Consider the following 259,693-nt stretch of genomic DNA (forward strand, 5'->3'; position numbering starts at 1 on the left):
TGTAGATGAAGCACTAACAGGAGGCTTTAAAATTTTCATTCTAGTGTCTTTCGTTTGGGAGAAAAATGCAAAGGTGCAATACAGCATTTCCTTGCCGATATCTCTCTTTTGCAAAGAGATAGGCATTGGAAAATTCAGGGGTATTACGTGTAGATGAAGCACTAAAAGGAGGCTTTAAAATTTTCATTCTAGTGTCTTTCGTTTGGGAGAAAAATGTAAAAGTACAATGCAGCTTTTCCTTGCCGATATCTCTCTTTTGCAAAGAGATATGCATTGGAAAATTCAGGGCTATAACGTGTAGATGAAGCACTAACAGGAGGCTTTAAAATTTTCATTCTAGTGTCTTTCGTTTGGGAGAAAAATGTAAAAGTACAATGCAGCTTTTCCTTGCCGATATCTCTCTTTTGCAAAGAGATAGGCATTGGAAAATTCAGGGCTATAACGTGTATATGAAGCACTAACAGGAGGCTTTAAAATTTTCATTCTAGTGTCTTTCGTTTGGGAGAAAAATGCAAAGGTACAATACAGCTTTTCCTTGCCAATATCTCTCTTTTGCAAAGAGCTAGGCATTGGAAAATTCAGGGCTATAACGTGTAGATGAAGCAATAACAGGAGGCTTTAAAATTTTCATTCTAGTGTCTTTCGTTTGGGAGAAAAATGCAAAGGTACAATACAGCATTTCCTTGCCGATATCTCTCTTTTGCAAAGAGATAGGCATTGGAAAATTCAGGGCTATTACGTGTAGATGAAGCACTAAAAGGAGGCTTTAAAATTTTCATTCTAGTGTCTTTCGTTTGGGAGAAAAATGTAAAAGTACAATGCAGCTTTTCCTTGCCGATATCTCTCTTTTGCAAAGAGCTAGGCATTGGAAAATTCAGGGCTATAACGTGTAGATGAAGCACTAACAGCAGACTTTAAAATTTTCATTCTAGTGTCTTTCGTTTGGGAGAAAACTGCAAAGGTACAATACAGCTTTTCCTTGCCAATATCTCTCTTTTGCAAAGAGCTAGGCATTGGAAAATTCAGGGCTATAACGTGTAGATGAAGCACTAACAGGAGGCTTTAAAATTTTCATTCTAGTGTCTTTCGTTTGGGAGAAAAATGCAAAGGTACAATACAGTTTTTCCTTGCCGATATCTCTCTTTTGCAAAGAGATAGGCATTGGAAAATTCAGGGCTATAACGTTTAGATGAAGCACTAACAGGAGGCTTTAAAATTTTCATTCTAGTGTCTTTCGTTTGGGAGAAAAATGCAAAGGTACAATACAGCTTTTCCTTGCCGATATCTCTCTTTTGCAAAGAGATAGGCATTTGAAAATTCAGGGCTATAACGTGTAGATGAAGCACTAACAGGAGGCTTTAAAATTTTCATTCTAGTGTCCTTCGTTTGGGAGAAAAATGCAAAGGTACATTACAGCTTTTCCTTGCCGATATCTCTCTTTTGCAAAGAGATAGGCATTGGAAAATTCAGGGCTATAACGTGTAGATGAAGCACTAACAGGAGGCTTTAAAATTTTCATTCTAGTGTCTTTCGTTTGGGAGAAAAATGCAAAGGTACAATACAGCTTTTCCTTGCCAATATCTCTCTTTTGCAAAGAGCTAGGCATTGGAAAATTCAGGGCTATAACGTGTAGATGAAGCACTAACAGGAGGCTTTAAAATTTTCATTCTAGTGTCTTTCGTTTGGGAGAAAAATGCAAAAGTACAATGCTGCTTTTCCTTGCCGATATCTCTCTTTTGCAAAGAGATAGGCATTGGAAAATTCAGGGCTATAACGTGTAGATGAAGCACTAACAGGAGGCTTTAAAATTTTCATTCTAGTGTCTTTCGTTTGGGAGAAAAATGCAAAAGTACAATGCTGCTTTTCCTTGCCGATATCTCTCTTTTGCAAAGAGATAGGCATTGGAAAATGCAGGGCTATAACATGTAGATGAAGCACTAACAGGAGGCTTTAAAATTTTCATTCTAGTGTCTTTCGTTTGGGAGAAAAATGCAAAAGTACAATGCTGCTTTTCCTTGCCGATATCTCTCTTTTGCAAAGAGATAGGCATTGGAAAATGCAGGGCTATAACGTGCAGATGAAGCACTAACAGGAGGCTTTAACATTTTCATTCTAGTGTCTTTCGTTTGGGAGAAAAATGCAAAGGTACAATACAGCTTTTCCTTGCCAATATCTCTCTTTTGCAAAGAGCTAGGCATTGGAAAATGCAGGGCTATAACGTGTAGATGAAGCACTAACAGGAGGCTTTACAATTTTCATTCTAGTGTCTTTCGTTTGGGAGAAAAATGCAAAGGTACAATGCTGCTTTTCCTTGCCGTTATCTCTCTTTTGCAAAGAGATAGGCATTGGAAAATGCAGGGCTATAACGTGTAGATGAAGCACTAACAGGAGGCTTTTAAATTTTCATTCTAGTGTCCTTCGTTTGGGAGAAAAATGCAAAGGTACAATACAGTTTTTCCTTGCCGATATCTCTCTTTTGAAAAGAGATAGGCATTGGAAAATTCAGGGCTATAACGTGTAGATGAAGCACTAACAGGAGGCTTTAAAATTTTCATTCTAGTGTCTTTCGTTTGGGAGAAAAATGCAAAGGTACAATACAGCTTTTCCTTACCAATATCTCTCTTTTGCAAAGAGCTAGGCATTGGAAAATTCAGGGCTATAACGTGTAGATGAAGCACTAACAGGAGGCTTTAAAATTTTCATTCTAGTGTCTTTCGTTTGGGAGAAAAATGCAAAAGTACAATGCAGCTTTTCCTTGCCGATATCTCTCTTTTGCAAAGAGATAGGCATTGGAAAATGCAGGGCTATAACGTGTAGATGAAGCACTAACAGTAGGCTTTAAAAATTTCATTCTAGTGTCTTTCGTTTGGGAGAAAAATGCAAAGGTACAATACAGCTTTTCCTTGCCGATATCTCTCTTTTGCAAAGAGATAGGCATTGGAAAATGCAGGGCTATAACGTGTAGATGAAGCACTAACAGTAGGCTTTAAAAATTTCATTCTAGTGTCTTTCGTTTGGGAGAAAAATGCAAAGGTACAATACAGCTTTTCCTTGCCGATATCTCTCTTTTGCAAAGAGATAGGCATTGGAAAATTCAGGGCTATAACGTGTAGATGAAGCACTAACAGGAGGCTTTAAATTTTTCATTCTAGTGTCTTTCGTTTGGGAGAAAAATGCAAAGGTACAATACAGTTTTTCCTTGCCGATATCTCTCTTTTGCAAAGAGATAGGCATTGGAAAATTCAGGGCTATAACGTGTAGATGAAGCACTAACAGGAGGCTTTAAAATTTTCATTCTAGTGTCTTTCGTTTGGGAGAAAAATGCAAAGGTACAATACAGCATTTCCTTGCCGATATCTCTCTTTTGCAAAGAGATAGGCATTGGAAAATTCAGGGCTATTACGTGTAGATGAAGCACTAAAAGGAGGCTTTAAAATTTTCATTCTAGTGTCTTTCGTTTGGGAGAAAAATGTAAAAGTACAATGCAGCTTTTCCTTGCCGATATCTCTCTTTTGCAAAGAGATAGGCATTGGAAAATTCAGGGCTATAACGTGTAGATGAAGCACAAACAGGAGGCTTTAAAATTTTCATTCTAGTGTCTTTCGTTTGGGAGAAAAATGCAAAAGTACAATGCAGCTTTTCCTTGCCGATATCTCTCTTTTGCAAAGAGATAGGCATTGGAAAATTCAGGGCTATAACGTGTATATGAAGCACTAACAGGAGGCTTTAAAATTTTCATTCTAGTGTCTTTCGTTTGGGAGAAAAATGCAAAGGTACAATACAGCTTTTCCTTGCCGATATCTCTCTTTTGCTAAGAGATAGGCATTGGAAAATTCAGGGCTATAACGTGTAGATGAAGCACTAAAAGGAGGCTTTAAAATTTTCATTCTAGTGTCCTTCGTTTGGGAGAAAAATGCAAAGGTACAATACAGCTTTTCCTTGCCGATATCTCTCTTTTGCAAAGAGATAGGCATTGGAAAATTCAGGGCTATAACGTGTAGATGAAGCACTAACAGGAGGCTTTAAAATTTTCATTCTAGTGTCTTTCGTTTGGGAGAAAAATGCAAAGGTGCAATACAGCATTTCCTTGCCGATATCTCTCTTTTGCAAAGAGATAGGCATTGGAAAATTCAGGGGTATTACGTGTAGATGAAGCACTAAAAGGAGGCTTTAAAATTTTCATTCTAGTGTCTTTCGTTTGGGAGAAAAATGTAAAAGTACAATGCAGCTTTTCCTTGCCGATATCTCTCTTTTGCAAAGAGATATGCATTGGAAAATTCAGGGCTATAACGTGTAGATGAAGCACTAACAGGAGGCTTTAAAATTTTCATTCTAGTGTCTTTCGTTTGGGAGAAAAATGTAAAAGTACAATGCAGCTTTTCCTTGCCGATATCTCTCTTTTGCAAAGAGATAGGCATTGGAAAATTCAGGGCTATAACGTGTATATGAAGCACTAACAGGAGGCTTTAAAATTTTCATTCTAGTGTCTTTCGTTTGGGAGAAAAATGCAAAGGTACAATACAGCTTTTCCTTGCCAATATCTCTCTTTTGCAAAGAGCTAGGCATTGGAAAATTCAGGGCTATAACGTGTAGATGAAGCAATAACAGGAGGCTTTAAAATTTTCATTCTAGTGTCTTTCGTTTGGGAGAAAAATGCAAAGGTACAATACAGCATTTCCTTGCCGATATCTCTCTTTTGCAAAGAGATAGGCATTGGAAAATTCAGGGCTATTACGTGTAGATGAAGCACTAAAAGGAGGCTTTAAAATTTTCATTCTAGTGTCTTTCGTTTGGGAGAAAAATGTAAAAGTACAATGCAGCTTTTCCTTGCCGATATCTCTCTTTTGCAAAGAGATAGGCATTGGAAAATTCAGGGCTATAACGTGTAGATGAAGCACTAACAGGAGGCTTTAAAATTTTCATTCTAGTGTCCTTCGTTTGGGAGAAAAATGCAAAGGTACAATACAGCTTTTCCTTGCCAATATCTCTCTTTTGCAAAGAGCTAGGCATTGGAAAATTCAGGGCTATAACGTGTAGATGAAGCACTAACAGGAGGCTTTAAAATTTTCATTCTAGTGTCTTTCGTTTGGGAGAAAAATGCAAAGGTACAATACAGCATTTCCTTGCCGATATCTCTCTTTTGCAAAGAGATAGGCATTGGAAAATTCAGGGCTATTACGTGTAGATGAAGCACTAAAAGGAGGCTTTAAAATTTTCATTCTAGTGTCTTTCGTTTGGGAGAAAAATGTAAAAGTACAATGCAGCTTTTCCTTGCCGATATCTCTCTTTTGCAAAGAGATAGGCATTGGAAAATTCAGGGCTATAACGTGTAGATGAAGCACTAACAGGAGGCTTTAAAATTTTCATTCTAGTGTCTTTCGTTTGGGAGAAAAATGTAAAAGTACAATGCAGCTTTTCCTTGCCGATATCTCTCTTTTGCAAAGAGATAGGCATTGGAAAATTCAGGGCTATAACGTGTATATGAAGCACTAACAGGAGGCTTTAAAATTTTCATTCTAGTGTCTTTCGTTTGGGAGAAAAATGCAAAGGTACAATACAGCTTTTCCTTGCCGATATCTCTCTTTTGCTAAGAGATAGGCATTGGAAAATTCAGGGCTATAACGTGTAGATGAAGCACTAAAAGGAGGCTTTAAAATTTTCATTCTAGTGTCCTTCGTTTGGGAGAAAAATGCAAAGGTACAATACAGCTTTTCCTTGCCGATATCTCTCTTTTGCAAAGAGATAGGCATTGGAAAATTCAGGGCTATAACGTGTAGATGAAGCACTAATAGGAGGCTTTAAAATTTTCATTCTAGTGTCCTTCGTTTGGGAGAAACATGCAAAGGTACAATACAGCTTTTCCTTGCCGATATCTCTCTTTTGCAAAGAGATAGGCATTGGAAAATTCAGGGCTATAACGTGTAGATGAAGCACTAACAGGAGGCTTTAAAATTTTCATTCTAGTGTCTTTCGTTTGGGAGAAAAATGCAAAGGTACAATACAGCTTTTCCTTGCCGATATCTCTCTTTTGCAAAGAGCTAGGCATTGGAAAATTCAGGGCTATAACGTGTAGATGAAGCACTAATAGGAGGCTTTAAAATTTTCATTCTAGTGTCTTTCGTTTGGGAGAAAAATGCAAAAGTACAATGCTGCTTTTCCTTGCCGATATCTCTCTTTTGCAAAGAGATAGGCATTGGAAAATGCAGGGCTATAACATGTAGATGAAGCACTAACAGGAGGCTTTAAAATTTTCATTCTAGTGTCTTTCGTTTGGGAGAAAAATGCAAAGGTACAATACAGCTTTTCCTTGCCAATATCTCTCTTTTGCAAAGAGCTAGGCATTGGAAAATGCAGGGCTATAACGTGTAGATGAAGCACTAACAGGAGGCTTTACAATTTTCATTCTAGTGTCTTTCGTTTGGGAGAAAAATGCAAAGGTACAATGCTGTTTTTCCTTGCCGATATCTCTCTTTTGCAAAGAGATAGGCATTGGAAAATGCAGGGCTATAACGTGTAGATGAAGCACTAACAGGAGGCTTTTAAATTTTCATTCTAGTGTCCTTCGTTTGGGAGAAAAATGCAAAGGTACAATACAGTTTTTCCTTGCCGATATCTCTCTTTTGAAAAGAGATAGGCATTGGAAAATTCAGGGCTATAACGTGTAGATGAAGCACTAACAGGAGGCTTTAAAATTTTCATTCTAGTGTCTTTCGTTTGGGAGAAAAATGCAAAGGTACAATACAGCTTTTCCTTGCCAATATCTCTCTTTTGCAAAGAGCTAGGCATTGGAAAATTCAGGGCTATAACGTGTAGATGAAGCACTAACAGGAGGCTTTAAAATTTTCATTCTAGTGTCTTTCGTTTGGGAGAAAAATGCAAAAGTACAATGCAGCTTTTCCTTGCCGATATCTCTCTTTTGCAAAGAGATAGGCATTGGAAAATGCAGGGCTATAACGTGTAGATGAAGCACTAACAGTAGGCTTTAAAAATTTCATTCTAGTGTCTTTCGTTTGGGAGAAAAATGCAAAAGTACAATGCAGCTTTTCCTTGCCAATATCTCTCTTTTGCAAAGAGATAGGCATTGGAAAATTCAGGGCTATAACGTGTAGATGAAGCACTAATAGGAGGCTTTAAAATTTTCATTCTAATGTCCTTCGTTTGGGAGAAAAATGCAAAGGTACAATACAGCTTTTCCTTGCCGATATCTCTCTTTTGCAAAGAGATAGGCATTGGAAAATTCAGGGCTATAACATGTAGATGAAGCACTAACAGGAGGCTTTAAAATTTTCATTCTAGTGTCTTTCGTTTGGGAGAAAAATGCAAAGGTACAATACAGCTTTTCCTTGCCGATATCTCTCTTTTGCAAAGAGATAGGCATTGGAAAATTCAGGGCTATAACGTGTAGATGAAGCACTAACAGGAGGCTTTAAAATTTTCATTCTAGTGTCCTTCGTTTGGGAGAAAAATGCAAAGGTACAATACAGCTTTTCCTTGCCGATATCTCTCTTTTGCAAAGAGATAAGCATTGGACAAATTCAGGGCTATAACGTGTAGATGAAGCACTAACAGGAGGCTTTAAAATTTTCATTCTAGTGTCTTTCGTTTGGGAGAAAAATGCAAAGGTACAATACAGCTTTTCCTTGCCAATATCTCTCTTTTGCAAAGAGCTAGGCATTGGAAAATTCAGGGCTATAACGTGTAGATGAAGCACTAACAGGAGGCTTTAAAATTTTCATTCTAGTGTCTTTCGTTTGGGAGAAAAATGCAAAGGTACAATACAGCTTTTCCTTGCCAATATCTCTCTTTTGCAAAGAGCTAGGCATTGGAAAATTCAGGGCTATAACGTGTAGATGAAGCACTAACAGGAGGCTTTAAAATTTTCATTCTAGTGTCTTTCGTTTGGGAGAAAAATGTAAAAGTACAATGCAGCTTTTCCTTGCCGATATCTCTCTTTTGCAAAGAGATAGGCATTGGAAAATTCAGGGCTATAACGTGTATATGAAGCACTAACAGGAGGCTTTAAAATTTTCATTCTAGTGTCTTTCGTTTGGGAGAAAAATGCAAAGGTACAATACAGCTTTTCCTTGCCGATATCTCTCTTTTGCTAAGAGATAGGCATTGGAAAATTCAGGGCTATAACGTGTAGATGAAGCACTAAAAGGAGGCTTTAAAATTTTCATTCTAGTGTCCTTCGTTTGGGAGAAAAATGCAAAGGTACAATACAGCTTTTCCTTGCCGATATCTCTCTTTTGCAAAGAGATAGGCATTGGAAAATTCAGGGCTATAACGTGTAGATGAAGCACTAATAGGAGGCTTTAAAATTTTCATTCTAGTGTCCTTCGTTTGGGAGAAACATGCAAAGGTACAATACAGCTTTTCCTTGCCGATATCTCTCTTTTGCAAAGAGATAGGCATTGGAAAATTCAGGGCTATAACGTGTAGATGAAGCACTAACAGGAGGCTTTAAAATTTTCATTCTAGTGTCTTTCGTTTGGGAGAAAAATGCAAAGGTACAATACAGCTTTTCCTTGCCGATATCTCTCTTTTGCAAAGAGCTAGGCATTGGAAAATTCAGGGCTATAACGTGTAGATGAAGCACTAATAGGAGGCTTTAAAATTTTCATTCTAGTGTCTTTCGTTTGGGAGAAAAATGCAAAAGTACAATGCTGCTTTTCCTTGCCGATATCTCTCTTTTGCAAAGAGATAGGCATTGGAAAATGCAGGGCTATAACATGTAGATGAAGCACTAACAGGAGGCTTTAAAATTTTCATTCTAGTGTCTTTCGTTTGGGAGAAAAATGCAAAGGTACAATACAGCTTTTCCTTGCCAATATCTCTCTTTTGCAAAGAGCTAGGCATTGGAAAATGCAGGGCTATAACGTGTAGATGAAGCACTAACAGGAGGCTTTACAATTTTCATTCTAGTGTCTTTCGTTTGGGAGAAAAATGCAAAGGTACAATGCTGTTTTTCCTTGCCGATATCTCTCTTTTGCAAAGAGATAGGCATTGGAAAATGCAGGGCTATAACGTGTAGATGAAGCACTAACAGGAGGCTTTTAAATTTTCATTCTAGTGTCCTTCGTTTGGGAGAAAAATGCAAAGGTACAATACAGTTTTTCCTTGCCGATATCTCTCTTTTGAAAAGAGATAGGCATTGGAAAATTCAGGGCTATAACGTGTAGATGAAGCACTAACAGGAGGCTTTAAAATTTTCATTCTAGTGTCTTTCGTTTGGGAGAAAAATGCAAAGGTACAATACAGCTTTTCCTTGCCAATATCTCTCTTTTGCAAAGAGCTAGGCATTGGAAAATGCAGGGCTATAACGTGTAGATGAAGCACTAACAGGAGGCTTTACAATTTTCATTCTAGTGTCTTTCGTTTGGGAGAAAAATGCAAAGGTACAATGCTGTTTTTCCTTGCCGATATCTCTCTTTTGCAAAGAGATAGGCATTGGAAAATGCAGGGCTATAACGTGTAGATGAAGCACTAACAGGAGGCTTTTAAATTTTCATTCTAGTGTCCTTCGTTTGGGAGAAAAATGCAAAGGTACAATACAGTTTTTCCTTGCCGATATCTCTCTTTTGAAAAGAGATAGGCATTGGAAAATTCAGGGCTATAACGTGTAGATGAAGCACTAACAGGAGGCTTTAAAATTTTCATTCTAGTGTCTTTCGTTTGGGAGAAAAATGCAAAGGTACAATACAGCTTTTCCTTGCCAATATCTCTCTTTTGCAAAGAGCTAGGCATTGGAAAATTCAGGGCTATAACGTGTAGATGAAGCACTAACAGGAGGCTTTAAAATTTTCATTCTAGTGTCTTTCGTTTGGGAGAAAAATGCAAAAGTACAATGCAGCTTTTCCTTGCCGATATCTCTCTTTTGCAAAGAGATAGGCATTGGAAAATGCAGGGCTATAACGTGTAGATGAAGCACTAACAGTAGGCTTTAAAAATTTCATTCTAGTGTCTTTCGTTTGGGAGAAAAATGCAAAAGTACAATGCAGCTTTTCCTTGCCAATATCTCTCTTTTGCAAAGAGATAGGCATTGGAAAATTCAGGGCTATAACGTGTAGATGAAGCACTAATAGGAGGCTTTAAAATTTTCATTCTAATGTCCTTCGTTTGGGAGAAAAATGCAAAGGTACAATACAGCTTTTCCTTGCCGATATCTCTCTTTTGCAAAGAGATAGGCATTGGAAAATTCAGGGCTATAACATGTAGATGAAGCACTAACAGGAGGCTTTAAAATTTTCATTCTAGTGTCTTTCGTTTGGGAGAAAAATGCAAAGGTACAATACAGCTTTTCCTTGCCGATATCTCTCTTTTGCAAAGAGATAGGCATTGGAAAATTCAGGGCTATAACGTGTAGATGAAGCACTAACAGGAGGCTTTAAAATTTTCATTCTAGTGTCCTTCGTTTGGGAGAAAAATGCAAAGGTACAATACAGCTTTTCCTTGCCGATATCTCTCTTTTGCAAAGAGATAGGCATTGGACAAATTCAGGGCTATAACGTGTAGATGAAGCACTAACAGGAGGCTTTAAAATTTTCATTCTAGTGTCTTTCGTTTGGGAGAAAAATGCAAAGGTACAATACAGCTTTTCCTTGCCAATATCTCTCTTTTGCAAAGAGCTAGGCATTGGAAAATTCAGGGCTATAACGTGTAGATGAAGCACTAACAGGAGGCTTTAAAATTTTCATTCTAGTGTCTTTCGTTTGGGAGAAAAATGCAAAGGTACAATACAGCTTTTCCTTGCCAATATCTCTCTTTTGCAAAGAGCTAGGCATTGGAAAATTCAGGGCTATAACGTGTAGATGAAGCACTAACAGGAGGCTTTAAAATTTTCATTCTAGTGTCTTTCGTTTGGGAGAAAAATGTAAAAGTACAATGCAGCTTTTCCTTGCCGATATCTCTCTTTTGCAAAGAGATAGGCATTGGAAAATTCAGGGCTATAACGTGTATATGAAGCACTAACAGGAGGCTTTAAAATTTTCATTCTAGTGTCTTTCGTTTGGGAGAAAAATGCAAAGGTACAATACAGCTTTTCCTTGCCGATATCTCTCTTTTGCTAAGAGATAGGCATTGGAAAATTCAGGGCTATAACGTGTAGATGAAGCACTAAAAGGAGGCTTTAAAATTTTCATTCTAGTGTCCTTCGTTTGGGAGAAAAATGCAAAGGTACAATACAGCTTTTCCTTGCCGATATCTCTCTTTTGCAAAGAGATAGGCATTGGAAAATTCAGGGCTATAACGTGTAGATGAAGCACTAATAGGAGGCTTTAAAATTTTCATTCTAGTGTCCTTCGTTTGGGAGAAACATGCAAAGGTACAATACAGCTTTTCCTTGCCGATATCTCTCTTTTGCAAAGAGATAGGCATTGGAAAATTCAGGGCTATAACGTGTAGATGAAGCACTAACAGGAGGCTTTAAAATTTTCATTCTAGTGTCTTTCGTTTGGGAGAAAAATGCAAAGGTACAATACAGCTTTTCCTTGCCGATATCTCTCTTTTGCAAAGAGCTAGGCATTGGAAAATTCAGGGCTATAACGTGTAGATGAAGCACTAATAGGAGGCTTTAAAATTTTCATTCTAGTGTCTTTCGTTTGGGAGAAAAATGCAAAAGTACAATGCTGCTTTTCCTTGCCGATATCTCTCTTTTGCAAAGAGATAGGCATTGGAAAATGCAGGGCTATAACATGTAGATGAAGCACTAACAGGAGGCTTTAAAATTTTCATTCTAGTGTCTTTCGTTTGGGAGAAAAATGCAAAGGTACAATACAGCTTTTCCTTGCCAATATCTCTCTTTTGCAAAGAGCTAGGCATTGGAAAATGCAGGGCTATAACGTGTAGATGAAGCACTAACAGGAGGCTTTACAATTTTCATTCTAGTGTCTTTCGTTTGGGAGAAAAATGCAAAGGTACAATGCTGTTTTTCCTTGCCGATATCTCTCTTTTGCAAAGAGATAGGCATTGGAAAATGCAGGGCTATAACGTGTAGATGAAGCACTAACAGGAGGCTTTTAAATTTTCATTCTAGTGTCCTTCGTTTGGGAGAAAAATGCAAAGGTACAATACAGTTTTTCCTTGCCGATATCTCTCTTTTGAAAAGAGATAGGCATTGGAAAATTCAGGGCTATAACGTGTAGATGAAGCACTAACAGGAGGCTTTAAAATTTTCATTCTAGTGTCTTTCGTTTGGGAGAAAAATGCAAAGGTACAATACAGCTTTTCCTTGCCAATATCTCTCTTTTGCAAAGAGCTAGGCATTGGAAAATTCAGGGCTATAACGTGTAGATGAAGCACTAACAGGAGGCTTTAAAATTTTCATTCTAGTGTCTTTCGTTTGGGAGAAAAATGCAAAAGTACAATGCAGCTTTTCCTTGCCGATATCTCTCTTTTGCAAAGAGATAGGCATTGGAAAATGCAGGGCTATAACGTGTAGATGAAGCACTAACAGTAGGCTTTAAAAATTTCATTCTAGTGTCTTTCGTTTGGGAGAAAAATGCAAAAGTACAATGCAGCTTTTCCTTGCCAATATCTCTCTTTTGCAAAGAGATAGGCATTGGAAAATTCAGGGCTATAACGTGTAGATGAAGCACTAATAGGAGGCTTTAAAATTTTCATTCTAATGTCCTTCGTTTGGGAGAAAAATGCAAAGGTACAATACAGCTTTTCCTTGCCGATATCTCTCTTTTGCAAAGAGATAGGCATTGGAAAATTCAGGGCTATAACATGTAGATGAAGCACTAACAGGAGGCTTTAAAATTTTCATTCTAGTGTCTTTCGTTTTTGTGAGAAAAATGCAAAGGTACAATACAGCTTTTCCTTGCCGATATCTCTCTTTTGCAAAGAGATAGGCATTGGAAAATTCAGGGCTATAACGTGTAGATGAAGCACTAACAGGAGGCTTTAAAATTTTCATTCTAGTGTCCTTCGTTTGGGAGAAAAATGCAAAGGTACAATACAGCTTTTCCTTGCCGATATCTCTCTTTTGCAAAGAGATAGGCATTGGACAAATTCAGGGCTATAACGTGTAGATGAAGCACTAACAGGAGGCTTTAAAATTTTCATTCTAGTGTCTTTCGTTTGGGAGAAAAATGCAAAGGTACAATACAGCTTTTCCTTGCCAATATCTCTCTTTTGCAAAGAGCTAGGCATTGGAAAATTCAGGGCTATAACGTGTAGATGAAGCACTAACAGGAGGCTTTAAAATTTTCATTCTAGTGTCTTTCGTTTGGGAGAAAAATGCAAAGGTACAATACAGCTTTTCCTTGCCAATATCTCTCTTTTGCAAAGAGCTAGGCATTGGAAAATTCAGGGCTATAACGTGTAGATGAAGCACTAACAGGAGGCTTTAAAATTTTCATTCTAGTGTCTTTCGTTTGGGAGAAAAATGCAAAAGTACAATGCAGCTTTTCCTTGCCGATATCTCTCTTTTGCAAAGAGATAGGCATTGGAAAATGCAGGGCTATAACGTGTAGATGAAGCACTAACAGTAGGCTTTAAAAATTTCATTCTAGTGTCTTTCGTTTGGGAGAAAAATGCAAAAGTACAATGCAGCTTTTCCTTGCCGATATCTCTCTTTTGCAAAGAGATAGGCATTGGAAAATTCAGGGCTATACCGTGTAGATGAAGCACTAACAGGAGGCTTTTACATTTTCATTCTAGTGTCCTTCGTTTGGGAGAAAAATGCAAAGGTACAATACAGCTTTTCCTTGCCGATATCTCTCTTTTGCAAAGAGCTAGGCATTGGAAAATTCAGGGCTATAACGTGTAGATGAAGCACTAACAGGAGGCTTTAAAATTTTCATTCTAGTGTCTTTCGTTTGGGAGAAAAATGCAAAGGTACAACACAGTTTTTCCTTGCCGATATCTCTCTTTTGCAAAGAGATAGGCATTGGAAAATTCAGGGCTATAACGTGTAGATGAAGCACTAACAGGAGGCTTTAAAATTTTCATTCTAGTGTCCTTCGTTTGGGAGAAAAATGCAAAGGTACAATACAGCTTTTCCTTGCCAATATCTCTCTTTTGCAAAGAGCTAGGCATTGGAAAATTCAGGGCTATACCGTGTAGATGAAGCACTAACAGGAGGCTTTTACATTTTCATTCTAGTGTCCTTCGTTTGGGAGAAAAATGCAAAGGTACAATACAGCTTTTCCTTGCCGATATCTCTCTTTTGCAAAGAGATAGGCATTGGAAAATTCAGGGCTATAACGTGTAGATGAAGCACTAACAGGAGGCTTTAAAATTTTCATTCTAGTGTCTTTCGTTTGGGAGAAAAATGCAAAGGTACAATACAGCTTTTCCTTGCCGATATCTCTCTTTTGCAAAGAGATAGGCATTTGAAAATTCAGGGCTATAACGTATAGATGAAGCACTAACAGGAGGCTTTAAAATTTTCATTCTAGTGTCCTTCGTTTGGGAGAAAAATGCAAAGGTACAATACAGCTTTTCCTTGCCGATATCTCTCTTTTGCAAAGAGATAGGCATTGGAAAATTCAGGGCTATAACGTGTAGATGAAGCACTAATAGGAGGCTTTAAAATTTTCATTCTAGTGTCCTTCGTTTGGGAGAAAAATGCAAAGGTACAATACAGCTTTTCCTTGCCGATATCTCTCTTTTGCAAAGAGATAGGCATTGGAAAATTCAGGGCTATAACGTGTAGATGAAGCACTAACAGGAGGCTTTAAAATTTTCATTCTAGTGTCTTTCGTTTGGGAGAAAAATGCAAAGGTACAATACAGCTTTTCCTTGCCGATATCTCTCTTTTGCAAAGAGCTAGGCATTGGAAAATTCAGGGCTATAACGTGTAGATGAAGCACTAATAGGAGGCTTTAAAATTTTCATTCTAATGTCCTTCGTTTGGGAGAAAAATGCAAAGGTACAATACAGCTTTTCCTTGTCGATATCTCTCTTTTGCAAAGAGATAGGCATTGGAAAATTCAGGGCTATAACGTGTATATGAAGCACTAACAGGAGGCTTTAAAATTTTCATTCTAGTGTCTTTCGTTTGGGAGAAAAATGCAAAGGTACAATACAGCTTTTCCTTGCCGATATCTCTCTTTTGCAAAGAGCTAGGCATTGGAAAATTCAGGGCTATAACGTGTAGATGAAGCTCTAACAGTAGACTTTAAAATTTTCATTCTAGTGTCTTTCGTTTGGGAGAAAAATGCAAAGGTACAATACAGCTTTTCCTTGCCAATATCTCTCTTTTGCAAAGAGCTAGGCATTGGAAAATTCAGGGCTATAACGTGTAGATGAAGCACTAACAGGAGGCTTTAAAATTTTCATTCTAGTGTCTTTCGTTTGGGAGAAAAATGCAAAGGTACAATACAGCTTTTCCTTGCCGATATCTCTCTTTTGCAAAGAGATAGGCATTGGAAAATTCAGGGCTATAACGTGTAGATGAAGCACTAACAGGAGGCTTTAAAATTTTCATTCTAGTGTCTTTCGTTTGGGAGAAAAATCAGCTTGAATGCTTCAGGGGCTGGGGCATAGCCAACATGAGCCCCACACCGAAGGAGGGTGGAGGTGTTTAATGCAAACTAGGGGTCAGACAAGCGCCGCAAAAGGCCACCATGCCCTGCACGCCCCTTTTCTGTTTTCATATGCAGATGAGGGTTGAAGCCAACTTTGACCCACTGCTTGGATGACATCACCATATGCAAATCCATCTGCGGCAGGCCTTCCCCCAGGAATGCTTGCACTAGTTGTTGCATTTGGTTTGTTGTTTGGGGGTGCTTCAGTATTAGGCAGCCTTCTGCCCTCCCATGTTCATCTGAAAATATGTGTTCTCCCTGCAGTTGTTGTCCCCAGATGAGAGTTCCCTTGTGCTGCCTCAGTTGAATCTCCTTAACTTGACAGAGATGTGCCTGAGCAGCGGCCCTCCCCAGCTCTATCCCAAATCATACTTATTTTGCATAGGAGATACCATGGTCATAAGGATTATTCTCCCAGGGTGAGGTTCATTCATTGCATTCTGGGTATGCTGACCCCTGTGATTTCCCCAAATGTGGGAAACTCGACTGCTTTATTTGTGGTAGGGGGGGACTGTGTTTGTGTTTTCCTCTGGTCAGCTCTGGTAAAAGTCAGATTTCTTTGTTTCAGAGCCTTGTTCTTCTTTTGAGAGTTCCCTTGTGCTAGTTCTTCAGAACGAACAAATCTTTTGCCTTTTACTAAAGATTTCCGTGGAGAGGAGCAAAACTGAGTTTTATCTCAATTTTTGCATGCCCCGTCTTATTGGGGTTTCTTTTATCAGTTTAAAGATAGAACGAGTGTGCTTTAATGTAAGCTCATTTGCGTAGAAATGACAGTAAATGTTTGTTTCTTTTCAAACAGAACTTTCTTGACTATACTAATTGCTTGAAAGATCTGGGAGCACATGGAAAAGAGTACAAACCATGTTTATAGCAAGGGGAAGCCTGGTGAGAAATCTGCTTTCTTTCTTTCAAATTGGGTGCTCACTTTGAGCTGAATGAGGACTGCTGGCATGGCACTCAGGCGACAGGTAGAATCTTGGTCATGCTGTGGTTTCTCTTCAGAACGAACAAATCTTTCGCCTTTTACTAAAGATTTCCGTGGAGAGGAGCAAAACTGAGTTTTATCTCAATTTTTGCATGCCCCATCTTATTGGGGTTTTATTTTATTGGTTTAAAGATAGAACGAGTGTGCTTTAATGTAAGCTCATTTGCATAGAAATGACAGTAAATGTTTGTTTCTTTTCAAACAGAACTTTCTTGACCACACTAATTGTTTGAAAGATCTGGGAGCACATGGAAAAGAGTACAAACCATGTTTATAGCAAGGGGAAGCCTGGTGAGAAATCTGCTTTCTTTCATTCAAATTGGGTGCTCACTTTGAGCTGAATGAGAACTGCTGGCATGGCACTCAGGCGACAGGTGGAATCTTGGTCATGCTCTGGTTTCTCTTCAGAACTAACAAATATTTCGCCTTTTATTAAAGATTTCCGTGGAGAGGAGCAAAACTGAGTTTTATCTCAATTTTTGCATGCCCCATATTATTGGGGTTTCTTTTATCAGTTTAAAGACAGAACGAGTGTGCTTTCTTGTTAGCTTTAATGTAAGTTTATTTGCATAACAATGACAGTAAATGTTTGTTTCTTTTCAAACAGAACTTTCTTGACCATGCTACTTGCTTGAAAGATCTGGGAGCACATGGAAAACAGTACAAACCATGCAGTATCACAAGAGCCTTTATTTGATCTTTCATGAAGATAGAGCAGAATTGAGGACACGTCAACAATTTCTGCCGAAGGTGGTTCATCTTTCCACATGGTGCCTTTGGCCACTGACACCTTCGTTGAGTCAAAGTCTCTGGCTGTGGTCAGAACTTTGAAAATTTATGTCACCAGAACGGTTCAGATTAGGAAAACAGAGGCTCTGTTTGTCCTGTATGCTCCCAACATGATTGGGTGTCCTGCTTCCATGCAGACCATTATGCGCTTGATCTGTGGTAAAATTCAGCATGCTCATTCCACGGCAGGATTGCCGTTACTGAATTAGGTGAAGACCCATTCTACTAGAAAGGTGGGTTCATCCTGGGCAGCTGGTCGGGGAGTCTCGGCATTGCAACTTTGCCGAGCAGCTATTTAGTAAACACTTTTGCTAAGTTTTACAAGTTTGATACCTTGGCTGATGATAACCTCAAGTTGGGTCATTCGGTGCTGCAGAGTCGTACGCACTCTCCCACCCGTTCAAGAGCTTTGGTATAACCCCATGGTTCTTAATGTGACCCCAGCATCCTCTAGGTCGTATGAGAAAATAGGATTTTAATACCTACCGGTAAATCCTTTTCTCTTAGTACGTAGAGGATGCTGGGCACCCGTCCCAGTCCATACTGTGTCTGCAGTTATTACTTGTGGTTATACACATGTTGTGTTATGGTTCTGGTCAGCTTTTTGCTGCAATTGTTCATGCCGTTGGCTTGTGTTCTGTTGAATGCCACGTTCTGCGGCATGCTTAAGGTGTGAGCTGGTAAGATGCTCACCTTAGTTTAACAATAAATCCTTTCCTCGAAATGTCCGTCTCCCTGGGCACAGTTCCTATAACTGGAGTCTGGAGGAGGGGCATAGAGGGAGGAGCCAGTTCACACCCTTTGAAAGTCTTAAAGTGCCCATGTCTCTTGCGGATCCCGTCTATACCCCATGGTTCTTAATGTGACCCCAGCATCCTCTACGGACTAAGAGAAAAGGATGCCCTTGTGTACTATCCTGACTTCTCCTCCCGTCTGCTTACTTTGTGCCTTCCAACGCACAATGCGAACTACAGGTGGTGCTGCAGGGCCCACACCCTTTTACTTGCCTTACAGAGCAGCTCTGGAGCTGTTACAGTGCCCAGCTGCTGCAAGAAATCAGCATGAATGCTTCAGGGGATGGGGCATGGCCAACATGAGCCCCACACCAAAGGAGGGTGGGGGTGTTTAATGCGAACTAGGGGTCATCCAAGCACTGCAAAAGGCCGCCATGCCCTGCATGCCCCTTTTCTCTTTTTATATGCAGATGAGGGTTCCAGCCAACTTTGGCCCACTGCTTGGATGACATCACCGTATGCAAATCCGTCTGCTGCAGACCTTCCCCCAGGAATGCTGTTACTAGTTGTTGGATATGGTTTGATATTTGATGGTGCTTCAGTATTAGGCAGCCTTCCGCCATCCCATGTTCATCTGAAAAGATGTGGTCTCCCTGCAGTTGTTGTCCCCAGACGAGAGTTCCCTTGTGCTTCCTCAGTTGAATCTCCTTAACTTGACGGGGGAGGGGCTGCCCGAGCTGCCACCCTCCCCAGCCCTATCCCAACTCATACTTATTTTACATATTAGATCTCTTGATCATGAAGATTGTTCTCACAGGGTGAGGTTCATCCATTATATTTTAAAATAGGAAGGTACAAATTACATATTTGAATTGCATCTATGTGCTGGATTCAAATGTCCCCCCCCCTTCCTTTCTCAATTGTGCCCGTCAGCAGCTATTCTAAGGTTGCTGCCAATGGGTGTGACACATTAATTTCTTCTGTGGGGTACACTGGACTCCACAAGGATTCACATTGGGGTGTAGAGTAGGATCTTGATCTGAGGCACCAACCGGCTCAAAGCTTTTGACTGTTCCCAAGAAGCTCAGTGCATTCTCCTCTATAACCCCGCTTCCATGAACAGGGAGCTCAGTTTGTAGTTGGTGCCTTCAGTAGCAGGCCAATTAACAGGGGCCTGCCTCAGGCAGCCTATTCTTAGCTATTAATTTTGACAAGAAAAGAAGAACTTGTTTTATGAGAATCTACAAGGGCTGCAGCAGGCTAGGTCTAATAGACATCTTTACTGCAGCTTCATCACTCCCAGCGGCGCTATATACTCCCGTGCCCTGGTTGCTGGGTCACTGCAGCGGAGGCTCCGGTTTCATCCTAAGGTCAGTCACACACACACCACCCTTCCGGATCACGAGGCCGCTGATGAAGGGGAGCGAGGCCGTAGGGGGTGGGCCGTGTGCGCACTGCGGTGGACACTGATTACTGGGCAGCCGCTCCACTAGCCACCAGGTACAGTTAAGGAGCACAGGTCTGGGGGTTTTTCTCCTATATTAACCCAATTTTGTACTGCCCGCAGCGCATTGTGATAGTTAATAGGGCCTGATTCAGGTTGGATTGCAATCACAATAAGCGATCCAACTGCAAAAATTGCTAAGAGCATACGCATGTGCCTGCATTTTCTGCGGCACCCCGCAGAGAATGTGATCGCCTCTGCCTGTCAATCGGGGTGGGGAAGGGGGGGGGAGGTGGGTCAGCAACACTCCATTTCCAAGTCAGGGATGGAGCGGTGCGGGGGCAAGGCTTCAAAATGGGGTCTGCAACGGAGGAGACACAGGGGGCGTGGTCACAGCGGCTGTATGACATCACATTCAGCCGCTGTGATCACAAAAATGGTGGCGGCTTCCTGCGCGCACATACAGTCTGCACCAGCAGGAGCCTACACCATTTTTTATGATCACGCTGAACTGCAGTGCGACTGCAATTACAGCATGGTCAAGAAGGGAGGCGTCATGCTGGGTGGCCATGCCCTGTCACTGTGCAGGAGCCAGCACCGCTCACACACTAGTCCCCGGGTGCAGCCCCCAACCCCCGGGACACCCGGAGCAACAAAATGTAGATTCAGGCCACCAGGCCACGCCCCTACCTATGAAACCATGCCTCCTTTTTACCATTGCGCTGCTTATCTGCGCGCACTGCATTACAATCTCCCTCGCCACCTCTCTGTGTGTCACCAGTGATAGTGACACCTCTGCCATGCTTGTAGCAGCTGGTCCTAAGATCTACGCCTCAAACCCTGAGTGTTTGCCCTTGTGACTTGTTGATCATCATAGCGAAGCAGATGCTTACAGAAAACTGCAGGGGCTTAGATTGAAAATAAAAAAATTGATGGGTATAAGGTAGAGAGGAGCGGGTTCGGTTCTCCGAGAACCGAATTCCCCACGAACTCCACGTGGTTTACACTGGTCCGAGGCAGGCTCGGTTGTTCCCGCCTGACTCGGAAAACCTGAACAAGGGAAAATGTCATCATCCCGCTGTCGGATTCTCGCGAGATTCGGATTCCATATAAAGAGCTGCGCGTTGCTGCCATTTTTACTCGTGCATTGAAGAGAGAGCGGAGAGGACGTGGCTATGTTCTCTCAGTGGAAATCTCAATATCAGTGCTCAGTATCAGTGGTTACTTATTGCTGCTCAGTAATACTAGTAGTGTGTCTCTCCTGCTCAGTGTCAGTTCTCAGTAGTATCCTCATCAGTGCTCAGTATCACTGCTCATTGTCTTGTGCTGCATTGTGGTGCTCAGCATACTACAGTACATTACTAATAGTCCAGTGCTGCATCTTGCTGCTCAGTGTCAGTTCTAGTATCCTCATCAGTGCTCACTATCACTGCTCATTGCATTGTGGTGTTCTGTATACTACAATAACATAGTAATATAGTAACATAGTTTTTGAGGTTGAATAGAGGCAAATTGCCCATCGTGTTCAACCTGTTTTAAGTTGTGATGATTCTACATACTTGCTGAATAATGTTTTATGACTAGTTAGCTACTATAACTCATGTTACCCCCGGATTAACCATGTTGATATTTTAAGTATTATAACCTTGGATAGCTTTTTCATTCAGAAATGTATCCATTCCTTTTTTAAATCCAATTACAGAGTCCGCCATTACCACCTTCCCTGGCAGGGAATTCCACATCCTGATTGCCCTAACAGTGAAGAAACCTTTCCTCCATTGCGTTCTGAACTTTCCTCCAGTCGCAGCGAGTGACCACGTGTTCTTTTAATAAATAATTCCTCTGATAACTCTTTGTTATGTATCTTTACATATTTGAAGATATTAATAATATCTCCTCTTAGGCACCTCTTTTCTAGTGTATAAATATTCAGCCTAGTAAGTCTTTCCTTATAGTCCAGTACTTTTAGGCCTTTAATCAATTTAGTCTTCAGGATCTCTTACACTTCCATGAGCAGCAGAGTAGTGCAATGGAAGCATGCTGGGCCCATAACCCAGAGGTCGATTGATCGAAACTATCCTCTGCTATGTGCATTTTTTTTTTATAATTAAAGTAATCAAAAACTGGGATTGATATTTTGGCTCTTTTATTTTTACTTAAAGTACAATAACTTTTATCATTTTAATTTGTTTTAATAGTATATTGACAGCATTGTTTTCTTTAAAAAATCCACTTAATTTTCTTTACCCTATTACTGAAATGGTAATTGACAAAAACAAACTACATTGTCACCAGAAGAGCAATGCAAAATGTACAAGTGATATATGAAAATCATCTTCCATCTTGAATTTCAATGATGCCTTGGGACAACAATTTGTGAGAAACATCTTCACCCACAAAGAAAGATTTTCTTAATTCCTTACCTGTGTGCTGATTAGATATCACCTTGTTTTCACATTAAACAGACTTCCCCGTGAGGAAGCAGCAAGGATGCAGTGACGTTTCCTGGTGTCAACCTGTATTATTTCAGTAGACATTGAAATGAGGATGCATCTTTGATGCCTTTCCAATGAAGCAAGTTTATTTCAGTAATAGGTGAAAAACCATTCCTACAAAGGTGTTAATCAGAGACTTGGCTTTGTGGACACTTTTCAGAGAGCAAATTTGTTAGCATAAACATAAAATCAGAAAATGAAGAGCTGTTTAATCACTCAATTGGACTTTTCTGCCAGCATATTTTTTTTCTCTGCAACCCACTGCTAAATTGTGCTTCCTAGCTGTTTTTTTATAAAATCACTTAATCAAATCTAACTCTGATTACATCAGAGAAGGCCAGGTACCCTACACCATAAGGGGGGTTTTTGAAATTTTGACTTGTCTACTTAAAGATCACCAAAATCTGATTACAAGGTCAATTACATCCCTGGGTGGGATTGAACCACCAACCTTTTGGTTAATAGCCAAACATGCTAACCGATTGCGCCACAGAGACACCTTGCAAAAGTCAATACTGACAAAGGCTAATAATCATTCATCTAGAACGTTTCCTAGAAAAACTTTAAAAAGTCAATAATCTGGAGAATTTTTGTAAGAAACACATTGGTACTTTCCCATGATGAGTGAGTGCTTCAGGATTTCTTGCACTTACATGGGCTATTAACCAAAAGGTTGGTGGTTCAATCCCACCCAGGGATGTAATTGACCTTGTCATCAGATTTTGGTGATCTTTAAGTAGACAAGTCAAAATTTCAAACCCCCTCTTATGGTGTAGGGTACCTGGCCTTCTCTGACGTAATCAGAGTTAGATTTAATTAAGTGATTTTATAAAAAACAGCTAGGAAGCACAATTTAGCAGTGGGTTGCAGAGAAAAAAATAACATTTTAAACCTACCGGTAATTTTTTTTTCTCGTAGTCCGTAGAGGATGATGGGGACTCCGTAAGGACCATGGGGGATAGACGGGCTCCGCAGCAGACATGGGCACTTTAAGAAAGACTTTAGATCTGGGTGTGCACTGGCTCCTCCCTCTATGCCCCTCCTCCATACCTCAGTTAGAGAAACTGTGCCCAGAGGAGACAGACAGTTCGAGGAAAGGATTTTTGTTAATCCAAGGTCAAGATTCATACCAGCCACACCAATCACACCGTATAACTTGTGATATACTACCCAGTTAACAGTATGAATCAAATCTAACTCTGATTACATCAGAGAAGGCCAGGTACCCTACACCATAACAGGGGTTTTCGAAATTTTGACTTGTCTACTTAAAGATCAACAAAATCTGATTACAAGTTCAATTACGTCCCTGGGTGGGATTGAACCACCAACCTTTTGGTTAATGGCCGTACACACTAACTGATTGCGCCACAGCGAAACTTTGCAAAAGTACATACTGACAAAGGCTAATAAGCATTCATCTAGAACGATTCCTAGAAAAACTTTAAAAAGTCAATAATCTGGAGAGTTTTTGTAAGATGTTTCTTCCAGCAACCAATGAAGAAACACATTGGTACTTTCCCATGATGAGTGAGTGCTTCAGGATCTCTTGCACTTACATGTGCAGCAGAGTACTGCAATGGAAGCATGCTGGGCCCATAACCCAGAGGTAGGCAGATTGAAACTATCCTTTGCTATATGCATTTTTTTTTTGTTCATTAAAGTAATCCAAAACTGGGATTGATATTTTAGCTTTTATTTTTACTTAAAGTACAATAACTTTTACCATTTTAATTTGTTTTAATAGTATATTGACAGTGTTGTTTTCTTTCAAAAATCCAATTAATTTTCTTTACCCGATTATTAAAATGGTAATTGACAAAAACAAACTACATTGTCACCAGAAGAGCAATACAAAATGTACAAGTGATATATTAAAATCATCTTTCCAGCTTGAATTTCAATGATGCATTGGGGCAACGATTTTGTGAGAAACATCTTCACCCTTAAATAAAGATTTTCTTTATTCCTTACCTGTGTGCTAATTAGATATCACCTTGTTTTCACATTAAACAGACTTCCACATGAGAAAGCAGCAAGGATGCAGTGGCGTTAATGTTTCCTGGTGTCAACCTGTATTATTTCAGTAGATATTGAAATGAGGATGCATCTTGCTGCCTTTCCAATGAAGCAAGTTTAATTTAGTAATAGGTGAAAAACCATCCCTACAAATATGTTAATCAGATACTTGGCTTTGTGGACACTTTTCAGAGAACAAATTAGTTAGCATAAAAATAAAGCCAGAAAATGAAGAGCTGTTTAATCACTCAATTGGATTTTTCTGCCAGCATATTTCTTTTTCTCTGCAACCCACTGCTAAATTGTGCTTCCTAGCTGTTTTTTTATAAAATCACTGATTCAAATCTAACTCTGATTACATCAGAGTAGGCCAGGTACCCTACACCATAAGAAGGGGGTTTGAAATTTTGACTTGTCTACTTAAAGATCACCAAAATCTGATAACAAGGTCAATTACATCGTTGGGTGGGATTGAACCACCAACCCTTTGATTAATAACCAAACACACTAACCGATTGCGCCACAGAGACACTTTACAAACATACATACTGACAAAGGCTAATAAGCATTCATCTAGAACGTTTCCTAGAAAAACTTTAAAAAGTCAATAATCTGGAGAGTTTTTGTAAGATGTTTCTTCCATCAACCAACGAAGAAACACATTGGTACTTTCCCATGATGAGTGAGTGCTTCAGGATCTCTTGCACTTACATGTGCAGCAGAGTACTGCAATGGAAACATGCTGGGCCCATAACCCAGAGGTAGGCAGATTGAAACTATCCTCTGCTATATGCATTTTTTTTTGTTAATTAAAGTAATCCAAAACTGGGATTGATATTTTTGCTCTTTTATTTTTACTTAAAGTACAATAACTTTTACCATTTTAATTTGTTTTAATAGTATATTGACAGTATTGTTTTCTTTCAAAAATCCACTTAATTTTCTTTACCCTATTATTAAAATGGTAATTGACAAAAACAAACTACATTGTCACCAGAAGAGCAATACAAAATGTACAAGTGATATATTAAAATCATCTTTCCAGCTTGAATTTCAATGATGCATTGGGGCAACGATTTTGTGAGAAACACCTTCACCCTTAAATAAAGATTTTCTTAATTCCTTACCTGTGTGCTAATTAGATATCACCTTGTTTTCACATTAAACAGACTTCCACATGCGAAAGCAGCAAGGATGCAGTGGCGTTTATGTTTCCTGGTGTCAACCTGTATTATTTCAGTAGACATTGAAATGAGGATGCATCTTGCTGCCTTTCCAATGAAGCAAGTTTAATTCAGTAATAGGTGAAAAACCATTCCTACAAAGGTGTTAATCAGAGACTTGGCTTTGTGGACACTTTTCAGAGAGCAAATTTGTTAGCATAAACATAAAATCAGAAAATGAAGAGCTGTTTAAACAGCTACTGCCTGAGGGTCTCTTGACCTGGTGCAATACCTCTGTAGCTTTTTGTTGAGGCGGGACGCCATCATGTCTATCTGGAACAGTCCCCACCGACTTGCAATCTGTGCGAAGACTTCCTGATGGAGTCCCCACTCTCCTGGATGTAGGTCGTGTCTGCTGAGGAAGTCTGCTTCCCAGTTGTCCACTCCCGGAATGAACACTGCTGACAGTGCGCTTACATGATTCTCCGCCCAGGTTGCAGAGAAAAAGAAATATGCTGGCAGAAAAATCCAATTGAGTGATTAAACAGCTCTTCATTTTCTGGCTTTATTTTTATGCTAACAAATTTGTTCTCTGAAAAGTGTCCAAAAAGCCAAGTATCGGATTAACATCTTTGTAGGGATGGTTTTTCACCTATTACTAAATTAAACTTGCTTCATTGGAAAGGCAGCAAGATGCATCCTCATTTCAATATCTACTGAAATAATACAGGTTGACACCAGGAAACATTAACGCCACTGCATCCTTGCTGCTTTCTCATGTGGAAGTCTGTTTAATGTGAAAACAAGGTGATATCTAATTAGCACACAGGTAAGGAATTAAGAAAATCTTTATTTAAGGGTGAAGATGTTTCTCACAAAATCGTTGCCCCAATGCATCATTGAAATTCAAGCTGGAAAGATGATTTTAATATATCACTTGTACATTTTGTATTGCTCTTCTGGTGACAATGTAGTTTGTTTTTGTCAATTACCATTTTAATAATCGGGTAAAGAAAATTAAGTGGATTTTTGAAAGAAAACAATACTGTCAATATACTATTAAAACAAATTAAAATGGTAAAAGTTATTGTACTTTAAGTAAAAATAAAAGAGCAAAAATATCAATCCCAGTTTTTGTTTACTTTAATTAACAACAAAAAAATGCATATAGCAGAGGATAGTTTCAATCTGCCTACCTCTGGGTTATGGACCCAGCATGCTTCCATTACAGTACTCTGCTGCACATGTAATTGCAAGAGATCCTGAAGCACTCACTCATCATGGGAAAATACCAATGTGTTTCTTCATTGGTTGATGGAAGAAACATCTTACAAAAACTCTCCAGATTATTGACTATTTAAAGTTTTTCTAGGAAACGTTCTAGATGAATGCTTATTAGCCTTTGTCAGTATATACTTTTGCAAAGTGTCGCTGTGGCGCAATCAGTTAGTGTGTACGGCTATTAACCAAAAGGTTAGTGGTTCAATCCCACCCAGGGACGTAATTGACCTTGTTATCAGATTTTGGTGATCTTTAAGTAGACAAGTCAAAATTTCAAAAACCCCTGTTATGGTGTAGGGTACCTGGCCTTCTCTGATGTAATCAGAGTTAGATTTGATTCAGTGATTTTATAAAAACAGCTAGGAAGCACAATTTAGCAGTGGTTTGCAGAGAAAAAGAAATATGCTGGCAAAAAAATCCAATTGAGTGATTAAACAGCTCTTCATTTTCTGGCTTTATTTTTATGCTAACAAATTTGTTCTCTGAAAAGTGTCCACAAAGCCAAGTATCTGATTAACATCTTTGTAGGGATGGTTTTTCACCTATTACTAAATTAAACTTGCTTCATTGGAAAGGCAGCAAGATGCATCCTCATTTCAATATCTACTGAAATAATACAGGTTGACACCAGGAAACATTAACGCCACTGCATCCTTGCTGCTTTCTCATGTGGAAGTCTGTTTAATGTGAAAACAAGGTGATATCTAATTAGCACACAGGTAAGGAATTAAGAAAATCTTTATTTAAGGGTGAAGATGTTTCTCACAAAATTGTTGCCCCAATGCATCATTGAAATTCAAGCTGGAAAGATGATTTTAATATATCACTTGTACATTTTGTATTGCTCTTCTGGTGACAATGTAGTTTGTTTTTGTCAATTACCATTTTAATAATAGGGTAATGAAAATTAAGTGGATTTTTGAAAGAAAACAATACTGTCAATATACTATTAAAACAAATTAAAATGGTAAAAGTTATTGTACTTTAAGTAAAAATAAAAGAGCAAAAATATCAATCCCAGTTTTGGATTACTTTAATTAACAAAAAAAAATGCATATAGCAAAGGATAGTTTCAATCTGCCTACCTCTGGGTTATGAACCCAGCATGCTTTCATTACAGTACTCTGCTGCACATGTAAGTGCAAGAGATCCTGAAGCACTCACTCATCATGGGAAAGTACCAATGTGTTTCTTCGTTGGTTGATGGAAGAAACATCTTACAAAAACTCTCCAGATTATTGACTTTTTAAAGTTTTTCTAGGAAACGTTCTAGATGAATGCTTATTAGCCTTTGTCAGTATGGACTTTCGCAAAGTGTCTCTGTGGCGCAATCGGTTAGTGTGTTTGGTTATTAACCAAAGGGTTGGTGGTTCAATCCCACCCAGGGACATAATTGACCTTGTTATCAGATTTTGGTGATCTTTAAGTAGACAAGTCAAAATTTCAAACCCCCTGTTATGGTGTAGCGTACCTGGCCTTCTCTGATGTAATCAGAGTTAGATTTGATTCAGTGATTTTATAAAAACAGCTAGGAAGCACAATTTAGCAGTGGGTTGCAGAGAAAAAGAAATATGCTGGCAGAAAAATCCAATTGAGTGATTAAACAGCTCTTCATTTTCTGGCTTTATTTTTATGCTAACGAATTTGTTCTCTGAAAAGTGTCCACAAAGCCAAGTATCTGATTAACATATTTGTAGGGATGGTTTTTCACCTATTACTAAATTAAACTTGCTTCATTGGAAAGGCAGCAAGATGCATCCTCATTTCAATATCTACTGAAATAATACAGGTTGACACCAGGAAACATTAACGCCACTGCATCCTTGCTGCTTTCTCATGTGGAAGTCTGTTTAATGTGAAAACAAGGTGATATCTAATTAGCACACAGGTAAGGAATTAAAAAAATCTTTATTTAAGGGTGAAGATGTTTCTCACAAAATCGTTGCCCCAATGCATCATTGAAATTCAAGCTGGAAAGATGATTTTAATATATCACTTGTACATTTTGTATTGCTCTTCTGGTGACAATGTAGTTTGTTTTTGTCAATTACCATTTTAATAATCGGGTAAAGAAAATTAATTGGATTTTTGAAAGAAAACAATACTGTCAATATACTATTAAAACAAATTAAAATGGTAAAAGTTATTGTACTTTAAGTAAAAATAAAAGAGCAAAAATATCAATCCCAGTTTTGGATTACTTTAATTAACAAAAAAAATGCATATAGCAGAGGATAGTTTCAATCTGCCTACCTCTGGGTTATGGACCCAGCATGCTTCCATTACAGTACTCTGCTGCACATGTAAGTGCAAGAGATCCTGAAGCACTCACTCATCATGGGAAAGTACCAATGTGTTTATTCATTGGTTGATGGAAGAAACATCTTACAAAAACTCTCCACATTATTGACTTTTTAAAATGTTTCTAGGAATCATTCTAGATGAATGCTTATTAGCCTTTGTCAGTAAGTACTTTTGCAAAGTGTCGCTGTGGCGCAATCAGTTAGTGTGTAAGGCTATTAACCAAAAGGTTGGTGGTTCAATCCCACCCAGGGACTTAATTGACCTTGTTATCAGATTTTGGTGATCTTTAAGTAGACAAGTCAAAATTTCAAACCCCCTGTTATGGTGTAGGGTACCTGGCCTTCTCTAATGTAATCAGAGTTAGATTTGATTCAGTGATTTTATTAAAACAGCTAGGAAGAACAATTTAGCAGTGGGTTGCAGAGAAAAAGAAATATGCTGCAGAAAAATCCAATTGAGTGATTAAACAGCTCTTCATTTTCTGGCTTTACTTTTATACTAACAAATTTGTTCTCTGAAAAGTGTCCACAAAGCCAAGTCTCTGATTAACACCTTTGTAGGGATGGTTTTTCACCTATTACTAAATTAAACTTGCTTCATTGGAAAGGCAGCAAGATGCATCTTCATTTCAATGTCTACTGAAATAATACAGGTTGACACCAGGAAACATTAACGCCACTGCATCCTTGCTGCTTTCGCATGTGGAAGTCTGTTTAATGTGAAAACAAGGTGATATCTAATTAGCACACAGGTAAGGAATTAAGAAAATCTTTATTTAAGGGTGAAGATGTTTCTCACAAAATCGTTGCCCCAATGCATCATTGAAATTCAAGCTGGAAAGATGATTTTAATATATCACTTGTACATTTTGTATTGCTCTTCTGGTGACAATGTAGTTTGTTTTTGTCAATTACCATTTTAATAATCGGGTAAAGAAAATTAAGTGGATTTTTGAAAGAAAACAATACTGTCAATATACTATTAAAACAAATTAAAATGGTAAAAGTTATTGTACTTTAAGTAAAAATAAAAGAGCAAAAATATCAATCCCAGTTTTGGATTACTTTAATTAACAAAAAAAAAAATGCATATAGCAGAGGATAGTTTCAATCTGCCTACCTCTGGGTTATGGACCCAGCATGCTTCCATTACAGTACTCTGCTGCACATGTAAGTGCAAGAGGTACTGAAGCACTCACTTATCATGGGAAAGTACCAATGTGTTTCTTCATTGGTTGATGGAAGAAACATCTTACAAAAACTCTCCACATTATTGACTTTTTAAAATGTTTCTAGGAATCGTTCTAGATGAATGCTTATTAGCCTTTGTCAGTATGTACTTTTGCAAAGTGTAGCTGTGGCGCAATCAGTTAGTGTGTAAGGCTATTAACCAAAAGGTTGGTTGTTCAATCCCACCCAGGGACTTAATTGACCTTGTTATCAGATTTTGGTGATCTTTAAGTAGACAAGTCAAAATTTCAAACCCCCTGTTATGGTGTAGGGTACCTGGCCTTCTCTGATGTAATCAGAGTTAGATTTGATTCAGTTATTTTATAAAAACAGCTAGGAAGCACAATTTGGCAGTGGGTTGCAGAGAGAAAGAAATATGCTGGCAGAAAAATCCAATTGAGTGATTAAACAGCTGTTCATTTTCTGGCTTTATTTTTATGCTAACTAATTTGTTCTCTGAAAAGTGTCCACAAAGCCAAGTATCTGATTAACATATTTGTAGGGATGGTTTTTCACCTATTACTAAATTAAACTTCCTTCATTGGAAAGGCAGCAAGATGCATCCTCATTTCAATATCTACTGAAATAATACAGGTTGACACCAGGAAACATTAACGCCACTGCATCCTTGCTGCTTTCTCATGTGGAAGTCTGTTTAATGTGAAAACAAGGTGATATCTAATTAGCACACAGGTAAGGAATTAAGAAAATCTTTATTTAAGGGTGAAGATGTTTCTCACAAAATCGTTGCCCCAATGCATCATTGAAATTCAAGCTGGAAAGATGATTTTAATATATCACTTGTACATTTTGTATTGCTCTTATGGTGACAATGTAGTTTGTTTTTGTCAATTACCATTTTAATAATAGGGTAAAGAAAATTAAGTGGATTTTTGAAAGAAAACAATACTGTCAATATACTATTAAAACAAATTAAAATGGTAAAAGTTATTGTACTTTAAGTAAAAATAAAAGCTAAAATATCAATCCCAGTTTTGGATTACTTTAATGAACAAAAAAAAATTCATATAGTAAAGGATAGTTTCAATCTGCCTACCTCTGGGTTATGGGCCCAGCATGCTTCCATTGCAGTACTCTGCTGCACATGTAAGTGCAAGAGATCCTGAAGCACTCACTCATCATGCGAAAGTACCAATGTGTTTCTTCATTGGTTGCTGGAAGAAACATCTTACATAAACTCTCCAGATTATTGACTTTTTAAAGTTTTTCTAGGAAACGTTCTAGATGAATGCTTATTAGTCTTTGTCAGTATGTGCTTTTTGCAAAGTGTCTCTGTGGCACAATCGGTTAGTGTGTTCAGCTATTTATCAAAAGGTTGGTGGTTCAATCCCACCCAGGGACGTAATTGACCTTGTGATCAGATTTTGGTGATATTTAAGTAGACAAGTCAAAATTGCAAACCCCCTCTTATGGTGTAGGGTACCAGGCCTTCTCTGATGTAATCAGAGTTAGATTTGATTAAGTGATTTTATAAAAAAACAGCTTGGAAGCACAATTTAGCAGTGGGTTGCAGAGAAAAAGAAAAATGTTGGCAGAAAAATCCAATTGAGTGATTAAACAGCTCTTCATTTTCTGGCTTTATTTTTATGATTACAAATTTGTTCTCTGAAAAGTGTCCACAAAGCCAAGTATCTGATTAACATCTTTGTAGGGATGGTTTTTCACCTATTACTAAATTAAACTTGCTTCATTGGAAAGGCAGCAAGATGCATCCTCATTTCATTATCTACGGAAATAATACAGGTTGACACCAGGAAACATTAACGCCACTGCATCTTTGCTGTTTTCTCATGTGGAAGTCTGTTTAATGTGAAAACAAGGTGATATCTAATTAGCACACAGGTAAGGAATTAAGAAAATCTTTATTTAAGGGTGAATCGTTGCCCCAATGCATCATTGAAATTCAAGCTGGAAAGATGATTTTAATATATCACTTGTACATTTTGTATTGCTCTTCTGGTGACAATGTAGTTTGTTTTTGTCAATTACCATTTTAATAATCGGGTAAAGAAAATTAATTGGATTTTTGAAAGAAAACAATACTGTCAATATACTATTAAAACAAATTAAAATGGAAAAAGTTATTGTACTTTAAGTAAAAATAAAAGAGCAAAAATATCAATCCCAGTTTTGGATTACTTTACTTAACAAAAAATAAATGCATATAGCAGAGGATAGTTTCAATCTGCCTACCTCTGGGTTATGGACCCAGCATGCTTCCATTACAGTACTCTGCTGCACATGTAAGTGCAAAAGATCCTGAAGCACTCACTCATCATGGGAAAGTACCAATGTGTTTCTTCATTGGTTGATGGAAGAAACATCTTACAAAAACTCTCCACATTATTGACTTTTTAAAATGTTTCTAGGAATCGTTCTAGATGAATGCTTATTAGCCTTTGTCAGTATGTACTTTTGCAAAGTGTCGCTGTGGCGCAATCAGTTAGTGTGTAAGGCTATTAACCAAAAGGTTGGTGGTTCAATCCCACCCAGGGACTTAATTGACCTTGTTATCAGATTTTGGTGATCTTTAAGTAGACAAGTCAAAATTTCAAACCCCCTGTTATGGTGTAGGGTACCTGGCCTTCTCTGATGTAATCAGAGTTAAATTTGATTCAGTGATTTTATAAAAACAGCTAGGAAGCACAATTTAGCAGTGGGTTGCAGAGAAAAAGAAATATGCTGGCAGAAAAATCCAGACAAAGGCTAATAAACAATCATCTAGAACGTTTCCTAGAAAAACTTTAAAAAGTCAATAATCTGGAGTGTTTTTGTAAGATGTTTCTGCCATCAACCAATGAAGAAACACATTGGTACTTTCCCATGATGAGTGAGTGCTTCAGGATCTCTTGCACTTACATGTGCAGCAGAGTACTGCAATGGAAGCATGCTGGGCCCATAACCCAGAGGTAAACAGATTGAAACTATCCTCTGCTATATGCATTTTTTTTGTTAATTAAAGTAATCCAAAACTGGGATTGATATTTTTGCTCTTTTATTTTTACTTAAAGTACAATAACTTTTACCATTTTAATTTGTTTTAGTAGTATATTAACAGTATTGTTTTCTTTCAAAAATTCACTTAATTTTCTTTTCTGTGTGCTAATTAGATATCACCTTGTTTTCACATTAAATAGACTTCCACATGAGAAAGCAGCAAGGATGCAGTGGCGTTAATGTTTCCTGGTTGTAGTGGGGGACTGTGTTTTACATGCCTTACAGAGCAACTCTGGAGCTGTTACAGTGCCCAGCTGCTGCAAGAAATCAGCTTGAATGCTTCAGGGGCTGGGGCATAGCCAACATGAGCCCCACACCGAAGGAGGGTGGAGGTGTTTAATGTGAACTAGGGGTCATCCAAGCACCGCAAAAGGCCGCCATGCCCTGCATAACCCTTTTCTCTTTTCATATGCAGATGAGGGTTCCAGCCAACTTTGGCCCACTGCTTGGATGACATCACCGTATGCAAATCCGTCTTCTGCAGACCTTCACCCAGGAATGCTTTTACTAGTTGTTGCATTTGGTTTGTTGTTTGGGGGTGCTTCAGTATTAGGCAGCCTTCTGCCCTCCCATGTTCATCTGAAAATATGTGTTCTCCCTGCAGTTGTTGTCCCCAGATGAGAGTTCCCTTGTGCTGCCTCAGTTGAATCTCCTTTACTTGACAGAGATGTGCCTGAGCAGCGGCCCTCCCCAGCCCTATCCCAAATCATACTTATTACCATGGTCATGAAGATTGTTCTCCCAGGGTGAGGTTCATTCATTGCATTCTGGGTATGCTGACCCCTGTGATTTCCCTAAAATGTGGGAAACTCGACTGCATTATTTGTGGTAGTGGGGGACTGTGTTTGTGCTTTCCTCTGGTCAGCTCTGGTAAAAGTCAGATTTCTTTGTCTCAGATATTCCTCTAGCCTTGTTCTTCTTTCGAGAGTTCCCTTGTGCTGCCTCAGTTGGATCTCCTTCACTTGACAGGGGGGTGCCCGAGCAGTGACCCTCCCCAGCTCTAGCCCAACTCCTACTTACCTGCCAGGTGAGATACTATGATCATGAAGGTGCTTCTCCCAGGGCAAGGCTCACCCATTGCACTCTGGGTGTGCTGCTCCTGCAATTTCCCCAAATGTGGGAAACTTGATTGCATAATTTGTGTTTCCCCTGGTCGGCTCTCGTATAATTCAGATCTCTTTGTCTCAGGTCTCTCTCCAGCCTAGTTTGCTGTCTGTTTCCACTTCTCTTTTCTGGAGCCGCTCCCTTCTATGCCCTTGCGCACTATCCTGACTTCTCCCGTCTGCTTACTTTGTGCCTTCCAACGCACAATGCGAACTACAGGTAGTGCTGCAGGGCCCACACCCTTTTAGTTGCCTTACAGAGCAGCTCTGGAGCTGTTACAGTGCCCAGCTGCTGCAAGAAATCAGCTTGAATGCTTCAGGGGCTGGGGCATAGCCAACATGAGCCCCACACCAAAGGAGGGTGGGGTTGTTTAATGCGAACTAGGGGTCATCCAAGCACCGCAAAAGGTCGCCATGCCCTGCATGCCCCTTTTCTCTTTTCATATGCAGATGAGGGTTCCAGCCAACTTTGGCCCACTGCTTGGATGACATCACCGTATGCAAATCCGTCTGCTGCAGACCTTCCCCCAGGAATGCTTGTACTAGTTGTTGCATATGGTTTGGTATTTGATGGTGCTTCAGTATTAGGCAGCCTTCCGCCCTCCCATGTTCATCTGAAAAGATGTGGTCTCCCTGCAGTTGTTGTCCCCAGACGAGTGTTCCCTTGTGCTTCCTCAGTTGAATCTCCTTAACTTGACGGGGGAGGGGCTGCCCGAGCAGCCACCCTCCCCAGCCCTATCCCAACTCATACTTATTTTGCATATGAGATCTCTTGATCATGAAGATTGTTCTCACAGGGTGAGGTTCATCCATTATATTTTAAAATAGGAAGGTACAAATTACATATTTAAATTGCATCTATGTGCTGGATTCAAATGTCCCCCCCCCCTTCCTTTCTCAATTGTGCCCGTCAGCAGCTATTCTAAGGTTGCTGCCAATGGGTGTGACACATTAATTTCTTCTGTGGGGTACACTGGACCCCACAAGGATTCACATTGGGGTGTAGAGTAGGATCTTGATCTGAGGCACCAACCGGCTCAAAGCTTTTGACTGTTCCCAAGATGCTCAGCGCATCCTCCTCTATAACCCCGCTTCCATGAACAGGGAGCTCAGTTTGTAGTTGGTGCCTTCAGTAGCAGGCCTCTTAACAGGGGCCTGCCTCAGGCAGCCTATTCTTAGCTATTAATTTTGACAAGAAAAGAAGAACTTGTTTTATGAGAATCTACAAGGGCTGCAGCAGGCTAGGTCTAATATACATCTTTACTGCAGCTTCATCACTCCCAGCGGCGCTGTATACTCCCGTGCCCTGGTTGCTGGGTCACTGCAGCGGAGGCTCCGGTTTCTTCCTAAGGTCAGTCACACACACACCGCCCTTCCGGATCACGAGGCCGCTGATGAAGGGGAGCATGGCCGTAGGGGGTGGACCGTGTGCGCACTGGTGTGGACACTGATTACTGGGCAGCCGCTCCACTAGCCACCAGGTACAGTTAAGGAGCACAGGTCTGGGGGTTTTTCTCCTATATTAAACCAATTTTGTACTGCCCGCAGCACATTGTGATAGGTAATGGGGCCTGATTCAGTTTGGATTGCAATCACAATAAGCGATCCAACTGCAAAAATTGCTAAGAGCATACGCATGTGCCTGCATTTTCTGCGGCACCCCGCAGAGAATGCGATCGCCTCTGCCTGTCAATCGGGGCAGGGGGGGGGGGAGAGGGGGGTCAGCAACACTCCATTTCCAAGTCAGGGATGGAGCGGTGCGGGGGCAAGGCTTCAAAATGGGGTCTGCAATGGAGGAGACACAGGGGGCGTGGTCACAGCAGCTGTATGACATCACATTCAGCCGCTGTGATCACAAAAATGGTGGCGGCTTCCTGCGCGCACATACAGTCTGTACCAGCAGGAGGCTACACCATTTTTTATGATCACGCTGAACTGCAGTGCGACTGCAATTACAGCATGGTCAAGAAGGGAGGCGTCATGCTGGGTGGCCATTAGAGATGAGCGGGTTCGGTTCCTCGGAATCCGAACCCGCCCGAACTTCACCCTTTTTTGCACGGGTCCGAGCAGACTCGGATCCTCCCGCCTTGCTCGGTTAACCCGAGCGCGCCCGAACGTCATCATCCCGCTGTCGGATTCTCACGAGACTCGGATTCTATATAAGGAGCCGCGCGTTGCCGCCATTTTCACACGTGCATTGAGATTGATAGGGAGAGGACGTGGCTGGGGTCCTCTCCGTTTAGATTAGAAGATAGAGACGAGTGACATTTGATTTACTACTAATTTGGGGAGCAGTTGAACTTGTCAGGAGTACTCAGTAGTGCAGAGTTTTGCTGATAGTGACCACCAGTTTTATTATTTATAATCCGTTCTCTGCCTGAAAAAAAACGATACACATACCATATCTGTGCTCAGCCTCAGTGTGCTGCATGATATATCATCTATGTATATCTGACTGTGCTGAGTGCTCACTGCTCACACAGCTTAATTGTGGGGGAGACTGGGGAGCAGTTATAGCAGGAGTACAGTGCACACTTTTGCTGCCAGTGTGACCACCAGTATATTGTCTGCCTGAAAAAGTTAAACACTCCTGTGGTGTTTTTTTTTTTTATTCTATAAACGCATTCTGCTGACAGTGTCCAGCAGGTCCGTCATACATTATATTATATAAATATTTACCTGCAGTAGTGTTATATTTTTTTTTTCATCTCTATCATCTTTATCATCTCTATATTAGCAGACGCAGTACGGTAGTCCACGGCTGTGGCTATCTCTGTGTCGTCAGTGCTCGTCCATAATTGTATACCTACCTACCTGTGGTGGGTTTTTTTTTTCTATCTTCTTCATACTAGTAGTTTAGGAGTCTGCTGACAGTGTCCACCAGGTCCATCATTATATTATATACCTACAGTAGTAATATATTTATTATATTATCTATACTAGCAGACGCAGTACGGTAGTCCACGGCTGTGGCTATCTCTGTGTCGTCAGTGCTCGTCCATAATTGTATACCTACCTGTGGTGGGTTTTTTTTTCTATCTTCTTCATACTAGTAGTTTAGGAGTCTGCTGACAGTGTCCACCAGGTCCGTCATTATATTATATACCTACAGTAGTAATATATTTAGTATATTATCTATACTAGCAGACGCAGTACGGTAGTCCATGGCTGTACCTACCTCTGTGTCGTCACTCGTCCATAATTGTATACCTAACTGTGGTGGGTTTTTTTTTCTATCTTCTTCATACTAGTAGTTTAGGAGTCTGCTGACAGTGTCCACCAGGTCCGTAATTATATTATATACCTACAGTAGTAATATATTTAGTATATTATCTATACTAGCAGACGCAGTACGGTAGTCCACGGCTGTACCTACCTCTGTGTCGTCACTCGTCCATAATTGTATACCAACCTGTGGTGGGGTTTTTTTTTCTATCTTCTTCATACTAGTAGTTTAGGAGTCTGCTGACAGTGTCCACCAGGTCCGTCATTATATTATATACCTACAGTAGTAATATATTTAGTATATTATCTATGCTAGCAGACGCAGTACGGTAGGCCACGGCTGTGGCTATCTCTGTGTCGTCAGTGCTCGTCCATAATTGTATACCTACCTACCTGTGGTGGGGTTTTTTTTTCTATCTTCTTCATACTAGTAGTTTAGGAGTCTGCTGACAGTGTCCACCAGGTCCGTCATTATATTATATACCTACAGTAGTAATATATTTAGTATATTATCTATACTAGCAGACGCAGTACGGTAGTCCACGGCTGTACCTACCTCTGTGTCGTCACTCGTCCATAATTGTATACCTACCTGTGGTGGAGTTTTTTTTCTATCTTCTTCATACTAGTAGTTTAGCAGTCTGCTGACAGTGTCCACCAGGTCCGTCATTATATTATATATACCTACAGTAGTTATATATTTTTTTTTATATCATTAATTATCATCTCTATACTAGCAGACGCAGTATGGTAGGCCACGGCTGTGGCTATCTCTGTGTCGTCAGTGCTCGTCCATAATTGTATACCTACCTACCTGTGGTGGGGTTTTTTTCTATCTTCTTCATACTAGTAGTTTAGCAGTCTGCTGACAGTGTCCACCAGGTCCGTCATTATATTATATATACCTACAGTAGTTATATATATTTTTTTTTTATATCATTAATTATCATCTCTATACTAGCAGACGCAGTACGGTAGTCCACGGCTGTAGCTACCTCTGTGTCGTCAGTCACTCGTCATCCATAAGTATACTAGTATCCATCCATCTCCATTGTTTACCTGAGGTGCCTTTTAGTTGTGCCTATTAAAATATGGAGAACAAAAATGTTGAGGTTCCAAAAATAGGGAAAGATCAAGATCCACTTCCACCTCGTGCTGAAGCTGCTGCCACTAGTCATGGCCGAGAAGATGAAATTCCATCAACGTCGTCTGCCAAGGCCGATGCCCAATGTCATAGTACAGAGCATGTAAAATCCAAAACACAAAAGATCAGTAAAAAAAGGACTCAAAAATCTAAATAAAAATCGTCGGAGGAGAAGCGTAAACTTGCCAATATGCCGTTTACCACACGGAGTGGCAAGGAACGGCTGAGGCCCTGGCCTATGTTCATGGCTAGTGGTTCAGCTTCACATGAGGATGGAAGCACTCAGCCTCTCGCTAGAAAAATTAAAAGACTTAAGCTGGCAAAAGCACAGCAAAGAACTGTGCGTTCTTCAAAATCACAAAACCACAAGGAGAGTCCAATTGTGTCGGTTGCGATGCCTGACCTTCCCAACACTGGACGTGAAGAGCATGCACCTTCCACCATTTGCACACCCCCTGCAAGTGCTGGAAGGAGCACCCACAGTCCAGTTCCTGATAGTCAGATTGAAGATGTCAGTGTTGAAGTACACCAGGATGAGGAGGATATGGGTGTTGCTGGCGCTGGGGAGGAAATTGACAAGGAGGATTCTGATGGTGAGGTGGTTTGTTTAAGTCAGGCACCCGGAGAGACACCTGTTGTCCGTGGGAGGAATATGGCCATTGACATGCCTGGTGAAAATACCAAAAAAATCAGCTCTTCGGTGTGGAAGTATTTCAACAGAAATGCGAACAACAGGTGTCAAGCCGTGTGTTGCCTTTGTCAAGCTGTAATAAGTAGGGGTAAGGACGTTAACCACCTCGGGAACATCCTCCCTTATACGTCACCTGCAGCGCATTCATCATAAGTCAGTGACAAGTTCAAAAACTTTGGGTGACAGCGGAAGCAGTCCACTAACCAGTAAATCCCTTCCTCTTGTAACCAAGCTCACGCAAACCACCCCACCAACTCCCTCAGTGTCAATTTCCTCCTTCCCCAGGAATGCCAATAGTCCTGCAGGCCATGTCACTGGCAATTCTGACGAGTTCTCTCCTGCCTGGGATTCCTCCGATGCATCCTTGAGTGTAACGCCTACTGCAGCTGGCGCTGCTGTTGTTGCTGCTGGGAGTCGATGGTCATCCCAGATAACTGAGGCCTTGGCATCCTGGGCGGTGAGAAACGTGGTTCCGGTATCCATCATTACTTCAGAGCCAACTATAGACTTGATTGAGGTACTGTGTCCCCGGTACCAAATACCATCTAGGTTCCATTTCTCTAGGCAGGCGATACCGAAAATGTACACAGACCTCAGAAAAAGACTCACCAGTGTCCTAAAAAATGCAGTTGTACCCAATGTCCACTTAACCACGGACATGTGGACAAGTGGGGCAGGGCAGACTCAGGACTATATGACTGTGACAGCCCACTGGGTAGATGTATTGACTCCCGCCGCAAGAACAGCAGCGGCGGCACCAGTAGCAGCATCTCGCAAACGCCAACTCTTTCCTAGGCAGGCTACGCTTTGTATCACCGCTTTCCAGAATACGCACACAGCTGAAAACCTCTTACGGCAACTGAGGAAGATCATCGCAGAATGGCTTACCCCAATTGGACTCTCCTGTGGATTTGTGGCATCGGACAACGCCAGCAATATTGTGCGTGCATTATATCTGGGCAAATTCCAGCACGTCCCATGTTTTGCACATACCTTGAATTTGGTGGTGCAGAATTATTTAAAAAATGACAGGGGCGTGCAAGAGATGCTGTCGGTGGCCAGAAGAATTGCGGGACACTTTCTGCGTACAGGCACCACGTACAGAAGACTGGAGCAACACCAAAAACGCCTGAACCTGCCCTGCCATCATCTGAAGCAAGAAGTGGTAACGAGGTGGAATTCAACCCTCTATATGCTTCAGAGGATGGAGGAGCAGCAAAAGGCCATTCAAGCCTATACATCTGACCACGATATAGGAGGTGGAATGCACCTGTCTCAAGCGCAGTGGAGAATGATTTCAACGTTGTGCAAGGTTCTGAAACCTTTTGAACTTGCCACACGTGAAGTCAGTTCAGACACTGCCAGCCTGAGTCAGGTCATTCCCGTCATCAGGCTTTTGCAGAAGAAGCTGGAGACATTGAAGGAGGAGCTAAGACAGAGCGATTCCGCTAGGCATGTGGGACTTGTGGATGGAGCCCTTCATTCGCTTAACCAGGATTCACGGGTGGTCAATCTGTTGAAATCAGAGCACTACATTTTGGCCACCGTGCTCGATCCTAGATTTAAAACCTACGTTGTATCTCTCTTTCCGGCAGACACAAGTCTGCAGGGGTTCAAAGACCTGCTGGTGAGAAAATTATCAAGTCAAGTGGAACTTGATCGGTCAACAGCTCCTCCTTCACATTCTCCCGCAATTGGGGGTGCGAGGAAAAGGCTCAGAATTCCGAGCCCACCCGCTGGCGGTGATGCAGGGCAGTCTGGAGCGACTGCTGATGCTGACATCTGGTCCGGACTGAAGGACCTGCCAACGATTACGGACATGTCGTCTACTGTCACTGCATATGATTCTCTCACCATTGAAAGAATGGTGGAGGATTATATGAGTGACCGCATCCAAGTAGGCACGTCAGACAGTCAGTACGTATACTGGCAGGAAAAAGAGGCAATTTGGAGGCCCTTGCACAAACTGGCTTTATTCTACCTAAATTGCCCTCCCACAAGTGTGTACTCCGAAAGAGTGTTTAGTGCCGCCGCTCACCTTGTCAGCAATCGGCGTACGAGGTTACTTCCAGAAAATGTGGAGAAGATGATGTTCATTAAAATGAATTATAATCAATTGCTCCGTGGAGACATTGACCAGCAGCAATTGCCTCCACAAAGTACACAGGGAGCTGAGATGGTGGATTCCAGTGGGGACGAATTGATAATCTGTGAGGAGGGGGATGTACACGGTGATGAATCGGAGGATGATGATGAGGTGGACATCTTGCCTCTGTAGAGCCAGTTTGTGCAAGGAGAGATTAATTGCTTCTTTTTTGGTGGGGGTCCAAACCAACCCGTCATATCAGTCACAGTCGTGTGGCAGACCCTGTCACTGAAATGATGGGTTGGTTAAAGTGTGCATGTCCTGTTTATACAACATAAGGGTGGGTGGGAGGGCCCAAGGACAATTCCATCTTGCACCTCTTTTTTCTTTCATTTTTCTTTGCGTCATGTGCTGTTTGGGGAGTGTTTTTTGGAAGGGCCATCCTGCGTGACACTGCAGTGCCACTCCTAGATGGGCCAGGTGTTTGTGTCGGCCACTTGGGTCGCTGAGCTTAGTCACGCAGCTACCTCATTGCGCCTCTTTTTTTCTTTGCGTCATGTGCTGTTTGGGGAGTGTTTTTTGGAAGGGCCATCCTGCGTGACACTGCAGTGACACTCCTAGATGGGCCAGGTGTTTGTGTCGGCCACTTGGGTCGCTGAGTTTAGTCACACAGCTACCTCATTGCGCCTCTTTTTTTCTTTGCGTCATGTGCTGTTTGGGGAGTGTTTTTTGGAAGGGCCATCCTGCGTGACACTGCAGTGCCACTCCTAGATGGGCAAGGTGTTTGTGTCGGCCACTTGGGTCGCTGAGCTTAGTCACACAGCTACCTCATTGCGCCTCTTTTTTTCTTTGCGTCATGTGCTGTTTGGGGAGTGTTTTTGGAAGGGCCATCCTGCGTGACACTGCAGTGCCACTCCTAGATGGGCCAGGTGTTTGTGTTGGCCACTTGGGTCGCTGAGCTTAGTCACACAGCTACCTCATTGCGCCTCTTTTTTTCTTTGCGTCATGTGCTGTTTGGGGAGTGTTTTTTGGAAGGGCCATCCTGCGTGACACTGCAGTGCCACTCCTAGATGGGCCAGGTGTTTGTATCGACCACTTGGGTCGCTGAGCTTAGTCATCCAGCGACCTCGGTGCAAATTTTAGGACTAAAAATAATATTGTGAGGTGTGAGGTGTTAAGAATAGACTGAAAATGAGTGGAAATTATGGTTATTGAGGTTAATAATACTTTGGGATCAAAATGACTCCCAAATTCTATGATTTAAGCTGTTTTTTAGGGTTTTTTTGAAAAAAAACACCCGAATCCAAAACACACCCGAATCCGACAATAAAAATTCGGTGAGGTTTAGCCAAAACGCGTTCGAACCCAAAACACGGCCGCGGAACCGAACCCAAAACCAAAACACAAAACCCGAAAAATTTCTGGTGCACATCTCTAGTGGCCATGCCCTGTCACTGTGCAGGAGCCAGCACCGCTCACACACTAGTCCCCGGTGCAGCCCCCAACCCCCGGGACACCCGGAGCAACAAAATGTAGATTCAGGCCACCAGGCCACGCCCCTACCTATGAAACCATGCCTCCTTTTTACCATTGCGCTGCTTATCTGCGCGCACTGCATTACAATCTCCCTCGCCACCTCTCTGGGTGTCACCAGTGATAGTGACACCTCTGCCATGCTTGTAGCAGCTGGTCCTAAGATCTACGCCTCAAGCCCTGAGTGTTTGCCCTTGTGACTTGTTGATCATCATAGCAAAGCAGATGCTTACAGAAAACTGCAGGGGCTTAGATTGAAAATAAAAAAAATTGATGGGTATAAGGTAGAGAGGAGCGGGTTCGGTTCTCCGAGAACCGAATTCCCCACGAACTCCACGTGGTTTACACTGGTCCGAGGCAGGCTCGGTTGTTCCCGTCTGACTCGGAAAACCTGAACAAGGGAAAATGTCATCATCCCGCTGTCGGATTCTCGCGAGATTCGGATTCCATATAAAGAGCTGCGCGTTGCCGCCATTTTTACTCGTGCATTGAAGAGAGAGCGGAGAGGACGTGGCTATGTTCTCTCAGTGGAAATCTCAATATCAGTGCTCAGTATCAGTGGATACTTATTGCTGCTCAGTAATACTAGTAGTGTGTCTCTCCTGCTCAGTGTCAGTTCTCAGTAGTATCCTCATCAGTGCTCAGTATCACTGCTCATTGTCTTGTGCTGCATTGTTGTGCTCAGCATACTACAGTACATTACTAATAGTCCAGTGCTGCATCTTGCTGCTCAGTGTCAGTTCTAGTATCCTCATCAGTGCTCACTATCACTGCTCATTGCATTGTGGTGTTCTGTATACTACAGTAACATAGTAATATAGTAACATATAGTAACATAGTTTTTGAGGTTGAATAGAGGCAAATTGCCCATCGTGTTCAACCTGTTTTAAGTTGTGATGATTCTACATACTTGCTGAATAATGTTTTATGACAAGTTAGCTACTACAACTCATGTTACCCCCGGATTAACCATGTTGATATTTTAAGTATTATAACCTTGGATAGCTTTTTCATTCAGAAATGTATCCATTCCTTTTTTAAATCCAATTACAGAGTCCGCCATTACCACCTTCCCTGGCAGGGAATTCCACATCCTGATTGCCCTAACAGTGAAGATCATAGTATCTCACCTGGCAGGTAAGTAGGAGTTGGGCCAGAGCTGTGGAGGATTGCTGCTCGGGCACCCCCTGTCAAGTGAAGGAGATCCAACTGAGGCAGCACAAGGGAACTCTCGAAAGAAGAACAAGGCTAGAGGAAGATCTGAGACAAAGAAATCTGACTTTTACCAGAGCTGACCAGAGGAAAGCACAAACACAGTCCCCCACTACCACAAATAATGCAGTCGAGTTTCCCACATTTGGGGAAATCACAGGGGTCAGCATACCCAGAATGCAATGAATGAACCTCACCCTGGGAGAACAATCTTCATGACCATGGTATCGCCTATGCAAAATAAGTATGATTTGGGATAGGGCTGGGGAGGGCAGCTGCTCAGGCACATCTCTGTCAAGTATAGGATATTCAACTGAGGCAGCACAAGGGAACTCTCATCTGGGGACAACAACTGCAGGGAGAACACATATTTTCAGATGAACATGGGAGGGCAGAAGGCTGCCTAATACTGAAGCACCCCAAACAACAAACCAAATGCAACAACTAGTACAAGCATTCCTGGGGGAAGTTCTGCAGAAGACGGATTTGCATACGGTGATGTCATCCAAGCAGTGGGCCAAAGTTGGCTGGAACCCTCATCTGCATATGAAAAGAGAAAAGGGGTATGCAGGGCATGGCGGCCTTTTGCGGCGCTTGGATGACCCTTAGTTCGCATTAAACACCCCCACCCTCCTACGGTGTGGGGCTCATGTTGACAATGCCCCAGCCCCTGAAGCATTCAAGCTGATTTCTTACAGCAGCTTGGCACTGTAACAGCTCCAGAGCTGCTCTGTAAGGCAAGTAAAAGGGTGTGTAGTTTGCATTGTGCATTGGAAGGCACAAAGTAAGCAGACAGGAGGAGAAGTCAGGATAGTACACAAGGGTATAAAAGGGAGGGGCTCAAGAAAAAAGAAGTGGAAACAGACAGCAAACTAGGCTGGAGAGAGACCTGAGACAAAGAGATCTGAATTATACGAGAGCCGACCAGGGGAAACACAAATTATGCAGTCAAGTTTCCCACATTTGGGGAAATCGCAGGGGCAGCACACCCAGAGTGCAATGGGTGAGCCTTGCCCTGGGAGAAGCACCTTCATGATCATAGTATCTCACCTGGCAGGTAAGTAGGTGTTGGGCTTGAGCTGGGGAGGGTCGCTGCTCGGGCACCCCCCTGTCAAGTGAAGGAGATCCAACTGAGGCAGCACAAGGGAACTCTCGAAAGAAGAACAAGGCTAGAGGAAGATCTGAAACAAAGAAATCTGACTTTTACCAGAGCTGACCAGAGGAAAACACAAACACAGTCCCCCACTACCACAAATAATGCAGTCGAGTTACCCACATTTGGGGAAATCGCAGGGGTCAGCATACCCAGAATGCAATGAATGAACCTCACCCTGGGAGAATAATCTTCATGACCATGGTATCTCCTATGCAAAATAAATATGATTTGGGATAGGGCTGGGGAGGGCCGCTGCTCAGGCACATCTCTGTCAAGTAAAGGAGATTCAACTGAGGCAGCACAAGGGAACTCTCATCTGGGGACAACAACTGCAGGGAGAACACATATTTTCAGATGAACATGGGAGGGCAGAAGGCTGCCTAATACTGAAGCACCCCCAAACAACAAACCAAATGCAACAACTAGTGCAAGCATTCCTGGGGGAAGGCCTGCCGCAGATGGATTTGCATATGGTGATGTCATCCAAGCAGTGGGTCAAAGTTGGCTTCAACCCTCGTCTGGATATGAAAAGAGAAAAGGGGCGTGCAGGGCATGGCGGCCTTTTGCGGCGCTTGGATGACCCTTAGTTTGCATTAAACACCCCCACCCTCCTTCGGTGTTGGTCTCATGTTGGCCATGCCCCAGCCCCTGAAGCATTCAAGCTGATTTCTTGCAGCAGCTTGGCACTGTAACAGCTCCAGAGCTGCTCTGTAAGGCAAGTAAAAGGGTGTGGGCCCTGCAGCACTACCTGTAGTTTGCATTGTGCATTGGAAGGCACAAAGTAAGCAGAGAGGAGGAGAAGTCAGGATAGTGCACAAGGGTATAAAAGGGAGGGGCTCAAGAAAAAAGAAGTGGAAACAGACAGCAAACTAGGCTGTAGAGAGACCTGAGACAAAGAGATCTGAATTATACGAGAGCCGACCAGGGGAAACACAAATTCTGCAGTCAAGTTTCCCACATTTGGGGAAATCGCAGGGGCAGCACACCCAGAGTGCAATGGGTGAGCCTTGCCCTGGGAAAAGCACCTTCATGATCATAGTATCTCACCTGGCAGGTAAGTAGGAGTTGGGCTAGAGCTGGGGAGGGTCGCTGCTCGAGCATCCCCCTGTCAAGTAAAGGAGATTCAACTGAGGCAGCACAAGGGAACTCTCATCTGGGGACAACAACTGCAGGGAGAACACATATTTTCAGATGAACATGGGAGGGCAGAAGGCTGCCTAATACTGAAGCACCCCCAAACAACAAACCAAATGCAACAACTAGTGCAAGCATTCCTGGGGGAAGGCCTGCAGCAGATGGATTTGAATATGGTGATGTCATCCAAGCAGTGGGTCAAAGTTGGCTTCAACCCTCGTCTGCATATGAAAAGAATAAAGGGGTGTGCAGGGCATGGCGGCCTTTTGCGGCGCTTGGATGACCCCTAGTTCGCATTAAACACCTCCACCCTCCTTCGGTGTGGGGCTCATGTTGGCTATGCCCCAGCCCCTGGAGCATTCAAGCTGATTTCTTGCAGCAGCTGGGCACTGTAACAGCTCCAGAGCTGCTCTGTAAAGCAAGTAAAAGGGTGTGGGCCCTGCAGCACTACCTGTAGTTTGCATTGTGCGTTGGAAGGCACAAAGTAAGCAGACGGGAGAAGTCAGGATAGTGCACAAGGGTATAGAAGGGAGGGGCTCAAGAAAAAGTAGTGGAAACAGACAGCAAACTAGGCTGGAGAGCGACCTGAGACAAAGAGATCTGAATTATATGAGAGCCGACCAGGGGAAACACAAATTATGCAGTCAAGTTTCCCACATTTGGGGAAATCGCAGGGGCAGCACACCCAGAGTGCAATGGGTGAGCCTTGCCCTGGGAGAAGCATCTTCATGATCATAGTATCTCACCTGGCAGGTAAGTAGGAGTTGGGCTAGAGCTGGGGAGGGTCGCTGCTCGGGCACCCCCCTGTCAAGTGAAGGAGATCCAACTGAGGCAGCACAAGGGAACTCTCGAAAGAAGAACAAGGCTAGAGGAAGATCTGAGACAAAGAAATCTGACTTTTACCAGAGCTGACCAGAGGAAAGCACAAACACAGTCCCCCACTACCACAAATAATGCAGTTGAGTTTCCCACATTTGGGGAAATCACAGGGGTCAGCATACCCAGAATGCAATGAATGAACCTAACCCTGGGAGAACAATCTTCATGACCATGGTATCTCCTATGCAAAATAAGTATGATTTGGGATAGGGCTGGGGAGGGCCGCTGCTCAGGCACATCTCTGTCAAGTAAAGGAGATTCAACTGAGGCAGCACAAGGATCTCTCATCTGGGGACAACAACTGCAGGGAGAACACATATTTTCAGATGAACATGGGAGGGCAGAAGGCTGCCTAATACTGAAGCACCCCCAAACAACAAACCAAATGCAACAACTAGTGCAAGCATTCCTGGGGGAAGGCCTGCCGCAGATGGATTTGCATATGGTGATGTCATCCAAGCAGTGGGTCAAAGTTGGTTCAAACACCTTTGCAAAGTTCTATAAGTTTGATACCCTGGCTGAGGAGGACCTCCTGTTTGCTCAATCGGTGCTGCAGAGTCATCCGCACTCTCCTGCCCGTTTGGGAGCTTTGGTATAATCCCCATGGTCCTTACGGAGTCCCCAGCATCCTCTAGGACGTAAGAGAAGATAAGATTTTAAACCTACCGGTAAATCTTTTTCTCGTAGTCCGTAGAGGATGCTGGGTGCCCGTCCCAAGTGCGGTCTACTTCTGCAAGACTTGTATATAGTTATTGCTTACATAAGGGTTATATGTTAGTTTTCATCGGTCTTGGACTGATGCTATGTTGTTTTCATACTGTTAACTGGGTAGTATATCACAAGTTATACGGTGTGATTGGTGTGGCTGGTATGAATCTTGACCTTGGATTAACAAAAATCCTTTCCTCGTACTGTCCGTCTCCTCTGGGCACAGTTTCTCTAACTGAGGTATGGAGGAGGGGCATAGAGGGAGGAGCCAGTGCACACCCAGATCTAAAGTCTTTCTTAAAGTGCCCATGTCTGCTGCGGAGCCCGTCTATCCCCCATGGTCCTTACGGAGTCCCCATCATCCTCTACGGACTACGAGAAAAAAAAATTACCGGTAGGTTTAAAATGTTATTTTTTTCTCTGCAACCCACTGCTAAATTGTGCTTCCTAGCTGTTTTTTATAAAATCACTTAATTAAATCTAACTCTGATTACGTCAGAGAAGGCCAGGTACCCTACACCATAAGAGGGGGTTTGAAATTTTGACTTGTCTACTTAAAGATCACCAAAATCTGATGACAAGGTCAATTACATCCCTGGGTGGGATTGAACCACCAACCTTTTGGTTAATAGCCCATGTAAGTGCAAGAAATCCTGAAGCACTCACTCATCATGGGAAAGTACCAATGTGTTTCTTACAAAAATTCTCCAGATTATTGACTTTTTAAAGTTTTTCTAGGAAACGTTCTAGATGAATGATTATTAGCCTTTGTCAGTATTGACTTTTGCAAGGTGTCTCTGTGGCGCAATCGGTTAGCATGTTTGGCTATTAACCAAAAGGTTGGTGGTTCAATCCCACCCAGGGATGTAATTGACCTTGTAATCAGATTTTGGTGATCTTTAAGTAGACAAGTCAAAATTTCAAAAACCCCCCTTATGGTGTAGGGTACCTGGCCTTCTCTGATGTAATCAGAGTTAGATTTGATTAAGTGATTTTATAAAAAAACAGCTAGGAAGCACAATTTAGCAGTGGGTTGCAGAGAAAAAAAAATATGCTGGCAGAAAAGTCCAATTGAGTGATTAAACAGCTCTTCATTTTCTGATTTTATGTTTATGCTAACAAATTTGCTCTCTGAAAAGTGTCCACAAAGCCAAGTCTCTGATTAACACCTTTGTAGGAATGGTTTTTCACCTATTACTGAAATAAACTTGCTTCATTGGAAAGGCATCAAAGATGCATCCTCATTTCAATGTCTACTGAAATAATACAGGTTGACACCAGGAAACGTCACTGCATCCTTGCTGCTTCCTCACGGGGAAGTCTGTTTAATGTGAAAACAAGGTGATATCTAATCAGCACACAGGTAAGGAATTAAGAAAATCTTTCTTTATGGGTGAAGATGTTTCTCACAAATTGTTGTCCCAATGCATCATTGAAATTCAAGATGGAAGATGATTTTCATATATCACTTGTACATTTTGCATTGCTCTTCTGGTGACAATGTAGTTTGTTTTTGTCAATTACCATTTCAGTAATAGGGTAAAGAAAATTAAGTGGATTTTTTAAAGAAAACAATGCTGTCAATATACTATTAAAACAAATTAAAATGATAAAAGTTATTGTACTTTAAGTAAAAATAAAAGAGCCAAAATATCAATCCCAGTTTTTGATTACTTTAATTATAAAAAAAAAAATGCACATAGCAGTGGATAGTTTCGATCAATCGACCTCTGGGTTATGGGCCCAGCATGCTTCCATTGCACTACTCTGCTGCTCATGGAAGTGTAAGAGATCCTGAAGACTAAATTGATTAAAGGCCTAAAAGTACTGGACTATAAGGAAAGACTTACTAGGCTGAATATTTATACACTAGAAAAGAGGTGCCTAAGAGGAGATATTATTAATATCTTCAAATATGTAAAGATACATAACAAAGAGTTATCAGAGGAATTATTTATTAAAAGAACACGTGGTCACTCGCTGCGACTGGAGGAAAGTTCAGAACGCAATGGAGGAAAGGTTTCTTCACTGTTAGGGCAATCAGGATGTGGAATTCCCTGCCAGGGAAGGTGGTAATGGCGGACTCTGTAATTGGATTTAAAAAAGGAATGGATACATTTCTGAATGAAAAAGCTATCCAAGGTTATAATACTTAAAATATCAACATGGTTAATCCGGGGGTAACATGAGTTATAGTAGCTAACTAGTCATAAAACATTATTCAGCAAGTATGTAGAATCATCACAACTTAAAACAGGTTGAACACGATGGGCAATCTGCCTCTATTTAACCTCAAAAACTATGTTACTATGTTATTGTAGTATACAGAACACCACAATGCAATGAGCAGTGATAGTGAGCACTGATGAGGATACTAGAACTGACACTGAGCAGCAAGATGCAGCACTGGACTATTAGTAATGTACTGTAGTATGCTGAGCACCACAATGCAGCACAAGACAATGAGCAGTGATACTCAGCACTGATGAGGATACTACTGAGAACTGACACTGAGCAGGAGAGACACACTACTAGTATTACTGAGCAGCAATAAGTAACCACTGATACTGAGCACTGATATTGAGATTTCCACTGAGAGAACATAGCCACGTCCTCTCCGCTCTCTCTTCAATGCACGAGTAAAAATGGCAGCAACGCGCAGCTCTTTATATGGAATCCGAATCTCGCGAGAATCCGACAGCGGGATGATGACATTTTCCCTTGTTCAGGTTTTCCGAGTCAGGCGGGAACAACCGAGCCTGCCTCGGACCAGTGTAAACCACGTGGAGTTCGTGGGGAATTCGGTTCTCGGAGAACCGAACCCGCTCCTCTCTACCTTATACCCATCAATTTTTTTATTTTCAATCTAAGCCCCTGCAGTTTTCTGTAAGCATCTGCTTCGCTATGATGATCAACAAGTCACAAGGGCAAACACTCAGGGTTTGAGGCGTAGATCTTAGGACCAGCTGCTACAAGCATGGCAGAGGTGTCACTATCACTGGTGACACCCAGAGAGGTGGCGAGGGAGATTGTAATGCAGTGCGCGCAGATAAGCAGCGCAATGGTAAAAAGGAGGCATGGTTTCATAGGTAGGGGCGTGGCCTGGTGGCCTGAATCTACATTTTGTTGCTCCGGGTGTCCCGGGGGTTGGGGGCTGCACCCGGGGACTAGTGTGTGAGCGGTGCTGGCTCCTGCACAGTGACAGGGCATGGCCACCCAGCATGACGCCTCCCTTCTTGACCATGCTGTAATTGCAGTCGCACTGCAGTTCAGCGTGATCATAAAAAATGGTGTAGGCTCCTGCTGGTGCAGACTGTATGTGCGCGCAGGAAGCCGCCACCATTTTTGTGATCACAGCGGCTGAATGTGATGTCATACAGCCGCTGTGACCACGCCCCCTGTGTCTCCTCCGTTGCAGACCCCATTTTGAAGCCTTGCCCCCGCACCGCTCCATCCCTGACTTGGAAATGGAGTGTTGCTGACCCACCTCTCCCCCCCTTCCCCGCCCCGATTGACAGGCAGAGGCGATCACATTCTCTGCGGGGTGCCGCAGAAAATGCAGGCACATGCGTATGCTCTTAGCAATTTTTGCAGTTGGATCGCTTATTGTGATTGCAATCCAACCTGAATCAGGCCCTATTACCTATCACAATGCGCTGCGGGCAGTACAAAATTGGGTTAATATAGGAGAAAAACCCCCAGACCTGTGCTCCTTAACTGTACCTGGTGGCTAGTGGAGCGGCTGCCCAGTAATCAGTGTCCACCGCAGTGCGCACACGGCCCACCCCCTACGGCCTCGCTCCCCTTCATCAGCGGCCTCGTGATCCGGAAGGGTGGTGTGTGTGTGACTGACCTTAGGATGAAACCGGAGCCTCCGCTGCAGTGACCCAGCAACCAGGGCACGGGAGTATATAGCGCCGCTGGGAGTGATGAAGCTGCAGTAAAGATGTCTATTAGACCTAGCCTGCTGCAGCCCTTGTAGATTCTCATAAAACAAGTTCTTCTTTTCTTGTCAAAATTAATAGCTAAGAATAGGCTGCCTGAGGCAGGCCCCTGTTAATTGGCCTGCTACTGAAGGCACCAACTACAAACTGAGCTCCCTGTTCATGGAAGCGGGGTTATAGAGGAGAATGCACTGAGCTTCTTGGGAACAGTCAAAAGCTTTGAGCCGGTTGGTGCCTCAGATCAAGATCCTACTCTACACCCCAATGTGAATCCTTGTGGAGTCCAGTGTACCCCACAGAAGAAATTAATGTGTCACACCCATTGGCAGCAACCTTAGAATAGCTGCTGACGGGCACAATTGAGAAAGGAAGGGGGGGGGGACATTTGAATCCAGCACATAGATGCAATTCAAATATGTAATTTGTACCTTCCTATTTTAAAATATAATGGATGAACCTCACCCTGTGAGAACAATCTTCATGATCAAGAGATCTAATATGTAAAATAAGTATGAGTTGGGATAGGGCTGGGGAGGGTGGCAGCTCGGGCAGCCCCTCCCCCGTCAAGTTAAGGAGATTCAACTGAGGAAGCACAAGGGAACTCTCGTCTGGGGACAACAACTGCAGGGAGACCACATCTTTTCAGATGAACATGGGAGGGCGGAAGGCTGCCTAATACTGAAGCACCATCAAATATCAAACCATATCCAACAACTAGTACAAGCATTCCTGGGGGAAGGTCTGCAGCAGATGGATTTGCATACGGTGATGTCATCCAAGCAGTGGGCCAAAGTTGGCTGGAACCCTCATCTGCATATAAAAAGAGAAAAGGGGCATGCAGGGCATGGCGGCCTTTTGCAGTGCTTGGATGACCCCTAGTTCGCATTAAACACCCCCACCCTCCTTTGGTGTGGGGCTCATGTTGGCCATGCCCCATCCCCTGAAGCATTCATGCTGATTTCTTGCAGCAGCTGGGCACTGTAACAGCTCCAGAGCTGCTCTGTAAGGCAAGTAAAAGGGTGTGGGCCCTGCAGCACCACCTGTAGTTCGCATTGTGCGTTGGAAGGCACAAAGTAAGCAGACGGGAGGAGAAGTCAGGATAGTACACAAGGGCATCCTTTTCTCTTAGTCCGTAGAGGATGCTGGGGTCACATTAAGAACCATGGGGTATAGACGGGATCCGCAAGAGACATGGGCACTTTAAGACTTTCAAAGGGTGTGAACTGGCTCCTCCCTCTATGCCCCTCCTCCAGACTCCAGTTATAGGAACTGTGCCCAGGGAGACGGACATTTCGAGGAAAGGATTTATTGTTAAACTAAGGTGAGCATCTTACCAGCTCACACCTTAAGCATGCCGCAGAACGTGGCATTCAACAGAACACAAGCCAACGGCATGAACAATTGCAGCAAAAAGCTGACCAGAACCGTAACACAACATGTGTATAACCACAAGTAATAACTGCAGACACAGTATGGACTGGGACGGGTGCCCAGCATCCTCTACGTACTAAGAGAAAAGGATTTACCGGTAGGTATTAAAATCCTATTTTCTCATACGAACTAGAGGATGCTGGGGTCACATTAAGAACCATGGGGTTATACCAAAGCTCTTGAACGGGTGGGAGAGTGCGTACGACTCTGCAGCACCGAATGACCCAACTTGAGGTTATCATCAGCCAAGGTATCAAACTTGTAAAACTTAGCAAAAGTGTTTACTAAATAGCTGCTCGGCAAAGTTGCAATGCCGAGACTCCCCGACCAGCTGCCCAGGATGAACCCACCTTTCTAGTAGAATGGGTCTTCACCTAATTCAGTAACGGCAATCCTGCCGTGGAATGAGCATGCTGAATCTTACCACAGATCCAGCGCATAATGGTCTGCATGGAAGCAGGACACCCAATCATGTTGGGAGCATACAGGACAAACAGAGCCTCTGTTTTCCTAATCTGAACCGTTCTGGTGACATAAATTTTCAAAGTTCTGACCACAGCCAGAGACTTTGACTCAACGAAGGTGTCAGTGGCCAAAGGCACCATGTGGAAAGATGAACCACCTTCGGCAGAAATTGTTGACGTGTCCTCAATTCTGCTCTATCTTCATGAAAGATCAAATAAAGGCTCTTGTGATACTGCATGGTTTGTACTGTTTTCCATGTGCTCCCAGATCTTTCAAGCAAGTAGCATGGTCAAGAAAGTTCTGTTTGAAAAGAAACAAACATTTACTGTCATTGTTATGCAAATAAACTTACATTAAAGCTAACAAGAAAGCACACTCGTTCTGTCTTTAAACTGATAAAAGAAACCCCAATAATATGGGGCATGCAAAAATTGAGATAAAACTCAGTTTTGCTCCTCTCCACGGAAATCTTTAATAAAAGGCGAAATATTTGTTAGTTCTGAAGAGAAACCAGAGCATGACCAAGATTCCACCTGTCGCCTGAGTGCCATGCCAGCAGTTCTCATTCAGCTCAAAGTGAGCACCCAATTTGAATGAAAGAAAGCAGATTTCTCACCAGGCTTCCCCTTGCTATAAACATGGTTTGTACTCTTTTCCATGTGCTCCCAGATCTTTCAAACAATTAGTGTGGTCAAGAAAGTTCTGTTTGAAAAGAAACAAACATTTACTGTCATTTCTATGCAAATGAGCTTACATTAAAGCACACTCATTCTATCTTTAAACCGATAAAAGAAACCCCAAAAAGATGGGGCATGCAAAAATTGAGATAAAACTCGGTTTTGCTCCTCTCCACGGAAATCTTTAGTAAAAGGCGAAAGATTTGTTCGTTCTGAAGAGAAACCAGAGCATGACCAAGATTTTTATCTGAAAATATGTGTTCTCCCTGCAGTTGTTGTCCCCAGATGAGAGTTCCCTTGTGCTGCCTCAGTTGAATCTCCTTTACTTGACAGGGGGATGCTCGAGCAGCGACCCTCCCCAGCTCTAGCCCAACTCCTACTTACCTGCCAGGTGAGATACTATGATCATGAAGGTGCTTCTCCCAGGGCAAGGCTCACCCATTGCACTCTGGGTGTGCTGCTTCTGCGATTTCCCCAAATGTGGGAAACTTGACTGCATAATTTGTGTTTCCCCTGGTCGGCTCTCGTATAATTCAGATCTCTTTGTCTCAGGTCTCTCTCCAGCCTAGTTTGCTGTCTGTTTCTACTTCTCTTTTCTTGAGCCGCTCCCTTCTATGCCCTTGCGCACTATCCTGACTTCTCCCGTCTGCTTACTTCGTGCCTTCCAACGCACAATGCAAACTACAGGTAGTGCTGCAGGACCCACACCCTTTTACTTGCCTTACAGAGCGTCTCTGGAGCAGTTACAGTGCCCAGCTGCTGCAAGAAATCAGCTTGAATGCTTCAGGGGCTGGGGAATAGCCAACATGAGCCCCACACCGAAGGAGGGTGGAGGTGTGTAATGCGAACTAGGGGTCATCCAAGCGCCGCAAAAGGCCGCCATGCCCTGCACGCCCCTTGTCTCTTTTCATATGCAGACGAGTGTTGAAGCCAACTTTGACCCACTGTTTGCATGACATCACCATATGCAAATCCATCTGCTGCAGGCCTTCCCCCAGGAATGCTTGCACTAGTTGTTGCATTTGGTTTGTTGTTTGGGGGTGCTTCAGTATTAGGCAGCCTTCTGCTCTCCCATGTTCATCTGAAAATATGTGTTCTCCCTGCAGTTGTTGTCCCCAGATGAGAGTTCCCTTGTGCTGCCTCAGTTGAATCTCCTTTACTTGACAGAGATGTGCCTGAGCAGCGGCCCTCCCCAGCCCTATCCCAAATCATACTTATTTTGCATAGGCGATACCATGGTCATGAAGATTGTTCTCCCAGGGTGAGGTTCATTCATTGCATTCTGGGTATGCTGACCCCTGTGATTTCCCCAAATGTGGGAAACTCGACTGCATTATTTGTGGTAGTGGGGGACTGTGTTTGTGCTTTCCTCTGGTCAGCTCTGGTAAAAATCAGATTTCTTTATCTCAGATCTTCCTCTAGCCTTGTTCTTCTTTCGAGAGTTCCCCTGTGCTGCCTCAGTTGGATCTCTTTCACTTGACAGGGGGGTGCCCGAGCAGCGACCCTCCCCAGCTCTAGCCCAACTCCTACTTACCTGCCAGGTGAGATACTATGATCATGAAGGTGCTTCTCCCAGGGCAAGGCTCACCCATTGCACTCTGGTTGTGCTGCCCCTGTGATTTCCCCAAATGTGGGAAACTTGACTGCATAATTTGTGTTTCCCTTGGTCGGCTCTCGTATAATTCAGATCTCTTTGTCTCAGGTCTCTCTCCAGCCTAGTTTGCTGTCTGTTTCCACTTCTCTTTTCTTGAGCCGCTCCCTTCTATGCCCTTGCGCACTATCCTGACTTCTCCCGTCTGCTTACTTCGTGCCTTCCAACGCACAATGCAAACTACAGGTAGTGCTGCAGGGCCCACACCCTTTTACTTGCCTTACAGAGCAGCTCTGGAGCAGTTACAGTGCCCAGCTGCTGCAAGAAATCAGCTTGAATGCTTCAGGGGCTGGGGCATAGCCAACATGAGCCCCACACCGAAGGAGGGTGGAGGTGTGTAATGCGAACTAGGGGTCATCCAAGCGCCGCAAAAGGCCGCCATGCCCTGCACGCCCCTTTTCTCTTTTCATATGCAGACGAGGGTTGAAGCCAACTTTGACCCACTGCTTGGATGGCATCACCATATGCAAATCCATCTGCTGCAGGCCTTCCCCCAGGAATGCTTGCACTAGTTGTTGCATTTGGTTTGTTGTTTGGGGGTGCTTCAGTATTAGGCAGCCTTCTGCCCTCCCATGTTCATCTGAAAATATGTGTTCTCCCTGCAGTTGTTGTCCCCAGATGAGAGTTCCCTTGTGCTGCCTCAGTTGAATCTCCTTTACTTGACAGAGATGTGCCTGAGCAGCGGCCCTCCCCAGCCCTATCCCAAATCATACTTATTTTGCATAGGAGAGACCATGGTCTTGAAGATTGTTCTCCCAGGGTGAGGTTCATTCATTGCATTCTGGGTATGCTGACCCCTGTGATTTCCCCAAATGTGGGAAACTCAACTGCATTATTTGTGGTAGTGGGGGACTGTGTTTGTGCTTTCCTCTGGTCAGCTCTGGTAAAAGTCAGATTTCTTTGTTTCAGTTCTTCCTCTAGCCTTGTTCTTCTTTCGAGAGTTCCCTTGTGCTGCCTCAGTTGGATCTCCTTCACTTGACAGGGGGGTGCCCGAGCAGCGACCCTCCCCAGCTCTAGCCCAACTTCTACTTACCTGCCAGGTGAGATACTATAATCATGAAGGTGCTTCTCCCAGGGCAAGGCTCACCCATTGCACTCTGGATGTGCTGCCCCTGCGATTTCCCCAAATGTGGGAAACTTGACTGCATAATTTGTGTTTCCCCTGGTCGGCTCTCGTATAATTCAGATCTCTTTGTCTCAGGTCTCTCTCCAGCCTAGTTTGCTGTCTGTTTCCACTTCTCTTTTCTTAAGCCGCTCCATTCTATGGCCTTGCGCACTATCCTTACTTCTCCCGTCTGCTTACTTTGTGCCTTCCAATGCACAATGCAAACTACAGGTAGTGCTGCAGGGCCCACACCCTTTTACTTGCCGTACAGAGCAGCTCTGGAGCTGTTACAGTGCCCAGCTACTGCAAGAAATCAGCTTGAATGCTTCAGGGGCTGGGGCATAGCCAACATGAGCCCCACACCAAAGGAGGGTGGAGGTGTTTAATGCGAACTAGGGGTCATCCAAGCGCCGCAAAAGGCCGCCATGCCCTGCACGCCCCTTTTCTCTTTTCATATGCAGACGAGGGTTGAAGCCAACTTTGACCCACTGCTTGGATGACATCACCATATGCAAATCCATCTGCTGCAGGCCTTCCCCCAGGAATGCTTGCACTAGTTGTTGCATTTGGTTTGTTGTTTGGGGGTGCTTCAGTATTAGGCAGCCTTCTGCCCTCCCATGTTCATCTGAAAATATGTGTTCTCCCTGCAGTTGTTGTCCCCAGATGAGAGTTCCCTTATGCTGCCTCAGTTGAATCTCCTTTACTTGACAGAGATGTGCCTGAGCAGCGGCCCTCCCCAGCCCTATCCCAAATCATACTTATTTTGCATAGGAGATACCATGGTCATGAAGATTATTCTCCCAGTGTGAGGTTCATTCATTGCATTCTGGGTATGCTGACCCCTGTGATTTCCCCAAATGTGTGAAACTCGACAGCATTATTTGTGGTAGTGGGGGACTGTGTTTGTGTTTTCCTCTGGTCAGCTCAGGTAAAAGTCAGATTTCTTTGTCTCAGATCTTCCTCTAGCCTTGTTCTTCTTTCGAGAATTCCCTTGTGCTGCCTCAGTTGGATCTCCTTCACTTGACAGGGGGGTACCCGAGCAGCGACCCTCCCCAGCTCTAGCCCAACTCCTACTTACCTGCCAGGTGAGATACTATGATCACGTAGGTGCTTCTCCCAGGGCAAGGCTCACCCATTGCACTCTGGGTGTGCTGCTCCTGCGATTTCCCCAAATGTGGGAAACTTGACTGCATAATTTGTGTTTCCCCTGGTCGGCTCTCGTATAATTCAGATCTCTTTGTCTCAGGTCTCTCTCCAGCCTAGTTTGCTGCCTGTTTCCACTTCTCTTTTCTTGAGCCGCTCCCTTCTATGCCCTTGCGCACTATCCTGACTTCTCCCGTCTGCTTACTTTGTGCCTTCCAACGCACAATGCGAACTACAGGTAGTGCTGCAGGGCCCACACCCTTTTACTTGCCTTACAGAGCAGCTCTGGAGCTGTTACAGTGCCCAGCTGCTGCAAGAAATCAGCTTGAATACTTCAGGGGCTGGGGCATAGCCAACATGAGCCCCACACCGAAGGAGAATGGAGGTGTTTAATGCGAACTAGGGGTCATCCAAGCGCCGCAAAAGGCCGCCATGCCCTGCATAACCCTTTTCTCTTTTCATATGCAGATGAGGGTTCCAGCCAACTTTGGCCCACTGCTTGGATGACATCACCGTATGCAAATCCGTCTTCTGCAGACCTTCTCCCAGGAATGCTTTTACTAGTTGTTGCATTTGGTTTGTTGTTTGGGGGTGCTTCAGTATTAGGCAGCCTTCTGCCCTCCCATGTTCATCTGAAAATATGTGTTCTCCCTGCAGTTGTTGTCCCCAGATGAGAGTTCCCTTGTGCTGCCTCAGTTGAATCTCCTTTACTTGACAGAGATGTGCCTGAGCAGCGGCCCTCCCCAGCCCTATCCCAAATCATACTTATTTTGCATAGGAGATACCATGGTCATGAAGATTGTTCTCCCAGGGTTAGGTTCATTCATTGCATTCTGGGTATGCTGACCCCTGTGATTTCCCCAAATGTGGGAAACTCAACTGCATTATTTGTGGTAGTGGGGGACTGTGTTTGTGCTTTCCTCTGGTCAGCTCTGGTAAAAGTCAGATTTCTTTGTCTCAGATCTTCCTCTAGCCTTGTTCTTCTTTCGAGAGTTCCCTTGTGCTGCCTCAGTTGGATCTCCTTCACTTGACAGGGGGGTGCCCGAGCAGCGACCCTCCCCAGCTCTAGCCCAACTCCTACTTACCTGCCAGGTGAGATACTATGATCATGTAGGTGCTTCTCCCAGGGCAAGGCTCACCCAATGCACTCTGGGTGTGCTGCCCCTGCGATTTCCCCAAATGTGGGAAACTTGACTGCATAATTTGTGTTTCCCCTGGTCGGCTCTCATATAATTCAGATCTCTTTGTCTCAGGTCTCTCTCCAGCCTAGTTTGCTGTCTGTTTCCACTTCTTTTTTCTTAAGCCCCTCCCTTCAATACCCTTGTGGACTATCCTGACATCTCCTCCTGTCTGCTTACTTTGTGCCTTCCAATGCACAATGCAAACTACAGGTAGTGCTGCAGGGCCCACACCCTTTTACTTGCCTTACAGAGCAGCTCTGGAGCTGTTACAGTGCCCAGCTGCTGCAAGAAATCAGCTTGAATGCTTCAGGGGCTGGGGCATAGCCAACATGAGCCCCACACCGACGGAGGGTGGAGGTGTTTAATGCAAACTAAGGGTCATCCAAGCACCGCAAAAGGCCGCCATGCCCTGCATACCCCTTTTCACTTTTCATATGCAGATGAGGGTTCCAGCCAACTTTGGCCCACTGCTTGGATGACATCACCGTATGCAAATCCGTCTTCTGCAGACCTTTTCCCAGGAATGCTTGTACTAGTTGTTGCGTTTGGTTTGTTGTTTGGGGGTGCTTCAGTATTAGGCAGCCTTCTGCTCTCCCATTTTCATCTGAAAATATGTGTTCTCCCTGCAGTTGTTGTCCCCAGATGAGAGTTCCCTTGTGCTGCCTCAGTTGAATCTCCTTTACTTGACAGAGATGTGCCTGAGCAGCGGCCCTCCCCAGCCCTATCCCAAATCATACTTATTTTGCATAGGAGATACCATTATCATGAAGATTGATTTCCCAGGGTGAGGTTCATTCATTGCATTCTGGGTATGCTGACCCCTGTGATTTCCCCAAATGTGGGAAACTCGACTGCATTATTTGTTGTAGTGGGGGACTGTGTTTGTGCTTTCCTCTGGTCAGCTCTGGTAAAAGTCAGATTTCTATGTCTCAGATCTTCATCTAGCCTTGTTCTTTTTTCGAGAGTTTCCTTGTGCTGCCTCAGTTGGATCTCCTTCACTTGACAGAGGGGTGCCCGTACAGCGACCCTCCCCAGCTCTAGCCCAACTCCTACTTACCTGCCAGGTGAGATACTATGATCAGGAATGTGCTTCTCCCAGGGCAAGGCTCACCCAATGCACTCTGGGTGTGCTGCTCCTACGATTTCCCCAAATGTGGGACACTTGATTACATAATTTGTGTTTCCTCTGGTCGGCTCTCGTATAATTCAGATCTCTTTGTCTCAGGTCTCTCTCCAGCCTAGTTTGCTGTCTGTTTCCACTTCTCTTTTCTTGAGCCGCTCCCTTCTATGCCCTTGTGCACTATCCTGACTTCCCCGTCTGCTTACTTTGTGCCTTCCAACGCACAATGCAAACTACAGGTAGTGCTGCAGGGCCCACACCCTTTTACTTGCTTTACAGAGCAGCTCTGGAGCTGTTACAGTGCCCAGCTGCTGCAAGAAATCAGCTTGAATGCTTCAGGGGCTGGGGCATAGCCAACATGAGCCCCACACCGAAGGAGGGTGGAGGTGTTTAATGCGAACTAGGGGTCATCCAAGCGCCGCAAAAGGCCGCCATGCCCTGCACACCCCTTTTTTATTTTCATATGCAGACGAGGGTTGAAGCCAACTTTGACCCACTGCTTGGATGACATCACCATATGCAAATCCGTCTGCTGCAGGCCTTCCCCCAGGAATGCTTGCATTAGTAGTTGCATTTGGTTTGTTGTTTGGGGGTGCTTCAGTATTAGGCAGCCTTCTGCCCTCCCATGTTCATCTGAAAATATGTGTTCTCCCTGCAGTTGTTGTCCCCAGATGAGAGTTCCCTTGTGCTGCCTCAGTTGAATCTCCTTTACTTGACAGAGATGTGCCTGAGCAGCGGCCCTCCCCAGCCCTATCCCAAATCATACTTATTTTGCATAGGAGATACCATTATCATGAAGATTGATCTCCCAGGGTGAGGTTCATTCATTGCATTCTGGGTATGCTGACCCTTGTGATTTCCCCAAATGTGGGAAACTCGACTGCATTATTTGTTGTAGTGGGGGACTGTGTTTGTGCTTTCCTCTGGTCAGCTCTGGTAAAAGTCAGATTTCTATGTCTCAGATCTTCATCTAGCCTTGTTCTTTTTTCGAGAGTTTCCTTGTGCTGCCTCAGTTGGATCTCCTTCACTTGACAGGGGGGTGCCCGTACAGCGACCCTCCCCAGCTCTAGCCCAACTCCTACTTACCTGCCAGGTGAGATACTATGATCAGGAAGGTGCTTCTCCCAGGGCAAGGCTCACCCAATGCACTCTGGGTGTGCTGCTCCTACGATTTCCCCAAATGTGGGACACTTGATTACATAATTTGTGTTTCCTCTGGTCGGCTCTCGTATAATTCAGATCTCTTTGTCTCAGGTCTCTCTCCAGCCTAGTTTGCTGTCTGTTTCCACTTCTCTTTTCTTGAGCCGCTCCCTTCTATGCCCTTGTGCACTATCCTGACTTCCCCGTCTGCTTACTTTGTGCCTTCCAACGCACAATGCAAACTACAGGTAGTGCTGCAGGGCCCACACCCTTTTACTTGCTTTACAGAGCAGCTCTGGAGCTGTTACAGTGCCCAGCTGCTGCAAGAAATCAGCTTGAATGCTTCAGGGGCTGGGGCATAGCCAACATGAGCCCCACACCGAAGGAGGGTGGAGGTGTTTAATGCAAACTAGGGGTCATCCAAGCGCCGCAAAAGGCCGCCATGCCCTGCACACCCCTTTTTTATTTTCATATGCAGACGAGGGTTGAAGCCAACTTTGACCCACTGCTTGGATGACATCACCATATGCAAATCCGTCTGCTGCAGGCCTTCCCCCAGGAATGCTTGCATTAGTAGTTGCATTTGGTTTGTTGTTTGGGGGTGCTTCAGTATTAGGCAGCCTTCTGCCCTCCCATGTTCATCTGAAAATATGTGTTCTCCCTGCAGTTGTTGTCCCCAGATGAGAGTTCCCTTGTGCTGCCTCAGTTGAATCTCCTTTACTTGACAGAGATGTGCCTGAGCAGCGGCCCTCCCCAGCCCTATCCCAAATCATACTTATTTTGCATAGGAGATACCATGGTCATGAAAATTGTTCTCCCAGGGTGAGGTTCATTCATTGCACTCTGGGTATGCTGACCCCTGTGATTTCCCCAAATGTGGGAAACTCGACTGCATTATTTGTGGTAGTGGGGGACTGTGTTTGTGCTTTCCTCTGGTCAGCTCTGGTAAAAGTCAGATTTCTTTGTCTCAGATCTTCCTCTAGCCTTGTTCTTCTTTCGAGAGTTCCCTTGTGCTGCCTCAGTTGGATCTCCTTCACTTGACAGGGGGTGCCCGAGCAGCAATCCTCCACAGCTCTAGCCCAACTCCTACTTACCTGCCAGGTGAGATACTATGATCTTCACTGTTAGGGCAATCAGGATGTGGAATTCCCTGCCAGGGAAGGAGGTAATGGCGGACTCTGTAATTGGATTTAAAAAAGGAATGGATACATTTCTGAATGAAAAAGCTATCCAAGGTTATAATACTTAAAATATCAACATGGTTAATCCGGGGGTAACATGAGTTATAGTAGCTAACTAGTCATAAAACATTATTCAGCAAGTATGTAGAATCATCACAACTTAAAACAGGTTGAACACGATGGGCAATTTGCCTCTATTCAACCTCAAAAACTATGTTACTATATGTTACTATATTACTATGTTACTGTAGTATACAGAACACCACAATGTAATGAGCAGTGATAGTGAGCACTGATGAGGATACTAGAACTGACACTGAGCAGCAAGATGCAGCACTGGACTATTAGTAATGTACTGTAGTATGCTGAGCACCACAATGCAGCACAAGACAATGAGCAGTGATACTGAGCACTGATGAGGATACTACTGAGAACTGACACTGAGCAGGAGAGACACACTACTAGTATTACTGAGCAGCAATAAGTAACCACTGATACTGAGCACTGATATTGAGATTTCCACTGAGAGAACATAGCCACGTCCTCTCCGCTCTCTCTTCAATGCACGAGTAAAAATGGCGGCAACGCGCAGCTCTTTATATGGAATCCGAATCTCGCGAGAATCCGACAGCGGGATGATGACATTTTCCCTTGTTCAGGTTTTCCGAGTCAGGCGGGAACAACCGAGCCTGCCTCGGACCAGTGTAAACCACGTGGAGTTCGTCGGGAATTCGGTTCTCGGAGAACCGAACCCGCTCCTCTATATATACTATATTACTATGTTACTGTAGTATACAGAACACCACAATGCAATGAGCAGTGATAGTGAGCACTGATGAGGATACTAGAACTGACACTGAGCAGCAAGATGCAGCACTGGACTATTAGTAATGTACTGTAGTATGCTGAGCACCACAATGCAGCACAAGACAATGAGCAGTGATACTGAGCACTGATGAGGATACTACTGAGAACTGACACTGAGCAGGAGAGACACACTACTAGTATTACTGAGCAGCAATAAGTAACCACTGATACTGAGCACTGATATTGAGATTTCCACTGAGAGAACATAGCCACGTCCTCTCCGCTCTCTCTTCAATGCACGAGTAAAAATGGCAGCAACGCGCAGCTCTTTATATGGAATCCGAATCTCACGAGAATCTGACAGCGGGATGATGACATTTTCCCTTGTTCAGGTTTTCCAAGTCAGGCGGGAACAACCGAGCCTGCCTCGGACCAGTGTAAACCACGTGGAGTTCGTGGGGAATTCGGTTCTCGGAGAACCGAACCCGCTCCTCTCTACCTTATACCCATCAATTTTTTTTATTTTCAATCTAAGCCCCTGCAGTTTTCTGTAAGCATCTGCTTCGCTATGACGATCAACAAGTCACAAGGGCAAACACTCAGGGCTTGAGGCGTAGATCTTAGGACCAGCTGCTACAAGCATGGCAGAGGTGTCACTATCACTGGTGACACCCAGAGAGGTGGCGAGGGAGATTGTAATGCAGTGCGCGCAGATAAACAGCGCAATGGTAAAAAGGAGGCATGGTTTCATAGGTAGGGGCGTGGCCTGGTGGCCTGAATCTACATTTTGTTGCTCCGGGTGTCCCGGGGGTTGGGGGCTGCACCCGGGGACTAGTGTGTGAGCGGTGCTGGCTCCTGCACAGTGACAGGGCATGGCCACCCAGCATGACGCCTCCCTTCTTGACCATGCTGTAATTGCAGTCGCACTGCAGTTCAGCGTGATCATAAAAAATGGTGTAGGCTCCTGCTGGTGCAGACTGTAGAGAAAAGCTGCTGTGACCACTAGAGGTGAGCGGGTTCGGTTTCTCTGAATCCGAACCCGCACGAACTTCATGTTTTTTTCACGGGTCCGAGCAGACTCGGATCCTCCCGCCTTGCTCGGTTAACCCGAGCGCGCCCGAACGTCATCATGACGCTGTCGGATTCTCGCGAGACTCGGATTCTATATAAGGAGCCGCGCGTCGCCGCCATTTTCACACGTGCATTGAGATTGATAGGGAGAGGACGTGGCTGGCGTCCTCTCCATTTAGATTAGGGTTGAGAGAGAGAGAGATTGACCTGAGGCTGTGATACTGTAGAAGAGAGTGCAGAGTTTAGTGACTGACGACCACAGTGACCACCAGACAGTGCAGTTGTTTGTTTTATTTAATATATCCGTTCTCTGCCTGAAAAAAACGATACACACAGTGACTCAGTCACATACCATATCTGTGTGCACTGCTCAGCCCAGTGTGCTGCATCAATGTATATATATATCTGACTGTGCTCAGCTCACACAGCTTATAATTGTGGGGGAGACTGGGGAGCACTGCAGTGCCAGTTATAGGTTATAGCAGGAGCCAGGAGTACATAATATTATATTAAAATTAAACAGTGCACACTTTTGCTGCAGGAGTGCCACTGCCAGTGTGACTAGTGACCAGTGACCTGACCACCAGTATATATAATATTAGTAGTATACTATCTCTTTATCAACCAGTCTATATTAGCAGCAGACACAGTACAGTGCGGTAGTTCACGGCTGTGGCTACCTCTGTGTCGGCACTCGGCAGCCCGTCCATAATTGTATATACCACCTAACCGTGTTTTTTTTTTCTTTCTTTATAGTCATACTAGTTACGAGTATACTATCTCTTTATCAACCAGTCTATATTAGCAGCAGACACAGTACAGTGCGGTAGTTCACGGCTGTGGCTACCTCTGTGTCGGCACTCGGCAGCCCGTCCATAATTGTATATACCACCTAACCGTGGTTTTTTTTTTCTTTCTTTATACATACATACTAGTTACGAGTATACTATCTCTTTATCAACCAGTCTATATTAGCAGCAGACACAGTACAGTGCGGTAGTTCACGGCTGTGGCTACCTCTGTGTCGGCACTCGGCAGCCCGTCCATAATTGTATATACCACCTAACCGTGGTTTTTTTTTCTTTCTTTATACATACATACTAGTTACGAGTATACTATCTCTTTATCAACCAGTCTATATATTAGCAACAGACACAGTACAGTGCGGTAGTTCACGGCTGTGGCTACCTCTGTGTCGGCACTCGGCAGCCCGTCCATAATTGTATATACCACCTAACCGTGTTTTTTTTTTCTTTCTTTATAGTCATACTAGTTACGAGTATACTATCTCTTTATCAACCAGTCTATATTAGCAGCAGACACAGTACAGTGCGGTAGTTCACGGCTGTGGCTACCTCTGTGTCGGCACTCGGCAGCCCGTCCATAATTGTATATACCACCTAACCGTGGTTTTTTTTCTTTCTTTATACATACATACTAGTTACGAGTATACTATCTCTTTATCAACCAGTCTATATTAGCAGCAGACACAGTACAGTGCGGTAGTTCACGGCTGTGGCTACCTCTGTGTCGGCACTCGGCAGCCCGTCCATAATTGTATATACCACCTAACCGTGGTTTTTTTTTCTTTCTTTATACATACATACTAGTTACGAGTATACTATCTCTTTATCAATCAGTCTATATATTAGCAGCAGACACAGTACAGTGCGGTAGTTCACGGCTGTGGCTACCTCTGTGTCGGCACTCGGCAGCCCGTCCATAATTGTATACTAGTATCCAATCCATCCATCTCCATTGTTTACCTGAGGTGCCTTTTAGTTGTGCCTATTAAAATATGGAGAACAAAAATGTTGAGGTTCCAAAATTAGGGAAAGATCAAGATCCACTTCCACCTCGTGCTGAAGCTGCTGCCACTAGTCATGGCCGAGACGATGAAATGCCAGCAACGTCGTCTGCCAAGGCCGATGCCCAATGTCATAGTACAGAGCATGTCAAATCCAAAACACCAAATATCAGTAAAAAAAGGACTCCAAAACCTAAAATAAAATTGTCGGAGGAGAAGCGTAAACTTGCCAATATGCCATTTACCACACGGAGTGGCAAGGAACGGCTGAGGCCCTGGCCTATGTTCATGGCTAGTGGTTCAGCTTCACATGAGGATGGAAGCACTCAGCCTCTCGCTAGAAAAATGAAAAGACTAAAGCTGGCAAAAGCAGTAGCACCGTAAAGAACTGTGCGTTCTTCGAAATCCCAAATCCACAAGGAGAGTCCGACTCCAATTGTGTCGGTTGCGATGCCTGACCTTCCCAACACTGGACGTGAAGAGCATGCGCCTTCCACCATTTGCACGCCCCCTGCAAGTGATGGAAGGAGCACCCGCAGTCCAGTTCCTGATAGTCAGATTGAAGATGTCAGTGTTGAAGTACACCAGGATGAGGAGGATATGGGTGTTGCTGGCGCTGGGGAGGAAATTGACCAGGAGGATTCTGATGGTGAGGTGGTTTGTTTAAGTCAGGCACCCGGGGAGACACCTGTTGTCCGTGGTAGGAATATGGCCGTTGACATGCCTGGTGAAAATACCAAAAAAATCAGCTCTTCGGTGTGAAAGTATTTCACCAGAAATGCGGACAACAGGTGTCAAGCCGTGTGTTCCCTTTGTCAAGCTGTAATAAGTAGGGGTAAGGACGTTAACCACCTCGGAACATCCTCCCTTATACGTCACCTGCAGCGCATTCATAATAAGTCAGTGACAAGTTCAAAAACTTTGGGTGACAGCGGAAGCAGTCCACTGACCAGTAAATCCCTTCCTCTTGTAACCAAGCTCACGCAAACCACCCACCAACTCCCTCAGTGTCAATTTCCTCCTTCCCCAGGAATGCCAATAGTCCTGCAGGCAATGTCACTGGCAATTCTGACGAGTCCTCTCCTGCCTGGGATTCCTCCGATGCATCCTTGCGTGTAACGCCTACTGCTGCTGGCGCTGCTGTTGTTGCTGCTGGGAGTCGATGGTCATCCCAGAAGGGAAGTCGTAAGCACACTTTTACTACTTCCACCAAGCAATTGACTGTCCAACAGTCCTTTGCGAGGAAGATGAAATATCACAGCAGTCATCCTGTTGCAAAGCGGATAACTGAGGCCTTGACAACTATGTTGGTTTTAGACGTGCGTCCGGTATCCGCCGTTAGTTCACAGGGAACTAGACAATTTCTTGAGGTAGTGTGCCCCCGTTACCAAATACCATCTAGGTTCCACTTCTCTATGCAGGCGATACCGAGAATGTACACGGACGTCAGAAAAAGACTCACCAGTGTCCTAAAAAATGCAGTTGTACCCAATGTCCACTTAACCACGGACATGTGGACAAGTGGAGCAGGGCAGGGTCAGGACTATATGACTGTGACAGCCCACTGGGTAGATGTATGGACTCCCGCCGCAAGAACAGCAGCAGCGGCACCAGTAGCAGCATCTCGCAAACGCCAACTCTTTCCTAGGCAGGCTACGCTTTGTATCACCGGTTTCCAGAATAAGCACACAGCTGAAAACCTCTTACGGCAACTGAGGAAGATCATCGCGGAATGGCTTACCCCAATTGGACTCTCCTGTGGATTTGTGGCATCGGACAACGCCAGCAATATTGTGTGTGCATTAAATCTGGGCCAATTCCAGCACGTCCCATGTTTTGCACATACCTTGAATTTGGTGGTGCAGAATTTTTTAAAAAACGACAGGGGCGTGCAAGAGATGCTGTCGGTGGCCAGAAGAATTGCGGGACACTTTCGGCGTACAGGCACCACGTACAGAAAACTGGAGCACCACCAAAAACTACTGAACCTGCCCTGCCATCATCTGAAGCAAGAAGTGGTAACGAGGTGGAATTCAACCCTGTATATGCTTCAGAGGTTGGAGGAGCAGCAAAAGGCCATTCAAGCCTATACAATTGAGCACGATATAGGAGGTGGGATGCACCTGTCTCAAGCGCAGTGGAGAATGATTTCAACGTTGTGCAAGGTTCTGATGCCCTTTGAACTTGCCACACGTGAAGTCAGTTCAGACACTGCCAGCCTGAGTCAGGTCATTCCCCTCATCAGGCTTTTGCAGAAGAAGCTGGAGACATTGAAGGAGGAGCTAACACGGAGCGATTCCGCTAGGCATGTGGGACTTGTGGATGGAGCCCTTAATTCGCTTAGCAAGGATTCACGGGTGGTCAATCTGTTGAAATCAGAGCACTACATTTTGGCCACCGTGCTCGATCCTAGATTTAAAGCCTACCTTGGATCTCTCTTTCCGGCAGACACAAGTCTGCTGGGGTTCAAACACCTGCTGGTGAGTAAATTGTCAAGTCAAGCGGAACGCGACCTGTCAACAACATCTCCTCCTTCACATTCTCCCGCAACTGGGGGTGCGAGGAAAAGGCTCAGAATTCCGAGCCCACCCGCTGGCGGTGATGCAGGGCAGTCTGGAGCGACTGCTGATGCTGACATCTGGTCCGGACTGAAGGACCTGACAACGATTACGGACATGTCGTCTACTGTCACTGCATATGATTCTCTCCCCATTGAAAGAATGGTGGAGGATTATATGAGTGACCGCATCCAAGTAGGCACGTCACACAGTCCGTACTTATACTGGCAGGAAAAAGAGGCAATTTGGAGGCCCTTGCACAAACTGGCTTTATTCTACCTAAGTTGCCCTCCCACAAGTGTGTACTCCGAAAGAGTGTTTAGTGCCGCCGCTCACCTTGTCAGCAATCGGCGTACGAGGTTACATCCAGAAAATGTGGAGAAGATGATGTTCATTAAAATGAATTATAATCAATTCCTCCGTGGAGACATTGACCAGCAGCAATTGCCTCCACAAAGTACACAGGGAGCTGAGATGGTGGATTCCAGTGGGGACAAATTGATAATCTGTGAGGAGGGGGATGTACACGGTGATATATCGGAGGATGATGATGAGGTGGACATCTTGCCTCTGTAGAGCCAGTTTGTGCAAGGAGAGATTAATTGCTTCTTTTTTGGTGGGGGTCCAAACCAACCCGTCATATCAGTCACAGTCGTGTGGCAGACCCTGTCACTGAAATGATGGGTTGGTTAAAGTGTGCATGTCCTGTTTATACAACATAAGGGTGGGTGGGAGGGCCCAAGGACAATTCCATCTTGCACCTCTTTTTTCTTTTCTTTTTCTTTGCGTCATGTGCTGTTTGGGGAGGGTTTTTTGGAAGGGACATCCTGCGTGACACTGCAGTGCCACTCCTAGATGTGCCCGGTGTTTGTGTCGGCCACTAGGGTCGCTTATCTTACTCACACAGCTACCTCATTGCGCCTCTTTTTTTCTTTGCGTCATGTGCTGTTTGGGGAGGGTTTTTTGGAAGGGACATCCTGCGTGACACTGCAGTGCCACTCCTAGATGGGCCCGGTGTTTGTGTCGGCCACTAGGGTCGCTAATCTTACTCACACAGCTACCTCATTGCGCCTCTTTTTTTCTTTGCGTCATGTGCTGTTTGGGGAGGGTTTTTTGGAAGGGCCATCCTGCGTGACACTGCAGTGCCACTCCTAGATGGGCCCGGTGTTTGTGTCGGCCACTAGGGTCGCTTATCTTACTCACACAGCGACCTCGGTGCAAATTTTAGGACTAAAAATAATATTGTGAGGTGTGAGGTATTCAGAATAGACTGAAAATGAGTGGAAATTATGGTTTTTGAGGTTAATAATACTTTGGGATCAAAATGACCGCCAAATTCTATGATTTAAGCTGTTTTTTAGGTTTTTTGGAAAAAAACACCCGAATCCAAAACACACCCGAATCCGACAAAAAAAATTCGGTGAGGTTTTGCCAAAACGCGGTCGAACCCAAAACACGGCCGCGGAACCGAACCCAAAACCAAAACACAAAACCCGAAAAATTTCCGGCGCTCATCTCTAGTGACCACGCCCCCTGTGTCTCCTCCGTTGCAGACCCCATTTTGAAGCCTTGCCCCCGGACTAAGAGAAAAGAATGCCCTTGCGCACTATCCTGACTTCTCCTCCCGTCTGCTTAATTTGTGCCTTCCAACGCACAATGCGAACAACAGGTGGTGCTGCAGGGCCCACACCCTTTTACTTGCCTTACAGAACAGCTCTGGAGCTGTTACAGTGCCCAGCTGCTGCAAGAAATCAGCTTGAATGCATCAGGGGATGGGGCATGGCCAACATGAGCCCCACACCAAAGGAGGGTGGGGGTGTTTAATGCGAACTAGGGGTCATCCAAGCACTGCAAAAGGCCGCCATGCCCTGCATGCCCCTTTTCTCTTTTCATATGCAGATGAGGGTTCCAGTCAACTTTGGCCCACTGCTTGGATAACATCACCGTATGCAAATCCGTCTGCTGCAGACCTTCCCCCAGGAGTGCTTGTACTAGTTGTTGCATATGGGCCCTCATTCCGAGTCGTTCGCTCTGTAAATTTCATCGCATCGCAGTGAAATTCTGCTTAGTACGCATGCGCAATATTCGCACTGCGACTGCGCCAAGTAATTTTACAATGAAGAAAGTATTTTTACTCACGGCTTTTTCTTCGCTCCGGCGATCGTAATGTGATTGACAGGAAATGGGTGTTACTGGGCGGAAACAGGCCGTTTTATGGGCGTGTGGGAAAAAACGCTACAGTTTCCGGAAAAAACGCAGGAGTGGCCGGAGAAACGGGGGAGTGTCTGGGCGAACTCTGGGAGTGTTTGTGACGTCAAACCAGGAACGACAAGCACTGAACTGATCGCAGATGCCGAGTAAGTCTGAAGCTACTCTGAAACTGCTAAGTAGTTTGTAATCGCAATAAGCTAAGATTCACTCCCAGTAGGCGGCGGCTTAGCGTGTGTAACTCTGCTAAAATCGCATTGCGAGCGATCAACTCGGAATGAGGGCCATGGTTTGATATTTGATGGTGCTTCAGTATTAGGCAGCCTTCCGCCCTCCCATGTTCATCTGAAAAGATGTCGTCTCCCTGCAGTTGTTGTCCCCAGATGAGAGTTCCCTTGTGCTGCCTCAGTTGAATCTCCTTTACTTGACAGAGATGTGCCTGAGCAGCGGCCCTCATCAGCCCTATCCCAAATCATACTTATTTTGCATAGGAGATACCATGGTCATGAAGATTGTTCTCCCAGGGTGAGGTTCATTCATTGCATTCTGGGTATGCTGACCCCTGTGATTTTCCCAAATGTGGGAAACTCGACTGCATTATTTGTGGTAGTGGGGGACTGTGTTTGTGCTTTCCTCTGGTCAGCTCTGGTAAAAGTCAGATTTCTTTGTCTCAGATCTTCCTCTAGCCTTGTTCTTCTTTCGAGAGTTCCCTGGTGCTGCATCAGTTGGATCTCCTTCACTTCACAGGGGGGAACCCGAGCAGCGACCCTCCCCAGCTCTAGCCCAACTCCTACTTACCTGCCAGGTGAGATACTATGATCATGAAGGTGCTTCTCCCAGGGCAAGGCTCAACCATTGCACTCTGGGTGTGCTGCTCCTGCGATTTCCCCAAATGTGGGAAACTTGACTCCATAATTTGTGTTTCCCCTCGTCGGCTCTCGTATAATTCAGATCTCTTTGTCTCAGGTCTCTCTCCAGCCTAGTTTGCTGTCTGTTTCCACTTCTCTTTTCTTGAGCCGCTCCCTTCTATGCCCTTGCGCACTATCCTGACTTCTGCCGTCTGCTTACTTCGTGCCTTCCAACGCACAATGCGAACTACAGGTAGTGCTGCAGGGCCCACACCCTTTTACTTGCCTTACAGAGTAGCTCTGGAGCAGTTACAGTGCCCAGCTGCTGCAAGAAATCAGCTTGAATGCTTCAGGGGCTGGGGCATTGCCAACATGAGCCCCACACCGAAGGAGGGAGGAGGTGTGTAATGCAAACTAGGGGTCATCCAAGCGCTGCAAAAGGCCGCCATGCCCTGCACGCCCCTTTTCTCTTTTCATATGCAGACGAGGGTTGAAGCCAACTTTGACCCACTGCTTGGATGACATCACCATATGCAAATCCATCTGCTGCAGGCCTTCCCCCAGGAATGCTTGCACTAGTTGTTGCATTTGGTTTGTTGTTTGGGGGTGCTTCAGTATTAGGCAGCCTTCTGCCCTCACATGTTCATCTGAAAATATGTGTTCTCCCTGCAGTTGTTGTCCCAAGATGAGAGTTCCCTTGTGCTGCCTCAGTTGAATCTCCTTTACTTGACAGAGATGTGCCTGAGCAGCGGCTCTCCCCAGCCCTATCCCAAATCATACTTATTTTGCATAGGCGATACCATGGTCATGAAGATTGTTCTCCCAGGGTGAGGTTCATTCATTGCATTCTGGGTATGCTGACCCCTGTGATTTCCCCAAATGTGGGAAACTCGACTGCATTATTTGTGGTAGTGGGGGACTGTGTTTGTGCTTTCCTCTGGCCAGCTCTGGAAAAAGTCAGATTTCTTTGTCTCAGATCTTCCTCTAGCCTTGTTCTTCTTTCGAGAGTTCCCTTGTGCTGCCTCAGTTGGATCTCTTTCACTTGACAGGGGGGTGCCCGAACAGCGACCCTCCCCAGCTCTAGCCCAACTCCTACTTACCTGCCAGGTGAGATACTATGATCATGAAGGTGCTTCTCCCAGGGCAAGGCTCACCCATTGCACTCTGGGTGTGCTGCCCCTGCGATTTCCCCAAATGTGGGAAACTTGACTGCATAATTTGTGTTTCCCTTGGTCGGCTCTCGTATAATTCAGATCTCTTTGTCTCAGGTCTCTCTCCAGCCTAGTTTGCTGTCTGTTTCCACTTCTCTTTTCTTCAGCCGCTCCCTTCTATACCCTTGTGCACTATCCTGACTTCTCCTCCCGTCTGCTTACTTTGTGCCTTCCAATGCACAATGCAAACTACAGGTAGTGCTGCAGGGCCCACACCCTTTTACTTGCCTTACAGAGCAGCTCTGGAGCTGTTACAGTGCCCAGCTGCTGCAAGAAATCAGCTTGAATGCTTCAGGGGATGGGGCATGGCCAACATGAGCCCCACACCAAAGGAGGGTGGAGGTGTTTAATGCGAACTAGGGGTAATCCAAGCACCGCAAAAGGCCGCCATGCCCTGCACGCCCGTTTTCTCTTTTCATATGCAGATGAGGGTTGAAGCCAACTTTGACCCACTGCTTGGATGACATCACCGTATGCAAATCCGTCTTCTGCAGAACTTCCCCCAGGAATGCTTGCACTAGTTGTTGCATTTGGTTTGTTGTTTGGGGGTGCTTCAGTATTAGGCAGCCTTCTGCCCTCCCATGTTCATCTGAAAATATGTGTTCTCCCTGCAGTTGTTGTCCCCAGATGAGAGTTCCCTTGTGCTGCCTCAGTTAAATCTCCTTTACTTGACAGAGATGTGCATGAGCAGCGGCCCTCCCCAGCCCTATTCCAAATCATACTTATTTTGCATAGGAGATACCATGGTCATGAAGATTTTTCTCCCAGGGTGAGGTTCATTCATTGCATTTTGGGTATGCTGACCCCTGTGATTTCCCCAAATGTGGGAAACTCAACTGCATTATTTGTGGTAGTGGGGGACTGTGTTTGTGCTTTCCTCTGGTCAGCTCTGGTAAAAGTCAGATTTCTTTGTCTCAGATTTTCCTCTAGCCTTGTTCTTCTTTCGAGAGTTCCCTTGTGCTGCCTTAGTTGGATCTCCTTCACTTTACAGGGGGGTACCCGAGCAGCGACCCTCCCCAGCTCTAGCCCAACTCCTACTTACCTGCCAGGTGAGATACTATGATCATGAAGGTGCTTCTCCCAGGGCAAGGCTCACCCATTGCACTCTGGGTGTGCTGCTCCTGCGATTTCCCCAAATGTGGGAAACTTGACTGTATAATTTGTGTTTCCCCTGGTCGGCTCTCGTATAATTCAGATCTCTTTGTCTCAGGTCTCTCTCCAGCCTAGTTTGCTGTCTGTTTCCACTTCTCTTTTCTTGAGCCGCTCCCTTCTATGCCCTTGCGCACTATCCTGACTTCTCCTCCTGTCTGCTTACTTTGTGCCTTCCAACGCACAATGCGAACTACAGGTAGTGCTGCAGGGCCCACACCCTTTTACTTGCCTTACAGAGCAGCTCTGGAGCTGTTACAGTGCCCAGCTGCTGCAAGAAATCAGCTTGAATGCTTCAGGGGCTGGGGCATAGCCAACATGAGCCCCACACCAAAGGAGGGTGGAGGTGTTTAATGCAAACTAGGGGTCAGCCAAGCGCCGCAAAAGGCCACCATGCCCTGCACGCCCCTTTTCTCTTTTCATATGCAGACGAGGGTTGAAGCCAACTTTGACCCACTGCTTGGATGACATCACCATATGCAAATCCATCTGCGGCAGGCCTTCCCCCAGGAATGCTTGCACTAGTTGTTGCATTTGGTTTGTTGTTTGGGGGTGCTTCAGTATTAGGCAGTCTTCTGCCCTCCCATGTTCATCTGAAAATATATGTTCTCCCTGCAGTTGTTGTCCCAAGATGAGAGTTCCCTTGTGCTGCCTCAGTTGAATCTCCTTTACTTGACAGAGATGTGCCTGAGCAGCGGCCCTCCCCAGCCCTATTCCAAATCATACTTATTTTGCATAGGAGATACCATGGTCATGAAGATTTTTCTCCCAGGGTGAGGTTCATTCATTGCATTTTGGGTATGCTGACCCCTGTGATTTCCCCAAATGTGGGAAACTTGACTGCATTATTTGTGGTAGCGGGAGACTGTGTTTGTGCTTTCCTCTGGTCAGCTCTGGTAAAAGTCAGATTTCTTTGTCTCAGATCTTCCTCTAGCCTTGTTCTTCTTTCGAGAGTTCCCTGGTGCTGCCTCAGTTGGATCTCCTTCACTTCACAGGGGGGAACCCGAGCAGCGACCCTCCCCAGCTCTAGCCCAACTCCTACTTACCTGCCAGGTGAGATACTATGATCATGAAGGTGCTTCTCCCAGGGCAAGGCTCACCCATTGCACTCTGGGTGTGCTGCCCCTGCGATTTCCCCAAATGTGGGAAACTTGACTGCATAATTTGTGTTTCCCCTGGTCGGCTCTCGTATAATTCAGATCTCTTTGTCTCAGGTCTCTCTCCAGCCTAGTTTGCTGTCTGTTTCCACTTCTCTTTTCTTCAGCCGCTCCCTTCTATACCCTTGTGCACTATCCTGACTTCTCCTCCCGTCTGCTTACTTTGTGCCTTCCAATGCACAATGCAAACTACAGGTAGTGCTGCAGGGCCCACACCCTTTTACTTGCCTTACAGAGCAGCTCTGGAGCTGTTACAGTGCCCAGCTGCTGCAAGAAATCTGCTTGAATGCTTCAGGGGATGGGGCATGGCCAACATGAGCCCCACACCAAAGGAGGGTGGAGGTGTTTAATGCGAACTAGGGGTCATCCAAGCACCGTAAAAGGCCGCCATGCCCTGCACGCCCCTTTTCTCTTTTCATATGCAGATGAGGGTTGAAGCCAACTTTGACCCACTGCTTGGATGACATCACCGTATGCAAATCCGTCTTCTGCAGAACTTCCCCCAGGAATGCTTGCACTAGTTGTTGCATTTGGTTTGTTGTTTGGGGGTGCTTCAGTATTAGGCAGCCTTCTGCCCTCCCATGTTCATCTGAAAATATGTGTTCTCCCTGCAGTTGTTGTCCCCAGATGAGAGTTCCCTTGTGCTGCCTCAGTTGAATCTCCTTTACTTGACAGAGATGTGCATGAGCAGCGGCCCTCCCCAGCCCTATTCCAAATCATACTTATTTTGCATAGGAGATACCATGGTCATGAAGATTGTTCTCCCAGGGTGAGGTTCATTCATTGCATTTTGGGTATGCTGACCCCTGTGATTTCCCCAAATGTGGGAAACTCAACTGCATTATTTGTGGTAGTGGGGGACTGTGTTTGTGCTTTCCTCTGGTCAGCTCTGGTAAAAGTCAGATTTCTTTGTCTCAGATTTTCCTCTTGCCTTGTTCTTCTTTCGAGAGTTCCCTTGTGCTGCCTCAGTTGGATCTCCTTCACTTTACAGGGGGGTACCCGAGCAGCGACCCTCCCCAGCTCTAGCCCAACTCCTACTTACCTGCCAGGTGAGATACTATGATCATGAAGGTGCTTCTCCCAGGGCAAGGCTCACCCATTGCACTCTGGGTGTGCTGCTCCTGCGATTTCCCCAAATGTGGGAAACTTGACTGCATAATTTGTGTTTCCCCTGGTCGGCTCTCGTATAATTCAGATCTCTTTGTCTCAGGTCTCTCTCCAGCCTAGTTTGCTGTCTGTTTCCACTTCTCTTTTCTTGAGCCGCTCCCTTCTATGCCCTTGCGCACTATCCTAACTTCTCCTCCTGTCTGCTTACTTTGTGCCTTCCAACGCACAATGCGAACTACACACCAAAGGAGGGTGGACGTGTTTAATGCAAACTAGGGGTCAGCCAAGCGCCGCAAAAGGCCACCATGCCCTGCACGCCCCTTTTCTCTTTTCATATGCAGACGAGGGTTGAAGCCAACTTTGACCCACTGCTTGGATGACATCACCATATGCAAATCCATCTGCGGCAGGCCTTCCCCCAGGAATGCTTGCACTAGTTGTTGCATTTGGTTTGTTGTTTGGGGGTGCTTCAGTATTAGGCAGCCTTCTGCCCTCCCATGTTCATCTGAAAATATATGTTCTCCCTGCAGTTGTTGTCCCCAGATGAGAGTTCCCTTTTGCTGCCTCAGTTGAATCTCCTTTACTTGACAGAGATGTGCATGAGCAGCGGCCCTCCCCAGCCCTATTCCAAATCATACTTATTTTGCATAGGAGATACCATGGTCATGAAGATTTTTCTCCCAGGGTGAGGTTCATTCATTGCATTTTGGGTATGCTGACCCCTGTGATTTCCCCAAATGTGGGAAACTTGACTGCATTATTTGTGGTAGTGGGAGACTGTGTTTGTGCTTTCCTCTGGTCAGCTCTGGTAAAAGTCAGATTTCTTTGTCTCAGATTTTCCTTTAGCCTTGTTCTTGTTTCGAGAGTTCCCTTGTGCTGCCTCAGTTGGATCTCCTTCACTTTACAGGGGGGTACCCGAGCAGCGACCCTCCCCAGCTCTAGCCCAACTCCTACTTACCTGCCAGGTGAGATACTATGATCATGAAGGTGCTTCTCCCAGGGCAAGGCTCACCCATTGTACTCTGGGTGTGCTGCTCCTGCGATTTCCCCAAATGTGGGAAACTTGACTGCATAATTTGTGTTTCCCATGGTCGGCTCTCGTATAATTCAGATCTCTTTGTCTCAGGTCTCTCTCCAGCCTAGTTTGCTGTCTGTTTCCACTTCTCTTTTCTTCAGCCGCTCCCTTCTATACCCTTGTGCACTATCCTGACTTCTCCTCCCGTCTGCTTACTTTGTGCCTTCCAATGCACAATGCAAACTACAGGTTGTGCTGCAGGGCCCACACCCTTTTACTTGCCTTACAGAGCAGCTCTGGAGCTGTTACAGTGCCCAGCTGCTGCAAGAAATCTGCTTGAATGCTTCAGGGGCTGGGGCATAGCCAACATGAGCCCCACACCGAAGGAGGGTGGAGGTGTTTAATGCAAACTAGGGGTCGGTCAAGCGCCGCAAAAGGCCACCATGCCCTGCACGCCCCTTTTCTGTTTTCATATGCAGACGAGGGTTGAAGCTAACTTTGACCCACTGCTTGGATGACATCACCATATGCAAATCCATCTGCGGCAGGCCTTCCCCCAGGAATGCTTGCACTAGTTGTTGCATTTGGTTTGTTGTTTGGGTGTGCTTCAGTATTAGTCAGCCTTCTGCTCCACCCTCCTTTGGTGTGGGGCTCATGTTGGCCATGTCCCATCCCCTGAAGCATTCAAGCAGATTTCTTGCAGCAGCTGGGCACTGTAACAGCTCCAGAGCTGCTCTGTAAGGCAAGTAAAAGGGTGTGGGCCCTGCAGCACTACCTGTAGTTTGCATTGTGCATTGGAAGGCACAAAGTAAGCAGACGGGAGGAGAAGTCAGGATAGTGCACAAGGGTATAGAAGGGAGCGGCTGAAGAAAAGAGAAGTGGAAACAGACAGCAAACTAGGCTGGAGAGAGATCTGAGACAAAGAGATCTGAATTATACGAGAGCCGACCAGGGGAAACACAAATTATGCAGTCAAGTTTCCCACATTTGGGGAAATCGCAGGGGCAGCACACCCAGAGTGCAATGGGTGAGCCTTGCCCTGGGAGAAGCACCTTCATGATCATAGTATCTCACCTGGCAGGTAAGTAGTAGTTGGGCTAGAGCTGGGGAGGGTCGCTGCTCGGGCACCCCCCTGTTAAGTGAAGGAGATCCAACTGAGGCAGCACAAGGGAACTCTCAAAAGAAAAACAAGGCTAGAGGAAGATCTGAAACAAAGAAATCTGACTTTTACCAGAGCTGACCAGAAGAAAACACAAACACAGTCCCCCACTACCACAAATAAAGCAGTCGAGTTTCCCACATTTGGGGAAATCACAGGGGTCAGCATACCCAAAATGCAATGAATGAACCTCACCTCAACTGCTTTATTTGTGGTAGTGGGGGACTGTGTTTGTGTTTTCTTCTGGTCAGCTCTGGTAAAAGTCAGATTTCTTTGTTTCAGATCTTCCTCTAGCCTTGTTCTTCTTTTGAGAGTTCCCTTGTGCTGCCTCAGTTGGATTTCCTTCACTTAACAGGGGGGTGCCCGAGCAGCGACCCTCCCCAGCTCTAGCCCAACTCCTACTTACCTGCCAGGTGAGATACTATGATCATGAAGGTGCTTCTCCCAGGGCAAGGCTCACCCATTGCACTCTGGGTGTGCTGCCCCTGCGATTTCCCCAAATGTGGGAAACTTGACTGCATAATTTGTGTTTCCCCTGGTCGGCTCTCGTATAATTCAGATCTCTTTGTCTCAGATCTCTCTCCAGCCTAGTTTGCTGTCTGTTTCCACTTCTCTTTTCTTCAGCCGCTCCCTTCTATACCCTTGTGCACTATCCTGACTTCTCCTCCCGTCTGCTTACTTTGTGCCTTCCAATGCACAATGCAAACTACAGGTAGTGCTGCAGGGCCCACACCCTTTTACTTGCCTTACAGAGCAGCTCTTGAGCTGTTACAGTGCCCAGCTGCTGCAAGAAATCTGCTTGAAAGCTTCAGGGGATGGGGCATGGCCAACATGAGCCCCACACCAAAGCAGGGTGCAGCAGAAGGCTGCCTAATACTGAAGCACCCCCAAACAACAAACCAAATGCAACAACTAGTGCAAGCATTCCTGGGGGAAGGCCTGCCGCAGATGGATTTGCATATGGTGATGTCATCCAAGCAGTGGGTCAAAGTTGGCTTCAACCCTCGTCTGCATATGAAAACAGAAAAGGGGCGTGCAGGGCATGGTGGCCTTTTGCGGCGCTTGACTGACCCCTAGTTTGCATTAAACACCTCCACCCTCCTTCGGTGTGGGGCTGATGTTGGCTATGCCCCAGCCCCTGAAGCATTCAAGCTGATTTCTTGCAGCAGCTGGGCACTGTAACAGCTCCAGAGCTGCTCTGTAAGGCAAGTAAAAGGGTGTGGGCCCTGAAGCACTACCTGTAGTTTGCATTGTGCATTGGAAGGCACAAAGTAAGCAGACGGGAGGAGAAGTCAGGATAGTGCACAAGGGTATAGAAGGGAGCGGCTGAAGAAAAGAGAAGTGGAAACAGACAGCAAACTAGGCTGGAGAGAGACCTGAGACAAAGAGATCTCAATTATACGAGAGCCGACCAGGGGAAACACAAATTATGCAGTCAAGTTTCCCACATTTGGGGAAATCGCAGGAGCAGCACACCCAGAGTACAATGGGTAAGCCTTGCCCTGGGAGAAGCACCTTCATGATCATAGTATCTCACCTGGCAGGTAAGTAGGAGTTGGGCTAGAGCTGGGGAGGGTCGCTGCTCGGGTACCCCCCTGTAAAGTGAAGGAGATCCAACTAAGGCAGCACAAGGGAACTCTCGAAAGAAGAACAAGGCTAGAGGAAAATCTGAGACAAAGAAATCTGACTTTTACTAGAGCTGACCAGAGGAAAGCACAAACACAGTCCCCCACTACCACAAATAATGCAGTTGAGTTTCCCACATTTGGGGAAATCACAGGGGTCAGCATACCCAAAATGCAATGAATGAACCTCACCCTGGGAGAAAAATCTTCATGACCATGGTATCTCCTATGCAAAATAAGTATGATTTGGAATAGGGCTGGGGAGGGCCGCTGCTCATGCACATCTCTGTCAAGTAAAGGAGATTCAACTGAGGCAGCACAAGGGAACTCTCATCTGGGGACAACAACTGCAGGGAGAACATATATTTTCAGATGAACATGGGAGGGCAGAAGGCTGCCTAATACTGAAGCACCCCCAAACAACAAACCAAATGCAACAACTAGTGCAAGCATTCCTGGGGGAAGGCCTGCCGCAGATGGATTTGCATATGGTGATGTCATCCAAGCAGTGGGTCAAAGTTGGCTTCAACCCTCGTCTGCATATGAAAAGAGAAAAGGGGCGTGCAGGGCATGGTGGCCTTTTGCGGCGCTTGGCTGACCCCTAGTTTGCATTAAACACCTCCACCCTCCTTTGGTGTGGGGCTCATGTTGGCTATGCCCCAGCCCCTGAAGCATTCAAGCTGATTTCTTGCAGCAGCTGGGCACTGTAACAGCTCCAGAGCTGCTCTGTAAGGCAAGTAAAAGGGTGTGGGCCCTGCAGCACTACCTGTAGTTCGCATTGTGCGTTGGAAGGCACAAAGTAAGCGGACAGGAGGAGAAGTCAGGATAGTGCGCAAGGGCATAGAAGGGAGCGGCTCAAGAAAAGAGAAGTGGAAACAGACAGCAAACTAGGCTGGAGAGAGACCTGAGACAAAGAGATCTGAATTATACGAGAGCCGACCAGGGGAAACACAAATTATGCAGTCAAGTTTCCCACATTTGGGGAAATCGCAGGAGCAGCACACCCAGAGTGCAATGGGTGAGCCTTGCCCTGGGAGAAGCACCTTCATGATCATAGTATCTCACCTGGCAGGTAAGTAGGAGTTGGGCTAGAGCTGGGGAGGATCGCTGCTCGGGTACCCCCCTGTAAACTGAAGGAGATCCAACTGAGGCAGCACAAGGGAACTCTCGAAAGAAGAACAAGGCTAGAGGAAAATCTGAGACAAAGAAATCTGACTTTTACCAGAGCTGACCAGAGGAAAGCACAAACACAGTCCCCCACTACCACAAATAATGCAGTCAAGTTTCCCACATTTGGGGAAATCACAGGGGTCAGCATACCCAAAATGCAATGAATGAACCTCACCCTGGGAGAACAATCTTCATGACCATGGTATCTCCTATGCAAAATAAGTATGATTTGGAATAGGGCTGGGGAGGGCCGCTGCTCATGCACATCTCTGTCAAGTAAAGGAGATTCAACTGAGGCAGCACAAGGGAACTCTCATCTGGGGACAACAACTGCAGGGAGAACACATATTTTCAGATGAACATGGGAGGGCAGAAGGCTGCCTAATACTGAAGCACCCCCAAACAACAAACCAAATGCAACAACTAGTGCAAGCATTCCTGGGGGAAGTTCTGCAGAAGACGGATTTGCATACAGTGATGTCATCCAAGCAGTGGGTCAAAGTTGGCTTCAACCCTCATCTGCATATGAAAAGAGAAAAGGAGCGTGCAGGGCATGGCGGCCTTTTGCGGTGCTTGGATGACCCCTAGTTCGCATTAAACACCTCCACCCTCCTTTGGTGTGGGGCTCATGTTGGCCATGCCCCATCCCCTGAAGCATTCAAGCAGATTTCTTGCAGCAGCTGGGCACTGTAACATCTCCAGAGCTGCTCTGTAAGGCAAGTAAAAGGGTGTGGGCCCTGCAGCACTACCTGTAGTTTGCATTGTGCATTGGAAGGCACAAAGTAAGCAGACGGGAGGAGAAGTCAGGATAGTGCACAAGGGTATAGAAGGGAGCGGCTGAAGAAAAGAGAAGTGGAAACAGACAGCAAACTAGGTTGGAGAGAGACCTGAGACAAAGAGATCTGAATTATACGAGAGCCGACCAGGGGAAACACAAATTATGCAGTTAAGTTTCCCACATTTGGGGAAATCGCAGGGGCAGCACACCCAGAGTGCAATGGGTGAGCTTTGCCCTGGGAGAAGCACCTTCATGATCATAGTATCTCACCTGGCAGGTAAGTAGGAGTTGGGCTAGAGCTGGGGAGGGTCTCTGCTTGGGCACCCCCCTGTCAAGTGAAGGAGATCCAACTGAGGCAGCACAAGGGAACTCTCGAAAGAAGAACAAGGCTAGAGGAAGATCTGAAACAAAGAAATCTGACTTTTACCAGAGCTGACCAGAGGAAAACACAAACACAGTCCCCCACTACCACAAATAAAGCAGTCGAGTTTCCCACATTTGGGGAAATCACAGGGGTCAGCATACCCAGAATGCAATGAATGAACCTCACCCTGGGAGAATAATCTTCATGACCATGGTATCTCCTATGCAAAATAAGTATGATTTGGGATAGAGCTGGGGAGGGCCGCTGCTCAGGCACATCTCTGTCAAGTTAAGGAGATTCAACTGAGGCAGCACAAGGTAACTCTCATCTGGGGACAACAACTGCAGGGAGAACACATATTTTCAGATGAACATGGGAGGGCAGAAGGCTGCCTAATACTGAAGCACCCCCAAACAACAAACCAAATGCAACAACTAGTGCAAGCATTCCTGGGGGAAGTTCTGCAGAAGACGGATTTGCATATGGTAATGTCATCCAAGCAGTGGGTCAAAGTTGGCTTCATCCCTCGTCTGCATATGAAAACAGAAAAGGGGCGTGCAGGGCATGGTGGCCTTTTGCGGCGCTTGTCTGACCCCTAGTTTGCATTAAACACCTCCACCCTCCTTCGGTGTGGGGCTCATGTTGGCTATGCCCCAGCCCCTGAAGCATTCAAGCTGATTTCTTGCAGCAGCTGGGCACTGTAACAGCTCCAGAGCTGCTCTGTAAGGCAAGTAAAAGGGTGTGGGCCCTGCAGCACTACCTGTAGTTTGCATTGTGCATTGGAAGGCACAAAGTAAGCAGACGGGAGGAGAAGTCAGGATAGTGCACAAGGGTATAGAAGGGAGCGGCTGAAGAAAAGAGAAGTGGAAACAGACAGCAAACTAGGCTGGAGAGAGACCTGAGACAAAGAGATCTGAATTATACGAGAGCCGACCAGGGGAAACACAAATTATGCAGTCAAGTTTCCCACATTTGGGGAAATCGCAGGAGCAGCACACCCAGAGTACAATGGGTGAGCCTTGCCCTGGGAGAAGCACCTTCATGATCATAGTATCTCACCTGGCAGGTAAGTAGGAGTTGGGCTAGAGCTGGGGAGGGTCGCTGCTCGGGTACCCCCCTGTAAAGTGAAGGAGATCCAACTGAGGCAGCACAAGGGAACTCTCGAAAGAAGAACAAGGCTAAAGGAAAATCTGAGACAAAGAAATCTGACTTTTACCAGAGCTGACCAGAGGAAAGCACAAACACAGTCTCCCACTACCACAAATAATGCAGTCGAGTTTCCCACATTTGGGGAAATCACAGGGGTCAGCATACCCAAAATGCAATGAATGAACCTCACCCTGGGAGAAAAATCTTCATGACCATGGTATCTCCTATGCAAAATAAGTATGATTTGGAATAGGGCTGGGGAGGGCCGCTGCTCATGCACATCTCTGTCAAGTAAAGGAGATTCAACTGAGGCAGCACAAGGGAACTCTCATCTTGGGACAACAACTGCAGGGAGAACATATATTTTCAGATGAACATGGGAGGGCAGAAGGCTGCCTAATACTGAAGCACCCCCAAACAACAAACCAAATGCAACAACTAGTGCAAGCATTCCTGGGGGATGGCCTGCCGCAGATGGATTTGCATATGGTGATGTCATCCAAGCAGTGGGTCAAAGTTGGCTTCAACCCTCGTCTGCATATGAAAAGAGAAAAGGGGCATGCAGGGCATGGTGGCCTTTTGCGGCGCTTGGCTGACCCCTAGTTTGCATTAAACACCTCCACCCTCCTTTGGTGTGGGGCTCATGTTGGCTATGCCCCAGCCCCTGAAGCATTCAAGCTGATTTCTTGCAGCAGCTGGGCACTGTAACAGCTCCAGAGCTGCTCTGTAAGGCAAGTAAAAGGGTGTGGGCCCTGCAGCACTACCTGTAGTTCGAATTGTGCGTTGGAAGGCACGAAGTAAGCAGACGGGAGAAGTCAGGATAGTGCGCAAGGGAATAGAAGGGAGCGGCTCAAGAAAAGAGAAGTGGAAACAGACAGCAAACTAGGCTGGAGAGAGACCTGAGACAAAGAGATCTGAATTATACGAGAGCCGACGAGGGGAAACACAAATTATGCAGTCAAGTTTCCCACATTTGGGGAAATCGCAGGAGCAGCACACCCAGAGTGCAATGGTTGAGCCTTGCCCTGGGAGAAGCACCTTCATGATCATAGTATCTCACCTGGCAGGTAAGTAGGAGTTGGGCTAGAGCTGGGGAGGGTCGCTGCTCGGGTTCCCCCCTGTGAAGTGAAGGAGATCCAACTGAGGCAGCACCAGGGAACTCTCGAAAGAAGAACAAGGCTAGAGGAAGATCTGAGACAAAGAAATCTGACTTTAACCAGAGCTGACCAGAGGAAAGCACAAACACAGTCCCCCACTACCACAAATAATGCAGTCGAGTTTCCCACATTTGGGAAAATCACAGGGGTCAGCATACCCAGAATGCAATGAATGAACCTCACCCTGGGAGAACAATCTTCATGACCATGGTATCTCCTATGCAAAATAAGTATGATTTGGGATAGGGCTGGTGAGGGCCGCTGCTCAGGCACATCTCTGTCAAGTAAAGGAGATTCAATTGAGGCAGCACAAGTGAACTCTCATCTGGGGACAACAACTGCAGGGAGACCACATCTTTTCAGATGAACATGGGAGGGCGGAAGGCTGCCTAATACTGAAGCACCATCAAATATCAAACCATATGCAACAACTAGTACAAGCACTCCTGGGGGAAGGTCTGCAGCAGACGGATTTGCATACGGTGATGTTATCCAAGCAGTGGGCCAAGTTGACTGGAACCCTCATCTGCATATGAAAAGAGAAAAGGGGCATGCAGGGCATGGCGGCCTTTTGCAGTGCTTGGATGACCCCTAGTTCGAATTAAACACCTCCCCCCTCCTTTGGTGTGGGGCTCATGTTGGCCATGCCCCATCCCCTGAAGCATTAAAGCTGATTTCTTGCAGCAGCTGGGCACTGTAACAGCTCCAGAGCTGCTATGTAAGGCAAGTAAAAGGGTGTGGGCCCTGCAGCACTACCTGTAGTTTGCATTGTGCATTGGAAGGCACAAAGTAAGCAGACGGGAGGAGAAGTCAGGATTGTGCACAAGGGTATAGAAGGGAGCGGCTGAAGAAAAGAGAAGTGGAAACAGACAGCAAACTAGGCTGGAGAGAGACCTGAGACAAATAGATCTGAATTATACGAGAGCCGACCAGGGGAAACACAAATTATGCAGTCAAGTTTCCCACATTTGGGGAAATCGCAGGGGCAGCACTTCCAGAGTGCAATGGGTGAGCCTTGCCCTGGGAGAAGCACCTTCATGATCATAGTATCTCACCTGGCAGGTAAGTAGGAGTTGGGCTAGAGCTGGGGAGGGTCGCTGCTCGGGTACCCCCCTGTAAAGTGAAGGAGATCCAACTGAGGCAGCACAATGGAACTCTCGAAAGAAGAACAAGGCTAGAGGAAAATCTGAGACAAAGAAATCTGACTTTTACCAGAGCTGACCAGAGGAAAGCACAAACACAGTCCCCCACTACCACAAATAATGCAGTCAAGTTTCCCACATTTGGGGAAATCACAGGGGTCAGCATACCCAAAATGCAATGAATGAACCTCACCCTGGGAGAACAATCTTCATGACCATGGTATCTCCTATGCAAAATAAGTATGATTTGGAATAGGGCTGGGGAGGGCCGCTGCTCATGCACATCTCTGTCAAGTAAAGGAGATTCAACTGAGGCAGCACAAGGGAACTCTCATCTGGGGACAACAACTGCAGGGAGAACACATATTTTCAGATGAACATGGGAGGGCAGAAGGCTGCCTAATACTGAAGCACCCCCAAACAACAAACCAAATGCAACAACTAGTGCAAGCATTCCTGGGGGAAGTTCTGCAGAAGACGGATTTGCATACGGTGATGTCATCCAAGCAGTGGGTCAAAGTTGGCTTCAACCCTCATCTGCATATGAAAAGAGAAAAGGGGCGTGCAGGGCATGGCGGCCTTTTGCGGTGCTTGGATGACCCCTAGTTCGCATTAAACACCTCCACCCTCCTTTGGTGTGGGGCTCATGTTGGCCATGCCCCATCCCCTGAAGCATTCAAGCTGATTTCTTGCAGCAGCTGGGCACTGTAACAGCTCCAGAGCTGCTCTGTAAGGCAAGTAAAAGGGTGTGGGCCCTGCAGCACTACCTGTAGTTTGCATTGTGCATTGGAAGGCACAAAGTAAGCAGACGGGAGGAGAAGTCAGGATAGTGCACAAGGGTATAGAAGGGAGCGGCTGAAGAAAAGAGAAGTGGAAACAGACAGCAAACTAGGCTGGAGAGAGACCTGAGACAAAGAGATCTGAATTATACGAGAGCCGACCAGGGGAAACACAAATTATGCAGTCAAGTTTCCCACATTTGGGGAAATCGCAGGGGCAGCACACCCAGAGTGCAATGGGTGAGCCTTGCCCTGGGAGAAGCACCTTCATGATCATAGTATCTCACCTGGCAGGTAAGTAGGAGTTGGGCTAGAGCTGGGGAGGGTCGCTGTTCGGGCACCCCCCTGTCAAGTGAAAGAGATCCAACTGAGGCAGCACAAGGGAACTCTCGAAAGAAGAACAAGGCTAGAGGAAGATCTGAGACAAAGAAATCTGACTTTTTCCAGAGCTGACCAGAGGAAAGCACAAACACAGTCCCCCACTACCACAAATAATGCAGTCGAGTTTCCCACATTTGGGGAAATCACAGGGGTCAGCATACCCAGAATGCAATGAATGAACCTCACCCTGGGAGAAAAATCTTCATGACCATGGTATCGCCTATGCAAAATAAGTATGATTTGGGATAGGGCTGGGGAGGGCCGCTGCTCAGGCACATCTCTGTCAAGTAAAGGAGATTCAACTGAGGCAGCACAAGGGAACTCTCATCTGGGGACAACAACTGCAGGGAGAACACATATTTTCAGATGAACATGTGAGGGCAGAAGGCTGCCTAATGCTGAAGCACCCCCAAACAACAAACCAAATGCAACAACTAGTGCAAGCATTCCTGGGGGAAGGCCTGCAGCAGATGGATTTGCATATGGTGATGTCATCCAAGCAGTGGGTCAAAGTTGGCTTCAACCCTCGTCTGCATATGAAAAGAGAAAAGGGGCGTGCAGGGCATGGCGGCCTTTTGCAGCGCTTGGATGACCCCTAGTTCGCATTACACACCTCCACCCTCCTTCGGTGTGGGGCTCATGTTGGCTATGCCCCAGCCCCTGAAGCATTCAAGCTGATTTCTTGCAGCAGCTGGGCACTGTAACTGCTCCAGAGCTACTCTGTAAGGCAAGTAAAAGGGTGTGGGCCCTGCAGCACTACCTGTAGTTCGAATTGTGCGTTGGAAGGCACGAAGTAAGCAGACGGGAGAAGTCAGGATAGTGCGCAAGGGAATAGAAGGGAGCGGCTCAAGAAAAGAGAAGTGGAAACAGACAGCAAACTAGGCTGGAGAGAGACCTGAGACAAAGAGATCTGAATTATACGAGAGCCGACGAGGGGAAACACAAATTATGCAGTCAAGTTTCCCACATTTGGGGAAATCGCAGGAGCAGCACACCCAGAGTGCAATGGTTGAGCCTTGCCCTGGGAGAAGCACCTTCATGATCATAGTATCTCACCTGGCAGGTAAGTAGGAGTTGGGCTAGAGCTGGGGAGGGTCGCTGCTCGGGTTCCCCCCTGTGAAGTGAAGGAGATCCAACTGAGGCAGCACCAGAGAACTCTCGAAAGAAGAACAAGGCTAGAGGAAGATCTGAGACAAAGAAATCTGACTTTTACCAGAGCTGACCAGAGGAAAGCACAAACACAGTCCCCCACTACCACAAATATGCAGTCGAGTTTCCCACATTTGGGAAAATCACAGGGGTCAGCATACCCAGAATGCAATGAATGAACCTCACCCTGGGAGAACAATCTTCATGACCATGGTATCTCCTATGCAAAATAAGTATGATTTGGGATAGGGCTGGTGAGGGCCGCTGCTCAGGCACATCTCTGTCAAGTAAAGGAGATTCAACTGAGGCAGCACAAGGGAACTCTCATCTGGGGACAACAACTGCAGGGAGACCACATCTTTTCAGATGAACATGGGAGGGCGGAAGGCTGCCTAATACTGAAGCACCATCAAATATCAAACCATATGCAACAACTAGTACAAGCACTCCTGGGGGAAGGTCTGCAGCAGACGGATTTGCATACGGTGATGTTATCCAAGCAGTGGGCCAAAGTTGACTGGAACCCTCATCTGCATATGAAAAGAGAAAAGGGGCATGCAGGGCATGGCGGCCTTTTGCAGTGCTTGGATGACCCCTAGTTCGCATTAAACACCCCCACCCTCCTTTGGTGTGGGGCTCATGTTGGCCATGCCCCATCCCCTGAAGCACTCAAGCTGATTTCTTGCAGCAGCTGGGCACTGTAACAGCTCCAGAGCTGTTCTGTAAGGCAAGTAAAAGGGTGTGGGCCCTGCAGCACCACCTGTTGTTCGCATTGTGCGTTGGAAGGCACAAATTAAGCAGACGGGAGGAGAAGTCAGGATAGTGCGCAAGGGCATACTTTTCTCTTAGTCCGGGGGCAAGGCTTCAAAATGGGGTCTGCAACGGAGGAGACACAGGGGGCGTGGTCACAGCAGCTTTTCTCTACAGCCTGCACCAGCAGGAGCCTACACCATTTTTTATGATCACGCTGAACTGCAGTGCGACTGCAATTACAGCATGGTCAAGAAGGGAGGCGTCATGCTGGGTGGCCATGCCCTGTCACTGTGCAGGAGCCAGCACAGCTCACACACTAGTCCCCGGGTGCAGCCCCCAACCCCCGGGACACCCGGAGCAACAAAATGTAGATTCAGGCCACCAGGCCACGCCCCTACCTATGAAACCATGCCTCCTTTTTACCATTGCCACCTCTCTGGGTGTCACCAGTGATAGTGACACCTCTGCCATGCTTGTAGCAGCTGGTCCTAAGATCTACGCCTCAAGCCCTGAGTGTTTGCCCTTGTGACTTGTTGATCATCATAGCGAAGCAGATGCTTACAGAAAACTGCAGGGGCTTAGATTGAAAATAAAAAAATTGATGGGTATAAGGTAGAGAGGAGCGGGTTCGGTTCTCCGAGAACCGAATTCCCCACGAACTCCACGTGGTTTACACTGGTCCGAGGCAGGCTCGGTTGTTCCCGCCTGACTCGGAAAACCTGAACAAGGGAAAATGTCATCATCCCGCTGTCGGATTCTTGCGAGATTCGGATTCCATATAAAGAGCTGCGCGTTGCTGCCATTTTTACTCGTGCATTGAAGAGAGAGCGGAGAGGACGTGGCTATGTTCTCTCAGTGGAAATCTCAATATCAGTGCTCAGTATCAGTGGTTACTTATTGCTGCTCAGTAATACTAGTAGTGTGTCTCTCCTGCTCAGTGTCAGTTCTCAGTAGTATCCTCATCAGTGCTCAGTATCACTGCTCATTGTCTTGTGCTGCATTGTGGTGCTCAGCATACTACAGTACATTACTAATAGTCCAGTGCTGCATCTTGCTGCTCAGTGTCAGTTCTAGTATCCTCATCAGTGCTCACTATCACTGCTCATTGCATTGTGGTGTTCTGTATACTACAGTAACATAGTAATATAGTATATATAGAGGAGCGGGTTCGGTTCTCCGAGAACCGAATTCCCGACGAACTCCACGTGGTTTACACTGGTCCGAGGCAGGCTCGGTTGTTCCCGCCTGACTCGGAAAACCTGAACAAGGGAAAATGTCATCATCCCGCTGTCGGATTCTCGCGAGATTCGGATTCCATATAAAGAGCTGCGCGTTGCCGCCATTTTTACTCGTGCATTGAAGAGAGAGCGGAGAGGACGTGGCTATGTTCTCTCAGTGGAAATCTCAATATCAGTGCCCAGTATCAGTGGTTACTTATTGCTGCTCAGTAATACTAGTAGTGTGTCTCTCCTGCTCAGTGTCAGTTCTCAGTAGTATCCTCATCAGTGCTCAGTATCACTGCTCATTGTCTTGTGCTGCATTGTGGTGCTCAGCATACAACAGTACATTACTAATAGTCCAGTGCTGCATCTTGCTGCTCATGTTGGCTATGCCCCAGCCCCTGAAGCATTCAAGCTGATTTCTTGCAGCAGCTGGGCACTGTAACAGCTCCAGAGCTGCTCTGTAAGGCAAGTAAAAGGGTGTTGGCCCTGCAGCACTACCTGTAGTTTGCATTGTGCGTTGGAAGGCACAAAGTAAGCAGACAGGAGAAGTCAGGAGAGTGCACAAGGGCATAGAAGGCAGGGGCTCAAGAAAAGAGAAGTGGAAACAGACAGCAAACTAGGCTGGAGAGAGACCTGAGACAAAGAGATCTGAATTATACAAGTAGCCGACCAGAGGAAACACAAATTATGCAGTCAAGTGTCCCACATTTGGGGAAATCGTAGGAGCAGCACACCCAGAGTGCAATGGGTGAGCCTTGCCCTGGTAGAAGCACCTTCCTGATCATAGTATCTCACTTGGCAGGTAAGTAGGAGTTGGGCTTGAGCTGGGGAGGGTCGCTGCTCGGGCACCCCCCTGTCAAGTGAAGGAGATCCAACTGAGGCAGCACAAGGAAACTCTCGAAAAAAGAACAAGGCTAGAGGAAGATCTGAGACAAAGAAATCTGACTTTTACCAGAGCTGACCAGAGGAAAGCACAAACACAGTCCCCCACTACCACAAATAATGCAGTCGAGTTTCCCACATTTGGGGAAATCACAGGGGTCAGCATACCCAGAATGCAATGAATGAACCTCACCCTGGGAGAACAATCTTCATGACCATGGTATCTCCTATGCAAAATAAGTATGATTTGGGATAGGGCTGGGGAGGGCCGCTGCTCAGGCACATCTCTGTCAAGTAAAGGAGATTCAACTGAGGCAGCACAAGGGAACTCTCATCTGGGGACAACAACTGCAGGGAGAACACATATTTTCAGATGAACATGGGAGAGCAGAAGGCTGCCTAATACTGAAGCACCCCAAACAACAAACCAAATGCAACAACTAGTACAAGCATTCCTGGGGGAAGGTCTGCAGAAGACGGATTTGCATACGGTGATGTCATCCAAGCAGTGGGCCAAAGTTGGCTGGAACCCTCATCTGCATATGAAAAGAGAAAAGGGGTATGCAGGGCATGGCGGCCTTTTGCGGCGCTTGGATGACCCTTAGTTCGCATTAAACACCTCCACCCTCCGTCGGTGTGGGGCTCATGTTGGCTATGCCCCAGCCCCTGAAGCATTCAAGCTGATTTCTTGCAGCAGCTGGGCACTGTAACAGCTCCAGAGCTGCTCTGAAAGGCAAGTAAAAGGGTGTGGGCCCTGCAGCACTACCTGTAGTTTGTATTGTGCGTTGGAAGGCACAAAGTAAGCAGACAGGAGAAGTCAGGAGAGTGCACAAGGGCATAGAAGGCAGCGGCTCAAGAAAAGAGAAGTGGAAACAGACAGCAAACTAGGCTGGAGAGAGACCTGAGACAAAGAGATCTGAATTATACGAGTAGCCGACTAGAGGAAACACAAATTATGCAGTCAAGTGTCCCACATTTGGGGAAATCGTAGGAGCAGCACACCCAGAGTGCAATGGGTGAGCCTTGCCCTGGGAGAAGCACCTTCATGATCATAGTATCTCACCTGGCAGGTAAGTAGGAGTTGGGCTAGAGATGGGGAGGGTCGCTGCTCGGGCACCCCCCTGTCAAGTGAAGGAGATCCAACTGAGGCAGCACAAGGAAACTCTCGAAAAAAGAACAAGGCTAGAGGAAGATCTGAGACAAAGAAATCTGTCTTTTACCAGAGCTGACCAGAGGAAAGCACAAACACAGTCCCCCACTACCACAATTAATGCAGTCGAGTTTCCCACATTTGGGGAAATCACAGGGGTCAGCATACCCATAATGCAATGAATGAACCTCACCCTGGGAGAACAATCTTCATGACCATGGAAACTCCTATGCAAAATAAGTATGATTTGGGATAGGGCTGGAGAGGGCCGCTGCTCAGGCACATCTCTGTCAAGTAATGGAGATTCAACTGAGGCAGCACAAGGGAACTCTCATCTGGGGACAACAACTGCAGGGAGAACACATATTTTCAGATGAACATGGGAGGGCAGAAGGCTGCCTAATACTGAAGCACCCCCAAACAACAAACCAAATGTAACAACTAGTAAAAGCATTCCTGGGAGAAGGTCTGCAGAAGACGGATTTGCATACGGTGATGTCATCCAAGCAGTGGGCCAAAGTTGGCTGGAACCCTCATCTGCATATGAAAAGAGAAAAGGGTTATGCAGGGCATGGCGGCCTTTTGCGGTGCTTGGATGACCCCTAGTTCGCATTAAATACCTCCACCCTCCTTCGGTGTGGGGCTCATGTTGGCTATGCCCCAGCCCCTGAAGCATTCAAGCTGATTTCTTGCAGAAGCTGGGCACTGTAACAGCTCCAGAGCTGCTCTGTACGGCAAGTAAAAGAGTGTGGGCCCTGCAGCACTACCTGTAGTTCGCATTGTGCGTTGGAAGGCACAAAGTAAGCAGACGGGAGAAGTCAGGATAGTGCGCAAGGGCATAGAAGGGAGCGGCTCAAGAAAACAGAAGTGGAAACAGACAGCAAACTAGGCTGGAGAGAGACCTGAGACAAAGAGATCTGAATTATACGAGAGCCGACCAGGGGAAACACAAATTATGCAGTCAAGTTTCCCACATTTGGGGAAATCGCAGGAGCAGCACACCCAGAGTGCAATGGGTGAGCCTTGCCCTGGGAGAACAATCTTTATGACCATGGTATCTCCTATGCAAAATAAGTATGATTTGAGATAGGGCTGGGGAGGGCCGCTGCTCAGGCACATCTCTGTCAAGTAAAGGAGATTCAACTGAGGCAGCACAAGGGAACTCTCATCTGGGGACAACAACTGCCGGGAGAACACATATTTTCAGATGAACATGGGAGGGCAGAAGGCTGCCTAATACTGAAGCACGCCCAAACAACAAACCAAATGCAACAACTAGTACAAGCATTCCTGGGAGAAGGTCTGCAGAAGACGGATTTGCATACGGTGATGTCATCCAAGCAGTGGGCCAAAGTTGGCTGGAACCCTCATCTGCATATGTTGAAGATACAATTTGTGAATTGCATTTAACACTATCTCCCTTTCCTGGGGAGAAGATGGTAGGGCCGATTTGAAAAACCGGCGAGGAGGCACCTCTTCGAATTTCAGCTTGTAACCCTGAGAAACAATTTCTATTGCCTAGGGATCCACCTGCGAATGAACCCAGATGTGGCTGAAAACTCGAAGACGTGCCCCCAACTGGGCGGACTCCTTTAGTGGAGCCCCAGCGTCATGCAGTGGATTTTGTAGAGGCCGGGGAGGACTTCTGTTCCTGGGAACTAGCTGTGTTGTGCAGCTTCTTCCCTCTGCCCTTACCTCTGGCAAGAAAGGACGCACCTCGTACTTTCTTGTTTCTCTGTGATCGAAAGGACTGCATTTGATAATGTGGTGCTTTCTTAGGCTGTGAGGGAATATAAGGCAAAAAATTTGATTTACCAGCTGTAGCTGTGGAGACTAGGTCCGAGAGACCTTCCCCAAACAATTCCTCACCCCTGTAAGGTAAAACCTCCATATGCCTTTTTGAGTCGGCATCACCTGTCCATTGCCGGGTCCATAGGACTCGTCTAGCAGAAATCGACATAGCGTTTATTCTAGAACCCAGTAGACTAATGTCACTTTGAGCATCTCTCATATATAGGACAGCATCTTTTATATGCCCTATGGTCAATAACATAGCATCCTTATCTAGGGTCTCAATCTCTGCTGATAAGGTATCTGTCCATGCTGCCACCGCGCTACAACCCCGGCCGACGCAATTGCCGGTCTGAGTAAGGTACCAGAATGTGTGTAAATGGACTTTAGGGTAACCTCCTGCTTGCGGTCAGCAGGGTCCCTGATGGTAGCCGTATCCTGGGATGGCAGCGCTACCTTTTTGGATAAGCGTGTCAATGCTTTATCCACCCTAGGGGAGGATTCCCACCGTATCCTGTCCATTGGCGGGAAAGGATACGCCATAAGAATCCTTTTGGGAATCTGCAGCTTTTTGTCTGGAGATTCCCAAGCTTTTTCACATAATTCGTTCAACTCATGTGAGGGGGGAAAGGTTATCTCAGGTTTCTTTCCCTTATACATGTGTACCCTCGTGTCAGGGACAGGGGACTCTGTGATGTGCAAAACATCTTTTATTGCAATAATCATATATCGAATACATTTAGCCAATTTTGGCTGTAACTTTGCATCATCGTAGTCGACACTGGAGTCAGAATCTGTGTCGGTATCTGTGTCAACTATTTGGGATAGTGGGCGCTTTTGAGACCCCGAAGGTCCCTGCGACATAGGGACAGGCATGGGTTGACTCCCTGACTGTTCCCTAGCTTCAGCTTTGTCTAATCTCTTGTGTAATAAGTTTACATTAGCACTTAAAACATTCCACATATCCATCCAGTCAGGTGTCGGCGTTGTCGATGGAGACACCACATTAATTTGCTCCTGCTCCTCTCTAGGAGAGCCTTCTACCTCAGACATGTCGACACACGTGTACCGACACACCATACACTCAGGGAATCCTCTTATCTGAGGACAGTTCCCCAACAAGGCCCTTTGGAGAGACAGAGAGAGAGAGTATGCCAGCACACACCCCAGCGCTATATGACCCAGGAAAAAAACACAATAATTTTATGTTTACCTAGTAGCGCTGTATTTCCATATGCGCCTAATTATGTGCCCCCCTCTTCTTTAAGACCCTCTTTCTACCGTGGTATAAGCAGGGGAGAGTCCTTGGAGCTTCCCCTCAGCGGTGCTGTGGAGAAAATGGCGCTGGTGAGTGCTGAGGGAGAAGCCCCACCCCCTCAGCGACGGGCTTCTGTCCCGCTCAAATATAGTAAAAAAATGGCGGGGGCTCTTATATATATATACAGTGCCTAGCTGCATATATATTTATTTTGCCAAAGAGAGGTCTATATTGCTGCCCAGGGCGTCCCCCCTGCGCCCTTCACCCTTACACTGACTGCCGTGTGTGAGGTGTATTGGAGCAATGGAGCACAGCTTTACTGCTGTGCGTTACCTCAGTGAAGATCATGAAGTCTTCCGCCGCCTCTGAAGTCTTCTTTTCTTCTCATACTCACCCGGCTTCTAACTTCCGGCTCTGCGAGTGGGACGGCGGCGCGGCTCTGGGACGGACGGCGAGGGTGAGACCTGCGTACCGATCCCTCTGGAGCTAATGCTGTACAGTAGCCTAAGAAGCAGAGCCTATCAACTCACAGAAGTAGGTGTGCATCTCTCCCCTCCGCCCCTCGATGCAGGGAGTCTGTTGCCAGCAGGCTCCCTGAAAATAAAAAAATCTAACAAATATACTTTCTGTCAGGAAACTCAGGAGAGCTCCCTGAAAAGCACCCAGTCTCCTCTGGGCACAGTAGTAAACTGAGGTCTGGAGGAGGGGCATAAAGGGAGGAGCCAGTGCACACCCAGATCTAAAGTCTTTCTTAAAGTGCCCATGTCTCCTGCAGAGCCCGTCTATCCCCCATGGTCCTTACGGAGTCCCCAGCATCCTCTAGGACGTAAGAGAAAAATTATGCTGGCAGAAAAATCCAATTGAGTGATTAAACAGCTCCAGAGCTGCTCTGTAAGGCAAGTAAAAGGGTGTGGGCCCTGCAGCACTACCTGTAGTTTGCATTGTGCATTGGAAGCCTAGTTTGCTGTCTGTTTCCACTTCTTTTTTCTTGAGCCCCTCCCGTCTATACCCTTGTGCACTATCCTGACTTCTCCTCCCGTCTGCTTACTTTGTGCCTTCCAATGCACAATGCAAACTACAGGTAGTGCTGCAGGGCCCACACCCTTTTACTTGCCTTACAGAGCAGCTCTTGAGCTGTTACAGTGCCCAGCTGCTGCAAGAAATCAGCGTGAATGCTTCAGGGGCTGGGGCATGGCCAACATGAGCCCCACACCGAAGGAGGGTGGGGGTGTTTAATGCGAACTAGGGGTCTCGCACAATGCGAACTACAGGTAGTGCTGCAGGGCCCACACCCTTTTACTTGCCTTACAGAGCAGCTCTGGAGCTGTTACAGTGCCCAGCTGCTGCAAGAAATCAGCTTGAATCCTTCAGGGGCTGGGGCATAGCCAACATGAGCCCCACACCGACGGAGGGTGGAGGTGTTTAATGCGAACTAGGGGTCATCCAAGTGCCGCAAAAGGCCGCCATGCCCTGCACGCCCCTTTTCTCTTTTCATATGCAGACGAGGGTTGAAGCCAACTTTGACCCACTGCTTGGATGACATCGCCATATGCAAATCCATCTGCTGCAGGCCTTCCCCCAGGAATGCTTGCACTAGTTGTTGCATTTGGTTTGTTGTTTGGTGGTGCTTCAGTATTAGGCAGCCTTCTGCCCTCCCATGTTCATCTGAAAATATGTGTTCTCCCTGCAGTTGTTGTCCCCAGATGAGAGTTCCCTTGTGCTGCCTCAGTTGAATCTCCTTTACTTGACAGAGATGTGCCTGAGCAGCGGCCCTCCCCAGCCCTATCCCAAATCATACTTATTTTGCATCGGAGATACCATGGTCATGAAGACTGTTCTCCCAGGGTGCGGTTCATTCATTGCATTCTGGGTATGCTGACCCCTGTGATTTCCCCAAATGTGGGAAACTCGACTGCATTATTTAATGCGAACTAGGGGTCATCCAAGCACCGCAAAAGGCCGCCATGCCCTGCATACCCCTTTTCTCTTTTCATAAGCAGACGAGGTTTGAAGCCAACTTTGACCCACTGCTTGGATGACATCACTTGCTGCCTTTCCAATGAAGCAAGTTTAATTTAATAATAGGTGAAAAACCATCCCTACAAAGGTGTTAATCAGAGACTTGGCTTTGTGGACACTTTTCAGAGAACAAATTTGTTAGTATAAAAATAAAGCCAGAAAATGAAGAGCTGTTTAATCACTCAATTGGATTTTTCTGCCAGCATATTTCTTTTTCTCTGCAACCCACTGCTAAATTGTTCTTCCTAGCTGTTTTTATAAAATCACTGAATCAAATCTAACTCTGATTACATTAGAGAAGGCCAGGTACCCTACACCATAACAGGGGGTTTGAAATTTTGACTTGTCTACTTAAAGATCACCAAAATCTGATAACAAGGTCAATTAAGTCCCTTGGTGGGATTGAACCACCAACCTTTTGGTTAATAGCCTTACACACTAACTGCTTGCGCCACAGCGACACTTTGCAAAAGAACATACTGACAAAGGCTAATAAGCATTCATCTAGAACGATTCCTAGAAACATTTTAAAAAGTCAATAATGTGGAGAGTTTTTGTAAGATGTTTCTTCCATCAACCAATGAAGAAACACATTGGTACTTTCCCATGATGAGTGAGTGCTTCAGGATCTCTTGCACTTACATGTGCAGCAGAGTACTGTAATGGAAGCATGCTGGGTCCATAACCCAGAGGTAGGCAGATTGAAACTATCCTCTGCTATATGCATTTTTTTTGTTAATTAAAGTAATCCAAAACTGGGATTGATATTTTTGCTCTTTTATTTTTACTTAAAGTACAATAACTTTTACCATTTTAATTTGTTTTAATAGTATATTGACAGTATTGTTTTCTTTCAAAAATCCTATTAATTTTCTTTACCCGATTATTAAAATGGTAATTGACAAAAACAAACTACATTGTCACCAGAAGAGCAATACAAAATGTACAAGTGATATAGTAAAATCATCTTTCCAGCTTGAATTTCAATGATGCATTGGGGCAACGATTTTGTGAGAAACATCTTCACCCTTAAATAAAGATGTTCTTAATTCCTTACCTGTGTGCTAATTAGATATCACCTTGTTTTCACATTAAACAGACTTCCACATGAGAAAACAGCAAAGATGCAGTGGCGTTAATGTTTCCTGGTGTCAACCTGTATTATTTCCGTAGATATTGAAATGAGGATGCATCTTGCTGCCTTTCCAATGAAGCAAGTTTAATTTAGTAATAGGTGAAAAACCATCCCTACAAAGATGTTAATCAGATACTTGGCTATGTGGACACTTTTCAGAGAACAAATTTGTTATCATAAAAATAAAGCCAGAAAATGAAGAGCTGTTTAATCACTCAATTGGATTTTTCTGCCAGCATTTTTCTTTTTCTCTGCAACCCACTGCTAAATTGTGCTTCCTAGCTGTTTTTTTATAAAATCGCTTAATCAAATCTAACTCTGATTACATCAGAGAAGGCCAGGTACCCTACACCATAAGAGGGGGTTTGCAATTTTGACTTGTCTACTTAAATATTACCAAAATCTGATCACAAGGTCAATTACGTCCCTGGATGGGATTGAACCACCAACCTTTTGATTAATAGCTGAACACACTAACCGATTGCGCCACAGAGACACTTTGCGAAAAGTACATACTGACAAAGACTAATAAGCATTCATCTAGAACGTTTCCTAGAAAAACTTTAAAAAGTCAATAATCTGGAGAGTTTTTGTAAGATGTTTCTTCCAGCAACCAATGAAGAAACACATTGGTACTTTCGCATGATGAGTGAGTGCTTCAGGATCTCTTGCACTTACATGTGCAGCAGAGTACTGCAATGGAAGCATGCTGGGCCCATAACCCAGAGGTAGGCAGATTGAAACTATCCTTTGCTATATGCATTTTTTTTTTGTTCATTAAAGTAATCCAAAACTGGGATTGATATTTTAGCTTTTATTTTTACTTAAAGTACAATAACTTTTACCATTTTAATTTGTTTTAATAGTATATTGACAGTATTGTTTTCTTTCAAAAATCCAATTAATTTTCTTTACCCGATTATTAAAATGGTAATTGACAAAAACAAACTACATTGTCACCAGAAGAGCAATACAAAATGTACAAGTGATATATTAAAATCATCTTTCCAGCTTGAATTTCAATGATGCATTGGGGCAACGATTTTGTGAGAAACATCTTCACCCTTAAATAAAGATTTTCTTAATTCCTTACCTGTGTGCTAATTAGATATCACCTTGTTTTCACATTAAACAGACTTCCACATGAGAAAGCAGCAAGGATGCAGTGGCGTTAATGTTTCCTGGTGTCAACCTGTATTATTTCAGTAGATATTGAAATGAGGATGCATCTTGCTGCCTTTCCAATGAAGCAAGTTTAATTTAGTAATAGGTGAAAAACCATCCCTACAAATATGTTAATCAGATACTTGGCTTTGTGGACACTTTTCAGAGAACAAATTCGTTAGCATAAAAATAAAGCCAGAAAATGAAGAGCTGTTTAATCACTCAATTGGATTTTTCTGCCAGCATATTTCTTTTTCTCTGCAACCCACTGCTAAATTGTGCTTCCTAGCTGTTTTTTTATAAAATCACTGATTCAAATCTAACTCTGATTACATCAGAGTAGGCCAGGTACCCTACACCATAAGAAGGGGGTTTGAAATTTTGACTTGTCTACTTAAAGATCACCAAAATCTGATAACAAGGTCAATTACATCCCTGGGTGGGATTGAACCACCAACCCTTTGATTAATAACCAAACACTAACAGATTGCGCCACAGAGACACTTTACAAACGTACATACTGACAAAGGCTAATAAGCATTCATCTAGAACGTTTCCTAGAAAAACTTTAAAAAGTCAATAATCTGGAGAGTTTTTGTAAGATGTTTCTTCCATCAACCAACGAAGAAACACATTGGTACTTTCCCATGATGAGTGAGTGCTTCAGGATCTCTTGCACTTACATGTGCAGCAGAGTACTGCAATGGAAAAATGCTGGGCCCATAACCCAGAGGTAGGCAGATTGAAACTATCCTCTGCTATATGCATTTTTTTTTGTTAATTAAAGTAATCCAAAACTGGGATTGATATTTTTGCTCTTTTATTTTTACTTAAAGTGCAATAACTTTTACCATTTTAATTTGTTTTAATAGTATATTGACAGTATTGTTTTCTTTCAAAAATCCACTTAATTTTCTTTACCCTATTATTAAAATGGTAATTGACAAAAACAAACTACATTGTCACCAGAAGAGCAATACAAAATGTACAAGTGATATATTAAAATCATCTTTCCAGCTTGAATTTCAATGATGCATTGGGGTAACGATTTTGTGAGAAACACCTTCACCCTTAAATAAAGATTTTCTTAATTCCTTACCTGTGTGCTAATTAGATATCACCTTGTTTTCACATTAAACAGACTTCAACATGCGAAAGCAGCAAGGATGCAGTGGCGTTAATGTTTCCTGGTGTCAACCTGTATTATTTCAGTAGACATTGAAATGAGGATGCATCTTGCTGCCTTTCCAATGAAGCAAGTTTAATTTAGTAATAGGTGAAAAACCATCCCTACAAAGGTGTTAATCAGAGACTTGGCTTTGTGGACACTTTTCAGAGAACAAATTTGTTAGCATAAAAATAAAGCCAGAAAATAAAGAGCTGTTTAATCACTCAATTGGATTTTTTTGCCAGCATATTTCTTTTTCTCTGCAACCCACTGCTAAATTGTGCTTCCTAGCTGTTTTTATAAAATCACTGAATCAAATCTAACTCTGATTACATCAGAGAAGGCCAGGTACCCTACACCATAACAGGGAGTTTGAAATTTTGACTTGTCTACTTAAAGATCACCAAAATCTGATAATAAGGTCAATTACGTCCCTGGGTGGGATTGAACCACCAACCTTTTGGTTAATAACCATACACACTAACTGATTGCGCCACAGCGACACTTTGCAAAAGTACATACTGACAAAGGCTAATAAGCATTCATCTAGAACGTTTCCTAGAAACATTTTAAAAAGTCAATAATGTGGAGAGTTTTTGTAAGATGTTTCTTCCATCAACCAATGAAGAAACACATTGGTACTTTCCCATGATAAGTGAGTGCTTCAGGACCTCTTGCACTTACATGTGCAGCAGAGTACTGTAATGGAAGCATGCTGGGTCCATAACCCAGAGGTAGGCAGATTGAAACTATCCTCTGCTATATGCATTTTTTTTTGTTAATTAAAGTAATCCAAAACTGGGATTGATATTTTTGCTCTTTTATTTTTACTTAAAGTACAATAACTTTTACCATTTTAATTTGTTTTAATAGTATATTGACAGTATTGTTTTCTTTCAAAAATCCAATTAATTTTCTTTACCCGATTATTAAAATGGTAATTGACAAAAACAAACTACATTGTCACCAGAAGAGCAATACAAAATGTACAAGTGATATATTAAAATCATCTTTCCAGCTTGAATTTCAATGATGCATTGGGGCAACGATTTTGTGAGAAGCATCTTCACCCTTAAATAAAGATTTTCTTAATTCCTTACCTGTGTGCTAATTAGATATCACCTTGTTTTCACATTAAACAGACTTCCACATGAGAAAGCAGCAAGGATGCAGTGGCGTTAATGTTTCCTGGTGTCAACCTGTATTATTTCTGTAGATATTGAAATGAGGATGCATCTTGCTGCCTTTCCAATGAAGCAAGTTTAATTTAGTAATAGGTGAAAAACCATCCCTACAAAGGTGTTAATCAGAGACTTGGCTTTGTGGACACTTTTCAGAGAACAAATTTGTTAGCATAAAAATAAAGCCAGAAAATGAAGAGCTGTTTAATCACTCAATTGGATTTTTTTGCCAGCATATTTCTTTTTCTCTGCAACCCACTGCTAAATTGTGCTTCCTAGCTGTTTTTATAAAATCACTGAATCAAATCTAACTCTGATTACATCAGAGAAGGCCAGGTACCCTACACCATAAGAGGGGGTTTGAAATTTTGACTTGTCTACATAAAGATCACCAAAATCTGATAACAAGGTCAATTACGTCCCTGGGTGGGATTGAACCACCAACCTTTTGGTTAATAGCCTTACACACTAACTGATTGCGCCACAGCGACACTTTGCAAAAGCATATACTGAAAAAGGCTAATAAGCATTCATCTAGAACGTTTCCTAGAAACATTTTAAAAAGTCATTAATGTGGAGAATTTTTGTAAGATGTTTCTTCCATCAACCAATGAAGAAACACATTGGTACTTTCCCATGATGAGTGAGTGCTTCAGGATCTCTTGCACTTACATGTGCAGCAGAGTACTGTAATGGAAGCATGCTGGGTCCATAACCCAGAGGTAGGCAGATTGAAACTATCCTCTGCTATATGCATTTTTTTTGTTAATTAAAGTAATCCAAAACTGGGATTTACATTTTTGCTCTTTTATTTTTACTTAAAGTACAATAACTTTTACCATTTTAATTTGTTTTAATAGTATATTGACAGTATTGTTTTCTTTCAAAAATTCACTTAATTTTCTTTTCTGTGTGCTAATTAGATATCACCTTGTTTTCACATTAAATAGACTTCCACATGAGAAAGCAGCAAGGATGCAGTGGCGTTAATGTTTCCTGGTGGTAGTGGGGGACTGTGTTTGTGCTTTCCTCTGGTCAGCTCTGGTAAAAGTCAGATTTCTTTGTCTCAGATCTTCCTCTAGCCTTGTTCTTCTTTCGAGAGTTCCCTTGTGCTGCCTCAGTTGGATCTCCTTCACTTGACAGGGGCGTACCCGAGCAGCGACCCTCCCCAGCACTAGCCCAACTCCTACTTACCTGCCAGGTGAGATACTATGATCATGAAGGTGCTTCTCCCAGGGCAAGGCTCACCCATTGCACTCTGGGTGTGCTGCTCCTGCGATTTCCCCAAATGTGGGAAACTTGACTGCATAATTTGTGTTTCCCCTGGTCGGCTCTCGTATAATTCAGATCTCTTTGTCTCAGGTCTCTCTCCAGCCTAGTTTGCTGTCTGTTTCCACTTCTCTTTTCTTAAACCGCTCCCTTCTATGCCCTTGCGCACCTTAATTAAATCTAACTCTGATTACGTCAGAGAAGGCCAGGTACCCTACACCATAAGAGGGGGTTTGAAATTTTAACTTGTCTACTTAAAGATCACCAAAATCTGATCACAAGGTCAATTACATCACTGGGTGGGAACCTTTTGGTTAATAGCCCATGTAAGTGCAAGAGATCCTGAAGCACTCACTCATCATGGGAAAGTACCAATGTGTTTCTTACAAAAATTCTCCAGATTATTGACTTTTTAAAGTTTTTCTAGGAAACGTTCTAGATGAATGCTTATTAGCCTTTGTCAGTATGTACTTTTGCAAAGTGTCGCTGTGGCGCAATCAGTTAGTGTGTATGGCTATTAACCTAAAGGTTGGTGATTCAATCCCACCCAGGGACGTAATTGACCTTGTTATCAGATTTTGGTGATCTTTAAGTAGACAAGTCAAAATTTCAAACCCCCTCTTATGGTGTAGGGTACCCAGCCTTCTCTGATGTAATCAGAGTTAGATTTGATTAAGTGATTTTATAAAAAACAGCTAGGAAGCACAATTTAGCAGTGGGTTGCAGAGAAAAAAAATTATGCTGGCAGAAAAGTCCAATTGAGTGATTAAACAGCTCTTCATTTTCTGATTTTATGTTTATGCTAACAAATTTGCTCTCTGAAAAGTGTCCACAAAGCCAAGTCTCTGATTAACACCTTTGTAGGAATGGTTTTTCACCTATTACTGAATTAAACTTGCTTCATTGGAAAGGCAGCAAGATGCATCCTCATTTCAATGTCTACTGAAATAATACAGGTTGACACCAGGAAACATTAACGCCACTGCATCCTTGCTGCTTTCGCATGTGGAAGTCTGTTTAATGTGAAAACAAGGTGATATCTAATTAGCACACAGGTAAGGAATTAAGAAAATCTTTATTTAAGGGTGAAGGTGTTTCTCACAAAATCGTTGCCCCAATGCATCATTGAAATTCAAGCAGGAAAGATGATTTTAATATATCACTTGTACATTTTGTATTGCTCTTCTGGTGACAATGTAGTTTGTTTTTGTCAATTACCATTTTAATAATAGGGTAAAGAAAATTAAGTGGATTTTTGAAAGAAAACAATACTGTCAATATACTATTAAAACAAATTAAAATGGTAAAAGTTATTGTACTTTAAGTAAAAATAAAAGAGCAAAAATATCAATCCCAGTTTTGGATTACTTTAATTAACAAAAAAAAATGCATATAGCAGAGGATAGTTTCAATCTGCCTACCTCAGGGTTATGGGCCCAGCATGTTTCCATTGCAGTACTCTGCTGCACATGTAAGTGCAAGAGATCCTGAAGCACTCACTCATCATGGGAAAGTACCAATGTGTTTCTTCGTTGGTTGATGGAAGAAACATCTTACAAAAACTCTCCAGATTATTGACTTTTTAAAGTTTTTCTAGGAAACGTTCTAGATGAATGCTTATTAGCCTTTGTCAGTATGTATGTTTGTAAAGTGTCTCTGTGGCGCAATCGGTTAGTGTGTTTGGTTATTAATCAAAGGGTTGGTGGTTCAATCCCACCCAACGATGTAATTGACCTTGTTATCAGATTTTGGTGATCTTTAAGTAGACAAGTCAAAATTTCAAACCCCCTTCTTATGGTGTAGGGTACCTGGCCTACTCTGATGTAATCAGAGTTAGATTTGAATCAGTGATTTTATAAAAAAAAAGCTAGGAAGCACAATTTAGCAGTGGGTTGCAGAGAAAAAGAAATATGCTGGCAGAAAAATCCAATTGAGTGATTAAACAGCTCTTCATTTTCTGGCTTTATTTTTATGCTAACTAATTTGTTCTCTGAAAAGTGTCCACAAAGCCAAGTATCTGATTAACATATTTGTAGGGATGGTTTTTCACCTATTACTAAATTAAACTTGCTTCATTGGAAAGGCAGCAAGATGCATCCTCATTTCAATATCTACTGAAATAATACAGGTTGACACCAGGAAACATTAACGCCACTGCATCCTTGCTGCTTTCTCATGTGGGAGTCTGTTTAATGTGAAAACAAGGTGATATCTAATTAGCACACAGGTAAGGAATAAAGAAAATCTTTATTTAAGGGTGAAGATGTTTCTCACAAAATCGTTGCCCCAATGCATCATTGAAATTCAAGCTGGAAAGATGATTTTAATATATCACTTGTACATTTTGTATTGCTCTTCTGGTGAAAATGTAGTTTGTTTTTGTCAATTACCATTTTAATAATAGGGTAAAGAAAATTAATTGGATTTTTGAAAGAAAACAACACTGTCAATATACTATTAAAACAAATTAAAATGGTAAAAGTTATTGTACTTTAAGTAAAAATAAAAGCTAAAATATCAATCCCAGTTTTGGATTACTTTAATGAACAAAAAAAAATGCATATAGCAAAGGATAGTTTCAATCTGCCTACCTCTGGGTTATGGGCCCAGCATGCTTCCATTGCAGTACTCTGCTGCACATGTAAGTGCAAGAGATCCTGAAGCACTCACTCATCATGGGAAAGTACCAATGTGTTTCTTCATTGGTTGCTGGAAGAAACATCTTACAAAAACTCTCCAGATTATTGACTTTTTAAAGTTTTTCTAGGAAACGTTCTAGATGAATGCTTATTAGTCTTTGTCAGTATGTACTTTTTGCAAAGTGTCTCTGTGGCGCAATCGGTTAGTGTGTTCAGCTATTAATCAAAAGGTTGGTGGTTCAATCCCATCCAGGGACGTAATTGACCTTGTGATCAAATTTTGGTAATATTTAAGTAGACAAGTCATATAGCAGAGGATAGTTTCAATCTGCCTACCTCTGGGTTATGGACCCAGCATGCTTCCATTACAGTACTCTGCTGCACATGTAAGTGCAAGAGATCCTGAAGCACTCACTCATCATGGGAAAGTACCAATGTGTTTCTTCATTGGTTGATGGAAGAAACATCTTACAAAAACTCTCCAGATTATTGACTATTTAAAGTTTTTATAGGAAACGTTCTAGATGAATGCTTATTAGCCTTTGTCAGTATATACTTTTGCAAAGTTTCGCTGTGGCGCAATCAGTTAGTGTGTACGGCTATTAACCAAAAGGTTGGTGGTTCAATCCCACCCAGGGACGTAATTGAACTTGTTATCAGATTTTGTTGATCTTTAAGTAGACAAGTCAAAATTTCGAAAACCCCTGTTATGGTGTAGGGTACCTGGCCTTCTCTGATGTAATCAGAGTTAGATTTGATTCATACTGTTAACTGGGTAGTATATCACAAGTTATACGGTGTGATTGGTGTGGCTGGTATGAATCTTGACCTTGGATTAACAAAAATCCTTTCCTCGTACTGTCTGTCTCCTCTGGGCACAGTTTCTCTAACTGAGGTATGGAGGAGGGGCATAGAGGGAGGAGCCAGTGCACACCCAGATCTAAAGTCTTTCTTAAAGTGCCCATGTCTGCTGCGGAGCCCGTCTATCCCCCATGGTCCTTACGGAGTCCCCATCATCCTCTACGGACTACGAGAAAAAAAAATTACCGGTAGGTTTAAAATGTTATTTTTTTCTCTGCAACCCACTGCTAAATTGTGCTTCCTAGCTGTTTTTTATAAAATCAGTTAATTAAATCTAACTCTGATTACGTCAGAGAAGGCCAGGTACCCTACACCATAAGAGGGGGTTTGAAATTTTGACTTGTCTACTTAAAGATCACCAAAATCTGATGACAAGGTCAATTACATCCCTGGGTGGGATTGAACCACCAACCTTTTGGTTAATAGCCCATGTAAGTGCAAGAAATCCTGAAGCACTCACTCATCATGGGAAAGTACCAATGTGTTTCTTACAAAAATTCTCCAGATTATTGACTTTTTAAAGTTTTTCTAGATGAATGATTATTAGCCTTTGTCAGTATTGACTTTTGCAAGGTGTCTCTGTGGCGCAATCGGTTAGCATGTTTGGCTATTAACCAAAAGGTTGGTGGTTCAATCAGAGTTAGATTTGATTAAGTGATTTTATAAAAAAACAGCTAGGAAGCACAATTTAGCAGTGGGTTGCAGAGAAAAAAAAAATGCTGGCAGAAAAGTCCAATTGAGTGATTAAACAGCTCTTCATTTTCTGATTTTATGTTTATGCTAACAAATTTGCTCTCTGAAAAGTGTCCACAAAGCACAAACACCTTTGTAGGAATGGTTTTTCACCTATTACTGAAATAAACTTGCTTCATTGGAAAGGCATCAAAGATGCATCCTCATTTCAATGTCTACTGAAATAATACAGGTTGACACCAGGAAACGTCACTGCATCCTTGCTGCTTCCTCACGGGGAAGTCTGTTTAATGTGAAAACAAGGTGATATCTAATCAGCACACAGGTAAGGAATTAAGAAAATCTTTCTTTGTGGGTGAAGATGTTTCTCACAAATTGTTGTCCCAATGCATCATTGAAATTCAAGATGGAAGATGATTTTCATATATCACTTGTACATTTTGCATTGCTCTTCTGGTGACAATGTAGTTTGTTTTTGTCAATTACCATTTCAGTAATAGGGTAAAGAAAATTAAGTGGATTTTTTAAAGAAAACAATGCTGTCAATATACTATTAAAACAAATTAAAATGATAAAAGTTATTGTACTTTAAGTAAAAATAAAAGAGCCAAAATATCAATCCCAGTTTTTGATTACTTTAATTATAAAAAAAAAATGCACATAGCAGAGGATAGTTTCGATCAATCGACCTCTGGGTTATGGGCCCAGCATGCTTCCATTGCACTACTCTGCTGCTCATGGAAGTGTAAGAGATCCTGAAGACTAAATTGATTAAAGGCCTAAAAGTACTGGACTATAAGGAAAGACTTACTAGGCTGAATATTTATACACTAGAAAAGAGGTGCCTAAGAGGAGATATTATTAATATCTTCAAATATGTAAAGATACATAACAAAGAGTTATCAGAGGAATTATTTATTAAAAGAACACGTGGTCACTCGCTGCGACTGGAGGAAAGTTCAGAACGCAATGGAGGAAAGGTTTCTTCACTGTTAGGGCAATCAGGATGTGGAATTCCCTGCCAGGGAAGGTGGTAATGGCGGACTCTGTAATTGGATTTAAAAAAGGAATGGATACATTTCTGAATGAAAAAGCTATCCAAGGTTATAATACTTAAAATATCAACATGGTTAATCCGGGGGTAACATGAGTTATAGTAGCTAACTAGTCATAAAACATTATTCAGCAAGTATGTAGAATCATCACAACTTAAAACAGGTTGAACACGATGGGCAATTTGCCTCTATTCAACCTCAAAAACTATGTTACTATATTACTATGTTATTGTAGTATACAGAACACCACAATGCAATGAGCAGTGATAGTGAGCACTGATGAGGATACTAGAACTGACACTGAGCAGCAAGATGCAGCACTGGACTATTAGTAATGTACTGTAGTATGCTGAGCACCACAATGCAGCACAAGACAATGAGCAGTGATACTGAGCACTGATGAGGATACTACTGAGAACTGACACTGAGCAGGAGAGACACACTACTAGTATTACTGAGCAGCAATAAGTAACCACTGATACTGAGCACTGATATTGAGATTTCCACTGAGAGAACATAGCCACGTCCTCTCCGCTCTCTCTTCAATGCACGAGTAAAAATGGCAGCAACGCGCAGCTCTTTATATGGAATCCGAATCTCGCGAGAATCCGACAGCGGGATGATGACATTTTCCCTTGTTCAGGTTTTCCGAGTCAGGCGGGAACAACCGAGCCTGCCTCGGACCAGTGTAAACCACGTGGAGTTCGTGGGGAATTCGGTTCTCGGAGAACCGAACCCGCTCCTCTCTACCTTATACCCATAAATGTTTTTATTTTCAATCTAAGCCCCTGCAGTTTTCTGTAAGCATCTGCTTCGCTATGATGATCAACAAGTCACAAGGGCAAACACTCAGGGTTTGAGGCGTAGATCTTAGGACCAGCTGCTACAAGCATGGCAGAGGTGTCACTATCACTGGTGACACCCAGAGAGGTGGCGAGGGAGATTGTAATGCAGTGCGCGCAGATAAGCAGCGCAATGGTAAAAAGGAGGCATGGTTTCATAGGTAGGGGCGTGGCCTGGTGGCCTGAATCTACATTTTGTTGCTCCGGGTGTCCCGGGGGTTGGGGGCTGCACCCGGGGACTAGTGTGTGAGCGGTGCTGGCTCCTGCACAGTGACAGGGCATGGCCACCCAGCATGACGCCTCCCTTCTTGACCATGCTGTAATTGCAGTCGCACTGCAGTTCAGCGTGATCATAAAAAATGGTATAGGCTCCTGCTGGTGCAGACTGTATGTGCGCGCAGGAAGCCGCCACCATTTTTGTGATCACAGCGGCTGAATGTGATGTCATACAGCCGCTGTGACCACGCCCCCTGTGTCTCCTCCGTTGCAGACCCCATTTTGAAGCCTTGCCCCCGCACCGCTCCATCCCTGACTTGGAAATGGAGTGTTGCTGACCCACCTCTCCCCCCCTTCCCCGCCCCGATTGACAGGCAGAGGCGATCACATTCTCTGCGGGGTGCCGCAGAAAATGCAGGCACATGCGTATGCTCTTAGCAATTTTTGCAGTTGGATCGCTTATTGTGATTGCAATCCAACCTGAATCAGGCCCTATTACCTATCACAATGCGCTGCGGGCAGTACAAAATTGGGTTAATATAGGAGAAAAACCCACAGACCTGTGCTCCTTAACTGTACCTGGTGGCTAGTGGAGCGGCTGCCCAGTAATCAGTGTCCACCGCAGTGCGCACACGGCCCACCCCCTACGGCCTCGCTCCCCTTCATCAGCGGCCTTGTGATCCGGAAGGGTGGTGTGTGTGTGACTGACCTTAGGATGAAACCGGAGCCTCCGCTGCAGTGACCCAGCAACCAGGGCACGGGAGTATATAGCGCCGCTGGGAGTGATGAAGCTGCAGTAAAGATGTCTATTAGACCTAGCCTGCTGCAGCCCTTGTAGATTCTCATAAAACAAGTTCTTCTTTTCTTGTCAAAATTAATAGCTAAGAATAGGCTGCCTGAGGCAGGCCCCTGTTAATTGGCCTGCTACTGAAGGCACCAACTACAAACTGAGCTCCCTGTTCATGGAAGCGGGGTTATAGAGGAGAATGCACTGAGCTTCTTGGGAACAGTCAAAAGCTTTGAGCCGGTTGGTGCCTCAGATCAAGATCCTACTCTACACCCCAATGTGAATCCTTGTGGAGTCCAGTGTACCCCACAGAAGAAATTAATGTGTCACACCCATTGGCAGCAACCTTAGAATAGCTGCTGACGGGCACAATTGAGAAAGGAAGGGGGGGGGGGGGGGACATTTGAATCCAGCACATAGATGCAATTAAAATATGTAATTTGTACCTTCCTATTTTAAAATATAATGGATGAACCTCACCCTGTGAGAACAATCTTCATGATCAAGAGATCTAATATGTAAAATAAGTATGAGTTGGGATAGGGCTGGGGAGGGTGGCAGCTCGGGCAGCCCCTCCCCCGTCACGTTAAGGAGATTCAACTGAGGAAGCACAAGGGAACTCTCGTCTGGGGACAACAACTGCAGGGAGACCACATCTTTTCAGATGAACATGGGAGGGCGGAAGGCTGCCTAATACTGAAGCACCATCAAATATCAAACCATATCCAACAACTAGTACAAGCATTCCTGGGGGAAGGTCTGCAGCAGACGGATTTGCATACGGTGATGTCATCCAAGCAGTGGGCCAAAGTTGGCTGGAACCCTCATCTGCATATAAAAAGAGAAAAGGGGCATGCAGGGCATGGCGGCCTTTTGCAGTGCTTGGATGACCCCTAGTTCGCATTAAACACCCCCACCCTCCTTTGGTGTGGGGCTCATGTTGGCCATGCCCCATCCCCTGAAGCATTCATGCTGATTTCTTGCAGCAGCTGGGCACTGTAACAGCTCCAGAGCTGCTCTGTAAGGCAAGTAAAAGGGTGTGGGCCCTGCAGCACCACCTGTAGTTCGCATTGTGCGTTGGAAGGCACAAAGTAAGCAGACGGGAGGAGAAGTCAGGATAGTACACAAGGGCATCCTTTTCTCTTAGTCCGTAGAGGATGCTGGGGTCACATTAAGAACCATGGGGTATAGACGGGATCCGCAAGAGACATGGGCACTTTAAGACTTTCAAAGGGTGTGAACTGGCTCCTCCCTCTATGCCCCTCCTCCAGACTCCAGTTATAGGAACTGTGCCCAGGGAGACGGACATTTCGAGGAAAGGATTTATTGTTAAACTAAGGTGAGCATCTTACCAGCTCACACCTTAAGCATGCCGCAGAACGTGGCATTCAACAGAACACAAGCCAACGGCATGAACAATTGCAGCAAAAAGCTGACCAGAACCGTAACACAACATGTGTATAACCACAAGTAATAACTGCAGACACAGTATGGACTGGGACGGGTGCCCAGCATCCTCTACGTACTAAGAGAAAAGGATTTACCGGTAGGTATTAAAATCCTATTTTCTCATACGACCTAGAGGATGCTGGGGTCACATTAAGAACCATGGGGTTATACCAAAGCTCTTGAACGGGTGGGAGAGTGCGTACGACTCTGCAGCACCGAATGACCCAACTTGAGGTTATCATCAGCCAAGGTATCAAACTTGTAAAACTTAGCAAAAGTGTTTACTAAATAGCTGCTCGGCAAAGTTGCAATGCCGAGACTCCCCGACCAGCTGCCCAGGATGAACCCACCTTTCTAGTAGAATGGGTCTTCACCTAATTCAGTAACGGCAATCCTGCCGTGGAATGAGCATGCTGAATCTTACCACAGATCCAGCGCATAATGGTCTGCATGGAAGCAGGACACCCAATCATGTTGGGAGCATACAGGACAAACAGAGCCTCTGTTTTCCTAATCTGAACCGTTCTGGTGACATAAATTTTCAAAGTTCTGACCACAGCCAGAGACTTTGACTCAACGAAGGTGTCAGTGGCCAAAGGCACCATGTGGAAAGATGAACCACCTTCGGCAGAAATTGTTGACGTGTCCTCAATTCTGCTCTATCTTCATGAAAGATCAAATAAAGGCTCTTGTGATACTGCATGGTTTGTACTGTTTTCCATGTGCTCCCAGATCTTTCAAGCAAGTAGCATGGTCAAGAAAGTTCTGTTTGAAAAGAAACAAACATTTACTGTCATTGTTATGCAAATAAACTTACATTAAAGCTAACAAGAAAGCACACTCGTTCTGTCTTTAAACTGATAAAAGAAACCCCAATAATATGGGGCATGCAAAAATTGAGATAAAACTCAGTTTTGCTCCTCTCCACGGAAATCTTTAATAAAAGGCGAAATATTTGTTAGTTCTGAAGAGAAACCAGAGCATGACCAAGATTCCACCTGTCGCCTGAGTGCCATGCCAGCAGTTCTCATTCAGCTCAAAGTGAGCACCCAATTTGAATGAAAGAAAGCAGATTTCTCACCAGGCTTCCCCTTGCTATAAACATGGTTTGTACTCTTTTCCATGTGCTCCCAGATCTTTCAAACAATTAGTGTGGTCAAGAAAGTTCTGTTTGAAAAGAAACAAACATTTACTGTCATTTCTATGCAAATGAGCTTACATTAAAGCACACTCGTTCTATCTTTAAACCAATAAAATAAAACCCCAATAAGATGGGGCATGCAAAAATTGAGATAAAACTCAGTTTTGCTCCTCTCCACGGAAATCTTTAGTAAAAGGCGAAAGATTTGTTCGTTCTGAAGAGAAACCACAGCATGACCAAGATTCTACCTGTCGCCTGAGTGCCATGCCAGCAGTCCTCATTCAGCTCAAAGTGAGCACCCAATTTGAAAGAAAGAAAGCAGATTTCTCACCAGGCTTCCCCTTGCTATAAACATGGTTTGTACTCTTTTCCATGTGCTCCCAGATCTTTCAAGCAATTAGTATAGTCAAGAAAGTTCTGTTTGAAAAGAAACAAACATTTACTGTCATTTCTACGCAAATGAGCTTACATTAAAGCACACTCGTTCTATCTTTAAACTGATAAAAGAAACCCCAATAAGACGGGGCATGCAAAAATTGAGATAAAACTCAGTTTTGCTCCTCTCCACGGAAATCTTTAGTAAAAGGCAAAAGATTTGTTCGTTCTGAAGAGAAACCAGAGCATGACCAAGATTCCACCTGTTGCCTGAGTGCCATGCCAGCAGTCCTCATTCAGCTCAAAGTGAGCACCCAATTTGAAAGAAAGAAAGCAGATTTCTCACCAGGCTTCCCCTTGCTATAAGCATGGTTTGTACTCTTTTCCATGTGCTCCCAGATCTTTCAAGCAATTAGTATGGTCAAGAAAGTTCTGCTTGAAAAGAAACAGACATTTATTGTCATTGTTATGCAAATAAACTTACATTAAAGCTAACAAGAAAGCACACTCGTTCTGTCTTTAATCCGATAAAAGAAACCCCAATAATATGGGGCATGCAAAAATTGAGATAAAACTCAGTTTTGCTCCTCTCCACGGAAATCTTTAGTAAAAGGCGAAAGATTTGTTCGTTCTGAAGAGAAACCAGAGCATGACCAAGATTCCACCTGTCGCCTGAGTGCCGTGCCAGCAGTCCTCATTCAGATCAAAGTGAGCGCCCAATTTGAAAGAAAGCAGATTTCTCACCTGTCTTCTCCTTGCTATAAGCATGGTTTGTACTGTATTCCATGTGCTCCCAGATCTTTCAAGCAAGTAGCATGGTCAAGAAAGTTCTGTTTGAAAAGAAACAAACATTTACTGTCATTTCTATGCAAATGAGCTTACATTAAAGCACACTCATTCTATCTTTAAACCGATAAAAGAAACCCCAAAAACATGGGGCATGCAAAAATTGAGATAAAACTCGGTTTTGCTCCTCTCCACGGAAATCTTTAGTAAAAGGCGAAAGATTTGTTCGTGCACTATCCTGACTTCTCCTCCCGTCTGCTTACTTTGTGCCTTCCAATGCACAATGCAAACTACAGGTAGTGCTGCAGGGCCCACACCCTTTTACTTGCCTTACAGAGCAGCCCTGGAGCTGTTACAGTGCCCAGCTGCTGCAAGAAATCAGCTTGAATGCTTCAGGGGCTGGGGCATAGCCAACATGAGCCCCACACCGAAGGAGGGTGGAGGTGTTTAATGCAAACTAGGGGTCAGACAAGCGCCGCAAAAGGCCACCATGCCCTGCACGCCCCTTTTCTGTTTTCATATGCAGACGAGGGTTGAAGCCAACTTTGACCCCCTGCTTGGATGACATCACCATATGCAAATCCGTCTTCTGCAGAACTTCCCCCAGGAATGCTTGCACTAGTTGTTGCATTTGGTTTGTTGTTTGGGGGTGCTTCAGTATTAGGCAGCCTTCTGCCCTCCCATGTTCATCTGAAAATATGTGTTCTCCCTGCAGTTGTTGTCCCCAGATGAAAGTTCCCTTGTGCTGCCTCAGTTGAATCTCCTTAACTTGACAGAGATGTGCCTGAGCAGCGGCCCTCCCCAGCTCTATCCCAAATCATACTTATTTTGCATAGGAGATACCATGGTCATGAAGATTATTCTCCCAGGGTGAGGTTCATTCATTGCATTCTGGGTATGCTGACCCCTGTGATTTCCCCAAATGTGGGAAACTCGACTGCTTTATTTGTGGTAGTGGGGGACTGTGTTTGTGTTTTCCTCTGGTCAGCTCTGGTAAAAGTCAGATTTCTTTGTTTCAGATCTTCCTCTAGCCTTGTTCTTCTTTCGAGAGTTCCCTTGTGCTGCCTCAGTTGGATCTCCTTCACTTGACAGGGGGGTGCCCAAGCAGAGACCCTCCCCAGCTCTAGCCCAACTCCTACTTACCAGCCAGGTGAGATACTATGATCATGAAGGTGCTTCTCCCAGGGCAAGGCTCACCCATTGCACTCTGGGTGTGCTGCCCCTGCGATTTCCCCAAATGTGGGAAACTTGACTGCATAATTTGTGTTTCCCCTGGTCGGCTCTCGTATAATTCAGATCTCTTTGTCTCAGATCTCTCTCCAGCCTAGTTTGCTGTCTGTTTCCACTTCTCTTTTCTTCAGCCGCTCCCTTCTATACCCTTGTGCACTATCCTGACTTCTCCTCCCGTCTGCTTACTTTGTGCCTTCCAATGCACAATGCAAACTACAGGTAGTGCTGCAGGGCCCACACCCTTTTACTTGCCTTACAGAGCAGCTCTGGAGCTGTTACAGTGCCCAGCTGCTGCAAGAAATCTGCTTGAATGCTTCAGGGGATGGGACATGGCCAACATGAGCCCCACACCAAAGGAGGGTGGAGCAGAAGGCTGACTAATACTGAAGCACCCACAAACAACAAACCAAATGCAACAACTAGTGCAAGCATTCCTGGGGGAAGGCCTGCCGCAGATGGATTTGCATATGGTGATGTCATCCAAGCAGTGGGTCAAAGTTGGCTTCAACCCTCTTCTGCATATGAAAACAGAAAAGGGGCGTGCAGGGCATGGTGGCCTTTTGCGGTGCTTGACCGACCCCTAGTTTGCATTAAACACCTCCACCCTCCTTCGGTGTGGGGCTCATGTTGGCTATGCCCCAGCCCCTGAAGCATTCATCCTGATTTCTTGCAGCAGCTGGGCACTGTAACAGCTCCAGAGCTGCTCTGTAAGGCAAGTAAAAGGGTGTGGGCCCTGCAGCACTACCTGTAGTTTGCATTGTGCATTGGAAGGCACAAAGTAAGCAGACGGGAGGAGAAGTCAGGATAGTGCACAAGGGTATAGAAGGGAGCGGCTGAAGAAAAGAGAAGTGGAAACAGACAGCAAACTAGGCTGGAGAGAGACCTGAGACAAAGAGATCTGAATTATACGAGAGCCGACCAGGGGAAACACAAATTATGCAGTCAAGTTTCCCACATTTGGGGAAATCGCAGGAGCAGCACACCCAGAGTGCAATGGGTGAGCCTTGCCCTGGGAGAAGCACCTTCATGATCATAGTATCTCACCTGGCAGGTAAGTAGGAGTTGGGCTAGAGCTGGGGAGGGTCGCTGCTCGGGTACCCCCTGTAAAGTGAAGGAGATCCAACTGAGGCAGCACAAGGGAACTCTCGAAAGAAGAACAAGGCAAGAGGAAAATCTGAGACAAAGAAATCTGACTTTTACCAGAGCTGACCAGAGGAAAGCACAAACACAGTCCCCCACTACCACAAATAATGCAGTTGAGTTTCCCACATTTGGGGAAATCACAGGGGTCAGCATACCCAAAATGCAATGAATGAACCTCACCCTGGGAGAACAATCTTCATGACCATGGTATCTCCTATGCAAAATAAGTATGATTTGGAATAGGGCTGGGGAGGGCCGCTGCTCATGCACATCTCTGTCAAGTAAAGGAGATTCAACTGAGGCAGCACAAGGGAACTCTCATCTGGGGACAACAACTGCAGGGAGAACACATATTTTCAGATGAACATGGGAGGGCAGAAGGCTGCCTAATACTGAAGCACCCCCAAACAACAAACCAAATGCAACAACTAGTGCAAGCATTCCTGGGGGAAGTTCTGCAGAAGACGGATTTGCATACGGTGATGTCATCCAAGCAGTGGGTCAAAGTTGGCTTCAACCCTCATCTGCATATGAAAAGAGAAAAGGGGCGTGCAGGGCATGGCGGCCTTTTGCGGTGCTTGGATGACCCCTAGTTCGCATTAAACACCTCCACCCTCCTTTGGTGTGGGGCTCATGTTGGCCATGCCCCATCCCCTGAAGCATTCAAGCAGATTTCTTGCAGCAGCTGGGCACTGTAACAGCTCCAGAGCTGCTCTGTAAGGCAAGTAAAAGGGTGTGGGCCCTGCAGCACTACCTGTAGTTTGCATTGTGCATTGGAAGGCACAAAGTAAGCAGACGGGAGGAGAAGTCAGGATAGTGCACAAGGGTATAGAAGGGAGCGGCTGAAGAAAAGAGAAGTGGAAACAGACAGCAAACTAGGCTGGAGAGAGACCTGAGACAAAGAGATCTGAATTATACGAGAGCCGACCAGGGGAAACACAAATTATGCAGTCAAGTTTCCCACATTTGGGGAAATCGCAGGGGCAGCACACCCAGAGTGCAATGGGTGAGCCTTGCCCTGGGAGAAGCACCTTCAAGATCATAGTATCTCACCTGGCAGGTAAGTAGGAGTTGGGCTAGAGCTGGGGAGGGTCTCTGCTCGGGCACCCCCCTGTCAAGTGAAGGAGATCCAACTGAGGCAGCACAAGGGAACTCTCAAAAGAAGAACAAGGCTCTGAAACAAAGAAATCTGACTTTTACCAGAGCTGACCAGAGGAAAACACAAACACAGTCCCCCACTACCACAAATAAAGCAGTCGAGTTTCCCACATTTGGGGAAATCACAGGGGTCAGCATACCCAGAATGCAATGAATGAACCTCACCCTGGGAGAATAATCTTCATGACCATGGTATCTCCTATGCAAAATAAGTATGATTTGGGATAGAGCTGGGGAGGGCCGCTGCTCAGGCACATCTCTGTCAAGTTAAGGAGATTCAACTGAGGCAGCACAAGGGAACTCTCATCTGGGGACAACAACTGCAGGGAGAACACATATTTTCAGATGAACATGGGAGGGCAGAAGGCTGCCTAATACTGAAGCACCCCCAAACAACAAACCAAATGCAACAACTAGTGCAAACATTCCTGGGGGAAGGCCTGCCGCAGATGGATTTGCATATGGTGATGTCATCCAAGCAGTGGGTCAAAGTTGGCTTCAACCCTCGTCTGCATATGAAAACAGAAAAGGGGCGTGCAGGGCATGGTGGCCTTTTGCGGCGCTTGTCTGACCCCTAGTTTGCATTAAACACCTCCACCCTCCTTCGGTGTGGGGCTCATGTTGGCTATGCCCCAGCCCCTGAAGCATTCAAGCTGATTTCTTGCAGCAGCTTGCCACTGTAACAGCTCCAGAGCTGCTCAGTAAGGCAAGTAAAAGGGTGTGGGCCCTGCAGCACTACCTGTAGTTTGCATTGTGCATTGGAAGGCACAAAGTAAGGAGACGGGAGGAGAAGTCTGGATAGTGCACAAGGGTATAGAAGGGAGCGGCTGAAGAAAAGAGAAGTGGAAACAGACAGCAAACTAGGCTGGAGAGAGACCTGAGACAAAGAGATCTGAATTATACGAGAGCCGACCAGGGGAAACACAAATTATGCAGTCAAGTTTCCCACATTTGGGGAAATCGCAGGAGCAGCACACCCAGAGTACAATGGGTGAGCCTTGCCCTGGGAGAAGCACCTTCATGATCATAGTATCTCACCTGGCAGGTAAGTAGGAGTTGGGCTAGAGCTGGGGAGGGTCGCTGCTCGGGTACCCCCCTGTAAAGTGAAGGAGATCCAACTGAGGCAGCACAAGGGAACTCTCGAAAGAAGAACAAGGCTAAAGGAAAATCTGAGACAAAGAAATCTGACTTTTACCAGAGCTGACCAGAGGAAAGCACAAACACAGTCTCCCACTACCACAAATAATGCAGTCAAGTTTCCCACATTTGGGGAAATCACAGGGGTCAGCATACCCAAAATGCAATGAATGAACCTCACCCTGGGAGAAAAATCTTCATGACCATGGTATCTCCTATGCAAAATAAGTATGATTTGGAATAGGGCTGGGGAGGGCCGCTGCTCATGCACATCTCTGTCAAGTAAAGGAGATTCAACTGAGGCAGCACAAGGGAACTCTCATCTTGGGACAACAACTGCAGGGAGAACATATATTTTCAGATGAACATGGGAGGGCAGAAGGCTGCCTAATACTGAAGCACCCCCAAACAACAAACCAAATGCAAAAACTAGTGCAAGCATTCCTGGGGGAAGGCCTGCCGCAGATGGATTTGCATATGGTGATGTCATCCAAGCAGTGGGTCAAAGTTGGCTTCAACCCTCGTCTGCATATGAAAAGAGAAAAGGGGCGTGCAGGGCATGGTGGCCTTTTGCGGCGCTTGGCTGACCCCTAGTTTGCATTAAACACCTCCACCCTCCTTTGGTGTGGGGCTCATGTTGGCTATGCCCCAGCCCCTGAAGCATTCAAGCTGATTTCTTGCAGCAGCTGGGCACTGTAACAGCTCCAGAGCTGCTCTGTAAGGCAAGTAAAAGGGTCTGGGCCCTGCAGCACTACCTGTAGATCGCATTGTGCGTTGGAAGGCACAAAGTAAGCAGACAGGAGGAGAAGTCAGGATAGTGCGCAAGGGCATAGAAGGGAGCGGCTCAAGAAAAGAGAAGTGGAAACAGACAGCAAACTAGGCTGGAGAGAGACCTGAGACAAAGAGATCTGAATTATACCAGAGCCGACCAGGGGAAACACAAATTATACAGTCAAGTTTCCCACATTTGGGGAAATCGCAGGAGCAGCACACCCAGAGTGCAATGGGTGAGCCTTGCCCTGGGAGAAGCACCTTCAAGATCATAGTATCTCACCTGGCAGGTAAGTAGGAGTTGGGCTAGAGCTGGGGAGGGTCTCTGCTCGGGCACCCCCCTGTCAAGTGAAGGAGATCCAACTGAGGCAGCACAAGGGAACTCTCAAAAGAAGAACAAGGCTCTGAAACAAAGAAATCTGACTTTTACCAGAGCTGACCAGAGGAAAACACAAACACAGTCCCCCACTACCACAAATAAAGCAGTCGAGTTTCCCACATTTGGGGAAATCACAGGGGTCAGCATACCCAGAATGCAATGAATGAACCTCACCCTGGGAGAATAATCTTCATGACCATGGTATCTCCTATGCAAAATAAGTATGATTTGGGATAGAGCTGGGGAGGGCCGCTGCTCAGGCACATCTCTGTCAAGTTAAGGAGATTCAACTGAGGCAGCACAAGGGAACTCTCATCTGGGGACAACAACTGCAGGGAGAACACATATTTTCAGATGAACATGGGAGGGCAGAAGGCTGCCTAATACTGAAGCACCCCCAAACAACAAACCAAATGCAACAACTAGTGCAAACATTCCTGGGGGAAGGCCTGCCGCAGATGGATTTGCATATGGTGATGTCATCCAAGCAGTGGGTCAAAGTTGGCTTCAACCCTCGTCTGCATATGAAAACAGAAAAGGGGCGTGCAGGGCATGGTGGCCTTTTGCGGCGCTTGTCTGACCCCTAGTTTGCATTAAACACCTCCACCCTCCTTCGGTGTGGGGCTCATGTTGGCTATGCCCCAGCCCCTGAAGCATTCAAGCTGATTTCTTGCAGCAGCTTGCCACTGTAACAGCTCCAGAGCTGCTCAGTAAGGCAAGTAAAAGGGTGTGGGCCCTGCAGCACTACCTGTAGTTTGCATTGTGCATTGGAAGGCACAAAGTAAGGAGACGGGAGGAGAAGTCTGGATAGTGCACAAGGGTATAGAAGGGAGCGGCTGAAGAAAAGAGAAGTGGAAACAGACAGCAAACTAGGCTGGAGAGAGACCTGAGACAAAGAGATCTGAATTATACGAGAGCCGACCAGGGGAAACACAAATTATGCAGTCAAGTTTCCCACATTTGGGGAAATCGCAGGAGCAGCACACCCAGAGTACAATGGGTGAGCCTTGCCCTGGGAGAAGCACCTTCATGATCATAGTATCTCACCTGGCAGGTAAGTAGGAGTTGGGCTAGAGCTGGGGAGGGTCGCTGCTCGGGTACCCCCCTGTAAAGTGAAGGAGATCCAACTGAGGCAGCACAAGGGAACTCTCGAAAGAAGAACAAGGCTAAAGGAAAATCTGAGACAAAGAAATCTGACTTTTACCAGAGCTGACCAGAGGAAAGCACAAACACAGTCTCCCACTACCACAAATAATGCAGTCAAGTTTCCCACATTTGGGGAAATCACAGGGGTCAGCATACCCAAAATGCAATGAATGAACCTCACCCTGGGAGAAAAATCTTCATGACCATGGTATCTCCTATGCAAAATAAGTATGATTTGGAATAGGGCTGGGGAGGGCCGCTGCTCATGCACATCTCTGTCAAGTAAAGGAGATTCAACTGAGGCAGCACAAGGGAACTCTCATCTTGGGACAACAACTGCAGGGAGAACATATATTTTCAGATGAACATGGGAGGGCAGAAGGCTGCCTAATACTGAAGCACCCCCAAACAACAAACCAAATGCAAAAACTAGTGCAAGCATTCCTGGGGGAAGGCCTGCCGCAGATGGATTTGCATATGGTGATGTCATCCAAGCAGTGGGTCAAAGTTGGCTTCAACCCTCGTCTGCATATGAAAAGAGAAAAGGGGCGTGCAGGGCATGGTGGCCTTTTGCGGCGCTTGGCTGACCCCTAGTTTGCATTAAACACCTCCACCCTCCTTTGGTGTGGGGCTCATGTTGGCTATGCCCCAGCCCCTGAAGCATTCAAGCTGATTTCTTGCAGCAGCTGGGCACTGTAACAGCTCCAGAGCTGCTCTGTAAGGCAAGTAAAAGGGTCTGGGCCCTGCAGCACTACCTGTAGATCGCATTGTGCGTTGGAAGGCACAAAGTAAGCAGACAGGAGGAGAAGTCAGGATAGTGCGCAAGGGCATAGAAGGGAGCGGCTCAAGAAAAGAGAAGTGGAAACAGACAGCAAACTAGGCTGGAGAGAGACCTGAGACAAAGAGATCTGAATTATACCAGAGCCGACCAGGGGAAACACAAATTATACAGTCAAGTTTCCCACATTTGGGGAAATCGCAGGAGCAGCACACCCAGAGTGCAATGGGTGAGCCTTGCCCTGGGAGAAGCACCTTCATGATCATAGTATCTCACCTGGCAGGTAAGTAGGAGTTGGGCTAGAGCTGGGGAGTGTCGCTGCTCGGGTACCCCCCTGTAAAGTGAAGGAGATCCAACTAAGGCAGCACAAGGGAACTCTCGAAAGAAGAACAAGGCTAGAGGAAAATCTGAGACAAAGAAATCTGACTTTTACCAGAGCTGACCAGAGGAAAGCACAAACACAGTCCCCCACTACCACAAATAATGCAGTTGAGTTTCCCACATTTGGGGAAATCACAGGGGTCAGCATACCCAAAATGCAATGAATGAACCTCACCCTGGGAGAAAAATCTTCATGACCATGGTATCTCCTATGCAAAATAAGTATGATTTGGAATAGGGATGGGGAGGGCCGCTGCTCATGCACATCTCTGTCAAGTAAAGGAGATTTAACTGAGGCAGCACAAGGGAACTCTCATCTGGGGACAACAACTGCAGGGAGAACACATATTTTCAGATGAACATGGGAGGGCAGAAGGCTGCCTAATACTGAAGCACCCCCAAACAACAAACCAAATGCAACAACTAGTGCAAGCATTCCTGGGGGAAGTTCTGCAGAAGACGGATTTGCATACGGTGATGTCATCCAAGCAGTGGGTCAAAGTTGGCTTCAACCCTCATCTGCATATGAAAAGAGAAAAGGGGCGTGCAGGGCATGGCGGCCTTTTGCGGTGCTTGGATGACCCCTAGTTCGCATTAAACACCTCCACCCTCCTTTGGTGTGGGGCTCATGTTGGCCATGCCCCATCCCCTGAAGCATTCAAGCTGATTTCTTGCAGCAGCTGGGCACTGTAACAGCTCCAGAGCTGCTCTGTAAGGCAAGTAAAAGGGTGTGGGCCCTGCAGCACTACCTGTAGTTTGCATTGTGCATTGGAAGGCACAAAGTAAGCAGACGGGAGGAGAAGTCAGGATAGTGCACAAGGGTATAGAAGGGAGCGGCTGAAGAAAAGAGAAGTGGAAACAGACAGCAAACTAGGCTGGAGAGAGACCTGAGACAAAGAGATCTGAATTATACGAGAGCCGACCAGGGGAAACACAAATTATGCAGTCAAGTTTCCCACATTTGGGGAAATCGCAGGGGCAGCACACCCAGAGTGCAATGGGTGAGCCTTGCCCTGGGAGAAGCACCTTCATGATCATAGTATCTCACCTGGCAGGTAAGTAGGAGTTGGGATAGAGCTGGGGAGGGTCGCTGTTCGGGCACCCCCCTGTCAAGTGAAAGAGATCCAACTGAGGCAGCACAAGGGAACTCTCAAAAGAAGAACAAGGCTAGAGGAAGATCTGAGACAAAGAAATCTGACTTTTTCCAGAGCTGACCAGAGGAAAGCACAAACACAGTCCCCCACTACCACAAATAATGCAGTCGAGTTTCCCACATTTGGGGAAATCACAGGGGTCAGCATACCCAGAATGCAATGAATGAACCTCACCTTGGGAGAACAATCTTCATGACCATGGTATCGCCTATGCAAAATAAGTATAATTTGGGATAGGGCTGGGGAGGGCCGCTGCTCAGGCACATCTCTGTCAAGTAAAGGAGATTCAACTGAGGCAGCACAAGGGAACTCTCATCTGGGGACAACAACTGCAGGGAGAACACATATTTTCAGATGAACATGGGAGGGCAGAAGGCTGCCTAATACTGAAGCACCCCCAAACAACAAACCAAATGCAACAACTAGTGCAAGCATTCCTGGGGGAAGGCCTGCAGCAGATGGATTTGCATATGGTGATGTCATCCAAGCAGTGGGTCAAAGTTGGCTTCAACGCTCGTCTGCATATGAAAAGAGAAAAGGGGCGTGCAGGGCATGGCGGCCTTTTGCAGCGCTTGGATGACCCCTAGTTCGCATTACACACCTCCACCCTCCTTCGGTGTGGGGCTCATGTTGGCTATGCCCCAGCCCCTGAAGCATTCAAGCTGATTTCTTGCAGCAGCTGGGCACTGTAACTGCTCCAGAGCTACTCTGTAAGGCAAGTAAAAGGGTGTGGGCCCTGCAGCACTACCTGTAGTTCGCATTGTGCGTTGGAAGGCACGAAGTAAGCAGACGGGAGAAGTCAGGATAGTGCGCAAGGGCATAGAAGGGAGCGGCTCAAGAAAAGAGAAGTGGAAACAGACAGCAAACTAGGCTGGAGAGAGACCTGAGACAAAGAGATCTGAATTATACGAGAGCCGACCAGGGGAAACACAAATTATACAGTCAAGTTTCCCACATTTGGGGAAATCGCAGGAGCAGCACACCCAGAGTGCAATGGGTGAGCCTTGCCCTGGGAGAAGCACCTTCATGATCATAGTATCTCACCTGGCAGGTAAGTAGGAGTTGGGCTCGAGCTCGGGAGGGTCGCTGCTCGGGTTCCCCCCTGTGAAGTGAAGGAGATCCAACTGAGGCAGCACCAGGGAACTCTCGAAAGAAGAACAAGGCTAGAGGAAGATCTGAGACAAAGAAATCTGACTTTTACCAGAGCTGACCAGAGGAAAGCACAAACACAGTCTCCCACTACCACAAATAATGCAGTCAAGTTTCCCACATTTGGGGAAATCACAGGGGTCAGCATACCCAAAATGCAATGAGTGAACCTCACCCTGGGAGAAAAATCTTCATGACCATGGTATCTCCTATGCAAAATAAGTATGATTTGGAATAGGGCTGGGGAGGGCCGCTGCTCATGCACATCTCTGTCAAGTAAAGGAGATTCAACTGAGGCAGCACAAGGGAACTCTCATCTTGGGACAACAACTGCAGGGAGAACATATATTTTCAGATGAACATGGGAGGGCAGAAAACTGCCTAATACTGAAGCACCCCCAAACAACAAACCAAATGCAACAACTAGTGCAAGCATTCCAGGGGGAAGGCCTGCCGCAGATGGATTTGCATATGGTGATGTCATCCAAGCAGTGGGTCAAAGTTGGCTTCAACCCTCGTCTGCATATGAAAAGAGAAAAGGGGCGTGCAGGGCATGGTGGCCTTTTGCGGCGCTTGGCTGACCCCTAGTTTGCATTAAACACCTCCACCCTCCTTTAGTGTGGGGCTCATGTTGGCTATGCCCCAGCCCCTGAAGCATTCAAGCTGATTTCTTGCAGCAGCTGGGCACTGTAACAGCTCCAGAGCTGCTCTGTAAGGCAAGTAAAAGGGTGTGGGCCCTGCAGCACTACCTGTAGTTCGCATTGTGCGTTGGAAGGCACAAAGTAAGCAGACAGGAGGAGAAGTCAGGATAGTGCGCAAGGGCATAGAAGGGAGCGGCTCAAGAAAAGAGAAGTGGAAACAGACAGCAAACTAGGCTGGAGAGAGACCTGAGACAAAGAGATCTGAATTATACGAGAGCCGACCAGGGGAAACACAAATTATACAGTCAAGTTTCCCACATTTGGGGAAATCGCAGGAGCAGCACACCCAGAGTGCAATGGGTGAGCCTTGCCCTGGGAGAAGCACCTTCATGATCATAGTATCTCACCTGGCAGGTAAGTAGAAGTTGGGCTAGAGCTGGGGCGGGTCGCTGCTCGGGTACCCCCCTGTAAAGTGAAGGAGATCCAACTAAGGCAGCACAAGGGAACTCTCGAAAGAAGAACAAGGCTAGAGGAAAATCTGAGACAAAGAAATCTGACTTTTACCAGAGCTGACCAGAGGAAAGCACAAACACAGTCCCCCACTACCACAAATAATGCAGTTGAGTTTCCCACATTTGGGGAAATTACAGGGGTCAGCATACCCAAAATGCAATGAATGAACCTCACCCTGGGAGAAAAATCTTCATGACCATGGTATCTCCTATGCAAAATAAGTATGATTTGGAATAGGGCTGGGGAGGGCCGCTGCTCATGCACATCTCTGTCAAGTAAAGGAGATTTAACTGAGGCAGCACAAGGGAACTCTCATCTGGGGACAACAACTGCAGGGAGAACACATATTTTCAGATGAACATGGGAGGGCAGAAGGCTGCCTAATACTGAAGCACCCCCAAACAACAAACCAAATGCAACAACTAGTGCAAGCATTCCTGGGGGAAGTTCTGCAGAAGACGGATTTGCATACGGTGATGTCATCCAAGCAGTGGGTCAAAGTTGGCTTCAACCCTCATCTGCATATGAAAAGAGAAAAGGGGCGTGCAGGGCATGGCGGCCTTTTGCGGTGCTTGGATGACCCCTAGTTCGCATTAAACACCTCCACCCTCCTTTGGTGTGGGGCTCATGTTGGCCATGCCCCATCCCCTGAAGCATTCAAGCTGATTTCTTGCAGCAGCTGGGCACTGTAACAGTTCCAGAGCTGCTCTGTAAGGCAAGTAAAAGGGTGTGGGCCCTGCAGCACTACCTGTAGTTTGCATTGTGCATTGGAAGGCACAAAGTAAGCAGACGGGAGGAGAAGTCAGGATAGTGCACAAGGGTATAGAAGGGAGCGGCTGAAGAAAAGAGAAGTGGAAACAGACAACAAACTAGGCTGGAGAGAGACCTGAGACAAAGAGATCTGAGTTATACGAGAGCCGACCAAGGGAAACACAAATTATGCAGTCAAGTTTCCCACATTTGGGGAAATCGCAGGGGCAGCACACCCAGAGTGCAATGGGTGAGCCTTGCCCTGGGAGAAGCACCTTCATGATCATAGTATCTCACCTGGCAGGTAAGTAGGAGTTGGGCTAGAGCTGGGGAGGGTCGCTGTTCGGGCACCCCCCTGTCAAGTGAAAGAGATCCAACTGAGGCAGCACAAGGGAACTCTCGAAAGAAGAACAAGGCTAGAGGAAGATCTGAGACAAAGAAATCTGACTTTTTCCAGAGCTGGCCAGAGGAAAGCACAAACACAGTCCCCCACTACCACAAATAATGCAGTCGAGTTTCCCACATTTGGGGAAATCACAGGGGTCAGCATACCCAGAATGCAATGAATGAACCTCACCCTGGGAGAACAATCTTCATGACCATGGTATCGCCTATGCAAAATAAGTATGATTTGGGATAGGGCTGGGGAGGGCCGCTGCTCAGGCACATCTCTGTCAAGTAAAGGAGATTCAACTGAGGCAGCACAAGGGAACTCTCATCTGGGGACAACAACTGCAGGGAGAACACATATTTTCAGATGAACATGTGAGGGCAGAAGGCTGCCTAATACTGAAGCACCCCCAAACAACAAACCAAATGCAACAACTAGTGCAAGCATTCCTGGGGGAAGGCCTGCAGCAGATGGATTTGCATATGGTGATGTCATCCAAGCAGTGGGTCAAAGTTGGCTTCAACCCTCGTCTGCATATGAAAAGAGAAAAGGGGCGTGCAGGGCATGGCGGCCTTTTGCAGCGCTTGGATGACCCCTAGTTTGCATTACACACCTCCTCCCTCCTTCGGTGTGGGGCTCATGTTGGCTATGCCCCAGCCCCTGAAGCATTCAAGCTGATTTCTTGCAGCAGCTGGGCACTGTAACTGCTCCAGAGCTACTCTGTAAGGCAAGTAAAAGGGTGTGGGCCCTGCAGCACTACCTGTAGTTCGCATTGTGCGTTGGAAGGCACGAAGTAAGCAGACGGGAGAAGTCAGGATAGTGCGCAAGGGCATAGAAGGGAGCGGCTCAAGAAAAGAGAAGTGGAAACAGACAGCAAACTAGGCTGGAGAGAGACCTGAGACAAAGAGATCTGAATTATACGAGTGCCGACGAGGGGAAACACAAATTATGCAGTCAAGTTTCCCACATTTGGGGAAATCGCAGGAGCAGCACACCCAGAGTGCAATGGTTGAGCCTTGCCCTGGGAGAAGCACCTTCATGATCATAGTATCTCACCTGGCAGGTAAGTAGGAGTTGGGCTAGAGCTGGGGAGGGTCGCTGCTCGGGTTCCCCCCTGTGAAGTGAAGGAGATCCAACTGAAGCAGCACAAGGGAACTCTCGAAAGAAGAACAAGGCTAGAGGAAGATCTGAGACAAAGAAATCTGACTTTTACCAGAGCTGACCAGAGGAAAGCACAAACACAGTCCCCCACTACCACAAATAATGCAGTCGAGTTTCCCACATTTGGGAAAATCACAGGGGTCAGCATACCCAGAATGCAATGAATGAACCTCACCCTGGGAGAACAATCTTCATGACCATGGTATCTCCTATGCAAAATAAGTATGATTTGGGATAGGGCTGGTGAGGGCCGCTGCTCAGGCACATCTCTGTCAAAGTAAAGGAGATTCAACTGAGGCAGCACAAGGGAACTCTCATCTGGGGACAACAACTGCAGGGAGACCACATCTTTTCAGATGAACATGGGAGGGCGGAAGGCTGCCTAATACTGAAGCACCATCAAATATCAAACCATGGCCCTCATTCCGAGTTGATCGCTCGCAAGGCGATTTTAGCAGAGTTACACACGCTAAGCCGCCGCCTACTGGGAGTGAATCTTAGCTTCTTAAAATTGCGACCGATGTATTCGCAATATTGCGATTACAAACTACTTAGCAGTTTCAGAGTAGCTTCAGACTTACTCGGCATCTGCGATCAGTTCAGTGCTTGTCGTTCCTGGTTTGACGTCACAAACACTCCCAGAGTTCGCCCAGACACTCCCCCGTTTCTCCGGCCACTCCTGTGTTTTTTCCGGAAACTGTAGCGTTTTTTCCCACACGCCCATAAAACGGCCTGTTTCCGCCCAGTAACACCCATTTCCTGTCAATCACATTACGATCGCCGGAGCGAAGAAAAAGCCGTGAGTAAAAATACTTTCTTCATTGTAAAATTACTTGGCGCAGTCGCAGTGCGAATATTGCGCATGCGTACTAAGCAGAATTTCACTGCGATGCGATGAAATTTACAGAGCGAACGACTCGGAATGAGGGCCCATATGCAACAACTAGTACAAGCACTCCTGGGGGATGGTCTGCAGCAGACGGATTTGCATACGGTGATGTTATCCAAGCAGTGGGCCAAAGTTGACTGGAACCCTCATCTGCATATGAAAAGAGAAAAGGGGCATGCAGGGCATGGCGGCCTTTTGCAGTGCTTGGATGACCCCTAGTTCGCATTAAACACCCCCACCCTCCTTTGGTGTGGGGCTCATGTTGGCCATGCCCCATCCCCTGATGCATTCAAGCTGATTTCTTGCAGCAGCTGGGCACTGTAACAGCTCCAGAGCTGTTCTGTAAGGCAAGTAAAAGGGTGTGGGCCCTGCAGCACCACCTGTTGTTCGCATTGTGCGTTGGAAGGCACAAATTAAGCAGACGGGAGGAGAAGTCAGGATAGTGCGCAAGGGCATTCTTTTCTCTTAGTCCGGGGGCAAGGCTTCAAAATGGGGTCTGCAATGGAGGAGACACAGGGGGCGTGGTCACAGCAGCTTTTCTCTACAGTCTGCACCAGCAGGAGCCTACACCATTTTTTATGATCACGCTGAACTGCAGTGCGACTGCAATTACAGCATGGTCAAGAAGGGAGGCGTCATGCTGGGTGGCCATGCCCTGTCACTGTGCAGGAGCCAGCACCGCTCACACACTAGTCCCCGGGTGCAGCCCCCAACCCCCGGGACACCCGGAGCAACAAAATGTAGATTCAGGCCACCAGGCCACGCCCCTACCTATGAAACCATGCCTCCTTTTTACCATTGCGCTGTTTATCTGCGCGCACTGCATTACAATCTCCCTCGCCACCTCTCTGGGTGTCACCAGTGATAGTGACACCTCTGCCATGCTTGTAGCAGCTGGTCCTAAGATCTACGCCTCAAGCCCTGAGTGTTTGCCCTTGTGACTTGTTGATCATCATAGCGAAGCAGATGCTTACAGAAAACTGCAGGGGCTTAGATTGAAAATAAAAAAAATTGATGGGTATAAGGTAGAGAGGAGCGGGTTCGGTTCTCCGAGAACCGAATTCCCCACGAACTCCACGTGGTTTACACTGGTCCGAGGCAGGCTCGGTTGTTCCCGCCTGACTCGGAAAACCTGAACAAGGGAAAATGTCATCATCCCGCTGTCAGATTCTCGTGAGATTCGGATTCCATATAAAGAGCTGCGCGTTGCTGCCATTTTTACTCGTGCATTGAAGAGAGAGCGGAGAGGACGTGGCTATGTTCTCTCAGTGGAAATCTCAATATCAGTGCTCAGTATCAGTGGTTACTTATTGCTGCTCAGTAATACTAGTAGTGTGTCTCTCCTGCTCAGTGTCAGTTCTCAGTAGTATCCTCATCAGTGCTCAGTATCACTGCTCATTGTCTTGTGCTGCATTGTGGTGCTCAGCATACTACAGTACATTACTAATAGTCCAGTGCTGCATCTTGCTGCTCAGTGTCAGTTCTAGTATCCTCATCAGTGCTCACTATCACTGCTCATTGCATTGTGGTGTTCTGTATACTACAGTAACATAGTAATATAGTATATATAGAGGAGCGGGTTCGGTTCTCCGAGAACCGAATTCCCGACGAACTCCACGTGGTTTACACTGGTCCGAGGCAGGCTCGGTTGTTCCCGCCTGACTCGGAAAACCTGAACAAGGGAAAATGTCATCATCCCGCTGTCGGATTCTCGCGAGATTCGGATTCCATATAAAGAGCTGCGCGTTGCCGCCATTTTTACTCGTGCATTGAAGAGAGAGCGGAGAGGACGTGGCTATGTTCTCTCAGTGGAAATCTCAATATCAGTGCTCAGTATCAGTGGTTACTTATTGCTGCTCAGTAATACTAGTAGTGTGTCTCTCCTGCTCAGTGTCAGTTCTCAGTAGTATCCTCATCAGTGCTCAGTATCACTGCTCATTGTCTTGTGCTGCATTGTGGTGCTCAGCATACTACAGTACATTACTAATAGTCCAGTGCTGCATCTTGCTGCTCAGTGTCAGTTCTAGTATCCTCATCAGTGCTCACTATCACTGCTCATTACATTGTGGTGTTCTGTATACTACAGTAACATAGTAATATAGTAACATATGGTAACATAGTTTTTGAGGTTGAATAGAGGCAAATTGCCCATCGTGTTCAACATGTTTTAAGTTGTGATGATTCTACATACTTGCTGAATAATGTTTTATGACTAGTTAGCTACTATAACTCATGTTACCCCCGGATTAACCATGTTGATATTTTAAGTATTATAACCTTGGATAGCTTTTTCATTAAGAAATGTATCCATTCCTTTTTTAAATCCAATTACAGAGTCCGCCATTACCACCTTCCCTGGCAGGGAATTCCACATCCTGATTGCCCTAACAGTGAAGATCATAGTATCTCACCTGGCAGGTAAGTAGGAGTTGGGCTAGAGCTGTGGAGGATTGCTGCTCGGCACTCCCTGTCAAGTGAAGGAGATCCAACTGAGGCAGCACAAGGGAACTCTCGAAAGAAGAACAAGGCTAGAGGAAGATCGGAGACAAAGAAATCTGACTTTTACCAGAGCTGACCAGAGGAAAGCACAAACACAGTCCCCCACTACCACAAATAATGCAGTCGAGTTTCCCACATTTGGGGAAATCACAGGGGTCAGCATACCCAGAGTGCAATGAATGAACCTCACCATGGGAGAACAATCTTCATGACCATGGTATCTCCTATGCAAAATAAGTATGATTTGGGATAGGGCTGGGGAGGGCCGCTGCTCAGGCACATCTCTGTCAAGTAAAGGAGATTCAACTGAGGCAGCACAAGGGAACTCTCATCTGGGGACAATAACTGCAGGGAGAACACATATTTTCAGATGAACATGGGAGGGCAGAAGGCTGCCTAATACTGAAGCACCCCCAAACAACAAACCAAATGCAACTACTAGTGCAAGCATTCCTGGGGGAAGGCCTGCAGCAGACGGATTTGCATATGGTGATGTCATCCAAGCAGTGGGTCAAAGTTGGCTTCAACCCTCGTCTGCATATGAAAAAAAAAAAGGGGTGTGCAGGGCATGGCGGCCTTTTGCGGCGCTTGGATGACCCCTAGTTCGCATTAAACACCTCCACCCTCCTTCGGTGTGGGGCTCATGTTGGCTATGCCCCAGCCCCTGAAGCATTCAAGCTGATTTCTTGCAGCAGCTGGGCACTGTAACAGCTCCAGAGCTGCTCTGTAAAGCAAGTAAAAGGGTGTGGGCCCTGCAGCACTACCTGTAGTTTGCATTGTGCGTTGGAAGGCACAAAGTAAGCAGACGGGGAAGTCAGGATAGTGCACAAGGGCATAGAAGGGAGCGGCTCAAGAAAAGAGAAGTGGAAACAGACAGCAAACTAGGCTGGAGAGAGACCTGAGACAAAGAGATCTGAATTATACGAGAGCCGACCAGAGGAAACACAAATTATGTAATCAAGTGTCCCACATTTGGGGAAATCGTAGGAGCAGCACACCCAGAGTGCATTGGGTGAGCCTTGCCCTGGGAGAAGCACCTTCCTGATCATAGTATCTCACCTGGCAGGTAAGAGTTGGGCTAGAGCTGGGGAGGGTCGCTGTACGGGCACCCCCCTGTCAAGTGAAGGAGATCCAACTGAGGCAGCACAAGGAAACTCTCGAAAAAAGAACAAGGCTAGATGAAGATCTGAGACATAGAAATCTGACTTTTACCAGAGCTGACCAGAGGAAAGCACAAACACAGTCCCCCACTACAACAAATAATGCAGTCGAGTTTCCCACATTTGGGGAAATCACAGGGGTCAGCATACCCAGAATGCAATGAATGAACCTCACCCTGGGAGAACAATCTTCATGATAATGGTATCTCCTATGCAAAATAAGTATGATTTGGGATAGGGCTGGGGAGGGCCGCTGCTCAGGCACATCTCTGTCAAGTAAAGGAGATTCAACTGAGGCAGCACAAGGGAACTCTCATCTGGGGACAACAACTGCAGGGAGAACACATATTTTCAGATGAAAATGGGAGAGCAGAAGGCTGCCTAATACTGAAGCACCCCCAAACAACAAACCAAATGCAACAACTAGTACAAGCATTCCTGGGAAAAGGTCTGCAGAAGACGGATTTGCATACGGTGATGTCATCCAAGCAGTGGGCCAAAGTTGGCTGGAACCCTCATCTGCATATGAAAAGAGAAAAGGGGTATGCAGGGCATGGCGGCCTTTTGCGGTGCTTGGATGACCCTTAGTTTGCATTAAACACCTCCACCCTCCGTCGGTGTGGGGCTCATGTTGGCTATGCCCCAGCCCCTGAAGCATTCAAGCTGATTTCTTGCAGCAGCTGGGCACTGTAACAGCTCCAGAGCTGCTCTGTAAGGCAAGTAAAAGGGTGTGGGCCCTGCAGCACTACCTGTAGTTTGCATTGTGCATTGGAAGGCACAAAGTAAGCAGACAGGAGGAGATGTCAGGATAGTCCACAAGGGTATAGAAGGGAGGGGCTTAAGAAAAAAGAAGTGGAAACAGACAGCAAACTAGGCTGGAGAGAGACCTGAGACAAAGAGATCTGAATTATATGAGAGCCGACCAGGGGAAACACAAATTATGCAGTCAAGTTTCCCACATTTGGGGAAATCGCAGGGGCAGCACACCCAGAGTGCATTGGGTGAGCCTTGCCCTGGGAGAAGCACCTACATGATCATAGTATCTCACCTGGCAGGTAAGTAGGAGTTGGGCTAGAGCTGGGGAGGGTCGCTGCTCGGGCACCCCCCTGTCAAGTGAAGGAGATCCAACTGAGGCAGCACAAGGGAACTCTCGAAAGAAGAACAAGGCTAGAGGAAGATCTGAGACAAAGAAATCTGACTTTTACCAGAGCTGACCAGAGGAAAGCACAAACACAGTCCCCCACTACCACAAATAATGCAGTTGAGTTTCCCACATTTGGGGAAATCACAGGGGTCAGCATACCCAGAATGCAATGAATGAACCAAACCCTGGGAGAACAATCTTCATGACCATGGTATCTCCTATGCAAAATAAGTATGATTTGGGATAGGGCTGGGGAGGGCCGCTGCTCAGGCACATCTCTGTCAAGTAAAGGAGATTCAACTGAGGCAGCACAAGGGAACTCTCATCTGGGGACAACAACTGCAGGGAGAACACATATTTTCAGATGAACATGGGAGGGCAGAAGGCTGCCTAATACTGAAGCACCCCCAAACAACAAACCAAATGCAACAACTAGTAAAAGCATTCCTGGGAGAAGGTCTGCAGAAGACGGATTTGCATACGGTGATGTCATCCAAGCAGTGGGCCAAAGTTGGCTGGAACCCTCATCTGCATATGAAAAGAGAATAAGGGTTATGCAGGGAATGGCGGCCTTTTGCGGCGTTTGGATGACCCCTAGTTCTCATTAAACACCTCCATTCTCCTTCGGTGTGGGGCTCATGTTGGCTATGCCCCAGCCCCTGAAGTATTCAAGCTGATTTCTTGCAGCAGCTGGGCACTGTAACAGCTCCAGAGCTGCTCTGTAAGGCAAGTAAAAGGGTGTGGGCCCTGCAGCACTACCTGTAGTTCGCATTGTGCGTTGGAAGGCACAAAGTAAGCAGACGGGAGAAGTCAGGATAGTGCGCAAGGGCATAGAAGGGAGCGGCTCAAGAAAAGAGAAGTGGAAACAGGCAGCAAACTAGGCTGGAGAGAGACCTGAGACAAAGAGATCTAAATTATACGAGAGCCGACCAGGGGAAACACAAATTATGCAGTCAAGTGTCCCACATTTGGGGAAATCGCAGGAGCAGCACACCCAGAGTGCAATGGGTGAGCCTTGCCCTGGGAGAAGCACCTTCATGATCATAGTATCTCACCTGGCAGGTAAGTAGGAGTTGGGCTAGAGCTGGGGAGGGTTGCTGCTCGGGTACCCCCCTGTCAAGTGAAGGAGATCCAACTGAGGCAGCACAAGGGAACTCTCGAAAGAAGAACAAGGCTAGAGGAAAATCTGAGACAAAGAAATCTGACTTTTACCAGAGCTGACCAGAGGAAAGCACAAACACAGTCCCCCACTACCACAAATAATGCAGTCGAGTTTCCCACATTTGGGGAAATCACAGGGATCAGCATACCCAAAATGCAATGAATGAACCTCACCCTCGGAGAACAATCTTCATGACCATGGTATCTCCTATGCAAAATAAGTATGATTTGGGATAGGGCTGGGGAGGGCCGCTGCTCAGGCACATCTCTGTCAAGTAAAGGAGATTCAACTGAGGCAGCACAAGGGAACTCCCATCTGGGGACAACAACTGCAGGGAGAACACATATTTTCAGATGAACATGAGAGGGCAGAAGGCTGCCTAATACTGAAGCACCCCCAAACAACAAACCAAATGCAACAACTAGTGCAAGCATTCCTGGGGGAAGGCCTGCCGCAGATGGATTTGCATATGGTGATGTCATCCAAGCAGTGGGTCAAAGTTGGCTTCAACCCTCGTCTGCATATGAAAAGAGAAAAGGGGCGTGCAGGGCATGGCGGCCTTTTGCGGCGCTTGGATGACCCCTAGTTCGCATTACACACCTCCACCCTCCTTCGGTGTGGGGCTCATGTTGGCTATGCCCCAGCCCCTGAAGCATTCAAGCTGATTTCTTGCAGCAGCTGGGCACTGTAACTGCTCCAGAGCTGCTCTGTAAGGCAAGTAAAAGGGTGTGGGCCCTGCAGCACTACCTGTAGTTTGCATTGTGCGTTGGAAGGCACGAAGTAAGCAGACGGGAGAAGTCAGGATAGTGCGCAAGGGCATAGAAGGGAGCGGCTCAAGAAAAGAGAAGTGGAAACAGACAGCAAACTAGGCTGGAGAGAGACCTGAGACAAAGAGATCTGAATTATACGAGAGCCGACCAGGGGAAACACAAATTATGCAGTCAAGTTTCCCACATTTGGGGAAATCGCAGGGGCAGCACATCCAGAGTGCAATGGGTGAGCCTTGCCCTGGGAGAAGCACCTTCATGATTATAGTATCTCACCTGGCAGGTAAGTAGAAGTTGGGCTAGAGCTGGGGAGGGTCGCTGCTCGGGCACCCCCCTGTCAAGTGAAGGAGAACCAACTGAGGCAGCACAAGGGAACTCTCGAAAGAAGAACAAGGCTAGAGGAAGAACTGAAACAAAGAAATCTGACTTTTAAAAGAGCTGACAAGAGGAAAGCACAAACACAGTCCCCCACTACCACAAATAATGCAGTTGAGTTTCCCACATTTGGGGAAATCACAGGGGTCAGCATACCCAGAATGCAATGAATGAACCTCACCCTGGGAGAACAATCTTCAAGACCATGGTCTCTCCTATGCAAAATAAGTATGATTTGGGATAGGGCTGGGGAGGGCCGCTGCTCAGGCACATCTCTGTCAAGTAAAGGAGATTCAACTGAGGCAGCACAAGGGAACTCTCATCTGGGGACAACAACTGCAGGGAGAACACATATTTTCAGATGAACATGGGAGGGCAGAAGGCTGCCTAATACTGAAGCACCCCCAAACAACAAACCAAATGCAACAACTAGTGCAAGCATTCCTGGGGGAAGGCCTGCAGCAGATGGATTTGCATATGGTGATGCCATCCAAGCAGTGGGTCAAAGTTGGCTTCAACCCTCGTCTGCATATGAAAAGAGAAAAGGGGCGTGCAGGGCATGGCGGCCTTTTGCGGCGCTTGGATGACCCCTAGTTCGCATTACACACCTCCACCCTCCTTCGGTGTGGGGCTCATGTTGGCTATGCCCCAGCCCCTGAAGCATTCAAGCTGATTTCTTGCAGCAGCTGGGCACTGTAACTGCTCCAGAGCTGCTCTGTAAGGCAAGTAAAAGGGTGTGGGCCCTGCAGCACTACCTGTAGTTTGCATTGTGCGTTGGAAGGCACGAAGTAAGCAGACGGGAGAAGTCAGGATAGTGCGCAAGGGCATAGAAGGGAGCGGCTCAAGAAAAGAGAAGTGGAAACAGACAGCAAACTAGGCTGGAGAGAGACCTGAGACAAAGAGATCTGAATTATACGAGAGCCGACCAGGGGAAACACAAATTATGCAGTCAAGTTTCCCACATTTGGGGAAATCGCAGAAGCAGCACACCCAGAGTGCAATGGGTGAGCCTTGCCCTGGGAGAAGCACCTTCATGATCATAGTATCTCACCTGGCAGGTAAGTAGGAGTTGGGCTAGAGCTGGGGAGGGTCGCTGCTCGAGCATCCCCCTGTCAAGTAAAGGAGATTCAACTGAGGCAGCACAAGGGAACTCTCATCTGGGGACAACAACTGCAGGGAGAACACATATTTTCAGATAAAAATCTTGGTCATGCTCTGGTTTCTCTTCAGAACGAACAAATCTTTCGCCTTTTACTAAAGATTTCCGTGGAGAGGAGCAAAACCGAGTTTTATCTCAATTTTTGCATGCCCCATCTTTTTGGGGTTTCTTTTATCGGTTTAAAGATAGAATGAGTGTGCTTTAATGTAAGCTCATTTGCATAGAAATGACAGTAAATGTTTGTTTCTTTTCAAACAGAACTTTCTTGACCATGCTACTTGCTTGAAAGATCTGGGAGCACATGGAATACAGTACAAACCATGCTTATAGCAAGGAGAAGACAGGTGAGAAATCTGCTTTCTTTCAAATTGGGCGCTCACTTTGATCTGAATGAGGACTGCTGGCACGGCACTCAGGCGACAGGTGGAATCTTGGTCATGCTCTGGTTTCTCTTCAGAACGAACAAATCTTTCGCCTTTTACTAAAGATTTCCGTGGAGAGGAGCAAAACTGAGTTTTATCTCAATTTTTGCATGCCCCATATTATTGGGGTTTCTTTTATCGGATTAAAGACAGAACGAGTGTGCTTTCTTGTTAGCTTTAATGTAAGTTTATTTGCATAACAATGACAATAAATGTCTGTTTCTTTTCAAGCAGAACTTTCTTGACCATACTAATTGCTTGAAAGATCTGGGAGCACATGAAAAAGAGTACAAACCATGCTTATAGCAAGGGGAAGCCTGGTGAGAAATCTGCTTTCTTTCTTTCAAATTGGGTGCTCACTTTGAGCTGAATGAGGACTGCTGGCATGGCACTCAGGCGACAGGTGGAATCTTGGTCATGCTCTGGTTTCTCTTCAGAACGAACAAATCTTTCGCCTTTTACTAAAGATTTCCGTGGAGAGGAGCAAAACTGAGTTTTATCTAAATTTTTGCATGCCCCGTCTTATTGGGGTTTCTTTTATCAGTTTAAAGATAGAACGAGTGTGCTTTAATGTAAGCTCATTTGCGTAGAAATGACAGTAAATGTTTGTTTCTTTTCAAACAGAACTTTCTTGACTATACTAATTGCTTGAAAGATCTGGGAGCACATGGAAAAGAGTACAAACCATGTTTATAGCAAGGGGAAGCCTGGTGAGAAATCTGCTTTCTTTCATTCAAATTGGGTGCTCACTTTGAGCTGAATGAGAACTGCTGGCATGGCACTCAGGCGACAGGTGGAATCTTGGTCATGCTCTGGTTTCTCTTCAGAACTAACAAATATTTCGCCTTTTATTAAAGATTTCCGTGGAGAGGAGCAAAACTGAGTTTTATCTCAATTTTTGCATGCCCCATATTATTGGGGTTTCTTTTATCAGTTTAAAGACAGAACGAGTGTGCTTTCTTGTTAGCTTTAATGTAAGTTTATTTGCATAACAATGACAGTAAATGTTTGTTTCTTTTCAAACAGAACTTTCTTGACCATGCTACTTGCTTGAAAGATCTGGGAGCACATGGAAAACAGTACAAACCATGCAGTATCACAAGAAGATAGAGCAAAATTGAGGACACGTCAACAATTTCTGCCGAAGGTGGTTCATCTTTCCACATGGTGCCTTTGGCCACTGACACCTTCGTTGAGTCAAAGTCTCTGGCTGTGGTCAGAACTTTGAAAATTTATGTCACCAGAACGGTTCAGATTAGGAAAACAGAGGCTCTGTTTGTCCTGTATGCTCCCAACATGATTGGGTGTCCTGCTTCCATGCAGACCATTATGCGCTGGATCTGTGGTAAGATTCAGCATGCTCATTCCACGGCAGGATTGCCGTTACTGAATTAGGTGAAGACCCATTCTACTAGAAAGGTGGGTTCATCCTGGGCAGCTGGTCGGGGAGTCTCGGCATTGCAACTTTGCCGAGCAGCTATTTAGTAAACACTTTTGCTAAGTTTTACAAGTTTGATACCTTGGCTGATGATAACCTCAAGTTGGGTCATTCGGTGCTGCAGAGTCGTACGCACTCTCCCACCCGTTCAAGAGCTTTGGTATAACCCCATGGTTCTTAATGTGACCCCAGCATCCTCTAGGTCGTATGAGAAAATAGGATTTTAATACCTACCGGTAAATCCTTTTCTCTTAGTACGTAGAGGATGCTGGGCACCCGTCCCAGTCCATACTGTGTCTGCAGTTATTACTTGTGGTTATACACATGTTGTGTTACGGTTCTGGTCAGCTTTTTGCTGCAATTGTTCATGCCGTTGGCTTGTGTTCTGTTGAATGCCACGTTCTGCGGCATGCTTAAGGTGTGAGCTGGTAAGATGCTCACCTTAGTTTAACAATAAATCCTTTCCTCGAAATGTCCGTCTCCCTGGGCACAGTTCCTATAACTGGAGTCTGGAGGAGGGGCATAGAGGGAGGAGCCAGTTCACACCCTTTGAAAGTCTTAAAGTGCCCATGTCTCTTGCGGATCCCGTCTATACCCCATTATTCTTAATGTGACCCCAGCATCCTCTACGGACTAAGAGAAAAGGATGCCCTTGTGTACTATCCTGACTTCTCCTCCCGTCTGCTTACTTTGTGCCTTCCAACGCACAATGCGAACTACAGGTGGTGCTGCAGGGCCCACACCCTTTTACTTGCCTTACAGAGCAGCTCTGGAGCTGTTACAGTGCCCAGCTGCTGCAAGAAATCAGCATGAATGCTTCAGGGGATGGGGCATGGCCAACATGAGCCCCACACCAAAGGAGGGTGGGGGTGTTTAATGCGAACTAGGGGTCATCCAAGCACTGCAAAAGGCCGCCATGCCCTGCATGCCCCTTTTCTCTTTTTATATGCAGATGAGAGTTCCAGCCAACTTTGGCCCACTGCTTGGATGACATCACCGTATGCAAATCCGTCTGCTGCAGACCTTCCCCCAGGAATGCTTGTACTAGTTGTTGGATATGGTTTGATATTTGATGGTGCTTCAGTATTAGGCAGCCTTCCGCCCTCCCATGTTCATCTGAAAAGATGTGGTCTCCCTGCAGTTGTTGTCCCCAGACGAGAGTTCCCTTGTGCTTCCTCAGTTGAATCTCCTTAACTTGACGGGGGAGGGGCTGCCCGAGCTGCCACCCTCCCCAGCCCTATCCCAACTCATACTTATTTTACATATTAGATCTCTTGATCATGAAGATTGTTCTCACAGGGTGAGGTTCATCCATTATATTTTAAAATAGGAAGGTACAAATTACATATTTGAATTGCATCTATGTGCTGGATTCAAATGTCCCCCCCCCCCTTCCTTTCTCAATTGTGCCCGTCAGCAGCTATTCTAAGGTTGCTGCCAATGGGTGTGACACATTAATTTCTTCTGTGGGGTACACTGGACTCCACAAGGATTCACATTGGGGTGTAGAGTAGGATCTTGATCTGAGGCACCAACCGGCTCAAAGCTTTTGACTGTTCCCAAGAAGCTCAGTGCATTCTCCTCTATAACCCCGCTTCCATGAACAGGGAGCTCAGTTTGTAGTTGGTGCCTTCAGTAGCAGGCCAATTAACAGGGGCCTGCCTCAGGCAGCCTATTCTTAGCTATTAATTTTGACAAGAAAAGAAGAACTTGTTTTATGAGAATCTACAAGGGCTGCAGCAGGCTAGGTCTAATAGACATCTTTACTGCAGCTTCATCACTCCCAGCGGCGCTGTATACTCCCGTGCCCTGGTTGCTGGGTCACTGCAGCGGAGGCTCCGGTTTCATCCTAAGGTCAGTCACACACACACCACCCTTCCGGATCACGAGGCCGCTGATGAAGGGGAGCGAGGCCGTAGGGGGTGGGCCGTGTGCGCACTGCGGTGGACACTGATTACTGGGCAGCCGCTCCACTAGCCACCAGGTACAGTTAAGGAGCACAGGTCTGGGGTTTTTTCTCCTATATTAACCCAATTTTGTACTGCCCGCAGCGCATTGTGATAGGTAATAGGGCCTGATTCAGGTTGGATTGCAATCACAATAAGCGATCCAACTGCAAAAATTGCTAAGAGCATACGCATGTGCCTGCATTTTCTGCGGCACCCCGCAGAGAATGTGATCGCCTCTGCCTGTCAATCGGGGCGGGGAAGGGGGGGAGAGGTGGGTCAGCAACACTCCATTTCCAAGTCAGGGATGGAGCGGTGCGGGGGCAAGGCTTCAAAATGGGGTCTGCAACGGAGGAGACACAGGGGGCGTGGTCACAGCGGCTGTATGACATCACATTCAGCCGCTGTGATCACAAAAATGGTGGCGGCTTCCTGCGCGCACATACAGTCTGCACCAGCAGGAGCCTACACCATTTTTTATGATCACGCTGAACTGCAGTGCGACTGCAATTACAGCATGGTCAAGAAGGGAGGCGTCATGCTGGGTGGCCATGCCCTGTCACTGTGCAGGAGCCAGCACCGCTCACACACTAGTCCCCGGGTGCAGCCCCCAACCCCCGGGACACCCGGAGCAACAAAATGTAGATTCAGGCCACCAGGCCACGCCCCTACCTATGAAACCATGCCTCCTTTTTACCATTGCGCTGCTTATCTGCGCGCACTGCATTACAATCTCCCTCGCCACCTCTCTGGGTGTCACCAGTGATAGTGACACCTCTGCCATGCTTGTAGCAGCTGGTCCTAAGATCTACGCCTCAAACCCTGAGTGTTTGCCCTTGTGACTTGTTGATCATCATAGCGAAGCAGATGCTTACAGAAAACTGCAGGGGCTTAGATTGAAAATAAAAAAATTGATGGGTATAAGGTAGAGAGGAGCGGGTTCGGTTCTCCGAGAACCGAATTCCCCACGAACTCCACGTGGTTTACACTGGTCCGAGGCTGGCTCGGTTGTTCCCGCCTGACTCGGAAAACCTGAACAAGGGAAAATGTCATCATCCCGCTGTCGGATTCTCGCGAGATTCGGATTCCATATAAAGAGCTGCGCGTTGCTGCCATTTTTACTCGTGCATTGAAGAGAGAGCGGAGAGGACGTGGCTATGTTCTCTCAGTGGAAATCTCAATATCAGTGCTCAGTATCAGTGGTTACTTATTGCTGCTCAGTAATACTAGTAGTGTGTCTCTCCTGCTCAGTGTCAGTTCTCAGTAGTATCCTCATCAGTGCTCAGTATCACTGCTCATTGTCTTGTGCTGCATTGTGGTGCTCAGCATACTACAGTACATTACTAATAGTCCAGTGCTGCATCTTGCTGCTCAGTGTCAGTTCTAATATCCTCATCAGTGCTCACTATCACTGCTCATTGCATTGTGGTGTTCTGTATACTACAGTAACATAGTAATATAGTATATATAGAGGAGCGGGTTCGGTTCTCCGAGAACCGAATTCCCGACGAACTCCACGTGGTTTACACTGGTCCGAGGCAGGCTCGGTTGTTCCCGCCTGACTCGGAAAACCTGAACAAGGGAAAATGTCATCATCCCGCTGTCGGATTCTCGCGAGATTCGGATTCCATATAAAGAGCTGCGCGTTGCCGCCATTTTTACTCGTGCATTGAAGAGAGAGCGGAGAGGACGTGGCTATGTTCTCTCAGTGGAAATCTCAATATCAGTGCTCAGTATCAGTGGTTACTTATTGCTGCTCAGTAATACTAGTAGTGTGTCTCTCCTGCTCAGTGTCAGTTCTCAGTAGTATCCTCATCAGTGCTCAGTATCACTGCTCATTGTCTTGTGCTGCATTGTGGTGCTCAGCATACTACAGTACATTACTAATAGTCCAGTGCTGCATCTTGCTGCTCAGTGTCAGTTCTAGTATCCTCATCAGTGCTCACTATCACTGCTCATTACATTGTGGTGTTCTGTATACTACAGTAACATAGTAATATAGTAACATATGGCAACATAGTTTTTGAGGTTGAATAGAGGCAAATTGCCCATCGTGTTCAACCTGTTTTAAGTTGTGATGATTCTACATACTTGCTGAATAATGTTTTATGACTAGTTAGCTACTATAACTCATGTTACCCCCGGATTAACCATGTTGATATTTTAAGTATTATAACCTTGGATAGCTTTTTCATTCAGAAATGTATCCATTCCTTTTTTAAATCCAATTACAGAGTCCGCCATTACCACCTTCCCTGGCAGGGAATTCCACATCCTGATTGCCCTAACAGTGAAGATCATAGTATCTCACCTGGCAGGTAAGTAGGAGTTGGGCTAGAGCTGTGGAGGATTGCTGCTCGGGCACTCCCTGTCAAGTGAAGGAGATCCAACTGAGGCAGCACAAGGGAACTCTCGAAAGAAGAACAAGGCTAGAGGAAGATCGGAGACAAAGAAATCTGACTTATACCAGAGCTGACCAGAGGAAAGCACAAACACAGTCCCCCACTACCACAAATAATGCAGTCGAGTTTCCCACATTTGGGGAAATCACAGGGGTCAGCATACCCAGAGTGCAATGAATGAACCTCACCATGGGAGAACAATCTTCATGACCATGGTATCTCCTATGCAAAATAAGTATGATTTGGGATAGGGCTGGGGAGGGCCGCTGCTCAGGCACATCTCTGTCAAGTAAAGGAGATTCAACTGAGGCAGCACAAGGGAACTCTCATCTGGGGACAATAACTGCAGGGAGAACACATATTTTCAGATGAACATGGGAGGGCAGAAGGCTGCCTAATACTGAAGCACCCCCAAACAACAAACCAAATGCAACTACTAGTGCAAGCATTCCTGGGGGAAGGCCTGCAGCAGACGGATTTGCATATGGTGATGTCATCCAAGCAGTGGGTCAAAGTTGGCTTCAACCCTCGTCTGCATATGAAAATAAAAAAGGGGTGTGCAGGGCATGGCGGCCTTTTGCGGCGCTTGGATGACCCCTAGTTCGCATTAAACACCTCCACCCTCCTTCGGTGTGGGGCTCATGTTGGCTATGCCCCAGCCCCTGAAGCATTCAAGCTGATTTCTTGCAGCAGCTGGGCACTGTAACAGCTCCAGAGCTGCTCTGTAAAGCAAGTAAAAGGGTGTGGGCCCTGCAGCACTACCTGTAGTTTGCATTGTGCGTTGGAAGGCACAAAGTAAGCAGACGGGGAAGTCAGGATAGTGCACAAGGGCATAGAAGGGAGCGGCTCAAGAAAAGAGAAGTGGAAACAGACAGCAAACTAGGCTGGAGAGAGACCTGAGACAAAGAGATCTGAATTATACGAGAGCCGACCAGAGGAAACACAAATTATGTAATCAAGTGTCCCACATTTGGGGAAATCGTAGGAGCAGCACACCCAGAGTGCATTGGGTGAGCCTTGCCCTGGGAGAAGCACCTTCCTGATCATAGTATCTCACCTGGCAGGTAAGAGTTGGGCTAGAGCTGGGGAGGGTCGCTGTACGGGCACCCCCCTGTCAAGTGAAGGAGATCCAACTGAGGCAGCACAAGGAAACTCTCGAAAAAAGAACAAGGCTAGATGAAGATCTGAGACATAGAAATCTGACTTTTACCAGAGCTGACCAGAGGAAAGCACAAACACAGTCCCCCACTACAACAAATAATGCAGTCGAGTTTCCCACATTTGGGGAAATCACAGGGGTCAGCATACCCAGAATGCAATGAATGAACCTCACCCTGGGAGAACAATCTTCATGATAATGGTATCTCCTATGCAAAATAAGTATGATTTGGGATAGGGCTGGGGAGGGCCGCTGCTCAGGCACATCTCTGTCAAGTAAAGGAGATTCAACTGAGGCAGCACAAGGGAACTCTCATCTGGGGACAACAACTGCAGGGAGAACACATATTTTCAGATGAAAATGGGAGAGCAGAAGGCTGCCTAATACTGAAGCACCCCCAAACAACAAACCAAATGCAACAACTAGTACAAGCATTCCTGGGAAAAGGTCTGCAGAAGACGGATTTGCATACGGTGATGTCATCCAAGCAGTGGGCCAAAGTTGGCTGGAACCCTCATCTGCCTATGAAAAGAGAAAAGGGGTATGCAGGGCATGGCGGCCTTTTGCGGTGCTTGGATGACCCTTAGTTTGCATTAAACACCTCCACCCTCCGTCGGTGTGGGGCTCATGTTGGCTATGCCCCAGCCCCTGAAGCATTCAAGCTGATTTCTTGCAGCAGCTGGGCACTGTAACAGCTCCAGAGCTGCTCTGTAAGGCAAGTAAAAGGGTGTGGGCCCTGCAGCACTACCTGTAGTTTGCATTGTGCATTGGAAGGCACAAAGTAAGCAGACAGGAGGAGATGTCAGGATAGTCCACAAGAGTATAGAAGGGAGGGGCTTAAGAAAAAAGAAGTGGAAACAGACAGCAAACTAGGCTGGAGAGAGACCTGAGACAAAGAGATCTGAATTATATGAGAGCCGACCAGGGGAAACACAAATTATGCAGTCAAGTTTCCCACATTTGGGGAAATCGCAGGGGCAGCACACCCAGAGTGCATTGGGTGAGCCTTGCCCTGGGAGAAGCACTTACATGATCATAGTATCTCACCTGGCAGGTAAGTAGGAGTTGGGCTAGAGCTGGGGAGGGTCGCTGCTCGGGCACCCCCCTGTCAAGTGAAGGAGATCCAACTGAGGCAGCACAAGGGAACTCTCGAAAGAAGAACAAGGCTAGAGGAAGATCTGAGACAAAGAAATCTGACTTTTACCAGAGCTGACCAGAGGAAAGCACAAACACAGTCCCCCACTACCACAAATAATGCAGTTGAGTTTCCCACATCTGGGGAAATCACAGGGGTCAGCATACCCAGAATGCAATGAATGAACCTAACCCTGGGAGAACAATCTTCATGACCATGGTATCTCCTATGCAAAATAAGTATGATTTGGGATAGGGCTGGGGAGGGCCGCTGCTCAGGCACATCTCTGTCAAGTAAAGGAGATTCAACTGAGGCAGCACAAGGGAACTCTCATCTGGGGACAACAACTGCAGGGAGAACACATATTTTCAGATGAACATGGGAGGGCAGAAGGCTGCCTAATACTGAAGCACCCCCAAACAACAAACCAAATGCAACAACTAGTAAAAGCATTCCTGGGAGAAGGTCTGCAGAAGACGGATTTGCATACGGTGATGTCATCCAAGCAGTGGGCCAAAGTTGGCTGGAACCCTCATCTGCATATGAAAAGAGAATAAGGGTTATGCAGGGAATGGCGGCCTTTTGCGGCGCTTGGATGACCCCTAGTTCTCATTAAACACCTCCATTCTCCTTCGGTGTGGGGCTCATGTTGGCTATGCCCCAGCCCCTGAAGTATTCAAGCTGATTTCTTGCAGCAGCTGGGCACTGTAACAGCTCCAGAGCTGCTCTGTAAGGCAAGTAAAAGGGTGTGGGCCCTGCAGCACTACCTGTAGTTCGCATTGTGCGTTGGAAGGCACAAAGTAAGCAGACGGGAGAAGTCAGGATAGTGCGCAAGGGCATAGAAGGGAGCGGCTCAAGAAAAGAGAAGTGGAAACAGGCAGCAAACTAGGCTGGAGAGAGACCTGAGACAAAGAGATCTAAATTATACGAGAGCCGACCAGGGGAAACACAAATTATGCAGTCAAGTGTCCCACATTTGGGGAAATCGCAGGAGCAGCACACCCAGAGTGCAATGGGTGAGCCTTGCCCTGGGAGAAGCACCTTCATGATCATAGTATCTCACCTGGCAGGTAAGTAGGAGTTGGGCTAGAGCTGGGGAGGGTTGCTGCTCGGGTACCCCCCTGTCAAGTGAAGGAGATCCAACTGAGGCAGCACAAGGGAACTCTCGAAAGAAGAACAAGGCTAGAGGAAAATCTGAGACAAAGAAATCTGACTTTTACCAGAGCTGACCAGAGGAAAGCACAAACACAGTCCCCCACTACCACAAATAATGCAGTCGAGTTTCCCACATTTGGGGAAATCACAGGGGTCAGCATACCCAAAATGCAATGAATGAACCTCACCCTCGGAGAACAATCTTCATGACCATGGTATCTCCTATGCAAAATAAGTATGATTTGGGATAGGGCTGGGGAGGGCCGCTGCTCAGGCACATCTCTGTCAAGTAAAGGAGATTCAACTGAGGCAGCACAAGGGAACTCCCATCTGGGGACAACAACTGCAGGGAGAACACATATTTTCAGATGAACATGGGAGGGCAGAAGGCTGCCTAATACTGAAGCACCCCCAAACAACAAACCAAATGCAACAACTAGTACAAGCATTCCTGGGGGAAGTTCTGCAGAAGACGGATTTGCATACGGTGATGTCATCCAAGCAGTGGGCCAAAGTTGGCTGGAACCCTCATCTGCATATGAAAAGAGAAAAGGGGTATGCAGGGCATGGCGGCCTTTTGCGGCGCTTGGATGACCCTTAGTTCGCATTAAACACCCCCACCCTCCTTCGGTGTGGGGCTCATGTTGGCTATGCCCCAGCCCCTGAAGCATTCAAGCTGATTTCTTGCAGCAGCTGGGCACTGTAACAGCTCCAGAGCTGCTCTGTACGGCAAGTAAAAGGGTGTGGGCCCTGCAGCACTACCTGTAGTTTGCATTGTGCATTGGAAGGCACTTAAGAATAGAGAAGTGGAAACAGACAGCAAACTAGGCTGGAGAGAGACCTGAGACAAAGAGATCTGAATTATACGAGAGCCGACCAGGGGAAACACAAATTATGCAGTCAAGTTTCCCACATTTGGGGAAATCGCAGGAGCAGCACACCCAGAGTGCAATGGGTGAGCCTTGCCCTGGGAGAAGCACCTACGTGATCATAGTATCTCACCTGGCAGGTAAGTAGGAGTTGGGCTAGAGCTGGGGAGGGTCGCTGCTCGGGTACCCCCCTGTCAAGTGAAGGAGATCCAACTGAGGCAGCACAAGGGAATTCTCGAAAGAAGAACAAGGCTAGAGGAAGATCTGAGACAAAGAAATCTGACTTTTACCTGAGCTGACCAGAGGAAAACACAAACACAGTCCCCCACTACCACAAATAATGCTGTCGAGTTTCACACATTTGGGGAAATCACAGGGGTCAGCATACCCAGAATGCAATGAATGAACCTCACACTGGGAGAATAATCTTCATGACCATGGTATCTCCTATGCAAAATAAGTATGATTTGGGATAGGGCTGGGGAGGGCCGCTGCTCAGGCACATCTCTGTCAAGTAAAGGAGATTCAACTGAGGCAGCATAAGGGAACTCTCATCTGGGGACAACAACTGCAGGGAGAACACATATTTTCAGATGAACATGGGAGGGCAGAAGGCTGCCTAATACTGAAGCACCCCCAAACAACAAACCAAATGCAACAACTAGTGCAAGCATTCCTGGGGGAAGGCCTGCAGCAGATGGATTTGCATATGGTGATGTCATCCAAGCAGTGGGTCAAAGTTGGCTTCAACCCTCGTCTGCATATGAAAAAGAGAAAAGGGGCGTGCAGGGCATGGCGGCCTTTTGCGGCGCTTGGATGACCCCTAGTTCGCATTAAACACCTCCACCCTCCTTTGGTGTGGGGCTCATGTTGGCTATGCCCCAGCCCCTGAAGCATTCAAGCTGATTTCTTGCAGTAGCTGGGCACTGTAACAGCTCCAGAGCTGCTCTGTACGGCAAGTAAAAGGGTGTGGGCCCTGCAGCACTACCTGTAGTTTGCATTGTGCATTGGAAGGCACAAAGTAAGCAGACGGGAGAAGTAAGGATAGTGCGCAAGGCCATAGAATGGAGCGGCTTAAGAAAAGAGAAGTGGAAACAGACAGCAAACTAGGCTGGAGAGAGACCTGAGACAAAGAGATCTGAATTATACGAGAGCCGACCAGGGGAAACACAAATTATGCAGTCAAGTTTCCCACATTTGGGGAAATCGCAGGGGCAGCACATCCAGAGTGCAATGGGTGAGCCTTGCCCTGGGAGAAGCACCTTCATAATTATAGTATCTCACCTGGCAGGTAAGTAGAAGTTGGGCTAGAGCTGGGGAGGGTCGCTGCTCGGGCACCCCCCTGTCAAGTGAAGGAGAACCAACTGAGGCAGCACAAGGGAACTCTCGAAAGAAGAACAAGGCTAGAGGAAGAACTGAAACAAAGAAATCTGACTTTTAAAAGAGCTGACCAGAGGAAAGCACAAACACAGTCCCCCACTACCACAAATAATGCAGTTGAGTTTCCCACATTTGGGGAAATCACAGGGGTCAGCATACCCAGAATGCAATGAATGAACCTCACCCTGGGAGAACAATCTTCAAGACCATGGTCTCTCCTATGCAAAATAAGTATGATTTGGGATAGGGCTGGGGAGGGCCGCTGCTCAGGCACATCTCTGTCAAGTAAAGGAGATTCAACTGAGGCAGCACAAGGGAACTCTCATCTGGGGACAACAACTGCAGGGAGAACACATATTTTCAGATGAACATGGGAGGGCAGAAGGCTGCCTAATACTGAAGCACCCCCAAACAACAAACCAAATGCAACAACTAGTGCAAGCATTCCTGGGGGAAGGCCTGCAGCAGATGGATTTGCATATGGTGATGCCATCCAAGCAGTGGGTCAAAGTTGGCTTCAACCCTCGTCTGCATATGAAAAGAGAAAAGGGGCGTGCAGGGCATGGCGGCCTTTTGCGGCGCTTGGATGACCCCTAGTTCGCATTACACACCTCCACCCTCCTTCGGTGTGGGGCTCATGTTGGCTATGCCCCAGCCCCTGAAGCATTCAAGCTGATTTCTTGCAGCAGCTGGGCACTGTAACTGCTCCAGAGCTGCTCTGTAAGGCAAGTAAAAGGGTGTGGGCCCTGCAGCACTACCTGTAGTTTGCATTGTGCATTGGAAGGCACGAAGTAAGCAGACGGGAGAAGTCAGGATAGTGCGCAAGGGCATAGAAGGGAGCGGCTCAAGAAAAGAGAAGTGGAAACAGACAGCAAACTAGGCTGGAGAGAGACCTGAGACAAAGAGATCTGAATTATACGAGAGCCGACCAGGGGAAACACAAATTATGCAGTCAAGTTTCCCACATTTGGGGAAATCGCAGAAGCAGCACACCCAGAGTGCAATGGGTGAGCCTTGCCCTGGGAGAAGCACCTTCATGATCATAGTATCTCACCTGGCAGGTAAGTAGGAGTTGGGCTAGAGCTGGGGAGGGTCGCTGCTCGAGCATCCCCCTGTCAAGTAAAGGAGATTCAACTGAGGCAGCACAAGGGAACTCTCATCTGGGGACAACAACTGCAGGGAGAACACATATTTTCAGATAAAAATCTTGGTCATGCTCTGGTTTCTCTTCAGAACGAACAAATCTTTCGCCTTTTACTAAAGATTTCCGTGGAGAGGAGCAAAACCGAGTTTTATCTCAATTTTTGCATGCCCCATCTTTTTGGGGTTTCTTTTATCGGTTTAAAGATAGAATGAGTGTGCTTTAATGTAAGCTCATTTGCATAGAAATGACAGTAAATGTTTGTTTCTTTTCAAACAGAACTTTCTTGACCATGCTACTTGCTTGAAAGATCTGGGAGCACATGGAATACAGTACAAACCATGCTTATAGCAAGGAGAAGACAGGTGAGAAATCTGCTTTCTTTCAAATTGGGCGCTCACTTTGATCTGAATGAGGACTGCTGGCACGGCACTCAGGCGACAGGTGGAATCTTGGTCATGCTCTGGTTTCTCTTCAGAACGAACAAATCTTTCGCCTTTTACTAAAGATTTCCGTGGAGAGGAGCAAAACTGAGTTTTATCTCAATTTTTGCATGCCCCATATTATTGGGGTTTCTTTTATCGGATTAAAGACAGAACGAGTGTGCTTTCTTGTTAGCTTTAATGTAAGTTTATTTGCATAACAATGACAATAAATGTCTGTTTCTTTTCAAGCAGAACTTTCTTGACCATACTAATTGCTTGAAAGATCTGGGAGCACATGAAAAAGAGTACAAACCATGCTTATAGCAAGGGGAAGCCTGGTGAGAAATCTGCTTTCTTTCTTTCAAATTGGGTGCTCACTTTGAGCTGAATGAGGACTGCTGGCATGGCACTCAGGCGACAGGTGGAATCTTGGTCATGCTCTGGTTTCTCTTCAGAACGAACAAATCTTTCGCCTTTTACTAAAGATTTCCGTGGAGAGGAGCAAAACTGAGTTTTATCTAAATTTTTGCATGCCCCATCTTATTGGGGTTTCTTTTATCAGTTTAAAGATAGAACGAGTGTGCTTTAATGTAAGCTCATTTGCGTAGAAATGACAGTAAATGTTTGTTTCTTTTCAAACAGAACTTTCTTGACTATACTAATTGCTTGAAAGATCTGGGAGCACATGGAAAAGAGTACAAACCATGTTTATAGCAAGGGGAAGCCTGGTGAGAAATCTGCTTTCTTTCATTCAAATTGGGTGCTCACTTTGAGCTGAATGAGAACTGCTGGCATGGCACTCAGGCGACAGGTGGAATCTTGGTCATGCTCTGGTTTCTCTTCAGAACTAACAAATATTTCGCCTTTTATTAAAGATTTCCGTGGAGAGGAGCAAAACTGAGTTTTATCTCAATTTTTGCATGCCCCATATTATTGGGGTTTCTTTTATCAGTTTAAAGACAGAACGAGTGTGCTTTCTTGTTAGCTTTAATGTAAGTTTATTTGCATAACAATGACAGTAAATGTTTGTTTCTTTTCAAACAGAACTTTCTTGACCATGCTACTTGCTTGAAAGATCTGGGAGCACATGGAAAACAGTACAAACCATGCAGTATCACAAGAAGATAGAGCAGAATTGAGGACACGTCAACAATTTCTGCCGAAGGTGGTTCATCTTTCCACATGGTGCCTTTGGCCACTGACACCTTCGTTGAGTCAAAGTCTCTGGCTGTGGTCAGAACTTTGAAAATTTATGTCACCAGAACGGTTCAGATTAGGAAAACAGAGGCTCTGTTTGTCCTGTATGCTCCCAACATGATTGGGTGTCCTGCTTCCATGCAGACCATTATGCGCTGGATCTGTGGTAAGATTCAGCATGCTCATTCCACGGCAGGATTGCCGTTACTGAATTAGGTGAAGACCCATTCTACTAGAAAGGTGGGTTCATCCTGGGCAGCTGGTCGGGGAGTCTCGGCATTGCAACTTTGCCGAGCAGCTATTTAGTAAACACTTTTGCTAAGTTTTACAAGTTTGATACCTTGGCTGATGATAACCTCAAGTTGGGTCATTCGGTGCTGCAGAGTCGTACGCACTCTCCCACCCGTTCAAGAGCTTTGGTATAACCCCATGGTTCTTAATGTGACCCCAGCATCCTCTAGGTCGTATGAGAAAATAGGATTTTAATACCTACCGGTAAATCCTTTTCTCTTAGTACGTAGAGGATGCTGGGCACCCGTCCCAGTCCATACTGTGTCTGCAGTTATTACTTGTGGTTATACACATGTTGTGTTACGGTTCTGGTCAGCTTTTTGCTGCAATTGTTCATGCCGTTGGCTTGTGTTCTGTTGAATGCCACGTTCTGCGGCATGCTTAAGGTGTGAGCTGGTAAGATGCTCACCTTAGTTTAACAATAAATCCTTTCCTCGAAATGTCCGTCTCCCTGGGCACAGTTCCTATAACTGGAGTCTGGAGGAGGGGCATAGAGGGAGGAGCCAGTTCACACCCTTTGAAAGTCTTAAAGTGCCCATGTCTCTTGCGGATCCCGTCTATACCCCATGGTTCTTAATGTGACCCCAGCATCCTCTACGGACTAAGAGAAAAGGATGCCCTTGTGTACTATCCTGACTTCTCCTCCCGTCTGCTTACTTTGTGCCTTCCAACGCACAATGCGAACTACAGGTGGTGCTGCAGGGCCCACACCCTTTTACTTGCCTTACAGAGCAGCTCTGGAGCTGTTACAGTGCCCAGCTGCTGCAAGAAATCAGCATGAATGCTTCAGGGGATGGGGCATGGCCAACATGAGCCCCACACCAAAGGAGGGTGGGGGTGTTTAATGCGAACTAGGGGTCATCCAAGCACTGCAAAAGGCCGCCATGCCCTGCATGCCCCTTTTCTCTTTTTATATGCAGATGAGAGTTCCAGCCAACTTTGGCCCACTGCTTGGATGACATCACCGTATGCAAATCCGTCTGCTGCAGACCTTCCCCCAGGAATGCTTGTACTAGTTGTTGGATATGGTTTGATATTTGATGGTGCTTCAGTATTAGGCAGCCTTCCGCCCTCCCATGTTCATCTGAAAAGATGTGGTCTCCCTGCAGTTGTTGTCCCCAGACGAGAGTTCCCTTGTGCTTCCTCAGTTGAATCTCCTTAACTTGACGGGGGAGGGGCTGCCCGAGCTGCCACCCTCCCCAGCCCTATCCCAACTCATACTTATTTTACATATTAGATCTCTTGATCATGAAGATTGTTCTCACAGGGTGAGGTTCATCCATTATATTTTAAAATAGGAAGGTACAAATTACATATTTGAATTGCATCTATGTGCTGGATTCAAATGTCCCCCCCCCCCCCCCTTCCTTTCTCAATTGTGCCCGTCAGCAGCTATTCTAAGGTTGCTGCCAATGGGTGTGACACATTAATTTCTTCTGTGGGGTACACTGGACTCCACAAGGATTCACATTGGGGTGTAGAGTAGGATCTTGATCTGAGGCACCAACCGGCTCAAAGCTTTTGACTGTTCCCAAGAAGCTCAGTGCATTCTCCTCTATAACCCCGCTTCCATGAACAGGGAGCTCAGTTTGTAGTTGGTGCCTTCAGTAGCAGGCCAATTAACAGGGGCCTGCCTCAGGCAGCCTATTCTTAGCTATTAATTTTGACAAGAAAAGAAGAACTTGTTTTATGAGAATCTACAAGGGCTGCAGCAGGCTAGGTCTAATAGACATCTTTACTGCAGCTTCATCACTCCCAGCGGCGCTGTATACTCCCGTGCCCTGGTTGCTGGGTCACTGCAGCGGAGGCTCCGGTTTCATCCTAAGGTCTGTCACACACACACCACCCTTCCGGATCACGAGGCCGCTGATGAAGGGGAGCGAGGCCGTAGGGGGTGGGCCGTGTGCGCACTGCGGTGGACACTGATTACTGGGCAGCCGCTCCACTAGCCACCAGGTACAGTTAAGGAGCACAGGTCTGGGGTTTTTTCTCCTATATTAACCCAATTTTGTACTGCCCGCAGCGCATTGTGATAGGTAATAGGGCCTGATTCAGGTTGGATTGCAATCACAATAAGCGATCCAACTGCAAAAATTGCTAAGAGCATACGCATGTGCCTGCATTTTCTGCGGCACCCCGCAGAGAATGTGATCGCCTCTGCCTGTCAATCGGGGCGGGGAAGGGGGGGAGAGGTGGGTCAGCAACACTCCATTTCCAAGTCAGGGATGGAGCGGTGCGGGGGCAAGGCTTCAAAATGGGGTCTGCAACGGAGGAGACACAGGGGGTGTGGTCACAGCGGCTGTATGACATCACATTCAGCCGCTGTGATCACAAAAATGGTGGCGGCTTCCTGCGCGCACATACAGTCTGCACCAGCAGGAGCCTACACCATTTTTTATGATCACGCTGAACTGCAGTGCGACTGCAATTACAGCATGGTCAAGAAGGGAGGCGTCATGCTGGGTGGCCATGCCCTGTCACTGTGCAGGAGCCAGCACCGCTCACACACTAGTCCCCGGGTGCAGCCCCCAACCCCCGGGACACCCGGAGCAACAAAATGTAGATTCAGGCCACCAGGCCACGCCCCTACCTATGAAACCATGCCTCCTTTTTACCATTGCGCTGCTTATCTGCGCGCACTGCATTACAATCTCCCTCGCCACCTCTCTGGGTGTCACCAGTGATAGTGACACCTCTGCCATGCTTGTAGCAGCTGGTCCTAAGATCTACGCCTCAAACCCTGAGTGTTTGCCCTTGTGACTTGTTGATCATCATAGCGAAGCAGATGCTTACAGAAAACTGCAGGGGCTTAGATTGAAAATAAAAAAATTGATGGGTATAAGGTAGAGAGGAGCGGGTTCGGTTCTCCGAGAACCGAATTCCCCACGAACTCCACGTGGTTTACACTGGTCCGAGGCTGGCTTGGTTGTTCCCGCCTGACTCGGAAAACCTGAACAAGGGAAAATGTCATCATCCCGCTGTCGGATTCTCGCGAGATTCGGATTCCATATAAAGAGCTGCGCGTTGCTGCCATTTTTACTCGTGCATTGAAGAGAGAGCGGAGAGGACGTGGCTATGTTCTCTCAGTGGAAATCTCAATATCAGTGCTCAGTATCAGTGGTTACTTATTGCTGCTCAGTAATACTAGTAGTGTGTCTCTCCTGCTCAGTGTCAGTTCTCAGTAGTATCCTCATCAGTGCTCAGTATCACTGCTCATTGTCTTGTGCTGCATTGTGGTGCTCAGCATACTACAGTACATTACTAATAGTCCAGTGCTGCATCTTGCTGCTCAGTGTCAGTTCTAGTATCCTCATCAGTGCTCACTATCACTGCTCATTGCATTGTGGTGTTCTGTATACTACAATAACATAGTAATATAGTAACATAGTTTTTGAGGTTGAATAGAGGCAAATTGCCCATCGTGTTCAACCTGTTTTAAGTTGTGATGATTCTACATACTTGCTGAATAATGTTTTATGACTAGTTAGCTACTATAACTCATGTTAACCCCGGATTAACCATGTTGATATTTTAAGTATTATAACCTTGGATAGCTTTTTCATTCAGAAATGTATCCATTCCTTTTTTAAATCCAATTACAGAGTCCGCCATTACCACCTTCCCTGGCAGGGAATTCCACATCCTGATTGCCCTAACAGTGAAGAAACCTTTCCTCCATTGCGTTCTGAACTTTCCTCCAGTCGCAGCGAGTGACCACGTGTTCTTTTAATAAATAATTCCTCTGATAACTCTTTGTTATGTATCTTTACATATTTGAAGATATTAATAATATCTCCTCTTAGGCACCTCTTTTCTAGTGTATAAATATTCAGCCTAGTAAGTCTTTCCTTATAGTCCAGTACTTTTAGGCCTTTAATCAATTTAGTCTTCAGGATCTCTTACACTTCCATGAGCAGCAGAGTAGTGCAATGGAAGCATGCTGGGCCCATAACCCAGAGGTTGATTGATCGAAACTATCCTCTGCTATGTGCATTTTTTTTTTTATAATTAAAGTAATCAAAAACTGGGATTGATATTTTGGCTCTTTTATTTTTACTTAAAGTACAATAACTTTTATCATTTTAATTTGTTTTAATAGTATATTGACAGCATTGTTTTCTTTAAAAAATCCACTTAATTTTCTTTACCCTATTACTGAAATGGTAATTGACAAAAACAAACTACATTGTCACCAGAAGAGCAATGCAAAATGTACAAGTGATATATGAAAATCATCTTCCATCTTGAATTTCAATGATGCATTGGGACAACAATTTGTGAGAAACATCTTCACCCATAAAGAAAGATTTTCTTAATTCCTTACCTGTGTGCTGATTAGATATCACCTTGTTTTCACATTAAACAGACTTCCCCATGAGGAAGCAGCAAGGATGCAGTGACGTTTCCTGGTGTCAACCTGTATTATTTCAGTAGACATTGAAATGAGGATGCATCTTTGATGCCTTTCCAATGAAGCAAGTTTATTTCAGTAATAGGTGAAAAACCATTCCTACAAAGGTGTTAATCAGAGACTTGGCTTTGTGGACACTTTTCAGATAGCAAATTTGTTAGCATAAACATAAAATCAGAAAATGAAGAGCTGTTTAATCACTCAATTGGACTTTTCTGCCAGCATATTTTTTTTTCTCTGCAACCCACTGCTAAATTGTGCTTCCTAGCTGTTTTTTTATAAAATCACTTAATCAAATCTAACTCTGATTACATCAGAGAAGGCCAGGTACCCTACACCATAAGGGGGGTTTTTGAAATTTTGACTTGTCTACTTAAAGATCACCAAAATCTGATTACAAGGTCAATTACATCCCTGGGTGGGATTGAACCACCAACCTTTTGGTTAATAGCCAAACATGCTAACCGATTGCGCCACAGAGACACCTTGCAAAAGTCAATACTGACAAAGGCTAATAATCATTCATCTAGAACGTTTCCTAGAAAAACTTTAAAAAGTCAATAATCTGGAGAATTTTTGTAAGATACACATTGGTACTTTCCCATGATGAGTGAGTGCTTCAGGATTTCTTGCACTTACATGGGCTATTAACCAAAAGGTTGGTGGTTCAATCCCACCCAGGGATGTAATTGACCTTGTCATCAGATTTTGGTGATCTTTAAGTAGACAAGTCAAAATTTCAAACCCCCTCTTATGGTGTAGGGTACCTGGCCTTCTCTGACGTAATCAGAGTTAGATTTAATTAAGTGATTTTATAAAAAACAGCTAGGAAGCACAATTTAGCAGTGGGTTGCAGAGAAAAAAATAACATTTTAAACCTACCGGTAATTTTTTTTTCTCGTAGTCCGTAGAGGATGATGGGGACTCCGTAAGGACCATGGGGGATAGACGGGCTCCGCAGCAGACATGGGCACTTTAAGAAAGACTTTAGATCTGGGTGTGCACTGGCTCCTCCCTCTATGCCCCTCCTCCATACCTCAGTTAGAGAAACTGTGCCCAGAGGAGACGGACAGTACGAGGAAAGGATTTTTGTTAATCCAAGGTCAAGATTCATACCAGCCACACCAATCACACCGTATAACTTGTGATATACTACCCAGTTAACAGTATGAAAACAACATAGCATCAGTCCAAGACCGATGAAAACTAACATATAACCCTTATGTAAGCAATAACTATATACAAGTCTTGCAGAAGTAGACCGCACTTGGGACGGGCACCCAGCATCCTCTACGGACTACGAGAAAAAGATTTACCGGTAGGTTTAAAATCTTATTTTCTCTTACGTCCTAGAGGATGCTGGGGACTTCGTAAGGACCATGGGGATTATACCAAAGCTCCCAAACGGGCAGGAGAGTGCGGATGACTCTGCAGCACCGATTGAGCAAACAGGAGGTCCTCCTCAGCCAGGGTATCAAACTTATAGAACTTTGCAAAGGTGTTTGAACCAACTTTGACCCACTGCTTGGATGACATCACCATATGCAAATCCATCTGCGGCAGGCCTTCCCCCAGGAATGCTTGCACTAGTTGTTGCATTTGGTTTGTTGTTTGGGGGTGCTTCAGTATTAGGCAGCCTTCTGCCCTCTCATGTTCATCTGAAAATATGTGTTCTCCCTGCAGTTGTTGTCCCCAGATGAGAGTTCCCTTGTGCTGCCTCAGTTGAATCTCCTTTACTTGACAGAGATGTGCCTGAGCAGCGGCCCTCCCCAGCCCTATCCCAAATCATACTTATTTTGCATAGGAGATACCATGGTCATGAAGATTGTTCTCCCAGGGTTAGGTTCATTCATTGCATTCTGGGTATGCTGACCCCTGTGATTTCCCCAAATGTGGGAAACTCAACTGCATTATTTGTGGTAGTGGGGGACTGTGTTTGTGCTTTCCTCTGGTCAGCTCTGGTAAAAGTCAGATTTCTTTGTCTCAGATCTTCCTCTAGCCTTGTTCTTCTTTCGAGAGTTCCCTTGTGCTGCCTCAGTTGGATCTCCTTCACTTGACAGGGGGGTGCCCGAGCAGCGACCCTCCCCAGCTCTAGCCCAACTCCTACTTACCTGCCAGGTGAGATACTATGATCATGAAGATGCTTCTCCCAGGGCAAGGCTCACCCATTGCACTCTGGGTGTGCTGCCCCTGCGATTTCCCCAAATGTGGGAAACTTGACTGCATAATTTGTGTTTCCCCTGGTCGGCTCTCATATAATTCAGATCTCTTTGTCTCAGGTCGCTCTCCAGCCTAGTTTGCTGTCTGTTTCCACTACTTTTTCTTGAGCCCCTCCCTTCTATACCCTTGTGCACTATCCTGACTTCTCCCGTCTGCTTACTTTGTGCCTTCCAACGCACAATGCAAACTACAGGTAGTGCTGCAGGGCCCACACCCTTTTACTTGCTTTACAGAGCAGCTCTGGAGCTGTTACAGTGCCCAGCTGCTGCAAGAAATCAGCTTGAATGCTCCAGGGGCTGGGGCATAGCCAACATGAGCCCCACACCGAAGGAGGGTGGAGGTGTTTAATGCGAACTAGGGGTCATCCAAGCGCCGCAAAAGGCCGCCATGCCCTGCACACCCCTTTATTCTTTTCATATGCAGACGAGGGTTGAAGCCAACTTTGACCCACTGCTTGGATGACATCACCATATTCAAATCCATCTGCTGCAGGCCTTCCCCCAGGAATGCTTGCACTAGTTGTTGCATTTGGTTTGTTGTTTGGGGGTGCTTCAGTATTAGGCAGCCTTCTGCCCTCCCATGTTCATCTGAAAATATGTGTTCTCCCTGCAGTTGTTGTCCCCAGATGAGAGTTCCCTTGTGCTGCCTCAGTTGAATCTCCTTTACTTGACAGAGATGTGCCTGAGCAGCGGCCCTCCCCAGCCCTATCCCAAATCATACTTATTTTGCATAGGAGATACCATGGTCATGAAGATTGTTCTCCCAGGGTTAGGTTCATTCATTGCATTCTGGGTATGCTGACCCCTGTGATTTCCCCAAATGTGGGAAACTCAACTGCATTATTTGTGGTAGTGGGGGACTGTGTTTGTGCTTTCCTCTGGTCAGCTCTGGTAAAAGTCAGATTTCTTTGTCTCAGATCTTCCTCTAGCCTTGTTCTTCTTTCGAGAGTTCCCTTGTGCTGCCTCAGTTGGATCTCCTTCACTTGACAGGGGGGTGCCCGAGCAGCGACCCTCCCCAGCTCTAGCCCAACTCCTACTTACCTGCCAGGTGAGATACTATGATCATGAAGATGCTTCTCCCAGGGCAAGGCTCACCCATTGCACTCTGGGTGTGCTGCCCCTGCGATTTCCCCAAATGTGGGAAACTTGACTGCATAATTTGTGTTTCCCCTGGTCGGCTCTCATATAATTCAGATCTCTTTGTCTCAGGTCTCTCTCCAGCCTAGTTTGCTGTCTGTTTCCACTTCTTTTTTCTTGAGCCCCTCCCTTCTATACCCTTGTGCACTATCCTGACTTCTCCCGTCTGCTTACTTTGTGCCTTCCAACGCACAATGCAAACTACAGGTAGTGCTGCAGGGCCCACACCCTTTTACTTGCTTTACAGAGCAGCTCTGGAGCTGTTACAGTGCCCAGCTGCTGCAAGAAATCAGCTTGAATGCTTCAGGGGCTGGGGCATAGCCAACATGAGCCCCACACCGAAGGAGGGTGGAGGTGTTTAATGCGAACTAGGGGTCATCCAAGCGCCGCAAAAGGCCGCCATGCCCTGCACACCCCTTTTTTCTTTTCATATGCAGACGAGGGTTGAAGCCAACTTTGACCCACTGCTTGGATGACATCACCATATGCAAATCCATCTGCTGCAGGCCTTCCCCCAGGAATGCTTGCACTAGTAGTTGCATTTGGTTTGTTGTTTGGGGGTGCGTCAGTGTTAGGCAGCCTTCTGCCCTCCCATGTTCATCTGAAAATATGTGTTCTCCCTGCAGTTGTTGTCCCCAGATGAGAGTTCCCTTGTGCTGCCTCAGTTGAATCTCTTTTACTTGACAGAGATGTGCCTGAGCAGCGGCCCTCCCCAGCCCTATCCCAAATCATACTTATTTTGCATAGGAGATACCATGGTCATGAAGATTGTTCTCCCAGGGTTAGGTTCATTCATTGCATTCTGGGTATGCTGACCCCTGTGATTTCCCCAAATGTGGGAAACTAAACTGCATTATTTGTGGTAGTGGGGGACTGTGTTTGTGCTTTCCTCTGGTCAGCTCTGGTAAAAGTCAGATTTCTTTGTCTCAGATCTTCCTCTAGCCTTGTTCTTCTTTCGAGAGTTCCCTTGTGCTGCCTCAGTTGGATCTCCTTCACTTGACAGGGGGGTGCCCGAGCAGCGACCCTCCCCAGCTCTAGCCCAACTCCTACTTACCTGCCAGGTGAGATACTATGATCATGAAGATGCTTCTCCCAGGGCAAGGCTCACCCATTGCACTCTGGGTGTGCTGCCCCTGCGATTTCCCCAAATGTGGGAAACTTGACTGCATAATTTGTGTTTCCCCTGGTCGGCTCTCATATAATTCAGATCTCTTTGTCTCAGGTCTCTCTCCAGCCTAGTTTGCTGTCTGTTTCCACTTCTTTTTTCTTGAGCCCCTCCCTTCTATACCCTTGTGCACTATCCTGACTTCTCCCGTCTGCTTACTTTGTGCCTTCCAACGCACAATGCAAACTACAGGTAGTGCTGCAGGGCCCACACCCTTTTACTTGCTTTACAGAGCAGCTCTGGAGCTGTTACAGTGCCCAGCTGCTGCAAGAAATCAGCTTGAATGCTTCAGGGGCTGGGGCATAGCCAACATGAGCCCCACACCGAAGGAGGGTGGAGGTGTTTAATGCGAACTAGGGGTCATCCAAGCGCCGCAAAAGGCCGCCATGCCCTGCACACCCCTTTATTCTTTTCATATGCAGACGAGGGTTGAAGCCAACTTTGACCCACTGCTTGGATGACATCACCATATTCAAATCCATCTGCTGCAGGCCTTCCCCCAGGAATGCTTGCACTAGTTGTTGCATTTGGTTTGTTGTTTGGGGGTGCTTCAGTATTAGGCAGCCTTCTGCCCTCCCATGTTCATCTGAAAATATGTGTTCTCCCTGCAGTTGTTGTCCCCAGATGAGAGTTCCCTTGTGCTGCCTCAGTTGAATCTCCTTTACTTGACAGAGATGTGCCTGAGCAGCGGCCCTCCCCAGACCTATCCCAAATCATACTTATTTTGCATAGGAGATACCATGGTCATGAAGATTGTTCTCCCAGGGTTAGGTTCATTCATTGCATTCTGGGTATGCTGACCCCTGTGATTTCCCCAAATGTGGGAAACTCAACTGCATTATTTGTGGTAGTGGGGGACTGTGTTTGTGCTTTCCTCTGGTCAGCTCGGGTAAAAGTCAGATTTCTTTGTCTCAGATCTTCCTCTAGCCTTGTTCTTCTTTCGAGAGTTCCCTTGTGCTGCCTCAGTTGGATCTCCTTCACTTGACAGGGGGGTGCCCGAGCAGCGACCCTCCCCAGCTCTAGCCCAACTCCTACTTACCTGCCAGGTGAGATACTATGATCATGAAGATGCTTCTCCCAGGGCAAGGCTCACCCATTGCACTCTGGGTGTGCTGCCCCTGCGATTTCCCCAAATGTGGGAAACTTGACTGCATAATTTGTGTTTCCCCTGGTCGGCTCTCATATAATTCAGATCTCTTTGTCTCAGGTCTCTCTCCAGCCTAGTTTGCTGTCTGTTTCCACTTCTTTTTTCTTGAGCCCCTCCTTCTATACCCTTGTGCACTATCCTGACTTCTCCCGTCTGCTTACTTTGTGCCTTCCAACGCACAATGCAAACTACAGGTAGTGCTGCAGGGCCCACACCCTTTTACTTGCTTTACAGAGCAGCTCTGGAGCTGTTACAGTGCCCAGCTGCTGCAAGAAATCAGCTTGAATGCTTCAGGGGCTGGGGCATAGCCAACATGAGCTCCACACCGAAGGAGGGTGGAGGTGTTTAATGCGAACTAGGGGTCATCCAAGCGCCGCAAAAGACCGCCATGCCCTGCACACCCCTTTTTTCTTTTCATATGCAGACGAGGGTTGAAGCCAACTTTGACCCACTGCTTGGATGACATCACCATATGCAAATCCATCTGCTGCAGGCCTTCCCCCAGGAATGCTTGCACTAGTAGTTGCATTTGGTTTGTTGTTTGGGGGTGCTTCAGTTTTAGGCAGCCTTCTGCCCTCCCATGTTCATCTGAAAATATGTGTTCTCCCTGCAGTTGTTGTCCCCAGATGAGAGTTCCCTTGTGCTGCCTCAGTTGAATCTCCTTTACTTGACAGAGATGTGCCTGAGCAGCGGCCCTCCCCAGCCCTATCCCAAATCATACTTATTTTGCATAGGAGATACCATGGTCATGAAGATTGTTCTCCAAAACTGTATTGTACCTTTGCATTTTTCTCCCGAACGAAAGACACAAGAATGAAAATTTTAAAGCCTCCTGTTAGTGCTTCATCTACACGTTATAGCCCTGAATTTTCCAATGCCTAGCTCTTTGCAAAAGAGAGATATTGGCAAGGAAAAGCTGTATTGTACCTTTGCATTTTTCTCCCAAACGAAAGACACTAGAATGAAAATTTTAAAGTCTACTGTTAGTGCTTCATCTACACGTTATAGCCCTGAATTTTCCAATGCCTATCTCTTTGCAAAAGAGAGATATCGGCAAGGAAAAGCTGTATTGTACCTTTGCATTTTTCTCCCAAACGAAAGACACTAGAATGAAAATTTTAAAGCCTCCTGTTAGTGCTTCATATACACGTTATAGCCCTGAATTTTCCAATGCCTATCTCTTTGCAAAAGAGAGATATCGGCAAGGAAAAGCTGTATTGTACCTTTGCATTTTTCTCCCAAACGAAAGACACTAGAATGAAAATTTTAAAGCCTCCTGTTAGTGCTTCATCTACACGTTATAGCCCTGAATTTTCCAATGCCTAGCTCTTTGCAAAAGAGAGATATCGGCAAGGAAAAGCTGTATTGTACCTTTGCATTTTTCTCCCAAACGAAAGACACTAGAATGAAAATTTTAAAGCCTCCTGTTAGTGCTTCATCTACACGTTATAGCCCTGAATTTTCCAATGCCTATCTCTTTGCAAAAGAGAGATATCGGCAAGGAAAAGCTGTATTGTACCTTTGCATTTTTCTCCCAAACGAAGGACACTAGAATGAAAATTTTATAACCTCCTATTAGTGCTTCATCTACACGTTATAGCCCTGAATTTTCCAATGCCTATCTCTTTGCAAAAGAGAGATATCGGCAAGGAAAAGCTGTATTGTACCTTTGCATTTTTCTCCCAAACGAAGTACACTAGAATGAAAATGTTAAAGCCTCCTGTTAGTGCTTCATCTACACGTTATAGCCCTGCATTTTCCAATGCCTATCTCTTTGCAAAAGAGAGATATCGGCAAGGAAAAGCTGCATTGTACTTTTGCATTTTTCTCCCAAACGAAAGACACTAGAATGAAAATTTTAAAGCCTCCTGTTAGTGCTTCATCTACACGTTATAGCCCTGAATTTTCCAATGCCTATCTCTTTGCAAAAGAGAGATATCGGCAAGGAAAAGCTGTATTGTACCTTTGCATTTTTCTCCCAAACGAAGGACACTAGAATGAAAAATTTAAAGCCTCCTGTTAGTGCTTCATCTACACGTTATAGCCCTGAATTTTCCAATGCCTATCTCTTTGCAAAAGAGAGATATCGGCAAGGAAAAGCTGTATTGTACCTTTGCATTTTTCTCCCAAACGAAAGACACTAGAATGAAAATTTTAAAGCCTACTGTTAGTGCTTCATCTACACGTTATAGCCCTGAATTTTCCAATGCCTAGCTCTTTGCAAAAGAGAGATATCGGCAAGGAAATGCTGTATTGTACCTTTGCATTTTTCTCCCAAACGAAAGACACTAGAATGAAAATGTTAAAGCCTACTGTTAGTGCTTCATCTACACGTTATAGCCCTGAATTTTCCAATGCCTAGCTCTTTGCAAAAGAGAGATATCGGCAAGGAAAAGCTGTATTGTACCTTTGCATTTTTCTCCCAAACGAAGGACACTAGAATGAAAATTTTATAACCTCCTATTAGTGCTTCATCTACACGTTATAGCCCTGAATTTTCCAATGCCTATCTCTTTGCAAAAGAGAGATATCGGCAAGGAAAAGCTGTATTGTACCTTTGCATTTTTCTCCCAAACGAAGTACACTAGAATGAAAATGTTAAAGCCTCCTGTTAGTGCTTCATCTACACGTTATAGCCCTGCATTTTCCAATGCCTATCTCTTTGCAAAAGAGAGATATCGGCAAGGAAAAGCTGCATTGTACTTTTGCATTTTTCTCCCAAACGAAAGACACTAGAATGAAAATTTTAAAGCCTCCTGTTAGTGCTTCATCTACACGTTATAGCCCTGAATTTTCCAATGCCTATCTCTTTGCAAAAGAGAGATATCGGCAAGGAAAAGCTGTATTGTACCTTTGCATTTTTCTCCCAAACGAAGGACACTAGAATGAAAAATTTAAAGCCTCCTGTTAGTGCTTCATCTACACGTTATAGCCCTGAATTTTCCAATGCCTATCTCTTTGCAAAAGAGAGATATCGGCAAGGAAAAGCTGTATTGTACCTTTGCATTTTTCTCCCAAACGAAAGACACTAGAATGAAAATTTTAAAGCCTCCTGTTAGTGCTTCATCTACACGTTATAGCCCTGAATTTTCCAATGCCTATCTCTTTGCAAAAGAGAGATATCGGCAAGGAAAAGCTGTATTGTACCTTTGCATTTTTCTCCCAAACGAAGGACACTAGAATGAAAATTTTATAACCTCCTATTAGTGCTTCATCTACACGTTATAGCCCTGAATTTTCCAATGCCTATCTCTTTGCAAAAGAGAGATATCGGCAAGGAAAAGCTGTATTGTACCTTTGCATTTTTCTCCCAAACGAAGTACACTAGAATGAAAATGTTAAAGCCTCCTGTTAGTGCTTCATCTACACGTTATAGCCCTGCATTTTCCAATGCCTATCTCTTTGCAAAAGAGAGATATCGGCAAGGAAAAGCTGCATTGTACTTTTGCATTTTTCTCCCAAACGAAAGACACTAGAATGAAAATTTTAAAGCCTCCTGTTAGTGCTTCATCTACACGTTATAGCCCTGAATTTTCCAATGCCTATCTCTTTGCAAAAGAGAGATATCGGCAAGGAAAAGCTGCATTGTACTTTTGCATTTTTCTCCCAAACGAAAGACACTAGAATGAAAATTTTAAAGCCTCCTGTTAGTGCTTCATCTACACGTTATAGCCCTGAATTTTCCAATGCCTATCTCTTTGCAAAAGAGAGATATCGGCAAGGAAAAGCTGTATTGTACCTTTGCATTTTTCTCCCAAACGAAGGACACTAGAATGAAAAATTTAAAGCCTCCTGTTAGTGCTTCATCTACACGTTATAGCCCTGAATTTTCCAATGCCTATCTCTTTGCAAAAGAGAGATATCGGCAAGGAAAAGCTGTATTGTACCTTTGCATTTTTCTCCCAAACGAAAGACACTAGAATGAAAATTTTAAAGCCTACTGTTAGTGCTTCATCTACACGTTATAGCCCTGAATTTTCCAATGCCTAGCTCTTTGCAAAAGAGAGATATCGGCAAGGAAATGCTGTATTGTACCTTTGCATTTTTCTCCCAAACGAAAGACACTAGAATGAAAATGTTAAAGCCTACTGTTAGTGCTTCATCTACACGTTATAGCCCTGAATTTTCCAATGCCTAGCTCTTTGCAAAAGAGAGATATCGGCAAGGAAAAGCTGCATTGTACCTTTGCATTTTTCTCCCAAACGAAAGACACTAGAATGAAAATTTTAAAGCCTCCTGTTAGTGCTTCATCTACACGTTATAGCCCTGAATTTTCCAATGCCTATCTCTTTGCAAAAGAGAGATATCAGCAAGGAAAAGCTGTATTGTACCTTTGCATTTTTCTCCCAAACGAAGGACACTAGAATGAAAATTTTAAAGCCTCCTATTAGTGCTTCATCTACACGTTATAGCCCTGAATTTTCCAATGCCTATCTCTTTGCAAAAGAGAGATATCGGCAAGGAAAAACTGTATTGTAACTTTGCATTTTTCTCCCAAACGAAAGACACTAAAATGAAAATTTTAAAGCCTCCTGTTAGAGCTTCAACTACACGTTATAGCCCTGAATTTTCCAATGCCTATCTCTTTGCAAAAGAGAGATATCGGCAAGGAAAAGCTGTATTGTACCTTTGCATTTTTCTCCCAAACGAAAGACACTAGAATGAAAATTTTAAAGCCTACTGTTAGTGCTTCATCTACACGTTATAGCCCTGAATTTTCCAATGCCTAGCTCTTTGCAAAAGAGAGATATCGGCAAGGAAATGCTGTATTGTACCTTTGCATTTTTCTCCCAAACGAAAGACACTAGAATGAAAATGTTAAAGCCTACTGTTAGTGCTTCATCTACACGTTATAGCCCTGAATTTTCCAATGCCTAGCTCTTTGCAAAAGAGAGATATCGGCAAGGAAAAGCTGCATTGTACCTTTGCATTTTTCTCCCAAACGAAAGACACTAGAATGAAAATTTTAAAGCCTCCTGTTAGTGCTTCATCTACACGTTATAGCCCTGAATTTTCCAATGCCTATCTCTTTGCAAAAGAGAGATATCAGCAAGGAAAAGCTGTATTGTACCTTTGCATTTTTCTCCCAAACGAAGGACACTAGAATGAAAATTTTAAAGCCTCCTATTAGTGCTTCATCTACACGTTATAGCCCTGAATTTTCCAATGCCTATCTCTTTGCAAAAGAGAGATATCGGCAAGGAAAAACTGTATTGTAACTTTGCATTTTTCTCCCAAACGAAAGACACTAAAATGAAAATTTTAAAGCCTCCTGTTAGAGCTTCAACTACACGTTATAGCCCTGAATTTTCCAATGCCTATCTCTTTGCAAAAGAGAGATATCGGCAAGGAAAAGCTGTATTGTACCTTTGCATTTTTCTCCCAAACGAAAGATACTAGAATGAAAATTTTAAATCCTACTGTTAGTGCTTCATCTGCACGTTATAGCCCTGAATTTTCCAATGCCTAGCTCTTTGCAAAAGAGAGATATCGGCAAGGAAAAGCTGTATTGTACCTTTGCATTTTTCTCCCAAACGAAAGACACTAGAATGAAAATTTTAAAGCCTACTGTTAGTGCTTCATCTACACGTTATAGCCCTGAATTTTCCAATGCCTAGCTCTTTGCAAAAGAGAGATATCGGCAAGGAAAAGCTGTATTGTACCTTTGCATTTTTCTCCCAAACGAAAGACACTAGAATGAAAATTTTAAAGCCTCCTGTTAGTGCTTCATCTACACGTTATAGCCCTGCATTTTCCAATGCCTATCTCTTTGCAAAAGAGAGATATCGGCAAGGAAAAGCTGCATTGTACTTTTGCATTTTTCTCCCAAACGAAAGACACTAGAATGAAAATTTTAAAGCCTCCTGTTAGTGCTTCATCTACACGTTATAGCCCTGAATTTTCCAATGCCTATCTCTTTGCAAAAGAGAGATATCGGCAAGGAAAAGCTGTATTGTGCCTTTGCATTTTTCTCCCAAACGAAAGACACTAGAATGAAAATGTTAAAGCCTACTGTTAGTGCTTCATCTACACGTTATAGCCCTGAATTTTCCAATGCCTAGCTCTTTGCAAAAGAGAGATATCGGCAAGGAAAAGCTGTATTGTACCTTTGCATTTTTCTCCCAAACGAAAGACACTAGAATGAAAATTTTAAAGCCTCCTGTTAGTGCTTCATCTACACGTTATAGCCCTGAATTTTCCAATGCCTATCTCTTTGCAAAAGAGAGATATCGGCAAGGAAAAGCTGTATTGTACCTTTGCATTTTTCTCCCAAACGAAGGACACTAGAATGAAAATTTTAAAGCCTCCTATTAGTGCTTCATCTACACGTTATAGCCCTGAATTTTCCAATGCCTATCTCTTTGCAAAAGAGAGATATCGGCAAGGAAAAACTGTATTGTACCTTTGCATTTTTCTCCCAAACGAAAGACACTAGAATGAAAATTTTAAAGCCTCCTGTTAGTGCTTCATCTACACGTTATAGCCCTGAATTTTCCAATGCCTATCTCTTTGCAAAAGAGAGATATCGGCAAGGAAAAGCTGTATTGTACCTTTGCATTTTTCTCCCAAACGAAAGACACTAGAATGAAAATTTTAAATCCTACTGTTAGTGCTTCATCTACACGTTATAGCCCTGAATTTTCCAATGCCTAGCTCTTTGCAAAAGAGAGATATCGACAAGGAAAAGCTGTATTGTACCTTTGCATTTTTCTCCCAAACGAAAGACACTAGAATGAAAATTTTAAAGCCTCCTGTTAGTGCTTCATCTACACGTTATAGCCCTGAATTTTCCAATGCCTATCTCTTTGCAAAAGAGAGATATCGGCAAGGAAAAGCTGTATTGTACCTTTGCATTTTTCTCCCAAACGAAGGACACTAGAATGAAAATTTTATAACCTCCTATTAGTGCTTCATCTACACGTTATAGCCCTGAATTTTCCAATGCCTATCTCTTTGCAAAAGAGAGATATCGGCAAGGAAAAGCTGTATTGTACCTTTGCATTTTTCTCCCAAACGAAGTACACTAGAATGAAAATGTTAAAGCCTCCTGTTAGTGCTTCATCTACACGTTATAGCCCTGCATTTTCCAATGCCTATCTCTTTGCAAAAGAGAGATATCGGCAAGGAAAAGCTGCATTGTACTTTTGCATTTTTCTCCCAAACGAAAGACACTAGAATGAAAATTTTAAAGCCTCCTGTTAGTGCTTCATCTACACGTTATAGCCCTGAATTTTCCAATGCCTATCTCTTTGCAAAAGAGAGATATCGGCAAGGAAAAGCTGTATTGTACCTTTGCATTTTTCTCCCAAACGAAGGACACTAGAATGAAAAATTTAAAGCCTCCTGTTAGTGCTTCATCTACACGTTATAGCCCTGAATTTTCCAATGCCTATCTCTTTGCAAAAGAGAGATATCGGCAAGGAAAAGCTGTATTGTACCTTTGCATTTTTCTCCCAAACGAAAGACACTAGAATGAAAATTTTAAAGCCTACTGTTAGTGCTTCATCTACACGTTATAGCCCTGAATTTTCCAATGCCTAGCTCTTTGCAAAAGAGAGATATCGGCAAGGAAATGCTGTATTGTACCTTTGCATTTTTCTCCCAAACGAAAGACACTAGAATGAAAATGTTAAAGCCTACTGTTAGTGCTTCATCTACACGTTATAGCCCTGAATTTTCCAATGCCTAGCTCTTTGCAAAAGAGAGATATCGGCAAGGAAAAGCTGCATTGTACCTTTGCATTTTTCTCCCAAACGAAAGACACTAGAATGAAAATTTTAAAGCCTCCTGTTAGTGCTTCATCTACACGTTATAGCCCTGAATTTTCCAATGCCTATCTCTTTGCAAAAGAGAGATATCAGCAAGGAAAAGCTGTATTGTACCTTTGCATTTTTCTCCCAAACGAAGGACACTAGAATGAAAATTTTAAAGCCTCCTATTAGTGCTTCATCTACACGTTATAGCCCTGAATTTTCCAATGCCTATCTCTTTGCAAAAGAGAGATATCGGCAAGGAAAAACTGTATTGTAACTTTGCATTTTTCTCCCAAACGAAAGACACTAAAATGAAAATTTTAAAGCCTCCTGTTAGAGCTTCAACTACACGTTATAGCCCTGAATTTTCCAATGCCTATCTCTTTGCAAAAGAGAGATATCGGCAAGGAAAAGCTGTATTGTACCTTTGCATTTTTCTCCCAAACGAAAGATACTAGAATGAAAATTTTAAATCCTACTGTTAGTGCTTCATCTGCACGTTATAGCCCTGAATTTTCCAATGCCTAGCTCTTTGCAAAAGAGAGATATCGGCAAGGAAAAGCTGTATTGTACCTTTGCATTTTTCTCCCAAACGAAAGACACTAGAATGAAAATTTTAAAGCCTACTGTTAGTGCTTCATCTACACGTTATAGCCCTGAATTTTCCAATGCCTAGCTCTTTGCAAAAGAGAGATATCGGCAAGGAAAAGCTGTATTGTACCTTTGCATTTTTCTCCCAAACGAAAGACACTAGAATGAAAATTTTAAAGCCTCCTGTTAGTGCTTCATCTACAGGTTATAGCCCTGAATTTTCCAATGCCTATCTCTTTTCAAAAGAGAGATATCGGCAAGGAAAAGATGTATTGTACCTTTGCATTTTTCTCCCAAACGAAGGATACTAGAATGAAAATGTTAAAGCCTCCTATTAGTGCTTCATCTACACGTTATAGCCCTGAATTTTCCAATGCCTATCTCTTTGCAAAAGAGAGATATAGGCAAGGAAAAGTGTATTGTACTTTTGCATTTTTCTCCCAAACGAAAGACACTAGAATGAAAATTTTAAAGCCTCCTGTTAGTGCTTCATCTACACGTTATAGCCCTGCATTTTCCAATGCCTATCTCTTTGCAAAAGAGAGATATCGGCAAGGAAAAGCTGCATTGTACTTTTGCATTTTTCTCCCAAACGAAAGACACTAGAATGAAAATTTTAAAGCCTCCTGTTAGTGCTTCATCTACACGTTATAGCCCTGAATTTTCCAATGCCTATCTCTTTGCAAAAGAGAGATATCGGCAAGGAAAAGCTGTATTGTGCCTTTGCATTTTTCTCCCAAACGAAAGACACTAGAATGAAAATGTTAAAGCCTACTGTTAGTGCTTCATCTACACGTTATAGCCCTGAATTTTCCAATGCCTAGCTCTTTGCAAAAGAGAGATATCGGCAAGGAAAAGCTGTATTGTACCTTTGCATTTTTCTCCCAAACGAAAGACACTAGAATGAAAATTTTAAAGCCTCCTGTTAGTGCTTCATCTACACGTTATAGCCCTGAATTTTCCAATGCCTATCTCTTTGCAAAAGAGAGATATCGGCAAGGAAAAGCTGTATTGTACCTTTGCATTTTTCTCCCAAACGAAGGACACTAGAATGAAAATTTTAAAGCCTCCTATTAGTGCTTCATCTACACGTTATAGCCCTGAATTTTCCAATGCCTATCTCTTTGCAAAAGAGAGATATCGGCAAGGAAAAACTGTATTGTACCTTTGCATTTTTCTCCCAAACGAAAGACACTAGAATGAAAATTTTAAAGCCTCCTGTTAGTGCTTCATCTACACGTTATAGCCCTGAATTTTCCAATGCCTATCTCTTTGCAAAAGAGAGATATCGGCAAGGAAAAGCTGTATTGTACCTTTGCATTTTTCTCCCAAACGAAAGACACTAGAATGAAAATTTTAAATCCTACTGTTAGTGCTTCATCTACACGTTATAGCCCTGAATTTTCCAATGCCTAGCTCTTTGCAAAAGAGAGATATCGACAAGGAAAAGCTGTATTGTACCTTTGCATTTTTCTCCCAAACGAAAGACACTAGAATGAAAATTTTAAAGCCTCCTGTTAGTGCTTCATCTACACGTTATAGCCCTGAATTTTCCAATGCCTATCTCTTTGCAAAAGAGAGATATCGGCAAGGAAAAGCTGTATTGTACCTTTGCATTTTTCTCCCAAACGAAGGACACTAGAATGAAAATTTTAAAGCCTCCTGTTAGTGCTTCATCTACACGTAATAGCCCTGAATTTTCCAATGCCTATCTCTTTGCAAAAGAGAGATATCGGCAAGGAAATGCTGTATTGTACCTTTGCATTTTTCTCCCAAACGAAAGACACTAGAATGAAAATTTTAAAGCCTCCTGTTAGTGCTTCATCTACACGTTATAGCCCTGCATTTTCCAATGCCTATCTCTTTGCAAAAGAGAGATATCGGCAAGGAAAAGTTGCATTGTACTTTTGCATTTTTCTCCCAAACGAAAGACACTAGAATGAAAATTGTAAAGCCTCCTGTTAGTGCTTCATCTACACGTTATAGCCCTGAATTTTCCAATGCCTATCTCTTTGCAAAAGAGAGATATCGGCAAGGAAAAGCTGTATTGTACCTTTGCATTTTTCTCCCAAACGAAAGACACTAGAATGAAAATGTTAAAGCCTACTGTTAGTGCTTCATCTACACGTTATAGCCCTGAATTTTCCAATGCCTATCTCTTTGCAAAAGAGAGATATCGGCAAGGAAAAGCTGTATTGTACCTTTGCATTTTTCTCCCAAACGAAAGACACTAGAATGAAAATTTTAAAGCCTCCTGTTAGTGCTTCATCTACACGTTATAGCCCTGAATTTTCCAATGCCTAGCTCTTTGCAAAAGAGAGATATCGACAAGGAAAAGCTGTATTGTACCTTTGCATTTTTCTCCCAAACGAAAGACACTAGAATGAAAATTTTAAAGCCTCCTGTTAGTGCTTCATCTACACGTTATAGCCCTGAATTTTCCAATGCCTATCTCTTTGCAAAAGAGAGATATCGGCAAGGAAAAGCTGTATTGTACCTTTGCATTTTTCTCCCAAACGAAGGACACTAGAATGAAAATTTTAAAGCCTCCTGTTAGTGCTTCATCTACACGTAATAGCCCTGAATTTTCCAATGCCTATCTCTTTGCAAAAGAGAGATATCGGCAAGGAAATGCTGTATTGTACCTTTGCATTTTTCTCCCAAACGAAAGACACTAGAATGAAAATTTTAAAGCCTCCTGTTAGTGCTTCATCTACACGTTATAGCCCTGCATTTTCCAATGCCTATCTCTTTGCAAAAGAGAGATATCGGCAAGGAAAAGTTGCATTGTACTTTTGCATTTTTCTCCCAAACGAAAGACACTAGAATGAAAATTGTAAAGCCTCCTGTTAGTGCTTCATCTACACGTTATAGCCCTGCATTTTCCAATGCCTATCTCTTTGCAAAAGAGAGATATCGGCAAGGAAAAGCTGTATTGTACCTTTGCATTTTTCTCCCAAACGAAAGACACTAGAATGAAAATGTTAAAGCCTACTGTTAGTGCTTCATCTACACGTTATAGCCCTGAATTTTCCAATGCCTATCTCTTTGCAAAAGAGAGATATCGGCAAGGAAAAGCTGTATTGTACCTTTGCATTTTTCTCCCAAACGAAAGACACTAGAATGAAAATTTTAAAGCCTCCTGTTAGTGCTTCATCTACACGTTATAGCCCTGAATTTTCCAATGCCTAGCTCTTTGCAAAAGAGAGATATCGGCAAGGAAAAGCTGTATTGTACCTTTGCATTTTTCTCCCAAACGAAAGACACTAGAATGAAAATTTTAAAGCCTCCTGTTAGTGCTTCATCTACACGTTATAGCCCTGAATTTTCCAATGCCTATCTCTTTGCAAAAGAGAGATATCGGCAAGGAAAAGCTGTATTGTACCTTTGCATTTTTCTCCCAAACGAAAGACACTAGAATGAAAATTTTAAAGCCTCCTATTAGTGCTTCATCTACACGTTATAGCCCTGAATTTTCCAATGCCTATCTCTTTGCAAAAGAGAGATATCGGCAAGGAAAAGCTGTATTGTACCTTTGCATTTTTCTCCCAAACGAAGTACACTAGAATGAAAATTTTAAAGCCTCCTGTTAGTGCTTCATCTACACGTTATAGCCCTGAATTTTCCAATGCCTATCTCTTTGCAAAAGAGAGATATCGGCAAGGAAATGCTGTATTGTACCTTTGCATTTTTCTCCCAAACGAAAGACACTAGAATGAAAATTTTAAAGCCTCCTGTTAGTGCTTCATCTACACGTTATAGCCCTGCATTTTCCAATGCCTATCTCTTTGCAAAAGAGAGATATCGGCAAGGAAAAGCTGCATTGTACTTTTGCATTTTTCTCCCAAACGAAAGACACTAGAATGAAAATTTTAAAGCCTCCTGTTAGTGCTTCATCTACACGTTATAGCCCTGAATTTTCCAATGCCTAGCTCTTTGCAAAAGAGAGATATTGGCAAGGAAAAGCTGTATTGTACCTTTGCATTTTTCTCCCAAACGAAAGACACTAGAATGAAAATTTTAAAGCCTCCTGTTAGTGCTTCATCTACACGATATAGCCCTGAATTTTCCAATGCCTATCTCTTTGCAAAAGAGAGATATCGGCAAGGAAAAGCTGTATTGTACCTTTGCATTTTTCTCCCAAACGAAGGACACTAGAATGAAAATTTTAAAGCCTCCTGTTAGTGCTTCATCTACACGTTATAGCCCTGAATTTTCCAATGCCTATTTCTTTGCAAAAGAGAGATATCGGCAAGGAAAAGCTGTATTGTACCTTTGCATTTTTCTCCCAAACGAAAGACACTAGAATGAAAATTTTAAAGCCTACTGTTAGTGCTTCATCTACACGTTATAGCCCTGAATTTTCCAATGCCTAGCTCTTTGCAAAAGAGAGATATCGGCAAGGAAAAGCTGTATTGTACCTTTGCATTTTTCTCCCAAACGAAAGACACTAGAATGAAAATTTTAAAGCCTCCTGTTAGTGCTTCATCTACACGTTATAGCCCTGAATTTTCCAATGCCTATCTCTTTGCAAAAGAGAGATATCGGCAAGGAAAAGCTGTATTGTACCTTTGTTTTTTTCTCCCAAACGAAAGACACTAGAATGAAAATTTTAAAGCCTCCTATTAGTGCTTCATCTACACGTTATAGCCCTGAATTTTCCAATGCCTATCTCTTTGCAAAAGAGAGATATCGGCAAGGAAAAGCTGCATTGTACTTTTGCATTTTTCTCCCAAACGAAAGACACTAGAATGAAAATTTTAAAGCCTCCTGTTAGTGCTTCATCTACACGTTATAGCCCTGCATTTTCCAATGCCTATCTCTTTGCAAAAGAGAGATATCGGCAAGGAAAAGCTGTATTGTACCTTTGCATTTTTCTCCCAAACGAAAGACACTAGAATGAAAATGTTAAAGCCTACTGTTAGTGCTTCATCTACACGTTATAGCCCTGAATTTTCCAATGCCTATCTCTTTGCAAAAGAGAGATATCGGCAAGGAAAAGCTGTATTGTACCTTTGCATTTTTCTCCCAAACGAAAGACACTAGAATGAAAATTTTAAAGCCTCCTGTTAGTGCTTCATCTACACGTTATAGCCCTGAATTTTCCAATGCCTAGCTCTTTGCAAAAGAGAGATATCGGCAAGGAAAAGCTGTATTGTACCTTTGCATTTTTCTCCCAAACGAAAGACACTAGAATGAAAATTTTAAAGCCTCCTGTTAGTGCTTCATCTACACGTTATAGCCCTGAATTTTCCAATGCCTATCTCTTTGCAAAAGAGAGATATCGGCAAGGAAAAGCTGTATTGTACCTTTGCATTTTTCTCCCAAACGAAAGACACTAGAATGAAAATTTTAAAGCCTCCTATTAGTGCTTCATCTACACGTTATAGCCCTGAATTTTCCAATGCCTATCTCTTTGCAAAAGAGAGATATCGGCAAGGAAAAGCTGTATTGTACCTTTGCATTTTTCTCCCAAACGAAGTACACTAGAATGAAAATTTTAAAGCCTCCTGTTAGTGCTTCATCTACACGTTATAGCCCTGAATTTTCCAATGCCTATCTCTTTGCAAAAGAGAGATATCGGCAAGGAAATGCTGTATTGTACCTTTGCATTTTTCTCCCAAACGAAAGACACTAGAATGAAAATTTTAAAGCCTCCTGTTAGTGCTTCATCTACACGTTATAGCCCTGCATTTTCCAATGCCTATCTCTTTGCAAAAGAGAGATATCGGCAAGGAAAAGCTGCATTGTACTTTTGCATTTTTCTCCCAAACGAAAGACACTAGAATGAAAATTTTAAAGCCTCCTGTTAGTGCTTCATCTACACGTTATAGCCCTGAATTTTCCAATGCCTAGCTCTTTGCAAAAGAGAGATATTGGCAAGGAAAAGCTGTATTGTACCTTTGCATTTTTCTCCCAAACGAAAGACACTAGAATGAAAATTTTAAAGCCTCCTGTTAGTGCTTCATCTACACGATATAGCCCTGAATTTTCCAATGCCTATCTCTTTGCAAAAGAGAGATATCGGCAAGGAAAAGCTGTATTGTACCTTTGCATTTTTCTCCCAAACGAAGGACACTAGAATGAAAATTTTAAAGCCTCCTGTTAGTGCTTCATCTACACGTTATAGCCCTGAATTTTCCAATGCCTATTTCTTTGCAAAAGAGAGATATCGGCAAGGAAAAGCTGTATTGTACCTTTGCATTTTTCTCCCAAACGAAAGACACTAGAATGAAAATTTTAAAGCCTACTGTTAGTGCTTCATCTACACGTTATAGCCCTGAATTTTCCAATGCCTAGCTCTTTGCAAAAGAGAGATATCGGCAAGGAAAAGCTGTATTGTACCTTTGCATTTTTCTCCCAAACGAAAGACACTAGAATGAAAATTTTAAAGCCTCCTGTTAGTGCTTCATCTACACGTTATAGCCCTGAATTTTCCAATGCCTATCTCTTTGCAAAAGAGAGATATCGGCAAGGAAAAGCTGTATTGTACCTTTGTTTTTTTCTCCCAAACGAAAGACACTAGAATGAAAATTTTAAAGCCTCCTATTAGTGCTTCATCTACACGTTATAGCCCTGAATTTTCCAATGCCTATCTCTTTGCAAAAGAGAGATATCGGCAAGGAAAAGCTGCATTGTACTTTTGCATTTTTCTCCCAAACGAAAGACACTAGAATGAAAATTTTAAAGCCTCCTGTTAGTGCTTCATCTACACGTTATAGCCCTGAATTTTCCAATGCCTAGCTCTTTGCAAAAGAGAGATATTGGCAAGGAAAAGCTGTATTGTACCTTTGCATTTTTCTCCCAAACGAAAGACACTAGAATGAAAATTTAAAAGCCTCCTGTTAGTGCTTCATGTACGCGGTATAGCCCTGAATTTTCCAATGCCTAGCTCTTTTCAAAAGAGAGATATCGGCAAGGAAAAGCTGTATTGTACCTTTGCATTTTTCTCCCAAACGAAAGACACTAGAATGAAAATTTTAAAGCCTCCTGTTAGTGCTTCATCTACACGTTATAGCCCTGAATTTTCCAATGCCTATCTCTTTGCAAAAGAGAGATATCGGCAAGGAAATGCTGTATTGTACCTTTGCATTTTTCTCCCAAACGAAAGACACTAGAATGAAAATTTTAAAGCCTCCTGTTAGTGCTTCATCTACACGTTATAGCCCTGCATTTTCCAATGCCTATCTCTTTGCAAAAGAGAGATATCGGCAAGGAAAAGCTGCATTGTACTTTTGCATTTTTCTCCCAAACGAAAGACACTAGAATGAAAATTTTAAAGCCTCCTGTTAGTGCTTCATCTACACGTTATTGCCCTGAATATTCCAATGCCTAGCTCTTTGCAAAAGAGAGATATTGGCAAGGAAAAGCTGTATTGTACCTTTGCATTTTTCTCCCAAACGAAAGACACTAGAATGAAAATTTTAAAGCCTCCTGTTAGTGCTTCATCTACACGTTATAGCCCTGAATTTTCCAATGCCTATCTCTTTGCAAAAGAGAGATATCGGCAAGGAAAAAATGTATTGTACCTTTGCATTTTTCTCCCAAACGAAAGACACTAGAATGAAAATTTTAAAGCCTCCTGTTAGTGCTTCATCTACACGTTATAGCCCTGAATTTTCCAATGCCTATCTCTTTGCAAAAGAGAGATATCGGCAAGGAAAAGCTGTATTGTACCTTTGCATTTTTCTCCCAAACGAAGTACACTAGAATGAAAATGTTAAAGCCTCCTGTTAGTGCTTCATCTACACGTTATAGCCCTGAATTTTCCAATGCCTATCTCTTTGCAAAAGAGAGATATCGGCAAGGAAAAGCTGTATTGTACCTTTGCATTTTTCTCCCAAACGAAAGACACTAGAATGAAAATTTTAAAGCCTCCTGTTAGTGCTTCATCTACACGTTATAGCCCTGAATTTTCCAATGCCTATCTCTTTGCAAAAGAGAGATATCGGCAAGGAAATGCTGTATTGTACCTTTGCATTTTTCTCCCAAACGAAAGACACTAGAATGAAAATTTTAAAGCCTCCTGTTAGTGCTTCATCTACACGTTATAGCCCTGCATTTTCCAATGCCTATCTCTTTGCAAAAGAGAGATATCGGCAAGGAAAAGCTGCATTGTACTTTTGCATTTTTCTCCCAAACGAAAGACACTAGAATGAAAATTTTAAAGCCTCCTGTTAGTGCTTCATCTACACGTTATAGCCCTGAATTTTCCAATGCCTAGCTCTTTGCAAAAGAGAGATATTGGCAAGGAAAAGCTGTATTGTACCTTTGCATTTTTCTCCCAAACGAAAGACACTAGAATGAAAATGTTAAAGCCTACTGTTAGTGCTTCATCTACACGTTATAGCCCTGAATTTTCCAATGCCTAGCTCTTTGCAAAAGAGAGATATCGGCAAGGAAAAGCTGTATTGTACCTTTGCATTTTTCTCCCAAACGAAAGACACTAGAATGAAAATTTTAAAGCCTCCTGTTAGTGCTTCATCTACACGTTATAGCCCTGAATTTTCCAATGCCTATCTCTTTGCAAAAGAGAGATATCGGCAAGGAAAAGCTGTATTGTACCTTTGCTTTTTTCTCCCAAACGAAAGACACTAGAATGAAAATTTTAAAGCCTCCTATTAGTGCTTCATCTACACGTTATAGCCCTGAATTTTCCAATGCCTATCTCTTTGCAAAAGAGAGATATCGGCAAGGAAAAGCTGCATTGTACTTTTGCATTTTTCTCCCAAACGAAAGACACTAGAATGAAAATTTTAAAGCCTCCTGTTAGTGCTTCATCTACACGTTATAGCCCTGAATTTTCCAATGCCTAGCTCTTTGCAAAAGAGAGATATCGGCAAGGAAAAGCTGTATTGTACCTTTGCATTTTTCTCCCAAACGAAAGACACTAGAATGAAAATTTTAAAGCCTCCTGTTAGTGCTTCATCTACACGTTATAGCCCTGAATTTTCCAATGCCTATCTCTTTGCAAAAGAGAGATATCGGCAAGGAAAAGCTGTATTGTACCTTTGCATTTTTCTCCCAAACGAAGGACACTAGAATGAAAATTTTAAAGCCTCCTATTAGTGCTTCATCTACACGTTATAGCCCTGAATTTTCCAATGCCTATCTCTTTGCAAAAGAGAGATATCGGCAAGGAAAAGCTGTATTGTACCTTTGCATTTTTCTCCCAAACGAAGTACACTAGAATGAAAATTTTAAAGCCTCCTGTTAGTGCTTCATCTACACGTTATAGCCCTGAATTTTCCAATGCCTATCTCTTTGCAAAAGAGAGATATCGGCAAGGAAATGCTGTATTGTACCTTTGCATTTTTCTCCCAAACGAAAGACACTAGAATGAAAATTTTAAAGCCTCCTGTTAGTGCTTCATCTACACGTTATAGCCCTGCATTTTCCAATGCCTATCTCTTTGCAAAAGAGAGATATCGGCAAGGAAAAGCTGCATTGTACCTTTGCATTTTTCTCCCAAACGAAAGACACTAGAATGAAAATTTTAAAGCCTCCTGTTAGTGCTTCATCTACACGTTATAGCCCTGAATTTTCCAATGCCTAGCTCTTTGCAAAAGAGAGATATTGGCAAGGAAAAGCTGTATTGTACCTTTGCATTTTTCTCCCAAACGAAAGACACTAGAATGAAAATTTTAAAGCCTCCTGTTAGTGCTTCATCTACACGATATAGCCCTGAATTTTCCAATGCCTATCTCTTTGCAAAAGAGAGATATCGGCAAGGAAAAGCTGTATTGTACCTTTGCATTTTTCTCCCAAACGAAGGACACTAGAATGAAAATTTTAAAGCCTCCTGTTAGTGCTTCATCTACACGTTATAGCCCTGAATTTTCCAATGCCTATTTCTTTGCAAAAGAGAGATATCGGCAAGGAAAAGCTGTATTGTACCTTTGCATTTTTCTCCCAAACGAAAGACACTAGAATGAAAATTTTAAAGCCTACTGTTAGTGCTTCATCTACACGTTATAGCCCTGAATTTTCCAATGCCTAGCTCTTTGCAAAAGAGAGATATCGGCAAGGAAAAGCTGTATTGTACCTTTGCATTTTTCTCCCAAACGAAAGACACTAGAATGAAAATTTTAAAGCCTCCTGTTAGTGCTTCATCTACACGTTATAGCCCTGAATTTTCCAATGCCTATCTCTTTGCAAAAGAGAGATATCGGCAAGGAAAAGCTGTATTGTACCTTTGTTTTTTTCTCCCAAACGAAAGACACTAGAATGAAAATTTTAAAGCCTCCTATTAGTGCTTCATCTACACGTTATAGCCCTGAATTTTCCAATGCCTATCTCTTTGCAAAAGAGAGATATCGGCAAGGAAAAGCTGCATTGTACTTTTGCATTTTTCTCCCAAACGAAAGACACTAGAATGAAAATTTTAAAGCCTCCTGTTAGTGCTTCATCTACACGTTATAGCCCTGAATTTTCCAATGCCTAGCTCTTTGCAAAAGAGAGATATTGGCAAGGAAAAGCTGTATTGTACCTTTGCATTTTTCTCCCAAACGAAAGACACTAGAATGAAAATTTAAAAGCCTCCTGTTAGTGCTTCATGTACGCGGTATAGCCCTGAATTTTCCAATGCCTAGCTCTTTGCAAAAGAGAGATATCGGCAAGGAAAAGCTGTATTGTACCTTTGCATTTTTCTCCCAAACGAAAGACACTAGAATGAAAATTTTAAAGCCTCCTGTTAGTGCTTCATCTACACGTTATAGCCCTGAATTTTCCAATGCCTATCTCTTTGCAAAAGAGAGATATCGGCAAGGAAAAGCTGTATTGTACCTTTGCATTTTTCTCCCAAACGAAAGACACTAGAATGAAAATTTTAAAGCCTCCTGTTAGTGCTTCATCTACACGTTATAGCCCTGAATTTTCCAATGCCTATCTCTTTGCAAAAGAGAGATATCGGCAAGGAAATGCTGTATTGTACCTTTGCATTTTTCTCCCAAACGAAAGACACTAGAATGAAAATTTTAAAGCCTCCTGTTAGTGCTTCATCTACACGTTATAGCCCTGCATTTTCCAATGCCTATCTCTTTGCAAAAGAGAGATATCGGCAAGGAAAAGCTGCATTGTACTTTTGCATTTTTCTCCCAAACGAAAGACACTAGAATGAAAATTTTAAAGCCTCCTGTTAGTGCTTCATCTACACGTTATAGCCCTGAATTTTCCAATGCCTAGCTCTTTGCAAAAGAGAGATATTGGCAAGGAAAAGCTGTATTGTACCTTTGCATTTTTCTCCCAAACGAAAGACACTAGAATGAAAATGTTAAAGCCTACTGTTAGTGCTTCATCTACACGTTATAGCCCTGAATTTTCCAATGCCTAGCTCTTTGCAAAAGAGAGATATCGGCAAGGAAAAGCTGTATTGTACCTTTGCATTTTTCTCCCAAACGAAAGACACTAGAATGAAAATTTTAAAGCCTCCTGTTAGTGCTTCATCTACACGTTATAGCCCTGAATTTTCCAATGCCTATCTCTTTGCAAAAGAGAGATATCGGCAAGGAAAAGCTGTATTGTACCTTTGCTTTTTTCTCCCAAACGAAAGACACTAGAATGAAAATTTTAAAGCCTCCTATTAGTGCTTCATCTACACGTTATAGCCCTGAATTTTCCAATGCCTATCTCTTTGCAAAAGAGAGATATCGGCAAGGAAAAGCTGCATTGTACTTTTGCATTTTTCTCCCAAACGAAAGACACTAGAATGAAAATTTTAAAGCCTCCTGTTAGTGCTTCATCTACACGTTATAGCCCTGAATTTTCCAATGCCTAGCTCTTTGCAAAAGAGAGATATCGGCAAGGAAAAGCTGTATTGTACCTTTGCATTTTTCTCCCAAACGAAAGACACTAGAATGAAAATTTTAAAGCCTCCTGTTAGTGCTTCATCTACACGTTATAGCCTTGAATTTTCCAATGCCTATCTCTTTGCAAAAGAGAGATATCGGCAAGGAAAAGCTGTATTGTACCTTTGCATTTTTCTCCCAAACGAAGGACACTAGAATGAAAATTTTAAAGCCTCCTATTAGTGCTTCATCTACACGTTATAGCCCTGAATTTTCCAATGCCTATCTCTTTGCAAAAGAGAGATATCGGCAAGGAAAAGCTGTATTGTACCTTTGCATTTTTCTCCCAAACGAAGTACACTAGAATGAAAATTTTAAAGCCTCCTGTTAGTGCTTCATCTACACGTTATAGCCCTGAATTTTCCAATGCCTATCTCTTTGCAAAAGAGAGATATCGGCAAGGAAATGCTGTATTGTACCTTTGCATTTTTCTCCCAAACGAAAGACACTAGAATGAAAATTTTAAAGCCTCCTGTTAGTGCTTCATCTACACGTTATAGCCCTGCATTTTCCAATGCCTATCTCTTTGCAAAAGAGAGATATCGGCAAGGAAAAGCTGCATTGTACTTTTGCATTTTTCTCCCAAACGAAAGACACTAGAATGAAAATTTTAAAGCCTCCTGTTAGTGCTTCATCTACACGTTATAGCCCTGAATTTTCCAATGCCTAGCTCTTTGCAAAAGAGAGATATTGGCAAGGAAAAGCTGTATTGTACCTTTGCATTTTTCTCCCAAACGAAAGACACTAGAATGAAAATTTTAAAGCCTCCTGTTAGTGCTTCATCTACACGATATAGCCCTGAATTTTCCAATGCCTATCTCTTTGCAAAAGAGAGATATCGGCAAGGAAAAGCTGTATTGTACCTTTGCATTTTTCTCCCAAACGAAGGACACTAGAATGAAAATTTTAAAGCCTCCTGTTAGTGCTTCATCTACACGTTATAGCCCTGAATTTTCCAATGCCTATTTCTTTGCAAAAGAGAGATATCGGCAAGGAAAAGCTGTATTGTACCTTTGCATTTTTCTCCCAAACGAAAGACACTAGAATGAAAATTTTAAAGCCTACTGTTAGTGCTTCATCTACACGTTATAGCCCTGAATTTTCCAATGCCTAGCTCTTTGCAAAAGAGAGATATCGGCAAGGAAAAGCTGTATTGTACCTTTGCATTTTTCTCCCAAACGAAAGACACTAGAATGAAAATTTAAAAGCCTCCTGTTAGTGCTTCATGTACGCGGTATAGCCCTGAATTTTCCAATGCCTAGCTCTTTGCAAAAGAGAGATATCGGCAAGGAAAAGCTGTATTGTACCTTTGCATTTTTCTCCCAAACGAAAGACACTAGAATGAAAATTTTAAAGCCTCCTGTTAGTGCTTCATCTACACGTTATAGCCCTGAATTTTCCAATGCCTATCTCTTTGCAAAAGAGAGATATCGGCAAGGAAAAGCTGTATTGTACCTTTGCATTTTTCTCCCAAACGAAAGACACTAGAATGAAAATTTTAAAGCCTCCTGTTAGTGCTTCATCTACACGTTATAGCCCTGAATTTTCCAATGCCTATCTCTTTGCAAAAGAGAGATATCGGCAAGGAAATGCTGTATTGTACCTTTGCATTTTTCTCCCAAACGAAAGACACTAGAATGAAAATTTTAAAGCCTCCTGTTAGTGCTTCATCTACACGTTATAGCCCTGCATTTTCCAATGCCTATCTCTTTGCAAAAGAGAGATATCGGCAAGGAAAAGCTGCATTGTACTTTTGCATTTTTCTCCCAAACGAAAGACACTAGAATGAAAATTTTAAAGCCTCCTGTTAGTGCTTCATCTACACGTTATAGCCCTGAATTTTCCAATGCCTAGCTCTTTGCAAAAGAGAGATATTGGCAAGGAAAAGCTGTATTGTACCTTTGCATTTTTCTCCCAAACGAAAGACACTAGAATGAAAATGTTAAAGCCTACTGTTAGTGCTTCATCTACACGTTATAGCCCTGAATTTTCCAATGCCTAGCTCTTTGCAAAAGAGAGATATCGGCAAGGAAAAGCTGTATTGTACCTTTGCATTTTTCTCCCAAACGAAAGACACTAGAATGAAAATTTTAAAGCCTCCTGTTAGTGCTTCATCTACACGTTATAGCCCTGAATTTTCCAATGCCTATCTCTTTGCAAAAGAGAGATATCGGCAAGGAAAAGCTGTATTGTACCTTTGCTTTTTTCTCCCAAACGAAAGACACTAGAATGAAAATTTTAAAGCCTCCTATTAGTGCTTCATCTACACGTTATAGCCCTGAATTTTCCAATGCCTATCTCTTTGCAAAAGAGAGATATCGGCAAGGAAAAGCTGCATTGTACTTTTGCATTTTTCTCCCAAACGAAAGACACTAGAATGAAAATTTTAAAGCCTCCTGTTAGTGCTTCATCTACACGTTATAGCCCTGAATTTTCCAATGCCTAGCTCTTTGCAAAAGAGAGATATCGGCAAGGAAAAGCTGTATTGTACCTTTGCATTTTTCTCCCAAACGAAAGACACTAGAATGAAAATTTTAAAGCCTCCTGTTAGTGCTTCATCTACACGTTATAGCCCTGAATTTTCCAATGCCTAGCTCTTTGCAAAAGAGAGATATTGGCAAGGAAAAGCTGTATTGTACCTTTGCATTTTTCTCCCAAACGAAAGACACTAGAATGAAAATTTTAAAGCCTCCTGTTAGTGCTTCATCTACACGATATAGCCCTGAATTTTCCAATGCCTATCTCTTTGCAAAAGAGAGATATCGGCAAGGAAAAGCTGTATTGTACCTTTGCATTTTTCTCCCAAACGAAGGACACTAGAATGAAAATTTTAAAGCCTCCTGTTAGTGCTTCATCTACACGTTATAGCCCTGAATTTTCCAATGCCTAGCTCTTTGCAAAAGAGAGATATCGGCAAGGAAAAGCTGTATTGTACCTTTGCATTTTTCTCCCAAACGAAAGACACTAGAATGAAAATTTTAAAGCCTCCTGTTAGTGCTTCATCTACACGTTATAGCCCTGAATTTTCCAATGCCTATCTCTTTGCAAAAGAGAGATATCGGCAAGGAAAAGCTGTATTGTACCTTTGCTTTTTTCTCCCAAACGAAAGACACTAGAATGAAAATTTTAAAGCCTCCTATTAGTGCTTCATCTACACGTTATAGCCCTGAATTTTCCAATGCCTATCTCTTTGCAAAAGAGAGATATCGGCAAGGAAAAGCTGCATTGTACTTTTGCATTTTTCTCCCAAACGAAAGACACTAGAATGAAAATTTTAAAGCCTCCTGTTAGTGCTTCATCTACACGTTATAGCCCTGAATTTTCCAATGCCTAGCTCTTTGCAAAAGAGAGATATCGGCAAGGAAAAGCTGTATTGTACCTTTGCATTTTTCTCCCAAACGAAAGACACTAGAATGAAAATTTTAAAGCCTCCTGTTAGTGCTTCATCTACACGTTATAGCCCTGAATTTTCCAATGCCTATCTCTTTGCAAAAGAGAGATATCGGCAAGGAAAAGCTGTATTGTACCTTTGCATTTTTCTCCCAAACGAAGGACACTAGAATGAAAATTTTAAAGCCTCCTATTAGTGCTTCATCTACACGTTATAGCCCTGAATTTTCCAATGCCTATCTCTTTGCAAAAGAGAGATATCGGCAAGGAAAAGCTGTATTGTACCTTTGCATTTTTCTCCCAAACGAAGTACACTAGAATGAAAATTTTAAAGCCTCCTGTTAGTGCTTCATCTACACGTTATAGCCCTGAATTTTCCAATGCCTATCTCTTTGCAAAAGAGAGATATCGGCAAGGAAATGCTGTATTGTACCTTTGCATTTTTCTCCCAAACGAAAGACACTAGAATGAAAATTTTAAAGCCTCCTGTTAGTGCTTCATCTACACGTTATAGCCCTGCATTTTCCAATGCCTATCTCTTTGCAAAAGAGAGATATCGGCAAGGAAAAGCTGCATTGTACTTTTGCATTTTTCTCCCAAACGAAAGACACTAGAATGAAAATTTTAAAGCCTCCTGTTAGTGCTTCATCTACACGTTATAGCCCTGAATTTTCCAATGCCTAGCTCTTTGCAAAAGAGAGATATTGGCAAGGAAAAGCTGTATTGTACCTTTGCATTTTTCTCCCAAACGAAAGACACTAGAATGAAAATTTTAAAGCCTCCTGTTAGTGCTTCATCTACACGATATAGCCCTGAATTTTCCAATGCCTATCTCTTTGCAAAAGAGAGATATCGGCAAGGAAAAGCTGTATTGTACCTTTGCATTTTTCTCCCAAACGAAGGACACTAGAATGAAAATTTTAAAGCCTCCTGTTAGTGCTTCATCTACACGTTATAGCCCTGAATTTTCCAATGCCTATTTCTTTGCAAAAGAGAGATATCGGCAAGGAAAAGCTGTATTGTACCTTTGCATTTTTCTCCCAAACGAAAGACACTAGAATGAAAATTTTAAAGCCTACTGTTAGTGCTTCATCTACACGTTATAGCCCTGAATTTTCCAATGCCTAGCTCTTTGCAAAAGAGAGATATCGGCAAGGAAAAGCTGTATTGTACCTTTGCATTTTTCTCCCAAACGAAAGACACTAGAATGAAAATTTTAAAGCCTCCTGTTAGTGCTTCATCTACACGTTATAGCCCTGAATTTTCCAATGCCTATCTCTTTGCAAAAGAGAGATATCGGCAAGGAAAAGCTGTATTGTACCTTTGTTTTTTTCTCCCAAACGAAAGACACTAGAATGAAAATTTTAAAGCCTCCTATTAGTGCTTCATCTACACGTTATAGCCCTGAATTTTCCAATGCCTATCTCTTTGCAAAAGAGAGATATCGGCAAGGAAAAGCTGCATTGTACTTTTGCATTTTTCTCCCAAACGAAAGACACTAGAATGAAAATTTTAAAGCCTCCTGTTAGTGCTTCATCTACACGTTATAGCCCTGAATTTTCCAATGCCTAGCTCTTTGCAAAAGAGAGATATTGGCAAGGAAAAGCTGTATTGTACCTTTGCATTTTTCTCCCAAACGAAAGACACTAGAATGAAAATTTAAAAGCCTCCTGTTAGTGCTTCATGTACGCGGTATAGCCCTGAATTTTCCAATGCCTAGCTCTTTGCAAAAGAGAGATATCGGCAAGGAAAAGCTGTATTGTACCTTTGCATTTTTCTCCCAAACGAAAGACACTAGAATGAAAATTTTAAAGCCTCCTGTTAGTGCTTCATCTACACGTTATAGCCCTGAATTTTCCAATGCCTATCTCTTTGCAAAAGAGAGATATCGGCAAGGAAATGCTGTATTGTACCTTTGCATTTTTCTCCCAAACGAAAGACACTAGAATGAAAATTTTAAAGCCTCCTGTTAGTGCTTCATCTACACGTTATAGCCCTGCATTTTCCAATGCCTATCTCTTTGCAAAAGAGAGATATCGGCAAGGAAAAGCTGCATTGTACTTTTGCATTTTTCTCCCAAACGAAAGACACTAGAATGAAAATTTTAAAGCCTCCTGTTAGTGCTTCATCTACACGTTATTGCCCTGAATTTTCCAATGCCTAGCTCTTTGCAAAAGAGAGATATTGGCAAGGAAAAGCTGTATTGTACCTTTGCATTTTTCTCCCAAACGAAAGACACTAGAATGAAAATTTTAAAGCCTCCTGTTAGTGCTTCATCTACACGTTATAGCCCTGAATTTTCCAATGCCTATCTCTTTGCAAAAGAGAGATATCGGCAAGGAAAAGTGTATTGTACTTTTGCATTTTTCTCCCAAACGAAAGACACTAGAATGAAAATTTTAAAGCCTCCTGTTAGTGCTTCATCTACACGTTATAGCCCTGCATTTTCCAATGCCTATCTCTTTGCAAAAGAGAGATATCGGCAAGGAAAAGCTGCATTGTACTTTTGCATTTTTCTCCCAAACGAAAGACACTAGAATGACAATTTTAAAGCCTCCTGTTAGTGCTTCATCTACACGTTATAGCCCTGAATTTTCCAATGCCTATCTCTTTGCAAAAGAGAGATATCGGCAAGGAAAAGCTGTATTGTGCCTTTGCATTTTTCTCCCAAACGAAAGACACTAGAATGAAAATGTTAAAGCCTACTGTTAGTGCTTCATCTACACGTTATAGCCCTGAATTTTCCAATGCCTAGCTCTTTGCAAAAGAGAGATATCGGCAAGGAAAAGCTGTATTGTACCTTTGCATTTTTCTCCCAAACGAAAGACACTAGAATGAAAATTTTAAAGCCTCCTGTTAGTGCTTCATCTACACGTTATAGCCCTGAATTTTCCAATGCCTATCTCTTTGCAAAAGAGAGATATCGGCAAGGAAAAGCTGTATTGTACCTTTGCATTTTTCTCCCAAACGAAGGACACTAGAATGAAAATTTTAAAGCCTCCTATTAGTGCTTCATCTACACGTTATAGCCCTGAATTTTCCAATGCCTATCTCTTTGCAAAAGAGAGATATCGGCAAGGAAAAACTGTATTGTACCTTTGCATTTTTCTCCCAAACGAAAGACACTAGAATGAAAATTTTAAAGCCTCCTGTTAGTGCTTCATCTACCCGTTATAGCCCTGAATTTTCCAATGCCTATCTCTTTGCAAAAGAGAGATATCGGCAAGGAAAAGCTGTATTGTACCTTTGCATTTTTCTCCCAAACGAAAGACACTAGAATGAAAATTTTAAATCCTACTGTTAGTGCTTCATCTACACGTTATAGCCCTGAATTTTCCAATGCCTAGCTCTTTGCAAAAGAGAGATATCGACAAGGAAAAGCTGTATTGTACCTTTGCATTTTTCTCCCAAACGAAAGACACTAGAATGAAAATTTTAAAGCCTCCTGTTAGTGCTTCATCTACACGTTATAGCCCAGAATTTTCCAATGCCTATCTCTTTGCAAAAGAGAGATATCGGCAAGGAAAAGCTGTATTGTACCTTTGCATTTTTCTCCCAAACGAAGGACACTAGAATGAAAATTTTAAAGCCTCCTGTTAGTGCTTCATCTACACGTAATAGCCCTGAATTTTCCAATGCCTATCTCTTTGCAAAAGAGAGATATCGGCAAGGAAATGCTGTATTGTACCTTTGCATTTTTCTCCCAAACGAAAGACACTAGAATGAAAATTTTAAAGCCTCCTGTTAGTGCTTCATCTACACGTTATAGCCCTGCATTTTCCAATGCCTATCTCTTTGCAAAAGAGAGATATCGGCAAGGAAAAGTTGCATTGTACTTTTGCATTTTTCTCCCAAACGAAAGACACTAGAATGAAAATTGTAAAGCCTCCTGTTAGTGCTTCATCTACACGTTATAGCCCTGCATTTTCCAATGCCTATCTCTTTGCAAAAGAGAGATATCGGCAAGGAAAAGCTGTATTGTACCTTTGCATTTTTCTCCCAAACGAAAGACACTAGAATGAAAATGTTAAAGCCTACTGTTAGTGCTTCATCTACACGTTATAGCCCTGAATTTTCCAATGCCTATCTCTTTGCAAAAGAGAGATATCGGCAAGGAAAAGCTGTATTGTACCTTTGCATTTTTCTCCCAAACGAAAGACACTAGAATGAAAATTTTAAAGCCTCCTGTTAGTGCTTCATCTACACGTTATAGCCCTGAATTTTCCAATGCCTAGCTCTTTGCAAAAGAGAGATATCGACAAGGAAAAGCTGTATTGTACCTTTGCATTTTTCTCCCAAACGAAAGACACTAGAATGAAAATTTTAAAGCCTCCTGTTAGTGCTTCATCTACACGTTATAGCCCTGAATTTTCCAATGCCTATCTCTTTGCAAAAGAGAGATATCGGCAAGGAAAAGCTGTATTGTACCTTTGCATTTTTCTCCCAAACGAAGGACACTAGAATGAAAATTTTAAAGCCTCCTGTTAGTGCTTCATCTACACGTAATAGCCCTGAATTTTCCAATGCCTATCTCTTTGCAAAAGAGAGATATCGGCAAGGAAATGCTGTATTGTACCTTTGCATTTTTCTCCCAAACGAAAGACACTAGAATGAAAATTTTAAAGCCTCCTGTTAGTGCTTCATCTACACGTTATAGCCCTGCATTTTCCAATGCCTATCTCTTTGCAAAAGAGAGATATCGGCAAGGAAAAGTTGCATTGTACTTTTGCATTTTTCTCCCAAACGAAAGACACTAGAATGAAAATTGTAAAGCCTCCTGTTAGTGCTTCATCTACACGTTATAGCCCTGCATTTTCCAATGCCTATCTCTTTGCAAAAGAGAGATATCGGCAAGGAAAAGCTGTATTGTACCTTTGCATTTTTCTCCCAAACGAAAGACACTAGAATGAAAATGTTAAAGCCTACTGTTAGTGCTTCATCTACACGTTATAGCCCTGAATTTTCCAATGCCTATCTCTTTGCAAAAGAGAGATATCGGCAAGGAAAAGCTGTATTGTACCTTTGCATTTTTCTCCCAAACGAAAGACACTAGTATGAAAATTTTAAAGCCTCCTGTTAGTGCTTCATCTACACGTTATAGCCCTGAATTTTCCAATGCCTAGCTCTTTGCAAAAGAGAGATATCGGCAAGGAAAAGCTGTATTGTACCTTTGCATTTTTCTCCCAAACGAAAGACACTAGAATGAAAATTTTAAAGCCTCCTGTTAGTGCTTCATCTACACGTTATAGCCCTGAATTTTCCAATGCCTATCTCTTTGCAAAAGAGAGATATCGGCAAGGAAAAGCTGTATTGTACCTTTGCATTTTTCTCCCAAACGAAGGACACTAGAATGAAAATTTTAAAGCCTCCTATTAGTGCTTCATCTACACGTTATAGCCCTGAATTTTCCAATGCCTATCTCTTTGCAAAAGAGAGATATCGGCAAGGAAAAGCTGTATTGTACCTTTGCATTTTTCTCCCAAACGAAGTACACTAGAATGAAAATTTTAAAGCCTCCTGTTAGTGCTTCATCTACACGTTATAGCCCTGAATTTTCCAATGCCTATCTCTTTGCAAAAGAGAGATATCGGCAAGGAAATGCTGTATTGTACCTTTGCATTTTTCTCCCAAACGAAAGACACTAGAATGAAAATTTTAAAGCCTCCTGTTAGTGCTTCATCTACACGTTATAGCCCTGCATTTTCCAATGCCTATCTCTTTGCAAAAGAGAGATATCGGCAAGGAAAAGCTGCATTGTACTTTTGCATTTTTCTCCCAAACGAAAGACACTAGAATGAAAATTTTAAAGCCTCCTGTTAGTGCTTCATCAACACGTTATAGCCCTGAATTTTCCAATGCCTAGCTCTTTGCAAAAGAGAGATATTGGCAAGGAAAAGCTGTATTGTACCTTTGCATTTTTCTCCCAAACGAAAGACACTAGAATGAAAATTTTAAAGCCTCCTGTTAGTGCTTCATCTACACGATATAGCCCTGAATTTTCCAATGCCTATCTCTTTGCAAAAGAGAGATATCGGCAAGGAAAAGCTGTATTGTACCTTTGCATTTTTCTCCCAAACGAAGGACACTAGAATGAAAATTTTAAAGCCTCCTGTTAGTGCTTCATCTACACGTTATAGCCCTGAATTTTCCAATGCCTATTTCTTTGCAAAAGAGAGATATCGGCAAGGAAAAGCTGTATTGTACCTTTGCATTTTTCTCCCAAACGAAAGACACTAGAACGAAAATTTTAAAGCCTACTGTTAGTGCTTCATCTACACGTTATAGCCCTGAATTTTCCAATGCCTAGCTCTTTGCAAAAGAGAGATATCGGCAAGGAAAAGCTGTATTGTACCTTTGCATTTTTCTCCCAAACGAAAGACACTAGAATGAAAATTTTAAAGCCTCCTGTTAGTGCTTCATCTACACGTTATAGCCCTGAATTTTCCAATGCCTATCTCTTTGCAAAAGAGAGATATCGGCAAGGAAAAGCTGTATTGTACCTTTGTTTTTTTCTCCCAAACGAAAGACACTAGAATGAAAATTTTAAAGCCTCCTATTAGTGCTTCATCTACACGTTATAGCCCTGAATTTTCCAATGCCTATCTCTTTGCAAAAGAGAGATATCGGCAAGGAAAAGCTGCATTGTACTTTTGCATTTTTCTCCCAAACGAAAGACACTAGAATGAAAATTTTAAAGCCTCCTGTTAGTGCTTCATCTACAAGTTATAGCCCTGAATTTTCCAATGCCTAGCTCTTTGCAAAAGAGAGATATTGGCAAGGAAAAGCTGTATTGTACCTTTGCATTTTTCTCCCAAACGAAAGACACTAGAATGAAAATTTAAAAGCCTCCTGTTAGTGCTTCATGTACGCGGTATAGCCCTGAATTTTCCAATGCCTAGCTCTTTGCAAAAGAGAGATATCGGCAAGGAAAAGCTGTATTGTACCTTTGCATTTTTCTCCCAAACGAAAGACACTAGAATGAAAATTTTAAAGCCTCCTGTTAGTGCTTCATCTACACGTTATAGCCCTGAATTTTCCAATGCCTATCTCTTTGCAAAAGAGAGATATCGGCAAGGAAATGCTGTATTGTACCTTTGCATTTTTCTCCCAAACGAAAGACACTAGAATGAAAATTTTAAAGCCTCCTGTTAGTGCTTCATCTACACGTTATAGCCCTGCATTTTCCAATGCCTATCTCTTTGCAAAAGAGAGATATCGGCAAGGAAAAGCTGCATTGTACTTTTGCATTTTTCTCCCAAACGAAAGACACTAGAATGAAAATTTTAAAGCCTCCTGTTAGTGCTTCATCTACACGTTATTGCCCTGAATTTTCCAATGCCTAGCTCTTTGCAAAAGAGAGATATTGGCAAGGAAAAGCTGTATTGTACCTTTGCATTTTTCTCCCAAACGAAAGACACTAGAATGAAAATTTTAAAGCCTCCTGTTAGTGCTTCATCTACACGTTATAGCCCTGAATTTTCCAATGCCTATCTCTTTGCAAAAGAGAGATATCGGCAAGGAAAAACTGTATTGTACCTTTGCATTTTTCTCCCAAACGAAAGACACTAGAATGAAAATTTTAAAGCCTCCTGTTAGTGCTTCATCTACACGTTATAGCCCTGAATTTTCCAATGCCTATCTCTTTGCAAAAGAGAGATATCGGCAAGGAAAAGCTGTATTGTACCTTTGCATTTTTCTCCCAAACGAAGGACACTAGAATGAAAATTTTAAAGCCTCCTATTAGTGCTTCATCTACACGTTATAGCCCTGAATTTTCCAATGCCTATCTCTTTGCAAAAGAGAGATATCGGCAAGGAAAAGCTGTATTGTACCTTTGCATTTTTCTCCCAAACGAAGTACACTAGAATGAAAATGTTAAAGCCTCCTGTTAGTGCTTCATCTACACGTTATAGCCCTGAATTTTCCAATGCCTATCTCTTTGCAAAAGAGAGATATCGGCAAGGAAAAGCTGTATTGTACCTTTGCATTTTTCTCCCAAACGAAAGACACTAGAATGAAAATTTTAAAGCCTCCTGTTAGTGCTTCATCTACACGTTATAGCCCTGAATTTTCCAATGCCTATCTCTTTGCAAAAGAGAGATATCGGCAAGGAAATGCTGTATTGTACCTTTGCATTTTTCTCCCAAACGAAAGACACTAGAATGAAAATTTTAAAGCCTCCTGTTAGTGCTTCATCTACACGTTATAGCCCTGCATTTTCCAATGCCTATCTCTTTGCAAAAGAGAGATATCGGCAAGGAAAAGCTGCATTGTACTTTTGCATTTTTCTCCCAAACGAAAGACACTAGAATGAAAATTTTAAAGCCTCCTGTTAGTGCTTCATCTACACGTTATAGCCCTGAATTTTCCAATGCCTAGCTCTTTGCAAAAGAGAGATATTGGCAAGGAAAAGCTGTATTGTACCTTTGCATTTTTCTCCCAAACGAAAGACACTAGAATGAAAATGTTAAAGCCTACTGTTAGTGCTTCATCTACACGTTATAGCCCTGAATTTTCCAATGCCTAGCTCTTTGCAAAAGAGAGATATCGGCAAGGAAAAGCTGTATTGTACCTTTGCATTTTTCTCCCAAACGAAAGACACTAGAATGAAAATTTTAAAGCCTCCTGTTAGTGCTTCATCTACACGTTATAGCCCTGAATTTTCCAATGCCTATCTCTTTGCAAAAGAGAGATATCGGCAAGGAAAAGCTGTATTGTACCTTTGCTTTTTTCTCCCAAACGAAAGACACTAGAATGAAAATTTTAAAGCCTCCTATTAGTGCTTCATCTACACGTTATAGCCCTGAATTTTCCAATGCCTATCTCTTTGCAAAAGAGAGATATCGGCAAGGAATAGCTGCATTGTACTTTTGCATTTTTCTCCCAAACGAAAGACACTAGAATGAAAATTTTAAAGCCTCCTGTTAGTGCTTCATCTACACGTTATAGCCCTGAATTTTCCAATGCCTAGCTCTTTGCAAAAGAGAGATATCGGCAAGGAAAAGCTGTATTGTACCTTTGCATTTTTCTCCCAAACGAAAGACACTAGAATGAAAATTTTAAAGCCTCCTGTTAGTGCTTCATCTACACGTTATAGCCCTGAATTTTCCAATGCCTATCTCTTTGCAAAAGAGAGATATCGGCAAGGAAAAGCTGTATTGTACCTTTGCATTTTTCTCCCAAACGAAGGACACTAGAATGAAAATTTTAAAGCCTCCTATTAGTGCTTCATCTACACGTTATAGCCCTGAATTTTCCAATGCCTATCTCTTTGCAAAAGAGAGATATCGGCAAGGAAAAGCTGTATTGTACCTTTGCATTTTTCTCCCAAACGAAGTACACTAGAATGAAAATTTTAAAGCCTCCTGTTAGTGCTTCATCTACACGTTATAGCCCTGAATTTTCCAATGCCTATCTCTTTGCAAAAGAGAGATATCGGCAAGGAAATGCTGTATTGTACCTTTGCATTTTTCTCCCAAACGAAAGACACTAGAATGAAAATTTTAAAGCCTCCTGTTAGTGCTTCATCTACACGTTATAGCCCTGCATTTTCCAATGCCTATCTCTTTGCAAAAGAGAGATATCGGCAAGGAAAAGCTGCATTGTACTTTTGCATTTTTCTCCCAAACGAAAGACACTAGAATGAAAATTTTAAAGCCTCCTGTTAGTGCTTCATCTACACGTTATAGCCCTGAATTTTCCAATGCCTAGCTCTTTGCAAAAGAGAGATATTGGCAAGGAAAAGCTGTATTGTACCTTTGCATTTTTCTCCCAAACGAAAGACACTAGAATGAAAATTTTAAAGCCTCCTGTTAGTGCTTCATCTACACGATATAGCCCTGAATTTTCCAATGCCTATCTCTTTGCAAAAGAGAGATATCGGCAAGGAAAAGCTGTATTGTACCTTTGCATTTTTCTCCCAAACGAAGGACACTAGAATGAAAATTTTAAAGCCTCCTGTTAGTGCTTCATCTACACGTTATAGCCCTGAATTTTCCAATGCCTATTTCTTTGCAAAAGAGAGATATCGGCAAGGAAAAGCTGTATTGTACCTTTGCATTTTTCTCCCAAACGAAAGACACTAGAATGAAAATTTTAAAGCCTACTGTTAGTGCTTCATCTACACGTTATAGCCCTGAATTTTCCAATGCCTAGCTCTTTGCAAAAGAGAGATATCGGCAAGGAAAAGCTGTATTGTACCTTTGCATTTTTCTCCCAAACGAAAGACACTAGAATGAAAATTTTAAAGCCTCCTGTTAGTGCTTCATCTACACGTTATAGCCCTGAATTTTCCAATGCCTATCTCTTTGCAAAAGAGAGATATCGGCAAGGAAAAGCTGTATTGTACCTTTGTTTTTTTCTCCCAAACGAAAGACACTAGAATGAAAATTTTAAAGCCTCCTATTAGTGCTTCATCTACACGTTATAGCCCTGAATTTTCCAATGCCTATCTCTTTGCAAAAGAGAGATATCGGCAAGGAAAAGCTGCATTGTACTTTTGCATTTTTCTCCCAAACGAAAGACACTAGAATGAAAATTTTAAAGCCTCCTGTTAGTGCTTCATCTACACGTTATAGCCCTGAATTTTCCAATGCCTAGCTCTTTGCAAAAGAGAGATATCGGCAAGGAAAAGCTGTATTGTACCTTTGCATTTTTCTCCCAAACGAAAGACACTAGAATGAAAATTTTAAAGCCTCCTGTTAGTGCTTCATCTACACGTTATAGCCCTGAATTTTCCAATGCCTATCTCTTTGCAAAAGAGAGATATCGGCAAGGAAAAGCTGTATTGTACCTTTGCATTTTTCTCCCAAACGAAGGACACTAGAATGAAAATTTTAAAGCCTCCTATTAGTGCTTCATCTACACGTTATAGCCCTGAATTTTCCAATGCCTATCTCTTTGCAAAAGAGAGATATCGGCAAGGAAAAGCTGTATTGTACCTTTGCATTTTTCTCCCAAACGAAGTACACTAGAATGAAAATTTTAAAGCCTCCTGTTAGTGCTTCATCTACACGTTATAGCCCTGAATTTTCCAATGCCTATCTCTTTGCAAAAGAGAGATATCGGCAAGGAAATGCTGTATTGTACCTTTGCATTTTTCTCCCAAACGAAAGACACTAGAATGAAAATTTTAAAGCCTCCTGTTAGTGCTTCATCTACACGTTATAGCCCTGCATTTTCCAATGCCTATCTCTTTGCAAAAGAGAGATATCGGCAAGGAAAAGCTGCATTGTACTTTTGCATTTTTCTCCCAAACGAAAGACACTAGAATGAAAATTTTAAAGCCTCCTGTTAGTGCTTCATCTACACGTTATAGCCCTGAATTTTCCAATGCCTAGCTCTTTGCAAAAGAGAGATATTGGCAAGGAAAAGCTGTATTGTACCTTTGCATTTTTCTCCCAAACGAAAGACACTAGAATGAAAATTTTAAAGCCTCCTGTTAGTGCTTCATCTACACGATATAGCCCTGAATTTTCCAATGCCTATCTCTTTGCAAAAGAGAGATATCGGCAAGGAAAAGCTGTATTGTACCTTTGCATTTTTCTCCCAAACGAAGGACACTAGAATGAAAATTTTAAAGCCTCCTGTTAGTGCTTCATCTACACGTTATAGCCCTGAATTTTCCAATGCCTATTTCTTTGCAAAAGAGAGATATCGGCAAGGAAAAGCTGTATTGTACCTTTGCATTTTTCTCCCAAACGAAAGACACTAGAATGAAAATTTTAAAGCCTACTGTTAGTGCTTCATCTACACGTTATAGCCCTGAATTTTCCAATGCCTAGCTCTTTGCAAAAGAGAGATATCGGCAAGGAAAAGCTGTATTGTACCTTTGCATTTTTCTCCCAAACGAAAGACACTAGAATGAAAATTTTAAAGCCTCCTGTTAGTGCTTCATCTACACGTTATAGCCCTGAATTTTCCAATGCCTATCTCTTTGCAAAAGAGAGATATCGGCAAGGAAAAGCTGTATTGTACCTTTGTTTTTTTCTCCCAAACGAAAGACACTAGAATGAAAATTTTAAAGCCTCCTATTAGTGCTTCATCTACACGTTATAGCCCTGAATTTTCCAATGCCTATCTCTTTGCAAAAGAGAGATATCGGCAAGGAAAAGCTGCATTGTACTTTTGCATTTTTCTCCCAAACGAAAGACACTAGAATGAAAATTTTAAAGCCTCCTGTTAGTGCTTCATCTACACGTTATAGCCCTGAATTTTCCAATGCCTAGCTCTTTGCAAAAGAGAGATATTGGCAAGGAAAAGCTGTATTGTACCTTTGCATTTTTCTCCCAAACGAAAGACACTAGAATGAAAATTTAAAAGCCTCCTGTTAGTGCTTCATGTACGCGGTATAGCCCTGAATTTTCCAATGCCTAGCTCTTTGCAAAAGAGAGATATCGGCAAGGAAAAGCTGTATTGTACCTTTGCATTTTTCTCCCAAACGAAAGACACTAGAATGAAAATTTTAAAGCCTCCTGTTAGTGCTTCATCTACACGTTATAGCCCTGAATTTTCCAATGCCTATCTCTTTGCAAAAGAGGGATATCGGCAAGGAAATGCTGTATTGTACCTTTGCATTTTTCTCCCAAACGAAAGACACTAGAATGAAAATTTTAAAGCCTCCTGTTAGTGCTTCATCTACACGTTATAGCCCTGCATTTTCCAATGCCTATCTCTTTGCAAAAGAGAGATATCGGCAAGGAAAAGCTGCATTGTACTTTTGCATTTTTCTCCCAAACGAAAGACACTAGAATGAAAATTTTAAAGCCTCCTGTTAGTGCTTCATCTACACGTTATTGCCCTGAATTTTCCAATGCCTAGCTCTTTGCAAAAGAGAGATATTGGCAAGGAAAAGCTGTATTGTACCTTTGCATTTTTCTCCCAAACGAAAGACACTAGAATGAAAATTTTAAAGCCTCCTGTTAGTGCTTCATCTACACGTTATAGCCCTGAATTTTCCAATGCCTATCTCTTTGCAAAAGAGAGATATCGGCAAGGAAATGCTGTATTGTACCTTTGCATTTTTCTCCCAAACGAAAGACACTAGAATGAAAATTTTAAAGCCTCCTGTTAGTGCTTCATCTACACGTTATAGCCCTGCATTTTCCAATGCCTATCTCTTTGCAAAAGAGAGATATCGGCAAGGAAAAGCTGCATTGTACTTTTGCATTTTTCTCCCAAACGAAAGACACTAGAATGAAAATTTTAAAGCCTCCTGTTAGTGCTTCATCTACAAGTTATAGCCCTGAATTTTCCAATGCCTAGCTCTTTGCAAAAGAGAGATATTGGCAAGGAAAAGCTGTATTGTACCTTTGCATTTTTCTCCCAAACGAAAGACACTAGAATGAAAATGTTAAAGCCTACTGTTAGTGCTTCATCTACACGTTATAGCCCTGAATTTTCCAATGCCTAGCTCTTTGCAAAAGAGAGATATCGGCAAGGAAAAGCTGTATTGTACCTTTGCATTTTTCTCCCAAACGAAAGACACTAGAATGAAAATTTTAAAGCCTCCTGTTAGTGCTTCATCTACACGTTATAGCCCTGAATTTTCCAATGCCTATCTCTTTGCAAAAGAGAGATATCGGCAAGGAAAAGCTGTATTGTACCTTTGCTTTTTTCTCCCAAACGAAAGACACTAGAATGAAAATTTTAAAGCCTCCTATTAGTGCTTCATCTACACGTTATAGCCCTGAATTTTCCAATGCCTATCTCTTTGCAAAAGAGAGATATCGGCAAGGAAAAGCTGCATTGTACTTTTGCATTTTTCTCCCAAACGAAAGACACTAGAATGAAAATTTTAAAGCCTCCTGTTAGTGCTTCATCTACACGTTATAGCCCTGAATTTTCCAATGCCTAGCTCTTTGCAAAAGAGAGATATTGGCAAGGAAAAGCTGTATTGTACCTTTGCATTTTTCTCCCAAACGAAAGACACTAGAATGAAAATTTAAAAGCCTCCTGTTAGTGCTTCATCTACACGTTATAGCCCTGAATTTTCCAATGCCTATCTCTTTGCAAAAGAGAGATATCGGCAAGGAAATGCTGTATTGTACCTTTGCATTTTTCTCCCAAACGAAAGACACTAGAATGAACATTTTAAAGCCTCCTGTTAGTGCTTCATCTACACGTTATAGCCCTGCATTTTCCAATGCCTATCTCTTTGCAAAAGAGAGATATCGGCAAGGAAAAGCTGCATTGTACTTTTGCATTTTTCTCCCAAACGAAAGACACTAGAATGAAAATTTTAAAGCCTCCTGTTAGTGCTTCATCTACACGTTATTGCCCTGAATTTTCCAATGCCTAGCTCTTTGCAAAAGAGAGATATTGGCAAGGAAAAGCTGTATTGTACCTTTGCATTTTTCTCCCAAACGAAAGACACTAGAATGAAAATTTTAAAGCCTCCTGTTAGTGCTTCATCTACACGTTATAGCCCTGAATTTTCCAATGCCTATCTCTTTGCAAAAGAGAGATATCGGCAAGGAAAAACTGTATTGTACCTTTGCATTTTTCTCCCAAACGAAAGACACTAAAATGAAAATTTTAAAGCCTCCTGTTAGTGCTTCATCTACACGTTATAGCCCTGAATTTTCCAATGCCTATCTCTTTGCAAAAGAGAGATATCGGCAAGGAAAAGCTGTATTGTACCTTTGCATTTTTCTCCCAAACGAAGGACACTAGAATGAAAATTTAAAAGCCTCCTGTTAGTGCTTCATCTACACGGTATAGCCCTGAATTTTCCAATGCCTATCTCTTTGCAAAAGAGAGATATCGGCAAGGAAAAGCTGTATTGTACCTTTGCATTTTTCTCCCAAACGAAAGACACTAGAATGAAAATTTTAAAGCCTCCTGTTAGTGCTTCATCTACACGTTATAGCCCTGAATTTTCCAATGCCTAGCTCTTTGCAAAAGAGAGATATTGTGCTTCCTAGCTGTTTTTTTATAAAATCACTTAATTAAATCTAACTCTGATTACGTCAGAGAAGGCCAGGTACCCTACACCATAAGAGGGGGTTTGAAATTTTGACTTGTCTACTTAAAGATCACCAAAATCTGATGACAAGGTCAATTACATCCCTGGGTGGGATTGAACCTCCAACCTTTTGGTTAATAGCCCATGTAAGTGCAAGAAATCCTGAAGCACTCACTCATCATGGGAAAGTACCAATGTGTATCTTGATTATTGACTTTTTAAAGTTTTTCTAGGAAACGTTCTAGATGAATGATTATTAGCCTTTGTCAGTATTGACTTTTGCAAGGTGTCTCTGTGGCGCAATCAGTTAGTGTGTAAGGCTATTAACCAAAAGGTTGGTGGTTCAATCCCACCCAGGGACTTAATTGACCTTGTTATCAGATTTTGGTGATCTTTAAGTAGACAAGTCAAAATTTCAAACCCACTGTTATGGTGTAGGGTACCTGGCCTTCTCTGATGTTTAGATTTGATTCAGTGATTTTATAAAAACAGCTAGGAAGCACAATTTAGCAGTGGGTTGCAGAGAAAAAGAAATATGCTGGCAGAAAAATCCAATTGAGTGATTAAACAGCTCTTCATTTTCTGGCTTTATTTTTATACTAACAAATTTGTTCTCTGAAAAGTGTCCACAAAGCCAAGTCTCTGATTAACACCTTTGTAGGGATGGTTTTTCACCTATTACTAAATTAAACTTGCTTCATTGGAAAGGCAGCAAGATGCATCCTCATTTCAATGTCTACTGAAATAATACAGGTTGACACCAGGAAACATTAACGCCACTGCATCCTTGCTGCTTTCGCATGTGGAAGTCTGTTTAATGTGAAAACAAGGTGATATCTAATTAGCACACAGGTAAGGAATTAAGAAAATCTTTATTTAAGGGTGAAGATGTTTCTCACAAAATCGTTGCCCCAATGCATCATTGAAATTCAAGCTGGAAAGATGATTTTAATATATCACTTGTACATTTTGCATTGCTCTTCTGGTGACAATGTAGTTTGTTTTGTCAATTACCATTTTAATAATCGGGTAAAGAAAATTAATTGGATTTTTGAAAGAAAACAATACTGTCAATATACTATTAAAACAAATTAAAATGGTAAAAGTTATTGTACTTTAAGTAAAAATAAAAGAGCAAAAATATCAATCCCAGTTTTTGATTACTTTAATTAACAAAAAAAAATGCACATAGCAGAGGATAGTTTCGACCAATCAACCTCTGGGTTATGGGCCCAGCATGCTTCCATTGCACTACTCTGCTGCTCATGGAAGTGTAAGAGATCCTGAAGACTAAATTGATTAAAGGCCTAAAAGTACTGGACTATAAGGAAAGACTTACTAGGCTGAATATTTATACACTAGAAAAGAGGTGCCTAAGAGGAGATATTATTAATATCTTCAAATATGTAAAGATACATAACAAAGAGTTATCAGAGGAATTATTTATTAAACGAACACGTGGTCACTCGCTGCGACTGGAGGAAAGTTCAGAACGCAATGGAGGAAAGGTTTCTTCACTGTTAGGGCAATCAGGATGTGGAATTCCCTGCCAGGGAAGGTGGTAATGGCGGACTCTGTAATTGGATTTAAAAAAGGAATGGATACATTTCTGAATGAAAAAGCTATCCAAGGTTATAATACTTAAAATATCAACATGGTTAATCCGGGGGTAACATGAGTTATAGTAGCTAACTAGTCATAAAACATTATTCAGCAAGTATGTAGAATCATCACAACTTAAAACAGGTTGAACACGATGGGCAATTTGCCTCTATTCAACCTCAAAAACTATGTTACTATATTACTATGTTATTGTAGTATACAGAACACCACAATGCAATGAGCAGTGATAGTGAGCACTGATGAGGATACTAGAACTGACACTGAGCAGCAAGATGCAGCACTGGACTATTAGTAATGTACTGTAGTATGCTGAGCACCACAATGCAGCACAAGACAATGAGCAGTGATACTGAGCACTGATGAGGATACTACTGAGAACTGACACTGAGCAGGAGAGACACACTACTAGTATTACTGAGCAGCAATAAGTAACCACTGATACTGAGCACTGATATTGAGATTTCCACTGAGAGAACATAGCCACGTCCTCTCCGCTCTCTCTTCAATGCACGAGTAAAAATGGCAGCAACGCGCAGCTCTTTATATGGAATCCGAATCTCGCGAGAATCCGACAGCGGGATGATGACATTTTCCCTTGTTCAGGTTTTCCGAGTCAGGCGGGAACAACCGAGCCTGCCTCGGACCAGTGTAAACAATGTGGAGTTCGTGGGGAATTCGGTTCTCGGAGAACCGAACCCGCTCCTCTCTACCTTATACCCATCAATTTTTTTATTTTCAATCTAAGCCCCTGCAGTTTTCTGTAAGCATCTGCTTCGCTATGATGATCAACAAGTCACAAGGGCAAACACTCAGGGTTTGAGGCGTAGATCTTAGGACCAGCTGCTACAAGCATGGCAGAGGTGTCACTATCACTGGTGACACCCAGAGAGGTGGCGAGGGAGATTGTAATGCAGTGCGCGCAGATAAGCAGCGCAATGGTAAAAAGGAGGCATGGTTTCATAGGTAGGGGCGTGGCCTGGTGGCCTGAATCTACATTTTGTTGCTCCGGGTGTCCCGGGGGTTGGGGGCTGCACCCGGGGACTAGTGTGTGAGCGGTGCTGGCTCCTGCACAGTGACAGGGCATGGCCACCCAGCATGACGCCTCCCTTCTTGACCATGCTGTAATTGCAGTCGCACTGCAGTTCAGCGTGATCATAAAAAATGGTGTAGGCTCCTGCTGGTGCAGACTGTATGTGCGCGCAGGAAGCCGCCACCATTTTTGTGATCACAGCGGCTGAATGTGATGTCATACAGCCGCTGTGACCACGCCCCCTGTGTCTCCTCCGTTGCAGACCCCATTTTGAAGCCTTGCCCCCGCACCGCTCCATCCCTGACTTGGAAATGGAGTGTTGCTGACCCACCTCTCCCCCCCTTCCCCGCCCCGATTGACAGGCAGAGGCGATCACATTCTCTGCGGGGTGCCGCAGAAAATGCAGGCACATGCGTATGCTCTTAGCAATTTTTGCAGTTGGATCGCTTATTGCGATTGCAATCCAACCTGAATCAGGCCCTATTACCTATCACAATGCGCTGCGGGCAGTACAAAATTGGGTTAATATAGGAGAAAAAACCCCAGACCTGTGCTCCTTAACTGTACCTGGTGGCTAGTGGAGCGGCTGCCCAGTAATCAGTGTCCACCGCAGTGTGCACACGGCCCACCCCCTACGGCCTCGCTCCCCTTCATCAGCGGCCTCGTGATCCGGAAGGGTGGTGTGTGTGTGACTGACCTTAGGATGAAACCGGAGCCTCCGCTGCAGTGACCCAGCAACCAGGGCACGGGAGTATACAGCGCCGCTGGGAGTGATGAAGCTGCAGTAAAGATGTCTATTAGACCTAGCCTGCTGCAGCCCTTGTAGATTCTCATAAAACAAGTTCTTCTTTTCTTGTCAAAATTAATAGCTAAGAATAGGCTGCCTGAGGCAGGCCCCTGTTAATTGGCCTGCTACTGAAGGCACCAACTACAAACTGAGCTCCCTGTTCATGGAAGCGGGGTTATAGAGGAGAATGCACTGAGCTTCTTGGGAACAGTCAAAAGCTTTGAGCCGGTTGGTGCCTCAGATCAAGATCCTACTCTACACCCCAATGTGAATCCTTGTGGAGTCCAGTGTACCCCACAGAAGAAATTAATGTGTCACACCCATTGGCAGCAACCTTAGAATAGCTGCTGACGGGCACAATTGAGAAAGGAAGGGGGGGGGGGACATTTGAATCCAGCACATAGATGCAATTCAAATATGTAATTTGTACCTTCCTATTTTAAAATATAATGGATGAACCTCACCCTGTGAGAACAATCTTCATGATCAAGAGATCTAATATGTAAAATAAGTATGAGTTGGGATAGGGCTGGGGAGGGTGGCAGCTCGGGCAGCCCCTCCCCCGTCAAGTTAAGGAGATTCAACTGAGGAAGCACAAGGGAACTCTCGTCTGGGGACAACAACTGCAGGGAGACCACATCTTTTCAGATGAACATGGGAGGGCGGAAGGCTGCCTAATACTGAAGCACCATCAAATATCAAACCATATCCAACAACTAGTACAAGCATTCCTGGGGGAAGGTCTGCAGCAGACGGATTTGCATACGGTGATGTCATCCAAGCAGTGGGCCAAAGTTGGCTGGAACCCTCATCTGCATATAAAAAGAGAAAAGGGGCATGCAGGGCATGGCGGCCTTTTGCAGTGCTTGGATGACCCCTAGTTCGCATTAAACACCCCCACCATCCTTTGGTGTGGGGCTCATGTTGGCCATGCCCCATCCCCTGAAGCATTCATGCTGATTTCTTGCAGCAGCTGGGCACTGTAACAGCTCCAGAGCTGCTCTGTAAGGCAAGTAAAAGGGTGTGGGCCCTGCAGCACCACCTGTAGTTCGCATTGTGCGTTGGAAGGCACAAAGTAAGCAGACGGGAGGAGAAGTCAGGATAGTACACAAGGGCATCCTTTTCTCTTAGTCCGTAGAGGATGCTGGGGTCACATTAAGAACCATGGGGTATAGACGGGATCCGCAAGAGACATGGGCACTTTAAGACTTTCAAAGGGTGTGAACTGGCTCCTCCCTCTATGCCCCTCCTCCAGACTCCAGTTATAGGAACTGTGCCCAGGGAGACGGACATTTCGAGGAAAGGATTTATTGTTAAACTAAGGTGAGCATCTTACCAGCTCACACCTTAAGCATGCCGCAGAACGTGGCATTCAACAGAACACAAGCCAACGGCATGAACAATTGCAGCAAAAAGCTGACCAGAACCGTAACACAACATGTGTATAACCACAAGTAATAACTGCAGACACAGTATGGACTGGGACGGGTGCCCAGCATCCTCTACGTACTAAGAGAAAAGGATTTACCGGTAGGTATTAAAATCCTATTTTCTCATACGACCTAGAGGATGCTGGGGTCACATTAAGAACCATGGGGTTATACCAAAGCTCTTGAACGGGTGGGAGAGTGCGTACGACTCTGCAGCACCGAATGACCCAACTTGAGGTTATCATCAGCCAAGGTATCAAACTTGTAAAACTTAGCAAAAGTGTTTACTAAATAGCTGCTCGGCAAAGTTGCAATGCCGAGACTCCCCGACCAGCTGCCCAGGATGAACCCACCTTTCTAGTAGAATGGGTCTTCACCTAATTCAGTAACGGCAATCCTGCCGTGGAATGAGCATGCTGAATCTTACCACAGATCCAGCGCATAATGGTCTGCATGGAAGCAGGACACCCAATCATGTTGGGAGCATACAGGACAAACAGAGCCTCTGTTTTCCTAATCTGAACCGTTCTGGTGACATAAATTTTCAAAGTTCTGACCACAGCCAGAGACTTTGACTCAACGAAGGTGTCAGTGGCCAAAGGCACCATGTGGAAAGATGAACCACCTTCGGCAGAAATTGTTGACGTGTCCTCAATTCTGCTCTATCTTCATGAAAGATCAAATAAAGGCTCTTGTGATACTGCATGGTTTGTACTGTTTTCCATGTGCTCCCAGATCTTTCAAGCAAGTAGCATGGTCAAGAAAGTTCTGTTTGAAAAGAAACAAACATTTACTGTCATTGTTATGCAAATAAACTTACATTAAAGCTAACAAGAAAGCACACTCGTTCTGTCTTTAAACTGATAAAAGAAACCCCAATAATATGGGGCATGCAAAAATTGAGATAAAACTCAGTTTTGCTCCTCTCCACGGAAATCTTTAATAAAAGGCGAAATATTTGTTAGTTCTGCAGAGAAACCAGAGCATGACCAAGATTCCACCTGTCGCCTGAGTGCCATGCCAGCAGTTCTCATTCAGCTCAAAGTGAGCACCCAATTTGAATGAAAGAAAGCAGATTTCTCACCAGGCTTCCCCTTGCTATAAACATGGTTTGTACTCTTTTCCATGTGCTCCCAGATCTTTCAAACAATTAGTGTGGTCAAGAAAGTTCTGTTTGAAAAGAAACAAACATTTACTGTCATTTCTATGCAAATGAGCTTACATTAAAGCACACTCGTTCTATCTTTAAACCAATAAAATAAAACCCCAATAAGATGGGGCATGCAAAAATTGAGATAAAACTCAGTTTTGCTCCTCTCCACGGAAATCTTTAGTAAAAGGCGAAAGATTTGTTCGTTCTGAAGAGAAACCACAGCATGACCAAGATTCTACCTGTCGCCTGAGTGCCATGCCAGCAGTCCTCATTCAGCTCAAAGTGAGCACCCAATTTGAAAGAAAGAAAGCAGATTTCTCACCAGGCTTCCCCTTGCTATAAACATGGTTTGTACTCTTTTCCATGTGCTCCCAGATCTTTCAAGCAATTAGTATAGTCAAGAAAGTTCTGTTTGAAAAGAAACAAACATTTACTGTCATTTCTATGCAAATGAGCTTACATTAAAGCACACTCGTTCTATCTTTAAACTGATAAAAGAAACCCCAATAAGACGGGGCATGCAAAAATTGAGATAAAACTCAGTTTTGCTCCTCTCCATGGAAATCTTTAGTAAAAGGCGAAAGATTTGTTCGTTCTGAAGAGAAACCAGAGCATGACCAAGATTCCACCTGTCGCCTGAGTGCCGTGCCAGCAGTCCTCATTCAGCTCAAAGTGAGCACCCAATTTGAAAGAAAGAAAGCAGATTTCTCACCAGGCTTCCCCTTGCTATAAGCATGGTTTGTACTCTTTTCCATGTGCTCCCAGATCTTTCAAGCAATTAGTATGGTCAAGAAAGTTCTGCTTGAAAAGAAACAGACATTTATTGTCATTGTTATGCAAATAAACTTACATTAAAGCTAACAAGAAAGCACACTCGTTCTGTCTTTAATCCGATAAAAGAAACCCCAATAATATGGGGCATGCAAAAATTGAGATAAAACTCAGTTTTGCTCCTCTCCACGGAAATCTTTAGTAAAAGGCGAAAGATTTGTTCGTTCTGAAGAGAAACCAGAGCATGACCAAGATTCCACCTGTCGCCTGAGTGCCGTGCCAGCAGTCCTTATTCAGATCAAAGTGAGCGCCCAATTTGAAAGAAAGCAGATTTCTCACCTGTCTTCTCCTTGCTATAAGCATGGTTTGTACTGTATTCCATGTGCTCCCAGATCTTTCAAGCAAGTAGCATGGTCAAGAAAGTTCTGTTTGAAAAGAAACAAACATTTACTGTCATTTCTATGCAAATGAGCTTACATTAAAGCACACTCATTCTATCTTTAAACCGATAAAAGAAACCCCAAAAAGATGGGGCATGCAAAAATTGAGATAAAACTCGGTTTTGCTCCTCTCCACGGAAATCTTTAGTAAAAGGCGAAAGATTTGTTCGTTCTGAAGAGAAACCAGAGCATGACCAAGATTTTTATCTGAAAATATGTGTTCTCCCTGCAGTTGTTGTCCCCAGATGAGAGTTCCCTTGTGCTGCCTCAGTTGAATCTCCTTTACTTGACAGGGGGATGCTCGAGCAGCGACCCTCCCCAGCTCTAGCCCAACTCCTACTTACCTGCCAGGTGAGATACTATGATCATGAAGGTGCTTCTCCCAGGGCAAGGCTCACCCATTGCACTCTGGGTGTGCTGCTTCTGCGATTTCCCCAAATGTGGGAAACTTGACTGCATAATTTGTGTTTCCCCTGGTCGGCTCTCGTATAATTCAGATCTCTTTGTCTCAGGTCTCTCTCCAGCCTAGTTTGCTGTCTGTTTCTACTTCTCTTTTCTTGAGCCGCTCCCTTCTATGCCCTTGCGCACTATCCTGACTTCTCCCGTCTGCTTACTTCGTGCCTTCCAACGCACAATGCAAACTACAGGTAGTGCTGCAGGACCCACACCCTTTTACTTGCCTTACAGAGCGTCTCTGGAGCAGTTACAGTGCCCAGCTGCTGCAAGAAATCAGCTTGAATGCTTCAGGGGCTGGGGAATAGCCAACATGAGCCCCACACCGAAGGAGGGTGGAGGTGTGTAATGCGAACTAGGGGTCATCCAAGCGCCGCAAAAGGCCGCCATGCCCTGCACGCCCCTTGTCTCTTTTCATATGCAGACGAGGGTTGAAGCCAACTTTGACCCACTGTTTGGATGACATCACCATATGCAAATCCATCTGCTGCAGGCCTTCCCCCAGGAATGCTTGCACTAGTTGTTGCATTTGGTTTGTTGTTTGGGGGTGCTTCAGTATTAGGCAGCCTTCTGCCCTCCCATGTTCATCTGAAAATATGTGTTCTCCCTGCAGTTGTTGTCCCCAGATGAGAGTTCCCTTGTGCTGCCTCAGTTGAATCTCCTTTACTTGACAGAGATGTGCCTGAGCAGCGGCCCTCCCCAGCCCTATCCCAAATCATACTTATTTTGCATAGGCGATACCATGGTCATGAAGATTGTTCTCCCAGGGTGAGGTTCATTCATTGCATTCTGGGTATGCTGACCCCTGTGATTTCCCCAAATGTGGGAAACTCGACTGCATTATTTGTGGTAGTGGGGGACTGTGTTTGTGCTTTCCTCTGGTCAGCTCTGGTAAAAATCAGATTTCTTTATCTCAGATCTTCCTCTAGCCTTGTTCTTCTTTCGAGAGTTCCCTTGTGCTGCCTCAGTTGGATCTCTTTCACTTGACAGGGGGGTGTCCGAGCAGCGACCCTCCCCAGCTCTAGCCCAACTCCTACTTACCTGCCAGGTGAGATACTATGATCATGAAGGTGCTTCTCCCAGGGCAAGGCTCACCCATTGCACTCTAGTTGTGCTGCCCCTGTGATTTCCCCAAATGTGGGAAACTTGACTGCATAATTTGTGTTTCCCTTGGTCGGCTCTCGTATAATTCAGATCTCTTTGTCTCAGGTCTCTCTCCAGCCTAGTTTGCTGTCTGTTTCCACTTCTCTTTTCTTGAGCCGCTCCCTTCTATGCCCTTGCGCACTATCCTGACTTCTCCCGTCTGCTTACTTCGTGCCTTCCAACGCACAATGCAAACTACAGGTAGTGCTGCAGTGCCCACACCCTTTTACTTGCCTTACAGAGCAGCTCTGGAGCAGTTACAGTGCCCAGCTGCTGCAAGAAATCAGCTTGAATGCTTCAGGGGCTGGGGCATAGCCAACATGAGCCCCACACCGAAGGAGGGTGGAGGTGTGTAATGCGAACTAGGGGTCATCCAAGCGCCGCAAAAGGCCGCCATGCCCTGCACGCCCCTTTTCTCTTTTCATATGCAGACGAGGGTTGAAGCCAACTTTGACCCACTGCTTGGATGGCATCACCATATGCAAATCCATCTGCTGCAGGCCTTCCCCCAGGAATGCTTGCACTAGTTGTTGCATTTGGTTTGTTGTTTGGGGGTGCTTCAGTATTAGGCAGCCTTCTGCCCTCCCATGTTCATCTGAAAATATGTGTTCTCCCTGCAGTTGTTGTCCCCAGATGAGAGTTCCCTTGTGCTGCCTCAGTTGAATCTCCTTTACTTGACAGAGATGTGCCTGAGCAGCGGCCCTCCCCAGCCCTATCCCAAATCATACTTATTTTGCATAGGAGAGACCATGGTCTTGAAGATTGTTCTCCCAGGGTGAGGTTCATTCATTGCATTCTGGGTATGCTGACCCATGTGATTTCCCCAAATGTGGGAAACTCAACTGCATTATTTGTGGTAGTGGGGGACTGTGTTTGTGCTTTCCTCTGGTCAGCTCTAGTAAAAGTCAGATTTCTTTGTTTCAGTTCTTCCTCTAGCCTTGTTCTTCTTTCGAGAGTTCCCTTGTGCTGCCTCAGTGTGTATGGTTATTAATCAAAAGGTTGGTGGTTCAATCCCACTAAGGGACGTAATTGACCTTGTTATCAGATTTTGGTGATATTTAAGTAGACAAGTCAAAATTTCAAACCCCCTGTTATGGTGTAGGGTACCTGGCCTTCTCTGATGTAATCAGAGTTAGATTTGATTCAGTGATTTTATAAAAACAGCTAGGAAGCACAATTTAGCAGTGGGTTGCAGAGAAAAAGAAATATGCTGGCAAAAAAATCCAATTGAGTGATTAAACAGCTCTTCATTTTCTGGCTTTATTTTTATGCTAACAAATTTGTTCTCTGAAAAGTGTCCACAAAGCCAAGTCTCTGATTAACACCTTTGTAGGGATGGTTTTTCACCTATTACTAAATTAAACTTGCTTCATTGGAAAGGCAGCAAGATGCATCCTCATTTCAATGTCTACTGAAATAATACAGGTTGACACCAGGAAACATTAACGCCACTGCATCCTTGCTGCTTTCGCATGTGGAAGTCTGTTTAATGTGAAAACAAGGTGATATCTAATTAGCACACAGGTAAGGAATTAAGAAAATCTTTATTTAAGGGTGAAGGTGTTTCTCACAAAATCGTTGCCCCAATGCATCATTGAAATTCAAGCTGGAAAGATGATTTTAATATATCACTTGTACATTTTGTATTGCTCTTCTGGTGACAATGTAGTTTGTTTTTGTCAATTACCATTTTAATAATAGGGTAAAGAAAATTAAGTGGATTTTTGAAAGAAAACAATACTGTCAATATACTATTAAAACAAATTAAAATGGTAAAAGTTAGTGTACTTTAAGTAAAAATAAAAGAGCAAAAATATCAATCCCAGTTTTGGATTACTTTAATTAACAAAAAAAATGCATATAGCAGAGGATAGTTTCAATCTGCCTACCTCTGGGTTATGGGCCCAGCATTTTTCCATTGCAGTACTCTGCTGCACATGTAAGTGCAAGAGATCCTGAAGCACTCACTCATCATGGGAAAGTACCAATGTGTTTCTTCGTTGGTTGATGGAAGAAACATCTTACAAAAACTCTCCAGATTATTGACTTTTTAAAGTTTTTCTAGGAAACGTTCTAGATGAATGCTTATTAGCCTTTGTCAGTACGTACGTTTGTAAAGTGTCTCTGTGGCGCAATCTGTTAGTGTGTTTGGTTATTAATCAAAGGGTTGGTGGTTCAATCCCACCCAGGGATGTAATTGACCTTGTTATCAGATTTTGGTGATCTTTAAGTAGACAAGTCAAAATTTCAAACCCCCTTCTTATGGTGTAGGGTACCTGGCCTACTCTGATGTAATCAGAGTTAGATTTGAATCAGTGATTTTATAAAAAAAAACAGCTAGGAAGCACAATTTAGCAGTGGGTTGCAGAGAAAAAGAAATATGCTGGCAGAAAAATCCAATTGAGTGATTAAACAGCTCTTCATTTTCTGGCTTTATTTTTATGCTAACAAATTTGTTCTCTGAAAAGTGTCCACAAAGCTAAGTCTCTGATTAACACCTTTGTAGGGATGGTTTTTCACCTATTACTAAATTAAACTTGCTTCATTGGAAAGGCAGCAAGATGCATCCTCATTTCAATGTCTACTGAAATAATACAGGTTGACACCAGGAAACATTAACGCCACTGCATCCTTGCTGCTTTCGCATGTGGAAGTCTGTTTAATGTGAAAACAAGGTGATATCTAATTAGCACACAGGTAAGGAATTAAGAAAATCTTTATTTAAGGGTGAAGATGTTTCTCACAAAATCGTTGCCCCAATGCATCATTGAAATTCAAGCTGGAAAGATGATTTTAATATATCACTTGTACATTTTGTATTGCTCTTCTGGTGACAATGTAGTTTGTTTTTGTCAATTACCATTTTAATAATCGGGTAAAGAAAATTAATTGGATTTTTGAAAGAAAACAATACTGTCAATATACTATTAAAACAAATTAAAATGGTAAAAGTTATTGTACTTTAAGTAAAAATAAAAGAGCAAAAATATCAATCCCAGTTTTGGATTACTTTAATTAACAAAAAAAAAATGCATATAGCAGAGGATAGTTTCAATCTGCCTACCTCTGGGTTATGGACCCAGCATGCTTCCATTACAGTACTCTGCTGCACATGTAAGTGCAAGAGGTCCTGAAGCACTCACTTATCATGGGAAAGTACCAATGTGTTTCTTCATTGGTTGATGGAAGAAACATCTTACAAAAACTCTCCACATTATTGACTTTTTAAAATGTTTCTAGGAAACGTTCTAGATGAATGCTTATTAGCCTTTGTCAGTATGTACTTTTGCAAAGTGTCGCTGTGGCGCAATCAGTTAGTGTGTATGGTTATTAACCAAAAGGTTGGTGGTTCAATCCCACCCAGGGACGTAATTGACCTTGTTATCAGATTTTGGTGATCTTTAAGTAGACAAGTCAAAATTTCAAACCCCCTGTTATGGTGTAGGGTACCTGGCCTTCTCTGATGTAATCAGAGTTAGATTTGATTCAGTGATTTTATAAAAACAGCTAGGAAGCACAATTTAGCAGTGGGTTGCAGAGAAAAAGAAATATGCTGGCAAAAAAATCCAATTGAGTGATTAAACAGCTCTTCATTTTCTGGCTTTATTTTTATGCTAACAAATTTGTTCTCTGAAAAGTGTCCACAAAGCCAAGTCTCTGATTAACACCTTTGTAGGGATGGTTTTTCACCTATTACTAAATTAAACTTGCTTCATTGGAAAGGCAGCAAGATGCATCCTCATTTCAATGTCTACTGAAATAATACAGGTTGACACCAGGAAACATTAACGCCACTGCATCCTTGCTGCTTTCGCATGTGGAAGTCTGTTTAATGTGAAAACAAGGTGATATCTAATTAGCACACAGGTAAGGAATTAAGAAAATCTTTATTTAAGGGTGAAGGTGTTTCTCACAAAATCGTTGCCCCAATGCATCATTGAAATTCAAGCTGGAAAGATGATTTTAATATATCACTTGTACATTTTGTATTGCTCTTCTGGTGACAATGTAGTTTGTTTGTGTCAATTACCATTTTAATAATAGGGTAAAGAAAATTAAGTGGATTTTTGAAAGAAAACAATACTGTCAATATACTATTAAAACAAATTAAAATGGTAAAAGTTAGTGTACTTTAAGTAAAAATAAAAGAGCAAAAATATCAATCCCAGTTTTGGATTACTTTAATTAACAAAAAAAATGCATATAGCAGAGGATAGTTTCAATCTGCCTACCTCTGGGTTATGGGCCCAGCATTTTTCCATTGCAGTACTCTGCTGCACATGTAAGTGCAAGAGATCCTGAAGCACTCACTCATCATGGGAAAGTACCAATGTGTTTCTTCGTTGGTTGATGGAAGAAACATCTTACAAAAACTCTCCAGATTATTGACTTTTTAAAGTTTTTCTAGGAAACGTTCTAGATGAATGCTTATTAGCCTTTGTCAGTACGTACGTTTGTAAAGTGTCTCTGTGGCGCAATCTGTTAGTGTGTTTGGTTATTAATCAAAGGGTTGGTGGTTCAATCCCACCCAGGGATGTAATTGACCTTGTTATCAGATTTTGGTGATCTTTAAGTAGACAAGTCAAAATTTCAAACCCCCTTCTTATGGTGTAGGGTACCTGGCCTACTCTGATGTAATCAGAGTTAGATTTGAATCAGTGATTTTATAAAAAAAAACAGCTAGGAAGCACAATTTAGCAGTGGGTTGCAGAGAAAAAGAAATATGCTGGCAGAAAAATCCAATTGAGTGATTAAACAGCTCTTCATTTTCTGGCTTTATTTTTATGCTAACAAATTTGTTCTCTGAAAAGTGTCCACAAAGCTAAGTCTCTGATTAACACCTTTGTAGGGATGGTTTTTCACCTATTACTAAATTAAACTTGCTTCATTGGAAAGGCAGCAAGATGCATCCTCATTTCAATGTCTACTGAAATAATACAGGTTGACACCAGGAAACATTAACGCCACTGCATCCTTGCTGCTTTCGCATGTGGAAGTCTGTTTAATGTGAAAACAAGGTGATATCTAATTAGCACACAGGTAAGGAATTAAGAAAATCTTTATTTAAGGGTGAAGATGTTTCTCACAAAATCGTTGCCCCAATGCATCATTGAAATTCAAGCTGGAAAGATGATTTTAATATATCACTTGTACATTTTGTATTGCTCTTCTGGTGACAATGTAGTTTGTTTTTGTCAATTACCATTTTAATAATCGGGTAAAGAAAATTAATTGGATTTTTGAAAGAAAACAATACTGTCAATATACTATTAAAACAAATTAAAATGGTAAAAGTTATTGTACTTTAAGTAAAAATAAAAGAGCAAAAATATCAATCCCAGTTTTGGATTACTTTAATTAACAAAAAAAAAATGCATATAGCAGAGGATAGTTTCAATCTGCCTACCTCTGGGTTATGGACCCAGCATGCTTCCATTACAGTACTCTGCTGCACATGTAAGTGCAAGAGGTCCTGAAGCACTCACTTATCATGGGAAAGTACCAATGTGTTTCTTCATTGGTTGATGGAAGAAACATCTTACAAAAACTCTCCACATTATTGACTTTTTAAAATGTTTCTAGGAAACGTTCTAGATGAATGCTTATTAGCCTTTGTCAGTATGTACTTTTGCAAAGTGTCGCTGTGGCGCAATCAGTTAGTGTGTATGGTTATTAACCAAAAGGTTGGTGGTTCAATCCCACCCAGGGACGTAATTGACCTTGTTATCAGATTTTGGTGATCTTTAAGTAGACAAGTCAAAATTTCAAACCCCCTGTTATGGTGTAGGGCAGGCCTGGCCAACCTGTGGCTCTCCAGCTGTTGTAAAACTACAAGTCCCATCATGCTTTGCCACAGTTTTGCGGTTAGTGAATGATAACACTGTGGCAGGGCATGCTGGTATGTGTAGTTTCACAACATCTGGAGAGCCACAGGTTGGCCAGGCCTGGTGTAGGGTACCTGGCCTTCTCTGATGTAATCAGAGTTAGATTTGATTCAGTGATTTTATAAAAACAGCTAGGAAGCACAATTTAGCAGTGGGTTGCAGAGAAAAAGAAATATGCTGGCAAAAAAATCCAATTGAGTGATTAAACAGCTCTTCATTTTCTGGCTTTATTTTTATGCTAACAAATTTGTGCTCTGAAAAGTGTCCACAAAGCCAAGTCTCTGATTAACACCTTTGTAGGGATGGTTTTTCACCTATTACTAAATTAAACTTGCTTCATTGGAAAGGCAGCAAGATGCATCCTCATTTCAATGTCTACTGAAATAATACAGGTTGACACCAGGAAACATTAACGCCACTGCATCCTTGCTGCTTTCGCATGTGGAAGTCTGTTTAATGTGAAAACAAGGTGATATCTAATTAGCACACAGGTAAGGAATTAAGAAAATCTTTATTTAAGGGTGAAGGTGTTTCTCACAAAATCGTTGCCCCAATGCATCATTGAAATTCAAGCTGGAAAGATGATTTTAATATATCACTTGTACATTTTGTATTGCTCTTCTGGTGACAATGTAGTTTGTTTGTGTCAATTACCATTTTAATAATAGGGTAAAGAAAATTAAGTGGATTTTTGAAAGAAAACAATACTGTCAATATACTATTAAAACAAATTAAAATGGTAAAAGTTATTGTACTTTAAGTAAAAATAAAAGAGCAAAAATATCAATCCCAGTTTTGGATTACTTTAATTAACAAAAAAAAATGCATATAGCAGAGGATAGTTTCAATCTGCCTACCTCTGGGTTATGGGCCCAGCATTTTTCCATTGCAGTACTCTGCTGCACATGTAAGTGCAAGAGATCCTGAAGCACTCACTCATCATGGGAAAGTACCAATGTGTTTCTTCGTTGGTTGATGGAAGAAACATCTTACAAAAACTCTCCAGATTATTGACTTTTTAAAGTTTTTCTAGGAAACGTTCTAGATGAATGCTTATTAGCCTTTGTCAGTATGTACGTTTGTAAAGTGTCTCTGTGGCGCAATCTGTTAGTGTGTTTGGTTATTAATCAAAGGGTTGGTGGTTCAATCCCACCCAGGGATGTAATTGACCTTGTTATCAGATTTTGGTGATCTTTAAGTAGACAAGTCAAAATTTCAAACCCCCTTCTTATGGTGTAGGGTACCTGGCCTACTCTGATGTAATCAGAGTTAGATTTGAATCAGTGATTTTATAAAAAAAACAGCTAGGAAGCACAATTTAGCAGTGGGTTGCAGAGAAAAAGAAATATGCTGGCAGAAAAATCCAATTGAGTGATTAAACAGCTCTTCATTTTCTGGCTTTATTTTTATGCTAACGAATTTGTTCTCTGAAAAGTGTCCACAAAGCCAAGTATCTGATTAACATATTTGTAGGGATGGTTTTTCACCTATTACTAAATTAAACTTGCTTCATTGGAAAGGCAGCAAGATGCATCCTCATTTCAATATCTACTGAAATAATACAGGTTGACACCCGGAAACATTAACGCCACTGCATCCTTGCTGCTTTCTCATGTGGAAGTCTGTTTAATGTGAAAACAAGGTGATATCTAATTAGCACACAGGTAAGGAATTAAGAAAATCTTTATTTAAGGGTGAAGATGTTTCTCACAAAATCGTTGCCCCAATGCATCATTGAAATTCAAGCTGGAAAGATGATTTTAATATATCACTTGTACATTTTGTATTGCTCTTCTGGTGACACTGTAGTTTGTTTTTGTCAATTACCATTTTAATAATCGGGTAAAGAAAATTAATTGGATTTTTGAAAGAAAACAATACTGTCAATATACTATTAAAACAAATTAAAATGGTAAAAGTTATTGTACTTTAAGTAAAAAAAAAAGCTAAAATATCAATCCCAGTTTTGGATTATTTTAATGAACAAAAAAAAAATGCATATAGCAAAGGATAGTTTCAATCTGCCTACCTCTGGGTTATGGGCCCAGCATGCTTCCATTGCAGTACTCTGCTGCACATGTAAGTGCAAGAGATCCTGAAGCACTCACTCATCATGCGAAAGTAACAATGTGTTTCTTCATTGGTTGCTGGAAGAAACATCTTACAAAAACTCTCCAGATTATTGACTTTTTAAAGTTTTTCTAGGAAACGTTCTAGATAAATGCTTATTAGTCTTTGTCAGTATGTACTTTTCGCAAAGTGTCTCTGTGGCGCGATCGGTTAGTGTGTTCAGCTATTAATCAAAAGGTTGGTGGTTCAATCCCATCCAGGGACGTAATTGACCTTGTGATCAGATTATGGTAATATTTAAGTAGACAAGTCAAAATTGCAAACCCCCTCTTATGGTGTAGGGTACCTGGCCTTCTCTGATGTAATCAGAGTTAGATTTGATTAAGTGATTTTATAAAAAAAACAGCTAGGAAGCACAATTTAGCAGTGGGTTGCAGAGAAAAAGAAAAATGCTGGCAGAAAAATCCAATTGAGTGATTAAACAGCTCTTCATTTTCTGGCTTTATTTTTATGATAACAAATTTGTTCTCTGAAAAGTGTCCACAAAGCCAAGTATCTGATTAACATCTTTGTAGGGATGGTTTTTCACCTATTACTAAATTAAACTTGCTTCATTGGAAAGGCAGCAAGATGCATCCTCATTTCAATATCTACGGAAATAATACAGGTTGACACCAGGAAACATTAACGCCACTGCATCTTTGCTGTTTTCTCATGTGGAAGTCTGTTTAATGTGAAAACAAGGTGATATCTAATTAGCACACAGGTAAGGAATTAAGAACATCTTTATTTAAGGGTGAAGATGTTTCTCACAAAATCGTTGCCCCAATGCATCATTGAAATTCAAGCTGGAAAGATGATTTTAATATATCACTTGTACATTTTGTATTGCTCTTCTGGTGACAATGTAGTTTGTTTTTGTCAATTACCATTTTAATAATCGGGTAAAGAAAATTAATAGGATTTTTGAAAGAAAACAATACTATTAAAACAAATTAAAATGGTAAAAGTTATTGTACTTTAAGTAAAAATAAAAGAGCAAAAATATCAATCCCAGTTTTGGATTACTTTAATTAACAAAAAAAATGCATATAGCAGAGGATAGTTTCAATCTGCCTACCTCTGGGTTATGGACCCAGCATGCTTCCATTACAGTACTCTGCTGCACATGTAAGTGCAAGAGATCCTGAAGCACTCACTCATCATGGGAAAGTACCAATGTGTTTCTTCATTGGTTGATGGAAGAAACATCTTACAAAAACTCTCCACATTATTGACTTTTTAAAATGTTTCTAGGAATCATTCTAGATGAATGCTTATTAGCCTTTGTCAGTAACTACTTTTGCAAAGTGTCGCTGTGGCGCAATCAGTTAGTGTGTAAGGCTATTAACCAAAAGGTTGGTGGTTCAATCCCACCCAGGGACTTAATTGACCTTGTTATCAGATTTTGGTGATCTTTAAGTAGACAAGTCAAAATTTCAAACCCACTGTTATGGTGTAGGGTACCTGGCCTTCTCTGATGTTTAGATTTGATTCAGTGATTTTATAAAAACAGCTAGGAAGCACAATTTAGCAGTGGGTTGCAGAGAAAAAGAAATATGCTGGCAGAAAAATCCAATTGAGTGATTAAACAGCTCTTCATTTTCTGGCTTTATTTTTATACTAACAAATTTGTTCTCTGAAAAGTGTCCACAAAGCCAAGTCTCTGATTAACACCTTTGTAGGGATGGTTTTTCACCTATTACTAAATTAAACTTGCTTCATTGGAAAGGCAGCAAGATGCATCCTCATTTCAATGTCTACTGAAATAATACAGGTTGACACCAGGAAACATTAACGCCACTGCATCCTTGCTGCTTTCGCATGTGGAAGTCTGTTTAATGTGAAAACAAGGTGATATCTAATTAGCACACAGGTAAGGAATTAAGAAAATCTTTATTTAAGGGTGAAGATGTTTCTCACAAAATCGTTGCCCCAATGCATCATTGAAATTCAAGCTGGAAAGATGATTTTAATATATCACTTGTACATTTTGTATTGCTCTTCTGGTGACAATGTAGTTTGTTTTTGTCAATTACCATTTTAATAATCGGGTAAAGAAAATTAATTGGATTTTTGAAAGAAAACAATACTGTCAATATACTATTAAAACAAATTAAAATGGTAAAAGTTATTGTACTTTAAGTAAAAATAAAAGAGCAAAAATATCAATCCCAGTTTTGGATTACTTTAATTAACAAAAAAAAATGCATATAGCAGAGGATAGTTTCAATCTGCCTACCTCTGGGTTATGGACCCAGCATGCTTCCATTACAGTACTCTGTTGCACATGTAAGTGCAAGAGGTCCTGAAGCACTCACTTATCATGGGAAAGTACCAATGTGTTTCTTCATTGGTTGATGGAAGAAACATCTTACAAAAACTCTCCACATTATTGACTTTTTAAAATGTTTCTAGGAATCGTTCTAGATGAATGCTTATTAGCCTTTGTCAGTATGTTCTTTTGCAAAGTGTTGTTTTGGCGCAATCAGTTAGTGTGTAAGGCTATTAACCAAAAGGTTGGTGGTTCAATCCCACCCAGGGACTTAATTGACCTTGTTATCAGATTTTGGTGATCTTTAAGTAGACAAGTCAAAATTTCAAACCCCCTGTTATGGTGTAGGGTACCTGGCCTTCTCTAATGTAATCAGAGTTAGATTTGATTCAGTGATTTTATAAAAACAGCTAGGAAGAACAATTTAGCAGTGGGTTGCAGAGAAAAAGAAATATGCTGGCAGAAAAATCCAATTGAGTGATTAAACAGCTCTTCATTTTCTGGCTTTATTTTTATACTAACAAATTTGTTCTCTGAAAAGTGTCCACAAAGACAAGTCTCTGATTAACACCTTTGTAGGGATGGTTTTTCACCTATTACTAAATTAAACTTGCTTCATTGGAAAGGCAGCAAGATGCATCTTCATTTCAATGTCTACTGAAATAATACAGGTTGACACCAGGAAACATTAACGCCACTGCATCCTTGCTGCTTTCGCATGTGGAAGTCTGTTTAATGTGAAAACAAGGTGATATCTAATTAGCACACAGGTAAGGAATTAAGAAAATCTTTATTTAAGGGTGAAGATGTTTCTCACAAAATCGTTGCCCCAATGCATCATTGAAATTCAAGCTGGAAAGATGATTTTAATATATCACTTGTACATTTTGTATTGCTCTTCTGGTGACAATGTAGTTTGTTTTTGTCAATTACCATTTTAATAATCGGGTAAAGAAAATTAAGTGGATTTTTGAAAGAAAACAATACTGTCAATATACTATTAAAACAAATTAAAATGGTAAAAGTTATTGTACTTTAAGTAAAAATAAAAGAGCAAAAATATCAATCCCAGTTTTGGATTACTTTAATTAACAAAAAAAAATGCATATAGCAGAGGATAGTTTCAATTTGCCTACCTCTGGGTTATGGACCCAGCATGCTTCCATTACAGTACTCTGCTGCACATGTAAGTGCAAGAGGTCCTGAAGCACTCACTTATCATGGGAAAGTACCAATGTGTTTCTTCATTGGTTGATGGAAGAAACATCTTACAAAAACTCTCCACATTATTGACTTTTTAAAATGTTTCTAGGAATCGTTCTAGATGAATGCTTATTAGCCTTTGTCAGTATGTACTTTTGCTAAGTGTAGCTGTGGCGCAATCAGTTAGTGTGTAAGGCTATTAACCAAAAGGTTGGTTGTTCAATCCCACCCAGGGATTTAATTGACCTTGTTATCAGATTTTGGTGATCTTTAAGTAGACAAGTCAAAATTTCAAACCCCCTGTTATGGTGTAGGGTACCTGGCCTTCTCTGATGTAATCAGAGTTAGATTTGATTCAGTGATTTTATAAAAACAGCTAGGAAGCACAATTTGGCAGTGGGTTGCAGAGAAAAAGAAATATGCTGGCACAAAAATCCAATTGAGTGTTTAAACAGCTCTTCATTTTCTGGCTTTATTTTTATGCTAACTAATTTGTTCTCTGAAAAGTGTCCACAAAGCCAAGTATCTGATTAACATATTTGTAGGGATGGTTTTTCACCTATTACTAAATTAAACTTGCTTCATTGGAAAGGCAGCAAGATGTATCCTCATTTCAATATCTACTGAAATAATACAGGTTGACGCCAGGAAACATTAACGCCACTGCATCCTTGCTGCTTTCTCATGTGGAAGTCTGTTTAATGTGAAAACAAGGTGATATCTAATTAGCACACAGGTAAGGAATTAAGAAAATCTTTATTTAAGGGTGAAGATGTTTCTCACAAAATCGTTGCCCCAATGCATCATTGAAATTCAAGCTGGAAAGATGATTTTAATATATCACTTGTACATTTTGTATTGCTCTTATGGTGACAATGTAGTTTGTTTTTGTCAATTACCATTTTAATAATAGGGTAAAGAAAATTAAGTGGATTTTTGAAAGAAAACAATACTGTCAATATACTATTAAAACAAATTAAAATGGTAAAAGTTATTGTACTTTAAGTAAAAATAAAAGCGAAAATATCAATCCCAGTTTTGGATTACTTTAATGAACAAAAAAAAAAATTCATATAGCAAAGGATAGTTTCAATCTGCCTACCTCTGGGTTATGGGCCCAGCATGCTTCCATTGCAGTACTCTGCTGCACATGTAAGTGCAAGAGATCCTGAAGCACTCACTCATCATGCGAAAGTACTAATGTGTTTCTTCATTGGTTGCTGGAAGAAACATCTTACAAAAACTCTCCAGATTATTGACTTTTTAAAGTTTTTCTAGGAAACGTTCTAGATGAATGCTTATTAGTCTTTGTCAGTATGTGCTTTTTGCAAAGTGTCGCTGTGGCGCAATCAGTTAGTGTGTATGGTTATTAACCAAAAGGTTGGTGGTTCAATCCCACCCAGGGACGTAATTGACCTTGTTATCAGATTTTGGTGATCTTTAAGTAGACAAGTCAAAATTTCAAACCCCCTGTTATGGTGTAGGGTACCTGGCCTTCTCTGATGTAATCAGAGTTAGATTTGATTCAGTGATTTTATAAAAACAGCTAGGAAGCACAATTTAGCAGTGGGTTGCAGAGAAAAAGAAATATGCTGGCAAAAAAATCCAATTGAGTGATTAAACAGCTCTTCATTTTCTGGCTTTATTTTTATGCTAACAAATTTGTTCTCTGAAAAGTGTCCACAAAGCCAAGTCTCTGATTAACACCTTTGTAGGGATGGTTTTTCACCTATTACTAAATTAAACTTGCTTCATTGGAAAGGCAGCAAGATGCATCCTCATTTCAATGTCTACTGAAATAATACAGGTTGACACCAGGAAACATTAACGCCACTGCATCCTTGCTGCTTTCGCATGTGGAAGTCTGTTTAATGTGAAAACAAGGTGATATCTAATTAGCACACAGGTAAGGAATTAAGAAAATCTTTATTTAAGGGTGAAGGTGTTTCTCACAAAATCGTTGCCCCAATGCATCATTGAAATTCAAGCTGGAAAGATGATTTTAATATATCACTTGTACATTTTGTATTGCTCTTCTGGTGACAATGTAGTTTGTTTTTGTCAATTACCATTTTAATAATAGGGTAAAGAAAATTAAGTGGATTTTTGAAAGAAAACAATACTGTCAATATACTATTAAAACAAATTAAAATGGTAAAAGTTATTGTACTTTAAGTAAAAATAAAAGAGCAAAAATATCAATCCCAGTTTTGGATTACTTTAATTAACAAAAAAAATGCATATAGCAGAGGATAGTTTCAATCTGCCTACCTCTGGGTTATGGGCCCAGCATTTTTCCATTGCAGTACTCTGCTGCACATGTAAGTGCAAGAGATCCTGAAGCACTCACTCATCATGGGAAAGTACCAATGTGTTTCTTCGTTGGTTGATGGAAGAAACATCTTACAAAAACTCTCCAGATTATTGACTTTTTAAAGTTTTTCTAGGAAACGTTCTAGATGAATGCTTATTAGCCTTTGTCAGTATGTACGTTTGTAAAGTGTCTCTGTGGCGCAATCTGTTAGTGTGTTTGGTTATTAATCAAAGGGTTGGTGGTTCAATCCCACCCAGGGATGTAATTGACCTTGTTATCAGATTTTGGTGATCTTTAAGTAGACAAGTCAAAATTTCAAACCCCCTTCTTATGGTGTAGGGTACCTGGCCTACTCTGATGTAATCAGAGTTAGATTTGAATCAGTGATTTTATAAAAAAAACAGCTAGGAAGCACAATTTAGCAGTGGGTTGCAGAGAAAAAGAAATATGCTGGCAGAAAAATCCAATTGAGTGATTAAACAGCTCTTCATTTTCTGGCTTTATTTTTATGCTAACGAATTTGTTCTCTGAAAAGTGTCCACAAAGCCAAGTATCTGATTAACATATTTGTAGGGATGGTTTTTCACCTATTACTAAATTAAACTTGCTTCATTGGAAAGGCAGCAAGATGCATCCTCATTTCAATATCTACTGAAATAATACAGGTTGACACCAGGAAACATTAACGCCACTGCATCCTTGCTGCTTTCTCATGTGGAAGTCTGTTTAATGTGAAAACAAGGTGATATCTAATTAGCACACAGGTAAGGAATTAAGAAAATCTTTATTTAAGGGTGAAGATGTTTCTCACAAAATCGTTGCCCCAATGCATCATTGAAATTCAAGCTGGAAAGATGATTTTAATATATCACTTGTACATTTTGTATTGCTCTTCTGGTGACAATGTAGTTTGTTTTTGTCAATTACCATTTTAATAATCGGATAAAGAAAATTAATTGGATTTTTGAAAGAAAACAATACTGTCAATATACTATTAAAACAAATTAAAATGGTAAAAGTTATTGTACTTTAAGTAAAAATAAAAGCTAAAATATCAATCCCAGTTTTGGATTACTTTAATGAACAAAAAAAAAATGCATATAGCAAAGGATAGTTTCAATCTGCCTACCTCTGGGTTATGGGCCCAGCATGCTTCCATTGCAGTACTCTGCTGCACATGTAAGTGCAAGAGATCCTGAAGCACTCACTCATCATGCGAAAGTACTAATGTGTTTCTTCATTGGTTGCTGGTGAAACATCTTACAAAAACTCTCCAGATTATTGACTTTTTAAAGTTTTTCTAGGAAACGTTCTAGATGAATGCTTATTAGTCTTTGTCAGTATGTGCTTTTTGCAAAGTGTCTCTGTGGCGCAATCGGTTAGTGTGTTCAGCTATTTATCAAAAGGTTGGTGGTTCAATCCCACCCAGGGACGTAATTGACCTTGTGATCACATTTTGGTGATATTTAAGTAGACAAGTCAAAATTGCAAACCCCCTCTTATGGTATAGGGTACCTGGCCTTCTCTGATGTAATCAGAGTTAGATTTGATTAAGTGATTTTATAAAAAAACAGCTAGGAAGCACAATTTAGCAGTGGGTTGCAGAGAAAAAGAAAAATGCTGGCAGAAAAATCCAATTGAGTGATTAAACAGCTCTTCATTTTCTGGCTTTATTTTTATGATTACAAATTTGTTCTCTGAAAAGTGTCCACAAAGCCAAGTATCTGATTAACATCTTTGTAGGGATGGTTTTTCACCTATTACTAAATTAAACTTGCTTCATTGGAAAGGCAGCAAGATGCATCCTCATTTCAATATCTACGGAAATAATACAGGTTGACACCAGGAAACATTAACGCCACTGCATCTTTGCTGTTTTCTCATGTGGAAGTCTGTTTAATGTGAAAACAAGGTGATATCTAATTAGCACACAGGTAAGGAATTAAGAAAATCTTTATTTAAGGGTGAAGATGTTTCTCACAAAATCGTTGCCCCAATGCATCATTGAAATTCAAGCTGGAAAGATGATTTTAATATATCACTTGTACATTTTGTATTGCTCTTCTGGTGACAATGTAGTTTGTTTTTGTCAATTACCATTTTAATAATCGGGTAAAGAAAATTAATTGGATTTTTGAAAGAAAACAATACTGTCAATATACTATTAAAACAAATTAAAATGGTAAAAGTTATTGTACTTTAAGTAAAAATAAAAGAGCAAAAATATCAATCCCAGTTTTGGATTACTTTAATTAACAAAAAAAAATGCATATAGCAGAGGATAGTTTCAATATGCCTACCTCTGGGTTATGGACCCAGCATGCTTCCATTACAGTACTCTGCTGCACATGTAAGTGCAAAAGATCCTGAAGCACTCACTCATCATGGGAAAGTACCAATGTGTTTCTTCATTGGTTGATGGAAGAAACATCTTACAAAAACTCTCCACATTATTGACTTTTTAAAATGTTTCTAGGAATCGTTCTAGATGAATGCTTATTAGCCTTTGTCAGTATGTACTTTTGCAAAGTGTCGCTGTGGTGCAATCAGTTAGTGTGTAAGGCTATTAATCAAAAGGTTGGTGGTTCAATCCCACCCAGGGACTTAATTGACCTTGTTATCAGATTTTGGTGATCTTTAAGTAGACAAGTCAAAATTTCAAACCCCCTGTTATGGTGTAGGGTACCTGGCCTTCTCTGATGTAATCAGAGTTAGATTTGATTCAGTGATTTTATAAAAACAGCTAGGAAGCACAATTTAGCAGTGGGTTGCAGAGAAAAAGAAATATGCTGGCAGAAAAATCCAATTGAGTGATTAAACAGCTCTTCATTTTCTGGCTTTATTTTTATGCTAACAAATTTGTGCTCTGAAAAGTGTCCACAAAGCCAAGTATCTGATTAACACCTTTGTAGGGATGGTTTTTCACCTATTATTAAATTAAACTTGCTTCATTGGAAAGGCAGCAAGTGATGTCATCCAAGCATTGGGTCAAAGTTGGCTTCAAACCTCGTCTGCTTATGAAAAGAGAAAAGGGGTATGCAGGGCATGGCGGCCTTTTGCGGTGCTTGGATGACCCCTAGTTCGCATTAAATAATGCAGTCGAGTTTCCCACATTTGGGGAAATCACAGAGGTCAGCATACCCAGAATGCAATGAATGAACCGCACCCTGGGAGAACAGTCTTCATGACCATGGTATCTCCTATGCAAAATAAGTATGATTTGGGATAGGGCTGGGGAGGGCCGCTGCTCAGGCACATCTCTGTCAAGTAAAGGAGATTCAACTGAGGCAGCACAAGGGAACTCTCATCTGGGGACAACAACTGCAGGGAGAACACATATTTTCAGATGAACATGGGAGGGCAGAAGGCTGCCTAATACTGAAACACCCCCAAACAACAAACCAAATGCAACAACTAGTGCAAGCATTCCTGGGGGAAGGCCTGCAGCAGATGGATTTGCATATGGCGATGTCATCCAAGCAGTGGGTCAAAGTTGGCTTCAACCCTCGTCTGCATATGAAAAGAGAAAAGGGGTGTGCAGGGCATGGCGGCCTTTTGCGGCACTTGGATGACCCCTAGTTCGCATTAAACACCTCCACCCTCCGTCGGTGTGGGGCTCATGTTGGCTATGCCCCAGCCCCTGAAGGATTCAAGCTGATTTCTTGCCGCAGCTGGGCACTGTAACAGCTCCAGAGCTGCTCTGTAAGGCAAGTAAAAGGGTGTGGGCCCTGCAGCAATACCTGTAGTTCGCATTGTGCGAGACCCCTAGTTCGCATTAAACACCCCCACCCTCCTTCGGTGTGGGGCTCATGTTGGCCATGCCCCAGCCCCTGAAGCATTCACGCTGATTTCTTGCAGCAGCTGGGCACTGTAACAGCTCAAGAGCTGCTCTGTAAGGCAAGTAAAAGGGTGTGGGCCCTGCAGCACTACCTGTAGTTTGCATTGTGCATTGGAAGGCACAAAGTAAGCAGACGGGAGGAGAAGTCAGGATAGTGCACAAGGGTATAGACGGGAGGGGCTCAAGAAAAAAGAAGTGGAAACAGACAGCAAACTAGGCTTCCAATGCACAATGCAAACTACAGGTAGTGCTGCAGGGCCCACACCCTTTTACTTGCCTTACAGAGCAGCTCTGGAGCTGTTTAATCACTCAATTGGATTTTTCTGCCAGCATAATTTTTCTCTTACGTCCTAGAGGATGCTGGGGATTCCGTAAGGACCATGGGGGATAGACGGGCTCCGCAGGAGACATGGGCACTTTAAGAAAGACTTTAGATCTGGGTGTGCACTGGCTCCTCCCTCTATGCCCCTCCTCCAGACCTCAGTTTACTACTGTGCCCAGAGGAGACTGGGTGCTTTTCAGGGAGCTCTCCTGAGTTTCCTGACAGAAAGTATATTTGTTAGATTTTTTTATTTTCAGGGAGCCTGCTGGCAACAGACTCCCTGCATCGAGGGGCGGAGGGGAGAGATGCACACCTACTTCTGTGAGTTGATAGGCTCTGCTTCTTAGGCTACTGTACAGCATTAGCTCCAGAGGGATCGGTACGCAGGTCTCACCCTCGCCGTCCGTCCCAGAGCCGCGCCGCCGTCCCCCTCGCAGAGCCGGAAGATAGAAGCCGGGTGAGTATGAGAAGAAAAGAAGACTTCAGAGGCGGCGGAAGACTTCATGATCTTCACTGAGGTAACGCACAGCAGTAAAGCTGTGCTCCATTGCTCCAATACACCTCACACACGGCAGTCAGTGTAAGGGTGAAGGGCGCAGGGGGGACGCCCTGGGCAGCAATATAGACCTCTCTTTGGCAAAATAAATATATATGCAGCTAGGCACTGTATATATATATATAAGAGCCCCCGCCATTTTTTTACTATATTTGAGCGGGACAGAAGCCCGTCGCTGAGGGGGTGGGGCTTCTCCCTCAGCACTCACCAGCGCCATTTTCTCCACAGCACCGCTGAGGGGAAGCTCCACGGACTCTCCCCTGCTTATACCACGGTAGAAAGAGGGTCTTAAAGAAGAGGGGGGCACATAATTAGGCGCATATATATATGGAAATACAGCGCTACTGGGTAAACATAAAATTATTGTGTTTTTTTCCTGGGTCATATAGCGCTGGGGTGTGTGCTGGCATACTCTCTCTCTCTGTCTCTCCAAAGGGCCTTGTTGGGGAACTGTCCTCAGATAAGAGGATTCCCTGAGTGTATGGTGTGTCGGTACACGTGTGTCGACATGTCTGAGGTAGAAGGCTCTCCTAGAGAGGAGCAGGAGCAAATTAATGTGGTGTCTCCATCGACAACGCCGACACCTGACTGGATGGATATGTGGAATGTTTTAAGTGCTAATGTAAACTTATTACACAAGAGATTAGACAAAGCTGAAGCTAGGGAACAGTCAGGGAGTCAACCCATGCCTGTCCCTATGTCGCAGGGACCTTCGGGGTCTCAAAAGCGCCCACTATCCCAAATAGTTGACACAGATACCGACACAGATTCTGACTCCAGTGTCGACTACGATGATGCAAAGTTACAGCCAAAATTGGCTAAATGTATTCGATATATGATTATTGCAATAAAAGATGTTTTGCACATCACAGAGTCCCCTGTCCCTGACACGAGGGTACACATGTATAAGGGAAAGAAACCTGAGATAACCTTTCCCTCCTCACATGAGTTGAACGAATTATGTGAAAAAGCTTGGGAATCTCCAGACAAAAAGCTGCAGATTCCCAAAAGGATTCTTATGGCGTATCCTTTCCCGCCAATGGACAGGATACGGTGGGAATCCTCCCCTAGGGTGGATAAAGCATTGACACGCTTATCCAAAAAGGTAGCGCTGCCATCCCAGGATACGGCTACCATCAGGGACCCTGCTGACCGCAAGCAGGAGGTTACCCTAAAGTCCATTTACACACATTCTGGTACCTTACTCAGACCGGCAATTGCGTCGGCCGGGGTTGTAGCGCGGTGGCAGCATGGACAGATACCTTATCAGCAGAGATTGAGACCCTAGATAAGGATGCTATGTTATTGACCATAGGGCATATAAAAGATGCTGTCCTATATATGAGAGATGCTCAAAGTGACATTAGTCTACTGGGTTCTAGAATAAACGCTATGTCGATTTCTGCTAGACGAGTCCTATGGACCCGGCAATGGACAGGTGATGCCGACTCAAAAAGGCATATGGAGGTTTTACCTTACAGGGGTGAGGAATTGTTTGGGGAAGGTCTCTCGGACCTAGTCTCCACAGCTACAGCTGGTAAATCAAATTTTTTGCCTTATATTCCCTCACAGCCTAAGAAAGCACCACATTATCAAATACAGTCCTTTCGATCACAGAGAAACAAGAAAGTACGAGGTGCGTCCTTTCTTGCCAGAGGTAAGGGCAGAGGGAAGAAGCTGCACAACACAGCTAGTTCCCAGGAACAGAAGTCCTCCCCGGCCTCTACAAAATCCACCGCATGACGCTGGGGCTCCGCTAAAGGAGTCCGCCCAGTTGGGGGCACGTCTTCGAGTTTTCAGCCACATCTGGGTTCATTCGCAGGTGGATCCCTAGGCAATAGAAATTGTTTCTCAGGGTTACAAGCTGAAATTCGAAGAGGTGCCTCCTCGCCGGTTTTTCAAATCGGCCCTACCATCTTCTCCCCAGGAAAGGGAGATAGTGTTAAATGCAATTCACAAATTGTATCTTCAACATATGCAGATGAGGGTTCCAGCCAACTTTGGCCCACTGCTTGGATGACATCACCGTATGCAAATCCGTCTTCTGCAGACCTTCTCCCAGGAATGCTTGTACTAGTTGTTGCATTTGGTTTGTTGTTTGGGCGTGCTTCAGTATTAGGCAGCCTTCTGCCCTCCCATGTTCATCTGAAAATATGTGTTCTCCCGGCAGTTGTTGTCCCCAGATGAGAGTTCCCTTGTGCTGCCTCAGTTGAATCTCCTTTACTTGACAGAGATGTGCCTGAGCAGCGGCCCTCCCCAGCCCTATCTCAAATCATACTTATTTTGCATAGGAGATACCATGGTCATAAAGATTGTTCTCCCAGGGTGAGGTTCATTCATTGCATTCTGGGTATGCTGACCCCTGTGATTTCCCCAAATGTGGGAAACTCAACTGCATTATTTGTGGTAGTGGGGGACTGTGTTTGTGTTTTCCTCTGGTCAGCTCTGGTAAAAGTCAGATTTCTTTGTCTCAGATCTTCCTCTAGCCTTGTTCTTCTTTCGAGAGTTCCATTGTGCTGCCTCAGTTTGACCTCCTTCACTTGACAGGGGGGTACCCGAGCAGCGACCCTCCCCAGCTCTAGCCCAACTCCTACATACCTGCCAGGTGAGATACTATGATCATGAAGGTGCTTCTCCCAGGGCAAGGCTCACCCATTGCACTCTGGGTGTGCTGCTCCTGCGATTTCCCCAAATGTGGGAAACTTGACTGCATAATTTGTGTTTCCCCTGGTCGGCTCTCGTATAATTCAGATCTCTTTGTCTCAGGTCTCTCTCCAGCCTAGTTTGCTGTCTGTTTCCACTTCTGTTTTCTTGAGCCGCTCCCTTCTATGCCCTTGCGCACTATCCTGACTTCTCCCGTCTGCTTACTTTGTGCCTTCCAACGCACAATGCGAACTACAGGTAGTGCTGCAGGGCCCACACCCTTTTACTTGCCGTACAGAGCAGCTCTGGAGCTGTTACAGTGCCCAGCTGCTGCAAGAAATCAGCTTGAATGCTTCAGGGGCTGGGGCATAGCCAACATGAGCCCCACACCGAAGGAGGGTGGAGGTATTTAATGCGAACTAGGGGTCATCCAAGCACCGCAAAAGGCCGCCATGCCCTGCATAACCCTTTTCTCTTTTCATATGCAGATGAGGGTTCCAGCCAACTTTGGCCCACTGCTTGGATGACATCACCGTATGCAAATCCGTCTTCTGCAGACCTTCTCCCAGGAATGCTTTTACTAGTTGTTACATTTGGTTTGTTGTTTGGGGGTGCTTCAGTATTAGGCAGCCTTCTGCCCTCCCATGTTCATCTGAAAATATGTGTTCTCCCTGCAGTTGTTGTCCCCAGATGAGAGTTCCCTTGTGCTGCCTCAGTTGAATCTCCTTTACTTGACAGAGATGTGCATGAGCAGCGGCCCTCCCCAGCCCTATCCCAAATCATACTTATTTTGCATAGAAGTTTCCATGGTCATGAAGATTGTTCTCCCAGGGTGAGGTTCATTCATTGCATTCTGGGTATGCTGACCCCTGTGATTTCCCCAAATGTGGGAAACTCGACTGCATTAATTGTGGTAGTGGGGGACTGTGTTTGTGCTTTCCTCTGGTCAGCTCTGGTAAAAGACAGATTTCTTTGTCTCAGATCTTCCTCTAGCCTTGTTCTTTTTTCGAGAGTTTCCTTGTGCTGCCTCAGTTGGATCTCCTTCACTTGACAGGGGGGTGCCCGAGCAGCGACCCTCCCCATCTCTAGCCCAACTCCTACTTACCTGCCAGGTGAGATACTATGATCAGGAAGGTGCTTCTCCCAGGGCAAGGCTCACCCATTGCACTCTGGGTGTGCTGCTCCTACGATTTCCCCAAATGTGGGACACTTGACTGCATAATTTGTGTTTCCTCTAGTCGGCTACTCGTATAATTCAGATCTCTTTGTCTCAGGTCTCTCTCCAGCCTAGTTTGCTGTCTGTTTCCACTTCTCTTTTCTTGAGCCGCTGCCTTCTATGCCCTTGTGCACTCTCCTGACTTCTCCTGTCTGCTTACTTTGTGCCTTCCAACGCACAATGCAAACTACAGGTAGTGCTGCAGGGCCCACACCCTTTTACTTGCCTTTCAGAGCAGCTCTGGAGCTGTTACAGTGCCCAGCTGCTGCAAGAAATCAGCTTGAATGCTTCAGGGGCTGGGGCATAGCCAACATGAGCCCCACACCGACGGAGGGTGGAGGTGTTTAATGCGAACTAAGGGTCATCCAAGCGCCGCAAAAGGCCGCCATGCCCTGCATACCCCTTTTCTCTTTTCATATGCAGATGAGGGTTCCAGCCAACTTTGGCCCACTGCTTGGATGACATCACCGTATGCAAATCCGTCTTCTGCAGACCTTCCCCCAGGAATGCTTGTACTAGTTGTTGCATTTGGTTTGTTGTTTGGGGTGCTTCAGTATTAGGCAGCCTTCAGCTCTCCCATGTTCATCTGAAAATATGTGTTCTCCCTGCAGTTGTTGTCCCCAGATGAGAGTTCCCTTGTGCTGCCTCAGTTGAATCTCCTTTACTTGAAAGAGATGTGCCTGAGCAGCGGCCCTCCCCAGCCCTATCCCAAATCATACTTATTTTGCATAGGAGATACCATGGTCATGAAGATTGTTCTCCCAGGGTGAGGTTCATTCATTGCATTCTGGGTATGCTGACCCCTGTGATTTCCCCAAATGTGGGAAACTCGACTGCATTATTTGTGGTAGTGGGGGACTGTGTTTGTGCTTTCCTCTGGTCAGCTCTGGTAAAAGTCAGATTTCTTTGTCTCAGATCTTCCTCTAGCCTTGTTCTTTTTTTGAGAGTTTCCTTGTGCTGCCTCAGTTGGATCTCCTTCACTTGACAGGGGGGTGCCCGAGCAGCGACCCTCCCCAGCTCAAGCCCAACTCCTACTTACCTGCCAAGTGAGATACTATGATCAGGAAGGTGCTTCTACCAGGGCAAGGCTCACCCATTGCACTCTGGGTGTGCTGCTCCTACGATTTCCCCAAATGTGGGACACTTGACTGCATAATTTGTGTTTCCTCTGGTCGGCTACTCGTATAATTCAGATCTCTTTGTCTCAGGTCTCTCTCCAGCCTAGTTTGCTGTCTGTTTCCACTTCTCTTTTCTTGAGCCCCTGCCTTCTATGCCCTTGTGCACTCTCCTGACTTCTCCTGTCTGCTTACTTTGTGCCTTCCAACGCACAATGCAAACTACAGGTAGTGCTGCAGGGCCAACACCCTTTTACTTGCCTTACAGAGCAGCTCTGGAGCTGTTACAGTGCCCAGCTGCTGCAAGAAATCAGCTTGAATGCTTCAGGGGCTGGGGCATAGCCAACATGAGCAGCAAGATGCAGCACTGGACTATTAGTAATGTACTGTTGTATGCTGAGCACCACAATGCAGCACAAGACAATGAGCAGTGATACTGAGCACTGATGAGGATACTACTGAGAACTGACACTGAGCAGGAGAGACACACTACTAGTATTACTGAGCAGCAATAAGTAACCACTGATACTGGGCACTGATATTGAGATTTCCACTGAGAGAACATAGCCACGTCCTCTCCGCTCTCTCTTCAATGCACGAGTAAAAATGGCGGCAACGCGCAGCTCTTTATATGGAATCCGAATCTCGCGAGAATCTGACAGCGGGATGATGACATTTTCCCTTGTTCAGGTTTTCATAGTCAGGCGGGAACAACCGAGCCTGCCACGGACCAGTGTAAACCACGTGGAGTTCGTCGGGAATTCGGTTCTCGGAGAACCGAACCCGCTCCTCTATATATACTATATTACTATGTTACTGTAGTATACAGAACACCACAATGCAATGAGCAGTGATAGTGAGCACTGATGAGGATACTAGAACTGACACTGAGCAGCAAGATGCAGCACTGGACTATTAGTAATGTACTGTAGTATGCTGAGCACCACAATGCAGCACAAGACAATGAGCAGTGATACTGAGCACTGATGAGGATACTACTGAGAACTGACACTGAGCAGGAGAGACACACTACTAGTATTACTGAGCAGCAATAAGTAACCACTGATACTGAGCACTGATATTGAGATTTCCACTGAGAGAACATAGCCACGTCCTCTCCGCTCTCTCTTCAATGCACGAGTAAAAATGGCAGCAACGCGCAGCTCTTTATATGGAATCCGAATCTCGCAAGAATCCGACAGCGGGATGATGACATTTTCCCTTGTTCAGGTTTTCCGAGTCAGGCGGGAACAACCGAGCCTGCCTCGGACCAGTGTAAACCACGTGGAGTTCGTGGGGAATTCGGTTCTCGGAGAACCGAACCCGCTCCTCTCTACCTTATACCCATCAATTTTTTTATTTTCAATCTAAGCCCCTGCAGTTTTCTGTAAGCATCTGCTTCGCTATGATGATCAACAAGTCACAAGGGCAAACACTCAGGGCTTGAGGCGTAGATCTTAGGACCAGCTGCTACAAGCATGGCAGAGGTGTCACTATCACTGGTGACACCCAGAAAGGTAGCGAGGGAGATTGTAATGCAGTGCGCGCAGATAAACAGCGCAATGGTAAAAAGGAGGCATGGTTTCATAGGTAGGGGCGTGGCCTGGTGGCCTGAATCTACATTTTGTTGCTCCGGGTGTCCCGGGGGTTGGGGGCTGCACCCGGGGACTAGTGTGTGAGCTGTGCTGGCTCCTGCACAGTGACAGGGCATGGCCACCCAGCATGACGCCTCCCTTCTTGACCATGCAGTCGCACTGCAGTTCAGCGTGATCATAAAAAATGGTGTAGGCTCCTGCTGGTGCAGGCTGTAGAGAAAAGCTGCTGTGACCACGCCCCCTGTGTCTCCTCCATTGCAGACCCCATTTTGAAGCCTTGCCCCCGGACTAAGAGAAAAGTATGCCCTTGCGCACTATCCTGACTTCTCCTCCCGTCTGCTTAATTTGTGCCTTCCAACGCACAATGCGAACAACAGGTGGTGCTGCAGGGCCCACACCCTTTTACTTGCCTTACAGAACAGCTCTGGAGCTGTTACAGTGCCCAGCTGCTGCAAGAAATCAGCTTGAATGCTTCAGGGGATGGGGCATGGCCAACATGAGCCCCACACCAAAGGAGGGTGGGGGTGTTTAATGCGAACTAGGGGTCATCCAAGCACTGCAAAAGGCCGCCATGCCCTGCATGCCCCTTTTCTCTTTTCATATGCAGATGAGGGTTCCAGTCAACTTTGGCCCACTGCTTGGATAACATCACCGTATGCAAATCCGTCTGCTGCAGACCTTCCCCAAGGAGTGCTTGTACTAGTTGTTGCATATGGTTTGATATTTGATGGTGCTTCAGTATTAGGCAGCCTTCCGCCCTCCCATGTTCATCTGAAAAGATGTGGTCTCCCTGCAGTTGTTGTCCCCAGATGAGAGTTCCCTTGTGCTGCCTCAGTTGAATCTCCTTTACTTGACAGAGATGTGCCTGAGCAGCGGCCCTCACCAGCCCTATCCCAAATCATACTTATTTTGCATAGGAGATACCATGGTCATGAAGATTGTTCTCCCAGGGTGAGGTTCATTCATTGCATTCTGGGTATGCTGACCCCTGTGATTTTCCCAAATGTGGGAAACTCGACTGCATTATTTGTGGTAGTGGGGGACTGTGTTTGTGCTTTCCTCTGGTCAGCTCTGGTAAAAGTCAGATTTCTTTGTCTCAGATCTTCCTCTAGCCTTGTTCTTCTTTCGAGAGTTCCCTTGTGCTGCCTCAGTTGGATCTCTTTCACTTGACAGGGGGGTGCCCGAACAGCGACCCTCCCCAGCTCTAGCCCAACTCCTACTTACCTGCCAGGTGAGATACTATGATCATGAAGGTGCTTCTCCCAGGGCAAGGCTCACCCATTGCACTCTGGGTGTGCTGCCCCTGCGATTTCCCCAAATGTGGGAAACTTGACTGCATAATTTGTGTTTCCCCTGGTCGGCTCTCGTATAATTCAGATCTCTTTGTCTCAGGTCTCTCTCCAGCCTAGTTTGCTGTCTGTTTCCACTTCTCTTTTCTTCAACCGCTCCCTTCTATACCCTTGTGCACTATCCTGACTTCTCCTCCCGTCTGCTTACTTTGTGCCTTCCAATGCACAATGCAAACTACAGGTAGTGCTGCAGGGCCCACACCCTTTTACTTGCCTTACAGAGCAGCTCTGGAGCTGTTACAGTGCCCAGCTGCTGCAAGAAATCAGCTTGAATGCTTCAGGGGATGGGGCATGGCCAACATGAGCCCCACACCAAAGGAGGGTGGAGGTGTTTAATGCGAACTAGGGGTCATCCAAGCACCACAAAAGGCCGCCATGCCCTGCACGCCCCTTTTCTCTTTTCATATGCAGATGAGGGTTGAAGCCAACTTTGACCCACTGCTTGGATGACATCACCGTATGCAAATCCGTCTTCTGCAGAACTTCCCCCAGGAATGCTTGCACTAGTTGTTGCATTTGGTTTGTTGTTTGGGGGTGCTTCAGTATTAGGCAGCCTTCTGCCCTCCCATGTTCATCTGAAAATATGTGTTCTCCCTGCAGTTGTTGTCCCCAGATGAGAGTTCCCTTGTGCTGCCTCAGTTGAATCTCCTTTACTTGACAGAGATGTGCATGAGCAGCGGCCCTCCCCAGCCCTATTCCAAATCATACTTATTTTGCATAGGAGATACCATGGTCATGAAGATTGTTCTCCCAGGGTGAGGTTCATTCATTGCATTTTGGGTATGCTGACCCCTGTGATTTCCCCAAATGTGGGAAACTTGACTGCATTATTTGTGGTAGTGGGGGACTGTGTTTGTGCTTTCCTCTGGTCAGCTCTGGTAAAAGTCAGATTTCTTTGTCTCAGATTTTCCTCTAGCCTTGTTCTTCTTTCGAGAGTTCCATTGTGCTGCCTCAGTTGGATCTCCTTCACTTGACAGGGGGGTACCCGAGCAGCGACCCTCCCCAGCTCTAGCCCAACTCCTACTTACCTGCCAGGTGAGATACTATGATCATGAAGGTGCTTCTCCCAGGGCAAGGCTCACCCATTGCACTCTGGGTGTGCTGCCCCTGCGATTTCCCCAAATGTGGGAAACTTGACTGCATAATTTGTGTTTCCCCTGGTCGGCTCTCGTATAATTCAGATCTATTTGTCTCAGGTCTCTCTCCAGCCTAGTTTGCTGTCTGTTTCCACTTCTCTTTTCTTCAGCCGCTCCCTTCTATACCCTTGTGCACTATCCTGACTTCTCCTCACGTCTGCTTACTTTGTGCCTTCCAATGCACAATGCAAACTACAGGTAGTGCTGCAGGGCCCACACCCTTTTACTTGCCTTACAGAGCAGCTCTGGAGCTGTTACAGTGCCCAGCTGCTGCAAGAAATCAGCTTGAATGCTTCAGGGGATGGGGCATGGCCAACATGAGCCCCACACCAAAGGAGGGGGGAGGTGTTTAATGCGAACTAGGGGTCATCCAAGCACTGCAAAAGGCCGCCATGCCCTGCATGCCCCTTTTCTCTTTTCATATGCAGATGAGGGTTCCAGTCAACTTTGGCCCACTGCTTGGATAACATCACCGTATGCAAATCCGTCTGCTGCAGACCTTCCCCCAGGAGTGCTTGTACTAGTTGTTGCATATGGTTTGATATTTGATGGTGCTTCAGTATTAGGCAGCCTTCCGCCCTCCCATGTTCATCTGAAAAGATGTGGTCTCCCTGCAGTTGTTGTCCCCAGATGAGAGTTCACTTGTGCTGCCTCAGTTGAATCTCCTTTACTTGACAGAGATGTGCCTGAGCAGCTGCCCTCACCAGCCCTATCCCAAATCATACTTATTTTGCATAGGAGATACCATGGTCATGAAGATTGTTCTCCCAGGGTGAGGTTCATTCATTGCATTCTGGGTATACTGACCCCTGTGATTTTCCCAAATGTGGGAAACTCGACTGCATTATTTGTGGTAGTGGGGGACTGTGTTTGTGCTTTCCTCTGGTCAGCTCTGGTAAAAGTCAGATTTCTTTGTCTCAGATCTTCCTCTAGCCTTGTTCTTCTTTCGAGAGTTCCCTTGTGCTGCCTCAGTTGGATCTCTTTCACTTGACAGGGGGGTGCCCGAACAGCGACCCTCCCCAGCTCTAGCCCAACTCCTACTTACCTGCCAGGTGAGATACTATGATCATGAAGGTGCTTCTCCCAGGGCAAGGCTCACCCATTGCACTCTGGGAGTGCTGCCCCTGCGATTTCCCCAAATGTGGGAAACTTGACTGCATAATTTGTGTTTCCCCTGGTCGGCTCTCGTATAATTCAGATCTCTTTGTCTCAGGTCTCTCTCCAGCCTAGTTTGCTGTCTGTTTCCACTTCTCTTTTCTTCAACCGCTCCCTTCTATACCCTTGTGCACTATCCTGACTTCTCCTCCCGTCTGCTTACTTTGTGCCTTCCAATGCACAATGCAAACTACAGGTAGTGCTGCAGGGCCCACACCCTTTTACTTGCCTTACAGAGCAGCTCTGGAGCTGTTACAGTGCCCAGCTGCTGCAAGAAATCAGCTTGAATGCTTCAGGGGATGGGGCATGGCCAACATGAGCCCCACACCAAAGGAGGGTGGAGGTGTTTAATGCGAACTAGGGGTTATCCAAGCACCGCAAAAGGCCGCCATGCCCTGCACGCCCCTTTTCTCTTTTCAAATGCAGATGAGGGTTGAAGCCAACTTTGACCCACTGCTTGGATGACATCACCGTATGCAAATCCGTCTTCTGCAGAACTTCCCCCAGGAATGCTTGCACTAGTTGTTGCATTTGGTTTGTTGTTTGGGGGTGCTTCAGTATTAGGCAGCCTTCTGCCCTCCCATGTTCTTCTGAAAATATGTGTTCTCCCTGCAGTTGTTGTCCCCAGATGAGAGTTCCCTTGTGCTGCCTCAGTTGAATCTCCTTTACTTGACAGAGATGTGCATGAGCAGCGGCCCTCCCCAGCCCTATTCCAAATCATACTTATTTTGCATAGGAGATACCATGGTCATGAAGATTGTTCTCCCAGGGTGAGGTTCATTCATTGCATTTTGGGTATGCTGACCCCTGTGATTTCCCCAAATGTGGGAAACTTGACTGCATTATTTGTGGTAGTGGGGGACTGTGTTTGTGCTTTCCTCTGGTCAGCTCTGGTAAAAGTCAGATTTCTTTGTCTCAGATTTTCCTCTAGCCTTGTTCTTCTTTCGAGAGTTCCATTGTGCTGCCTCAGTTGGATCTCCTTCACTTGACAGGGGGGTACCCGAGCAGCGACCCTCCCCAGCTCTAGCCCAACTCCTACTTACCTGCCAGGTGAGATACTATGATCATGAAGGTGCTTCTCCCAGGGCAAGGCTCACCCATTGCACTCTGGGTGTGCTGCCCCTGCGATTTCCCCAAATGTGGGAAACTTGACTGCATAATTTGTGTTTCCCCTGGTCGGCTCTCGTATAATTCAGATCTATTTGTCTCAGGTCTCTCTCCAGCCTAGTTTGCTGTCTGTTTCCACTTCTCTTTTCTTCAGCCGCTCCCTTCTATACCCTTGTGCACTATCCTGACTTCTCCTCCCGTCTGCTTACTTTGTGCCTTCCAATGCACAATGCAAACTACAGGTAGTGCTGCAGGGCCCACACCCTTTTACTTGCCTTACAGAGCAGCTCTGGAGCTGTTACAGTGCCCAGCTGCTGCAAGAAATCAGTTTGAATGCTTCAGGGGATGGGGCATGGCCAACATGAGCCCCACACCAAAGGAGGGGGGAGGTGTTTAATGCGAACTAGGGGTCATCCAAGCACTGCAAAAGGCCGCCATGCCCTGCATGCCCCTTTTCTCTTTTCATATGCAGATGAGGGTTCCAGTCAACTTTGGCCCACTGCTTGGATAACATCACCGTATGCAAATCCGTCTGCTGCAGACCTTCCCCCAGGAGTGCTTGTACTAGTTGTTGCATATGGTTTGATATTTGATGGTGCTTCAGTATTAGGCAGCCTTCCGCCCTCCCATGTTCATCTGAAAAGATGTGGTCTCCCTGCAGTTGTTGTCCCCAGATGAGAGTTCACTTGTGCTGCCTCAGTTGAATCTCCTTTACTTGACAGAGATGTGCCTGAGCAGCTGCCCTCACCAGCCCTATCCCAAATCATACTTATTTTGCATAGGAGATACCATGGTCATGAAGATTGTTCTCCCAGGGTGAGGTTCATTCATTGCATTCTGGGTATGCTGACCCCTGTGATTTTCCCAAATGTGGGAAACTCGACTGCATTATTTGTGGTAGTGGGGGACTGTGTTTGTGCTTTCCTCTGGTCAGCTCTGGTAAAAGTCAGATTTCTTTGTCTCAGATCTTCCTCTAGCCTTGTTCTTCTTTCGAGAGTTCCCTGGTGCTGCCTCAGTTGGATCTCCTTCACTTCACAGGGGGGAACCCGAGCAGCGACCCTCCCCAGCTCTAGCCCAACTCCTACTTACCTGCCAGGTGAGATACTATGATCATGAAGGTGCTTCTCCCAGGGCAAGGCTCAACCATTGCACTCTGGGTGTGCTGCTCCTGCGATTTCCCCAAATGTGGGAAACTTGACTGCATAATTTGTGTTTCCCCTCGTCGGCTCTCGTATAATTCAGATCTCTTTGTCTCAGGTCTCTCTCCAGCCTAGTTTGCTGTCTGTTTCCACTTCTCTTTTCTTCAGCCGCTCCCTTCTATACCCTTGTGCACTATCCTGACTTCTCCTCCCGTCTGCTTACTTTGTGCCTTCCAATGCACAATGCAAACTACAGGTAGTGCTGCAGGGCCCACACCCTTTTACTTGCCTTACAGAGCAGCTCTGGAGCTGTTACAGTGCCCAGCTGCTGCAAGAAATCAGCTTGAATGCTTCAGGGGCTGGGGCATAGCCAACATGAGCCCCACACCAAAGGAGGGTGGAGGTGTTTAATGCAAACTAGGGGTCAGCCAAGCGCCGCAAAAGGCCACCATGCCCTGCACGCCCCTTTTCTCTTTTCATATGCAGACGAGGGTTGAAGCCAACTTTGACCCACTGCTTGGATGACATCACCATATGCAAATCCATCTGCGGCAGGCCTTCCCCCAGGAATGCTTGCACTAGTTGTTGCATTTGGTTTGTTGTTTGGGGGTGCTTCAGTATTAGGCAGCCTTCTGCCCTCCCATGTTCATCTTCAGGGGATGGGGCATGGCCAACATGAGCCCCACACCAAAGGAGGGTGGAGGTGTTTAATGCGAACTAGGGGTCATCCAAGCACCGCAAAAGGCCGCCATGCCCTGCACGCCCCTTTTCTCTTTTCATATGCAGATGAGGGTTGAAGCCAACTTTGACCCACTGCTTGGATGACATCACCGTATGCAAATCCGTCTTCTGCAGAACTTCACTTGACAGGGGGGTGCCCGAGCAGCGACCCTCCCCATCTCTAGCCCAACTCCTACTTACCTGCCAGGTGAGATACTATGATCAGGAAGGTGCTTCTCCCAGGGCAAGGCTCACCCATTGCACTCTGGGTGTGCTGCTCCTACGATTTCCCCAAATGTGGGACACTTGACTGCATAATTTGTGTTTCCTCTAGTCGGCTACTCGTATAATTCAGATCTCTTTGTCTCAGGTCTCTCTCCAGCCTAGTTTGCTGTCTGTTTCCACTTCTCTTTTCTTGAGCCGCTGCCTTCTATGCCCTTGTGCACTCTCCTGACTTCTCCTGTCTGCTTACTTTGTGCCTTCCAACGCACAATGCAAACTACAGGTAGTGCTGCAGGGCCCACACCCTTTTACTTGCCTTTCAGAGCAGCTCTGGAGCTGTTACAGTGCCCAGCTGCTGCAAGAAATCAGCTTGAATGCTTCAGGGGCTGGGGCATAGCCAACATGAGCCCCACACCGACGGAGGGTGGAGGTGTTTAATGCGAACTAAGGGTCATCCAAGCGCCGCAAAAGGCCGCCATGCCCTGCATACCCCTTTTCTCTTTTCATATGCAGATGAGGGTTCCAGCCAACTTTGGCCCACTGCTTGGATGACATCACCGTATGCAAATCCGTCTTCTGCAGACCTTCCCCCAAGAATGCTTGTACTAGTTGTTGCATTTGGTTTGTTGTTTGGGGTGCTTCAGTATTAGGCAGCCTTCAGCTCTCCCATGTTCATCTGAAAATATGTGTTCTCCCTGCAGTTGTTGTCCCCAGATGAGAGTACCCTTGTGCTGCCTCAGTTGAATCTCCTTTACTTGAAAGAGATGTGCCTGAGCAGCGGCCCTCCCCAGCCCTATCCCAAATCATACTTATTTTGCATAGGAGATACCATGGTCATGAAGATTGTTCTCCCAGGGTGAGGTTCATTCATTGCATTCTGGGTATGCTGACCCCTGTGATTTCCCCAAATGTGGGAAACTCGACTGCATTATTTGTGGTAGTGGGGGACTGTGTTTGTGCTTTCCTCTGGTCAGCTCTGGTAAAAGTCAGATTTCTTTGTCTCAGATCTTCCTCTAGCCTTGTTCTTTTTTTGAGAGTTTCCTTGTGCTGCCTCAGTTGGATCTCCTTCACTTGACAGGGGGGTGCCCGAGCAGCGACCCTCCCCAGCTCAAGCCCAACTCCTACTTACCTGCCAAGTGAGATACTATGATCAGGAAGGTGCTTCTACCAGGGCAAGGCTCACCCATTGCACTCTGGGTGTGCTGCTCCTACGATTTCCCCAAATGTGGGACACTTGACTGCATAATTTGTGTTTCCTCTGGTCGGCTACTCGTATAATTCAGATCTCTTTGTCTCAGGTCTCTCTCCAGCCTAGTTTGCTGTCTGTTTCCACTTCTCTTTTCTTGAGCCCCTGCCTTCTATGCCCTTGTGCACTCTCCTGACTTCTCCTGTCTGCTTACTTTGTGCCTTCCAACGCACAATGCAAACTACAGGTAGTGCTGCAGGGCCAACACCCTTTTACTTGCCTTACAGAGCAGCTCTGGAGCTGTTACAGTGCCCAGCTGCTGCAAGAAATCAGCTTGAATGCTTCAGGGGCTGGGGCATAGCCAACATGAGCAGCAAGATGCAGCACTGGACTATTAGTAATGTACTGTTGTATGCTGAGCACCACAATGCAGCACAAGACAATGAGCAGTGATACTGAGCACTGATGAGGATACTACTGAGAACTGACACTGAGCAGGAGAGACACACTACTAGTATTACTGAGCAGCAATAAGTAACCACTGATACTGGGCACTGATATTGAGATTTCCACTGAGAGAACATAGCCACGTCCTCTCCGCTCTCTCTTCAATGCACGAGTAAAAATGGCGGCAACGCGCAGCTCTTTATATGGAATCCGAATCTCGCGAGAATCCGACAGCGGGATGATGACATTTTCCCTTGTTCAGGTTTTCCGAGTCAGGCGGGAACAACCGAGCCTGCCACGGACCAGTGTAAACCACGTGGAGTTCGTCGGGAATTCGGTTCTCGGAGAACCGAACCCGCTCCTCTATATATACTATATTACTATGTTACTGTAGTATACAGAACACCACAATGCAATGAGCAGTGATAGTGAGCACTGATGAGGATACTAGAACTGACACTGAGCAGCAAGATGCAGCACTGGACTATTAGTAATGTACTGTAGTATGCTGAGCACCACAATGCAGCACAAGACAATGAGCAGTGATACTGAGCACTGATGAGGATACTACTGAGAACTGACACTGAGCAGGAGAGACACACTACTAGTATTACTGAGCAGCAATAAGTAACCACTGATACTGAGCACTGATATTGAGATTTCCACTGAGAGAACATAGCCACGTCCTCTCCGCTCTCTCTTCAATGCACGAGTAAAAATGGCAGCAACGCGCAGCTCTTTATATGGAATCCGAATCTCGCAAGAATCCGACAGCGGGATGATGACATTTCCCTTGTTCAGGTTTTCCGAGTCAGGCGGGAACAACCGAGCCTGCCTCGGACCAGTGTAAACCACGTGGAGTTCGTGGGGAATTCGGTTCTCGGAGAACCGAACCCGCTCCTCTCTACCTTATACCCATCAATTTTTTTATTTTCAATCTAAGCCCCTGCAGTTTTCTGTAAGCATCTGCTTCGCTATGATGATCAACAAGTCACAAGGGCAAACACTCAGGGCTTGAGGCGTAGATCTTAGGACCAGCTGCTACAAGCATGGCAGAGGTGTCACTATCACTGGTGACACCCAGAAAGGTGGCGAGGGAGATTGTAATGCAGTGCGCGCAGATAAACAGCGCAATGGTAAAAAGGAGGCATGGTTTCATAGGTAGGGGCGTGGCCTGGTGGCCTGAATCTACATTTTGTTGCTCCGGGTGTCCCGGGGGTTGGGGGCTGCACCCGGGGACTAGTGTGTGAGCTGTGCTGGCTCCTGCACAGTGACAGGGCATGGCCACCCAGCATGACGCCTCCCTTCTTGACCATGCTGTAATTGCAGTCGCACTGCAGTTCAGCGTGATCATAAAAAATGGTGTAGGCTCCTGCTGGTGCAGGCTGTAGAGAAAAGCTGCTGTGACCACGCCCCCTGTGTCTCCTCCGTTGCAGACCCCATTTTGAAGCCTTGCCCCCGGACTAAGAGAAAAGTATGCCCTTGCGCACTATCCTGACTTCTCCTCCCGTCTGCTTAATTTGTGCCTTCCAACGCACAATGCGAACAACAGGTGGTGCTGCAGGGCCCACACCCTTTTACTTGCCTTACAGAGCAGCTCTGGAGCTGTTACAGTGCCCAGCTGCTGCAAGAAATCAGCTTGAATGCTTCAGGGGATGGGGCATGGCCAACATGAGCCCCACACCAAAGGAGGGTGGGGGTGTTTAATGCGAACTAGGGGTCATCCAAGCACTGCAAAAGGCCGCCATGCCCTGCATGCCCCTTTTCTCTTTTCATATGCAGATGAGGGTTCCAGTCAACTTTGGCCCACTGCTTGGATAACATCACCGTATGCAAATCCGTCTGCTGCAGACCTTCCCCAAGGAGTGCTTGTACTAGTTGTTGCATATGGTTTGATATTTGATGGTGCTTCAGTATTAGGCAGCCTTCCGCCCTCCCATGTTCATCTGAAAAGATGTGGTCTCCCTGCAGTTGTTGTCCCCAGATGAGAGTTCCCTTGTGCTGCCTCAGTTGAATCTCCTTTACTTGACAGAGATGTGCCTGAGCAGCGGCCCTCACCAGCCCTATCCCAAATCATACTTATTTTGCATAGGAGATACCATGGTCATGAAGATTGTTCTCCCAGGGTGAGGTTCATTCATTGCATTCTGGGTATGCTGACCCCTGTGATTTTCCCAAATGTGGGAAACTCGACTGCATTATTTGTGGTAGTGGGGGACTGTGTTTGTGCTTTCCTCTGGTCAGCTCTGGTAAAAGTCAGATTTCTTTGTCTCAGATCTTCCTCTAGCCTTGTTCTTCTTTCGAGAGTTCCCTTGTGCTGCCTCAGTTGGATCTCTTTCACTTGACAGGGGGGTGCCCGAACAGCGACCCTCCCCAGCTCTAGCCCAACTCCTACTTACCTGCCAGGTGAGATACTATGATCATGAAGGTGCTTCTCCCAGGGCAAGGCTCACCCATTGCACTCTGGGTGTGCTGCCCCTGCGATTTCCCCAAATGTGGGAAACTTGACTGCATAATTTGTGTTTCCCCTGGTCGGCTCTCGTATAATTCAGATCTCTTTGACTATGGTCTCTCTCCAGCCTAGTTTGCTGTCTGTTTCCACTTCTCTTTTCTTCAACCGCTCCCTTCTATACCCTTGTGCACTATCCTGACTTCTCCTCCCGTCTGCTTACTTTGTGCCTTCCAATGCACAATGCAAACTACAGGTAGTGCTGCAGGGCCCACACCCTTTTACTTGCCTTACAGAGCAGCTCTGGAGCTGTTACAGTGCCCAGCTGCTGCAAGAAATCAGCTTGAATGCTTCAGGGGATGGGGCATGGCCAACATGAGCCCCACACCAAAGGAGGGTGGAGGTGTTTAATGCGAACTAGGGGTCATCCAAGCACCGCAAAAGGCCGCCATGCCCTGCACGCCCCTTTTCTCTTTTCATATGCAGATGAGGGTTGAAGCCAACTTTGACCCACTGCTTGGATGACATCACCGTATGCAAATCCGTCTTCTGCAGAACTTCCCCCAGGAATGCTTGCACTAGTTGTTGCATTTGGTTTGTTGTTTGGGGGTGCTTCAGTATTAGGCAGCCTTCTGCCCTCCCATGTTCATCTGAAAATATGTGTTCTCCCTGCAGTTGTTGTCCCCAGATGAGAGTTCCCTTGTGCTGCCTCAGTTGAATCTCCTTTACTTGACAGAGATGTGCATGAGCAGCGGCCCTCCCCAGCCCTATTCCAAATCATACTTATTTTGCATAGGAGATACCATGGTCATGAAGATTGTTCTCCCAGGGTGAGGTTCATTCATTGCATTTTGGGTATGCTGACCCCTGTGATTTCCCCAAATGTGGGAAACTTGACTGCATTATTTGTGGTAGTGGGGGACTGTGTTTGTGCTTTCCTCTGGTCAGCTCTGGTAAAAGTCAGATTTCTTTGTCTCAGATTTTCCTCTAGCCTTGTTCTTCTTTCGAGAGTTCCATTGTGCTGCCTCAGTTGGATCTCCTTCACTTGACAGGGGGGTACCCGAGCAGCGACCCTCCCCAGCTCTAGCCCAACTCCTACTTACCTGCCAGGTGAGATACTATGATCATGAAGGTGCTTCTCCCAGGGCAAGGCTCACCCATTGCACTCTGGGTGTGCTGCCCCTGCGATTTCCCCAAATGTGGGAAACTTGACTGCATAATTTGTGTTTCCCCTGGTCGGCTCTCGTATAATTCAGATCTATTTGTCTCAGGTCTCTCTCCAGCCTAGTTTGCTGTCTGTTTCCACTTCTCTTTTCTTCAGCCGCTCCCTTCTATACCCTTGTGCACTATCCTGACTTCTCCTCCCGTCTGCTTACTTTGTGCCTTCCAATGCACAATGCAAACTACAGGTAGTGCTGCAGGGCCCACACCCTTTTACTTGCCTTACAGAGCAGCTCTGGAGCTGTTACAGTGCCCAGCTGCTGCAAGAAATCAGCTTGAATGCTTCAGGGGATGGGGCATGGCCAACATGAGCCCCACACCAAAGGAGGGGGGAGGTGTTTAATGCGAACTAGGGGTCATCCAAGCACTGCGAAAGGCCGCCATGCCCTGCATGCCCCTTTTCTCTTTTCATATGCAGATGAGGGTTCCAGTCAACTTTGGCCCACTGCTTGGATAACATCACCGTATGCAAATCCGTCTGCTGCAGACCTTCCCCCAGGAGTGCTTGTACTAGTTGTTGCATATGGTTTGATATTTGATGGTGCTTCAGTATTAGGCAGCCTTCCGCCCTCCCATGTTCATCTGAAAAGATGTGGTCTCCCTGCAGTTGTTGTCCCCAGATGAGAGTTCACTTGTGCTGCCTCAGTTGAATCTCCTTTACTTGACAGAGATGTGCCTGAGCAGCTGCCCTCACCAGCCCTATCCCAAATCATACTTATTTTGCATAGGAGATACCATGGTCATGAAGATTGTTCTCCCAGGGTGAGGTTCATTCATTGCATTCTGGGTATGCTGACCCCTGTGATTTTCCCAAATGTGGGAAACTCGACTGCATTATTTGTGGTAGTGGGGTACTGTGTTTGTGCTTTCCTCTGGTCAGCTCTGGTAAAAGTCAGATTTCTTTGTCTCAGATCTTCCTCTAGCCTTGTTCTTCTTTCGAGAGTTCCCTGGTGCTGCCTCAGTTGGATCTCCTTCACTTCACAGGGGGGAACCCGAGCAGCGACCCTCCCCAGCTCTAGCCCAACTCCTACTTACCTGCCAGGTGAGATACTATGATCATGAAGGTGCTTCTCCCAGGGCAAGGCTCAACCATTGCACTCTGGGTGTGCTGCTCCTGCGATTTCCCCAAATGTGGGAAACTTGACTGCATAATTTGTGTTTCCCCTCGTCGGCTCTCGTATAATTCAGATCTCTTTGTCTCAGGTCTCTCTCCAGCCTAGTTTGCTGTCTGTTTCCACTTCTCTTTTCTTCAGCCGCTCCCTTCTATACCCTTGTGCACTATCCTGACTTCTCCTCCCGTCTGCTTACTTTGTGCCTTCCAATGCACAATGCAAACTACAGGTAGTGCTGCAGGGCCCACACCCTTTTACTTGCCTTACAGAGCAGCTCTGGAGCTGTTACAGTGCCCAGCTGCTGCAAGAAATCAGCTTGAATGCTTCAGGGGCTGGGGCATAGCCAACATGAGCCCCACACCAAAGGAGGGTGGAGGTGTTTAATGCAAACTAGGGGTCAGCCAAGCGCCGCAAAAGGCCACCATGCCCTGCACGCCCCTTTTCTCTTTTCATATGCAGATGAGGGTTGAAGCCAACTTTGACCCACTGCTTGGATGACATCACCGTATGCAAATCCGTCTTCTGCAGAACTTCCCCCAGGAATGCTTGCACTAGTTGTTGCATTTGGTTTGTTGTTTGGGGGTGCTTCAGTATTAGGCAGCCTTCTGCCCTCCCATGTTCATCTGAAAATATGTGTTCTCCCTGCAGTTGTTGTCCCCAGATGAGAGTTCCCTTGTGCTGCCTCAGTTGAATCTCCTTTACTTGACAGAGATGTGCCTGAGCAGCGGCCCTCCCCAGCTCTATCCCAAATCATACTTATTTTGCATAGGAGATACCATGGTCATGAAGATTATTCTCCCAGGGTGAGGTTCATTCATTGCATTATGGGTATGCTGACCCCTGTGATTTCCCCAAATGTGGGAAACTCGACTGCTTTATTTGTGGTAGTGGGGGACTGTGTTTGTGTTTTCCTCTGGTCAGCTCTGGTAAAAGTCAGATTTCTTTGTTCAGATCTTCCTCTAGCCTTGTTCTTCTTTCGAGAGTTCCCTTGTGCTGCCTCAGTTGGATCTCCTTCACTTGACAGGGGGGTGCCCAAGCAGAGACCCTCCCCAGCTCTAGCCCAACTCCTACTTACCTGCCAGGTGAGATACTATGATCATGAAGGTGCTTCTCCCAGGGCAAGGCTCACCCATTGCACTCTGGGTGTGCTGCCCCTGCGATTTCCCTAAATGTGGGAAACTTGACTGCATAATTTGTGTTTCCCCTGGTCGGCTCTCGTGTAATTCAGATCTCTTTGTCTCAGGTCTCTCTCCAACCTAGTTTGCTGTCTGTTTCCACTTCTCTTTTCTTCAGCCGCTCCCTTCTATACCCTTGTGCACTATCCTGACTTCTCCTCCCGTCTGCTTACTTTGTGCCTTCCAATGCACAATGCAAACTACAGGTAGTGCTGCAGGGCCCACACCCTTTTACTTGCCTTACAGAGCAGCTCTGGAGATGTTACAGTGCCCAGCTGCTGCAAGAAATCAGCTTGAATGCTTCAGGGGATGGGGCATGGCCAACATGAGCCCCACACCAAAGGAGGGTGGAGGTGTTTAATGCGAACTAGGGGTCATCCAAGCACTGCAAAAGGCCGCCATGCCCTGCACGCTCCTTTTCTCTTTTCATATGCAGATGAGGGTTGAAGCCAACTTTGACCCACTGCTTGGATGACATCACCGTATGCAAATCCGTCTTCTGCAGAACTTCCCCCAGGAATGCTTGCACTAGTTGTTGCATTTAGTTTGTTGTTTGGGGGTGCTTCAGTATTAGGCAGCCTTCTGCCCTCCCATGTTCATCTGAAAATATGTGTTCTCCCTGCAGTTGTTGTCCCCAGATGAGAGTTCCCTTGTGCTGCCTCAGTTGAATCTCCTTTACTTGACAGAGATGTGCATGAGCAGCGGCCCTCCCCAGCCCTATTCCAAATCATACTTATTTTGCATAGGAGATACCATGGTCATGAAGATTGTTCTCCCAGGGTGAGGTTCATTCATTGCATTTTGGGTATGCTGACCCCTGTGATTTCCCCAAATGTGGGAAACTTGACTGCATTATTTGTGGTAGTGGGGGACTGTGTTTGTGCTTTCCTCTGGTCAGCTCTGGTAAAAGTCAGATTTCTTTGTCTCAGATTTTCCTCTAGCCTTGTTCTTCTTTCGAGAGTTCCCTTGTGCTGCCTCAGTTGGATCTCCTTCAGTTTACAGGGGGGTACCCGAGCAGCGATCCTCCCCAGCTCTAGCCCAACTCCTACTTACCTGCCAGGTGAGATACTATGATCATGAAGGTGCTTCTCCCAGGGCAAGGCTCACCCATTGCACTCTAGGTGTGCTGCTCCTGCGATTTCCCCAAATGTGGGAAACTTGACTGCATAATTTGTGTTTCCCCTGGTCGGCTCTCGTATAATTCAGATCTCTTTGTCTCAGGTCTCTCTCCAGCCTAGTTTGCTGTCTGTTTCCACTTCTCTTTTCTTGAGCCGCTCCCTTCTATGCCCTTGCGCACTATCCTGACTTCTCCTCCTGTCTGCTTACTTTGTGCCTTCCAACGCACAATGCGAACTACAGGTAGTGCTGCAGGGCCCACACCCTTTTACTTGCCCTACAGAGCAGCTCTGGAGCTGTTACAGTGCCCAGCTGCTGCAAGAAATCAGCTTGAATGCTTCAGGGGCTGGGGCATAGCCAACATGAGCCCCACACCAAAGGAGGGTGGAGGTGTTTAATGCAAACTAGGGGTCAGCCAAGTGCCGCAAAAGGCCACCATGCCCTGCACGCCCCTTTTCTCTTTTCATATGCAGACGAGGGTTGAAGCCAACTTTGACCCACTGCTTGGATGACATCACCATATGCAAATCCATCTGCGGCAGGCCTTCCCCCAGGAATGCTTGCACTAGTTGTTGCATTTGGTTTGTTGTTTGGGGGTGCTTCAGTATTAGGCAGCTTTCTGCCCTCCCATGTTCATCTGAAAATATATGTTCTCCCTGCAGTTGTTGTCCCCAGATGAGAGTTCCCTTGTGCTGCCTCAGTTGAATCTCCTTTACTTGACAGAGATGTGCATGAGCAGCGGCCCTCCCCAGCCCTATTCCAAATCATACTTATTTTGCATAGGAGATACCATGGTCATGAAGATTTTTCTCCCAGGGTGAGGTTCATTCATTGCATTTTGGGTATGCTGACCCCTGTGATTTCCCCAAATGTGGGAAACTCAACTGCATTATTTGTGGTAGTGGGGGACTGTGTTTGTGCTTTCCTCTGGTCAGCTCTAGTAAAAGTCAGATTTCTTTGTCTCACATTTTCCTCTAGCCTTGTTCTTCTTTCGAGAGTTCCCTTGTGCTGCCTTTGTTGGATCTCCTTCACTTTACAGGGGGGTACCCGAGCAGCGACCCTCCCCAGCTCTAGCCCAACTCCTACTTACCTGCCAGGTGAGATACTATGATCATGAAGGTGCTTCTCCCAGGGCAAGGCTCACCCATTGTACTCTGGGTGTGCTGCTCCTGCGATTTCCCCAAATGTGGGAAACTTGACTGCATAATTTGTGTTTCCCCTCGTCGGCTCTCGTATAATTCAGATCTCTTTGTCTCAGGTCTCTCTCCAGCCTAGTTTGCTGTCTGTTTCCACTTCTCTTTTCTTCAGCCGCTCCCTTCTATACCCTTGTGCACTATCCTGACTTCTCCTCCCATCTGCTTACTTTGTGCCTTCCAATGCACAATGCAAACTACAGGTAGTGCTGCAGGGCCCACACCCTTTTACTTGCCTTACAGAGCAGCTCTGGAGCTGTTACAGTGCCCAGTTGCTGCAAGAAATCAGCTTGAATGCTTCAGGGGCTGGGGCATAGCCAACATCAGCCCCACACCGAAGGAGGGTGGAGGTGTTTAATGCAAACTAGGGGTCAGTCAAGCGCCGCAAAAGGCCACCATGCCCTGCACGCCCCTTTTCTGTTTTCATATGCAGATGAGGGTTGAAGCCAACTTTGACCCACTGCTTGGATGACATCACCATATGCAAATCCATCTGCGGCAGGCCTTCCCCCAGGAATGCTTGCACTAGTTGTTGCATTTGGTTTGTTGTTTGGGGGTGCTTCAGTATTAGGCAGCCTTCTGCTGCACCCTGCTTTGGTGTGGGGCTCATGTTGGCCATGCCCCATCCCCTGAAGCTTTCAAGCAGATTTCTTGCAGCAGCTGGGCACTGTAACAGCTCAAGAGCTGCTCTGTAAGGCAAGTAAAAGGGTGTGGGCCCTGCAGCACTACCTGTAGTTTGCATTGTGCATTGGAAGGCACAAAGTAAGCAGACGGGAGGAGAAGTCAGGATAGTGCACAAGGGTATAGAAGGGAGCGGCTGAAGAAAAGAGAAGTGGAAACAGACAGCAAACTAGGCTGGAGAGAGATCTGAGACAAAGAGATCTGAATTATACGATAGCCGACCAGGGGAAACACAAATTATGCAGTCAAGTTTCCCACATTTGGGGAAATCGCAGGGGCAGCACACCCAGAGTGCAATGGGTGAGCCTTGCCCTGGGAGAAGCACCTTCATGATCATAGTATCTCACCTGGCAGGTAAGTATGAGTTGGGCTAGAGCTGGGGAGGGTCGCTGCTCGGGCACCCCCCTGTTATGTGAAGGAGATCCAACTGAGGCAGCACAAGGGAACTCTCAAAAGAAGAACAAGGCTAGAGGAAGATCTGAAACAAAGAAATCTGACTTTTACCAGAGCTGACCAGAAGAAAACACAAACACAGTCCCCCACTACCACAAATAAAGCAGTCGAGGTGAGGTTCATTCATTGCATTTTGGGTATGCTGACCCCTGTGATTTCCCCAAATGTGGGAAACTCGACTGCTTTATTTGTGGTTGGGGGACTGTGTTTGTGTTTTCTTCTGGTCAGCTCTGGTAAAAGTCAGATTTCTTTGTTTCAGATCTTCCTCTAGCCTTGTTCTTCTTTTGAGAGTTCCCTTGTGCTGCCTCAGTTGGATCTCCTTCACTTAACAGGGGGGTGCCCGAGCAGCGACCCTCCCCAGCTCTAGCCCAACTCCTACTTACCTGCCAGGTGAGATACTATGATCATGAAGGTGCTTCTCCCAGGGCAAGGCTCACCCATTGCACTCTGGGTGTGCAGCCCCTGCGATTTCCCCAAATGTGGGAAACTTGACTGCATAATTTGTGTTTCCCCTGGTCGGCTCTCGTATAATTCAGATCTCTTTGTCTCAGATCTCTCTCCAGCCTAGTTTGCTGTCTGTTTCCACTTCTCTTTTCTTCAGCCGCTCCCTTCTATACCCTTGTGCACTATCCTGACTTCTCCTCCCGTCTGCTTACTTTGTGCCTTCCAATGCACAATGCAAACTACAGGTAGTGCTGCAGGGCCCACACCCTTTTACTTGCCTTACAGAGCAGCTCTGGAGCTGTTACAGTGCCCAGCTGCTGCAAGAAATCTGCTTGAATGCTTCAGGGGATGGGACATGGCCAACATGAGCCCCACACCAAAGGAGGGTGGAGCAGAAGGCTGACTAATACTGAAGCACCCCCAAACAACAAACCAAATGCAACAACTAGTGCAAGCATTCCTGGGGGAAGGCCTGCCGCAGATGGATTTGCATATGGTGATGTCATCCAAGCAGTGGGTCAAAGTTGGCTTCAACCCTCGTCTGCATATGAAAACAGAAAAGGGGCGTGCAGGGCATGGTGGCCTTTTGCGGCGCTTGACCGACCCCTAGTTTGCATTAAACACCTCCACCCTCCTTCGGTGTGGGGCTCATGTTGGCTATGCCCCAGCCCCTGAAGCATTCAAGCTGATTTCTTGCAGCAGCTGGGCACTGTAACAGCTCCAGAGCTGCTCTGTAAGGCAAGTAAAAGGGTGTGGGCCCTGCAGCACTACCTGTAGTTTGCATTGTGCATTGGAAGGCACAAAGTAAGCAGACGGGAGGAGAAGTCAGGATAGTGCACAAGGGTATAGAAGGGAGCGGCTGAAGAAAAGAGAAGTGGAAACAGACAGCAAACTAGGCTGGAGAGAGACAAAGAGATCTGAATTATACGAGAGCCGACCAGGGGAAACACAAATTATGCAGTCAAGTTTCCCACATTTGGGGAAATCGCAGGAGCAGCACACCCAGAGTGCAATGGGTGAGCCTTGCCCTGGGAGAAGCACCTTCATGATCATAGTATCTCACCTGGCAGGTAAGTAGGAGTTGGGCTAGAGCTGGGGAGGGTCGCTGCTCGGGTACCCCCCTGTCAAGTGAAGGAGATCCAACTGAGGCAGCACAAGGGAACTCTCGAAAGAAGAACAAGGCAAGAGGAAAATCTGAGACAAAGAAATCTGACTTTTACCAGAGCTGACCAGAGGAAAGCACAAACACAGTCCCCCACTACCACAAATAATGCAGTTGAGTTTCCCACATTTGGGGAAATCACAGGGGTCAGCATACCCAAAATGCAATGAATGAACCTCACCCTGGGAGAACAATCTTCATGACCATGGTATCTCCTATGCAAAATAAGTATGATTTGGAATAGGGCTGGGGAGGGCCGCTGCTCTGGCACATCTCTGTCAAGTAAAGGAGATTCAACTGAGGCAGCACAAGGGAACTCTCATCTGGGGACAACAACTGCAGGGAGAACACATATTTTCAGATGAACATGGGAGGGCAGAAGGCTGCCTAATACTGAAGCACCCCCAAACAACAAACCAAATGCAACAACTAGTGCAAGCATTCCTGGGGGAAGTTCTGCAGAAGACGGATTTGCATACGGTGATGTCATACAAGCAGTGGGTCAAAGTTGGCTTCAACCCTCATCTGCATATGAAAAGAGAAAAGGGGCGTGCAGGGCATGGCGGCCTTTTGCGGTGCTTGGATGACCCCTAGTTCGCATTAAACACCTCCACCCTCCTTTGGTGTGGGGCTCATGTTGGCCATGCCCCATCCCCTGAAGCATTCAAGCAGATTTCTTGCAGCAGCTGGGCACTGTAACAGCTCCAGAGCTGCTCTGTAAGGCAAGTAAAAGGGTGTGGGCCCTGCAGCACTACCTGTAGTTTGCATTGTGCATTGGAAGGCACAAAGTAAGCAGACGGGAGGAGAAGTCAGGATAGTGCACAAGGGTATAGAAGGGAGCGGCTGAAGAAAAGAGAAGTGGAAACAGACAGCAAACTAGGCTGGAGAGAGACCTGAGACAAAGAGATCTGAATTATACGAGAGCCGACCAGGGGAAACACAAATTATGCAGTCAAGTTTCCCACATTTGGGGAAATCGCAGGGGCAGCACACCCAGAGTGCAATGGGTGAGCCTTGCCCTGGGAGAAGCACCTTCATGATCATAGTATCTCACCTGGCAGGTAAGTAGGAGTTGGGCTAGAGCTGGGGAGGGTCTCTGCTCGGGCACCCCCCTGTCAAGTGAAGGAGATCCAACTGAGGCAGCACAAGGGAACTCTCAAAAGAAGAACAAGGCTCTGAAACAAAGAAATCTGACTTTTACCAGAGCTGACCAGAGGAAAACACAAACACAGTCCCCCACTACCACAAATAAAGCAGTCGAGTTTCCCACATTTGGGGAAATCACAGGGGTCAGCATACCCAGAATGCAATGAATGAACCTCACCCTGGGAGAATAATCTTCATGACCATGGTATCTCCTATGCAAAATAAGTATGATTTGGGATAGAGCTGGGGAGGGCCGCTGCTCAGGCACATCTCTGTCAAGTTAAGGAGATTCAACTGAGGCAGCACAAGGGAACTCTCATCTAGGGACAACAACTGCAGGGAGAACACATATTTTCAGATGAACATGGGAGGGCAGACGGCTGCCTAATACTGAAGCACCCCCAAACAACAAACCAAATGCAACAACTAGTGCAAGCATTCCTGGGGGAAGGCCTGCCGCAGATGGATTTGCATATGGTGATGTCATCCAAGCAGTGGGTCAAAGTTGGCTTCAACCCTCGTCTGCATATGAAAACAGAAAAGGGGCGTGCAGGGCATGGTGGCCTTTTGCTGCGCTTGTCTGACCCCTAGTTTGCATTAAACACCTCCACCCTTCTTCGGTGTGGGGCTCATGTTGGCTATGCCCCAGCCCCTGAAGCATTCAAGCTGATTTCTTGCAGCAGCTTGGCACTGCAACAGCTCCAGAGCTGCTCTGTAAGGCAAGTAAAAGGGTGTGGGCCCTGCAGCACTACCTGTAGTTTGCATTGTGCATTGGAAGGCACAAAGTAAGCAGACGGGAGGAGAAGTCAGGATAGTGCACAAGGGTATAGAAGGGAGCGGCTGAAGAAAAGAGAAGTGGAAACAGACAGCAAACTAGGCTGGAGAGAGACCTGAGACAAAGAGATCTGAATTATACGAGAGCCGACCAGGGGAAACACAAATTATGCAGTCAAGTTTCCCACATTTGGGGAAATCGCAGGAGCAGCACACCCAGAGTACAATGGGTGAGCCTTGCCCTGGGAGAAGCACCTTCATGATCATAGTATCTCACCTGGCAGGTAAGTAGGAGTTGGGCTAGAGCTGGGGAGGGTCGCTGCTCGGGTACCCCCCTGTAAAGTGAAGGAGATCCAACTGAGGCAGCACAAGGGAACTCTCGAAAGAAGAACAAGGCTAAAGGAAAATCTGAGACAAAGAAATCTGACTTTTACCAGAGCTGACCAGAGGAAAGCACAAACACAGTCTCCCACTACCACAAATAATGCAGTCAAGTTTCCCACATTTGGGGAAATCACAGGGGTCAGCATACCCAAAATGCAATGAATGAACCTCACCCTGGGAGAAAAATCTTCATGACCATGGTATCTCCTATGCAAAATAAGTATGATTTGGAATAGGGCTGGGGAGGGCCGCTGCTCATGCACATCTCTGTCAAGTAAAGGAGATTCAACTGAGGCAGCACAAGGGAACTCTCATCTTGGGACAACAACTGCAGGGAGAACATATATTTTCAGATGAACATGGGAGGGCAGAAGGCTGCCTAATACTGAAGCACCCCCAAACAACAAACCAAATGCAACAACTAGTGCAAGCATTCCTGGGGGAAGGCCTGCCGCAGATGGATTTGCATATGGTGATGTCATCCAAGCAGTGGGTCAAAGTTGGCTTCAACCCTCGTCTGCATATGAAAAGAGAAAAGGGGCGTGCAGGGCATGGTGGCCTTTTGCGGCGCTTGGCTGACCCCTAGTTTGCATTAAACACCTCCACCCTCCTTTGGTGTGGGGCTCATGTTGGCTATGCCCCAGCCCCTGAAGCATTCAAGCTGATTTCTTGCAGCAGCTGGGCACTGTAACAGCTCCAGAGCTGCTCTGTAAGGCAAGTAAAAGGGTCTGGGCCCTGCAGCACTACCTGTAGATCGCATTGTGCGTTGGAAGGCACAAAGTAAGCAGACAGGAGGAGAAGTCAGGATAGTGCGCAAGGGCATAGAAGGGAGCGGCTCAAGAAAAGAGAAGTGGAAACAGACAGCAAACTAGGCTGGAGAGAGACCTGAGACAAAGAGATCTGAATTATACGAGAGCCGACCAGGGGAAACACAAATTATGCAGTCAAGTTTCCCACATTTGGGGAAATCGCAGGGGCAGCACACCCAGAGTGCAATGGGTGAGCCTTGCCCTGGGAGAAGCACCTTCATGATCATAGTATCTCACCTGGCAGGTAAGTAGGAGTTGGGCTAGAGCTGGGGAGGGTCGCTGTTCGGGCACCCCCCTGTCAAGTGAAAGAGATCCAACTGAGGCAGCACAAGGGAACTCTCGAAAGAAGAACAAGGCTAGAGGAAGATCTGAGACAAAGAAATCTGACTTTTTCCAGAGCTGACCAGAGGAAAGCACAAACACAGTCCCCCACTACCACAAATAATGCAGTCGAGTTTCCCACATTTGGGGAAATCACAGGGGTCAGCATACCCAGAATGCAATGAATGAACCTCACCTTGGGAGAACAATCTTCATGACCATGGTATCGCCTATGCAAAATAAGTATGATTTGGGATAGGGCTGGGGAGGGCCGCTGCTCAGGCACATCTCTGTCAAGTAAAGGAGATTCAACTGAGGCAGCACAAGGGAACTCTCATCTGGGGACAACAACTGCAGGGAGAACACATATTTTCAGATGAACATGTGAGGGCAGAAGGCTGCCTAATACTGAAGCACCCCCAAACAACAAACCAAATGCAACAACTAGTGCAAGCATTCCTGGGGGAAGGCCTGCAGCAGATGGATTTGCATATGGTGATGTCATCCAAGCAGTGGGTCAAAGTTGGCTTCAACCCTCGTCTGCATATGAAAAGAGAAAAGGGGCGTGCAGGGCATGGCGGCCTTTTGCAGCGCTTGGATGACCCCTAGTTCGCATTACACACCTCCACCCTCCTTCGGTGTGGGGCTCATGTTGGCTATGCCCCAGCCCCTGAAGCATTCAAGCTGATTTCTTGCAGCAGCTGGGCACTGTAACTGCTCCAGAGCTACTCTGTAAGGCAAGTAAAAGGGTGTGGGCCCTGCAGCACTACCTGTAGTTCGCATTGTGCGTTGGAAGGCACGAAGTAAGCAGACGGGAGAAGTCAGGATAGTGCGCAAGGGCATAGAAGGGAGCGGCTCAAGAAAAGAGAAGTGGAAACAGACAGCAAACTAGGCTGGAGAGAGACCTGAGACAAAGAGATCTGAATTATACGAGAGCCGACTAGGGGAAACACAAATTATGCAGTCACGTTTCCCACATTTGGGGAAATCGCAGGAGCAGCACACCCAGAGTGCAATGGTTGAGCCTTGCCCTGGGAGAAGCACCTTCATGATCATAGTATCTCACCTGGCAGGTAAGTAGGAGTTGGGCTAGAGCTGGGGAGGGTCGCTGCTCGGGTTCCCCCCTGTGAAGTGAAGGAGATCCAACTGAGGCAGCACCAGGGAACTCTCGAAAGAAGAACAAGGCTAGAGGAAGATCTGAGACAAAGAAATCTGACTTTTACCAGAGCTGACCAGAGGAAAGCACAAACACAGTCTCCCACTACCACAAATAATGCAGTCAAGTTTCCCACATTTGGGGAAATCACAGGGGTCAGCATACCCAAAATGCAATGAATGAACCTCACCCTGGGAGAAAAATCTTCATGACCATGGTATCTCCTATGCAAAATAAGTATGATTTGGAATAGGGCTGGGGAGGGCCGCTGCTCATGCACATCTCTGTCAAGTAAAGGAGATTCAACTGAGGCAGCACAAGGGAACTCTCATCTTGGGACAACAACTGCAGGGAGAACATATATTTTCAGATGAACATGGGAGGGCAGAGGACTGCCTAATACTGAAGCACCCCCAAACAACAAACCAAATGCAACAACTAGTGCAAGCATTCCTGGGGGAAGGCCTGCCGCAGATGGATTTGCATATGGTGATGTCATCCAAGCAGTGGGTCAAAGTTGGCTTCAACCCTCGTCTGCATATGAAAAGAGAAAAGGGGCGTGCAGGGCATGGTGGCCTT

The 259,693-nt window shown here is 44.4% G+C and overlaps 161 non-coding genes and 25 pseudogenes across 161 annotated transcripts; 90 read left to right on the forward strand and 96 right to left on the reverse strand.

The window, feature by feature from the left end:
* Nucleotides 1–15,904: 15,904 nt before the first annotated feature.
* Nucleotides 15,905–16,068, forward strand: LOC135028929 (U1 spliceosomal RNA). The gene has a single exon (XR_010225154.1). It is a non-coding gene; the product is annotated as a U1 spliceosomal RNA (small nuclear RNA).
* Nucleotides 16,069–16,127: 59 nt separating this feature from the next.
* LOC135029182 (U5 spliceosomal RNA) lies at nt 16,128–16,244 on the forward strand. The gene has a single exon (XR_010225355.1). It is a non-coding gene; the product is annotated as a U5 spliceosomal RNA (small nuclear RNA).
* A 274-nt stretch (nt 16,245–16,518) lies between these two features.
* On the forward strand, nt 16,519–16,634 carry LOC135029164 (U5 spliceosomal RNA). The gene has a single exon (XR_010225338.1). It is a non-coding gene; the product is annotated as a U5 spliceosomal RNA (small nuclear RNA).
* Nucleotides 16,635–16,909: 275 nt separating this feature from the next.
* Nucleotides 16,910–17,025, forward strand: LOC135029173 (U5 spliceosomal RNA). Its single transcript, XR_010225346.1, has one exon. It is a non-coding gene; the product is annotated as a U5 spliceosomal RNA (small nuclear RNA).
* Nucleotides 17,026–27,762: 10,737 nt separating this feature from the next.
* Nucleotides 27,763–27,836, forward strand: TRNAN-AUU (transfer RNA asparagine (anticodon AUU)). The gene has a single exon. It is a non-coding gene; the product is annotated as a tRNA-Asn (tRNA).
* A 5,869-nt stretch (nt 27,837–33,705) lies between these two features.
* Nucleotides 33,706–33,857, forward strand: LOC135029146 (U1 spliceosomal RNA; annotated as a pseudogene).
* Nucleotides 33,858–34,009: 152 nt separating this feature from the next.
* LOC135029012 (U1 spliceosomal RNA) lies at nt 34,010–34,172 on the forward strand. Its single transcript, XR_010225227.1, has one exon. It is a non-coding gene; the product is annotated as a U1 spliceosomal RNA (small nuclear RNA).
* Nucleotides 34,173–44,075: 9,903 nt separating this feature from the next.
* LOC135028853 (U1 spliceosomal RNA) lies at nt 44,076–44,239 on the reverse strand. Its single transcript, XR_010225080.1, has one exon. It is a non-coding gene; the product is annotated as a U1 spliceosomal RNA (small nuclear RNA).
* Nucleotides 44,240–44,893: 654 nt separating this feature from the next.
* On the reverse strand, nt 44,894–45,056 carry LOC135028947 (U1 spliceosomal RNA). The gene has a single exon (XR_010225170.1). It is a non-coding gene; the product is annotated as a U1 spliceosomal RNA (small nuclear RNA).
* A 152-nt stretch (nt 45,057–45,208) lies between these two features.
* LOC135028901 (U1 spliceosomal RNA) lies at nt 45,209–45,372 on the reverse strand. The gene has a single exon (XR_010225126.1). It is a non-coding gene; the product is annotated as a U1 spliceosomal RNA (small nuclear RNA).
* Nucleotides 45,373–46,046: 674 nt separating this feature from the next.
* On the reverse strand, nt 46,047–46,209 carry LOC135029054 (U1 spliceosomal RNA). Its single transcript, XR_010225264.1, has one exon. It is a non-coding gene; the product is annotated as a U1 spliceosomal RNA (small nuclear RNA).
* A 691-nt stretch (nt 46,210–46,900) lies between these two features.
* On the reverse strand, nt 46,901–47,042 carry LOC135029006 (U1 spliceosomal RNA; annotated as a pseudogene).
* Nucleotides 47,043–47,194: 152 nt separating this feature from the next.
* LOC135028795 (U1 spliceosomal RNA) lies at nt 47,195–47,358 on the reverse strand. Its single transcript, XR_010225024.1, has one exon. It is a non-coding gene; the product is annotated as a U1 spliceosomal RNA (small nuclear RNA).
* A 6,753-nt stretch (nt 47,359–54,111) lies between these two features.
* Nucleotides 54,112–54,227, reverse strand: LOC135029174 (U5 spliceosomal RNA). Its single transcript, XR_010225347.1, has one exon. It is a non-coding gene; the product is annotated as a U5 spliceosomal RNA (small nuclear RNA).
* A 274-nt stretch (nt 54,228–54,501) lies between these two features.
* Nucleotides 54,502–54,617, reverse strand: LOC135029153 (U5 spliceosomal RNA). Its single transcript, XR_010225327.1, has one exon. It is a non-coding gene; the product is annotated as a U5 spliceosomal RNA (small nuclear RNA).
* Nucleotides 54,618–54,761: 144 nt separating this feature from the next.
* On the forward strand, nt 54,762–54,924 carry LOC135029029 (U1 spliceosomal RNA). The gene has a single exon (XR_010225244.1). It is a non-coding gene; the product is annotated as a U1 spliceosomal RNA (small nuclear RNA).
* Nucleotides 54,925–55,595: 671 nt separating this feature from the next.
* Nucleotides 55,596–55,759, forward strand: LOC135028854 (U1 spliceosomal RNA). Its single transcript, XR_010225081.1, has one exon. It is a non-coding gene; the product is annotated as a U1 spliceosomal RNA (small nuclear RNA).
* Nucleotides 55,760–55,911: 152 nt separating this feature from the next.
* LOC135029095 (U1 spliceosomal RNA) lies at nt 55,912–56,074 on the forward strand. The gene has a single exon (XR_010225287.1). It is a non-coding gene; the product is annotated as a U1 spliceosomal RNA (small nuclear RNA).
* A 671-nt stretch (nt 56,075–56,745) lies between these two features.
* Nucleotides 56,746–56,909, forward strand: LOC135028806 (U1 spliceosomal RNA). Its single transcript, XR_010225034.1, has one exon. It is a non-coding gene; the product is annotated as a U1 spliceosomal RNA (small nuclear RNA).
* A 152-nt stretch (nt 56,910–57,061) lies between these two features.
* On the forward strand, nt 57,062–57,224 carry LOC135029090 (U1 spliceosomal RNA). Its single transcript, XR_010225282.1, has one exon. It is a non-coding gene; the product is annotated as a U1 spliceosomal RNA (small nuclear RNA).
* Nucleotides 57,225–57,895: 671 nt separating this feature from the next.
* Nucleotides 57,896–58,059, forward strand: LOC135028938 (U1 spliceosomal RNA). Its single transcript, XR_010225162.1, has one exon. It is a non-coding gene; the product is annotated as a U1 spliceosomal RNA (small nuclear RNA).
* A 152-nt stretch (nt 58,060–58,211) lies between these two features.
* Nucleotides 58,212–58,374, forward strand: LOC135029043 (U1 spliceosomal RNA). Its single transcript, XR_010225257.1, has one exon. It is a non-coding gene; the product is annotated as a U1 spliceosomal RNA (small nuclear RNA).
* Nucleotides 58,375–59,045: 671 nt separating this feature from the next.
* On the forward strand, nt 59,046–59,209 carry LOC135028797 (U1 spliceosomal RNA). The gene has a single exon (XR_010225025.1). It is a non-coding gene; the product is annotated as a U1 spliceosomal RNA (small nuclear RNA).
* Nucleotides 59,210–59,361: 152 nt separating this feature from the next.
* On the forward strand, nt 59,362–59,503 carry LOC135029107 (U1 spliceosomal RNA; annotated as a pseudogene).
* Nucleotides 59,504–60,198: 695 nt separating this feature from the next.
* LOC135028874 (U1 spliceosomal RNA) lies at nt 60,199–60,362 on the forward strand. Its single transcript, XR_010225100.1, has one exon. It is a non-coding gene; the product is annotated as a U1 spliceosomal RNA (small nuclear RNA).
* Nucleotides 60,363–60,514: 152 nt separating this feature from the next.
* LOC135029139 (U1 spliceosomal RNA) lies at nt 60,515–60,677 on the forward strand. Its single transcript, XR_010225316.1, has one exon. It is a non-coding gene; the product is annotated as a U1 spliceosomal RNA (small nuclear RNA).
* Nucleotides 60,678–61,347: 670 nt separating this feature from the next.
* LOC135028900 (U1 spliceosomal RNA) lies at nt 61,348–61,511 on the forward strand. The gene has a single exon (XR_010225125.1). It is a non-coding gene; the product is annotated as a U1 spliceosomal RNA (small nuclear RNA).
* A 152-nt stretch (nt 61,512–61,663) lies between these two features.
* On the forward strand, nt 61,664–61,826 carry LOC135029131 (U1 spliceosomal RNA). Its single transcript, XR_010225313.1, has one exon. It is a non-coding gene; the product is annotated as a U1 spliceosomal RNA (small nuclear RNA).
* A 670-nt stretch (nt 61,827–62,496) lies between these two features.
* Nucleotides 62,497–62,660, forward strand: LOC135028858 (U1 spliceosomal RNA). Its single transcript, XR_010225085.1, has one exon. It is a non-coding gene; the product is annotated as a U1 spliceosomal RNA (small nuclear RNA).
* Nucleotides 62,661–71,831: 9,171 nt separating this feature from the next.
* LOC135029018 (U1 spliceosomal RNA) lies at nt 71,832–71,995 on the forward strand. The gene has a single exon (XR_010225233.1). It is a non-coding gene; the product is annotated as a U1 spliceosomal RNA (small nuclear RNA).
* Nucleotides 71,996–72,147: 152 nt separating this feature from the next.
* On the forward strand, nt 72,148–72,283 carry LOC135029128 (U1 spliceosomal RNA; annotated as a pseudogene).
* A 698-nt stretch (nt 72,284–72,981) lies between these two features.
* Nucleotides 72,982–73,145, forward strand: LOC135028855 (U1 spliceosomal RNA). The gene has a single exon (XR_010225082.1). It is a non-coding gene; the product is annotated as a U1 spliceosomal RNA (small nuclear RNA).
* Nucleotides 73,146–73,297: 152 nt separating this feature from the next.
* Nucleotides 73,298–73,460, forward strand: LOC135028998 (U1 spliceosomal RNA). Its single transcript, XR_010225220.1, has one exon. It is a non-coding gene; the product is annotated as a U1 spliceosomal RNA (small nuclear RNA).
* A 674-nt stretch (nt 73,461–74,134) lies between these two features.
* LOC135029188 (U1 spliceosomal RNA) lies at nt 74,135–74,298 on the forward strand. The gene has a single exon (XR_010225361.1). It is a non-coding gene; the product is annotated as a U1 spliceosomal RNA (small nuclear RNA).
* Nucleotides 74,299–74,450: 152 nt separating this feature from the next.
* LOC135028981 (U1 spliceosomal RNA) lies at nt 74,451–74,613 on the forward strand. The gene has a single exon (XR_010225203.1). It is a non-coding gene; the product is annotated as a U1 spliceosomal RNA (small nuclear RNA).
* A 674-nt stretch (nt 74,614–75,287) lies between these two features.
* LOC135028923 (U1 spliceosomal RNA) lies at nt 75,288–75,451 on the forward strand. The gene has a single exon (XR_010225148.1). It is a non-coding gene; the product is annotated as a U1 spliceosomal RNA (small nuclear RNA).
* A 152-nt stretch (nt 75,452–75,603) lies between these two features.
* On the forward strand, nt 75,604–75,766 carry LOC135028948 (U1 spliceosomal RNA). The gene has a single exon (XR_010225171.1). It is a non-coding gene; the product is annotated as a U1 spliceosomal RNA (small nuclear RNA).
* Nucleotides 75,767–76,440: 674 nt separating this feature from the next.
* Nucleotides 76,441–76,604, forward strand: LOC135028801 (U1 spliceosomal RNA). Its single transcript, XR_010225029.1, has one exon. It is a non-coding gene; the product is annotated as a U1 spliceosomal RNA (small nuclear RNA).
* Nucleotides 76,605–76,756: 152 nt separating this feature from the next.
* Nucleotides 76,757–76,919, forward strand: LOC135028989 (U1 spliceosomal RNA). The gene has a single exon (XR_010225211.1). It is a non-coding gene; the product is annotated as a U1 spliceosomal RNA (small nuclear RNA).
* Nucleotides 76,920–77,463: 544 nt separating this feature from the next.
* LOC135028909 (U1 spliceosomal RNA) lies at nt 77,464–77,627 on the forward strand. The gene has a single exon (XR_010225134.1). It is a non-coding gene; the product is annotated as a U1 spliceosomal RNA (small nuclear RNA).
* A 152-nt stretch (nt 77,628–77,779) lies between these two features.
* On the forward strand, nt 77,780–77,931 carry LOC135029035 (U1 spliceosomal RNA; annotated as a pseudogene).
* An 839-nt stretch (nt 77,932–78,770) lies between these two features.
* On the reverse strand, nt 78,771–78,933 carry LOC135028949 (U1 spliceosomal RNA). Its single transcript, XR_010225172.1, has one exon. It is a non-coding gene; the product is annotated as a U1 spliceosomal RNA (small nuclear RNA).
* Nucleotides 78,934–79,401: 468 nt separating this feature from the next.
* On the forward strand, nt 79,402–79,564 carry LOC135028951 (U1 spliceosomal RNA). Its single transcript, XR_010225174.1, has one exon. It is a non-coding gene; the product is annotated as a U1 spliceosomal RNA (small nuclear RNA).
* An 849-nt stretch (nt 79,565–80,413) lies between these two features.
* LOC135029085 (U1 spliceosomal RNA) lies at nt 80,414–80,555 on the reverse strand (annotated as a pseudogene).
* Nucleotides 80,556–80,707: 152 nt separating this feature from the next.
* LOC135029189 (U1 spliceosomal RNA) lies at nt 80,708–80,871 on the reverse strand. Its single transcript, XR_010225362.1, has one exon. It is a non-coding gene; the product is annotated as a U1 spliceosomal RNA (small nuclear RNA).
* Nucleotides 80,872–81,545: 674 nt separating this feature from the next.
* Nucleotides 81,546–81,708, reverse strand: LOC135028990 (U1 spliceosomal RNA). The gene has a single exon (XR_010225212.1). It is a non-coding gene; the product is annotated as a U1 spliceosomal RNA (small nuclear RNA).
* A 152-nt stretch (nt 81,709–81,860) lies between these two features.
* LOC135028820 (U1 spliceosomal RNA) lies at nt 81,861–82,024 on the reverse strand. The gene has a single exon (XR_010225048.1). It is a non-coding gene; the product is annotated as a U1 spliceosomal RNA (small nuclear RNA).
* A 674-nt stretch (nt 82,025–82,698) lies between these two features.
* On the reverse strand, nt 82,699–82,861 carry LOC135029087 (U1 spliceosomal RNA). Its single transcript, XR_010225281.1, has one exon. It is a non-coding gene; the product is annotated as a U1 spliceosomal RNA (small nuclear RNA).
* Nucleotides 82,862–83,013: 152 nt separating this feature from the next.
* Nucleotides 83,014–83,177, reverse strand: LOC135028880 (U1 spliceosomal RNA). The gene has a single exon (XR_010225106.1). It is a non-coding gene; the product is annotated as a U1 spliceosomal RNA (small nuclear RNA).
* A 674-nt stretch (nt 83,178–83,851) lies between these two features.
* On the reverse strand, nt 83,852–84,014 carry LOC135029016 (U1 spliceosomal RNA). The gene has a single exon (XR_010225231.1). It is a non-coding gene; the product is annotated as a U1 spliceosomal RNA (small nuclear RNA).
* Nucleotides 84,015–84,166: 152 nt separating this feature from the next.
* On the reverse strand, nt 84,167–84,330 carry LOC135028871 (U1 spliceosomal RNA). The gene has a single exon (XR_010225097.1). It is a non-coding gene; the product is annotated as a U1 spliceosomal RNA (small nuclear RNA).
* A 698-nt stretch (nt 84,331–85,028) lies between these two features.
* Nucleotides 85,029–85,164, reverse strand: LOC135029072 (U1 spliceosomal RNA; annotated as a pseudogene).
* A 152-nt stretch (nt 85,165–85,316) lies between these two features.
* LOC135029030 (U1 spliceosomal RNA) lies at nt 85,317–85,480 on the reverse strand. The gene has a single exon (XR_010225245.1). It is a non-coding gene; the product is annotated as a U1 spliceosomal RNA (small nuclear RNA).
* A 673-nt stretch (nt 85,481–86,153) lies between these two features.
* On the reverse strand, nt 86,154–86,316 carry LOC135029092 (U1 spliceosomal RNA). The gene has a single exon (XR_010225284.1). It is a non-coding gene; the product is annotated as a U1 spliceosomal RNA (small nuclear RNA).
* A 152-nt stretch (nt 86,317–86,468) lies between these two features.
* Nucleotides 86,469–86,632, reverse strand: LOC135028821 (U1 spliceosomal RNA). The gene has a single exon (XR_010225049.1). It is a non-coding gene; the product is annotated as a U1 spliceosomal RNA (small nuclear RNA).
* A 674-nt stretch (nt 86,633–87,306) lies between these two features.
* On the reverse strand, nt 87,307–87,469 carry LOC135028952 (U1 spliceosomal RNA). The gene has a single exon (XR_010225175.1). It is a non-coding gene; the product is annotated as a U1 spliceosomal RNA (small nuclear RNA).
* A 152-nt stretch (nt 87,470–87,621) lies between these two features.
* Nucleotides 87,622–87,785, reverse strand: LOC135028867 (U1 spliceosomal RNA). The gene has a single exon (XR_010225094.1). It is a non-coding gene; the product is annotated as a U1 spliceosomal RNA (small nuclear RNA).
* Nucleotides 87,786–88,483: 698 nt separating this feature from the next.
* Nucleotides 88,484–88,619, reverse strand: LOC135029073 (U1 spliceosomal RNA; annotated as a pseudogene).
* A 152-nt stretch (nt 88,620–88,771) lies between these two features.
* LOC135028863 (U1 spliceosomal RNA) lies at nt 88,772–88,934 on the reverse strand. Its single transcript, XR_010225090.1, has one exon. It is a non-coding gene; the product is annotated as a U1 spliceosomal RNA (small nuclear RNA).
* A 2,385-nt stretch (nt 88,935–91,319) lies between these two features.
* On the reverse strand, nt 91,320–91,483 carry LOC135029129 (U1 spliceosomal RNA). Its single transcript, XR_010225311.1, has one exon. It is a non-coding gene; the product is annotated as a U1 spliceosomal RNA (small nuclear RNA).
* Nucleotides 91,484–91,635: 152 nt separating this feature from the next.
* On the reverse strand, nt 91,636–91,799 carry LOC135028893 (U1 spliceosomal RNA). The gene has a single exon (XR_010225118.1). It is a non-coding gene; the product is annotated as a U1 spliceosomal RNA (small nuclear RNA).
* A 670-nt stretch (nt 91,800–92,469) lies between these two features.
* LOC135029053 (U1 spliceosomal RNA) lies at nt 92,470–92,633 on the reverse strand. The gene has a single exon (XR_010225263.1). It is a non-coding gene; the product is annotated as a U1 spliceosomal RNA (small nuclear RNA).
* A 152-nt stretch (nt 92,634–92,785) lies between these two features.
* On the reverse strand, nt 92,786–92,949 carry LOC135028876 (U1 spliceosomal RNA). The gene has a single exon (XR_010225102.1). It is a non-coding gene; the product is annotated as a U1 spliceosomal RNA (small nuclear RNA).
* A 671-nt stretch (nt 92,950–93,620) lies between these two features.
* On the reverse strand, nt 93,621–93,783 carry LOC135029005 (U1 spliceosomal RNA). Its single transcript, XR_010225225.1, has one exon. It is a non-coding gene; the product is annotated as a U1 spliceosomal RNA (small nuclear RNA).
* A 3,765-nt stretch (nt 93,784–97,548) lies between these two features.
* Nucleotides 97,549–97,727, forward strand: LOC135029137 (U1 spliceosomal RNA; annotated as a pseudogene).
* Nucleotides 97,728–103,607: 5,880 nt separating this feature from the next.
* On the forward strand, nt 103,608–103,770 carry LOC135028991 (U1 spliceosomal RNA). The gene has a single exon (XR_010225213.1). It is a non-coding gene; the product is annotated as a U1 spliceosomal RNA (small nuclear RNA).
* A 9,330-nt stretch (nt 103,771–113,100) lies between these two features.
* Nucleotides 113,101–113,216, reverse strand: LOC135029175 (U5 spliceosomal RNA). The gene has a single exon (XR_010225348.1). It is a non-coding gene; the product is annotated as a U5 spliceosomal RNA (small nuclear RNA).
* Nucleotides 113,217–113,491: 275 nt separating this feature from the next.
* On the reverse strand, nt 113,492–113,607 carry LOC135029165 (U5 spliceosomal RNA). The gene has a single exon (XR_010225339.1). It is a non-coding gene; the product is annotated as a U5 spliceosomal RNA (small nuclear RNA).
* Nucleotides 113,608–113,881: 274 nt separating this feature from the next.
* Nucleotides 113,882–113,997, reverse strand: LOC135029160 (U5 spliceosomal RNA). Its single transcript, XR_010225334.1, has one exon. It is a non-coding gene; the product is annotated as a U5 spliceosomal RNA (small nuclear RNA).
* A 286-nt stretch (nt 113,998–114,283) lies between these two features.
* Nucleotides 114,284–114,399, reverse strand: LOC135029148 (U5 spliceosomal RNA). The gene has a single exon (XR_010225322.1). It is a non-coding gene; the product is annotated as a U5 spliceosomal RNA (small nuclear RNA).
* A 270-nt stretch (nt 114,400–114,669) lies between these two features.
* LOC135029183 (U5 spliceosomal RNA) lies at nt 114,670–114,780 on the reverse strand. Its single transcript, XR_010225356.1, has one exon. It is a non-coding gene; the product is annotated as a U5 spliceosomal RNA (small nuclear RNA).
* A 573-nt stretch (nt 114,781–115,353) lies between these two features.
* On the forward strand, nt 115,354–115,517 carry LOC135028882 (U1 spliceosomal RNA). Its single transcript, XR_010225108.1, has one exon. It is a non-coding gene; the product is annotated as a U1 spliceosomal RNA (small nuclear RNA).
* A 152-nt stretch (nt 115,518–115,669) lies between these two features.
* LOC135029025 (U1 spliceosomal RNA) lies at nt 115,670–115,832 on the forward strand. Its single transcript, XR_010225240.1, has one exon. It is a non-coding gene; the product is annotated as a U1 spliceosomal RNA (small nuclear RNA).
* An 828-nt stretch (nt 115,833–116,660) lies between these two features.
* On the reverse strand, nt 116,661–116,823 carry LOC135028992 (U1 spliceosomal RNA). The gene has a single exon (XR_010225214.1). It is a non-coding gene; the product is annotated as a U1 spliceosomal RNA (small nuclear RNA).
* A 151-nt stretch (nt 116,824–116,974) lies between these two features.
* On the reverse strand, nt 116,975–117,138 carry LOC135028813 (U1 spliceosomal RNA). The gene has a single exon (XR_010225040.1). It is a non-coding gene; the product is annotated as a U1 spliceosomal RNA (small nuclear RNA).
* A 674-nt stretch (nt 117,139–117,812) lies between these two features.
* On the reverse strand, nt 117,813–117,975 carry LOC135029026 (U1 spliceosomal RNA). The gene has a single exon (XR_010225241.1). It is a non-coding gene; the product is annotated as a U1 spliceosomal RNA (small nuclear RNA).
* Nucleotides 117,976–118,117: 142 nt separating this feature from the next.
* LOC135028883 (U1 spliceosomal RNA) lies at nt 118,118–118,281 on the reverse strand. The gene has a single exon (XR_010225109.1). It is a non-coding gene; the product is annotated as a U1 spliceosomal RNA (small nuclear RNA).
* A 674-nt stretch (nt 118,282–118,955) lies between these two features.
* Nucleotides 118,956–119,118, reverse strand: LOC135029017 (U1 spliceosomal RNA). The gene has a single exon (XR_010225232.1). It is a non-coding gene; the product is annotated as a U1 spliceosomal RNA (small nuclear RNA).
* Nucleotides 119,119–119,270: 152 nt separating this feature from the next.
* LOC135028911 (U1 spliceosomal RNA) lies at nt 119,271–119,434 on the reverse strand. Its single transcript, XR_010225136.1, has one exon. It is a non-coding gene; the product is annotated as a U1 spliceosomal RNA (small nuclear RNA).
* A 685-nt stretch (nt 119,435–120,119) lies between these two features.
* Nucleotides 120,120–120,271, reverse strand: LOC135029045 (U1 spliceosomal RNA; annotated as a pseudogene).
* A 142-nt stretch (nt 120,272–120,413) lies between these two features.
* Nucleotides 120,414–120,577, reverse strand: LOC135028884 (U1 spliceosomal RNA). Its single transcript, XR_010225110.1, has one exon. It is a non-coding gene; the product is annotated as a U1 spliceosomal RNA (small nuclear RNA).
* Nucleotides 120,578–121,251: 674 nt separating this feature from the next.
* LOC135029019 (U1 spliceosomal RNA) lies at nt 121,252–121,414 on the reverse strand. The gene has a single exon (XR_010225234.1). It is a non-coding gene; the product is annotated as a U1 spliceosomal RNA (small nuclear RNA).
* Nucleotides 121,415–121,566: 152 nt separating this feature from the next.
* Nucleotides 121,567–121,730, reverse strand: LOC135028912 (U1 spliceosomal RNA). The gene has a single exon (XR_010225137.1). It is a non-coding gene; the product is annotated as a U1 spliceosomal RNA (small nuclear RNA).
* Nucleotides 121,731–122,415: 685 nt separating this feature from the next.
* LOC135029001 (U1 spliceosomal RNA) lies at nt 122,416–122,567 on the reverse strand (annotated as a pseudogene).
* Nucleotides 122,568–122,719: 152 nt separating this feature from the next.
* On the reverse strand, nt 122,720–122,883 carry LOC135029191 (U1 spliceosomal RNA). The gene has a single exon (XR_010225364.1). It is a non-coding gene; the product is annotated as a U1 spliceosomal RNA (small nuclear RNA).
* A 674-nt stretch (nt 122,884–123,557) lies between these two features.
* LOC135028953 (U1 spliceosomal RNA) lies at nt 123,558–123,720 on the reverse strand. Its single transcript, XR_010225176.1, has one exon. It is a non-coding gene; the product is annotated as a U1 spliceosomal RNA (small nuclear RNA).
* Nucleotides 123,721–123,872: 152 nt separating this feature from the next.
* Nucleotides 123,873–124,036, reverse strand: LOC135028896 (U1 spliceosomal RNA). Its single transcript, XR_010225121.1, has one exon. It is a non-coding gene; the product is annotated as a U1 spliceosomal RNA (small nuclear RNA).
* A 671-nt stretch (nt 124,037–124,707) lies between these two features.
* On the reverse strand, nt 124,708–124,870 carry LOC135028982 (U1 spliceosomal RNA). The gene has a single exon (XR_010225204.1). It is a non-coding gene; the product is annotated as a U1 spliceosomal RNA (small nuclear RNA).
* A 152-nt stretch (nt 124,871–125,022) lies between these two features.
* Nucleotides 125,023–125,186, reverse strand: LOC135028905 (U1 spliceosomal RNA). Its single transcript, XR_010225130.1, has one exon. It is a non-coding gene; the product is annotated as a U1 spliceosomal RNA (small nuclear RNA).
* Nucleotides 125,187–125,860: 674 nt separating this feature from the next.
* Nucleotides 125,861–126,023, reverse strand: LOC135028983 (U1 spliceosomal RNA). The gene has a single exon (XR_010225205.1). It is a non-coding gene; the product is annotated as a U1 spliceosomal RNA (small nuclear RNA).
* Nucleotides 126,024–126,175: 152 nt separating this feature from the next.
* Nucleotides 126,176–126,339, reverse strand: LOC135028862 (U1 spliceosomal RNA). The gene has a single exon (XR_010225089.1). It is a non-coding gene; the product is annotated as a U1 spliceosomal RNA (small nuclear RNA).
* A 674-nt stretch (nt 126,340–127,013) lies between these two features.
* LOC135029002 (U1 spliceosomal RNA) lies at nt 127,014–127,176 on the reverse strand. The gene has a single exon (XR_010225223.1). It is a non-coding gene; the product is annotated as a U1 spliceosomal RNA (small nuclear RNA).
* Nucleotides 127,177–127,328: 152 nt separating this feature from the next.
* On the reverse strand, nt 127,329–127,492 carry LOC135028856 (U1 spliceosomal RNA). The gene has a single exon (XR_010225083.1). It is a non-coding gene; the product is annotated as a U1 spliceosomal RNA (small nuclear RNA).
* Nucleotides 127,493–128,190: 698 nt separating this feature from the next.
* Nucleotides 128,191–128,326, reverse strand: LOC135029083 (U1 spliceosomal RNA; annotated as a pseudogene).
* A 152-nt stretch (nt 128,327–128,478) lies between these two features.
* LOC135029041 (U1 spliceosomal RNA) lies at nt 128,479–128,642 on the reverse strand. Its single transcript, XR_010225255.1, has one exon. It is a non-coding gene; the product is annotated as a U1 spliceosomal RNA (small nuclear RNA).
* Nucleotides 128,643–131,881: 3,239 nt separating this feature from the next.
* LOC135028842 (U1 spliceosomal RNA) lies at nt 131,882–132,045 on the reverse strand. The gene has a single exon (XR_010225069.1). It is a non-coding gene; the product is annotated as a U1 spliceosomal RNA (small nuclear RNA).
* Nucleotides 132,046–132,715: 670 nt separating this feature from the next.
* LOC135029141 (U1 spliceosomal RNA) lies at nt 132,716–132,878 on the reverse strand. Its single transcript, XR_010225318.1, has one exon. It is a non-coding gene; the product is annotated as a U1 spliceosomal RNA (small nuclear RNA).
* A 148-nt stretch (nt 132,879–133,026) lies between these two features.
* On the reverse strand, nt 133,027–133,190 carry LOC135028848 (U1 spliceosomal RNA). Its single transcript, XR_010225075.1, has one exon. It is a non-coding gene; the product is annotated as a U1 spliceosomal RNA (small nuclear RNA).
* A 695-nt stretch (nt 133,191–133,885) lies between these two features.
* Nucleotides 133,886–134,027, reverse strand: LOC135029108 (U1 spliceosomal RNA; annotated as a pseudogene).
* Nucleotides 134,028–134,179: 152 nt separating this feature from the next.
* On the reverse strand, nt 134,180–134,343 carry LOC135028809 (U1 spliceosomal RNA). The gene has a single exon (XR_010225037.1). It is a non-coding gene; the product is annotated as a U1 spliceosomal RNA (small nuclear RNA).
* Nucleotides 134,344–135,036: 693 nt separating this feature from the next.
* LOC135029048 (U1 spliceosomal RNA) lies at nt 135,037–135,178 on the reverse strand (annotated as a pseudogene).
* Nucleotides 135,179–135,330: 152 nt separating this feature from the next.
* Nucleotides 135,331–135,494, reverse strand: LOC135028844 (U1 spliceosomal RNA). Its single transcript, XR_010225071.1, has one exon. It is a non-coding gene; the product is annotated as a U1 spliceosomal RNA (small nuclear RNA).
* Nucleotides 135,495–136,165: 671 nt separating this feature from the next.
* LOC135029091 (U1 spliceosomal RNA) lies at nt 136,166–136,328 on the reverse strand. The gene has a single exon (XR_010225283.1). It is a non-coding gene; the product is annotated as a U1 spliceosomal RNA (small nuclear RNA).
* A 152-nt stretch (nt 136,329–136,480) lies between these two features.
* Nucleotides 136,481–136,644, reverse strand: LOC135028803 (U1 spliceosomal RNA). The gene has a single exon (XR_010225031.1). It is a non-coding gene; the product is annotated as a U1 spliceosomal RNA (small nuclear RNA).
* A 671-nt stretch (nt 136,645–137,315) lies between these two features.
* LOC135029031 (U1 spliceosomal RNA) lies at nt 137,316–137,478 on the reverse strand. Its single transcript, XR_010225246.1, has one exon. It is a non-coding gene; the product is annotated as a U1 spliceosomal RNA (small nuclear RNA).
* Nucleotides 137,479–137,622: 144 nt separating this feature from the next.
* On the forward strand, nt 137,623–137,738 carry LOC135029154 (U5 spliceosomal RNA). The gene has a single exon (XR_010225328.1). It is a non-coding gene; the product is annotated as a U5 spliceosomal RNA (small nuclear RNA).
* Nucleotides 137,739–138,008: 270 nt separating this feature from the next.
* Nucleotides 138,009–138,124, forward strand: LOC135029149 (U5 spliceosomal RNA). Its single transcript, XR_010225323.1, has one exon. It is a non-coding gene; the product is annotated as a U5 spliceosomal RNA (small nuclear RNA).
* Nucleotides 138,125–138,410: 286 nt separating this feature from the next.
* LOC135029162 (U5 spliceosomal RNA) lies at nt 138,411–138,526 on the forward strand. Its single transcript, XR_010225336.1, has one exon. It is a non-coding gene; the product is annotated as a U5 spliceosomal RNA (small nuclear RNA).
* A 274-nt stretch (nt 138,527–138,800) lies between these two features.
* LOC135029176 (U5 spliceosomal RNA) lies at nt 138,801–138,916 on the forward strand. Its single transcript, XR_010225349.1, has one exon. It is a non-coding gene; the product is annotated as a U5 spliceosomal RNA (small nuclear RNA).
* Nucleotides 138,917–143,854: 4,938 nt separating this feature from the next.
* LOC135028843 (U1 spliceosomal RNA) lies at nt 143,855–144,018 on the reverse strand. Its single transcript, XR_010225070.1, has one exon. It is a non-coding gene; the product is annotated as a U1 spliceosomal RNA (small nuclear RNA).
* A 670-nt stretch (nt 144,019–144,688) lies between these two features.
* On the reverse strand, nt 144,689–144,851 carry LOC135029142 (U1 spliceosomal RNA). Its single transcript, XR_010225319.1, has one exon. It is a non-coding gene; the product is annotated as a U1 spliceosomal RNA (small nuclear RNA).
* A 148-nt stretch (nt 144,852–144,999) lies between these two features.
* LOC135028849 (U1 spliceosomal RNA) lies at nt 145,000–145,163 on the reverse strand. Its single transcript, XR_010225076.1, has one exon. It is a non-coding gene; the product is annotated as a U1 spliceosomal RNA (small nuclear RNA).
* A 695-nt stretch (nt 145,164–145,858) lies between these two features.
* LOC135029114 (U1 spliceosomal RNA) lies at nt 145,859–146,000 on the reverse strand (annotated as a pseudogene).
* A 152-nt stretch (nt 146,001–146,152) lies between these two features.
* LOC135028846 (U1 spliceosomal RNA) lies at nt 146,153–146,316 on the reverse strand. The gene has a single exon (XR_010225073.1). It is a non-coding gene; the product is annotated as a U1 spliceosomal RNA (small nuclear RNA).
* A 693-nt stretch (nt 146,317–147,009) lies between these two features.
* LOC135029049 (U1 spliceosomal RNA) lies at nt 147,010–147,151 on the reverse strand (annotated as a pseudogene).
* Nucleotides 147,152–147,303: 152 nt separating this feature from the next.
* LOC135028804 (U1 spliceosomal RNA) lies at nt 147,304–147,467 on the reverse strand. The gene has a single exon (XR_010225032.1). It is a non-coding gene; the product is annotated as a U1 spliceosomal RNA (small nuclear RNA).
* A 615-nt stretch (nt 147,468–148,082) lies between these two features.
* LOC135029044 (U1 spliceosomal RNA) lies at nt 148,083–148,245 on the reverse strand. The gene has a single exon (XR_010225258.1). It is a non-coding gene; the product is annotated as a U1 spliceosomal RNA (small nuclear RNA).
* Nucleotides 148,246–148,397: 152 nt separating this feature from the next.
* Nucleotides 148,398–148,561, reverse strand: LOC135028940 (U1 spliceosomal RNA). The gene has a single exon (XR_010225164.1). It is a non-coding gene; the product is annotated as a U1 spliceosomal RNA (small nuclear RNA).
* A 672-nt stretch (nt 148,562–149,233) lies between these two features.
* LOC135029111 (U1 spliceosomal RNA) lies at nt 149,234–149,396 on the reverse strand. The gene has a single exon (XR_010225298.1). It is a non-coding gene; the product is annotated as a U1 spliceosomal RNA (small nuclear RNA).
* Nucleotides 149,397–149,548: 152 nt separating this feature from the next.
* LOC135028807 (U1 spliceosomal RNA) lies at nt 149,549–149,712 on the reverse strand. Its single transcript, XR_010225035.1, has one exon. It is a non-coding gene; the product is annotated as a U1 spliceosomal RNA (small nuclear RNA).
* Nucleotides 149,713–150,383: 671 nt separating this feature from the next.
* LOC135029032 (U1 spliceosomal RNA) lies at nt 150,384–150,546 on the reverse strand. Its single transcript, XR_010225247.1, has one exon. It is a non-coding gene; the product is annotated as a U1 spliceosomal RNA (small nuclear RNA).
* Nucleotides 150,547–150,690: 144 nt separating this feature from the next.
* LOC135029156 (U5 spliceosomal RNA) lies at nt 150,691–150,806 on the forward strand. The gene has a single exon (XR_010225330.1). It is a non-coding gene; the product is annotated as a U5 spliceosomal RNA (small nuclear RNA).
* Nucleotides 150,807–151,076: 270 nt separating this feature from the next.
* On the forward strand, nt 151,077–151,192 carry LOC135029150 (U5 spliceosomal RNA). Its single transcript, XR_010225324.1, has one exon. It is a non-coding gene; the product is annotated as a U5 spliceosomal RNA (small nuclear RNA).
* Nucleotides 151,193–151,478: 286 nt separating this feature from the next.
* On the forward strand, nt 151,479–151,594 carry LOC135029147 (U5 spliceosomal RNA). Its single transcript, XR_010225321.1, has one exon. It is a non-coding gene; the product is annotated as a U5 spliceosomal RNA (small nuclear RNA).
* A 274-nt stretch (nt 151,595–151,868) lies between these two features.
* Nucleotides 151,869–151,984, forward strand: LOC135029177 (U5 spliceosomal RNA). Its single transcript, XR_010225350.1, has one exon. It is a non-coding gene; the product is annotated as a U5 spliceosomal RNA (small nuclear RNA).
* A 6,745-nt stretch (nt 151,985–158,729) lies between these two features.
* On the forward strand, nt 158,730–158,893 carry LOC135028798 (U1 spliceosomal RNA). Its single transcript, XR_010225026.1, has one exon. It is a non-coding gene; the product is annotated as a U1 spliceosomal RNA (small nuclear RNA).
* A 152-nt stretch (nt 158,894–159,045) lies between these two features.
* On the forward strand, nt 159,046–159,187 carry LOC135029008 (U1 spliceosomal RNA; annotated as a pseudogene).
* A 691-nt stretch (nt 159,188–159,878) lies between these two features.
* On the forward strand, nt 159,879–160,042 carry LOC135028799 (U1 spliceosomal RNA). The gene has a single exon (XR_010225027.1). It is a non-coding gene; the product is annotated as a U1 spliceosomal RNA (small nuclear RNA).
* A 152-nt stretch (nt 160,043–160,194) lies between these two features.
* Nucleotides 160,195–160,336, forward strand: LOC135029009 (U1 spliceosomal RNA; annotated as a pseudogene).
* Nucleotides 160,337–161,028: 692 nt separating this feature from the next.
* LOC135028868 (U1 spliceosomal RNA) lies at nt 161,029–161,192 on the forward strand. The gene has a single exon (XR_010225095.1). It is a non-coding gene; the product is annotated as a U1 spliceosomal RNA (small nuclear RNA).
* Nucleotides 161,193–161,344: 152 nt separating this feature from the next.
* Nucleotides 161,345–161,486, forward strand: LOC135029010 (U1 spliceosomal RNA; annotated as a pseudogene).
* Nucleotides 161,487–162,178: 692 nt separating this feature from the next.
* Nucleotides 162,179–162,342, forward strand: LOC135028800 (U1 spliceosomal RNA). The gene has a single exon (XR_010225028.1). It is a non-coding gene; the product is annotated as a U1 spliceosomal RNA (small nuclear RNA).
* A 152-nt stretch (nt 162,343–162,494) lies between these two features.
* LOC135029011 (U1 spliceosomal RNA) lies at nt 162,495–162,636 on the forward strand (annotated as a pseudogene).
* Nucleotides 162,637–206,897: 44,261 nt separating this feature from the next.
* LOC135029180 (U5 spliceosomal RNA) lies at nt 206,898–207,013 on the reverse strand. The gene has a single exon (XR_010225353.1). It is a non-coding gene; the product is annotated as a U5 spliceosomal RNA (small nuclear RNA).
* A 275-nt stretch (nt 207,014–207,288) lies between these two features.
* LOC135029168 (U5 spliceosomal RNA) lies at nt 207,289–207,404 on the reverse strand. Its single transcript, XR_010225341.1, has one exon. It is a non-coding gene; the product is annotated as a U5 spliceosomal RNA (small nuclear RNA).
* Nucleotides 207,405–207,678: 274 nt separating this feature from the next.
* On the reverse strand, nt 207,679–207,794 carry LOC135029170 (U5 spliceosomal RNA). The gene has a single exon (XR_010225343.1). It is a non-coding gene; the product is annotated as a U5 spliceosomal RNA (small nuclear RNA).
* A 286-nt stretch (nt 207,795–208,080) lies between these two features.
* LOC135029151 (U5 spliceosomal RNA) lies at nt 208,081–208,196 on the reverse strand. The gene has a single exon (XR_010225325.1). It is a non-coding gene; the product is annotated as a U5 spliceosomal RNA (small nuclear RNA).
* A 270-nt stretch (nt 208,197–208,466) lies between these two features.
* LOC135029157 (U5 spliceosomal RNA) lies at nt 208,467–208,582 on the reverse strand. Its single transcript, XR_010225331.1, has one exon. It is a non-coding gene; the product is annotated as a U5 spliceosomal RNA (small nuclear RNA).
* A 144-nt stretch (nt 208,583–208,726) lies between these two features.
* On the forward strand, nt 208,727–208,889 carry LOC135029033 (U1 spliceosomal RNA). The gene has a single exon (XR_010225248.1). It is a non-coding gene; the product is annotated as a U1 spliceosomal RNA (small nuclear RNA).
* Nucleotides 208,890–209,560: 671 nt separating this feature from the next.
* On the forward strand, nt 209,561–209,724 carry LOC135028857 (U1 spliceosomal RNA). Its single transcript, XR_010225084.1, has one exon. It is a non-coding gene; the product is annotated as a U1 spliceosomal RNA (small nuclear RNA).
* Nucleotides 209,725–209,876: 152 nt separating this feature from the next.
* LOC135029130 (U1 spliceosomal RNA) lies at nt 209,877–210,039 on the forward strand. The gene has a single exon (XR_010225312.1). It is a non-coding gene; the product is annotated as a U1 spliceosomal RNA (small nuclear RNA).
* Nucleotides 210,040–210,710: 671 nt separating this feature from the next.
* On the forward strand, nt 210,711–210,874 carry LOC135028872 (U1 spliceosomal RNA). The gene has a single exon (XR_010225098.1). It is a non-coding gene; the product is annotated as a U1 spliceosomal RNA (small nuclear RNA).
* Nucleotides 210,875–226,810: 15,936 nt separating this feature from the next.
* On the reverse strand, nt 226,811–226,989 carry LOC135029143 (U1 spliceosomal RNA; annotated as a pseudogene).
* Nucleotides 226,990–230,762: 3,773 nt separating this feature from the next.
* LOC135028835 (U1 spliceosomal RNA) lies at nt 230,763–230,926 on the forward strand. The gene has a single exon (XR_010225062.1). It is a non-coding gene; the product is annotated as a U1 spliceosomal RNA (small nuclear RNA).
* A 152-nt stretch (nt 230,927–231,078) lies between these two features.
* Nucleotides 231,079–231,241, forward strand: LOC135029040 (U1 spliceosomal RNA). Its single transcript, XR_010225254.1, has one exon. It is a non-coding gene; the product is annotated as a U1 spliceosomal RNA (small nuclear RNA).
* Nucleotides 231,242–231,912: 671 nt separating this feature from the next.
* On the forward strand, nt 231,913–232,076 carry LOC135028926 (U1 spliceosomal RNA). The gene has a single exon (XR_010225151.1). It is a non-coding gene; the product is annotated as a U1 spliceosomal RNA (small nuclear RNA).
* Nucleotides 232,077–232,228: 152 nt separating this feature from the next.
* On the forward strand, nt 232,229–232,392 carry LOC135029062 (U1 spliceosomal RNA). Its single transcript, XR_010225272.1, has one exon. It is a non-coding gene; the product is annotated as a U1 spliceosomal RNA (small nuclear RNA).
* Nucleotides 232,393–233,062: 670 nt separating this feature from the next.
* LOC135028904 (U1 spliceosomal RNA) lies at nt 233,063–233,226 on the forward strand. The gene has a single exon (XR_010225129.1). It is a non-coding gene; the product is annotated as a U1 spliceosomal RNA (small nuclear RNA).
* A 152-nt stretch (nt 233,227–233,378) lies between these two features.
* On the forward strand, nt 233,379–233,542 carry LOC135029122 (U1 spliceosomal RNA). The gene has a single exon (XR_010225305.1). It is a non-coding gene; the product is annotated as a U1 spliceosomal RNA (small nuclear RNA).
* A 2,415-nt stretch (nt 233,543–235,957) lies between these two features.
* LOC135029052 (U1 spliceosomal RNA) lies at nt 235,958–236,121 on the forward strand. The gene has a single exon (XR_010225262.1). It is a non-coding gene; the product is annotated as a U1 spliceosomal RNA (small nuclear RNA).
* A 152-nt stretch (nt 236,122–236,273) lies between these two features.
* On the forward strand, nt 236,274–236,436 carry LOC135028954 (U1 spliceosomal RNA). Its single transcript, XR_010225177.1, has one exon. It is a non-coding gene; the product is annotated as a U1 spliceosomal RNA (small nuclear RNA).
* A 674-nt stretch (nt 236,437–237,110) lies between these two features.
* On the forward strand, nt 237,111–237,274 carry LOC135028822 (U1 spliceosomal RNA). The gene has a single exon (XR_010225050.1). It is a non-coding gene; the product is annotated as a U1 spliceosomal RNA (small nuclear RNA).
* A 152-nt stretch (nt 237,275–237,426) lies between these two features.
* On the forward strand, nt 237,427–237,589 carry LOC135028970 (U1 spliceosomal RNA). Its single transcript, XR_010225193.1, has one exon. It is a non-coding gene; the product is annotated as a U1 spliceosomal RNA (small nuclear RNA).
* A 674-nt stretch (nt 237,590–238,263) lies between these two features.
* On the forward strand, nt 238,264–238,427 carry LOC135028870 (U1 spliceosomal RNA). Its single transcript, XR_010225096.1, has one exon. It is a non-coding gene; the product is annotated as a U1 spliceosomal RNA (small nuclear RNA).
* A 152-nt stretch (nt 238,428–238,579) lies between these two features.
* On the forward strand, nt 238,580–238,742 carry LOC135029027 (U1 spliceosomal RNA). Its single transcript, XR_010225242.1, has one exon. It is a non-coding gene; the product is annotated as a U1 spliceosomal RNA (small nuclear RNA).
* A 674-nt stretch (nt 238,743–239,416) lies between these two features.
* On the forward strand, nt 239,417–239,580 carry LOC135028824 (U1 spliceosomal RNA). The gene has a single exon (XR_010225051.1). It is a non-coding gene; the product is annotated as a U1 spliceosomal RNA (small nuclear RNA).
* Nucleotides 239,581–239,732: 152 nt separating this feature from the next.
* Nucleotides 239,733–239,895, forward strand: LOC135028971 (U1 spliceosomal RNA). Its single transcript, XR_010225194.1, has one exon. It is a non-coding gene; the product is annotated as a U1 spliceosomal RNA (small nuclear RNA).
* Nucleotides 239,896–240,569: 674 nt separating this feature from the next.
* Nucleotides 240,570–240,733, forward strand: LOC135029063 (U1 spliceosomal RNA). The gene has a single exon (XR_010225273.1). It is a non-coding gene; the product is annotated as a U1 spliceosomal RNA (small nuclear RNA).
* A 152-nt stretch (nt 240,734–240,885) lies between these two features.
* On the forward strand, nt 240,886–241,021 carry LOC135029074 (U1 spliceosomal RNA; annotated as a pseudogene).
* Nucleotides 241,022–241,856: 835 nt separating this feature from the next.
* LOC135029065 (U1 spliceosomal RNA) lies at nt 241,857–242,020 on the forward strand. Its single transcript, XR_010225274.1, has one exon. It is a non-coding gene; the product is annotated as a U1 spliceosomal RNA (small nuclear RNA).
* Nucleotides 242,021–242,690: 670 nt separating this feature from the next.
* LOC135028916 (U1 spliceosomal RNA) lies at nt 242,691–242,854 on the forward strand. Its single transcript, XR_010225141.1, has one exon. It is a non-coding gene; the product is annotated as a U1 spliceosomal RNA (small nuclear RNA).
* A 152-nt stretch (nt 242,855–243,006) lies between these two features.
* On the forward strand, nt 243,007–243,170 carry LOC135029123 (U1 spliceosomal RNA). The gene has a single exon (XR_010225306.1). It is a non-coding gene; the product is annotated as a U1 spliceosomal RNA (small nuclear RNA).
* Nucleotides 243,171–245,593: 2,423 nt separating this feature from the next.
* On the forward strand, nt 245,594–245,757 carry LOC135029075 (U1 spliceosomal RNA). Its single transcript, XR_010225278.1, has one exon. It is a non-coding gene; the product is annotated as a U1 spliceosomal RNA (small nuclear RNA).
* Nucleotides 245,758–245,909: 152 nt separating this feature from the next.
* On the forward strand, nt 245,910–246,072 carry LOC135028955 (U1 spliceosomal RNA). Its single transcript, XR_010225178.1, has one exon. It is a non-coding gene; the product is annotated as a U1 spliceosomal RNA (small nuclear RNA).
* Nucleotides 246,073–246,746: 674 nt separating this feature from the next.
* LOC135028826 (U1 spliceosomal RNA) lies at nt 246,747–246,910 on the forward strand. The gene has a single exon (XR_010225053.1). It is a non-coding gene; the product is annotated as a U1 spliceosomal RNA (small nuclear RNA).
* A 152-nt stretch (nt 246,911–247,062) lies between these two features.
* On the forward strand, nt 247,063–247,225 carry LOC135028973 (U1 spliceosomal RNA). Its single transcript, XR_010225196.1, has one exon. It is a non-coding gene; the product is annotated as a U1 spliceosomal RNA (small nuclear RNA).
* A 674-nt stretch (nt 247,226–247,899) lies between these two features.
* On the forward strand, nt 247,900–248,063 carry LOC135028845 (U1 spliceosomal RNA). Its single transcript, XR_010225072.1, has one exon. It is a non-coding gene; the product is annotated as a U1 spliceosomal RNA (small nuclear RNA).
* Nucleotides 248,064–248,215: 152 nt separating this feature from the next.
* On the forward strand, nt 248,216–248,351 carry LOC135029076 (U1 spliceosomal RNA; annotated as a pseudogene).
* Nucleotides 248,352–249,052: 701 nt separating this feature from the next.
* Nucleotides 249,053–249,216, forward strand: LOC135028891 (U1 spliceosomal RNA). Its single transcript, XR_010225116.1, has one exon. It is a non-coding gene; the product is annotated as a U1 spliceosomal RNA (small nuclear RNA).
* Nucleotides 249,217–249,367: 151 nt separating this feature from the next.
* Nucleotides 249,368–249,530, forward strand: LOC135028934 (U1 spliceosomal RNA). Its single transcript, XR_010225159.1, has one exon. It is a non-coding gene; the product is annotated as a U1 spliceosomal RNA (small nuclear RNA).
* Nucleotides 249,531–250,204: 674 nt separating this feature from the next.
* LOC135028827 (U1 spliceosomal RNA) lies at nt 250,205–250,368 on the forward strand. The gene has a single exon (XR_010225054.1). It is a non-coding gene; the product is annotated as a U1 spliceosomal RNA (small nuclear RNA).
* A 152-nt stretch (nt 250,369–250,520) lies between these two features.
* Nucleotides 250,521–250,683, forward strand: LOC135029099 (U1 spliceosomal RNA). Its single transcript, XR_010225291.1, has one exon. It is a non-coding gene; the product is annotated as a U1 spliceosomal RNA (small nuclear RNA).
* A 674-nt stretch (nt 250,684–251,357) lies between these two features.
* Nucleotides 251,358–251,521, forward strand: LOC135029192 (U1 spliceosomal RNA). The gene has a single exon (XR_010225365.1). It is a non-coding gene; the product is annotated as a U1 spliceosomal RNA (small nuclear RNA).
* A 152-nt stretch (nt 251,522–251,673) lies between these two features.
* Nucleotides 251,674–251,809, forward strand: LOC135029050 (U1 spliceosomal RNA; annotated as a pseudogene).
* An 855-nt stretch (nt 251,810–252,664) lies between these two features.
* Nucleotides 252,665–252,827, reverse strand: LOC135028935 (U1 spliceosomal RNA). Its single transcript, XR_010225160.1, has one exon. It is a non-coding gene; the product is annotated as a U1 spliceosomal RNA (small nuclear RNA).
* A 466-nt stretch (nt 252,828–253,293) lies between these two features.
* LOC135029013 (U1 spliceosomal RNA) lies at nt 253,294–253,456 on the forward strand. The gene has a single exon (XR_010225228.1). It is a non-coding gene; the product is annotated as a U1 spliceosomal RNA (small nuclear RNA).
* Nucleotides 253,457–254,277: 821 nt separating this feature from the next.
* LOC135028985 (U1 spliceosomal RNA) lies at nt 254,278–254,440 on the reverse strand. Its single transcript, XR_010225207.1, has one exon. It is a non-coding gene; the product is annotated as a U1 spliceosomal RNA (small nuclear RNA).
* A 152-nt stretch (nt 254,441–254,592) lies between these two features.
* Nucleotides 254,593–254,756, reverse strand: LOC135028825 (U1 spliceosomal RNA). Its single transcript, XR_010225052.1, has one exon. It is a non-coding gene; the product is annotated as a U1 spliceosomal RNA (small nuclear RNA).
* Nucleotides 254,757–255,430: 674 nt separating this feature from the next.
* LOC135028956 (U1 spliceosomal RNA) lies at nt 255,431–255,593 on the reverse strand. Its single transcript, XR_010225179.1, has one exon. It is a non-coding gene; the product is annotated as a U1 spliceosomal RNA (small nuclear RNA).
* A 142-nt stretch (nt 255,594–255,735) lies between these two features.
* Nucleotides 255,736–255,899, reverse strand: LOC135028886 (U1 spliceosomal RNA). Its single transcript, XR_010225111.1, has one exon. It is a non-coding gene; the product is annotated as a U1 spliceosomal RNA (small nuclear RNA).
* Nucleotides 255,900–256,573: 674 nt separating this feature from the next.
* LOC135029020 (U1 spliceosomal RNA) lies at nt 256,574–256,736 on the reverse strand. Its single transcript, XR_010225235.1, has one exon. It is a non-coding gene; the product is annotated as a U1 spliceosomal RNA (small nuclear RNA).
* A 152-nt stretch (nt 256,737–256,888) lies between these two features.
* Nucleotides 256,889–257,052, reverse strand: LOC135028913 (U1 spliceosomal RNA). Its single transcript, XR_010225138.1, has one exon. It is a non-coding gene; the product is annotated as a U1 spliceosomal RNA (small nuclear RNA).
* Nucleotides 257,053–257,726: 674 nt separating this feature from the next.
* Nucleotides 257,727–257,889, reverse strand: LOC135028957 (U1 spliceosomal RNA). Its single transcript, XR_010225180.1, has one exon. It is a non-coding gene; the product is annotated as a U1 spliceosomal RNA (small nuclear RNA).
* A 152-nt stretch (nt 257,890–258,041) lies between these two features.
* Nucleotides 258,042–258,205, reverse strand: LOC135028897 (U1 spliceosomal RNA). Its single transcript, XR_010225122.1, has one exon. It is a non-coding gene; the product is annotated as a U1 spliceosomal RNA (small nuclear RNA).
* A 699-nt stretch (nt 258,206–258,904) lies between these two features.
* Nucleotides 258,905–259,039, reverse strand: LOC135029117 (U1 spliceosomal RNA; annotated as a pseudogene).
* Nucleotides 259,040–259,191: 152 nt separating this feature from the next.
* On the reverse strand, nt 259,192–259,355 carry LOC135028914 (U1 spliceosomal RNA). The gene has a single exon (XR_010225139.1). It is a non-coding gene; the product is annotated as a U1 spliceosomal RNA (small nuclear RNA).
* Nucleotides 259,356–259,693: the final 338 nt, after the last annotated feature.

This window comes from Pseudophryne corroboree, unplaced genomic scaffold, assembly GCF_028390025.1.
Source record: "Pseudophryne corroboree isolate aPseCor3 unplaced genomic scaffold, aPseCor3.hap2 scaffold_481, whole genome shotgun sequence".
Lineage (NCBI taxonomy): Eukaryota > Metazoa > Chordata > Amphibia > Anura > Myobatrachidae > Pseudophryne > Pseudophryne corroboree.